A 215,178-nucleotide genomic window follows, 5' to 3' on the forward strand; every position below is an offset into this window, starting at 1 on the left:
GCTCTGGCTTCGAGTCTGCTGCTGCTTCAGCTCCAGGCCTGCTGCAGCCCACCCCAGTGGTGTAAGAGCACGGCTGGCAGCCGAGGAGCAGTAAGCTCAAAGCAAGGCCAGCTGCGTTGGCACATGATTACTCTGCGGCCTGCGCAGAGCCAGCCATCCTTTGGGCATGTCTTCATGAAGGCACAGGAACAGCCACCTTCAGCTGTGACCCCGACCCAAGGGTTGGGAAAGGAACCACTAAAGCATGAAGCTGCTGCCATTGCTTCCAGAGAGGTGGCTCAGCCCTGGCTGTGCCAGAGCTCAGGCACAGCACAGCCACTGGGAGCGACCTGCAGGAATGTATATATAGTTTCAGCATCGGGCTATGAGCAGTTGCTGGGTCCTGGCTGTCCCCCCACACCATGGGGCTGGAAGGCAGTTGCGCCGAGTTGCTGTTGTGAGATCTCCATCGTCTTGTTCCTCTTCTGACTCATCGCCCTAAGATGGCTTCTCTGTGCACTTGCCAAGACTTTCTTGCTTGGTTTTAATCTTCCTTCACTACTGTTTTATACTACTTACAAAGATAAGGGGATGGAGCTAGAAACAAATCCTGAAGTGAGGACAAGGCTCTCTTTGTGAATCATTGTTTTCTGAGGCACTCTGCTTTTCTTGGGGAGAAAGCAGTTCTTATTTTGAGCGGCACCAGTAGAAAGACAGAAGTAATGGTTTCAAAGAAAAGGAAAAAAAAGCAAAATTATTTGGGTAGTTTGAGATAAAGGCGACAGACACTACAGCTATTCACAGCACATCCAGCCAGGCAAAGTTGGGAGTAAATTAATTAATGAAACACAGTTGCTTATTCTACTGCATTGTGAACCTAAGAGTGCGCCTGGTAGGTCCTGGAACAGGCTCCCAGAAGACTGGGAAGAAGCTGGGCTCCAAAGCTTGCTGCTTTTTAAGAATAAATAATACACTAGAGGGCATACCAGCCTGTACTTGAGCAAGCCTGTATCTACCTGATCACACAAGGAACCACCTTTCTGCCTCTGGTGACTGAGATGAAGTAATTTAAGAAGCCAAACTGGCAGTTAGCATTTAAAGATTTAAAAATCAACATGCGTCTGCTCTCCCACCCTTCCTGTTAGGTCCCAAAAGCCGAAGGCAGCCCCACACATGGCTAGCACTGCAGGTAAAGGGCAAAGACTCCGCTTGCCGACATTTCAAATGACACGAGCTACTGGGGGAAGAGGGCTCTCTTTAGACTGTGCCAGTAATGGGAGCCTTCTCTATAGAAGCTCCTGCTGGATACAAATCCGTATTTACAATTAGGTGTAGCTGCTTGCAAAATACTCTGATCATTAGGGAAAGGTATATGACTATGAAATGTATACATTCCCACAAAATGAGTAAGCAGGACGGTATAGAAAAACAGGAGCGAACAGAGTGTGAGCAACAGAGAACAGAAACGTCATACCAGGTAGGATGGCTCCATGCAGGCATCCAGCAGCTTGGCTGTACGAGGACACATATTTCCCACCAGCTGGCTGCACCCCCAAAGCTTGGCATGTGGTGTGGGGTACCAGCAGCTTTCGGTCATTGAAGCACCAAGCTGTTCAAGGACTTCACAAGTATTTTGGGATTTGGTGGCTATCAGTTTGCCACGTAGCTGAAAACAGGAACAGTTCAATATGGAGGGAGGTAAGAGGTGAGCTGTAGACCAGACTGAAGGAATGGTTTCAACATTCATAAACACGCAGCAACAAAGTTCTGACATTGGGCATTCAGTGGATTAGTATTAATTAATACTAATTAATTAATTATTGTATTAATTAGTATTCTATTAATTAGTATTGCTGGGGAGCAGCAATCCCCAGGACTGGGAGAAACAGGGGCTAAAATCAGATACAACCTGGCGTCAAGTGTCAGTTCCAGTTGTTTTGGCCTTTTTGTTAAAACTCCAAACTGGAACTTGAATTAGGACATTGAAAATCACTGCTACATCGATCCCTCTCCAGCGGGTGCGGAGCCAGCAGCATGCTTCCCAGGACACAAAGGGGCCGCATGAGGAAGGCTCCAGCCCAGGCTGATGTTTCAGGCAGGCACCGAAATGCCCCAGCGGGGTGGGACAGTGATACCAAGGTGCGGTGCCACGCGAGCAGCCTTGCCTGTGAATTTGTAGCACCGTGCAGCCCTACCAGTGTGGTTTCAGAGGTTGTTCTGTCCGTCACCAGCAGCTTTACCTGCTGTGACCAGCTCCCCTCCCACACCCAAGACCAGGATCACTGGGCATGAGTCCTGGGCTGAATTGTACCCATGGGGACCATTTGCCACTGGTCTCCTAGTGTAGGTTCAGCTCATGTCAGCTTGCTGCTGCACACCAGCCGAGGGCTGCTTTATTTCAACAGGCAACTGCAAACCTGCTAGCACCAGCTTACGGTACGTGGATTTTACATTTGGCAAAGATAAAAGTGGTTTTTACAGGAAAATAAATGACAAATTTCTTGTCAGAAACTTAGCCGGGGAAAATCAGCCTTATCAGAGGTCTGGACTGTGACCAAAGAACTGACCTTGCTGCCAAGAGCAGAACAGAGCTGGGACTGGATGCCCTGGACGCTGACGGGAAAGCTGCTTTCTGATCACAGCCACTCTCTTATCATTGAACAGGCTACATAAACGTAAGCAAGCAAGCATTAGGATTTTGAACATAAAGAACAGGAGGTTGAAACAGTGGGAACAGGTACAGCAGGTAGCAGAAAGCCCAGCACTTATGCCAGGAGACTGTTCCATAATCAAACCCTTAGAGCTCACTTGCTTAGAACAGCATGGGTGGCTCACCACCCTTTTACCAAGGAACTGGATTTGACTAACAACCAGATTCTTAAAAGGATTCAAATGAGCTCCGGCTGCTGCAGGTTTGAAGTGACAGAGATCTGTGCTGCTGGCACTGCAGTCCTCCGTATCGAAGGGACCAAAACATGGGCAAGGGGCCATTCGGGGGATTAAACCACACCGCAAGAATTACATTCCCCATTCAGCTGGCTGCACGCTCACCAGCTGCTCTGTGACGAACAGTGGGCTGCTGGCTTCCATGCAGCAGCAGCAAGTAAGAGCCAGTTACAGGACACACTTACTCGTGACAGCGCCCAGAAGCTACCCAAGAGCTTCACCTCACAGAAGTGGCCCATCTCCTCCCTGCCAGCGTTGCCCACCCCAACCCATGCAGTGGTGAATGTGATGAATGGCGCGGGAGCCAGGAGCACTGGGGCCCAACCTCCATCCTGCACATGGTATTTTTAGCTTCTAGAAGAAATTTGCTTTGGCAAAGGTTCTAAAATATCTTTAGATCTAAGATAGAGCCTTACCGTAATATTTTAATCCAATTCTAAAAGATCCCACAATTAATAAACAGGTTTGAGCCAAGAGCAGAGATATTTTTCAGTACCTTCTTTGTCTAATTCCATTAAGTACTGCCAGCTCTTCGTAAGGATGCACCAAGCTTGGGCATGTTGTTTGTTTTTGTTGTTCCTGAAATGCACCCTTGCCCACCGCAGTATCTGTGGTTTTTTCCAGCAGCAGCACAGAACCAGCTGGAAGCAAAACTTCCTGCAATCCAGGTGCAGAGAGCCTGTTGGATATGGAACGGACCACTTCCTACCTGTGTGGAGTGTGGAACTGCACGGCTTTCAAAGATCTTCTGGCTTAAAAGCCAGCAAGGAGATGTTATCCCTTTGGTACTTCTCGTGCCCTGAATTGCAGTTCACCTAGAAAGCAGCACACCCCTGCAAGGAAACCCGGGATCCTCTGACACAGAGAGTTTAAGTGCTTCACGTGCACAGAGACTATGCAGCAAAACCAGGAAAGTGCTTTGTTTGGGGTTGGTTTTATTTGTTGAACAAAACTTAACTGTACGCATCTCCCCAACTAAATCAGAACAAAACCAAAGCAGTCTATGTTTTAACGGAAAAGGACAATGCCTGACCTACAAAATATATTAAAATACAAAGTTACTGTAAGAAAAATAATTGTTGCAATATTACACCTCTGTCTTGCGTAAATACCACATCTATACTTCAACTTTGATGCTTTCTTCACGAACCTTTGGCCTGCGTAGTAACATTTCTCACCTGAAGGCTTAACTAAAATGCTACCTTTGCAATCACTTCGCCCTACAGTGGAGTGGGGGACTGAATGAACCGCTCGTCATTACTGGTCTGTTATCTGCCCGCTGCATGGAAACACTGCCTCTGCGCAGCTGCTGCTCCTCCAGCCATTTTAAGAAGAGGCTGTTCCCACACGCATTATTTTGAACAGCACGTTAAGGTTGTTGCTTCTTATTGCATCCCGGCAAGCGCTGATCACTTGTGTTTTAGGTTTGCCGACTGTAAAGACAAAAAAAGGAAAGAAAAGAACACACACTTCAGTTACTAAGAAAGTGGTAAAAATACTTATTGACCTAGTCACAGAATTTAGGGGGTTCTTTCAAATATTTTTTAAACACACAGTGAAATGCCACCTTTTCTCCTAATATGTAAATAAAATCCTTTCTTTAAAGAATCATCATCTGTAGCTCTATTACAGGAGAGCTTAAATGACTTATTGAAAGGGGAATGCTATACAGACAAAAAAACACCTCCTGCCCAAAGACTCACAGAACTAATAATATAAACAGCCCTGCTTAAGTTGCTGGGTTTTTTTAGAAGTAGAATTATAAATTAAGAACTGAAACACTACTTTAAAAATGTTTTTTAAATGGTGTTCAACAAAACTAGCCATTTCTATACCATCCAGAAAGCTGGAAACTGCTTTGACCTATTCTCTAAAACTGTGATCTCAGATGATGCTGAATACTCACAGGTGACTGTCACAGGCAACTGGCTATGACTGTGAAGTTAAAGGTTACTTCTACTTACTAATTTAGTTTCAGGCCAAAAAGCCTGAAGTCACTTAACTAACCCAGGTGCCTCCAAGACACACCTTATCTGCCTCACTGGGGTCCCAGCCTCCCCGTCCCCTCCAAAGGCACAATACTTACCACGTAACCGCCCGGCCCTCTGGATTGCCTGATTCACAGCTTTCAGATTATTCAACAGCTCCGTGTGATTGTGGCAGCGAATTTTGTATTGATTTATTAAATCTCTGTTCAGATCATACAGCTCAACGTACCGTGTCTTCATGCTTTTCCTGGGGGAACAATCAATCCAGTTATTTGCATCTCTGGAGACAAGAAAGTAATTCCTAGTTTGTCAATATAGAAGTGATACATGGTTGTGATGGCTACCAGGGTTAATCATGTATCTGCTAGCTACAAGACAACAGACTTGTCTAGACATGTTGGTTATACTCATTTTGGGGTGGGTAAGAAGGTCTATTTTTGCAGTTATTTTATCCAGCAACCCAGAGGAGGTGCCACTTTCCCCAGTGAAAGTAACACTGCTCTGCAGCAATTTGGACCTCTTTACTGCTGCTCTTTCCAGTAAAGACAGGGCATTAGCAGAACACAGCCCATTAAGAGTGAAAAGACTACACCTAAAATTTCTTTCTTGGGGTTCTCAAAAGTTCACACACCACAAACAGCTTTTACTGCCTTCTTCCTTTAGTGTATCTTTGCTAATATATCTTGCCATCTCGAGGTTGACTCACACTACCAGCTTTATGTCAAATACCTAACCTTGCCCTTTTGCCTTTCCCAGACGGGTTTTCCACCTAAAGAGCAAGGCAAGGCTCAAGGAGAGCTCATGATGGACCCAGCAAAGCTACCAATTCTACATCCAGAGCTGTTACTAGGCAACCCCTATAGCACACATGGGGGTTTTGTGCTCTTTTCTGCCTGAAAAGCAAAGACTGGCCATTCTAAAACCAGCACAGTCAAGCTAAGCAGCCACCACTCACATGTCTCCCAGGAGTCGTGCGTCTTCCGCCTGAACCAGCATGCTGCGGATGAGGCTGGAGTGTTCAGCCATGTCGGCAGTGAGCCTCTGATTCACCGCATGGTATTCATCCACCTGTCCAAGGCAGACAGTCAGGAGAAAGGGCCCCCAGCACTCTGGGCATACAGGTAATTGTCCAAGGTAAACCCTGGCCCCGTGTAATAGGAAATAACATCCCAACTTACCCAGCCGGCATCCCTGGGCCCATTCCCCTTCCCCTGGCTGCCAGAGTAGTACCCTGCCCCAGGAAGGGGGCGATCAGGCTGAGACACACACCTTAGACCCTGACCCAAACCCACAGCTCTGTCTCCCAGACAAGATATTTACATTATTTTAAACAATCAACTGCTGGGACCAATGGCCTGTTCTACAGAACAAAGAATAAACAGAGAGCCGAGGGTGTCCCATTGTCCTTTGCACAGAAGACAGAGCAAGTCATCGCTGGCCGAGTTCCACAAAGATACAGCAGTTTAGAGATCCTCTAGTTCAAATGCCCCCAGTGACTGCCTAGCTGCCAATTCAGAAACACCCCATACCTCCTCACCTTGACCAGTACTTTCCGCAGCTCCTCAAAGTACACAGGGAAATCTGCTTCCACCTGCAAATCTTCAATAGCCAGAAAGGAGGCCATTGACTGGATAATGTCACCAGCTAGATCAATATCATCCGTGTTGATGGAGATCTGTCAGAAAGGAAAGTAAGCAGTTCATCACTCTTCCATGCCAAAACGTCTCCCACAACTGCCCAGCAGGACTGCCTCTCAAACAGTTACCCAGGCTCAAAGCAGTTCACTATCAAGAGGCAAAAATCGATGCATGAGCAAGCTCTATGGCTTTTAGTAGATAAGGAGACACTGATTACCAAGGAGCTTTTATTCAGGCCTTGGGAAGAGGCATCTGTGCACACAGGACCAGCACAAAAGTTACAGGCAGCCTTTGTGCCTCAAATCGTAGCTCCCCGAAACCACCCTGTGTGGGAACAAACACCTTCCTACAGATCTGTAGGCTAAGCAGTTTCCTTCAGTAACAGGCCTGGAATTTTACCTACTAACAGTAAACAGACCCAAAAGTTTCCAAAAACATAAGTATTTTCTCTGCCTGTTCAGTCACCATTTTTACTGCCTCATATTGGCACAACCCCTAAGTTTTACCAGAGTATAATAAAACGGGTGTTCCCCTTGCCCATGAAGATACTCACATCTCCACCAGCCTTGATTTTGATGCAGAGTTGACCTGCATTACGAAGGGAAGTGAAGCAAACCTGAAAGGGAGCGCTCTGAAACTCAGCATCCTCTGGCAGCAAGAAACTCTGATTCAGCCACATAACAATCTTGCAAAAATAAAATGAAGAGCATCAGCCATCAACCGTGTGGAAAGCCTGGAGAAGCACGCAACATCCCTGCATGTGATGTGCACCAAGGCGCTCTGTTCAGGGTACCTTGGAAATCTCATTTACCAAGTTTCATCCCCTAAATCCATCTCTCAAACTTGTTAGAGTAAGGACAGTTGAATCCTTGCTCCAAAGCTCAATATTCTTAAGAAAACAAAATCCAACAACCAGCTCAAAGTGACAAGCTAAGCCCAGGCCTTGAGACCAGAGAAACCTGGGAACAAGGCTTGGTTGCACTGCAAGAAGTTAAAGTTTTGATTCATCTTGTGTTTTGCCTTGGCATTTAATGCAGTAAAGGCCATGTAAATACGGCAGAGCCCTACAGTTACAAGGGAAATGACCAGCTCTAATTACTGCAATCCCACTATTCAGATCTTTTAGAACAAAAGCTACCGCACTGCTGCTCATCTGTTGTGAAACTGAGCCATTATCTGGGCACTGCACTGCCTCATTCCTGTTCTCTGCTCGTTTACAATATTCGTCCCTCACTACAGGGCTCCTGCCACATTCCATCAACTATCCCTCAGCAAGGAACGCAGTATGTGAAACGCCTCATCATCTCAGGCCATTAGTCCTGCCACAACTGAGGCATCTTTGAAAGAAGGAAAAAAAGCAGAGTCAAGTTGAAGTACACTGACTCCAAACGCCAGCAGTGCAGTTCACTGCAAATTCTCCCTTTGCTGTTGCATATCTCAAGCTAATTTCAAACCCTCCACCTACATAGGACTGGAAAATAGGAAGCAGAGCAGAAACTAACCCTTTGCGGCCTCTCATTCGTTGTACAGTTAACAAAGCTCAGGGGCTCCGGGGCTGAGTCCGGGCTGCTCAGGGCATACATTGAAAAGCGGGGAAGCTGTCTTGTCAACTCAAATACATGGAACTGCGTGCTGGAAGCATTCCAAAGGAAAAATAGAGACAGTTACTAACATATCAGGGATTCACCTACTGCAACGGTTCCTGGTTCTTTTTTAGCTGGCTATTGACATCAGCAGCTTCCAGCTACATAATCAGCTGCTTACTTTTTCCCAGGAAAAAATACTGGAACTTGGAAATTCCAGGCTTATCACATCATGAGGTTGAATGATTCCTCCCCATGGCTTACATTTTCCATAATCCTTCCAATGAAATATATTCTCTAAGCTAACACATTTACAATTTTACTATGTGACTGGATATTTTCTTTACAGGTTCAATGAATTCTTATTAAAAGCAATAACAAAGAGAAACTGAGAAAATAAGAAGGGAATTCAGTCCCATACTTTCTTTCTGCAGTTGCTGGCTAGCTGTCAAAATAGGCCTCCCTGTTCAGGGAAAGGATGCTGCTTCCTGGGGCACCGCCAGTTCTGACAGATGTGAGCAGGGAGAAAGTTGTTCTTAAGTGTACATGAAAAGACATTTTATTTCTGTGGGAAACTAGAAAAGTGTGTCTTGAAATCAAGCATACGCTACTGTCTATTTGCCCTGAAGACAAATAGGTTCAGGGTTACTTTGTAGCTTGAAAGACTACAGGCTTGCTCAAGTACTTCAGCCAGAGCAGCCACCACTCAGGACCTGGAGAGGCAGCCACTTAGAGCAGACAGCCTGGATACAGCCTCTGCCTCTCTTGATTCCCTTCGGAGACCCACAATAAGGCATTCCCCGGACAAGAAATGCTCCCTGCTCCCCTAAAGGCAGAGCTAGAGCACAATAAGTCCCAGTGACTCCAGAGCATTCAGACTTTGTCTGGAGAAGAGCTCAGCATCACAGGTGCAACAGTGTTCTTAAGAAAGCATTCCAGCTACCCTTCCAGTAACACAGAGAAGCAGGGCACCAGGGAAGTAACAGTGCACTTCCCATGGGACAAGTACGAAGCCACATCATGGCTGTTTACTGGTCACACAGTTAGTTCTGGAGACCAGCAGAGATCACAAGACAAAACTCACCTGTTCCTGTAACCCACAAAGGCTTTGATGTGCAAATCCACAGGGACATCTTTGGGTGGAGTTAGGGGAACTCGAACACAGCCCGAGAGGCTCTGGAAACTGGGGTGTACCACGTGGCTCTCTCCTTCAAATATGCCCTCAGCAAAGATCAGCACCGCACGGATGATTGTGTCTTAGCAACAGGAAGAAAAAGCAGTTCCTAAATTAACAGCTGTCCTCTGGCAACAAACCACCACTGTTTTCAGAATTGAGCACAGTCAACCCTTTACACCCCTCCTCCGAATTGTTAAAATACCCCAGATGACCAGCAGTACCACATCTGGACCCGACTGCATCCTCAGCACGCCCGGTGCTGGGTGAATTTACTATCTTGGGGTAGTTCCACTTTTGCATACAAAGCCAGCTGCATTCGTACAACAGCCTCACTAACACAGCTGTAGGTTAGAGTCAACATAAGGGGCACTGCAGGGTCACCAAGTCTCATTTCATACAAGTTAAATGTTCATTGCCTTAGAAAATAACACATAACAAGACACACATTGCCTCAAACTCCTCCCCCCTGAGACCCATCAAAGGAATGCAGCTTGATTCAAAACTCTGTGCAAGGAAAGCAACCACAAAGGGGACATTACAGACGATAAAGGGGAGACAGGCAAATCATCAGCTAAATATAACTAAATGTTTGCATGAATTTACATGAAATGAATGTCAATGGTTGCAGGCTACCACTCACCATTTGTGGTGGAAATGCACAGCTCCACATGGGCAGACTGGCTGTCAGAGCCCAGATTAACCGAGAGGGCTGTCTGGAGTTGGGTGTTGGCTGGAATCACACCTCTCTGCCCATCAGCTTCCTTCAACTGAGCGTTCAGTTCAGCCTGTTGCAAAACACATACCCTTTAGTATTAGAACCTCAACATTTTCATTCAAGCAACTTAGAAAACATACGTGTAAGTCAGTTGTCTTTTCTTGCAGGAGCTTACAGCACTTCCCAGACACTTCACATAGCTATGAACAGTGGTTGGATAAGGCATGAAGCTGTGGATACTTGTGCTACTATTTGTTCAAGTGTTTTATTTTCAATGGAGCTCAGCTCTGTACTCAAATCTTTAGTCAGAAAAGCACTTAACATATATTCAAGCACAAGCTTATATAATCTCATGCTTCTGCTACGGTCGTAATTTACTGTTCAAATATGAATTTGTGCTTTCCTCAGACTATTTTTTGAAGCTCTTTATTTCTGCACGTTCACCATCAAGCCAGAAGTGCGCTTCCTACACCCTGGCAGTGCTCCCAGCTCTCAACCCATTACCCGATGTTCTGGTACGAGCCCTTCTGACCCCCAAGTTGGCTTATGCATTGAAAATTACAATTTGCAGCCATAAGCCAAAGCAGAGGGCTGAAGAGAATCCAGCTCCAAACACAACGGCTCTGGAAAGGCAAAGGAGCAAGGAAAGTGTCACATATTACAATACAAAAAGCAAGTTCTGAACCTGCACAAGGAGCAAGCCAGATGCAGAAGCAGGAACCGCAGTAAACAACCTCACCACATCCTAACAGGTTACAGTTCTGACTTGTCTGGACTGCCCTGCGACCTCGTCCCAGATTACTCCGGATTTATAGCAATAGGAAAGTGTGTTTGGGCCCTACACATTATTTAAGTAGTACCTTTGCATTTTCCTCATAATTTCTTAATTCCAGCAGCAGATTTTGTTTCTTTTGACTAAGTTCTCGGATCACATCCTGCTCAGCACTTGTATCCATTAGATTTCCTTTCATCTCCTCACCTCCTGGCAGATAGCCTCGGACTGTACAGGAAAAAAAAAATAAAAAACAACAGGCAATTTCAAAGCCTTTCACAGCCTCTCTGAAATTTACTTTTCGTAATAAGACCCGCCCTGTACCACCACCTCAGCAGCAAAGACTAGTTCTGGTCTTCAGCTGGTACCATTCAGCTGAAAACCTGAGTATTGATTTATACCCACAGAGGCTCTGACTTTCCTGATGATCAGGACAAGAGAACTGCATAATTAAAAAAAACTGAATTTCCAACCTGTCTTTAAGCTGTCTTCACCTGACCAGACAAGTGGAGCACCCAGGCCTTTTGTGAGAGGATTCCCACTTAAGTCATTCTTTCAGGTGCTTAGGCAAGTTTGCAATTATGCAAAATTAATAAAATGTGTACCTGGACTTCTACAGCTGGTCAGAGGAATTGCTGCTGTCTGGAAGTGACTGTAAGTCACTGTCAATCAGCCAGTAAAAAAGATTTACCCACATCAGTTTTTTCCCAAATCAAGAGACACGTCACTTCAAGGGGGGGTAAGACCTGTGTCCCAGCAGCCCAGCAGAGCACGGTTATGCAAATACCTCCACCTGCCTGTGGAGACAGAAGAGCCAAACAGATGAGACCAACACACTTGCTATAAACTTCCGTTTTGCTCTAGGGCTCTGTGCTCTGATTGCAGCTGACAGTGAAAGCCAGGGACAAAAATCTTACACCTACAAAGCACATGCTGCCTGACTGCGTATCACTGCTGCCCTGTAGACAGTTGCAGGGAACTTGAAAAGCAGTCAGCATGCACACCGTTCTCCCAACAAAAGGACCCATTTTGTTATTTCTGAGTGAATTATTCACTTTAAATGAGAACAAGGCAGAAAATACACTGAAACACAGAACGCCACCTCACTTGAAAGGATGCTGGCCCCAAACAGAACTCTATTGACAAGGACTACGAGAATGCATTGTCCGTATGTCCTGCTCTCGGCTGGGATGGAGTTAATTTTCTTCTTAGTAGCAGTACAGTGCTGTGTTTTGGATTTGGTGTGAAAACAACGTTGATAGCACACTGATGTTTTTACTTGTTGTTTGGTAATGTTATGTACTAAGTCAGGGCCTTTTCAGTTTCTCAGGCCCTGTCAGCCTAAGAAAGCTGGAGGGGCACAAGAAACTGGGAGAGGGGACAGCCAGGAGAGCTGACCCAAACTGGCCAAAGGGCTGTTCCACACCATGGGACATCACACTCGGTATATAAACTGGGGGGGGGTTGGCCAGGGCCTGCTGATTGCTGGTCGGGGGCTGGCTGGGCATTGGTCAGCAGGTGGTGAGCAACTGTATTGTGCATCACTTGTTTTTTCCCTTCCCTTTGAATTTTATTTCTCTCCTTTTCATTATCATCATAATCTTATTCTATTTTAATTATTAAATTGTTCTCAACGCTTCTACCATCCTGCTGAAGTGGGAGAGGAGCAAGCAAGCAGCTGCATGGTACTGAGTTGCCACTGGGGTTTAAACCACACCACCATATAACCCCAACAATAGGGCTATGACTATTCAGTAACAGCTAAAGGCTCCAGCCTAAAGGGATTCCCATCCTGCCGAGGTTTGTTTATGATGGACCCATCAGAAAAGGATGATCGTGTTCAGTGATGTTAGCCTACGCAGCTCTGCTAGGACAAAGTATCTTCAGAACTGTGTACAATATTCCCCTTCTGTAAGTATGGGGAAAAGGTTTATATGCTAAAGCCCAAGCGCAGCAAATCCATGCAGCCTGTGATTAAGACAGACAGCAAAACACTGTGCCATTTAACAAGGACAGGCTTTTGTTCCAAATGGATTGTGCCAGACCTGCTTGTCTCAGGCCACTGACGCCAAACAGTCGGATAATCACACCAGTGTCTTTCCTGAAGCCATCCCTGTAAATTCATGCTGAGCCTATTTAAATAACCTGTGATGGCATTTGCTCCCACTCACAGTAACCAGGGCTGACTTGAATGTATGGTGGGACAAATCCACCAGTTTTCCAGTCTCAGGATAGCACCTTCAAGTAAACAAAAAGCTGTTAACATCTAACATTTCCAATACAAAAACTATCCATCTTCAGAAAACCCAGACATGGACCCCCTTAGCTCTCTGAACACCTTTACCCACTGTAAAGTGACCAAAGAACTACCACATATAGGAAAAAAGGATTTCCTATACATTCATCTATAATAATGTTGTCTGAATATACTGGATATAGTTCTCTTTGCATTGTTAGGATGGGACTTCTTCCATTACAAAAATGAATTCTGACAGCTTCTTGGATCATAATAAAACACACACTGATTATCAGAGAGAAGGCAATATTCAAAATCCTGTTTGCAGATAGCGTAACTCAAAATTCCCTTAACTTCGCATAAAGCGAAGGGAATTTGTCACGTGAAAATTACTATGGAACCAAAAAAATGTTTAGCTGATCTGAGATGATGTGATGTGCCTCATGTTACTATGTATTAAATGAATATCCTGAACAATGCTCTTACCTTCACCATCAACTGAACAACAGATTAACTGGGTGCTCCCATCCATTCTGTAATCCCCCTCCACCACTCCTGCAATTGAGGAAGCAAAGTTGTCCTTAAAGATGACTTCCCCAGTTCGGTCACTGCGTGCATCAACCTGGAACAACACAGAGTTCCAAGGCACAGCATGAACAGGAAAGCTAACTCCAAAATACATGCCATGCCCTACTCCGAGCTGTTAACCAAAAGCCAGCTCCGCTCACAGAATTGCAGGTGAACTTGCAGCTCTGCTGATCAGCACACCACACATGAAAAAAATACCATCGAGAAACGACCTCTAGACAGCCTCAGCTAGAAGGACCTGCTCTTCAGAGGTGCTTCCCTAAGTTACAAACAAGAGGGAGGAAAGAAAGGGACTACTGCAAGTCTGCACTGGGAACGTTATGCACATGAGTGCAGCAATGAAGGGACTAAAAACCAGAAATAAACTTAATGCGGTATTTACAGCCTCTCCTCTTAGCTCCAGCCCTTGTGCAGTGAATTATTTCTATACACAAATGCCACAACTTTTAATTATCTTTCATTGGAAAAGAGTGGCGAGGGGGACTCAGTTCTGTGCAGTGTGGCTTTTCCAAAGCGCAGGACCCAGCACCACACTTTCTAGGAGCTAGGGACTGTTTCAGACCAACAAGCAGGGTAGAAATTGCCAGCGGAAAAGTACGGGGGGGCAGGGAGAAGGTAATGCAAGGAGGGATTCTCTTGTTAACAGTGTTATACACCTAATCCAACATAAGTTACAACATACCTAGGCCCTAGACTGCCAAGTCGATATGAAGTTAATTAAATTCCCTCAGGCTAATGACAGTGATGAAAGGTGTGAAGAAGAAAGTATAGCTTTAAAAAAAAACAAACTGGCAAGCTGTGTCCAGGAGAGATTTGGCAGCTAGAAGAGTCATTTCTGGCAAAGGGGAATATCAAGCAACAGGCTTAAGAGTCTACGACTGAGCTGTGTAGAATGTCTTTACATAAAATTAAGTAACGCGCGATTAATCCTGCCATAGTCAGGACTGACGCTGCTCTCCTGTTACATAACTGCTTTGCCTTCCCTGTAGCCTGAGAACATTCAGGAAACATTGCAGAGGATTATTAGCACATCCTCAAGACACAGCTGAAAAGAGACACTCGAGCCCTACGATGTGGCATATGGCCTCTGCTACCACAGAAACAAGTTACCACACCTCAGCAATTGACTGAGCTAAGCAGAGGAAGCAGCTTTTCTCTGATCTTGCACTTGGCATGGCATTCACCAGCCAAACTAGGTTGACTGCAATAGTTCTTCAGCGTTCAGTCTTCATCAGTCTTTTTAACTTTTTGGTTGTTCTCCTTCAGACTGTTTAGCAGCCTTGTACAAACACAGCTTCCAGATTTACAGCTCCTCATTCCCCACCCCCGCCCTGAGTAAACTCACCTTCCCGTTGGACCAGCCAGTGATCAGCTCACACACACCGTCGGAGTTCAGGTCAAACGCATGTATGCTCATGGCGTGGTTTTTAGACTGAGGACAGAAAAAAAAAGAACAAAATAAGTCTGGGTATGTTTGTTCAACGGCACATGCCTGACACATGCAAGACATGGGAATAAGAGGCTAGGAAGCTGGAGCATCACTATCTCTAAGGTCACAGACACATCTGAAATCTTAGTCCCTGCATTACTAGTCTAGTCCACTGCTCTCAAAGAACCTGATCTTTCCCTTAAATACATTTTCATCCAAGCAGATGATGAGAACTCACAAAAACAAAGAGTAAAAAGCTAAATTCTCGGGGAGGGGCAGGGGGAATAATCAGGGCTTCAACATCATCATAAACTGACACCACTGAGAAAACCCATTAACCTCTTTGTGTCACCTCCCAAGGAATCCTTTCTCTTAATACTATTAAACAGACCGTTCTAATCTGTGTTACATTAAGAATTATTAAAATGAGCATCAGGAAAGGATCTTGCCAATATGACGTGCTACAGCAGCAAATTGCTCTTGATGTGAAAAATTAGCTTCAAACACAGACAATGCAAAATTAACTCAGTCTCTGAAAAAGTTTACTGATTCAACAACAATACAGCCAGGAGAGTTTTCCAACAGTGAACTCAAATTTCTCTGTTGCTTGAACACAAGCGCGCGAAGCTGAAGCTTGAAGTTTGTAAGAACAAAATTACAGCAAGTTCTACACTCAACCAAAAATTTCAAATTCATCTAAGGAGGCAGGATTACATCAGAACGACCTGAGATTTGGTACCCAATCTCCTGGCAGCCTTCAAGCTTTCCATGATGATATTCCAACATTGGACTAACCTTAATCCTCCAGTAGCGGGCTGTCTTGTCATAAACTCCGACTGTCCCATTGGAAAGAGCATAGCCGAACCGACTGCCATACATGGGGCTAAGCGCAGTAACGGTCTTGTGAAGGGGAAGGAGGGAGAGAGAGAGGATACAGGAGTGAAAACTTGAGCATCTTCAAGTAAGAGAACAGACTATACAACCTCTCTATCATATGAACTGCACAATACTTAAATGCTAAGTAAGCTTATTGTAGGAAGCATTGAGTATTGAAGTAACTATTCTTAAAAATCAGTCTGAAATCACCAAAAGCCTTGTAGGATTCCCTCACACAAGCTGTGTTGCCAGCGTTAAGATACACTTCAGCAAGCATGGCAGAACTGCCCTCAAACTGTGGACTTTGACCAAATATTTCCTACCACAAGCAGCAACACAACTGCTCAGAGGATTCTTGTGGTCATCAGTGCTAACATATTATCACTGAAAACCTACTCCAAACACACAACATTCCTGAAGCTTCAGGAGCTGAGGATGCCAAAGAGTTCAACTTCACATGGGTTGGGAAAGCCCTAGAGATATCATTGGTGGAAAATCTTTGTCCAAGATTAGCGAGATAAAAATTAACAGCTCCCGCAGTTTGACTTCTTTGGAACACAATTAGAACACCAGCCTAGGTATTACCTGAGTAAGTAACGGCTCCAGGGAAATACCCAAGAGTCCTAACTCAGTCGTAGCTGTTTCTCACTCCTCGTAAGACCCGTGACCTTACGATTCTTCACTGAGCTAAGGCTCTCAGTGCTTGGAAACGCTGTTTTTATCACGCACTAAGACTAGAGATTTTAACATCAGGACAAAATTGCAATCATCTGTCTGGTCTTTTGTACAATGTACCAGAGGAGACTTCCTTAAATTAAATCTTTCACCAACTTCTTAAACTCAGCTGACTACGCTCAATTTTTTATTTTTTTTTACCATAAAACATTTTCCAAACATTTATCCTTCCCTCTCATGACCTTCTCCAAAGCCTTTCCCAAGTACCAAAATCCTCTAAATTGCATGCACCCAGTAAGGACAGAAGACATCCAGAAACAGTCAGAAACTCACAAAAGTACAAATACTCCCTTTATACCAAATTGTTTAAAAACTGAAGAACCACAACAGTCTATGGCTTCAGTTTCACCAGACTAAGTGATCAAACACAGCAAATGCAAACTATTCAAGCCTTCTGAAACAAGCACGATGTATAAAGCCTTTGTTCCCTGAACTGACCTTCCTAAAACAGAAGGTTTACGTGCAGCTGTTGGCTTTTAAATTAGAACAGTAGGATTCCATCAAGCCTCCTAAGCCTCTGCGGGTGTGAAATGAAAACAATTCTACTGTGGATCTGAAAATAAATCACACATGATAGTGATGGATCTTTAGCTTCCCTTTAACTAGAAATCACAACATAACTCCAGACTGGCTACTGTACAGACAACAAAATGTACTATAGGCCCAGTTCTAATTCTAGCTACAGCAACAGCCTCCTTTCCTAGGACACTGCCTGGATTAGTCTTTTATAGCTCTCCGTAAGTGGATTAAAAGCTAATTAAGCCTTTTAGCCCCAACTTGGGCAGCAGGGAGACCTCAGATCTTCAAGGACAAGGGTTTGTAACGTGTCCTTACTCTAACCTGGGCCCAGAAGGATCGTGAGAAGACTAAAAATAAACTCCTAAATGCAATACTAACAGTATTTTACCCCCTTCCGAGCAACCAAAATTTAACAGTGGGATTTCTCTCATTTCTCAAGCTGAAGAGCAACACCCACACTTTTCATTTATTCTTCTGTAAACCTATCTGCCCCACACCTTACTTTAGGCACTGTTTATACAGCCAACATGCGTAACTATGGCTTTGCAATTCCAGTTGCAAACTAAGCCTCCAGTTTTGCCCAGGCAACCCTCACCTGCCCTGCTGTGCACTGTCTGAATACATGAGGCAAGTTACTTTGTCAGATTGTGTCAATCCATTTGAGGAAAACTGTCAAAGCCATTCTTTGACTTAGAAGGCAGGAAGAGCTTCAGTCACAATCCAGTAACCTTAATTACCTTTGGACAGGGCCCTGACTTTCAGTCAAGCAATAGTTACTTTTCTGAACCTGATGAAAGGTTTGTAAATAAACAAAGCAAGAAACCCTGTGCATATGAAAGACATTATTAAACTTTTGCAGTTCTAGCAGATACTGTGCCAAATAGTTAAGTAATATTTAATTACACAACAAATTTGAACCAGAGAAGCTTGACAATACACAAGAATTTCAGCTCCATCAGCAATTATAATAAACTTGTAGAAGTAATTTACCTCTGTCTCTGACATTTCTGCCACAATCTCATCCTCTTTAAACACCCGGATGTCAAAATCTTCAGAGCCAACAAGAAGCTAGGAAAAAGAAAAAAAAAAAAAAAAGTCTACCTCAAAAATAGTTATTCAAGCCACGGAAATAAAAAGGACATACTCTAGGACCTACAGGGCAAACAAAAATTCCAAGTCCAGCAATGATGAGGTTTTAACAGCTCTATGAAAAGTTGCCAGTGGAATAAAAGGTACCATCTATCAAGACAAGATTTCAGAAGTCTCCCATTGATCAAGTATTAGTTATACATTTTTTTGTCAAGCTAGACTCTACAAAAGCACAGTGAAATATCTGGGGTAGGAATAAAAAAAAAGATACTTGGAATATCAGGGATATGCTCTTTTCTTACTGTAAAAGATTCAGTGTTATAACTCATAACTGCAATTATATACATCAAAAATACTGTGCTGCCTGTGTTGGAGCAGAAGACTTGGAGCCCAGTTCCAACTTGTATTACATGGGTTCAGAGAACCAGCAACTCCCAGTTACTGGCCTGTGAGCAAACAACTGGGGAAAAAAAAAAAATCATTGCTCAGCACTGAACATCCCTCATTTAAAAAAAAAAACAAAAAAACTCAAAACCAATGAATCCAAGTATCAAACCATCACTGCTCCTCCAGCCTAAATGGTTGCTGCCATTAGCTCGATGTAAATGATCATACAAATAGGAAATGAGCACTGACTCAGGTCTTCTGCATTCTCATTCCTTTATCACTCTTTTCCTGTTTCCTAGTTGAGCCAGTATAAGGCATTAACTGAAAAGAAGCTCTGTGGAAAAAGCATTTTCTAAAGATGGTGACGGTTCACAGTTTCTACTTCGCAAATTGAGAAACCAAGAAATAGATTTGCTTAGTGTCTTGCCCACAAAGTCATCCAGCAAATCAATGACAAACAGAATTAGAAATGAAAGTTTAAAACCCAGTGGTACTTTTCCCCACTGAAACCAATGAACCATCCACCTTTACTTGGCAGAATATAGACACAAATCCATATGGAAGTTGGATTTTTACAAAGATTAAAGGCTTCTTTCCTTCCAAAGTAAAGATGCTTCAAATTTTGACAAAGTGACAAACTACACCAGGCTAAGCTTAACCGTAGATACTGAAATAATTTACAACAAATAACATATGTAAGAGGTACAGATTACTTGACAAGATGCAACTACCAGCTAAAAGTGAGTAACTAAAAGCACAGAATCCCAAAACGACTACTGATGATGCTGCATTTCCCAAAGATGCCTAGATGTCGGGGTTTTTTTTCATTTATTGTGATCCAATTTGTCCACCACAGTGACTTTCATTCCACTGGACCAGAACTTGAAAAAGCAAGGAAAAAGATTCCTCCCCCTCCAAGTCTTTGGTGAGACAGGAGAACATAACCTGTATCAATCCAAAATCCCGAGGAAGACAGTGACCACAACAAATCAGTTTTGTTAGCTACTAAACGACAGAAGTATATTCATGTCTTTTTAAAACTGGTCAATTTTAAATATAGACATATTTCTGCTGGGGTGAGAAGAACGGAAATGAAGCTAGCACACCCGCTTATCAGATAAGACACAAAGTGATAAACAACGATTTGCAAAGATGTTTCTGTGCGTTTTCTCAGAACCTCAATTTTAAACCAGAAGCAGTTTCACAAAAAGCCACAAATAAAAAAAACCCGCCTAGACAATTAAGATTAAAAAGAACACTAAAAAAAAAAAATCTCAGCAAATGCATGCTCAGGTAACTGGCAGGGTAAGTTAGTTGGATAATGCATCCAACTGCTTAGCTCAAAGTGGCATCAGATTACACCAACTGCTGAGAATGAAACTTTCTCAAGCAGAAAAAATAATAGCAAAACAATAAAAAAACCACTTAGTGCAAAACATTTACAATTAGTGCCATAGATCAGTTTCCTGATTTCTGAATCTTTATACACTCTCTCCACTTTCTATAACCACCTCTCAGCACATTAAAAACACCACACTCTAAGAGAAGCTATAGAGAAATTGACTGGAAAACCTGATTTTTTTTTCACTTCCTGAAGATCCCAATCAAGCAAAGTATCTCTATCAGTTCAACATTTATATAACAGAAAAACAAAAAGTGTAGATGTCCTTTACATATCACTATAAACATTATGACACAAGAATTATTTATTTTAAAAAAAGAAAGTGGGGGGGCGAAGTAAGTATCTATAGCGAAAAACAAGAAAGAATTTGAAAAACAAGAGGGTTTTTTTGGTGGGTTTTTTTACAGTAACTTTTTTGCAGTTAGTTTAATAGTGAAATCCTTACAGTTATCAAAACATGGCCTTGGGAGAAGGAACAGACACAGAAATGCATCCGTCAAGCTGAGGCACAACAAGTTCAGTTCAAGGAGAACCAAATGGTTAATGAGACTAAACAAAAAGTTACTGGAACTATGTCTGAACTATCCTAATTATCATACTAAAAGATCCACCCTCGAGCAAAGAGGGACCCCTACTAACAAAGCCCCCTCCTCAAAGAACGTGCCAGGGAAACAAAGAACGCTGTACCTTTAAATGGAGATAAGGCTTGTAAGAGCCAAGGAAAATACAGTGTTACTACACCATAATCGTAAACAATTGTTCAAAGCCTACAAAGAAAGCGTCACTCTGTGTTAAGAGGTGTGCTAGCTTTGTGGATTACTGCCTAGCACCCATCTCTGCCCAGACAGGCAATGAACAAACGTCTCAACTCAGCGTGTGGATTGGCTCTTGCACACAGAGTGAAGAACCCAGATTTGGGGTAACGATTACACATGCCAAGTGGGGAACCAAACAGAAAAGCTTCAGTAATTATGATTAAAACTGAGAGACAGATGACAAAAGTGGGTTTAGCATGGTGATTTAACATCATATTGACTAGCATCTGACGCATACTAAGGAAGCTGTTACTTTTCTTCAAGATTCATATGTATAAGCATGATCCCTCAATTCATTCCAGATGGAAGAACATTTACAACATAGAATGCCATACAAATACATGACTTCATTTCTTGCAGTCTACATGATCAGAACGGCAGCTGTTTCCTATTGTTTGTCTCATCTCATCAGCAAGATGCTTGTTATAAGTTAGCTTCAATTTTAAATCAGAAGAGAGTATTTTGTTTCCCCCTGTCACTATGAAGAAACAGGAGGACTGGAAGCAAAGACAGATTTCTTGATTTTACCAACTCTAAGTGAAGCTCTTCACAGCACAGCTTTTTAAGAGCTCACTTTTACATGTAAGATGCTTGCAAGTTGTTCCTCTGAAATTTAAGTGTTTATAACCATATTCAAGAAATACCACTGAAATAGATGCCTTGCAACTAATGACCACAGGCATTTCATTGTATTTCTCTCGTAGTTAAGAAAAATGTGAGAAGTTTTCCATTACAGCTAGCAATCTATTCACCAAAGCAAGGCAGGAATGCAGTAAAGAGTCCAGATACACCTCATTTTACAGACTCCAAGTAGTGCCAGAGACCAGTGCTGCTCCCTGTACATGGGCTGAGCATTCGTGCATGTCTTTGCCAGACTGGAGTCTGAAAAAGGCACAACTTCCATGCAGGGATCACTTTAACCAGTAATATCAGCCAGTCATGTTTGATAACCCATGGTTTTTTATTATCATTTCACTACAAGACCGTGAAAACAGTCGGATTCACATGTAAACATTTACAAACCTCAGTTTTGCCGTCACCATCAAAGTCACACAGTGCCAATGACCGAACGTTGTCTCCAGTAACCTAAAATGAGAAGGACAATCCTCAATACTGATGACAGCTGTCAGAAGCTAAACTATTTTTATGATCTCAACTACAACAGAACAACTAATATAATCTACATTCAAGCAACACCTGAGTGAACTGAATACACGACCAAAACACAGTTTCAGGTCTGACATAAATTAAGAAAGATCAATTACTGAATTAGTACTTATCACGTAAAAAAAAGCAAGAGGAATGAGCACCATTGAAAGACTCTTGTAGTAACATCAAAAGCATAGCCTTACTGTCCAAAAAAGGTCATTTCCTTCATAATCAAAGCCCTGCAGGGCACAGTTTCCACCAGTAATAGCAAGTGGAGCTGAAATATCTCCCAGCTTTCCAAGAACTATTGCATTGGCTCCATCCGAAACCTACAGAAAAACAAAAAGAAACAGCAGACAATAAGACATCAGAGTACACAAATCAAAAAAAGAGCTTCCAACATTCTCGCTATCCGTTTAGCTGAGCTCTGAATGCCTATTAAATTTAAATTTTGCCTTGCTAGGTGATGTTGACATATTGTGCAAATCTGCTCTCACATGTGCATACACAAGACATACATTGCATTTGTTGGGGTTTTTTTAATATTCCAGATATTCTAAAGGCAAAATGTTTTGAATGCACTAATGCAAAGAACAGAAGCATAATTGATTGACAAAGTAATGTAAAAACTGCAATCTTTAAAGTGAAAAAAAAAGAAAAAACCCCAATATATTAAAAAAAGCAGAGAGTTAAATTTACTTGCCTCTTTGTAAAACAAATCTGAGTTGTTATACACATCGTAAGCCAATAAATTAGTCTGTGTTCCAACCAGAAGACAATCATAACCAAGCTGAGGGTTCAGCACTCCTGAAGCTAGACAAGTGATCCCTTGGTTAATGTTGAGAAGAGAAATGTCTGAATCTTGGTTACTTTGCACCATCCGGTTTGTGCTTGTTGTCTGTCCTCGGGCATGAGGGTTATGAATAAAAACCTGTAAAAACAAAGATATAAATATTATCACAAGGCATATATGTTTGTATACAAACATTAAAGACTACTGTTTGGATAATAACGGTGATGGGGAAGGAGGGCATTCTCTCAACCAAAGTGAGAACAAAAGACTGGAGGTTTTGCTGACAATATTCTGACAGTTATTCTTTAAACTACAGCAAAAAGGGGAAGCGCAGGAAAACCCTGCTCTGGCCAGCTGTTTTGTTTGTTTCTGAAAATGGCAACTAACATGTCTTCAGAATAAGGCCAAAAAAAAAAAAAACCCAAACCAGAGGGAACAACAAATTAAACAATTTAATCCAGCTGGTAAGAATGTTACCAAAAACCCCCAAATATTTAGGACAATTTACCTGGCACCTATTCCTCACCTCCACTGGCAGGTGAACACGGTTAATTTTAAAAGGGCCTTGTGATAATTCTCACCAAAGTTCAGTCACTGTAATTCCCAGGAGCAGAGTCAGAGGATCACAGGATATTACAGATTCATTTAGGTTGTGGAAAAGACCTTTAAGATCATCAAAGCCCACCGCTAAACCATGCCTCTAAGCGCCACATCCGTGCACTCTGCAGAAACACAGAGTACTATGCTTAACAGCCTTTGGGTTACGGCGGTACAGCCCGTCCGGGGAACGAGCCCTTGCTCCGTGCAGTTCCTAAAGGCTCCAAAACAAAATTAATAATAACAACGCTGGGAAACATCACAGCCCAGCCATGTTTGTATTTACAGCAACCTAAATGGCTCTGTGGGTTTAGGCTTCAAACCATGTTTTATTAGTTCGGGTGTATGTTACCCCCCCGCTGCCTGTATTGCCAGCTCCAGCCGAGCACCCACAAGGATTTCTAAGGATTTCTACTCCTGCAAGGCACCGCAGCCCCCCCGCACCCTTCCCGTTCCCGCTGCCCCGCCCTGGGGGGGCACAGGGGGGCCGGCAGGCCTCAGTGCTGGGGGGGGGGCACAGGGGGGCCGGCAGGCGTCAGCGCTGGGGGGGGGGGCACAGGGGGGCCCGCAGGCCTCAGCGCTGGGGGGGGGGCACAGGGGGGCCCGCAGGCCTCAGCGCTGGGGGGGGGGCACAGGGGGGCCCGCAGGCCTCAGCGCTGGGGGGGGGGGGGGGGCACAGGGGGGCCCGCAGGCCTCAGCGGCCCCCGCCCCCAGGCCCTGAGCCCCCTCCGAGCGCGGCCCGGCAGCACCCAGCGGGCCCCGGCCGCTCCGCCGGGCCCCGGGCAGGGCCCTCCCCCCTCCGCTCGGCGCGGCCCCGTGAGGCAGGCGGGCCCCGCGCCGCCCCGTTACCTTGCCCGCCTGCGTGGCGGCCGCCAGGCAGGGGTGCGTCCCGTCGAACCGGCCCAGCGCCACCATGCGGGGCAGGATCTTGTGGTTGAGCTTCAGCGTGAAGATGGGCACCAGCATGGCGGCGGCAGGCAGCACGGCCCGGCCCGCACACGGGCTCCGCCGGGGCCGCTCCGCCGCCCGCGCCCGCCGCTGCCTCACGGGAGGGGCGGGGCCTCGCGGGGCGGGGCGGGGCGGGCACGGGGGGGGCGGCTGGAGGGACTGGGTGCTACTGGGGGTACTGGGGGGCATCTGGGTGGCTGAGGTGTGGGACTGGGAGAGCAGTTGCAAAGGTCAGGGCAGCTGGTGGCTGCTGGAGGGACTGGGTGCTACTGGGGGGCATCTGGGGGGCTGGGCTGTGGGATTGGGGGAGCAGTTGCAAAGGTCAGGGGAGCTGGGGACTGCTGGAGATACTGGGGGGCTGCTGGAGGGCTACTGGGGTGCTATTGAGGGTACTGGGGAGCGTCTGGGGTTGCTGGAGTGTGGGATTGGGGTTGGAATTGCAAAGATCAGGGGAGCTGGGGGGCTGCTGGAGATACTGGGGGGCTGCTAAAGATACTGGGGGGCCACTGCAGATACTGGAGGGGCTGAGGTGTGGGATTGGGGGGGGAATTGCAAAGGTTAGGGGAGCTGGGAGGCTGCTGGAGGTATTGGGGGGCAGCGAGAGGGCTACTGGGGGGCTGAGGTGTGGGATTGGGGGAGCAGTTGCAAGGTCAGGGGAGCTGGGTGGCATCGGGGGGGGGATGGGGATTGGGATTGGGGTTGGAATCGCAAAGATCAGGGGAGCTGGGGGGCTGCTGGAGGTGTTGGGGGATTACTGGAGATACTGAGGGGCCACTGGAGATACTGGGGGGGGGGCTGTGCTGTGGGATTGGTAGGGAAATTGCAAAGGTTAGGGGAGCTGGGAGGCTGCTGGAGGTACTGGGGGGCTACTGGAGGAGTACTGGGGAGCAGCTGAGGTGGCTGGGGGGCTGAGGTGTGGGATCGGGGATGCAATTGCAAAGGTCAGGGGAGCTGTGGAGCTGCTGGAGGGACTGGGGGGCATCTGGAGGACTGCTGGGGTGCTACTGAGGGGACTGAGGTGTGGGATTGGGGGTGCAATTGCAAAGATCAGGGGAGCTGGGGGGCCACTGGAGATACTGGGGAGCTGAACTGTGTGATTGGGGGTGGAATTGCAAAGGTCAGGGGAGCTGAGGGGCTACTGGAGGTACTGGGGGGCTGCTGGAGGTGCTGGAGGGCTGCTGGAGGTGCTGGGGGCAGCTGGGGGAGCTGGGGGGCAGGGGCGGGGGGGGCAGGAGGACAGAAGGGCAGAGGATACTGGCCCCTAGAGCAGCCACAGCATCCCCCAACACCCGCACCACCATCCCGGCCATGGCTTCCCTGTGGGGTCAGTGCCCAGCTGGGGGTCCTAGGGGTGTCCCCTCGCTGTCCCCAGCCCCCCTGCCTCACCCCTCACACCCTGCGGTGCATGACGCCCCCTCCACCAGCAGCCCGGCGCCTTGCTGCAAGCCAAGGGCATCTCCAACCAAGAAGCCACAAGCCGATAAAACCAAACCTGGTGTTAAAACGCTCGGTGCCACCCGGGAAAGGGCAACCTCCGCGCGCTGATGACACTGTGCCATGGGCTTACACACTGGTTTGTGCAGAATCCCATCGCTGGGGTGCTGGGAGGAGGTTGGAGACTGGGGGGGTGAAGGGCAAACCCGTGCCAAGCTACGATGCCGGTCCCCATCCCAGCATGGATTTTGGTACCAGACCCTTACATGTCCCCTCTCCCCACAGTGACCACAAGCTCCATAGGGAGACCCTTTCTAAAATCATGGCTTTAGAAATCCTTAGATTATTTTGGGTTTAAGAAATACTTTTAACACGATAACCTTCACGGATGCTGTAAATGCACCGCACTCTCCGACCAGCGCCCGAATCCAGACCCCTCCACCCACTGTCACGCTGTCACCCCCATCCCAGCAAGAGGCACATTTGGAAAAGGATGCAGTGGGCCAACAGCCCTCCCTGCAGAGGCCACCGGGTTGAGGCAAAGATTCATTTATTTCTAGGAAAGCTGGCAGGCATGTCCCCGTTGGCATTTCCTTGTGCCTCAGCCAAGCCCCGGCCGGCAGCAGCGTCCCTGCCCTGCATGCGAAGGAGGGCTCTCAAAGGCAGCGCTGGAGAGGAGATCATGCGACTCCGAATGTGACAACCGCCTTTTTCTCCTTTTTTTAATTGTTTTACCAAGTTTTTCTGGCAGCTCTATCAATGTGCCATTATACTTGTGAATAACAAGGCAGCAGTCATATGCAGCATATTAAAGAGGGTGGGTTTTTTTCCCCTTTGTGGACCCGTTTTGGGTGAGCGTGGGTCTAGGTGCCAGCCTTGCAGTGGGTCTCCCCTCCCGGGTGCCGCTTTGGGTAGCGGAGCACAAAGGCAAAGCACCGGCGTGAACTTGGGCACACAACGGGGTGTTGCTGAAGCTCAGCAAATGCTGCTGCCCCCAAAGGGAAAATCCCCAGCTCCCCCCCCCCAGCAGCACCAAGCGCGGCTCACTGTCGGCCTCTGCAAACTCAGCCGAGCACAACAGGGAAAAAACTGAGCTCAGACACCTTTTTAGGCTAGTAAAATTGGAAATAGATGAAAATTCCAACTTCTTGCTAAATATGTATGATCTGGGCTGTAAATACTATTTTGCATCTCTAATTATGGTATTGGGTTTGGTGCGTCTGCAATGTGGCTAAATTACACTGCCTGTTACAGCTGCCACTTTGGATTTGCTGGCTCTCAAGCTCCTAAAATTGAAGTCATGACTTTTAGTACTCATTCCCCTTCGTTTGACAGGCCTGTCATTTATATTCTACGTGCAGCATCCAGTCCTGAGCCTGGTAACCACGCTGCTCCCATCGCAGCCATCCGGCAGCACTCGGAGCAGGGGTCCTTCCCTTTCCCCACTTTTATAGGGGGGAAAATCCCATCTAATCCTCACCGAGCTCCTGCGTATTGCTGCTGCGCAGCCGGGGTCAGCATGACTGTACTCAAGGGATTGTTTGGAGTGTACTCAAGGGGTTGTTTGGCTTCATCACCAGAGCAGGGGTCTTATTATCCAGCAAGAGGCCATCCTCATCCTCCCTGCGTGACCCCAGTGCTGCTCTGCACAGGCTTGCCAAGGGGATGCTGTGTCCAGTGTTTGCTCTGTTCCAGCTCCTGGGGAAATATAACATCATTTGGTATCATTTAATATAATACAATATGAGGTAACGATAAATATATATATAAAATATATAGAATCAAACACGCTTGGCACCCGTTCCTGGCTTTCTAGGCAGGTTGCACAGGGAAGCTGGCCACGACGGCACGACAGGTACAAGGATCCTCACCCACCCAGTAGCAGTTTCTTGGCAAAGACTTCAAATCCAACCAAAAATTCCTGATGCCTTCACCTGCCTGGCAGGGGAGCGCTAAGGAGCTCTCAGATACCGAGTTTGGGAAAATGCTGGCAAAAATAACCATCCCCAGCCTTCGAGGAGGAGATCGTACGGCTGGAGGGAGCGGGCAGGGGTGAGCAACTGCATCTGCACACCAAAATACTTCTTAAGGTGAAGGCAGAGCCTGTCTGAGCAGCAGCAAACCAGCTTTGCTGTCTGCAGGGGCTTTTCTCTTTCCCCATCCCAGGTTTGCTGCCCGAGCCCGAGCAGCATTTCTCCCCCCATCCCATGCACAGCCCTGGGATGGGAGATGCCTTTGGATGGGGATGGGACGACCCGTTGTGCTGGATCCTGCCTCCCCTGAGAGCTCCTGGGGGAGACAGGATCCAGCACAGCAGCTGCATGAATCATTCCTGGGACAGACGACCACGATCTTGGGATCTCAGGAGCAGGGCTATGAAGACATCAAGGAAAATAGCACATCCTTTTATTTCACGCCTTTATACCGAGGGGGTTGGTGTTTTCTTTGCAAGCTCGGGCAAGTGTCTACTCAACATCCCAAGGGATTACTCATCTCCTCTACTCTTGGCTTCTAATTAGCAACTAAAGGGGAATGAAATAATTAAATATGCCCAAGGTAACGATACTTGGAAACTTCAGGTCACGTTTCAGCTGGGGGAGGCGGCGAGTAGTTGGAGCAGGTGAGTTTGAAGTCTGTGGGAACCCGAAAGACGCAAAAAGGAAGGGAAGATGTGTGGGGGGGGGAACAAAGAAAAAGAAGAAAATCCAAATTGTACACTGGGAAAACATTGGATTTGTGAGTGGAAAGGATGCCCAGAGTGAAGGTGATACTTAATGTCCGTGCAGGTGTCAGCAGTGCTGGGCACGGTGGGGGACACCTGGGGACCCCCTTTCCCAGGAGGGTCTGCAGGGATGCTGGGCAGCCCCTGACCCTCTCTCGCAGGTGGGGGACAAGGTAGATTCAAGCCCTTTTATTTCCCAGATGAAACTTGGTTGGTCCTCACCCCCTTCCACCCCTTGGGGGCTGCAATTCTGCCCTCGTTAGACCTCGAAGTAATTCCCATTAACATTTATGAGAATTTCATGATCAAAAGAGGAGTCAGCCCTTTCATCTTCCAGACATGCCCTAACACACATTGACCGGCCCCAACACCCCGTACTGCCGGGCGGGAGCTCCGGCCTTGTGCCGGGTCCCTCGGGATGCACACCCCAAAACCCACGGGGAGCTTGCGGGATCAGGCTCACCCTCCCGGACCCAACTGCACGGCATCACTTCAGCATTCCTTCCTTCCCTTCCCTCTGAGAATAAATGATTAGCAAACCGCCACCCCCTCCGCACTACTTTTTCAAGGGGAAGGTAACATTGATAGCTCATTTCCAGATAAGAAATACGGAATACATTTCAAGCCCTTGCCCGGAGCCATAGGATGAGCCGGCGGCTGAGCCCGGCTCAGGAACCCGGCCTTGGGAGTCGCAGCCCCAGCGCAGCCAGCTGGGTTGCAAGGCGGCTCCCAAAGAGCCCACATCAAAGCGCGCTGCGGGTTTGTGAAAGCGTTGCAGTATTGCAGGCGGTGCAGTATTGCAGGCGGTGCAATTCCTGCTTAATGAGAACCTGCTCGGCCCCTGCCCGCTGCGAGCGGGCCCTCGCCGAAGGTGTGTTTCTGTTGCTACACAGACATGACCGTGGGCCAGCAAAGCCCACCAAAGAGGGCATTTACCCAGGGCAACGGGACACGCCGTGTATTCGCTGGTGGCTGAGCAACTGGGGAAGCACCGGCTGGGATGTATTTTGCCAAAGCTGCGATGGAGGTGCAGGCAGGGATCTGGCAGGAGAGCAGGCAGCTTCTGGGGAAGGAGTGAGGTGGGAAGGCAGATGATGGGCTTAGCTCATGTCTGCCGCTGAGACCAGAACAGGTCTTTGCTCATGGTTTTCTGGGAAAAAGAAACCTCCAGAGCATGAGGTCACCCCACCGATCCGGTTTCACTCCCAAATGGTTTCCAAGGCTTTGCCTATGCACACGGGGAGCGGTTGGGAATGGCTTCCCGGGGCAGGCAAGGGGTGATTCATCCTCTTCCTCCTCTGCCAAAGGGCTGGCAAGCACTGGCAAAACAAAACGACGTCAGCACCTATTTCCCATGTTCTAAACACTTGTTTATCATCCGCAAATAATAGGCTGAGATACCCGTCAAATAAAAGCCAAACCTGCTTTCTAAGCAGTGACGGCTCCCATGGCTTCCCGCTGGCTTTCAGCATGTCCAGCGTGCTGGGTATCTGCTGGATGCTAGTGGGGTGCATAAGCCCCTTATTTTCTCTATTTCAGTTTGAAAGGCCAGTCCCAGATGGGTTGTGGCTCCTTGCACTCCCAGCTGGCCATGGCTCTCCTGCCCAGGGTGCAGCACCAACATGCAGCTGGAGCAGGCAGAGCTGAGCTGCCCTCGCTGCTGCCACAGCATCAGGGGCACCCCTGGGGTGCTGCTGGCCAGCAGCATCCTGCTCAGCAAGCAGCAGGCAATGGTGAGGGGCAGTGGGGACTGTCCCCTGGGGTCTCCAGGCTGCAGTGTCATAGCTCCCTGGCATCCCTGGCCATGGTCCATACAGATCCGAACAGTGGTGCTTTGCCAGTGGAGCCCTGCAGCTGCACGGGGTGTCTCTGGGCAAAGGATGGTCACCAAACCCAGCACTGCTCGGGAGGGGGTGATGAGCCCGCAGCGAGGGCTTGGGGAAGACACGTGCCCCCAGAGAGGGGAGAGGGGGGCCTGTAGTCATCCGCAGGGTCCCCCGAAGGCGATGTGCTGGGGTGGCTGTGGGAAATCACGGGCAGCTGGAGGCAGGAGCAGGTTCATGATGTGCTGCTGCATGACCATGGGCGCTGGGAGCTGCACATCCTTCAGCGGGGAGTCAGGGCAGACCTGTGCTGGGTCACCTCCTCAGGAGCCAGCGGCTGCCCCTTCCTTGTCACCTGCCTGGCACTGGCCTTGACTCACTGGCACCAGCCCTGGCACCATCCTGTGGCTTCTGGCAATCAGCCCTGGGCACTGTGGGTGTCCCAGCAACAGGTGCCTCCAGCACATCTTCCTGCAGGTTGTCAGCCTCCTTCACTGCTTTCCGGGGAGCCCTGTCCCTGCCATGCCCTGCTGAGCCATTACCCCAGCTCAGCCATCGCATCCCATCGAAGAGCGAGCGTCATCTCCGGCTCTGCCTGGAGCGCTGGAGCATGCCGCTGACTCACCCACGTTAATTTGCCCAGCAATCTCGGGGCGATTGCTATGGATGTGCCTGGGGACAGAGCCAGGAATCCCACGCAGGGGACACAACCGCCAAGGGGTATGGCTCTGGCAGGGCAAGGGCTGGTGAATAATTGCCACGCAGGGGTCGTGTCCGCTTTGCTCGGCTTTGGGGAGCAGCATCAGGCTTATTTAAATGGTAAGGAACCCCCAGGCCAGCAAATGGAAGGCAGGGGCCAGGAGGCAAAGGGGGGCTCACAGGGCCTTGTAATGGGGCCATTTAAGCAGCAGGAAGGTCTCCCCGGGGTCCCGGCTCTGCAGCTCAACACCCCAGTCACAAGCTGCTCCTGGAGGTGGCCTGGCTGATGTGTGTCCAATTGACAAGCCCCAGCTCCAGCCCCATCCCAAATTAATTACAGAACGGACCAGGAGCAATACAAGGCCTCCCAGAGCCCTGACCCCCAGTCCTGCATCACCTGGAAGATGCTTTTTTTCCTTTGTGCAAAGGAAGGAAGGAAAGAATTGAGAAGGGCTGGGATCTGAGCTGAGAATAGCTGCTGGAGGGCTTTTTCCTCTGCCCCGTCCTTTTGCAACAGGGATTGCACAGTGCAGCCGACGTGGCCCTGTTCCCCTGCTGTGGACTTCGCCTTCCTCCCTCCAGGCTGGAAGAGAGGGACCACTTTGGAGGGGCTGCCTGTCCCCACATCCCTGCGCCACCACCAGCTGGGGACAGGGGCAATGTGCCAACATCATGGCTTTGTCTGGGTGGCCAAGGGTGCCAGGCAGTTTAGGGGGACACAGCAGATGCCACGGTGGTATTGCTGTTCCCCATGCATCCATCATGACACGGCTGGAAGCACTTCCCTGGGCATATTCCTGCACCACAGGAGTGCTCAGCTGGTTATTTCAGGAGCAGAGCATGTGTGGGACCCCAAGGAGATGTCCCCCCTCTGCCATGACACCCACAGCGCAGGGGGACATGGCTGGGGCCAGTGGGTGGCCACTTGCACGTGTGTTCCCCAGCACATTTGTGTTTCCCTGCTCCTGTGGGAGCAACTGATGCCCTTGGCACGTGCCTGGTCCCTGGCACCATCCCCTGCCATCACACCCCGGTGTATCAGCAGCAGCGTGACGCGCACATGACCCCAGGGCTGGCATGCCAGGGCATCGACGAGCTGCTGCTGGGGCGGCGAGGCAAGGAAGGGGCCCATCAGCTCTGCCTTCCTCACGCTTTTACATGCCCATTTCCCACCCTGGCCTGGCTGAGCTGGAGGAGACGCCGAGTCGGGGCGCTGGCACCGCTCCCCACCAGGTCACCCAACAAGCTCCAAACATGTCCAGACAGCTGGGTGGTAAAAATACTCCTTGGCCCACTGTTTCGGCTGGATTAACATCGCCTCCGACAAACCGCCTTAGCCAGGTACCGCAGGCAAAAGCCTGGCTGGGATAAAACCCCAAAGCAAAGGAGTTTCAGAGCGCAGGGCAGCCGGCATGGGGTACCACCTCCACTAGCAAGCACACAAAAAACCCCAGGGGTGAGCAGGAAAGATGCTCCACGGCTGGCAATGCCCCCTGGCTGTGGTGCAGTCCCTCCCTGCACCCGACATCTCAGAAAGCATCTTTTTTTTTTCTCACCCCAAACCCTCGCTGCTCTTTCGAGTGTGTGGGTAAAACCCGCTGGAGGAGTTGACCAGGGTGATGGCAGCTCGCCCACCACCCTCCTCTCCTGCACACCCGGCTAATGCTACGTGGAAATTAATTCAGATGAGTGGGACGGAGCACCGCAGCCAGGAAGGAGACAGGGCCCCCGAGGTGCCATGCACGGCGCCAAGGGGACGTGGGTGCCATAGTCCTGGGGCGCTGGGAGGGCACGGGAGGCTCTGGCCAGGCCAGGCCAGCTTGTTGCTGCTCTCGCTCACGGGGAGGGTGTCAGAGCCATGGGATGGGGTCTGGGGCAGGGACCGTATCCCCGTCACCCCACTGTGTCAGCTCCCCATCAGCCCACTGTGCCAGCTCTGGGAGGAGGGCACTGAGAGTTCCCGGCTGTGGTGGCAGCCCTGATCAGTGCACACACACCCCGCGAGACATCTCGGGGCTTGGCAGATTGATTTTAGCAAAGAGCTGGGCTGTGGGGGCTTCCCTGGGTGCACCCCCTCAGCCCCCACCCCCTGGGAGCAGAGCAGCGCTCCTAAGGCAGGTGCCATCGGTGTGATGAGCTGGCCATTCTCTGCACCACCATCCCCCCACAATGTCTCAGCAGAGGGTGACGGTCACCCAGACAGCCCCGCTGCTGCCACCAGCACCCCGGGGAGGGGGGACGTGGGAGCCCCAGGTCCTGCCTGGCCAACCCGGGAGTGAATCAGCAGCGCCCGGGGCAGGTGCGAGGCTGAGCCGTGCGCAGGCTGCGAGGGGCGGAGGGTTTGCACTCGCTCTCACCCGGCCAAGGATAAATAGGAGGTGGCTGCGACTCCTGCCAAAGCTGCTCTTCCCATCGCCCAACGCGTCCAACAGCCGGCATCCAGCCCAGGCAGACATGGACTCCCAGGACTGCCCTTGTGCCACTGGTAAGCCAGGGCTTCCCTCCGCCTCAGCCGCAGGGAGCTGCGGGACCTGGAGCATCCCGGTGGGACCACCGACACTCGCACCCGCCCGCCGGCCCCCTCCGCCACCCCGGTGCTCACACGCTGGTGGGGCTGGCTGCTGAAATCCTCTCCCGGCGTTGCGGTGGCACACCGGGATCCCACCGGGACGTGGCTGGGAATGCCGTGGCGTCCCCACCGAGCGAGGCCAAAGCATCTGCCCCGGCCAGCGCTGTGGGAGAGTGGGCACTCGGAGGGGCGGCAGTGCCGTCCCCGCGGACCTCACCCCAAAGCATCCGCGCTGATCCCCAGGGATGCGGGGATCCCTTCCCACACCCTCTCTCAACCCCTTTTTCTCCTTTTCTCTGTGTTTTAGGTGGCACCTGCACCTGCGGGGATAACTGCAAATGCAAAAACTGCAAATGTACATCGTGCAAAAAAGGTAAGGGGGGGGACCTGGGCCCCGATAGGGAGCAGAAACACTCGTGGGGGTTTTCACTACACATCCCTGGACACACTGAACCAAATCAGGCTCAGCACTGTCGGAGTTAAGTTTATTCCTCCCGTATTTTTGCCCCCAAAGGAGCGCAGGGTGTATTCCATCGTCCCTGCCAGACAATAGGAGCCACCTGGTAGAACCCAAAACTCGGTGTACCCCTCACTGGCACCTGGGGCTCAGCACAAGGGATGCCCAGGGAGGAAACCAGCACCGGGATTTCTTCCGGCTACTCCTGATGCTGTCACTCCCGGGCAGAGCCACGTGCGGCAGGGGAGTGGCACAAAGAGCGGCTTGGGGGGGGCGCGGTGAGCCCTTGGGGGTCCCACACCCTCCTGCTGCCTCCCCAGGGACAGCCCTGGGTGCAAAAACATGCTGGGAGATGCTGCCAAGGATGGGGATGATGCTAAAAGGGGAGGACGCAGGTGCTGGTGGGCCGCCAAATCAGCCACTCCCCATGGGATCAGCCCAAAACCCACCATGAGACCCCCCCCCGGACCATTCTTGACTGATGTTTCTCCCCACACAGGCTGCTGCTCCTGCTGCCCGGCGGGATGTGCCAAGTGTGCGCAGGGCTGCGTCTGCAAGGGCCCCCCCTCCGCCAAGTGCAGCTGCTGCAAATAGGGACCCCCAGCTGCACATCTGGGGGTGCCGTACATCTGGGGGGACAGAAGAATAACCTTATTGTGTATGTTTGGGTTTTTTTATATATGTGTTCAGATATCTTTAGTGTTTGTCACTTGTGACGTGTAATAAGCTACCTAAATAAAGTGATGTGTATATAAAGGTCTATAAGGAGCCTGGCATTTCTGTTGGATGGGGTAGGAGGGGAACCTGGGGAGCAGGAGGGCAGCGTGTTTGGGGGGTCATGGCAAAGAGCCTGCATCTTATTTTTGCTCCTTCTAGTCTTGGCTCTGCCCTCCCTGCCAGCAGCTCTGACTCTTTGTTTTAACACTTTCCCTGCACAACAAGGTAATTCATAGGGTTTTTTTCCCCCCGCCCGGTTGTTACCCAAGGGCAAATCCCATGCTCTCTCCTCCACCAGAAATCCTCGGGGCTAATGAGCAGCTCGTTATTACAAGCCTTCACCGACAGTGTAATAACCGCTGCAGCCCTGCCCATTTCCAGGGGTAATGTTTCCACGGCAGGTGGGGTGGCGGGGGAACAGGTTTAGCTTTCCTCCTGGCAGTTAAGTTGAACTGGCTGGAAGAACCACCCTGCTTCTTCCCCCTGCCACCTCTGCCAGCCTGGCAGGGTGCTTCTGTGGGGACCCCCCGGTGACCTGGATGCCCATGATGGGGTACGACACCTGCAATGTGATGTGATGCCCATGATGGAGTGTGATGCCCACGGTGGGGTGCGATACCTGCAGTGGGGTGTGAGGCCCATGATGGGGTGCAATGCTTACAAGGGGATGGGACACTCGCAACTGGATTGCCCATGCCAAGGTGCAATGTCCATTATGGGTGGCAGTGCCCATGCTGGCGTGTGATGCTTGTCCTACCCAGGCACAGCCATGACGCTGCCAGGATGCTGCACCCCAGGTGCCACATGGCACTATGCTGCTTCCCAGGATGCACAAGGGGTCCTGCCTGTCCCCACACTCCCCAAACACAGCCTTTCATGGCCTCTTTTGAGCAGCAAACCTTTTTCTGACCTATCCAGCCATCGCTGGCAGGACTCAGCCAGGGGTTTGGCACAGTCAAGGGCACCCCTACCCACTAGCTGCTCACAGTGCCAATCCCCAAGGGATATTCATTTGCTCCAGCAGGACTCTTCCCCTGGGGTGTCCCCTGCGACGTCACCATCACCCCACACCTGTGACAAGTGTGAAGCATGTCCCTATGCCAGCTAAATGTAGGGCAAGCAGGCACGGTGCAGCACCAGCTCTGGAGTTTCAAACTAAATTCCATCCTGCAAACAGCAGGGTTATCTTTATTCCTTCCTAGTCAGAAAGATTGAAGTGTCAACCATGCAAAAACATTGTTGGTGAGCCCACAACAAGCATGAAGAAGAGGTTGCTAATGGGATTTATCCCCAAACACGCAGTTCAACCGGTGGAGCTGACAGCATCCTTCCAGCCTCACTGTCCCCAGCAGGTGTGCATCGGTCCTGCCCCATGGTTCTGCCCTGTGCCTGTCCCAGTGTCCTACAGCATGTGATGGAGAACAGCCATGGGATGTTGTCACTGCCTGTATGGGAAGTGGGGGCAGAGGGGGGTTCCAGCAGCCCAGCTCTGAGCCCTGAAACCTGTGCTGGCCAGCTGTAGTTCAGAGTTGGACTTGGCATTCCTCCTACATGGGCACAGCCTCAGGATTAACCGCTCCCTGCCAGCTCCAAGAAATTGGAGCACCAGCAGTGACAGGGGACCGCCCCCCCCCCCCCATGTGTTCCCCTCTCCCCGTGTTCCCCTCTCCCTGTGGGTGTCTGCCACGTGCCCTGCACCCTGGCATTTCCACAAGCCCACAGCTCGGGGGAGTCATGGCTCATCCTGTTCTGCTGCAGAGTGACTTTATTATTCAGTGGAAATGCCCCGATTGGGAAACATGGTATTTTCCGGGCTGTTTCCCATCCCGGCCCCACGCACGGTCCTGTGGCGATGCTGTGCTGCTCCTTCCCACTCACAGTGACGGGGCCCAGGACCACGTGCCCCAGGATCTGGCACAGCCCCTCCACGGGTGACGTGCGGGATTCCCGGAAAACTGCAAGTTCTCCTGTTTCCTCCCCCAGCATTGCCCTCGCATGCTCACCCCCTGCTTTCAGTCCAGCCCTGTGTCAGGGTACACGACCCCATTCGGGGGGGTGGGGGGCTCCCTTTTCTTCAAACTGGGGTGCAGCAAAGCTAGTCCCTGGCAGTGATGGGGGCGGGGGGCAGCACTGTACCCCAATGGTGGGGTGCCCGGGAAGCGATTTCACAAGCCGTGTTTATGTGTAGTAAGACCACACGTGCACCGTGATTCCAGCGCTCCTCCTGTCCCGTGGCCAGCGCGATGCCTGCTGGCTTAGCCTCCTGTTTACACTCCCTGGCTGCTGCCTGCAAAAAACACTGCCGGGAAAAAACCCTCCTGTATTTCTGCGAACAAGCATGAGACGTTCTCTGGTGTGACCTCCCAGGGCCACTGACCCGCTCCTGGTCCCAGGGCCACTGGGGGTGACGGACCCCACCGTGGCACCAGTTCCAAGCCCAGGCTTGCCCCGCTGGCAACAACAATGCTAAGAGCACCAGGCGCAGGCGCGGGGACAGGCTGTCCCTGGCCCAGCCGCTGTTTTCCATGTTTTCCATGGTATGTGCCAAGCTGGCCACGGGCACGAGCCGGGCGGTGGCAGCTGGCTGGCACATAAACACCGCAGCAAGGGGGAAAACACATGGGTGCCGGGAAGCTGGGAGTCCCAGCAGCCAGCCATGCCACGCTTCTGCCTACGCTCAGCCCTCCTGGGGGGCCAGCCGAGCACCCCACCCCCCAGGCCCCCCCCCGGGACTGCATGCCACCTGTATCCCTGGGACTTCCCCAGCGTGGGGGGCATGGTGCCCCCCCAGCACTGGGCACATGGGGCTGGGAAGGGGCAGGCAGCAGCCCAGGGCTGCCCCAGATGTGCCAGAGTGGCACATCTCACTGTGCAGATGTGCAGCACTGGCATGGCACATGGTCCCTTTGGCATCTTCCAGCACCTTGGTCCCCTGGGATGCAGCACGCTGCCGGTGGGGGACGGGGGGCAGGAAAGGGGGTGGGTGGGACCCCTCCAGACCCCCCCATCCCTCCCTACAGTTGGCTGGGAGCCGAGGCGGTGTGCGGGGCCGAGACCCCGGGTGAGCACGGCCCCGGTGCTGAGCACGGCCCCGGTGCTGAGCACGGCCCCGCGGTGAGCACGGCCCCGGTGCTGAGCACGGCCCCGGTGCTGAGCACGGCCCCGCGGTGAGGACGGTCCCGGTGCTGAGCACGGCCCCGCGGTGAGCACGGCCCCGATGTTGAGCACGGCCCCGGTGCTGAGCACGGCCCCGGTGCTGAGCACGGCCCCGCGGTGAGCACGGCCCCGGTGCTGAGCACGGCCCCGCGGTGAGCACGGCCCCGGTGCTGAGCACGGCCCCGGTGCTGAGCACGGCCCCGCGGTGAGCACGGTCCCGGTGCTGAGCACGGCCCCGCGGTGAGCACGGCCCCGATGTTGAGCACGGCCCCGGTGCTGAGCACGGCCCCGCGGTGAGCACGGCCCCGGTGCTGAGCACGGCCCCGGTGCTGAGCACGGCCCCGATGTTGAGCACGGCCCCGGTGCTGAGCACGGCCCCGCGGTGAGCACGGCCCCGGTGCTGAGCACGGCCCCGGTGCTGAGCACGGCCCCGATGTTGAGCACGGCCCCGGTGCTGAGCACGGCCGCGGTGCTGAGCACGGCCCCGATGTTGAGCACGGCCCCGGTGCTGAGCACGGCCCCGCGGTGAGCACGGCCCCGGTGCTGAGCACGGCCCCGGTGCTGAGCACGGCCCCGATGTTGAGCACGGCCCCGGTGCTGAGCACGGCCCCGCCCCGCCGTGTGCAGCGCCAAGCACCGCCCCGCGTCCTCACCCGGTAAATAGCGGGCGGGCGGCCCGGGCCGGTAGTGCCGCCGCTCCAGCCCAGCCCGGTAGAGCCCAGCACAGCCCAGCCCGCTCCCGCCGCCATGGACCCCCAGGACTGCACGTGTGCCGCCGGTAAGTGCCCCGGCGCGGCGCGGGGGAGCCGGTGGTGCGGCCCCCGGCCCCGCTGACGGCCGCTCTCCCGCCCCAGGTGACTCCTGCTCCTGCGCCGGGTCCTGCAAGTGCAAGAACTGCCGCTGCCGGAGCTGCCGCAAGAGTGAGTGGGGGCTCAGCCCGGGGGGGGCAACCTGTCCTAGGGGAACCCCCCCTTGCTGTCGTGTGCAGCTCCCTGCCCACGGGGGCGCCCCCCTTCTGCCCTGTTGGACCCCCACGGAGACTTCCAGACCCTTGTCCCGTAGGGATAACACCCCCCTTGCCCTGTAGGACCCCTGTGGACCAGCCCTCCGGTGCCCTTTTGCTGGGTGCCCCTGCCCCGTGGGACCCCCATGGGGATCTGCCCCCTTCCCTTGGAGACCCCCCACCACTGCTCTTCTTTGGTGGGTGCCCCTGCCCCATAGGACCCCCATGCGGATCTGTCCCCTTCTCCTGGAGACCCCTGGTCCCCTTCAGTGGGTGCTCCTGCCCTGCGGGACCCCCATGGGGATCTGCCCCCTTCCCCTGGAGACCCCCTTCTGCTGCTCCCCTTCGGTGGATGCCCCTGCCCCATAGGACCCCCATGGAGACAGCCCAACCACTGCCCCGTTGGGATCTTAGCCCTGCCCGTGGGAGGGATTCCCAAGTTGTTTCCCACTTCCCATAGTGTGCCCCTGCCCCATGGGACCCCTATCCCTTCCCACCCCCCCTAACTCTTGTGTCCCGTTCCCCCCCCAGGCTGCTGCTCCTGCTGCCCCGCGACCTGCAGCAACTGCGCCAAGGGCTGCGTGTGCAAGGAGCCGGCCAGCAGCAAGTGCAGCTGCTGCCACTGAGCCGCTTGCTTCTGCCTGTAAATAGCCGGCACGCCTCGGGGATGGGGGGGTGGGAGGGGCTCCAAAAAGCTTATTTTTTAATCTTTTGTATCTTCTGTACCAGTGGTGAAACTGGTTGAAAATAAAGGAGTTTGACTGGAGGTATGAGTGCTGCTGTTGGGTTGGGCTGGGGGCTGAGCGCTGCTGGTGGCTCCTGGGTGGGAATGGGCACTTCGGGGTGGGGGCTGCCTGCAGACACACCACACACACCCACCCCACCCCGCCATGGCCTTCCCTGGGTGGGCTCTGCCCCTCCCCCGGGGAGAAGCAGCCTTCACAGGGCAGGGGATGGACCTTGTCTTGCACAGATGGTGGCTCTGGGTGTCTTCGAGGTGCTGGTTTCCCCGGTGAGGACAGGTTGACATGCCCGAGAGTGCAGGGAACTCCAGCCCCCTCCTGCCTTTCTCTGGCTTGGTGGCAGGTGTCTCTGTGCCGTGCAGGGGCTCCCCCCGGGCTTCCCTTGGGGTGGGGAAGAGCTTTTGGGACCAAGCCTGGCAGGTGGGAGGTGGTGTGGGCTGCCCTGAGCTGCTGCTGAAAGGCTGGTGGCTGAACCCTACTGGGGATGTGGGTGTCCCGTGGGCAGGGACACACGCCCCAAGGAGCTGGTGCTTTGCAAACCCCAGTCCTTTTGCAGAGCAGATCCACCCTGAAAGGTTGCTTCCCCTGCAGCCTCCCTGTGCCATGCCTCTTCTGCCACGACCATGCCCTCCCAGCACTTTTTTTTTTTTTTTTTTTTCCCCCCCAGCCCATCTTTTGGGGAGCCCTTTACTTGGAGCTGCGCTCACCTTGGGGGGCTGGGGGGTGAGACAGCCATGGCTATGAATAAACCTTGCATGGGTTAAATTCAGCGCTCCGTTCCGTGGGTGGGGGGTGCTCAGGGAGGTGTGTGGGCTGTGTTTTGCTTCCGAAAGTCTCTGCCAAGTGAGAGTTGCTGCTTGTGCACTGGAGTCGCTGCCGCCGGCTGGGGTGGCTGCCTCTGCCTGCCCGTGCACATCCCCTGGGTGCGCCCTGCCGCCGAGGCAGGTTCCCAGCCCTGCTGCCAGGGCTGGCACCCCACTGCCATCGCCCCTTTCCTGCTGCCAGGGCTGGCACCCCACTGCCATCGCCCCTTTCCTGCTGCTCTGGCCAGGGGGACCCCTCAGCCTGGCAGAGATGTCCCATTCAGCCCTTGGTGGCCAGGCCCAGGATGAATTTTAGAAGCAACAAAATGTGGGGGTAACCCTGGAATGGAGGCACTTGGATAGCAGCGTAATTCCTTTTTGCCAGGCTGGGTGGCCCAGGGTGAGGTGTCTGCGAGGGGGGAGTGTGGTGACACCAGTACCCAGGGATGCTCTGGGCACCCTGGGGAGCTGCTCACCCCTTTGCCAAAAGTTTGTTGGGCTTCAGCACGTGGCTCTGCAGCCTAATCAGCACCCATCCTTTTTGGTGAGAAAAGCAACACCCAGCTCAGCACCCATTTGCCTTTTAAATGTGTTGCCTTCTTGCATTAGCATGTCTTTTGGCTGAGCAGCCTCCCAGCACCACCTGTTGTAACAGAGGCTTAGCACTGGAGACAGAGTCTGACGGCATGCCTCATTCCCAAATGCATTTAAAAAATAATAAATCTCATGGGATGAGGGTCTGCTGGAAAGCGGGAGTGACAGGGGGCTGGCACAGTGTGGTGGGGCTGGGACCCCAGCCACTGCAGCGGAGGGGCTGCAAGCTGAGCCCCCCTGCCCCGGGACTGGGTGCCTGCATCCTGTGCCAGGGACAAAGCCAGGGTGCAGGTGGGGTTTCCCCTCTCAGGAAGCACCTCAGGCATCAACCGCCAGGGTGGTATGTGGGCATGCACCTCCGCGCCCTGCTGCTGCCAGCCCCCCGCCTGCTCCTCCTGCCTGCGCGCCCATCTGGCAGCAGCAGCGGTGCACCCCCAGCGTCAATGCCCTTTCCAGCCCCCTGCCCCCGGCGTGGTTTTGGGTGAGGAAAGCCATAAGATGGGTGGGATGGGTGCAGGCACCCACGGGAGGCACTGGCCTGTGATGTACCCCGCACATGGTGCTGCCCACAGCTGCTTGCAGGTGGCGGAGGGCTTTCTGCTCCTCTCAGGAGTATTTTCAAGGGAAACCCCTACTTTTTAATGAAGCGGGAGCTTCTCTCAGCCTGCACGCAGTGGTGTTGTGGCAAGAGGGTGACAGAAATCAAGGCTTGATGCAAGACCGTGCTTTAGCCAGCCTCTGGAAGAAAAGCACAGCTCAGCTCGCAGAGGTGGTTTGAGGTGACGTGTGTCTCCCCTGGGCACCCGGGGGAGCCAGGGCAGAGGTGTCCTGGGCACGCAGCCAGCCTGGCAGCCCGGCAGCAGGGTGCAGCACCCCGGGGGCTGCGCTCAGCACCGCCTCTGGCTCTGCACAGATGTGTCTTCATGGCCCTGGGTGGTGGGCGGCACGTGTGCTGTGCAGAGGAGACAAGGCACCCTGTGCACCCTGTGCAGACAGCACACGTGCCCAGTGCAGGGGGGAGCACACGCTGTGCAGGCAGGATGTGTGCCCTGTGCAGGGGGGGGGCTGTGCAGGCAGGATGTGTGCCCTGTGCAGGGGGGGGGCTGTGCAGGCAGGGTGCGTGCCCTGTGCAGGGGGGGGCTGTGCAGGCAGGGTGCGTGCCCTGTGCAGGGGGGAGCACACGCTGTGCAGGCAGGGTGCGTGCCCAGTGCAGAGGAGCCACGCACCGCGTGCAGAGGGGACGAGCACCCTGCAGGCACGTGACAGGCACCTTGTGCAAAGGGGACATGCACCCTGTGCTGAGGGGACAAGTGCCGTGCGCAGAGGGGACGTGCACCCTGCACAGAGAGTAAATACACCCAGGGCGGAGGGGACGTGCACCCTGTGCAGAGAGTAAATACGCGGAGGGGATGGGCACCCGGTGCGGAGGGGAAATACATCCTGTCCTCAGGGGATGCGCACCCTGCGCACCCGGCGTGGAGGTGACATGCAGGCAGTGCAGAGGGGAAACAACACCGTGTGCAGAGAGTAAATACACCCAGTGCAGAGGGGACAGCACCCAGTGCAGAGGGCGGGTACCCGGTGCAGGGGGCACAGCGCCCAGTGCACCCGGTGCAAGAGCACAGCACCCGGTGCACCCGGTGCAGGGGCACAGCACCCGATGCAGGGGCACAGCACCCGGTGCAGGGGGCACAGCACCCGGTGCCGAGCGCCCCCCGCCGCAGAGCCCCGCCGGTTCCCCGGGCCGCCGCCGCGGCTGCGCTGCCCCCTGCCTGCCCGCCTCAGCGCCGCCCCGCGCCCGCCCGGGGCCGCCCCCCTCCCCCGTCACCTGCCCCGGCCCCGGCTGCACCCGCACTTGGCCCCGGGCTGCCCGGCACCCTGCCCGTCCCGCTGGAAAGCTGCGCCGGGAGCCTGGACGGGCTCGGGAGAGCTGGAGTGTCATGGCCGCTCTGCCAGGGCACCCACCCCACCGAGACATCCATCCCACCAGGACACCCATCCCACCAGGATACCCATCCACCAGGACACCCATCCTACCATGGCATCCATCCCACCGAGACCTCTATCCCACCACAGCATCCATCCCATCAGGACACCAATCGCACCAGGACCTCCATCCTACCAGGGCACTCATTCCACCATACATCCATTCCACCAGGATCTCCATCCCACCAGGGCACTCATCCCACAAGGATACCCATCCTACTAGGGCATCCATTCCACCAAGACCTCTATCCCACCACAGCATCCACCCCATCAGGTCACCCACTCCACCAGGGCACCCAGTCCATCATACATCCATCCCACCAGGAGACCCATCCCACAAGGACGCTAATCCTACCAGGGCATCCATTCCACCAAGACCTCTATCCTACCAGGGCACTCATTCCACCATACATCCATTCCACCAAGATCTCCATCCCACCAGGGCACTCATCCCACAAAGACACCCATTCCACCAGGACCTCCATCCCACCAGGACACCCATCGTGCCAGGGACCAGCACACCGTTCCAAGGGGTTTCCCCCACGCTGCAGTGCCACGAGTGCTCTCCCCCTGCTAAGTTTTGGGGTTGAAGCTCCACGGAGGTGGTAACCGGGCACCCTGGGGCCAAGCCCGAATGCAGTAGACCCCAGGGCATGGATCAGCCCGTGGCGCAGGGAGAACATGCGCTATACGTGTCAGGTCTCGGCATATAAAATACATCAGAAGGAATTAAACCTACAGATCTACAAAGAACAGACTCCAGGGAGCCAGGCAGGCACCCAGCACTGGAAAAAAAATCAATTTTTTTGGTGATACCAGCCAGCTGTCAGACAACCGGCGGGTGTCACAGCACAGGGAGAGCCACCTAACTGCCTCGGACAGGGTTTGCCTTTTTATTTTCTCTGGATAAGGTGACTAAGCTGGGATGGTTGAATCACCTTCACCTCCTCACAGACCTGAAGCAGGGCGGGTGGAATTGGGGCAACCCCTTCAGGGCTGTGATTTATAGCAGAAGTGTTTATGGGCTGCCCCACACTCTGGTGGGATCCTAAATCCCTGCCGTATGTTAGAGATGCTCCTGCCCTGGGAGGCTGGGGCATGAGCAGCTCCCCAGCGAGCTACATTTTAGAGCCACCCTGGGTGTGTTTATGTGCCCCAAGTGATGCTTGCGACTGGAAAAAAATGAAGTGGCGGGAGACGATTTATGACAGCTTGAAAAAACCTGGTGTTTGGTGAGGCAAAGAAAAGAAACCCCAGGAGCCTTCGAGGAAAGCCATGTTTTGGTGCTTCATCCTGCGTGTAAGGAGACACCCTTGGGGGAAAATGTGGATTTCAATGGTTTTGGGTAGGCTGGGATGTAATTTGCCCAAGCGCATCCCAGTGAGGGCAGCTTTCCTGCCAGCAGGCAGGGCATGGAGGGGCAGGAATGCGCCCTGGCCCCCGCCTGCCCTTAGCAGTTAGGGGATGGCAGCTGCAGCCCCTGCCAGGACTGCCCCTGAGTGCACGAGGATTGCTTTTTACGTGGGAAATCTTGGAAATGGGGGCTGTATCAATGGGGAAATCCATCCAGCTTCAAAGGGCTGTAGGAAATCTGAGTGCTGCGTCCGCTTCCCTTGCTGGGTACCACGAAGCAGAACGTGAGGGGGTCACTGCAGCCGGATCGTGGTGCTGGGGATTTCCTCAGCAAGAGTAACCCTTCACCGAGGAGAAAGGCAGTGGGATATGGAGAGAGCCGGGCAAAGGGGAGCAGGGGGGTGTTTCTTGCTGCCACTTGTTAAAACAAGCCTTAAGGAAGACAAAAGACACGATCGCAGTTATGAGGGAGGGACTTTGAAGGTTGGCTGGGTGATGTTTTGGAGCAGTGACGAGGTCCATCCATCACCTCTTACACAAGCAGACTGTTGGATATGCCCTGTCAGGGTCCATGAAATTCCCACTTCCCAGATCTTGCCCTACAAGTATCTGCCATCTGCTCCAAGGCTGGTGCTGGTGTCCTGCCCCCCACTATTCTGTTTGTGTGCCCACAAAAGGCAGCGTATCCCTATGCACCTTCAGGACACTATTCCTCTGGTGATGGAGAGAGTACCTGCTGGCTGGGGGGTTGTTGGCTGGTTTATTCTTCCATAGGAGGAAAAGCCAGATTAATTTGTTACCCTCATTTTCCCTCCCAGGGAAACAGCTCTCAGATGGGGTTGATCAGCGTGAGTTAGCAGTGGCTATGAAGGAAAAGGGAGGGCAAAGAGGAAAAAGTCCATGCACTTTATTTCTGTATTTCTCTTTTTATTTTTGTGATTTCGCCGCGGTGCGGCGTGCGCAGCACTGAGCACATGGGGCGGAGGGGCAGGGGGCAGCCTCGAACCCGCGGTCTCCTCCGGCTGCCGCCCCCCCCAACACTCTGTCCATGTCCTCCTCCGAGCGCCTCAATAAAGTTGTTGTCTCGAGGGGGCGGGAGCCTGTGGGCGGGGATGAGCGGCTAGACCAATAGAAGCTCTAGGCGCGGGGAAGCGCAGCGGATCGGCCAATGGGAGCACGGAGAAAGGCGTGAAGGCGGCCAATAGGGGCCCGCGGCGCGGGGCCGGCAGGCGCGGCGGCTGGAGCGGCGGGCAGGTGAGGGCGCCTCGCGGGCGTGTCATGGCTTTTCCTCCCGCCTCTCCCTCCTTCGGTGGGCAGTGCGGGCATCCTGGCCTCCCCCTGCCGGGTCCTGAGCCCTCGGCAGCCTCCCCCGGCCCGGGGCTTCCTCTCCTTGGCCGCCGGGCCGCCCTTGCGGCGGAGGGCTCCGGCGAGGCCTCCTCTGAGGAGAGGCCTCCTCTGAGGAGAGCCCCCTCAGGGAGGCAGGGCACGACCAGCCCCGGGCCGCGGCGCGGTCGTTGGCGAGCTCCTCAGCCGCAGCGCAGGCCACTGCGGCGGGAGGCTGGCGGGGAGCACTCGCAGGCCTCCCCGTGGGCCTTCCTGTGGCTCGTCGGGGGTTGCTGTGTATCTCTGCCCGAAAAATAACCCGCTTTAAGGCAGCGGGGCTGGCCTTATACGTGCGAGGAGCAGTCTCTTCATCCGAGCTGGTTTGTGCTGGTCTGCAGTGCAAAGCCTAGCTGTAAAAGGGGAGCCTATCGTTTAACCGAGGTGCCGTGTTGGTGCCTCAGGAAGCAGAAGCTCGTTTGAATGGGGAGGTACCAGGATAGCCTGTCTGTGTAAGCGTGTGATCTGGCGTCTCTCCGTGTGTGGAGGTCATTCCCTGCCACGGTGGGGTTACTGGTTGGCTTCTGATGGGGGGAAGAGCACCTGCTGCCAGGTACCTGGTGGTGGTGGGAGATCATGAAAGGCACAGTTTTTTTTATGCTGTCCCTTGCTCAACTTCTGTTTTGCAGCACGTTTGTGACCTCGTAGTTGCCAAGCATTGCTTTCATATGTGCATGGCAGGATATAGAAAACTTTGGAATGCAGAAGGTAAACTATAGATGATGCTCAGGGCTTGTGTTTTTCAGATCAGTAACTGTGATGCAGTACAAGGTAGCTATCTTTAAATGCTTGATGTGGACCCTTCAGACTATCCTTGAATGAGAATGATGATTAGCTCTTTTCCCCTACTCAGGGTCTCAGGTCCTTCCTACCAACAGCAGGGCTGGCTTCTCATGCAAAACAGGTGAAAATGGCTGTAAGGGTTTCTTACAGAGCATCTCAGATGCAGAACTCTGTTTGTGAACCTAAAGAATGCTGTTTGACAGTCCCTCCTAGGCAAAGTTCACTCTGTGTATGGTTTTGATTTTCCCAGAGTCATCATCTTAAAGTGTATGCTCCCGCTGTTTGGTTGCAACTGCAGGCAACAGTCGACTTCTGTAATGCGATATTGAACTGCATTTGTGTTAAAACTTGAGTTAAAACATTGTGTTAAAACTGTACATGCACTGGGTATTGGTATTTAACTAAACTACTGTGTGGTGCTGGGTGCCGTCTGTGTCCCAACAGTATTCTAACCCAGAATATATTAACAATGAGTGGAAAGGGTTGAGTTAAAGTGCAAGTGAGGGCTGCTTCCCCCCTCCTTCAGTTTGGTTCTGTTGTCTTATGGGACAGTAGTTAGGTCACAGAGAACTAAGGGTGACAAGAAAGCCGGTTCCTCTGTGGTTTACTGCTGTTCATTTATGTTGTGTCTCTAAAAGGGTTTCCTACTTCTTGGGAAAACTTCTAGGGGCTTACAAATGAAAAGCTTAAAAATTGCTTGAGGAATAAACATGTTTCTGTAATCTAAATCCAGAGTGTTCCTGTGGTGATGATATCACAGGAAATTCAGTGAGGGGGGAGGATCTAGACTTTCACATAAGGAATTTCAAATATCAAACTAAATTCTCTTTAATTTAATGAAGGTCAGTTTGCTGCCCTGTGAAAGTTAGTGCCCTGCTGAGTTGGATGAGAGTCTGGTGCTTAAATTTAAGTACTAAGTGTTTAGGAAAGGGGGAGAGTGGTAAGATGGCAAAACTGCCAGCCAGGTCAGTTATTCGGGACAGTGGGGGCTTGAGACCACTGTGAGGAACTACAAAGTCAGATGGTAGATGAAAGGCAGTGTTGACAAATGCGTTACAATATATGTCAGAAGAAATAATGTAAAATGGCTACTATTCCATTCCAGGTTAAATCACAGAACAGGGCAGAGAAGATTCTCGTGCCCCTGTTCTTTCTTAGAGTGCAAGAGCAAATAACTGAATGTTTTTGCCTTTAAAACTTTGATAAAACGTTTTTGTTAAACATACATACTGTAACAGCCTTTTAAGGTCATAAAAAGATTGGACTTCTGCATGTCTACCTACAGATGAGACAAAAAACCAAAACACACAGGACTGAAAGTCTTTATGGGAAGCAGGGGAGGATTAATTGGTGGGTGGCAGAAGAAACAATACGTTTGGAAGATCGTTGTGTGGCCTATTCAGGTTTTTCCTGCATCAGCCCTTTGTTGCTGGGGGAACGGGCTGTTGTACCAGATGGAGTACCAACTATAGCTTAGAGCTTTTAGGTGTTTGTTTTTAAGCTGGCCTATCCTGATCTCATGTTTTTAGTGTAGCTAGGGTATGGAAGTTTTCCCTTTGCTAGGTTTGATTAAACATTTATTATTGTGCTTTACATTTTAGAAGGTGAGTTGCTGAAAATGCACAGCAGATACTTGGGTTGTACTTGGTCACTTCCACTTGTGGAACGTGGAAAATAAGGTAGGAAGAGACCTCAAGAGTTGACCCCAATGATGTGTCTGTGCTCCTGGTGAGGGGTCAGTAGGTGTACACCATTTCTGCTCTATGCCTGTCCTGCTCTTAAAAAGCTCAGTGACAGAGCAGCTGCATCCTTAGAAGGCAACTTATTTCAGTGTCTTCACTGATATCCTGTACATTGTCATTGTGTTTCCTTTACAAACAAACAACAATTCGGCCACCAGCTCTTTGTTTTCCATCTCTGCATTTCTTAATCTGTTCCCCTGTCTGTAACATGGGGATTATGTGGCTGTCTTCCTCTTTGAAATATCTGGATGTCCGCTTATGCGAAGTGCCGTGAGAGAGCTAGGTGCTATTACTGCTGTTCATACCAAATTCCCCAGGCCTGCAGAATGGGCCTTTTACGTATTCATGTTTAGCTTAGTAGACAGAAGCTGCTATGCTATCTGTAGCAGTGCAGGCTTGGAGCCTATGAAAAAAGCACTGTTGCCTTGGATCTCGGCTGCAGCAAGTAAAGAGTCATCTGCTTTCTCTTACTAGTGTGCTCTTCTGTCATCCTTCCAAAAGCCGCTGATCCCGACTTGTCAGACTGGGTCTCTTGAACACTCTGGGGTGGGAGGGTGGGAGCCTCTGTGAGAAGGCAACTCTGGATTTCTTCTTCATTTCCTATTCTGGAGTCTCTGCAACTAGTGGAACTGTACTGGCCCATCATTTATTCTGAATGTAGAGGGTGAGGCTTTCCTTCTCCTCTGTGATGTCTTCCTCCTTTCCTTTTTTTTTCTTTTTTTTTTTTCCAAAGCACTGGAAAAATCTTAAGTTTTGTAGTCTGTTTCTCAAAGCTAATAAGATGACACTAAGCTCGTCAATATGTGAAGTACAATAGATGCTTGTGCACACATTTGAGTTTTTTGCTTTTGCATCCTTCTGAAGCTAGTACAGAAGATGTTTATCGTGGTCATATTTGGAATATAGTAGCTACAGTGTTCTTAACTGGATAGATTTGTAGTGCTTTTGAGGAGTTTTTCGGGCTTTTTAGGTAATATATCATCATTTATAATAAGTCTGAATAGACTTAAGAAACCTATCATCTTTTTTAGTTTCTTTTTGGCTTAAATCCAGTCAACTTGTACAATATATAGCATTTATTTGTGGTTTTAAATGTTTCCCCAACATTAAACTGGGGTTTAATGGAATAGTAGTCTAATGTAGCAGCTTCTATTGATAAGTCATCAAAGTTGTTTTACAGAAGAGCCTTTTCAGTCCTGGCTTTTAGCCCAAGGTTGATCTGGTTTCACTGAAGTTAGTATAATTTCTGATGTATTTTCTTTCCCTTAGGTGTCAGTTGTTGCTCCTTCCCCAGCCAGACATGAAAATCTGCCATCGCTCTGCTCGTTACTGTGGTAGCAGTTTCCATCTTGCACAGCAGCATTAAGAGTCAGACTGCAGTCTCTTGAATGCAGTAAATTCTGTCAGGGTGGAGACAAAGTTGTTCGTGCTGTTAGTCAGTCCGTTTGAATTCTGTTGCTTAGAAAAGCTTTTTAGTGTTGGCTTTCTACATAAGTTCTGAGCTGTCATTTCCACTGCTTGGTTATAATCACAGGTAGTTTAACTTGCTCTGAAATAACTGGTTTATGGTTTATTCTGTATTTGCTGAATTCGGTTCAATCCCACAGAGTTATTGCAGTTGTCCTACATCAGCAAATATATGGGACAGACCTTATATGGTATTGACGTGGAGTCTATGGCAAAAAACGTGCAGGTTTGGGAGCAGTTTTATAGTGCGCTAATTCTCCATGCTTTTGCTTTCAGTGCTGAGAAGTTAGTGCCGCCTTATGCTCCCAGCTTTTTTCTCCACCTCTTACCCCTCCCCCCCCAAGTTATCGCAAGTAAATGCTGGAAAGATGTTCTGTACTGCATTGCAGGGCGTGAAACTGCTTATTTCCACACACCTCCCTGCTTCCCTCCATCTCGGTGACATGCTAATCTGTTCAAACAAATCCAGTCTCTGCTATCTCACCTGATTAACAAGTCAGGGTAAATATGATTGCTGCCTCGCCCAGTAGCTCCCAGCTTTCCAGAAGTGGGTGGGGAGCGCTTGCGAAATTCTCCATTCCTGGATGCTGGCTGTCGGGGTTTGTCCTGGCACCCAGGCAGTAGGGATCAGTTTCTCTTTCTAATTGCATATGTCTGAATGAATCATCATGCAGTGCTTTTAAATCATTTGTCCAGACAGACAAAAGCAGTGCTGTTGCTGCTGGTAGTTGTACTTGGGAATGGTGCTGAGGCTGAGAACATGAGGAATATTAAAATTGTACTATTAAATTGCTTTGGTATGGTTGAGGGGTACCAATAAATACTTGAATTGCAGTCTATTTTTGGCTTGTAAATGCCCTGTTTTCTTTGTGGTGGGCTCCCTTGAACCAGAGAGTCTCCATTGATTTTATTTTTGAGTAAATGATAAAGACCTGTTTTCATGCTTGAGATCTGGTTTGTCTTATTTGATCCCAGGCACTCTAGATTAGGGTGCAAATGCTATGAGAGAAAGAGATTGTGCTGGAGATTCCCATGTCTGTAGCACCATTCAGCAAGACTAGATTTCTGTTACCTTCTCCTGTGGCTTTACAGAGGTGCCAGGTGTGCTTAGCATGCAGCTCTTTTAGCTGCAAATCATTGATTTGGTGTGTGAAATTGAGGGTTTGAGTTTCATATTTCATGAATGTGGACACCACTGTAGCTCCATGTTGTTTTCTATATTGATCCCAAGCATGTACATTTTTGTCCTTTCTGTAAAAATAAAGGGCTCTGTTCTGAATCAGAACTGCACAATGCACTAACGTCCTCATCTGTTACAGCCCTTGCCTTATGCTCTGCAGTTTCTTTAACTATTCTCTCATTTGTTTGGTGCAAGTAATTCTCACAAACACTGGTAAAACTTTCTGCGTGCATTGAAGTTAGACAAGTCTTCCACATTGGAACAACATGTACTTACTTTTCTTGACTTTGGGGGTTAATGATGTATGGATTAACACATCTTAGTAGATGGCTGTCTGCATACATGTATACACTCATCTGTTTGGCTGTTAATTCAACCTCATGTTTATACATTATGTGTTTTCAGCCCTCATATATACCTATGCATGCATATGGATTTGTTGCCATTTATAATGTATGAAAACAGAATCATAAAATATCTTGAGTTGGAAGGGACCCACAAGGATCATTGAGTCCAACTCCAAACTGCTTGTACCTATGTGTATACAAGTAGCTTATAGTCAAATAAACACCAAATTCCTCACAGGGAATTTTCTGCTTTTGCTCTCCTTTGTATCAAGGCAATATATCAACTGTCGTATGGTATCTGCACCCCATTTCTGATGAGTCCATAGATCTACCTTGAGAACATAGTTGTGCAAGGCAAAGCTCCCTGAGACACTTGAAAGTATTCCCTTGATGTTCAGCGCTTGGGGAGGACGGGCAGAAGAGTATGCTGTTGTAGAAGACCCTCTCTTGCTGGTCTGCCTATGCTTTCCTAGGGACAGAAATGGCTTATAGCTGAGCAAGTGTTTTCTCTTTTCTCTGAAGGTTTCTGTGCATCTTGAGTGAAACCTGCAACAGAGATGGATACTGAAGGCTTTGGAGAGCTTCTCCAGCAGGCAGAACAGCTTGCAGCTGAGACAGAAGGTATCTCTGAGCTCCCTCATGTAGAACGCAACCTGCAGGAGATCCAGCAGGCAGGGGAGCGCCTGCGTTCCCGTACTCTGACCCGCACTTCCCAGGAGACTGCAGATGTTAAGGCGTAAGTACAGAGCACTGACACTGGAAACTGCACAGAGGGTAGAAGCTGTTTATGGGGTTTGTTTCTAACACATGGGGTGTCTTGCCAGGAGGGTGTGATTGGGAGAAACGGAGTCACTGCAGAGGTGTTCCGTGTTCTCTCCCCCCACACTTCTACTTCGGGAAAAAAACGATATAGTAAAAATATCTGAGGAGCTACTGTTCATGATTTTGGGCACTAAAGCCAAAAAGTGCAGTACCTTGTTCTGGCCGCTGCTGAAGACATTTACCAACATGCTATAGAACTTTTCTATCTGGAAGGACTTGGCAGCTGTGCAGTACTGCAATGGAACAGCAGAAAAGAGTTCAGCAGGGCTGAGGTTGTTTGTGTGGGTTTTTTTGTTTTCGTAACACAGCTGGGAGCACTGTCTGTACACAGAGTTCTGTCTGTTCAATACTAATTTCATACCTGTATGATTTCTTCCTTGTAGGTCTGTTCTTCTGGGGTCTAGAGGGCTTGATATATCTCACATTTCTCAGCGACTAGAGAGTCTAAGTGCAGCCACTACATTTGAGCCTCTTGAACCTGTGAAGGACACTGACATCCAGGTAGGGTTTTTCTGACATGTGAATTACCCAGCCCTTGTAACTGCCATTCCTGTGTTGTGGTTCAAAGCTCTTCTAAGACTGTTGTGGAAATACTCTTGCTCTGCACTTAATTTACTGGCTAGAGGAAGTAGAGAGGAGAGATGCTGCTTTCAGTGGTGAAAGATGTTTGAATTGGCCATCAGAAGCTGCATGAAGTACCAGATCAGCAGAAATACTTTTAAGTTCCAAACTCTTGCTGAAGTCAAGAGGAGCTAGGTATGTGCTTACTGCCTTTGTGGACCCATCTTTGTTGGTTTTGCAAGCCTGAATTGCACAGGGATATCTCTCCCTTAAAGTTTTGAGATCTTTTTTTTTAATGTCTGATTGGAAGAACACATGTGGGACTACTTGGCAATTTTGAGATGTTAGAATAGGGCGGCATTTAAGTCAACATGCGAAAGAGGGGATAGCTTTTCTTTCACTGTATCTCAGATGACATAACTTTGTCTTTGTGGACTTTGCCATGTTTCATATGCTTTACCGGTGTGATATAATCTTGGACGTTTTCCTGTAGGTAATCTCCCCAGTTGTCTTAGAAATTAGAGTGACCCATCTATTTTTGCTTTATCATGGTTACCTGCCCTTGTAGAACATCTTCGTGATGAAATAGTCTGCAGTATTCATTACTCAGTTAAGAGCTGGGTTATGGGATTGGGTTGCATTGAAGGTAACAATCTGAATTACTGGTTAATCATTTTGAAGTTTATATTCTCCTTGCTGTCAGATGGCTAAATTAGGAGGGTCAAAAGAGTTGTAAGCTCTTCTTTTTTGCAAAGTAGTAGGCCCTAAACTACTCAACTTCAGAAGGGAAAGGGAGGGATTGGAGGTGTGTCAAGTTACCCCTAATGGTATGTTTTATTTAAGCTGTCTGGTTTGGGTCAACGGGCCCTTAATCTGATCTGATTCTAGTGTTAGGAGCCCTGTGGTCTCCTGGCTTCAGGCAGGTGTACTTATCCCCTATCCTGAAAGGCCCAGAGCCTTTCCAGTAGGTTATGTGTGTACCCTGAGGCCCGAGGCAAAGAGGTGTTTACTTGGAGTGCAGGCCTTACTCCTCTGTGTTGGGGCTGCCTTCTGTCCTCTTGGAGGATGTCTCCAACATATCCTCAGAGCATCTAGTGTGTTTCTTGAAGATGGGATTTCTTCTTGGGCCTTTGTACTTCTTCACCTTCTGGCAATTCCTGGCAAACTTGGACATCTTCTCTCACCCTCCCCAGATGATTTCCCCCTCTCTTTCACTAAAAATTAGTGCACTCTGGAGACTTTTATCTACTGCATAATCTTAGAGTGAGAGCTCTAAACCACTGGCATTGTTCACTTTCTGTCTTTTCATTTTATTCCTTTGTTCCAATTTCTGATGTTGTTGTATTTCTAATTGGTGATGTTAAACTTGGTACGTGTCTTCCTTGACCCCATTCTGTCTAGATTTTTTTTTTTTAAGAACTCTTCCTTTTTTTTCTGTTTTTTGCTTTAGGTTTACTACTGCTGTTAATTCTCTTTGATTTCTGGTGTTTTTCCTTTCTGCTCCAAGAGCAATCTTACTGTAGATTCTCAAGCCCAGAAGCAGCAGAGCTCTTGGCTCATTGGATCTCAATTTGTGGCATCTGAAAAAACAGATAGGACTGCGTGATACATCTTATTTTATTTTACTGGTTACCTAGCCAAAATGTGAAGGCTTTCTTCTTAATTATAGCAGATCTCAAGCCTTATTTGATCTTCTCAGTATATTTTCTCATTTTGGTATATTTTTTTGTGATCCATGTCAATACTTGAATGTTTTTCATTAGACTGTGTTTATTTCTTAAAAAAAAAGTGTTTAAGTTTGAATTCATGGCAGTTGACATAAACTACTAAAAATTATTTACATAAAAATAAGCACATTTATTTTTTAAACAAAATGACAGATGTGGTTTCTTAATGCAAAAAGCTTGAGGGATGCGGGAGGAGATTTTTTTTTTTTCTTTAAATACTTTGCCACCTGAAATCAAGATATCTTCGGCCATACTTAAACAAATTTGGTATCTGAGACCCACTGATTTCAACTCTAGGTGATTTCCGTGGGAACTGGGTACTTAACTTGTGTAGGCATTCTTGAAAGTTTCTTAAATGTTGGTCTTTTTGCATGTTCAGGTGCTGAAATGCCTCTGTGTCTAGCCATCATTTTCAGTCTGTCTTTTTGCTATTAAAGTTAATGATCTCTTTGGTCTTGTAGAGACAATTTGAAATGCAAACATTTTGAAATACAGCCTGGATGCTTTTTTTTTCATGTAAGGCATTTTAATGGACTGAACACTTTTATATGGCCTATTTCCCATAGGATTCTAGTCCATCCTAGTGGAGCTTGACATGAAGCACATGTGTAAGAGTGTGTGTGTCATCTAGTAAATAAGATGATTCTTATTCATGCTTTCAAGCTTAATAAAAATGTTTAAGATTCTCAATAAATGCTGTGCTTTTAAAATAAATGTATATTGTGACTATAGATAGAATTGTATCCTCCTGTTTAGGAAAAGCTTCAAATCTAGCATAAAAAGAGTGACTAATTGCAAATCAGTGTGTTTAAATGGCCAAATTGGCCAATGAGATTCAGCCCTTCCTTTAGCAAAACAGCTAAAAAGTACAAATGAAAAACAGGATTAAGATTAATCATTGAAATCAAAGTTCCCCACTTTCTGTTTTGAATCATGATTAGCACTGGTGATTTAATCAGTGATCACTTTAATTTAACTCTGACTACTCATGTCTGAGGCCTAATACATGCGTGCTTTGAATCTTAAATGTTCTTCAGGGCATGTAGAAAGCATTCATAGTAAATTAGCGAGAACCAGTTTGCAGTGGGAAGCACAGCAAGGTGTTCCATTTTAGATCATCTTGCAGGCACGTGAGCAAAGTGTCAGTTTGCAATGTTTTGTCCCTGTTTGTTTGGCAGTTAAGAGGTGCAAGGATTTTTATGTTGTTTTGCAGAACATTATCCTTGGCTCTGTCTGAGGATATCTGCAGTCACATCTCAAGCTGTCTGGCTGATGATGATGGTCTGTTATCTGAAAGTAACTTGCTTAGAATATGGACAAATCTCTACACTCATCTGTAGGTTCTGGTATGTGGTCATCAACAACAGGTTCTTATCCTTTCAGAGTAGTTTTATTAAGTTTTTGTTGTTAGTTACATAAGAGGACCTTCATGTTACACACTGCTAATTGTGCTCTAATTAGCTGTTAACCAAGTAGGTCTTAAAATTATTTGATGCTTTAGCTAAAGATGTGCTACAAAAGCTTCTTCCTACATTACTTTTTCTTATACCTTCTGATGTTTGTTGGGATTTGTTTGCATCCTTCCTCACTAATTAGTTTTATAAGGCTTCATCAAGCTTGTTGTATTTATTTTGGGCCAGAGGTCCAAAGCACGAGGAGCAACTTAGGAAGAATTCCAGAAAACATCCTGGTTTTTTATATAGAGAGTAAAACACAGCAAGAAGAATTGGAGGGGAGCATCCTAGGGCATGAAGTCCCAGGACGCTGATGTGAGGCATTCAGAAAGCGTTAGGAGAATCTAGGAGTTCACCTTAATAGAAGCCTCAGCTTGGGTTAACAAGCAAGAGGGGCTTTCTGTACAGTACCTCTTTTAAATGGTACTCTATAGTGCTGACTAAAAAGAAGCGCACCAAATTGCAGCTCAATTAATTATCTGAATTATTTATCAGTTGTAAAATGTAGATTGCTTGCACATAAAAGGGTTGTGAGTCCAGGAAATGTCTCCCACTAGAGCAGTAGGCCGGGAAAAATATGAAAAAGATTTTCTAGGCTTGCCATTAAATTACAGGAATCTGTATTTTTCCTCTCTCATTTCAAATATTGTGTTCTTAAGTTATATGTAACACAATGAACACTTCTTGCAGCAAATCCAGTTCATAACAGTTCCTATGTCAAGAGTTTATAAAGATCAAGATGTTTCAAAATTGTCAAAAAGTCCTATTTTGGCAAAAGCTTTTTGAAGTTGAATGTGGCAGTCAAGAGATTCTTGATGTTCTTGATAACATATTTAGCACATAAATACATGGTTTTTTTCTTTGTGGCTTTTAGAAATCCCAGGTAAGGTTTGATCGTGCAAGCTGGTATCCCAAAGCTGGGGTGTATGTGGATAAACAGGATATTGACACTGGTCAGAAAAGGCATTTCTTCAGTCTCCCAAAGATTCCGAAACTATGATATCCTCTTCTAGCAAGCATAGTCATGGCTGACTTCCGTCAGGTCGCAGTAATGGCAGCCAGAGGAGAAATTATTATATGGGACGGCTGCACTATTGTACCATGTGAGCAGGGACCTGGCTCTTGCACGTGTGCTGTTTGGTTTATGTACGGGTGTCAGAGAGGTTGGATGATGCTGTAGTAAACTTGTTTGGCGTACCTGGTAGGAGTTAGTTGCAGGATGCAGGCCTGATGTATACCAACTAAGATAGTTTGATTACAGTATATGTTATGTTTACTGTGTGCTTTGTGTTTTGAACAAGCCACATTGACTTAATAGTAGCTTTAGCTCCCCTGTACGCTTGTTTTGAAATGTCTTAAGTGCGAAGTCGTAGTGGTAACTTCAAGAAATGGTGTTGCTCTTGCTTTGAAGGCTTGGTCCAGCTTTGTGCAGATTTGTGAAATGAATGCTAGAAACAGACATGAGCTCTCCTTGCATACATTGCTTATCTGCTGAAGTCGTGGCTCCATTATGCTGAAGGAAAATTTTGTTGAATTGTCTCAGTTGTACAACAGTTTCACCTTGCCCTTCTGATCTAGGCAGAACTGAAATTGAAGGTTGCATACCAGGGTTTGGTTTTGATTTCTGGGTGTGGATGTTCAGAGTATTGACTGAGTAGCTCTCTGGAGGTCCAGATGCAGAAGCACAAGCTTTTATCTAAATGAGGGCAAAAGATTAGACTGAAATCGGTTCAAGTGGCAACTAAAGCAGGCTGAAATTAAGTATCTGGGATGTCTTCAAGTTTTTCAGAGTACTGTAAACAGCCTGTGTATCAAAGGCAGCTTTGATTTCTGTTTTAGTGTTGGTAGAAGCTGGGTCCCAGGATGCTCGCCCCAGCACTGTGTGTTGTTTATGTGTATGTACGCTTGTGACTCATAATTTAAAAAAGCTTACTCTGACATCAGGTACCGAAAGGGTGCATTATTCAACCACTGAGCTCTTACTGCTATTTTATATTACATTTGTGATATACTTTGTGGTATCTGCTAGAATAATTCCAAAGCCTGTGGTAATCTACTAGAGTGTAACTAAAATCAGAGTTTATAAATGGAAATGCTGACACAACCTTAAAGGGGCAACCTCAAGTGCTATTCACCATCCATTGTTTGCATTAGCTTAGCCTGAAAATGCGTTTTCCCTTTTGCAGATTTTGTCCTTTCCCATTTGCCAAACATTGATTTCTTCCCCTCCGCAAGTCCTTCAGTTCTAATGGAGCTTGAAATTAAGGTGGCTTTATTTTTCTGTCGCTTCCTTGTTCACCCTAATCGATGATGCCAGCACAGCTGTGGGGACCTTTTAACTGTTGCAGAGCTAGGGCAGTGAATGCAAGAGGACAACCTTCTACCTTGTTTTTTCAGGGTTGGTTGTTAGCTCTTGGTTTCTTTGTACAGCTGTGATCCGAATAAAGAATATTTGCGGTAATAGTTGTGAATTCTTCAAAAGCTCTTTGCAAAGGTTCTCAGAAGTAATTTTTTCCCCCCTCCCATTACTCATGCATGCTAGCATCAAAGCCTGCTGTCGTCTTTGCCTAGGTAGTCTCATTGATTTCATTCAGGATTTGACCCTTAATGTACACATTTAGGCATGTAAATCAGGAATATAAATATCCTGGTAATTAAATGTGGCCAGAGGCAGTTTTAACACATTTGAAGAAAGCAGTGATGTGGAATGAGTATTTTGACATACAGCAAATGGAGTTAAGGGATGTGGACCTTAGAAATATATATTACAGAAACATCCTCATCTCCGACATGTTTGCATGTACAGTTGTTACAGAATGGAGACATTAACCTCTTCGAAAGGAAAACTGCAGCCTGTCTGTGGCTGTCTGCTGGGTGATGAGAGTTGCAAGGGCTTCTGCAGCGTGCAGGCTTGGTGAGGCAGCGGGGGGTTGGTGGGCTGCCTGACACTGATAGCTGCCCAGGGCCCTCTGAGCCGACAGGTTGGTCCCCAGCCGCCCAAGGCCTGTGCTGATCAGAGAATGCCCTGGGAAAAGCCAAGGTGTGTGTAGACTGGGATGGGACTGGGGTTTAAGGGTGTGGGCTCCTCTATTTCACAAAACCCCAAAAAACCTCCTTTTGGCATCAGGTAGGTGATGAATAACACTGTATTAAAAAGAAAGCGGGGGTGGGAAGAGGAGAGAAGCCCGAAACATTGGGAATATATTTGGGGGTTTTGGGTGTTATGTTTTTGCTTGTCACTTGTTTCTCTCACATGCTTAGCTTACACCTAAGCAGCAGTTTTCTCAGGTTTTTGTTACTGCTTGAATAGCATGATTTAGTAGTGCCGTTTTAAATTACCCTGGCCTTATTAACCTTTAAAAACAAACACATGCAACCTCCAAAAACCCAAACCATGGCACACAATGTAGAATACTCTGTGGGGCTTTGTTGGTTGGCCAGATTAGTCACTCAGTAAATGCTGTGATACTGAATGATTTCAGATTTCTTTTGTTTGTTTGGTTGCATGCTAACGGGAGTAATTATGTGGTGATCTTCCAGTTCATCGTGGTTCTGATCATGGATTCCTAACCCCTGAGGGGTTAGGAGCAGGGAGGGAGGAGACATGATCTGCCTTTCTCTTTCATCGTGGGTAAACAAGAGAGTATGAAAGGGACATTTCAAAACTTTATGCTAATGCAAGGTCATGAGATGGAAAAATTGAGAACTCTTGTTCTAGTAGCTATGTTTATTGATCTATTTAAATTCTGCTATGTCCTGGCACACTTTATATTTCCTGTCTGCTTAATCCAGATATGTTCTTTGCATCTCAAATAGGTACGACTGTAGACTTCTAATAAACATCTTTGAAGTATCTATCATAAACATTTTAAAACAGACCAGGTTTTGAGTTGTAACTTTTGACTTCACTCTCCCCCTCCCTTTTTTTTTCTTCCTTATGCTGCATAGCTCTGCCTTGTGAAAATTGTTGCAATTTCTAGTTGAATGTTAACTCCTACCCCTGTGAAGGGGCAGATAATGGTATAAATGGCAGTTTGGAGCTCACGTACCCTAAATGTAGTTTCTCCTGTGCTAAGGTGTAGACGTCTTTGCTTCTCTCAGTATCATTGCAGGACCCTTTAAAACACCATGTGTAGCTGAAACTCTAGAGCGAACCCTGGCTGGTGGGATGTGATTTTTCAGAGTCAGAATTTCACCAAGACCCTGCTTGGAGCAATGTTACTATTGCAAGAAGTACTGTGGTTTCATTAATGACTTCCAGGGTCTATGTTGCATTTTACCAGGGGGATGGCACTTCTGGCAATGCGGTACCTCGTAATGTCACACCATCCCATTAATTTAGTGCTCGCTGAGGTCTTGTATTGACTACTGACCTAGACAGTGTGTGCTCAGCATGTGCAAATGAACTATGGGCATTAGTGTTTTCATGGTGCTGGAAAAATTTAGTAGAATGGTTTAATCTCTGTGGTAATACAGATTGATGAGAAGAAATAATGCTGAGATGCAAATTCTTGCAACCTGGCAATTTGCCACCTCCACATATCATGTGATAGAGCAATTACTTAGGCTAAAGAGGTGGGTCTGTTTGTTTAAGGGTCAAATGTAGCTTTTGTAAAGCACTACTTTTTGTTTTGTAAGATACTGATATTTCCATCAACTTTGAAACCATTGTGAAAAAAACGTAGATTTCACAGGAGATGATTTGGAGATTTCCAGTACCTTGATTATAGCTCTGGAATAAAATTCCAGCACAGCCCTACAGACCTTTATCAGTGGAACTGCTTATATGCAGAAGTGAACCTAATTAATCTTTGTTGCATTTAAGGAGGAAAACAAATTAAGAAGTTAAATTAGGTTTCTAAAATATTAACAGCATTTTGGATGGTAACAGCATAAGACCACAGTTTGGAATTTTGTTTTGTTTTTTTGGTCTTTCTAATGTATCTATTTTTGAAGTAATATAATTCTTTCCTGAGTGGATCATGGTATGTCTTTCTGGTGCCTCTCTGAAACTGGAAACAGAGACGTTAGGCTTTGGGAATTGCTGCTCATAGCCATGCAGAGGTCTGGTTGTGGGGACTTTCCACAGATGGCAGAAGCTTTCCATCCCAGTATTGTGGTGGGTTAATGGATTTAAGCTGTAGACTTGGGACTGGAAACTGAACAGTTACCTATTTAAGTTAATATGGCTTTTCAGTTCTTATTTCTGAAAAGGAGAAATAGAGAAAAATTCCCAACTGTAATAAGAAAAAAATAATTCTGATATTTTGCAAGCTTTTCTGAAATAGGACAGAGTAGCTTGGAACTGACCTATACAAAGAGGTGGGTTTGTTAACCTTTCTCCTGAGCTATTGTTTTTGCAGCGTTCTTTGCTAGTGTCTTCATTACTTAAGCATTGTTTTGAGCATCTTTCTGAACCTCATGGTGCTATGAGCTGTACAAAACAAATCACTCTTTCACAAGGGAAGTTTGTAATGTGAGCAGGCCAGACTATCTCACCGAACTCGTGTGGTCACAAACTGCATAAAATTCTGGGCACTTTCTTTCCAGCGAGGCTGTTCATCAAATCTATTAGAAAACCCAGCAGCTGCTGCAGCTCTCAACTCCCTCCCCTCCTTTCAAGCCCCCCTAATTTACTCAGGCTTCTTGAAAGTGTTACTCCACTGATGAATTCCACCAGGGTTTATTACTAAGCCATGTGCGTAATTTAGCAGTCTGGGAAAGGCCACAGGTATATTGTTGTGCATGCCCTCCTCTCCGCTGTAGTAATTAGTCTGTTTGACTCCACATCCAAAATCTTAATCCTAGGCATTATCAGGCTTTGGTTTAAAATAGTCACTAATAAGTGTGTAAACTTTACCAATGCCTGGGCATCAAACTGTGGATGTACTTAAGCTTCCCCATGCAAAACGTCAGCCTGAAAATTTGGCAGTTTGCAGAAGAAATGTTTGGGTTGTGTGTATGGATGTTTTTTAACTTTCCTTTTTGAAGTCAAAATGAATTCTTATTCCTGCCAAGATATGCTCCTGAAAGAAAGTTGCAGCCTTTTGAGGTGGAACTAAGGACACATGCATTTGCTTCACTCATTTAGATTTTTGGCACAACTTCTGTTCTCGCTGCCTCCTTTCTGTTTCCTGTCCTTTATTTCTCATCTTTCTTCCACTCTTCTCCCTTCCCCACTCCAGTTTTATTTATTTCCTTTGCTTTCTTACTTCAGATTAATTTATTAGCTCCTGCCCACTCTTCACTCACCTCTGTGCTTTGAGAATATTTTGGGTGCAAGAGGGTTATTTACTTACTTTGAGCAAAATCATTAAACTCCTGTTTAAACAAAAAGCAGATATTGTGAAATGTCTCATGTTGGTTTTCCACGCACATGGAAGTGACTGAAAGAAGCTGAGGAAGATGTGTTGAAAATTTTCTATACCATTCCGTTATTTGTATCTCAGCAAGCATGCAAGATGCATGGTGCTTCCACCAGAAAGGATCTGCTTATGCAGCATTTTGAGCCACAATTAATAGATTACTTTTTAAATTTAATTGGAACAGCATGCTTAATTGTTGCTTGGTCAAAATGGCTCGAGAAGGTTGGAGAGACTTAGTTTTAAGATAAGTTTATGGAGAATAAAATATAGCATGTTGCTAACTTCTGTGCCTGCAGTGCAAGTCTCTGTGGACTGTCCTTTTGAAGCACCAATTTCTGGATTATGTGGTATCTTCAGTGTTTGTAGTGGGGTGGAGGTGGGGAAGGGCGGAGAGGTTTCCTAACTTGCGGTATTTTTGCAGGAGCAAGAAGGCAGTTTGCCAGTGTTATGCGAGTGCTGTTCCAAAGGCCGGTGAGAGGAAAGACTGGTAAACACATCAGTACTTAGTTTCAATTTCAGCAGCTTTATTAAACCTTTTTGAAGGGTTCAATTTGCTATCCTAGACTTCAATCAGAGATGTGGGATTAGCTGAAACTAAATTTGTCATTGTTGATTTATTAGATTGGATTTGGGACGCATCTATTCAGTTGCCTTTATGTGCTTATGACCAGCACTGGGTAATTCAGAGGAGAAACACTGACAAAGATGTTTGTGGAGATACCCGCTTGCTTTATTAGGCTTCAGCCTGTTCTCTAGTGGTTAGAGATTGGTTAAAACCCTGAAGCGTGAGGCATAATAATTCTTTTCACAATTTTGGTGTTAAACACTGCTCTAGATACTGTCAATATCCATTTACATACTGAGTCAGTTTTTAATCCCATTATGTTTTTGGCTTTACCATCTTCCTGTGGTAGTAAGGTTCCTCAATTCAATTACAGATTGTGTTAAAATTTATTTCCTTTTATTGGTTTTGAGCTTGGCATCATTTAAACAGACATCCTTTCCTTGTTCAGACCTGTATGATCTGAATTTCTGGATCTGCCCTTTCTAGATCGCTTATTTCACAGACCTTTGAAGTACCAGCTCTAAATTGTTTCTTTTTTATCTATCCTGAAAGTGTTCCTGTCTCACATCATGAGAGGGGGGTATACATGCTTTTGCTGGTTCCCCAATTCTGTCCTGCAGGTTTTCTTTTGAGGGTGGCTGTCCAGCTTACATGGTGTTCTTGATAAAGCCACATCGTTGTTTGGTTTCTCTGATAATAAAGTTCAGTGTATCCAAACTCAGTGTGAAAGGCAGAAGTAGTAATCTGTGAAGATTTGATTTTCATCTTTTGATAAGTGGGAGTGCACAGGTGGGGATACCGTACAGTATCATGACAAATCCTTATCTCTAAATAATGTTTGCAAGTCAGTAGGATTCTTCAGGCCAGATTCTAATGTATGAGAAAAGACATTTCTGAAGAGAAGTGGGGGAGGAAGTGAGGGGGGAGCAAACCACATTTCAAATAGATGAGTGGGAACCTGCATGTTATCTCCAAATCCTCTCAGCAGTAATTGATTTTGCCTGCTATGGTTACCATATAGTAACTCTGAAACATTCATTATTTCTTTCCTCTCCTGCCTCAAGGCTTGTAACACAAAATGGCATGTTTAAATCCTTTTACTCTGTCTGTTAAGTAGATACAAAAACTTAAAGGCTTTAATGAATCTGAAATAAGCACTAATTCAGTAGTCAAAAGACCCACCATTGTGTTGACTAAATGAGACTATGCCCATCCTGAGGTCCTAGTGAAAGCTAAATGGTGGAAACTGGGTGCAGAGACTCCCCTGGCTGTGGAATTACACATTTGGACCTTGTACTCTGTTGTGTTTTTTTTCATAGAGCTAACCCTGCTATATTTCTCTTCTTAGTCCCTGTCCAGCTTTATTTAATTTTTCCAAGGTTAAAGATGGCTTATCCAGAAAATTCGCAGCTCATTTCTAATGGTAAGAAGCTTGATTACTCAACAGATACAGTGAATCAATATCGCTTCTCTTATTTTTGTTTTGCTGTTTGTCTTGAGGTTAATGTTTTTGCTTTATATTTGCTCGATGAAGTGCATGATAGTGCTTTACGTAATTAGTTAATGTGCTATGCTTAATGTTTTGTTGTTTGTCTGTGGTTTTGTACCCTTAGATGCCTTATTCTCTACCTTTTCCAATGTCCGCTTGATTGATTCCTCCACCCCCACCCCCCCCCAAGGAAAAACTTTGCGTCTTCTCAATGTTTTAAAAACTTAAAATTTAGTGAATTATGGAAGTAGGCACTCAAGCCGGACACCCCCTTTGACTTGTTGCTGGAATGCAGGGCAGCTGAGCTGGGAACTAGTTGTGTGAAATCTTTGGCTAAGAGTTGATCTGTAACTTGTCACTCAGTTATATTAGTGTTAGTCACCATAGCAGAGTTAACTCCTTTGCTTCTTCTCTGGATTACTGTATTTCTTTTGCTTTTTCCTTGCTTTGTCTAAGCCTTTTGCAGTTTCTTTTGGAGGAGGTTCTCCAGCATGTAAAGTGTGTTATGCTCTGTCATTTCAAAAGCTGTTGGAAGGCAGCTAGGAACCTCTAGGCCTTCTCCTGCACTTTGGTTTACGGTAGGTCCCCTGAGTCAGCAGGGCAGTCCTCAGTGTGAAAAGAATGCAGGGCTTGTTTTGAAGGCTGGATGGTTCTTGCTGATACTTAGAGGTGCTGGGTTTGTGGAGGAAATGTTGCATGTGAATCCATCCATTTCTAGGAATGCCAGAAATGGCATGCTTTTTTCAAAGCATCACCAGGAAAAAAGAAACAAGTCTTGCTTTTCAGTTGGGAATTATCCCTATAATAAATATGCAAGCTAAACTTTGTGGAGGAATAATGGCCTTTTGTAGCAGAACAGATCTCCTTCCTGCAGTAAAATGAGCATCAGGGGATTGAATCTGCAGTCTGTCTCAAGGGGCAGGATTTAGTTGTTTGTCTCAATAGATCTATCTTACCTTGGTTATAGGTTTGCTTTGTTTGTGTGGCAGGGTTTTGTCCTCAAACTCTTCTGCATTCATTGCTTCCTAAGAAGTGCCTGTAACATTTTCTCTCTGCAAGATGAAATACTAATTTCCAGCCAATATATTATGCATTAGCAATGCATCCTGGCAACAAACATAGCTTGAAACCACAGATTCCGAGAGGAAGGTGGGAAGTGCAATGCAAAGACTCATGTTGTTGCAGAGATGGCTCAGCAGAACATGTTGCATGTGGGAAGTGCCCCTGTGGATCCAGAGAAGGTTCATCTTGCCACCTCGGAGGAGTTTCTAAATCCATTGATTTTATGCAGACACCTGAGGTAGATCCTTTTGCCTTTAGCACCCCTGGTTGCTGTCATCTACAGGAAGGAACACACCCTGGTACTGAGATACACAGATCTGGTGTTTGTCTTGCTTGATGGCTATGGCCATCTCACACCAAGGGAGATGGTATAAGCTTTTTGCCTGTGTCTCTGAAGTCTATACCCTTTACATGAATATACTGTGCAGGAGATATTTTTTGCCTGGTCTGTGGCCACGTGTATCTCAGTTTGCAAGTGTTTAACTGGTTTCTTGAAACAGAATTTTTCTCCGATACTTTATATGACCCATGGAAACTCTGAAATTAGAGTCAGATGCTGAAGCAGGAGAAGAATGGTCACCACTTAAAATGGAAATGGTTTTAACTGGCACTATTTTATATGCTGATTAATTGACTTCAAGCATGGTAAACGGGTAGAGGCTCACTTCTGCAACGCATCTGGTGCAAGAGCTATAATCTGGTTGTACATGCCACTGAAGAGCTGGCCATGTAGATAGCCAGGCTGGCTGTGCCTTTGCATTAGTGAGGCTTTTTTTTCTAGTGTCAAAGGCAATGGCTTGCTTCATTTCATCCTTTTTCTAACTGAAGTTCCAGAGTGATAAATTGAAAACTATCAGGTACAGGATACAGTCATATCTGCCTTATATAAAATGCATGCAGTAGACAGTGAAATTGAATTGCTGTCACGTGTGACTAAATAAAAGGGCTTTTTGTTTTTTCACAATTTATTTTTCAGCAAGTGTTGCAATTTATTTTTGTAAGCTGAATGTGTAGTTAATGCACTGCCTTGAGAAGCAGAGGGGTTCTGTTTAATGCGTGCATTCATGGAGGCTTTTGTTCTTGAGCAGGGTAGGTAGGACCTCAGAGTTTAAACATAACTCCCGAGCTTACTGAACTATTTTACTCCATGATTTTTTTCCCCCATCTTGAAACAACTCTTTGCTACAGTTATAGCACCATATCTTGGCCTTGCTTTGTAGTATTGGATAATTATCTTAAAAAATGAACGTGGCACTTCCAGAACAAATCCGGAGTGAGCACCAGGAATGGCAACCTCTTCCTTTGATGGAGAGAGACCTCCACGTGGTCACACAGTAACGCTGCTTAGAGTAAGGCTGACGGCACTGAGTAGTGCCAGATTAGAAAGGCTGAAGTACTGGCCTTTGTAGTACTATTTGTGAAAGCAGTTCAGTGTAGTAATAATTTCAGCTTTCATTGATGGGCACAGCCTCACAGCCTAAATCTTGTTTACTCAGACTGACAGTCTCACAGCTGATTCCTTTGGACTCCCTTTTCCAGGGCCATCATGAATGTGAATGATTCAAGTGCAGTGCTACTCTTCAAACTGTTTGTATGAAAGCAGTGCCTTTTGATACACGGTGGTACCTTCTGATGGAGTAATCTTATCAGTGGGATCATCAGAATTTGCTTTTGCATTAATACCAAAGATTTAGTTGCCTGTTACTTCAGGTAGCCCAGCAAAACTAAAACTGTAGTTTTAGGAAGAAGGAGGAACTGTGTTTCATCCCTTGGTTTTTACATTTGGTTTGGGGTTTTGTTGGGTTTTGCTATTCATCTCTTGCAGGACTTGCGTAGGTGCTACTAGGAGCATCTGCTGAACAAGCTATTGCTACCAGTAGGAGAAGCAAAAACTCTGCCATGTCAAATCTCTGTGGTCAGTAGTTCAGTATGTTTATTACAACAAAACTTAGTGATTCTTAGAATGTAACAGTTACTGAAATATCTTTTTAACAGAGCTTTAGACTTTATTTTTGAGAGAAACGAGCTGTTTTGGAGCACAATTACACTGACAGGTCTAGGTCATAGAAGCACAGGGAAGTGAAGGCTGAAATAGGAGCAGGTTCTGCTAATCAGTATTGAGTGTAACTGTGGAGATCTCGGGACTGGAATGTCTAGCAGAGCTGCAGTTCAATGGATGGAATTGTTAGTGTGCAGCCAGGTGGGGTATTGGCAGAGCACATCTGCATAGCTTTTGCCTCCATTTACAGCAATTTCTGTCTCACTGAATGTTGCAGAGTTTAGAAGTACGGGCTGGTCAGGGCAGCACAGGTAATGTTGCCCTACAATCTCACAGTTGTAACTTCATTAGTGACTGGCATGATACTTTTTTTTCTGTGTCAAGCCAAACCAATTAAGGGATTCAATTGCATATGGAATATCAAAATGCATTTGCCACTGTACTTTGACTTCTTGAGATTTACATGCAGATCTAAGCAAACGTTATCTCCTCCATAGTTTGGAAGTGTAATGACAAATTGTGTCTTATTTTATAGTACGTGTTGTGAGAACAGCTACAATGGAACCCAGGCATTTAGCTTTTGAAGCCAGTGGTTATAAATGAGATATTAAAATGGAGAGTGTTCTGGAGTTTTGTATTGTGGGGTTTTTTTTCTTTGTTGAGGAGAATTTAGAACAAGGCCTCATAAAGAGCCAAGGATATAGAATTTCAGCGCTTTAGTTTTATCCATTTGTACTTGCTGACCGAAAGCAGCACATTCAAAACAAACCAGCAAAGTGCTGTCAGATGTGCTGTGGATGAGCAGGGAATGGGGTTTTCTCAGAGGTTCCACAGGACAGAAGGAAGAAGGGAATGTCTGTTATAAACTTTGAAAGCAAGTGGCTGAAATACGTTCCAAGAGTATTTTGGAGCAGGAGTGCCAGTTAAAATATTTATGCAGTGTTTTATTGCACTGATTCAAATATTGAATAGCACCTGACCCTTGAATTTTTGGATCCTTGCCTGACTGGCACCCCATGATGGGTATATTTACTTAGAAAACAGCCTTCTGCAGCAGCTGTTTTTCAGCACAGGAAATTGGGAAAGCTGGATTTTGATCCAGTTTTTGTCATGGTTTTCATGCTTGACTTTGAGCTCAAGAAATGCCTTCCCATGCATCAATTTCTTCACCTGAGAAATAAAAGTTGCATTTACCACTGACACTCACAAGATTGTGAGATTCTGTAGCGGAAGCGTGTATGGATGTTGTCCATTTTACTGTTTCCTCAGGCATCTTTTTATTGTTCACAGTACGCATCAGGACACAACAGCATTTAATTGGCCTCCACCTTTTCCCCCTCAGATACCAATCCTTTTTAAAAAAATAGTAAGTAAATAATTCTCTCAATCAGAAGTTTCTGGTTTGGCAGCGCTGAGCAGCACAGCCCTCGGCTACCCTTGTATTACACTGGCTGTCAGCAGCATTCCTTTCCCCACCTGAAGCGAGAGACTGAAGCTGTGCTGCAAGCACCCATCCCCTGGCAGCTCTGCTGAAATGACCCTTCTACTGTAAAGACACCTGCAGTGGCTGTCACCAGTCTGGGCTGGAGATTTCAACTTCTCTGAGCTGAAATGGTGCTAAGACTGCTGTTAGTTGCTGCCCTGAGCTGGAATTGTGGCCACGCAAAAGCCCTTGAGCTGGCTGTTGATTAGAGTCATAGGCTAAAACATCAGCCAAGACTGCTACTGCCTGCTACCCAATATAATCATTTTATGCAGCAGTATTTTGTAGTGTGATGACTTTTGCTTGAGATGGATTATTTAGGACGTGCCTGTTGTAGAGAGAGATGAAATAGCAAAATGTAATGATCAGACGTCTGGCCTATTGCTGGACACGTACCGAGCTGCTGGGCTTGGATCATGCACCTGCCAGCTGCTCTGTGTTCTGTGTGGACCGAGGTATTTGTGCTCCTTGGCCGCTAGACTTGCAGCGCTGGGTCCTTTGCAGAGCTCAACCTAGAGGTCTTTGATGCCCCAAGTTCAAAATACCAGCAAAAAGTCTGTCCACATTCCCAGCCTTGCTGTGTGCTTGTTTATAGCTGAAACCCCAGTGATGCAAGATAGTTTTAGCAAATAACGTAAGGGATCTGTGGAGGGATTTCTGAAACAATCATTCTCTGTTTCCCTCTGTGTATTTGCAGACTCTGAGAAGAAAATGGAGAATTTAGTTGGCTTGTTTACCCAAGCTATTACGCTGGCTTAACGGTTCCGTGATGAAGTTCCATGTCAGTACTGTGCTTACTAGGCTGTGGAGATAAAAATGATCAATTTGATTGGCTTTGTCCTCCTGTTTTTACATTCAGGCTTTGCAGGATTGGATCAATGGCTGCGACCGTTTCTTCCTGAAAATCAGGCTTACACTGAACCTTTCTGTGGACGTACGCAGCTGCTCCAAGTGCCCATAAACCATGGGGTCTTTCCGCTGTTCAGAAATCTAGCAGTAGCTCAGCATTACGGCCGTGGCTCAGAATGGGAAGCCAGAGTTAACTAGGTCTTAAGCATTTGTTCCGTTGTGGAGCAATACTGCCTGATGTTCACACTTTCCAGAGGCTGTCCAAATCTCGTACTCTGCAGAGCTTGCCTTTGGCTTCATTTGATCAAATGATAGACTATATCGAGAGGGGTCATACAGGAGTGATGCTGTGCAGACAATTAAAATCTATTAATTGGGTTAAAACCCCCGCATTAGTATGCTTTGATGTGATTCTTTCTTGTTTTCTTTGACTGAGATGCTTTTTGGAGATAAAGTTGGAACCAGGTTTTGGAGCTTAGCTGTTTGAGGTTGCTTTATTTTGCAGCTCTCTCCTATTGACCTGCTTGACTAATTTTGTGTCTGAACTTCTGTCCTCTTTATTCCTGACTTTTCTGCCCTGTCAGTACAGTTGGGGGGGAGGGGGGGTTGAGGGGCGGGATATTTATTAATCTGTACAATCCAGAGGGCCAATTAGGTCTAGACTTTAAGATAAACGTTTGGTGGCTGTGAAATAGTATGTACTTCATTTCTTGCTTCAAGACTATTTTTTTCTTTAGAGTTGAGCTTGACAAAGAAGGATGAGGCTAGAGGCAGTTATAAAGGGTGGATTGTATTTTTACTGTAATACTTAAGTATTGATTGTTGACTTATTGGTAGGCTTAATGCACAACCATTTCCTTAGTTAGTGTTTGAATGTCCATTAAAATGTTGGCTTGGTGCCAGAATGTTGAAATCCTGCATTTTATAATATGATTTGGCTATCCAGAAGTACTAATGTGGTTTGGATTTTTTTTAAAAAAGATAAATAGGCAAGTCTTGCGTTCCCTTGTTGTTTTATATTTGTTAACCTTTACATACTGAAAATGAACCTCTGAAGTATGAGATACTGAAAAGACAGAGGTGGGCAGGAATGTTTTGAGGCTTGCGCATCTTGAAAATTTTCTACCCCTCATCTTTTCAGATGCCCAGTGCTTGCTGAGTTGTTGATAGACATTTAGGGATAACGTAATATTATTAGAGTAATATTACTGACTCTATTAGTTTAAAACTAGTTGTTTTTTTCTAGAGGAAAGTTGTGTTTGTATAGCTTCACAAGCTATATGAGTGTTGTGTGTTAGTAGCACTACCTATAAAAACATGCCCGTTGTCATCTTGTAATTCTTCTCGGATGTGAGATGGGGCTTGCTCTCTCTTCCCTGCAGCACCATCAATAATCTGTGCTCAGTTCCCAGGGGTGTGTCCCCATATTGTTTAGTGGTATATGTTCCACTTGGTCCCCTCTGTTCAAGTCTCAGGGCCGTGCTGCTACTTGGACAGCTTTCTAGCTTGTAGAAAAGACTGCATCAGGTTTTGAAGAGATGGTTATGGAAGGCCTGCTGCTGCTGCTCTTGTAGAAGAACAGTGCTTGTACAAAGCAGCTGTCTGGATTATGGTGCTGGCTTTCTTGTATTGGCAAGGTAGACAGGGGTGGAAACTTTTAATTGCTATGAATTGTTTGCCACTGAGGTGACCCAGCAGTTAACCCAACCCCTTCCCTGGAACAGGCACTTAGTGTTCCTTCAGGTACGTCTAAAGTTTTCTGTCTGCTGTCTCTCCATCCTCTTATGTCTCCCTCTTGTAGAAACCTTCACAAAACAAAAAGGGTTAAGCTTGCTTTGGTTAATAAGTGTCTCTGGTTTTGGGTGGTGACATGACACTTTTGGTGGAAAATGACGTTTTCAGCTATCTGGTTCTGTCATGTAGTATTGCCATTTGTTAAAACCTAACACACAAAGCCTAAATACTTCATTATAGCTAGAAACAAGTACTGAAAATTAAGGGAGTTCGAAACAGCTTTTTGCCCTACCAAATGTGAGAGGAGACACTTGACAAAAGTGAGGAGCCAAGAGTTTGCCCTCTGGCTACTGTCCTTAGTGTTACTTAATCTTTCTCACTCAGACTTGTAGCCAAGACTTGCTGCAGTCCCTTGCCTGTCATTTCAGTTTTCCATTAAATAATAGGATTTTGTAAGGTAAGGTTATTGCCTGTTAGAGTCTACCTTTTTAAAAGAAATTAGTATGATACTTTTGCCAAAAAATTTGATGATTTTCTCTCACTGGAAGTAGTAGCAGTTGCTCCATCTCTGAAGCAAATACCAGTGTGAGTGGTATAATTACCCAAAATAAAGCTTGCGCTGGTATTTGTGTTAAAAGCGACTTTTTTTTTTTTTTTTTTTTTCCTGCCATGGAATACTTTGGGCTTAGCGTTTCTGTTGTCACCCATCTGACCTTCTCCATTTCCCTGTTTCAGGAGCCTGCCAAATCTGATCATTCTGTGCAAAGGCAGCCGCTGTTACTATTCAGCTGTCTTTCCAGAACATACAAAGATGCTGGATAAAAACCTTCAGATTTTTTCTTTTCCTTATGCAGTTCATATCCGTTTGATTACTGTGGTTGGTCTAAGGAATCTTATGGTGACTTTTAAATATTTTGAGTTTTCGTGAGAGATGATGAAGCAATTTGGAAATAAGTCTCTCTTTTTTGTACTAAGTGAGAAAGAGAGAACCTAACAAGCTACTAAGTGGAGTACAACACAATTTCTAAGCACTTGTATTCACTTGCCACAGACTCCTGAATGACGTGGTCCATGCTTATCTGACTTCATTGGAGTTTGGCTTTAAAAGGTAGAAAAGAAAGGATGTTACTGTGTAGCAATTAAATAGTTGCCACAGTAAAAATTAATAGACTTTAAATAATTGGAATGCTGATTTAAGTTGTCCTGTTCCACCTTTCTGGATACTATTAATTGCAAAAGATTATAAACTCCCTTTTTACAGGAGCGTGTATTAATAGGTGTCCCAGTAGGCCTGGAAGGGGCAGGATTTGATTGCATTCCTCGAATGCTTAACACTTAAGGCTCTCAAATCAGATAGCAAAGAGAATCTGTTGAAAGAACGTGTGGACTTGCAAGAAAGGCCCTTGCTGATAATGAGGGACCCTGGGGAAAATAAATTTTGGGTAGTATTAAACTTCAGCAGGTGGAAGATCTTCTTAGGAGCAAATTATTAATAAAGTTTTCTTTAAAAAGGAAATGAAGTATTTTTTATCTTTGCCTCCAGCATGTTCTTACTTCCAATAAATATACACAGGAATTAATGTTACTTGCAAGACCCTACCTAATTCAGTAATAGTACATGAGTAATATGCAACATCATCATTGATTAGCAACTAATGTTTTTATATAAAAATTTGTTGATGTGTTTTATCATCACCATGCTACTGAAACTGCTGGTCCACAAGGAAGTGTTTGCTTAATGAGTAGTGTATGGAGAGTGGTTTGACCCAAACTCCCAAGTGAACAGATCTTCAGCCTGTGTTATTGTGCCCACTAATAGTGAGAACGAAATTGCTTCACTAGGTGTCTATACAGCATGGTGCAGTAGTAGAGATACAATTCCCTGTGAAGATGGATTGGAGACACCTAAGCTTTTTTTTTTTATTTTGTTTAAATTTGGTTAAAGCAGCTATGTTACTGGATGTACCTCCTGAGTGCTAAATATTGTATGTTTACTACTTTTCACTAGTGAAATATGTGTTTTTGGAAATCCAGTCAGCCCTCCTTGGGCATCTTCTGGAAAGAGCTTTTGCAGTAAGGCATCTCACAATGTCATGTCTGAGCCGGCAGTGCTGCAAGATCTCTAGTGATAATTGGAGCCTCTTCTGATTGGTGTTGGGGAAAAGGATAAGTGATACTTGGTGGGTGTATTTTTTCATGAACATGTAAGTTACATGACATTAATGAATTGGCAAAGTAATTTTACAGGAAAATTCACGGACCAAATAATGCCCTCAAAACCTGCAATGTGGTCTTTGTGCTTGTTTATAGATGCTAAATGGGTATCTTTAAGTGTGGTAGCTGATTATATGTACCTATCAACAAACAGGTGAGCACACTAAAGTTAGGAGTCTTAACCGAAAGAATAACTGTTTTGTGCAGCCTTCACACTTCTGCACTTGGTCTCTGCGTATCCGCTGAAGCCCTGGCTGTTCTGCAGGAATGGGACGGAAAGTAAGTTCTGTCTCACTTTCTGCAGTGAACTTGCAATATGGGCACTTGTGTAGCCAGAGCTGAAAGATTAATAACACATTTTTGTTTAAACCACTAATCAGTCTTTAAATACTTTAGTCTTGGCCACTACTGATCCAGTTCATGTTTGAACTGGTGACCTCTATTTGAAAATCACTTTGTCCTTTTAATAGTTGTCTGAGTCAGCCTCTGTCCCTTTCCTGAGGGTTTCTTTATCTGCACTTGAAAAGGTTGTTCTTTTTTTTTGTGGAAGACTAATCCCTGTTTTGTATGGCTATGCACATTGTAGTAAATGAAAGCTATGTGTATTCCCCTCCCTTACCTTGAATGAGCCCTTGCTTCTCTTCTAACGGTTTGTAACTCAGTCTTCAGTGGGCTTTTGTTACCTGCAGTTTTGGAGGGTTTGTATGGACAAATGGTGAGAAGGTGGTGGTGAGGGTCTCCCCTCCTGCTGCCTGTTGGTTTCCGAATCTCTTCTAAATGTATGTTCTTGAATTTGGCCTTTCTCTGGAAGTTTTGCTTCTGCTACAAGTATCTGCCTGATCATAGCTAGCTGACCTTAAGACACATAGCATTGTTGAACCTTCATCATCTTGATCGAGCTCTAAGATTTGATCTCTCCCAGTTCTTTTCTTCCTAGCTCTTCCCATTCTCTAGGTATCTCAATACTTGCCACTGTCTTTGCAAAGAATTACTGGGTGATAACTCAGAAGCAAGGTGATGTAAGTACTTTTCAACATAAAAAGGATAGAGACTTAAAGATTGAGGGTCACTGGGAAACGTGAAAGGCATGTGAGCAAAAAATAAAATCACTGACTTCAGTCTTCTAGTTCTGCTATTCCAGGTGAAACCTCTGTAACTTTAAGATTTGGTGTGTTTTGGAAGGAATTTAAGGGCAAGATAAGCTGTTCATGCCTTCATCTTTCTTTTTTAGTCACACTCAAGAGATGATCACTTTTATTTCCTCTGCTGGAAGTTGTATTCTCACTGTTGTATAATGTAAGATGACAAGGCAAGGAGACTTAGGCAGAGAAATTAACTGATAAAACCCCAAATGACTTGATTTGGTCTGCAAAGGACAGATTTTTGTTTGTCTTTATATTCTGTCAATCCTGCGTAGAAACGTTATTGGGAGGAGATTTGGTGCTAACCCATCTTTAACATGTACAGCTTCTTAACTGTTATGATGATGATGATAGTATGAAACCATTAACCAAGCAGGCAAGGCCAGCACGTGTGCGCTGTGTGAGTGGAATGAGCTAGGGGTGGAGGAATCTCTGTTCTCAGTTGTTGGATGTTCCGTGATCCCCTTGAATGCTGTGTTTCTACTCCCCCAGGAAAGGGAGAAGAGAACAAACAACGTGTGACAGATGTTAGTCATGTCACTTAACGCAGGACTGGAAGGCACTTGGATATTAACGTAATGAGCACAGTATAAAGACCTGAATAGAGTAGACCTGACTTCTAATTAAGCCTGCCGAGATGCCAATACTGATTTCAGTTGTGCTTTTGCTATGAAAAATACAAGGATAGTTTGACAAAGCAGGCAAGGACCACTGTCGTCTGTTTTAACTATTGTGCTTGTGGGTGTTCATTTCCCATGCAGGCCAGGAGTTCTAGTGCCACTTTCTTCAGAGCTGGCAGCTTTAATTGAAAGAAAAGCACAAGCTTAACTTCTTTACTAAGGAAAACCTAAAACGCTGCCTTCACCTTGCCTCTTCACTGCTAACTGTGGAACGGCATGGTACCTCATCCCGAGCAAACACCTCTGTACGTCTTGGGATTCAGCTGGTTGTTTTCAGTCCATTGCTAGTGTTTGTTATCTTTTGGCTTAATACCGGGAGCTGTCTGGAGTCCTTTGGCAGGGAGCTGAGCATGTTGTTCTTCCTATATGTTGGGATGCTGCTGGAGGCCCACAAGTTACACCCAACTTGTAGGGTGGCCCTCATCTGCCTGCCTTTTGGAGGGAGGCTGGGGACAGGGACACCCTTTTGGGCAGCACTCATAGTAAGAGCTGAATACATCTATCTTCATCTGTCCACTGTTGGTGAGCAGGCTGGGAGCAGTCAGGCCCTGGGCTGGAAATGGCCTTTGCTACGTGATGTGATGTAGGAAAAGATGGTTCTGAAACTGCTGGCAGGCTTCTGTGGCTGCATGGATTGAATTGCTGTGGAAATTAAGAATATGGGCTTGATTCTGTATATGTCACTCTTCCAGTGATGCAAGTCCATGTATAATTGCTGTAATGCAGGGGGGAGGGCAGAGTTTTCTTTACTCGGACCATTCGCAATTGGTAATACAACCCTGAAGAAGCGAGCGTAAAAGCACAGAATTGTTTCTGCTTTTGTGTGTGCGTGCCTGCGCGGTGCGTTTTGGGCTTTGTGTGGTGGAGAATTCAGAGACATTTTGTGAGAAGCTGGAGCATTGATAATTGCATTCTGGTTAATCATCGTAGAGGGATCATGATTGCTACTAGCTGATGCTTTGTGGCTTCTGCCAGAGTTAATAATTCATTGCCGGACTGTGTCAAAGCGTGCTCTTAAGTCGGATCCCTCCGTGGATTGCAGGCATCAGTAGGAGTTGGAAGAGATGAAAGATGGGCTTAGTGTTTGACAGCCATTAACTTGGTGTGGGCCTCTGGGCAGCATTAGGTTAACTTCCTTGTCCTGTGCTTCCCTGTGTTCGGGAATGTGAGGGACGTGGGAATTCAGCCTCTTGTGAAATTGCATTAAGAAATTCAGTAGCTAGATGGAAGAATGCTGAAATGAAGGTGTGAATATCATTGACCATACGGCTCTGGTTTAATAGGCTGTGGGGCTGAGTGGATTTTGCCTGCCACGATGCTGAGGTGACAGTTTTATAAAAGAGGTGTTTTACTGTGGCATTGAGTTGCTTTCCAATGTGCAGTGCCTAACCTCCCAGGGAGAGCGTGCTTTTACCACTGAGCGCTGAATTTGGTCATGTCGGTGCTCGCAGTCATCTGTGAGAGGGATTGACATTCAGGGCTTGTATATAAAAAAAAGGGGTTAGCATTTTGAATTAAAAATTAACACATTCTCTGCATAATTACAGACTTACAGCACACACTAATGCTGTACAAAAGAGAGCTTTCCAGGCAGAGTTTAATGGCCCAAAAGTGGAGCCATCACTTCTTTCCACCCCTCCTTTTAAATTAGCATTGGCATGTTTGAAACACTCCTCAAAATTCTGCTGTGAAATAGCTGTTTGGCTTCCAGTTGTGTTTTGGTGGGGTTTTTTTTGTTGTTTTGTTTTTAAAAGGTGATTATTCTTTTTAATGCTAAAGATGGAAAGTGGTTTGCATATTCATGGAACATTATAATTTTGAAAATAATCTCCTAGTAGATATTTAACAATGGCTTTGGGTAAATGGACACTTGTTGCGCTTTGTTTAAACGATTACATCTCAATTATCGCTTGATGGTGAGAGCATGGGTAATACCCTTGTTTCTTTGTTAAAAAGGCTCTCATTAAAACTGGTTCCTGCTCTTGCCTCTTGGATAAATATGGACATGAGGTAGTTCAGTGACACTCTGTCAAATTGCCGAATTGAGTGCAAGTTCCCCATTCATCCTGACAAATGATACCGTTAATTGGGGTGTGGGGTGTGGATGGCAGGAACAGGGCTGCCAGTGTTGGTGTTAATCCTCTCTGTTTGGCTGGGCTTCCCCCGCCTCTCCCCTGCTAGGGAGAGTCACTCTTCCAATTTTATGGGATTTGTATTTCTCTCTCTTTTATTTTTCCTTTTTTCTTCTTCTCCCCCCACCCGCCTGGTCACAAAAAGCAGGGCTTCTCAGTTGGTGCTGTCAGAGGTGTTTAACACTCTGCATTTACATCCTGCCTCTTGTCTGGTGCAAATTTAGCCCCAGAAAGCTGTGTTGAAACTTGGGTCTCCTTTGAGCTCTGTAATAAGCTAGCGACTCCCAGTCTGAGTGAGTTGGTGGGTTTTTTTTTCCCCTGCAAGAGGATGGCTTTCTGTGATGATGTTACTGGAGCTGGTCGTTTCCCACTTCTAGTTTTTGTTTTGACTCTGGAAAACTTGTGTTCTCATAGTCCATGAAAGTTAGCAGTTTGCCACAAAGCCCAGATTCCCTGCCAGGTGTGCCAGTAGCATAATGATACATTCAGCCCATCTGACTTTTTGCTTTGCACTGTTTACATGTGAATATAACCGTATTGAGGTGTTAGCCTGGATTTTCTTCCTGTCCTCTTCACCACGGCCTGCTGAATTGGACTCCTGAACTCTTTGGCTCCTCTTTCTGCATCCCTCTGAAGGGAGAGGATGAGTGTGCAGAGCTGAAAACAGAGGCGGCATGCTGGGTATGGCAGCCCTCCTTCTGAAGAGACCTAGCGTGTCATTAATGCTGGATAATCACCCTGCCAGCCTTGCGGAGAGGAAGGGAGCTAATGCTCCTTTAAGGCGCTCTCCAGACCCAGTATGACAGTGCAGTATTTGCTGCTGCTACAGCACTGGATTAAGCAGAGAAGGAAAGATTTTTGGGAAGGAGCTACCTATCGCTGTTTCAGCTCACTGCCAGCGGAGTCTCTTACTTTTGCTGACTAATGCTTGCCCATGATAGCAGATGCCACAGCTGTGGGACTTCAAAAAAGAGCTAATACAGGAGCAGATCCAGGGATGCTGTTCATATTTGTCTCCTTACCCCTGCCTAGTGTAAGACTCTGAAAGAAAGGGGGAAGAGATTACAGTGACTGTAGACTAGCATTTTTAATGGTTTTTTCCTTGAACTTAAGGCAGGGGTGATAGTATCTTTGATTTTTGTAGTTATGGTGAAGGAATCCCCTTTGCTCCAGGGATGCAGCTGTACCTGAGAGGGAAGGGGGTCATTGTGGACACGCAGAGATGGAGAGAGGGAGCGATCCTGACACAGAGGAGGATGATCATGCTCCGGTGGCTTCTGCATGATCTTTGCATCATCATTCTCTTAGGGATAGGATGCTTTCCACTTGGAAGGAGAGCTTCTATGGTTTTCTTTAGCTGTGGCCCAGCAGCTCTGAACAGGAGTTTTCTCCCTTCTCCTCCCACAGCCAGATTTGAGCGCAGAAGTGGTTGATGTGTGAGCTGACTGAACGCTCTGCTAAATTGATTGCCAGTGAAACAAATAGCAGGTCCGACATCTTAGCTGGGTTACCATTCAGAGTTGTTTACACTAACAGCCATTTGGGGTGAGTATTTCCTGTTTGTATCCTTCAAAGCTGTTGCTTTAAGATATCCATAGGTAAGGAGTGACAGTGTTGTACTGAGCTGCACTGGAAAAGCTTTCACTGCAACATTGTGAGCTGGCGATGCAATACGTAAAACAAAAATTATATATAAGTAAACTCTGCTGATCTGTAATGTGTAGTTCTGCAGTTGGGAGTAGCTTCTGCAGTAACATTCATGGCCAGAAAATAACAGGGAACGTCTGTTGATAAAAGCAGCATCTTTAAAGTTGTGGCTAGAGGCTCCAGACGTATTATTACACTCCTGAAATCTGTGACGAGGCTACAGCCTGTCCTAAAGAGCTGGCTGTGTCTCCAGTTAGCTTTACCCATATTCAGGTTTGGTTAGAAAGCAAAAGCTGTATGTATCCTCTGTGCTCCTGGCTCTGCACCGCTAGTGGGTTATGCAAACTAGGGGTAGGTAGAGGGAGAAACCATCCAAAAATGGAGCAGTGTGTGTGAGGCGAGTGGCAAGTTACAGAGGCGAGTGCTGCTGCAGGGATATCGCCAGGCATGGATGCTTGGAAATGCAGGAGGAATGCCAGAGTTAAATTAGCCCTGCAAATGTGTACCCTTCCTCTCCCCAAAGGGACTTGACTTGCACTATTGGGTGTAGCTGGTTGTGATCAATGGTTTTCCCTGCAATGCAACTGACTGCAGTTTTCTTCTAAGAATGTCGGTGGGTTTGGACCTGTCTTCTCTCATGAGACTCCTGGTACGAGGATTTGGGTATTCAGTACAGTGTTTGTTTGGTCACAAGCAGGGAGGGTTTGCTCCTTGCAGTGGTTTGAGGAAAATCGCCCTTAGGATCAAGTTTGCTAGTTTCAAAGCCAGAATACACTGTATTTAAGAGACTACTCTGCCACTTGTGAAGCTCAGAACTGTGCAAGGTGCCCAGTGATACCTTTGGGGTAGGTAAGCCCGAGTCACAGAGCACCTTCTACAGGCGTAACGGTGTTAATGGGAATTGCTTCCAAACCAGGGAGTACAATGTTACTTCAGAGGCTCATGGTTTTTCTCTGTATAAAATACTCTGCACCATTTTCACTGGTACTTTGTGTCCAACCAATACCCCTGCAGTGTTGTTTTAATTAAAACAGAAGTGGTAATAATGAATTGGTGGTATTGGTGGTGATTCTGCAGATACATCAATGTTAATGCACAGTAAAATGCTCTCCTGATAGCTTTCTGTGCTTCATTAAATTAAATGTAGACATCCCAAGTCTAGATTTTTTGTGTGTACATGTGTTCGCAAATACAAGACGTACATTCGGTAAGCAGAATTACTGAATTGTGGAATGCAGTACTGTTGCAGCAGGGCTGTCATTCTGGGATTTAAAATGAAGCAACTTTGAATTTGGGAGGGTCACCAGCGGTTTGCAGGCGGACGGGAGCTGTGTTGGCACCGTGGGTTAAATGTGCACATGGGACCTGTGGAAGTAACTGCGTGATAGCGTTACGCTCATGTTTTGTGAAACACTTCTTCACCGTTAGATGTTTTGCGTACTAGCAAGTGCATTCCTTATTTCTTTGGTGCTTCTAATTTTTTCTTTAAGATGGGGGTGGTCTGTTTCTCGATTTTTCTCTGGCTTTCTGCACTGTAATGATCGCACCATCACCTGACTGCTGGAATATACTGGCCTGACTTTAATCATCGGGTGACTGGCTCTTAGCATGGTTTCGTCTCTGCTGTTTTACATCTCCCCTTGTAATTGCATGATTGCTTGCAGCATTGTTTTTCTATTGGTGACAATGAAAGGCACATGTTAGTATTTTATGTAACCTTATACTTTCTGTTTGATGTTTAAAGTGTAGGTGAAGAAGTAGTACTTTGCAAATAAAAATCCTCTCTTTCTTTGTAAGCAGCAATTTTCACCCCTTGTGCAATCATCTGTTAGACAACATTATATATAAAAACACGTTGGTAAGTATCATATGGAGGAAGAGGTAGTCAGGCTAAGCCTGTATTAGTAACAGGGCTGCATTTCTGTAGTGCTGACAGTTTCATTGAGCTATGTATGCTCACAAGGAAATAACCTGTTCGGAGCTACAAAAGAGTGCAATGTTTAATGTAAATAGTATCTTAAGTCTTTTAACTACTAAATAACCAAACCCAGCAAAACAATAGAGAATCAAAGCTCCCCTTTAAAGAACATTGACACCAGTTAATATGCAGTAAAATTATTTGCCTGTACAAGTTATTTCAACAGCTCTGCAGGTCTAAAATGGCAGAAGCTTTCTGTTGCTGTATAAAAATCAAACTACCATTTATTTCCGCCTCATGGTATGTGCAAATTCATGCAGCTCAGTTAAGGGAATAGCTTCACAACTGGTGTTACAATCTGTGGCTGGAGTGCTGCATCACAATGCAGCAAATGCATTTTCCACATTAACCAAACATGACAGCTGAAACGATTATTAACCATGCAGTATGTCGGAAGTCATCAAAAATTCACATCAGAGTAATTGCAGTGGCTCGGGGAAAAAAAAATAGTAGCATCTCTCTCCTCTTGCCTGCCTGCCACCTCACCCCCTCCTAATTCTTACATGGTACAGTCCGTTAACAATAAAATATCCTTCTGTAACCTATAAACTGTTACTCCCATCAGTTACTGGTTTCAGACTGATGCTTTCCCTAGAATCTGAATAAAGCACCACTGGGGGGAAAAAAAATATAGATGCTTTACAGGCAGTGGTGTTCAGCCGTGGAAAGCAGCTGCTTTCTTATTGTCTTGCTGGACTCTTGACTGTCTCAGCCATTTCAGGACTTGCAGGTTTGATTTATTTTATTTTTTTTTAAAGATGAGAAAACTTGAGCATTAATACAGACAGATACAGCTGTGTAAGCCTAAATACCAGGCAACTGAAGTGTGGCAGTTACAGCCAGCATTAACAGGTTTGTAACTCCTCAGTACTGAGATCTACAGGTAGGAATGTATATATTTTAAAATATACAAAATGACGGTTAAAAGCTTGCTTTGATAAGAAAGAGTTTTCCTTCAGGTGTCTTCTGTGGCGTTTTTTCTTTGTGCTGTTGCTGCAGGTGGTTTAAATTTGTAGGTGAGTAATTAAAGAGAACAGGTGGGTAGTTTTGGAGAAATCCTTTGCTCACAGAAAAGAAACCTTCAGGTCTGTACCTTTACCTTCTAATATTCTTTGCTCGAGCAGCTGTTGGGTGGGGCAGTCCAGTGTCTGCTTTGGGTTTCAGTCGTGTTGCCTTTTTAAAGACCCTCCTGACATTGCTGAGTTTGCTTTTCATTTAAGCAGAAATACAGTAGCATAACTTTCTGAATGCATTTATTCCTGTTTTCTCTTCCCTAGGCTATGAAATGTCTATGGAAGTATTTTAAGTAAAAAAATAAAGGTACTACTTGATTATGTGATTTTTCTCTTAGTTTTCATTGTGTTGCAAAGATATTGGTCCACTCTTTCCTCTGTTCCTACAGATGCACTTGTGATTTATTTAGAAGACATGCTAAACTTTCTTTAATATTATTTCAAAGTAAGGGTTTCAAATGTGGGATGAAAATTAAAATAAGATAGAAAATATTTCTACTTTCCCAAAGTAAATGAGACACTTAGAGATTTGCTGCTTTTTTTTTGTTAGTTTCTTAAATGAGGTGGTGAAGTGTATTTGCTTAGTCAACTGGAGTTTGCAGCCTAGACCCCACCTCTCTTTCAAGTGAATAGGATACGTTATGAAAGGGGTTAAGCCAGTAAAATCATAGTAAAGGGAAGCAGTCAGGGAATTAACATTTATATAAATGTGGTGGCCATGACTAGCTGGGTGGGTGGCAGCTGATTTAATACTCTCAGATCCTAGGGACTCAGAGGCTGCATGCAAACTGGAAGCTCTGCCTGCCTTTGGTATGGGGACATAAGTATAGGGTGGGTTGCTTTTTCTCCTTTCAATTCTGTTTCTCTGTAGGGAGAAAAGCAGGTTAATGAAATGTGCTGTGCCGGGACGGCGGCTGGGCTCTTGCAGCACAGAATGACTTGCCTCCTTTGGGGCTCCCTCCCCAGATATTAAGGTGCCTATATGCCATCTTCTGCACTCTTATGTTGTCAACTGAGAAATGCTTAGAAGGGGAGACAAGGGAACAGTGGTGTAGCATGGCCAAAAAGTTGCCTCTTTTAAACAAGATTACCTGTGCAAAGGGGGGACTCGCCACAAAAGCAGCTCAGCAAGAAATCAAGTAAAAGACAATGAAATGTGTGGCTTGCATATGTAAAAAGATGGAGGAAGCCATCTCCGCTGACCCTGTATGGGAGACGGCTCAATTATCCTTGCAGTTAGTACAGTGTGGCAAATTATTTTCCTTTGTCTGAAGTGGGTGGGAGACAGAGTTCAACTAAGCTCCATAAATTAATGTATGGAAAAATGACAGCCACTGTAATTAATAATTAGCCACAGGTCTCTTATAGCGGGGTTTTCCGTGATATCTGTTGGCAGCATCTGGACTTGGCATTTCATTTACATTAAAGTCCGAAAGCTGGTGTGCCGTGTTAACGCAACGCGCAAATAAAGGCATGCACTGCTAGAGAGTTCCTTAGCAAGGGTGGAGTACAGCCGGAGGAGAAAAATGGAAACCTTTTGTCTCCGGTGTATTCTCAGCACACTGGTCTCACACCCCAAGTCTGGAAAGTTTAAACCTTAGGTTTATTACACAATAGGAGGAATAAGCTGAAAAAGGATAAAGTGTTTATTATAACATAGCATTTGTTGCAGCAGAGAATTTTAAAACCTGTCTTTTTCGCCGAGCTTTCTAACATTTTAAAATATAAAATGTATAATTAGAACAGGCATATTCCAGACTTCTGGTTTTTATTGTAATGATCTGTAATTAATAATTCATAGGTAATTTAAATAATTAACTTTGTGAAATGTATCAGTAATGTAGTAAGGAAACATCATTTCTAAAGACCATGGCATGTTTAAAATGAGGATTTAAAGATATCATGACATGTATAAACTCGAAATTGCTTGCTTTCAGTGCCAGTAAAATATTTATATATTTTCTAAGGGACACGCTGCCATGTTGAAAATACCTATTAGGTGAACAAAGTAGCTATGATTTATTTACAAATACTTAGGAAGAATGGGCTAGCTAATTTGGGCTTGCTTGTCTAACTTGGATGATTTTGCCAAATCATGTCATGTTATTTAAGAAGGCTGAACTTCAAATACGCTCCTTTTCTTGAAATTCCAGTGTGTATTTTTTTTAAAAAAAGCTTATATTCTTCACACTACAATGCGTGTGGTCTTGGCTCTTTCTTTGTAGCGTTAGCCAGCCACTATCAGCGAAATAAAGTAGATTTAACTTTGGAAAGGTTTTCTTTCCCCGTGTGGGTTTTACTGGGAGACTTCAAATTGCAATATAAATATTATGGGAAACCCCATTGTGGAGGTGCGGCACTAAGGAAAGCCACCTATGCTGGGGTTTAGGATTTGCATCTCAGTTTAACTTGGTTATCGCATTTAAGTGCTGACGGGATTTTGATGTCTCTGAACCAGGCGTTGTCCCTTCGAGGCAGTGAGCGTTTGGTGCATGCATCACTTTGTGTCTGAAATACAGATGGAGGCTGGAAGATTTTTCCCTTGGCTTTTTTTTTTCCCCAACCGAATCAGAAAGATAACTAGTGCTCCTGAGGAACGTTCAGGAAGGTGGTACGCAGGCTTTCAGCTGTGGGATGGGGGCATAGCGGCCAAAATCCTTCTGCTTGAATCAGCCTGAGAACAGGGAGAGTGTCAGGCTCAGCACTGCCAGGCTCACTGCTTGCACCCAGAGAAGGTAGAGAACCAATTTTTTTCATTACTTTTTTTTTTCCCCATACAGTTTCAGACTAACTTGAAGGCATTTAACTGTTTCTATGCATCTGAAATTGTGAAGGAAGAGATGTGCAAATCCCGATAATGTTTTTGCTTACCGTAAAAGCCTGAGAACGTCCCTGCTTCTCACAAACAGCAAGGTTATGTGCTCCCAGGCAGACGGGCAGAAGGATAAAACACTCACAGGGGCGGGGAGAGTGAAGGATTACACTAAAATTTGCAGAAGTGGGTTAGAGGAGACTTGGGTGTTCATGACTAGTAGGTTTGTTTAATAATTTGTCCTTCTTACTGGTGTTCCATCAGAAATGTGTCAGTTTAGGCTGGGAAATACTTCCTCAACTGATAAGCATGATGGCAGTTTGACTTTTGGATACAATCCTGAGAAATGAATTTTCTGCCACCAGGTTAAAATGGGTTATTGTATCTGCCTATATGTTGATGCTAATGTACAATTCATCCAGCAACAGACACTGCAAGCTTGTCAGTACACCTCCTTTATGCCTTTTTCTTTCCTTTTCAAACTACTCCCTTATTACCTAGTGTGTTCTGTGGTATTCGGAGAGAAGCCTATCCTCTCGTAACAGGGCTGGACACTCCTCTTTCCTTGGCTTTATGAATTTTTCGTGTGGTGCTGACGGATTTGCAGTGGCTGGTGTCTCAGCTTACACCATCTCAGGAGACCCCTCGCCAGCTCTCGGTACAGTAAATCGAGGTGTGGTCTGCAGTGGCAACGGTGTGCTTCATCCCTGCCCCTGCCATGCAAGGACGTGACACGGGCAGGAATTCAACAGCCAGGTTTTATTTGTCACTGCATTATTTGAGCATGGTTTCCTCTTAGAGGGGGAAGAACACACAGCTACTTCTCGAGAAAATGTGGAGTAACCACGATGCTAAAATGGCAGCGAAAGAAATAAGAAAATGGCGTCATCACTGAAATTAGTTTCAGTGGCTTGATTTGAGGGTGTCCTGCTTGGTGGGAGAATGTTTTCAGCAAGAGGTATTATTACATTACAGGCTTAGTTATGACTATACAATGAAGATTTTAAAATCATTTAAATCTGTAGTTTTTTTCTCTGTATTGCCTTAGAAAGCATGATGCCAGAGAGGCTGATATAATAGCTTATTCCAGTGGATGATCGGAAATTTTCTTTGTTTGCATGCATTAATATTTTTAATACAGGATTGCATTGTGGATCGCAAGCCTACTTGGAATTACCTCATGATTTAATTTATTTATACTAAACTGCAAAAAAGAGGTAGAGCCCTGAGTTTTGCTTTCATTGTGAATCTCTTGATGCGTTTATGTTTTTTGTAGGGTTGTATTTTTTTTAATTGGGATTTTAATACATGGACATTTATAGTGCAGGGGAGAGACTGTGGCCACTCATCATAGCACTGAGCAAAGCCCCGCACCAAGGTCATCCCTCTGCATTTAAAAAATCTTAAGGGGGGAAAAAAGATAGCCATGCTTTTGGAAACTTGATGAACGAGCTCAGATTCTAGACTGTGTGGTTCATTTGCTCTGTGCTGATCCATTGCTGATGGTAAAATGCCGGTGCCAAAGGAGATGGGCTTCCTGTGGGTCCTGCCACTGGTCCTACTGGCCTGATCTGTGCGGAGGCTTCCCTAGCGCAAGAAGCTTTATTCCAAGAGAGGTGACGCTGCATTTAATTGCTGTTGTGACATTTGGGTTTCTTAAGACAAATGGAAATGCTGTTTGGGATGCTTTCAGGTGCTATGTACCAATGTTAGCCAGCTGAACAAGCTCTTTCTTCTTTCTGGTGGCTCTGAAGTAACATCTCCTGCTGCTGTAACTGGCTCCAAGAGTCTGTCCACCTTCCCTCTGCAGTTCAGATATATTTATTTTTCTTGGTTTTTTTCCTTCTGTTCTTTGCACGACCCCTAAGCAGGTTAGGGTTCTTCAAGATTTTGTGTTATTGCACAGATCTCCTTGGTGCTTTGTAGCTTAGGTAGGACCCTGGGATTCTTGTTGAACAGGTCCCAGATGCATTGTAGGGAGAAAGAAAATGAGCATAAGCCTGGGGAGGAAGAGAGGATCACTAGAGAAAGTAGCACTGTTGCTTACGCTATTTTTATGTTGCATTAACAATTGCTGTCAAAAATGATCTGTGCAGTGGAGGCCGATAATTATATGTGGAACAGAACCTCATTCTGAGCAACTTTGCTGTAAAATTTTAGATTAAAAAAGGTATTATCTTAGTTTTGTGCTATTGAAGTGTTTGTGACTTCGAAAAAAGCCTCCTAAAACCACTTCTAACAGCGTTCCCGTGCTCTGTACAGCCCAACATGACATGGCAAAGATTTTTAGAGCCCAAGAATGAGAGACTAATTGGTGTAATTGAAGTTATTTTGGTTTCACTCTGAAGGGGAAAGACACAACGAACAGTATGGATAACTACTAATATTTCGATAATCAGCAGCACTGTATAAGTAATATATAAATTACATATGTTGCAATGGCTGATATATTTTGGTGGGTTCTAGAACAGTGTCCTTGTTCACTCAATGTAATCACTATGCTTGGGATTGTTAAATCTTGCAAACTTCTGACTTATTTTGTAAGATCTTAAAATGCGTAGGAACACTGCAGTGGATTTCTGTGTTGCGTTAGGACTTAAGCCACTTGTAAGTACAATTTTAAGTGAAATATTGAGAGCTCATACTGCCTGAAAGCCTGAACTTGCTGAGCACACTATGTTGAATTAGAAGAAACTAAAATTGAATGGAGTCATGTTTCCCCAGCAGCGATGATCTGCTTATACGCAGAACAAGCCGTGCCATGTAGCAGAGAGAGTTCAATTTTGAGGCTGCTGTGTGAGCGCCTGGCACAATATTCCAGCAGAAAATCTGAGCAGTGGTATTTATCTAGACATTTCCAGTGGGATGAAGGTGTGCTCCCTGTCTGTGTCATGGTAAAGGTTGCTTGTATCTGCTGCAAACACCTTGCACTCTCCTTGATGGCCGCATGCTGTAAACGTGTTCCGGAGGACTGCGGTTGGGTGTGGGATGTGATGGTGCCTCTCAGTGCTGGGGGGTGGTTTGATATTAGCCTTCCCTGCTTAATGGATGGTCTCCTGGCTGAAGCAAGAGCCAAGAGGTATTTGTAGCTCTTCCCTCGAAGCCTGTATGTCTGAGGAGCCCATTTCCAGTCTTCACTTGCCAGATCCAAACGGTCCCAGCAAGGGTCAAAGAGCAGGCACCATGTGCCCCTGCTTCTGTAAAGAGCTGATCTGTGATTTCCTGAGGAGCATGGCTTTCAACAGTTTGAGTTTTTCTGGTCACGGCTGGAAGGAATAACGGTATTTATCCAACACAGCAAAATCCAGTGTTCCTGGATATGGTCTGAAGATTGCTGTGAAAACTGCATGAGTTTCACAGATCAAGTAGTCTAAAACAGTAAAATAATACCAAGAAACATACTAGATTTGTTGCATTGCTGGCACTAACCTATGCCAGAGAGCACTTTGTAAATATTCCGAAGGCTTGCTCTGCCACACAGATTAAAGGCCGTATTCAACACGGAGCACACCAGTGGCATGCTGATGGTGGGGCGGCAGGGAAGCCCTGCTCCTGCCCCAGAGCTAGTCTCCAGCGAAGGTTGCTGCTGTGCATCTTCCATAGTGCACGCAACCTGTCGAAGGCGACTTGCAGGCAAATGGCGGTGCCCCTTCCTCCTGCCACGCGTGCCGCGGCCCGTTGGGCATGCGCGGGGAGTTGTGCGTGTTGCCTGCGTGCACAGGCTCTAGCACTGTGTGCGTTGACTCGTGCTGCCGCCGGAGTGAGGTCCATCTTGCTGCTCCTCCATCGTGAAAGGAGACAGTATTGCAGCTCTGCAAAATTTGATTTTGCCAGAGCAGAAAGCCGCTTTAAAAGAAGCGAAATAATCTTTAAAATCGTTGGCAGTCATGCAGTGCAGCAGAGATTAGGCCTGGGTTTGTATATTTTAATGACTTACTGCCACTGAAATGCTATCTGCTTGCAGGGTGGGGAAGAGCCCTCCTACCTTGGCTTTCAAACCAGTTAATGTAAGTATTGCCTACAAGCATGGAGCACAGTCACAGTGTGTGGGGGGAACATGGTTCAAGACGCCTGCGAAGGCAGGTACTGGATCAGGAAATCTTCCCCAGGCCCAGTGTTTGGCTGTATTAGCAGTTTTGTGTTACAGCTATTAGTCTGCGTGGTTTTTCCTCTTAAGCTTCAACATGGTTGTTGCTTTGGAAATCTCTGATGCAACAACTGACTCTTGGGTCTTAGCAAACTGTAAAACCTTCTGGGTTTTCCCTGCTTTTTTCCTGTTTAGTCAACAGTGAATTAATTTTTTAGAAAAATGTTGTAGGATTTCCCATTCTAAGCATGATGGTAAGGAACTTGAGAAATGCATATTGTAGTTTGACAAGCCCAGCTGTCTTAGGCTAGGAGAATTTTGTATTGCTAGATCCTTGAACTGAACACGGTATAGAGCTGTGGGACAAGCCTCATCAGACCTTTCCTTTCAGTGGACCTTTGTGTGTGTGTACAATGATTTGTTCCTTGTCTCTCACACAGCTTTGAAGTGATTATGACTGGTAAATCACCCTTCCTGGGGTTCTTTTCCTCTCTGAGGATCTCTGCACTTGGGCCCTCAGTCTGCTTCAGCCCCGTAGCAGTCTTGCCATCTGAAGTCCTCTGAGGAGAAAACCAATTTCACAAATGCTCTTAGCTCATTGCGTTTGGTAGCTGACCTTTGGGCAGCTGCCTGGCTGCTTTGAAGGACGCTGCATTGCACGGTCCGAGGTACGTAGTGAAGCCGCTTATCTGTGTGGTTTTAGGAAAAGCTAATGCTTTCTGCAAAACAAATCTTACGACACCTACAGAAGCTTCCAAGAGACACTGGTGTGATGCTGCAGAAGAAGAATCTGGATAGAGAAAAATATTGCCCGTCCTACACTGGCATGTCCCCATCCTCAGGAATACATTACTTGGCCACGCTGTTGCTTACGGGCCCATTGGCATACCAGTGTAAAGCCAGTCAGCAAGCACTGATGCTTGTGTCAGCACAAACAATAATTTGGATTATATGTTATTGCTTTTTTTAGTATGGTCTGTTATTGTGGCAGTGGGTTTCAGGTAGTTTTGCTTCGTTTTCTGTTTCCAGAGGGAACATGGCCAGGAGGGCTGTGCCAGGGTGCAGCACCCTGGGAATGTGCTCAAGCCATGTGCATGTTTGCAGTAGGATTGTGTTTAGCAAATTGTTTCTTAAAATTGCTAGTAGATAAATCAGGTGCTTTATCTGGAGCAACTGTTCCCAAACTGTTGCCAAAGAATGATTTTTGTTAACCATATAATCATCATCCCTGCCGGTCCTTTGCAGGATTTACTGGATCAACTGGAAATCCAGCTCTTGGAAATATTTTAATCAAAGAGCAATTGACTTGAAATGGCCCCAGATTGTTCATTTCATTTTCTTCTTTCTTCCCCTGCCAGTGAAAAAGTAAGCATTGCTGTCAACATCCAAGGCCTCCGTATACTATTTGGCAACATGCGCCTTCTCTTGACAGCTTGAATACTAAGATCAAGTATTAAAAGTATGGCCTGGCTGATGGAAGTAATTAAGAGACTTCTATCAGCCAGGAAAGAGTTTACTAACCTCATTTACTGCGGTAAATGGAAGAGACTTTCAATCTCCTGTCAAAAAGAGGCCATCAGTGCATGCATGCCCTTTCGTACTGATAATGAATTAGTTACTGGAACACTTTCTTGCTGGAATTCAGGCTGGAGCAAGGCAGGTGCCAGTTCCTGTCACATCAGCCGATGTCAGGCAGCGGTTGCCCAGGATGAGAAATGACAGTGGAGCAAGGAGCACGGTGAGAGCAGGGAAGTGGCGCGGCCTCCCGGGGGTCCTGCCCCTCCACTAGTGGGGCCACTTCTGCAAACCATCCTGGAGTGAGGCGGAGCAGAGGGGGGAACATGTGAGAGGAGAGGATCAGACTGGAATCCAAGGGGTAAGAGATCCAAGATGAACTGGAATGTGCTGGGGAAAAATGCAGAGAGCCAGTAGATGTGTAAGAATAAGTGGGACTAGCTGGAAAATGGGAACCTGAAGGTGGGAGAGTGGGTGTATTTCTGTGCCTGGGTCCCTGTTTTGCAAACACCATCTCATCAGATATTGTACAAATGGTGTGTAGGAAACGTTCAGCAGTGTGTGTTGCAGAGAACCTGCGATGGAGAAGAGTTGGACTGCTTCCGTTCCAAACTAGACACAGGAATAATGTGTGGGAGTTCCACAGTAACAGAGAAAAAATTTAAATGCCACTTGCTGAAACAGGACAGCATGGCATGACGTTAGGGCTCTAGGAGCTTTTTTGTGTAAACCTGCCTCGGGGAAATAAGAGAAATTTTAATTTTCAAGCAAAATCCAGGCATGGGATCCCTGTGATGGCAGAGCTTGTGCATGAACTACAAGGTGAGGATTTCACCTCTGAGGTTTTAGTGATGCTCATGTTAGCTATTCCTATCTTTGCCATCTGCCGCTGTGCAATAGCCCTTTGTCTCCTAACAGTATCTCTGTTCTCCTCCTGCTTCTCTCTTTGGATACCAAATATGAAGCAGTGTCTTACTGCTCGTTGTACAATCAGTAGCGTCTCCCCTGAGAGGGCAGCTCCTTCGATAATGGGTCGTGTACTCCCTGCATGTGCCAAATGCTGTACCTCTGTATCCTTGTTACAGTCTGCAAGCGTTCGTGGCAAAGTCAAACCTTGCCTCTGGGACTGCAGAAAGCTTTTAGGACAGATGTAACTCGGTGAGCACAACCGACGCTGTTCGAGGCCCAGACTTAAGAGATAAGTGAACCCTTAAAGCTGTTATGTGGCCTGGGATTTTTGAGGACCAAAACTCTCCAGCGTAAAGCACCTCTCTTCCATCTTCCTTCCCATCCTTGTTCCAGAGAGCTCTGGGGTTTTTTTTTACGGCAGGTGAATGTTTGTGTGCATTTATATACATCTGTGAAATGCAAATGTCCGGTGTCCAAAGCCTAGTGCACCACTAGGTGGCAATGCAATGAATCCAGGGAGTAAATACCGTTACAGCGGCTGTGGACACTCCTCACTTTCTTAACATGTGGAATTATGGCCACCAAAGCCTAGAGTGATTAACCCCAGGAGCTCTTGTTTGGCCAGACTAAGCAGAAGCAGTCTTGGGAGCCCCAGCATCAGCTACTGAAACTCCTTCTTCTGAGGTTTAACAATTAGCCTGTAATTAACTGAAGCAGCAGTTGTGATGCTACAGTCATAATGGTTAGCACGAGGCATAGGGTGGCCTTTTTTAAAATGTACCTTTCTTCAGTGAGGCATTACAGATATTATTTGGAATGTGTGGGGATTTTTGTTTGCTAAAGCAGTAGGTTTTGAGATTGAAAAAGACAATTATCATCTCCTAATTGGCATTTGGTGTAATGTAATCCCTTAAACGGACCTAGTGAACTCTCTGGGAGCTGGGAGGTTTCGTTAAGCAAGATACTCATCCTGGATTTACTGACTTCAAGGGAAGTTCAAGCACATCTTAATTTACTCTGCTGATTGCTGTCATTGCCATGCACCTTTCTAGGCAGGTTCATGCTCAGTTCAGGGCACACGTTCCCTCCGAGGAGAAAGGGGAGGACCAAGGGCAGTAAGGTAGGACTTGTGTCTCTCGGGGCTTTCAGGAGCCCAGTACTCGCAGAAGCAAGTAGAGAGCCGGGGCACCCAGGACCTCTGCAAGCTGTGGTGCCTGCCTCGGTGTGCCCAGCACCTTCTATCACATTCACATAGCAGTAGGTCTGCTTCTTAGAGGTGGTGGGCTTTTTTTGCCTGTAAAATTAGCAGCATTTTTAGGGTACGGTAAACACAGCGTGTTTCTCTGCAGCATCAGATCCCTGCCATCGGAAACGTGGCTGTGTCTCCTGCTCGTAGGTTTGTGCTTTGAAGGTCTAGAAGCACTGCTTGTTATAATTCCAGATAATTTTCTCCAATTTAGGTTGGAGGTGGGGAAATAAATAAATAAGAATAAAAAATAAAAAAGAACTTGTTGCCTTCCCAAAGTCCTTCCATCCGTGCAGATATGGACAAACTTTACAAAGCCATGTCTCTAGCTCTCTGGCGCGGAGCCGAGATTGGGTCTTGGCCCAGTTAGGTGACTGCGGCAGCCCTTGCCTTGGTGACAGCTGCTATAATAGTTGGTCCCCAGACATGTGCAAGGATCTGGATTTAGATTCCCTTTTTCAGATTGCAACTGCGTTTCCTCTGTGGGCATTGTCTAAAAATAAAGCAGGCCATGGCGGGTGATGAAATGAAGAATAGGCTGTGTGGAAGTGGCCACTCTGTTCCATATGTAATTCTGGGGGGACTGTCGCACGCCTGTCTCGGGAAGATGGCAGTTGGTTCTTTATCTGGTGTACAGAAAGGGGTCACGTTCCTATTTCCAGCTGAAGGGGGTCACAAGCTGTCCCGTACTGTAAATGCTTGTTCTACATATTTCAGAAGGGAAGGGTGCAGTGTCCTTTCTTTCCATGCTGGTGCTGTGCAGCAGGAAGGCAGGCAGCACACCTCTGCGGCAGAGTCTCCTGCCAGATTTCTTCAGCTGGGGCAGATTTCAAACCCTCCTCATCTCCCAGTGTAAGGAGCAATCTGTGATACCTGTGGTTGCGTGTAGGACTCCTGCAGGACTGTTTCGAAGAGCTACCATAAATATATTTTCCCCAAAGGTCAAAATCCCTGTGACAGCAAGTTTCTCTCCTGCTACAGGATCTCTGCTCCCCTGGAGATCCTGGGCTCTACCTAGGTTGTTTGGATTGATACCAGTACTGTCAGATTGTTGGGGCAGGAGCCGGTTTTTTGCAGGAAAGTGTGGGGAACAAAGGGCACAAAAGCCTTCTGATTCCTGACAAGTTTGGTCGGACACGGCTGCAGTTGTGTATCCTCACTGTAAAAGCCTGAAGTGTGGTACATCAAATTCCCACTCCCTGGGTTTGTTGGTGGCTCTTAATTCTAGAGCTGTGGTGTAAGTGTAAAGACTCTTTAAGATACTAGCACTTAACAGAGTTGATGATGTTGTAGTTGATTACTTCAGAGGGAATCAAAGGTTCTTTTCCTTTTCTGTGATTTGAATAATGATTAAGTTGAAGTCCAGGAGCACAGATCAAGTTGGTTTGTTGTTTGGTTTGTTTGGTGAGGTAACAGTGAAAATGCAAAACATATTTGAGATAGGAGTTTTGATATACTCGAAATTAAAAATGCAATTCCTATGTATTTTACCCAGTTAAGCTGTATGTGTGGATAGAGGCTGTGTGGTAAACTTTTCCTGTATGCTCTCCAACTGTTTAGTTATTTTCATTCTTCCTCAACTGACTATTTTTAAGGCTCTTTTTCACAGTTCCTATCAGGCCTCCGAGAGCTCTACTCCTGCCTGAAGCTGCCAAGTCAAAACCTTTTTTTTTCTCTCCCCCCCCCCCAACACACTCAACTTCAACAATCTTATCTTGGCTTATCGCTCCTACCAGCTTTCATCCTAGCTCCCTCAAATGGAGAGCAAGAGGAAGCAGCTGCTGGGACACAGAGATAAAAGAGAATAGAAGCAGGACATTTCACTAGGATTTAATGCATATTAAAACAGGGGATTAATGTATTTTCATTTTCACATTGCTCTGTATGGGCATCTTGCTGTACCTTTGGTGAAGTAAAGTGACCTTTAAACTTCTCGGGAGTGGATTGGAGAGAGCTCTGAGCACTTCCCAGAGTTGAAAGAGCTGAGTACTACAATATGTATCTGATGTTCGCGAAAGGCTGGGGTTTTGTTTTTTTTTTTTCTTTGACTGAAGCTCCGTTTCTCCTTTTCTGCAGGGATTCCTGAAGAATGAAAAAGATAATGCATTGCTGTCAGCCATTGAAGAGTCTAGGAAGAGGGTAAGTTAGAAGCAAGCACCACTTTTTCCTTTAAAAAAAAAAAAAAAGGCAAGGGGGAAACTAATAAATTAGATATTTAATAAACTAGTGGAATTTAAGAGGAATGTGTTGAGAATATAGAAAAATTAGACATTAGAAAATGCTTGCTTAGAATTTCTGGAAGAAATACTTGTCAGTTGTATTTCAGCTGCAGTATTCTGTAGGGTCAGGAGGCTCACAGTGTTAAATCTGTTTGAACAGAGAAGCTGTTGTTCTTAAGACACAGCACACTTGCTCCAATCCTCTCCGTGTCAATGCTGCCTTTTCTAGAGGTGATAATGCCTAGGACATAGGGTTTATTTCCTTTTGTGCTCTGAGCGATGCCTTGTACACTGACTTCCCGTACAGTGGTGACATCCAGTGTATTTATTGTAGCTGTTTCTACAGGTTGCAGGAGTTGTTGAAATACACGTGACCACATTCAGGCCTGTGCAGCCAGAATGCTGCAAGATTTAATTCTTGTGTCTGTAGAACAGCCCAACACCATATTGCATCACATTGTCCAAAGGAGATCTCTTGTGCAAGGAAAAAAACCCCAGGTTTTTTTAAGCAGTACAATGGAAAATGCTGCAGTAAGGAAGTAAGAGTGATTGCTTAGGCTCAGGGTTTGCCAAGTCCTGTTTTCTTCCCTTGAAAGGGACTAGTACTTAGAGAGTCTGTAAGAAAAAAATACAGAGTTAGCCTTCCCCCATTCATCTCCTGTCTCTTCATCTCCAAGCAAGTAGTTGTTGTAAAGATTTTTCTGAGCTGGAAGTTGTTTTGTGATGTGAAATTCATCTGATCCTGTTTCTGAATCTATTTATGCTTTTGGTATCTGTCATGTTCTGGGGCAATGATTTCCACAATTGAATTATGCAGTGTGGAAAAATGCTTCCTGTTGTTTGTCTTAAAACTGCTGCTTGGAAATGTCACTGCATGCTTCCTAGTGCTTGTGTTACAATTGTTTCCCCCCATGTACACTTGGGGCATTGGGTTTAGAACTGAACCTGTGTTTCTTTCAAATGATGAGAAACAGTACTTAAGCATTATTAAATTATTTTAGTTACGTATAATTATACTGTAATTATTGAAGCATATTTAAAACCCTGTTGAAATGATTATAGTGAAGGTAAAGTTAAGACCTGTATTCTACCATGAAAGTATAAAGTGAATTCATCTGATAAACCAAAGAATCACAAATCTTACACTCTAGTTGCAGGCATGCACCATAATTGTTTGCCAAATGTCACTGTCTTTTATCAATTCATTTATGCTGGGGAATGTTTTGCCCCTTAATTAGCAATATCCTAACAGTGGGCTGTAATAAGATGAAAAATTTACTCTGCCGACCAAGACATTGTTATGTATACTGCAGCAGCACAAAGCTATGTGAAAGGCAGAGAAGGTTGGGAAGGGGAAGGAAGTGGAAGATCCAGTACAGCCAATTCTCTGTTTAGAATTAGTAGAAGTACTATTTCCTGTGCTGGTATACCTGAGGCTGCTAGCTAGCATCATCCCAACAACAACAGGAAAAGTAGTGAAGCATCTTCTTTATCCTAATGCTATTGCCAAAATAAAGAATATTGTGGGGAAAAGCGGTTTCCTTCCATGAGTTCCCTGGTTGGATCTGAAGGCGCTGTAGCACATCAGCTATTTTAAAGGTAAAAAGGATCGGGTTTTTTGTGGGATATGATTTTTCTATGTGCTTTCCTGGATTATGTTCCTGAAGAGAGTTTCTGATTCTTTGGCACTGGTTAATTTTATTTAATGTTTTTATCTTTATTTTATCATATTTCCCATTTAAAAGAAAAACATACTGGTAAAGACCTGAAAATGAAATACGGGCAATAAACACACAGCTCTGTTAAGAATGCAGTAAGTCAAACCCTTACAGCCTCCAGGGAGGTGAAAAGCTAGTTGCCATTAGAGAAGTTAGTCTCAACAAATGGCACGGATCAGTGATGACCTGGATATTGTGTGCATGCTGCCAAATTAAAGAAAGAAGCCTATCGATTTCCAGCCTGCTAAGTTTGTGTGTATTGCAGTACCATGGAAGAGACACAGATTCTCTGCTTTACCAGCTGGGAGTATGTGAGAGTTGTCTTAATTCTGCACACACCTGCTTTCTGAATCCCCTCGTACCTGAACAGGAAGCCTGTTAAAATAATATGCAGCACATCATTAGCTCTTGAGGGCTGACCTGGTTGCTTCATCTAGTTGCTATTTTCTGTTTCATTTTTAAGCTGGTCTATTAATAGCAGAGCTAGGCTGTTTGGTGTTTCTGTATGTTCCTTAGCTCTTTGTTGTTCTTCACCAACAGACTTTTGCTATGGCTGAGGAGTATCACCGAGAATCAATGCTGGTTGAATGGGAACAGGTGAAACAAAGGATTCTTCATACTCTGCTTGCCTCAGGGGAAGATGCTCTTGATTTCACCCAGGAAAATGAGGTATCTCTGTCTTTCTAAACGCTGTGCTCACACACGGCATGTATGCTACTGGCACTTCAGCACTGCTGAAACCACCTCTGCATTATTCTATGGCTTCAACTGTGGAAATGAGAAATGCCCAATCTCTATTTAATTCCAGAATGGCTGTGAGTAGCAGCATGCTGTCTGGCAAAATATCAAACCTTGATGATTGTTTTTATTGACTGATGGGTACAGGCAATGGAGCCCCTGTTGCTGAAGCTATGTTTTAAGCAACATATGTGCAAGCTGGGAACTTAGTCACGTTAACACATATTAGGTTAATCTATCCAGGGGACAGAAGACACATTGGGGTGAACTTCACTTTCAGGAAATCTTTGCAATACTGATGAGACCAGACAGTTTCTCAGGTGCAGCTGTGCTCACTCATGGGTCTTAAGGCAGCTCTTTCCCTGATCGCTGTGTGCTAGCCACGATTTATGGCTTTTCTTAGGAGGCTGATGGAAGTCAGGTTTCTTGGCAAAACCAGATCAGTACTTTTTTTTAAAAAAAAAAAAAAGGAAAAAGAAAAAAAAGAAGATGCTTTCCATTTTACCTTGCTGTCTCATGCAGTGCACGTTAAAATTTTGTGCTGCTAAGACCTCTAGTGTTCAGCAATTCGAAGTTAATCCAGTAGTGACCAAATCCTTTGGACAAGACTGACCCTGTGTTTAACATGTGAAGGTATTGATGAGCAACGTAAAACATTCCTTATCTTCTCTTACAACTTAAAATTTGACAGTTTGTTCTCTTACAGAAAATGCTACAGTTACCTGAGTAAAGCACAGTTAGGTGCAGAGTTGTGGGAACTCCACCCCTCTGAGTTAGAGGCATCAGACCTCAGCTGAGATCCCTGAAGCACAAACCCCTATCACAGCCCCTCCACAATGCTCCATGAAGACTGTAACCTTGAGAGGAGAGGCGATAGGGGTGGGGGAATACAAGCTGCTGTGCTTTCAGGCCAGAAAACAGGCCCAGTTTTTTATAGCCATGTTCCTCACCCCTCCCTTTAAAAAAAGATTAAAATATTCTTGTTCATTGGCATGACTTATAGAGCTGTGAAGTACATTAAAATAAAAAAAGCCCTTGGTGTTAATGGGGTATGACCTGTATAGGGATTTGGAAATAATTAAAGTTGTTAATGAAAGGTCCCTTTCCGATTACTGTTCTTTTAAATATAGGTTAATCCCAGTTAGCATACATATTTTTATAGAAGCAGTCTTCCCCAGAAAGTATTTTACTGATACTTTACTGTGACTTCTCAGAAGGTTGTCCAGCTTTCCAGTATTAGAAATACTAAATAATGCAGGCTGAGTTCATTTAAAACTAGGAACAGCTATCCTGTTATTTTAGGATGTGAGTCTGAAGACTTGGCAGCTATTCTGATAGCTTGTAACATCATTGATTTTGTGTGTGAGTTACTGGTATGGGGTTTTCCTTTTGAACTGTGGATATTAACTGCTAAGAAAAGCAATTTAATAACCTACTCTGGAAAGGTAAATCCCCTTTTCTGGTGTTACAGTGTCAAATGGACCCTACCCCTGGTCCATGGCACTAGAGATGCCAAGCATCAGATTGGTGGGAGGGAGCAGGGGAAGGGGGGGGGAACCCCTCTAATGTTTTTCATCAATGAGTTTAAAGACTCAATATACACTATTGCTCAGTAATGCTCCACTCTCCGTTTCAAAGCACTTGTAGTATCAGTATGTCATTTCAAGAGCATTTAAAATCCTTGATATATTCTAGTCTTAGCCTCAAGAAGTCAAAGGTCTTGAGGTCTGAGAGGTTTGAAGTGCATCTACTGTGTTAAAAGCCTGTTATCTAACCTCCCCGCAGCAGGTTGTTCTTCTAAAGCCTTGTTCCAGTCAAATAAGTTTTTTGTGTGTTTGACACAAACAGACACAGCCTGTAGAATATAGTAGAGGTTTAATTGATATCCTCTGGAGATGGAGAATCAACTGAAAAGGCACAGATCCAAACACAGCAGGGGGCTGGTCTGCCTGCGAGCCAATTCTCAAGCTTTGGGCAAGCTAATTTGGGCAGAGTGAAATACCAACACATTATTCATGGAAATAAGACCAATTAACAGGCAAAGCTCATGATTCAAAGAACCTAGCGCAGGACGTGCCATTAGGGTTTTCTGCTCCCCCTTGTCCTCCAGCCTGGCCTTCTTCCTGTAAGGGAAAAACAGAGCTAATAAAAAGATGCTTCTTGGAGGAAAACCGGAGTTTTATTTTGAAAGTATCAAACACCTACGCTATCAAGGTGTTTGTTCCGAGTCTTGTTCCACTAGGTGCTGAGGCATTTCTTTTGTCCTGTTACTCCAGGTTTTTCTTTCTTCCACTCCCGCCCCAAGCTCTTCAACTCCTGCTGTCAAGCAACCTGGTCCTGCAGTGACAGAGAGACAGTGTTGCTCTCTGTTTCTGTTCTGCCCCACTGTATCATGTCTTCATATCCCTTAAATCGCAAGGACTGCAAGATGCTTTCTGCTCCCCCGCTGCACCGCAGTGTGTTTTGATGGTGTTTCTCCAGCTCGGTCTCCTGCCTAGTTATTCACTGCGTCTACTGGCCAAGCCATTTGGAGTGCTGACAAAATGTCTGCCCAGACTTCTGCTGAGGAATGCGCATATGCATATGAGGGTGATGAATAATGCATCTTTATATGCACGCAGTTTGGTGTGCAAGAGAGGCTGAATGCTTGGCTGAGTACAAATGAAGGAGGACTCCTTTGGAAAGCAGCATCGTTAAGCTAAATGAATTTAAAAGATAAACATGTGACGGCAGTGCAGTATAGCTGCAGCTTTCACGAATGGATAATATTCAGAATGAATATTACAGTTCTGAAGAATGTTTTGGGAAGACCTAAATTCAGGGCAGGGAGAGAAGCAAATGTGGTTGATAAAAACAGCATAAGCCGTTTAAGCAGTATTAGGCTAGAGATGCAGAAAGATAGATGTGTGTGTGCGCTTGGCTTCTGCAGTCCTTTGTGCGTTACCCACTTTTTCTTTTCGCTGCTCCAGTTAAGCTTAAGAACCTGACCTGAAACACGATTCTTCTCATATGCACCTAGCTGCTGTTCTCAACATCTCTTTCATAACGTTTGCCTTGCTTGAAAACTTGGTGAGTTCTGACTAGCCACCAAAGGATATCCTCCCCCACCCTCAAATCCCTCCCCCCCCTTAGCTCGTAGCTACAGAAGGATTGCCTGCACAACTCTCCATTTCTGCTGTTCAGGGTGAAGAGTGGAAATGGCCTTCCCCATGCTGACTCACTGCTTTAATTTTCCTTTTGAAATTGCCTTTTAGCACAGCCATGAGATTGTTCGGTGAACTAGCGCTTTTTTTTAAGTTTAATAAGATGAAATGCAAGTATGAGATGGAGAAAATAGGGGATAAGCTTGCTTCCATGGTTCTTGGCATAGGAAAGAAAAACATAAGAAAGGCAAGACAAATCCTGGAGTTCCTGAAGTTTTTCCTGTGCTGAAGTGCCAAGTCAGTAGTGGGCATTTAAAGGGTTTAATTTCTATGTGGCGTTTCTCAGCTGTGGCAGATTGTTAATAAGTGATCCTCAAAGCATGATGGTTGGGGTAAAATTTAAAATTGGAGATAGAAAAGGAAAACCTAAACCCCTGAGCAGTTACTACTTGGTTTCTGGCGTGCACGTTTGAATTCAGATCCTTACCTGTGGGTTTTAACTCATCAGTCACACACCTCTCTCTGGAGTGGCAGCCACGTGGATGCTTTTTAGTGCTGCAAAGCAGCAGCAGGAGAAAAAGGAACCAGATTCACAAAACAAAGCCTCAGTCCTTATGTTTCTGGTATTTGGGCACTGGTTGAAAAGTGACACAAAGTCAAAATGTACCCTTCTTCACTTGCTTTAGAAGATGAAACCTCATCAGTAATTAATGGCAACGTCCATAATTTAGTGTTACTTTAAATAACTCTGCAATTTATCTGGCACAGCATAGGGGAAGGCTGCAAAGCGCTATTTCTTCCATCATGTCTGTTTCCCAGGAAACCTGCTTTAACAGTTTCTTTGTTCTTTAGAACAAAGAATCTGTCGGTTTTTAGGTGGGTTTAAAGGAATTTGTGTCAGATGATTTGGCACTGAAAGAAGAATGCAAATGCTTCTGAATATCAGTATCCATTAAGAGTGACTGTGAAGAATATTTTTAGTGTAAGTTCAGTTGCAAAAAGAAAAAGCTGGATTTCTTTTGGGGTTTTTTTGTGAGGCGTTTTTATACCACCTAAGGTCTAAATGCATCTACCTGAGTTTATAATCATGTTGGACATAATTTAAATAGCACTATTACTGAGAAATTCATGCAGTGATAAACTAATTCCAGCAATTCTAAAGGATTTTCCAGGTTCATCTTTGATACCTTATTCACTTACATTTCACTAGATCAAGGACAAACACAACTTGAGTAGTTTTTTTATTCTGTAATAACTGTTGTATGCTATGCAGTAATCACAAAGTTCTTATAATTTCTCAGTAGAGGTCAGTGCTCTTATCTTCAAGTATAAATTCCTGAATAACTCAGAACAGCTGCTTGGCCATTGCAATTGTGTCACTTTATTTGTCTTTAAATTTTAAATTTTGAAAATTTTCCTCATCAAAACTGCTGGACTCAGACAGCGGATAGCTGTTGTCTTTGGAAAAACACATGCTCACGAGTATAAGGGGGGTCTTACACAGTAGAAGGTAACCTGGGTTAAACCGATACCAAATTAGAACTGTAAGCATTTGGGAATGACTTGAAGCTGTTCAGTGCCTAGACTGATCAGCACCATGTCTGGAAGTTCATATACTTGTATTATTTCATTTCAAAGTTGGGATACAGTTCCCAAAAAAGAGAGATTTTTTTTTTTTTTAAGACCCTGTCAGCATTTCATCCTCATTTGAAACAAACTGAATGATGACACCATTTCTCAGATCTTTCTCCGAAATCCACATAAGCCAGGTCATGGCAGGAACATTGGCCCTGCTGTGCTGCAGCCTGACAGGTGTCAGCAAGGCTGAACTCTAAAGCTGATTAAACTGAAAGTGAAAACAATTATTTTTTCCATTGTATTTGGGCTTTGTGGTTTTTGTACAGGCAGCAAGTTGGTCACATTTAACTGAACTCTTCCAGGAAAGACTAGATCATGTCCTTAAGCAATACTCGAAGGTGATCCTATCTACACAGTAAAGTACTGACATTCCTGGCTAACTGATGTAAGTAAAGCTGTTTGACAGAATTGCTAAGGTGCAGCATAACAGCCAGTGAGGATGTGCTGCTAGCTGTAACAGGCTTTGATGATAAAAAGCTTAATTTTAAAACTCTGCAGATGAACTTGCTCTTTCTTGGAGAAAGTGACTGTTTCTAGTTCAGAGGAATATGGATGGCCTTCTGTTACATGGTAACAAACCTCTTCTCACTGTTTGCTCAGCTGCTTTCAGGATTTCGCTTAGTGCTTTGCTTCCTCTCTCCTGGTGGAAATAAACCATCTTAGATCCTTGTTACTGCACCTGAGCCAGACACCTGAAGTTAGCTGGGCAGGGTTTGTGTGGAGAAGTGACATCATCTTATCAGACCAGCTACACCTGGGACAGTCAAATGAGCTTTTGGGTTCAAAGTCTGAAATTCAAAAGCTGTTGTTTCATTTTCAGACCTGAAAGCATGCTTGCTTTACTGAAAGCTTGTCTGTTCCTCTCTGCTTGCCCCAGCTATGTCAGCTGGCTTCATAATAAATACCATGTTTCTATACTGAGCTTGTCTTGCTTTTATCTTCAGAACACTATTGGCTGTAGCACCGCTTATGAAGAAGCTGATATTAAAGAGCTGCTTACTTCAAAGGGATCTGTTTTTAAAATAACTGCGCTTTATTTTTCAAACCCAGAACTCTCAATGCTGAAATCAAGAATTACATTTTTAGGAAGCAGGAAACATCAGAGTATTACGTACTTAATTGGGAGTATTCTTTCCTCTGGAGTGGTGAGCGTCTGTGTCCAGTAGTGGCTATGCTGAAAACACAGCTGTGATTTGTAGTGAATGCTTACAGGAATAGCTCTGTGCTATATTTTAAGTTTTATAAAGCATGTTATATTTTAAGTTTTATAAGGGTGTGAATTTTCCATGCCATGAATCAATCACCTGTCCCTCTCTGCTCTACACTGAGGAGATCTCAATCCTGGCGTAGTCTCTGTGGGTAGAAAGTTTTTTTTTATTATTTTTTTTTTCCTCCAAGTCAGAGTATCAATGGCATCTTTCTTCCTCCTGCAGCAGACCAGCAGTGGGGCGCTTTTTGGCCCATAACAGAATGCTGGGGTCCCATTTTGTGTCTGTGGTAAGGTACTGGGACAAAATTGGAGTGTCAGATTTGCTAGACTGGGTCCATTTGAGCTGGTCTATTGCTTCTGTGTCCTTGCTGTGTTGGAGGTTCAGACTAGATGCTTTGTAGCAAGACACTAATGTGATAATAAGCAACCTTTCAAGAAACAAAAGGAAAGAATTAAAATTATAAGATGCTGTGGAGAAACACTGATGTCCTAATTCTAGAGAGCCAATGGCTGGTTTGTGTACTGAATAAGGAGGATTTCTGTCACGTTAGAAGGTTTAAGCTATATTGGGCAGATAATGAGGTATTGCAGCGAGACTGTGCATTTTACTCTGTAGATCAAAACTCTCTTCTTGTTTTTGTCAGGAGTATGGTTTTGCTGCTTTTTCTTATAATATGCTTCTCATTAAACAGCCTAGCTACGTTGGGGAGTTGGGTCCTCCAGGTCGCAGCTCTTTGGACAGCGTGGAGATGGCGTATGCTCGTCAGGTGAGTGGAAATGGAGAAACATCGTTAAACATTGTTGTACAGAGACAGGGGGGTGGGGAAAATAAAGATCTGTGAGCATAGCACATGTAAGAAGACATGGTAGGCAGAACATGAAAATAGCTGCCTGGAGTTAAAATGCAATTGGAAAACATAGACTTCTAGAAAGTCAGGCTAAATTTCTAACTCACCTGTCTGCTGCAGGATGCTTTTGTCAAAAGGAGATCCTGAACACCATATATGACTGTAGTAATCATTTATGCTTGTATAGTAAACTGAAATTCTTTTAACCTTTAAAAAGTGGTTTTTTTAATTGGTGTCAATGCATATTTGTACACAAATTAAGACTTTCTATTCCCTTTATTCTCACATGTGGGAGATGGCTTTTTTGATGTGTGCGTGTAGAAAAAAAACCCAGGCTGAAGTCTTAATCCTGACGTTTGTCAAATTACATCCCATTTTAATGGCATCGCTTATGAGAAGCTTTAGTGCATCAGCGATGAATTAACGTGTCTGGTAGCATTAGACTTCCTCTGAAAATTTTCAGGGAAAACTGATAAACCTTTACATAACCAATTTGTTACTTTTGTTATTTGAGATGATCTGTTTACCAGCACTGTTGGAAACAAAATGAAAAAGAAGGGCTTGATTTTTTCAAAAACGTGTGAAACGACATAGACAAAGCGTTGCCTAATTTGCACACAATTACTGTTATTGTGTGCATTGGCTCAGTCGTTACTGAGCCAGATAGCAGCTTGTGCATCTATTTTTCTATCTCTGTGTTCAGTTATGGTAACTGTGAAGAAATGAATCACAAAATAAGATGTATAACTGTGCTGGTAAAGCACTAAATGTCGTTTAGTGGTTGTTAATAGTACATTAATTTGTTTCATATCTACTGTAATGTACCTGCATTAAGGGTCTCCCTTACAGCATAATTATGTCTGTACTTTGAGGCTATCGACATTATTCCTTGATGTTTTGTGGGTATGGGAAGCCTAGCATCTGTAGCAGTACTAGTTCACAGGGGTAGCTGCACTCCTGGAGATCAGGCAGTCCGTGCTGTTTCAGTTTATCAGCAGCCACAAAACATGTTTTAATTACACTGAAATGATTAATTATTCTTCATGGACAGTTCAGACTGTTTCACAGAAACACAGTGCGTACATATATGTGTTTTCACTGATGCTAGATTCTGGTTGCAATCCTGAGCTCTGCATCTTGTTTGCATGCTGGGCATGTTGAAGAAGTAATGCATGCGAAAGGGACTTAAAGGATAATGGCATTGCCTTTCTAGCATTGAGGGTGGTGATTTTCAGATGTAGCTGGAAGATCTTTGGGCTGTGAGTAGAATAAACAATAGTAGAAGCAGCTAAATTAAGACCAAGATTTAAATCAAATCAGATGGGTGCATGTGTATATATGTTTAAGGGCATGTTTTGAAGGGTCAGGTTTCTGTTCTCATTTCCCTGTGTCAGATGTCTCTGAATACTGCCACAAATGAGCAAAATGCTGTTTCTTTCATGTCAGCAGGTAGGAGGCTGCTGTGCAGGGCACTATCACAGCCGTCCGGCTGTCAGGTCTCTTCCGTATCTTTGTCCTCCAACAATTAGCTGCAGTTAGTCTAAACAGGGTGTTCAGTGTGGTGCTTTGCCATGCAGAACCCCTGGACAGCTGGATTGCTGCCCACCTTAAGGCAGACCTGGGGCTTTGGTGTGTGGTGGGAGCCAGGTGGGTGCTGATGCCCGTTCCTCCTGAGTTGGATTAGTAGTGGCTTATGTGGGAGGGAAGCAGAAGGGACTTGCTGGGGACACTGTTTTTGAAGCCTGGTTCAGATTTTGCTGCAGTGTCTGGGGAGGGGAGGTAATACGTATTGTTAAACTTGCTTACTTTCAATATGTTTCAGATTTATATTTATAATGAGAAGATAGTGAATGGACATCTGCAGCCTAACCTGGTGGACCTTTGCACTGCTGTTGCAGAACTGGATGATAAGGTACAGCCAGTGAGTTAACATAAGGAAATGTATTTAATCTGTTTTCAGCTGTGATTAACAGCCTGCTGACATTGGTGGAAAAATACTGATATTGCCAAAAAAAAATTGCATGGCTCTACAGAAAACATAGAGCCAATACTGGAATCTTCTCTAGTACAGCAGGGCCCACCTGTGATGAACTTGGTCATGGTGAAAATTTCTTAATGCAGTAAGGAAGAAAAGAACCTGATTTCACCGCAGTGTGCCATTGTGAGTGATGAGCTGCTGAGGGAAAAAAACCACCCTGTTTTTTATTTTATATGGATTCTGTTGTGTTTGATTTTCAAAATGTGGTCTCTTATTATCCTTTGAAAGTATTTAGATGTAGGTGAAGGATCTTCAATCATACCCAGCTAGAGCTAAGTAGGCTCCCATAGCAAAACGTAAAGCCCCTAGGATTGACTTTAAACCAACAAGCTGCCTGCTTTTCTTTTTTTTCCCACTCCTTCAATTGCATTGTCTTGATCCATCCCCCCAAAAAAACCCAAATGCACAAAATTCCCACCTTTGAGAAATGCCTGGAGGAGTATACTGCAGGAGGGTCAAGTCATCATGAAAAAAACGTTGCAAATGGGGAGAGCAAAAAGGTGTTCAGAAGCTGAGGGGCAAATGCTTCAGTCAGATCTGAATTATAGATGTGTATCTTTGCTTTGAGCAGCTCTGTTCATTTTGCTAGGGACAGCGCAGTGAGTTTCAATGTTCTTGCTGCTTTGAAGCACCAAGATCAAACACCTGCCCTGCTGAAGCTAACAGTGCTGTTACTTCTCAGTATTTTGCTGTTTCAGCAGGGATACCCTAGTCCTGTAGACACTGATACGATCTCGTCCTTGTGAATGAGGCAGACTTGGATGGTTTTCAACCTTTTTTTCGTAAATGAGGTTTGTCCAAGTGATCAGTGTCCTTTAGATATTTCTTACCACAGCTGACTGCACAGCTTTCCAGCGGCAGCCAGAGCAGTTGCTTATATGGGAAGCTGACATTGTTGTGGTATTTGAGTGGGAAGTGTGAACTGGAAATGGGCAAGGAGGCTGAGCACCAGGTACCCAGGATAGTTTTGGAAATCACTGTCAATCTTGGGTGACAATTGCAGGTATGGTATTTATAACCATCTTCTTGCACAAGAATTATAAAGAGAAGCCTGGGAGATTTGAATTCTGCAGGATAGAAGTGGCTTACTTTCATGACTGTGCCCAGTGTCTCCATTGGAAATCTAAACTGACATCACTCTTGAGTTTTTATCCTTTCCTTAAGCATCAAAACCACCACGTAGCTCAAAACAGCGTTGCTGGTTCATCTCTGTACTAATCACTGTTGCCTGGAATGGCTTGTTTATAGAACATCTCTGAGATGTGGGCCATGGTGAAACAAATGACTGATGTTACCCTGGTTCCTGCTAGTGATGCCTTGAAAGTCCGGACCAGCACGGAGGTGTGTATGGAGTTTGTGCGGCAGGCTCTGCGCTACCTGGAACAAAGGTAAGGTGAACGCTCTGGGTAGCGCAGTTTAATAGATTTCCTAACAATGGGCTGGAATGACTTTGTAATGCACACAAAAATATTAACAAGTTGGCTGCCTTGTGCTGCTCTGCAGAAGTGTCTGTTGCATGTCTCTTCTGTTGTGTAGGGCTTAGCAGCCACTTGAGTATAAAACTGTTTTGATTAAAAGCTCTTCTAGTGAAAAAGACCTTGAATCCATGGGGAGGTTGTTTAGAAGATGCAAAGACCTTTTCTTCTTTCTTCTATGTTGCTCTTTAATAATCTATATCTGTCATACTGATATGGGAAGATTTTTTACTTGTGGAAAGAGATCCGCTTCTCCTCTACAAAAAAATTCCCCTTTTCTGTACAGTCCCTTGCTGATCGCTGTCACCAGCTAGTGCTGGGAGGACGTGAGGACAGCGCTGGGGACAAATCTGGTGCAGTGAGTCAGGGTCTGATCATGCCATTTTACACTGGAATGTTTTTGTAAACTGTGAAGAGGCTGAAGCTGAGACATCTAGCAATAATTTTGAGACTCTGGAAAGTGCTTTACTGTCTGTATCGCAGAGGTCCAAGCTCCTTGGCTAAGAAAATGTTTGGAGAATTGCAGGGTATGGAGCAGCCGAGGGCTGAATCCCCGGAAGGCTGTATCACCTATTCCCTGCACATGTGGGTATGGCAGTGTCCCTTATCCAGGAGCTGCCGATGAAATGCCAGCAGGCTGGTTCAGCAGCGGAGAGCAAACAATAGCCGCAGTGTAGTGCGTGGGCGTTTGTTACAGATACAGATCTGGCATCTGAGCACGGCAGGTGCTACGCGCTGATACAACGTGTTGGGAAGGGAAGTTTTGGCCTCCTGGCACAGCCTCTTCTTGGCCCCCAGCAGTTGGTTGCCACACTTCGTTGGCTCTGGTTGTCACCCGGGGGTGGTGGCGGTGTACCTGCCTGTGTGCTGATGAACTGACACATCGGAAGGATCTTCTGTTTCAAGTTCTTCGGTCTCAGCAGTGTGTGATGAGCTGGTGACTCTCAACCCAATTTGCCAAATATCCAACTTGCTAGATTTTTTTTTTTTCACAGTGCCATTAGTTGCTAACTGAAATTAGGAATTAGTTACGTATAGTTCCCCTGCAACCCTCACAACTGTGGAAATTGGGCCCTTCAGACTTGATTTATTTATATATTATATATACATTTATATATAAAAATATATACATATGTTATATATGATTTAATATATATACGTATATATATAATATGAATTATATATGATTTAAAAAAGCCAGCCAACCATAACCAAAACCCTGTGTCTTGCTTTGAAGCTTTTCTTTTCTAGCAGGAATTGGCTAATACTGGGATGTTTCCATGTCCCATCAGCCCCTCACCATACGAGGAGGAGGTGTAATGCTGCTCCCAGCTGTTCTTGCATTAGTTGCTTTTGAGCAACTGTGATCTTAAGCCCTGAGGAGCGTGTGCTTAACTTAGCCATAATGTTAGTTATTGAGATACAGTGATATTTGTCTATGTTTAGTACAACCTTTCAGTTTTATAGTCTGGCACAAGTCTATCGTGTGCTGTAGAGGAAAAAAGAACTTAATGTAATTTATTGCTACTGCTTATAAGTATTCCTTCAGTGTACAGACTTTGAAGACTCCTGCTTCTAAACATGAATACTTGTTAAATTGATCTGCCTTGATTAGAGGCTTTGATGGGTTATTTTAGAAGCCTTTCTCAAAGCTGCCTTTACCAGTTATTTTCCTCTAAATTCTCTTTTTCTCTGTGAGTTCTTTCTGGTAAGTCCACAGCCGTAAGGTTGTATTTGTCTGTAGGGCAGAGGGGAGAGAGAAACACATCTGTGGTGTTTAACTGTGCTTCTGTGTCAGGATTGAGACCTAAAGCATTAGGATGGAAAGGCTTTTAGCCAGTTGTGTAATTGAGTTTAACAGTACTAGGAGAATCTAATGAGAGGAACCTCATAATAGAGAGTTGAACCTGGAGCGGTCCACCACAGGCTCCAAACATGGATTCTCTTGAGACTGCTGAATACAAGGATTTTCCTTAATCACAGAAATTTTTGCCTTGTTTTGTTGTAATGATAATGTTTGAACATCAAGGTAATTTGCTTTAAATTGCTAATTCTGTTGGATCTGAAAGGCAGTGGATGTTTTTGTAGCAAGTATATTTCAGTCTGTTCACATTTGTTTTGCTTGTGTTGTTTTTTAGTTACAAAAATTACACTTTTGCGACCGTCTTCGGAAACTTGCACCAGGCTCAGCTGGGGGGAGTCCCAGGGACCTACCAACTAGTCCGCAGCTTCTTGAACATCAAACTCCCTGCGCCTGTCCCTGGTCTCCAGGTGTGTCCATCGCTTTAAGTGACTGAGCTAAAACAGTAACACAAATCTGTTTGCAGCACAGCCAGGAAACTAGTGCAGCCTCCAGTGGTTTTTCCGTTATTTAAGCTGCTTTTAGGGCAGCAGGCTCTTATCCCTTCTTTAGAATTTTTCATTAGGAAAATGGAAGATAGTAGACAAAATTGCTTTGACTTCAGAGCTAGTCATGAAGCATGGTAGTGCTCAGTATTTAGAGTTCTAAATTCTGGAAGTTACAGTCTCTTCTGGTGGTCTTTTTAGAGATCAACAAGCAAGCATTAAAATACGTTATGATATTTCAAAAAAGCAGTAACCTAGTCTCCCTGTTTTGCTGCTTTCTTTTTTTTTTTTTACACTTATAAGATGGTGACACTGGCTGTTGATGACTAAATGTGTAATAAATTAATATGAATTGCAGCCTGAGCCTTGTATTTAGGAATCTGAATAAAATCCTGCTCCCCTGCACATAGTAGAAAGTACACATCTGTGCACCTAAAAAATTAACAGATAAACAGTCAGGCTGGATTGAAAAATGAAAAGTTAAATGAAATAATAGTATATAATGGTGGAGACAACATAGCTGAGTCTACCTGTCCTTTTCTTGCCTGCTGAGATCCATGATTACTATGGTGTCTTTCTGTTTCAGTACCGATGTTTTCAATAGCTCAGTGGTCTAATCCAAATTCACCTCCTGGGTGGGGAAGGTATCATATGCTAGTTCTGGGATTGTCTGACCTGAAATCTGGGCAAGCAGAAGAGTCCCATCCTTTGCTGCTAGGATGTGCACAGCTTCCACAGGACTTAAACCTTGCGACCTCTGGCTTCTGTAACACAAACAGAATTTTTTACCAAAGCTAATGTGTGGGTATAAGGGAGAAATAACGAATGAGGGAAATGACAAGGGAATTTAACTCAAATATGCTGCTTTAAAAAAAATAAATCATTATTTCTTGCTTTATTTTCAGGATGGTGAGGTGGAAGGCCATCCTGTATGGGCACTGATTTACTACTGCATGCGCTGTGGAGATTTGACTGCAGCCATGCACGTGGTGAAACGGGCACAGCACCAGCTGGGAGAGTTTAAAACCTGGTTCCAGGAGTACATGCACAGTAAAGATAAAAGGTAATTGGGAACTAGGGAAGATCTTTGTGAGGAGTGGGGATTGCTGTGGAGCAGCGATATAATCGGTGGCTTGGTAGAAACATAAGAAGCTCAGGTCTCTTCTGGTGGTGATGGCTGCCTGGCATTTATATTACCTACCTAAATTACATGTAAGAAGTTTGCATATTATAATTTGTGGCTTTGAAGTGTAGAAAATCTCCATAGAGAAGGAGTTGTTTGAAAAGACGCAAAAATTTACATTTCAAAAATAATAGTGCTGTAGCTTTGCTTTTTTTACCATGGGATCTGCCCTGTGTAACAGTAGGATACTGCATACAATAGATCAAATTTAGTCTGCTGTCACAAATCCTGTGTCTTTTTTATTTCCTCCATCGTTTATTTTAGTTGAATTTCCTTTGGGGAGTGCTTTTTTACTATACCTGTTTTCGTAAGAATGCCCCACCACAAAAGCAAGTAGTGTTTGCTAGAGGCCTTTAGAGGCATTCGCTGTCACGTCTTCCTTGTGCTTATTCTCCTCTTCCAGTTTTTGCTACCCATCGCTTGACGGAGGCCACTGGCCAAACTTCTGATTCTGTGACTGCAGGCGGTTGGGTTAGTGCATCGCAAGGTGTGCTCTGAACTCTGCTGTGGTGTTCTAGGTTATCTTTCCACTTGCAGTGGATTTCCAACAAGTGCACAGTCAGCTATTGCGTTACAGCTGTGTGCTTATTGCTGAGGTACTGGCTGAAACTGGGGGGAACTGGAGGGCCCAGGTAGGTGCTGGGGCGTGAACCTGTAATACCCCACCTCAGCCTGTGACAATGTCATTCATATGTGGGAAGCCCTCATCCTGCAGTATGTTGAATGTATTGGGGCTCTTCAGGTACGAAAACGTGAGCAAGATTGTATCAGTTCGCATGTCTTAACAAAAAAATAAACACAAACTGGGGGGGGGGGGGGGGCGGGGATCGAAATGCTGTTTGCCAAATAGTGTATACAAATAGTGTATGCCTTGTTATTTTTCTGTAAATTAACCTGGTTTGTAGAGAACTTCCAGGAGCGTTCATTATAATAAGATTGTTCCAGAAACCTTAGTGAAGGTACTGGCATTTGTTTTCATTACAAACGCTTTAATAAGATACAGTACAGCTGATTTATTTGGGTTTTCATTGCAGTTATGAAAAGGTACTCTGCCTACAGTTTCGCCAAACAATGTCTTGGTCTGGGAGAGCACTTCATTGATTCAATTCTGTAAAATTCTCTAAAAGCGGGTACAAGAAATAGGATGACCAAGAACATCATGACATTTTATGATATTTAATGATAAAGGTGAAAGTGTCTTTCCTAAAAGATTTCATGGTACAATGACCTGCTCACTTGTGGGTTACTAACCCAAAGAGTTCCAAAGACTGTGTGCTCTCTTTTTCTGAAATGATGAAATACCAGTTAGACAAAAATAGCTCATCTACCACAATATTAATGCACCCCTAAAGAGACTGTCATCTGACTTAATTTTTTAAAATATTTTATTCCTGCAATGGGTTTTTGAAGATGATCCTCCATAACTTTAATTACACATTTAAATGCACGCGTGCAAAATTTTTACCTACAGATACAAATAGAAAGTGCAAGAAATACCAGCGAGTGCTTGCTGTCGTTACGCCTTTGCTGTGAGCATGTGCCTATTTACATTGATTTGTATCTAGGTTTCCTCATACAGGGAAAGATGGGGGTTTCATGTCTCTTTCCTCAATCTTTTTTCCTTTTTTTCCCTTAGACTATCTCCTGCCACAGAAAATAAACTGCGTCTTCATTACAGACGAGCGCTGAGAAATAATACTGACCCATACAAAAGAGCTGTTTATTGTATAATTGGCCGTTGTGACATTACAGATAACCAGAGTGAAGTTGCTGATAAAACAGAAGATTATCTTTGGCTAAAAGTAAGTGTGGTGTTGGAGCTTTGTTGTTTGTTGTTTGGGGTTGTTTTTTAGGAACAGAGTGAGATGGTATTGCATTTCTGCACTGCTCTGCTGACCTCCCTAGTGCTAGGTCTGGTGTTTTGCATCAGTGTGGTGTATGGGACTTGACCTTGCCGATAGCGAAGGGCAGGCAACCTGAGTTCCAGGGCTGCTCTGATACCCTCTGTACTATCAGGTGTTAATCTGGGGCGCTTGGTTTTGGAAGTGTCATGTTTTTCATTTGACACTGAGCTTTGTCAGCTGTTTTTAGAAGTGTAGCACTAGCTTACTACAGTGAGGATGCATTGAATTGTCCTTTCTGGATGGATTATGTCTGAAATGTTGGTGTCAATTGGCAGATGATGATACTGTCAGTGTTTTTTATAGTCCAGAGTCCTTACGGTTTTGGTGGGGACATGATAGATACTGATCAATACCCATTTCTCTCCATTATCAGAAAGGGGGGAGTACAATGGTGTATTTGTTTAGACTGGGTAAAAAAAATGCTGCTTTTAATTATTGCTTAGTGAGTATTCAGAGCCCCAGCATTGGAGTCTGGTGGCATGGACAGATAGAAGAGGACCTCGGGTTATGTCTTCATGGGTTTCTGCTGTTGCTGCATTAAATGTTCGCTTTGCAGCAACGGGTGGACCTGACGTTGTGACTGGTCAGTTGGTCAAATCTTCAGAGGGGTTCAGCTGGAACAAATAACTTCTGAGTGCATCCCTTGTGCAAAGGGAAGTTGAAATATCTGTGTTTCTTTTTTTGGGTTGTTTTTTAGCTGAACCAAGTGTGTTTTGATGACAACAGTGCAAGTTCTCCACAAGACCGACTAACGTTATCACAGTTCCAGAAGCAGCTGCTAGAAGATTATGGTAAGAAACCACGAAGACATATGTTACTTGGGGCTCTGCTTTTCTGCTTGGGGCACTTTCCAGCTATTACTACACAAACCCCCGACTCCACATAAAACCCTGTAGCTCTCCACCAGTGACAGGCGCCTTCAGGGTGTTTGTGGACAGCTTGCTTCCCTAGAGTAACAGCAGACCAACAGCAGTAACAACAGAAAGACACGATGAATGAGCCCCATGTGTCTTCCCAGCAATCCAGAGAGTGAATATTCATTTGTGAGCAGCACTGCTGCTATTTGTACTTTATCCATACTAAGTTACGGATTGCATTCTCTCACCATAAATATGTTAAGGTTTTTTAGCAAAACTTCCAGCTTCTGGGACACGGAACAGAAAAGCAATCAGTACCTATTACAGGCATGTATTTCCAAGGCTTTTCTCTGTGTGCCTCTGTTGCTCATTGTTTCCCTTACATTACTAATTTCAAGTAATTATCTGGGGACCCAAATCACAGCTCCTTCTTCTTCAGAATGATTTAGGAACATCCACAGCCCAAAAGAGTACCTTCTTCTGTAATCATCTTCCAATCAGTCAAAATTAGGTCAATTGGACTATCCAAAACATACAGAATTTGTTTCTCCATAGCCTTCTAGTTTGTAACATCACTCTCACCCAGATACAAATGTGTGGAAAAGAAATAAAATAAGCTACCTTTGGTGTCACTGAGTAGGAAAATCCAGGGTTTTAACATTATTTGTATCACTTGGCTTAAGTGTAAATGCAGACGAAAAGTTGTCATCTTTAAGAATTTATTGCAGTTTGTCAGAGATGATGGTTCATTGTCTGAAAAGAACAAAGGAACTTTTTGGAGTAACTGTTTGTTTTCTTCCACTTTCTGAATATGTCTTTATTCTATGGTCTTTTGTGATATATTTGCAGTGGAACAGTTGTAGATAAGCCACTGATGTGTGATTAGGTATTCAGCTTTGTCTGGATTTCTGTTGGCACTGAGTAAACAATAGTGATGCACTGTGACAGGAAGCATCCACTGTCAGTGATATCTGATTGCAAAATCATTTTCACTTATACTGTAGTTTTGTTTGTTTGGTTGGTTTTTTTAGGTGAATCGCATTTTGCAGTGAGCCAGCAGCCTTTCCTCTACTTCCAAGTATTGTTCCTGACAGCACAGTTTGAAGCTGCAATTGCTTTTCTCTTCCGGACAGAGCGCTTGCGTTGTCATGCTGTTCATGTGGCATTGGTCTTGTTTGAGTTAAAATTGCTCCTGAAATCTTCTGGGCAGAGTGCACAGCTATGTAAGTCCTGCACATTTACGTTACAATAAAGGAATATTTTTCTGAACCCTTACGAGTACCCCACAGATGCTGCAGGTCTATGTAATTGATCAAAGCATTTATCAGAACAGTCTCCTAAAAGTTAATTGATTTAGTTGCATTAGAGCTCTGGATCACGGCTCTGGCTAATCTGAGATGAAGATCAGAGAAACATTTCCTGGCATTAGGTTCTCTGATAGTGTTGTTTCTGACATTGCAGTAAGCCATGAAGCTGGTGACCCTCCTGGCATCAGGCGTCTAAATTTTGTGCGGCTTTTGATGCTTTATACCCGTAAGTTTGAATCGACAGATCCAAGGGAAGCTCTGCAGTATTTTTACTTTCTCAGGTATGAGCTACTATACGTCTCTAGATCTTTCTCCTAGTTATTACTGCTTAGTTATTCTTATCTAGGAAGTCCTCAGAAACAGGAGTACCTTCCTCCTTCCCTTTGTTTTGTAGGAATGAGAAGGACAGCCAAGGAGAGAGTATGTTCTTGCGTTGCGTTAGTGAAATAGTAATTGAAAGCAGAGAGGTATGTCTGACCGTGTTTTGCCTTCCTCACACTGACATTCATTTCTTCACTGAAGTCTTTATTAGACAGTACAGTCTTAAACAGTTGTTTACTCTTTCTGCCTGCTGCAGACCTAGATGACGGGAGATCTCACAACAACCATATGTTTAAGATATTTAATCACGCCTTTTTGCCTGTTATTTATAAACCAGTAGTTTTGACATCAATCACTGTTTTTCATTCATCCATGACTGAATCTTTGTACTCGGGAAATGTGTTGTGAAATATGTGCAATTCATCTCTCTATTTTTGTTTCCTTTTTTCTTGCTTTATATCTGTGTTGGATGTAGTTTGACATGATTCTTGGAAAGCTGGAAAACGATGGTAGTAGAAAGGTGAGTTGACAATTTATATTTTACATAGAAAGGACAAACTATGTGTGATTTCCAAAGCAGCTGTGAGGCTGTCTTGCTTTGCTTTATTTTTTACTAGACGAATTATTACTGTTTGAATACAGACAAGTCCTCCAAATATGAGATTTTTTTACAGAGTAATGTATGACCTGCCCTAACAGAAGGCAAGTCAGGAACCACAGGGCAAACCACATCCCTGTAGGCAGCGGATATGTCTACAGAAACAAACGGCACTGAGTAACTTCAGTGAGGTTGGGATTTCATCTTTACCGTATGAAATGGAATTTAGTACACATTAGTAAAAAGCAATTACTAAAAATGGCTTGCTTGTAAGTGGGTGTGAGATTGTTCTATTAACTGAGATGTACGTGTGAAAACTATATGACATTATCCTCGTTCACCTCAGAGGAGAAAAGTATTGCAGCCCATTAAAAATTCTTGTAATAAAGCGAGTGAGGGCTAACAGACCACAGGCATAGGCACAACTGATCTGTCTTCTCCACATAGATGAGGGTAAGTATTGGATTAAAGATCAGCCATTTTTAGTTGTAATAGCTTTTACTTCTGCTGTAAAAGCAGTAACTTAAAAGTAAAATGTAAGTTTACAGTCAGAAGATAAAGGAAACCTTAAGGTTTCACCTGAAAAGAGGAGAGTGCGTGCAAACAATTAATTTTTTAAATAATCAATGAAGTTTTTGTTTGCTGTGGCAATTTTGGAAGCCTTCTGTGTAAAGCAGACTCCAAAATTGTTTAAACCCTAATTTTAAGATTAGGGCTCATGCTGCAATGATTGCTACTGTCAAAAATATCTGGCAGGATTTTCCTTTAGATGTTTTTGTTCCGTCAGTTCAAAAGCAGTGGGGTTGCACACATGAGAGCAAGGTAACTCAGTAATCTTTACAGATATCTTTTCACTTTACAGTCCTTTGTAAGATAGATAATTTTTAGATTATGCCATTAGTGGTGAACCCTGTTTTCTTGACTTCACTCCATTGCTTTTAAACGTATTCCTTTAAATTTTAAACTGTATTCTTGTGTTTCTTTGGTATGAAACCAGCAATCTTAGTTTCAAGATAAATTCATCTAGATGATATAGTCTTATTTTTACATCCTCAACTACGGTAAAATCCTTTCCAGATATCTTTGATTCTTTCTGCTCTTTTTATGCTACTTGTGTTTATTGTTTCTTTTAAAATTCTTTTCGCCCTTTCATTTATCTGTGTAAGATTTCACTTGCAACCTGTCATGCCAATATACACAAACAGCATCCCTGAAGACCCTGGCAAGTTATAGGCTGAAGTCTTTTGTGTTTTATTCTCCTCTGCAATGTGTCATCGACAATTAAAATGATTTAGAATTTGACCCATTATCTGGGTCATTTTGAATGAATTAGAAACCACAGATGTCTGTGCTGACTCCGTTTTGGAGAAAGTCTCTCTCACTAGAGCTCTTGCTATTTTTAACATGTCCCTTTTGTGCGTTCCCATGGAAATGTACAGGCCATCCTAATCATAATCCAACATGTAAAATGTTCATTGCCTTGACAGGAATAGTCAGAAGTTTTTAAGCATTCTCATTTCTCTTCTCTCTTCTCCTTTCATTTTTGTCTTGCCTCTTTAGCCTGGAGTGATAGACAAGTTCACAAATGACACAAAACCCATTATTAACAAAGTGGCTTCTGCAGCAGAAAATAAAGGATTGTTTGAAGAAGCTGCGAAACTTTATGACCTTGCAAAGGTAAATATCTTCTGTGTGCTCCCTTAAATATGTACCTGGTTCACCATTTTTTCCCAAACATTCTCCCTGTGATTCGGAGGTTAAACTTCATCTTGGAGATTGAATTGCCCTTATTCAAGCAGATTATTTCTGCTGCTGTTAAAGCAGTGCCGTTGGCTGCATGGAGGGGGGTTTCAGTGAGCAAACGCAGATGGATTGCACTCCAACGCCTGCTGACTGAAGACATCCTGGTTCTTGATCAGTCTGGTCTTTTGAAGAGATTGTCCCATGCATAATTTTATTAGCTAGTGAAGTTATTTACCTTAAGTATGCTCTTCCAGTGTCTTAGATGTTGAAGTCTAAAATAGTTGATCTATATAGTGAGTACTTGTTTCCTTTTGAAATATACTGGAAATCAAAGTGGATACAACTATAGCCACTATTTTGGAGGAAAATTAGGGGGAAACATTTTCTCATGTGAACCAGCAGCATTATTTTGCTCATATTATTTTGCGAAGATGATCTGGACTCTTTATGGGAGGGAAGCATTTCTGAGTTTGCACTGGGCACTGCTGCGTGGGACCTCTCTGCTTTTCCAGTGAGATTGAAACACTAAGTCCCATCATGCTGCTTTTATTTGTGTGTAACTCATCCCAACAGAACCCTGACAAAGTTTTAGAACTGATGAACAAGCTCCTCAGTCCTGTCGTTCCCCAGATCAGCACTCCCCAGTCGAACAAAGAGCGGCTGAAGAACATGGCCCACTCCATCGCTGAGAGGTAAGACAAGGGGGCAGGATGGGTGGCTCACCTGGACCTGACCTGGGACTGTCAGTTCAGTGGGTATTAGTTCCAGACGTGGTTTCTGCTGGCTGGACAGCAGAGTATTCAGGAAAATAGAGAAGAGGTCAGAATTCACCCTGTCCCGCTCGTGATGGGTTGCAGTACTGAAATCAGAAACGTAATCTTCAAAGGCAAGGCACGTAAATTAGGCAAGAAGCTTCATCTGTAGGTGAATCAGGAAAAGGGAGTTGCAGGATTGTCAACTGGAGACGGAGGAGCAATAAATTTAATGAATTCTATGTTTTAGATAATATTTGAAGCAAAATGGCATAACAGTTGCAGAATCGTTGCACACAATTCACTTGTGTGAAATAATATTGAGAGCGCTACGCAACCAGTAATTCTAACTTTAACAGCAGAGCAGTGAGTTCAGTAGCTGTCTGAAAACTTTTTCACTGCTGTTCTAATGAAAGCTAAAAAAGGGAACATGTAAGCTGAGGTGTGTATGTGGCTAATGTAACCAGTGGACCTCTTTTCCACAGCCTGTTACTTTAGGAAAGTGTCATGTGGTGGTTAGAAAACAGAGAGAAATGGGAGTGACCGAAAGGAACGTCACTTGCGGTGTCAGTGTGCTAATTAGGATATGTGTTTGAGAGACATCAATGCTCAAGATTCATTAGCAGCTAAATGTTAAGAATAACCTTGAAAGTTTGTAATTGCAAAATAGCTTTGGAATTTTTTTAAATCATGATCTTTTAGTACATCTTATCACAGTGACTGCCATGGACAACTCCTGTGCTTTACTAGAGCAGAATGGGGGTACCTGTGAGAAATGTCTCACTGCTTTTCCTCTACCATTACGGTGGGAAGAGAATAAAAGCATGCTTGCTGGCACTTTGAAATTGGGAGGACAGGTACAGAAATGCATTGATTTCCGTCAGAGGCCTTTGCCTTTCTTCTTTTGACAAGTGGCATTTGCCAGTCACTCCTTCAGTTAGCCCTTCCTTCATTTAGTCAGGCTGCAGGCTGAGTGAAAATTGGTGCCGTATTGACTTAGCGAGACACTCATTTGGTCGCAGGCATTAAGGAGAATTAAACCTTTGGCTTAGGGTTTAAGCTTCAGCAAAAGCCGTAACGGGCTTTGTTTTGCTACTCGCTTTGATCTGTATGAGTATGCTAAATATTGCTGTTCGATGATGCCCCTTTACAGCTGCAGACCTTTGTGACTGCAAAGCCAGAGCGGTTCTGATTAGCTCATCTTCTTGCCATTACATATAATACGGGGCTTTTCTTCACTACCGTACCACAGACAGTACCGTAGCCATGCAGGTTTCTTCCTGTGCCGCCTTGTGATGTTTTTGGAACGGGAGAGATGCCCACCAGAAAAGGCCGAGAGGCTGTCTGCCTTCCTGCTCTGCAGCAGCACCCTGCATGGTGTGTACTATGCACTTAACCGCTCTTACTACTACCTTGAGGAAGGAGCTCCTGTCTGACCTTGCGCTGCTTGGAGTGAGAGCAGACAGCCCTCCGGTTCATCTCCTAGCAGGTGTAGCTAGACAGAGCATGCAGAAGCATCTAATCCCTTTTTAAGTCTTAACCGCTTGCCTGAAGCAGGCAGTTGTGCTGGAGAGCCGTCCGCTGTAAAGCAGCGTGTTCAACATGCTTGTACAGCGCTTGCCTTGCGGCCCTCTGGTTCCTGTCACTGTTATCCCCATGAATATGGGAAGTGTAAACATATAAAAGGAAACAAATGCTGGGAAACAAAACTAGAAGTGAATAAAAGCTTTTTTAAAAAAGCCACAGCCTGTGAAAATTCTGCCTCCTGGTTAAGGAAAATAAAAGCTGTCCTTTGTTAGATGCATTCTGTCCTTGTGCTTGATGTCTCTGCTTCCAAGAATTACAAGAGCACATTTATAAAGGTTGCCATTTTGCACAATAAAATTGTAAAACAATTTCTTTCAGGTACAAAGCTCAGGGGATAAATGCAAAGAAATCCATTGACTCCACGTTCTACCTTCTGCTAGACTTAATCACGTTTTTTGATGAATATCACGCTGGTCACATTGACAGGGCCTTTGATGTAAGTTTCAAGAGTTCTGTTTGAAGTGCAGCCTTCCTAATGCCCTTGAAAGCCCAGAATGTCTCTAATAACATCACTTAAAACAAAAACTTATATGTAATGAGTTAGAAGGTGTTGCAATGCTGTAGGAATTCAAAACTGTATTTCTTCCCTGTTGCCTGGTGAGGATGCTCTTTCTGCAGCTATTTTGTAGACATTGAACAAAATATTCTTGCTGCTCAACAAACCAAGGGGAGGTAAACCAGTAAATAACAATGAAATTATTTAACCTGAATGGAATTGGGAGCATTTCATTAACACTTCAAAACCATGCTTTATTAGTATATGGTGCATAGGACATGGATTATCTGCCCTGATTCCTGCTTTTCTTTTTGAAGATTATTGAACGCCTAAAGCTTGTACCTCTTAGCCAAGACTGTGTAGAGGAGAGAGTTGCTGCCTTCCGGAATTTCAGTGATGAAGTAAGTAATGCCTCTTGGTTTTAGCTTCCAAAAGCCTTTTGCTTTGTTAAAAGGATCTTAAAAACTTGTCACCTTGTCATTCTTATTCTTTAACGGGAAAATGGGATGAGATTATCTTGCATTCATCCAAGTAGACTCTTGGCTTGCAGCTTTCTCCTTAACGTTGCTCTTTGGAGCACTAGAATTCCCTACCCAGAAATACTGTCTCCATATTGCAGAAGGTACCCACAGATCTGAATCCCTCTGAATTTACTGAGTTCGATTCAAGAATTCGGAATGTTGAAAACTTTCAACTCTGCTGCTGACCTAGTTCTTCTGTGCTCTTTATGGTCAGTGAGCATTTGTAGGGTCTTTTATGTTTCCTTACCTCCAAATCAGAGGAACTTGTGTATTTGGGTGTTAGCAGGTGAAGCGTATGAGGCATAACAGAAGGCTGTTAATGCTCTGGAACTGTTTTAACTGCAGGGTGGCACTTCTTTCAGAGAGTGTTTATGTGTATTTGGGTGCTTTGAGGTTTTTTTGTATTTGAGCACTTTGGGTTTTATCTGAAGCATTGCTATCAATCATGAAGTGCAGCCATTATGCACGCCTGTCTTGAAACTGTAGGTAACTTTTTTTGCCAGTGGTACAGTCGCAGCAGGGGTAGCCATTATGTGTAGGACTGTTATACGAGTCAATATCAACCACAGTTATCATTGCTTGGTTTTCTGATGTCATATAGCAAGGGTAATCGTTTTGTCAACCTGCTCTTCATTGCATTATGTTTGTGGGGGGGGTTCCCTTCTTTGTGTAGATCAGGCACAATTTATCTGAGGTCCTGCTTGCAACCATGAATATTTTATTCACCCAATATAAACGGATGAAAGGCACAAGCCCAGCCACTCCTGCCAGACCCCAGCGGGTAATGGAAGACAGAGATTCGGTAAGATTATAATCTGACAAGTTTTCCTACTTTCTTTTTCACCTGGTTTCAAGGGTTTGGGCTTCAAATAACTGAATCTGTAATGGTCTTAGCTTTTGACTTGCTCGGTTACATAGAGTCTTAGAATTTTCTGCTACTTGGAGTCTGGAGACTAGTTTCTCATAGCTTCAGCTTTGTGTAAAGAAAGGATATTGTTCTAAATGGCATTGAGCTAATAAAGACATACTACACTAAATATGTACCTCCTAGCGAGAGAGAGCAAGGGTTCAGTTTGCTTCTTGGTGGGACCTTAAATATTAGGGGATGTGGACAGTGCAGCGTCTCCAGGGTGGTTGGTGTCGCTACCTGTTTTTTTCCCAAGAACCCGATTTCCATTCCTTTCATTTAAGTTAGTGCCCTGTTCATGCAAAACTGATTTCTGGTGGAAAGGCCTTCCTTGGCTCGCTTCTGTCGTGACATGGGCTGACCTTTGCAAAGTGTCCTTGGGCAATACACCCAGCTGCTCGACAAGTAGCTGTAGCAGTTTGCCGGTGTTGTGCTGCCTCCGCAGCAGAGCGGGCAGCTTCCCAGTGCGGCAGCGCTTGCTCTGCCTGCCCGGTTTAAATGGCTGACACCGGTGGGTTTGCTGTTGCTGCCAGAGTCGCGCTGAAGCATTTCCTCCACGCACTGATAGGACCTACGCCTTCAGCAAGCCTCAAAACAGGTGCCACTTGAAGGGCACAGCCAGATTTGCGGGCACTCGCCTGTCAGCACGCCGTGTTGAGCAGAAGGGAGGTGGCAGCAGCTTAGCTGTCGTCGGCTTTGGTCTTGTAGCTCTTACTAACTCAAAGCTGCCACAGGCACTTGAAAACCAAGGCCAAACCACTCATCCCATCTTACAGATTAGGAAAAAAGTATCAACTCCTTTTGAGAAGGAAAACCAACTTGGGCCGCAGCCAGCTTTATTCCAGGCTTTAGTCATCTACAGAAGTGCCTTTGATCTGTAAATTGCAGTATTGGCAAAAGCCTTGGTAGCATTTTTAGTTACATCAGAAAACAAAAGGCTCGAGTCATGATCCAGCTTTTGTCTCTGGGGTGCAGCCTGTGCCAGAGCTACAGGAGCCTGCATGCGCCTCGGGCTTCTCCCACCTTAAATTCTGCACTTGTGAGGAAGTCCCAGGCTAACCCAATGTCACCTGGTCTGTGTGTTCACAAGACTGGCACTGAGCAAGCAGCCTTAGCACCTTGCCTTCCGAGCGAGCCATTTATTTTGGTTTTGTGATTTCAGTCTTGTGCCTTACGTGGAAGCATTTGCCATCTCCGTAGGGGTGTAATGCTGTCAGGTGTCATCTCGGTATGAATCCCATGACCGTGGCCTACCAAAGGTTGTTGGGCTGGTTGGTGATGGGAGCAGCAGCTCTGGTGGCAGGAGTTTGTGTAGAAGGAAGCCACCGTGACATCGTGTCATACCAACAGCGTGCCTGTTTGCAGCGAGCTCAGTGTAAGCGTGCTTTGTAAATGTGCTCTGCGCTCGTGCTGTTACGGTTGTGGAGATCAGCTGATGACATTGCTAGCTAAAAACTCTTCAAAGTTTTGGGTTTTTTTTCCAGGCTTCAAGGTTTTTTTTTTTAATCAAGCTTCTGGCCTTGTGGTGGGATCTCACAGTAGCAGGGTATCAGTGGTGATGACAGAGGTTTCAGAGTCGTGGATCTCTGGCTGCCGGGTGCAATAAAAGCTGTGCTTAACCATCAGAGGGGACAAGTGCCTGCTGTCTCTGCAGCCAGGGAGGCGATAAGAGAATGGCGATGTGACTGTAATGTCAGAAGGGAGCATGAATCGGCTAAGGTAGGATTAGCTAGAGAGAAAAAATATACAGCCGTGTAGCTCCCGGCTGCCTAAAGATTTTCATGCACAGAAAAATACCAGGCGTGGGCACATGGGAAGGTAGTTTTAGCCCATGTTCCACTTTTTTCTTACCCTGAAGAATTTCCTGCAAGACTGTGCGAGCAGGGAATCTGGATCACTTCAGTTTCCCTGCCTGGGAAGCAACTCAGGCAATTTTTGTGGTGGAAAGAAATGAGGGCATCTCAAACGTGAGAAGAGGGGTGTTTCTTCAGCAAAATCTCCCCATTCACCTGAACAGAGACGGCAGATAAGAGCTTCTCCAGGCTGTGCTTGGCAAGAATTTTTCTTTTGAACTTCCCTGGAAGAAAGACAGCTTTTTCTTTGTCCACGGGGTAGCAAATTTTAGGGGAAATCAGGCTCTTCCAGAAGCTTTAACAGTCTCAGCACGTTGCGCAGTAGACACAAGTGACAAAAGACGTTTCCTTGAGTTAGGTGTTTGAAGTCCCTGGGTTTTCTCTAGTTCCATCAGAGCAGACCAATTCAGATCCCTCTGTTCGGAATTTGAAAACATGAGATAGTAGTTGTTCTGAAGCCTGGGGCTTATTCCAGGTAGCCCGGAGCAGAGTTCCCCCAGCGCAGGAGCACGTGGCTCTTGCTTGGCGCCAGAGGGCAAATTCAGTGGTCTGCTGGGCACCCAAAGTGGGATCCTGCTGTAACGGGTGGGGGAGTAGGGGGCTTCGGCAGGGGCGGCACGGACCTGGCAGCAAGGGCAGGGCGGGGAGGGATAGTACTGCTGGGGGCCCCTGCGCCCAGTAACGTGTCCTGCTGGAACGTCTCCTGTCCCACTTCAGAGGTGAAATGGGCTTAATTTAGAACTGATCAGGTTTGGACTCAGAGTTGGCATTTTATGCATTTTGTTTATTTCAAAATGAAGTTACCTAAGCTGTATTTTGAGTCTTTTTTTTATCTTTTTTTTTCTTCTTTTTTTTTTTTCTTTTTTAACATATATATGTTAATTAGATTTGGGAATGAGGGAGCAACATCCAGTCTCGCTTGGCTTGATCCATTTTGTCAGGTTTCAGACGGAGATCGCCGTGAGCCCGGACTGCAGTGCCGGAAACCATGGCTGCGGTGACAGCCCTGACCCAGATGCCATGGGTGCATGACAGCAATGTCATATGCTCCCCACCCCGACCTGGGGTGACATACTCTCTGAAGCAGCTCAAGGGCATTATTTCGGTGGCAAAATTAGGTCATGAAAGGAATGGAATTCTTTTTGTTTTTATTTGTGGTCTTATTTTAAATCGTAAGTGATTCTAACATTCATTAGGTAATTACAGCCAATAGAACATCTAGACCTCCAGGCTGCTTTTAACCTCTGCAAACCTCTGTTCTTCCTGAAGTCTTGCAACCTATCATGTTGTTTGGATTTTTAAAAATAGACCAGCTCTAGTATTGCTACTGAAAAGGTAAAGGGAATGGCAGCTCGCACTGCTCCTGAGACTTTCTTAGTCACAGCGAGGGGTTTTGCCTCTTAGTATTTTAATTCTGAAGAGCCAGACGCCTTGACATGCTTTTTCTTGACCTGCCACCTGTTTTGACCTCCACTGAAAAGCAGCAGGTCAGGCAGAATGACACAACCTTGCTGTGTAACAGATTTGGAAGCAGGCTAGAAGAAGCAGTGACTGTGACTGGAACCAAACAATTTTCAGGCCACCTTGCTGAACAACTGCTGCGTTGGTGTTAACTAGGTGGCAACTCAGAGCTAGGGAAACTGTCCTGGGAGCTTTTAGCAACTGGGTCAGTCTCAGTTTTGCTGTTCACTCCAGAGGCCCGCTGATGTGCTGTGCTGCCTTCTGGCATTCCTCAGCTGTGGCACTTACAGGAGGGAGGAGTGCCTCCGGCTGCATGGCTGGCCCTGCCGTCTGCAGCTCCGGGCGTTCAGCCGTCCCCAGCCAGCCAGGAATACGGAGCAAGGTGGGAACTCTGCTCTCTGCTTCAGTCAGACCACTGGGCGTTGTGGACAGTCGCGGCTTTCCTGCAGACGGGATCATGGAAATGGAAAACTGACTGGCTGTAAGACAGCTGTCTTGCCCTGTGGGTACAGTTGGAGGGTTTTTGCACAGTTGAAGCATTTAGGCAATGTCTTGAAACAAACAGGAGCATCCTGGCTTTTCTATGATCAGCTTCCAAAGCTCGTCTGCTGCCATTGAATAACCGGCTGGTTTAACATCACCCTGAAAAAGGGGTAGAATTGCCCAGAGGGGCAGCGGGGAGGGTGTTTGTAACTGTTCCCCACCATGTAATGGGCTTCGGTCACTTCTCCGCTTGTAAGTTCCTACTGTCAGATTTGCCATCTGCATGCCCGCAGCAACCAAAGCCGCTTCAGCTTTCCCTGCAGTCAGTAGATTAAAGGAAGATTGGAACTGTGGGATCTTCTAGTACAGTAATTTAGAGATGCGTAATATTTAAGAAGAAAACACTGTGAGCAATCAAAACAATCAGTCTGCACAGTCTTCCATAAAGGTTCGGGCTTTCTGTATTCTCCTGACCTCTACCAGTTATCAGCATGATTTTTCTTTTGATTTACTATCGTTTTTAACAAATGAAACAAATTATTCCTGAATTCATTTAGCTGTTAGGTAGCCTTCTGATGCCTAGGAGGGGGTTTGGTTACTGTAGGCAAAAGTCTCTGAGAGTACTTGGTACGTCTGCTTTTCTTGTGTTACGGCATGAAGAGCCTTCAGGGATGCTGGTGTGTCGCAGGCGATGCTGGAGACCTTCAGCTGCATTTTGGCAGAGTCGACTTAGTATTTTGTGAGGTGGGAAGGAGTCCTGTTGCCCTGGGAAAGCCCCCTTCATGCAGAAATTACAAGATTGCTGTAGTACAGCAACAGCCCACATTGTTGGAAATGTTTTTTCTTGGGTAATTTTAAGTAAATGGATGGGTTTTTTTAAGCAAAAGGGTAACTCGACATGCTTTTAGTGGATGGAAAAGGAAATAATTGGATTTCCTTCCAGATCTGGAGATACGTTATCCAGGGAGCAGCTCTCAGAAATAAAGATGACATTTTCATGTTTGAAAAGACAAGTGCTTAACGCATGTCTAACTCTGCTTTCATTGCATTTTATATATTTTTTTTAATACTAAGTAACTGTACTTTATTTTTCTGTTTTCTAGCAACTTCGATCTCAAGCTCGTGCCCTAATAACATTTGCTGGAATGATCCCTTACAGAACATCGGGAGACACGAACGCAAGACTGGTGCAAATGGAGGTCCTTATGAATTAGCAGAGAAGCTTTTGCTCAGGGTTGCAGCAACCTGTGCCTGTCTTTAGTACGTTCAGAGGGTGGGACCAGTATCGTTTTGTATTCTGTATTTTTGTTGATGGAAATAAATTTCTTTGATTTCTATTTGTTTTTGACATTTTCATTTTCACCGATTTTTGTGTTTTTATGTTTTTATTCATTTTATTTTGGATTGGTTTATATTTAGAAAATTATTCTTAAGTAGTTAACAGGCTATGCTGAGAAAGGAGTTGTAGATCTGCAGTAAGGAGGTGCACGAGCAATTTCATAGCAGGAGAGGAAGTGGAGAAGAAAACTTTTGATTTAATGCTTGCTGAACATACAGCTTGGAAACTTCAGGGGGGTTGTTTTTTAAATGCATGTTAAATGTTGAAAATCTGTCTGATACACCACACACGTGACACGCTGCTGTCAGTCCATGATGTTGTCTTGTGTGGCCTGTGTTCACGCGGTGCAGATGAGCTCTGTGTGCTGCAGAGGCTCCTTTAGGCTTAATGACGTTTGAGCTCTTGGGTTGGTGTCCCAGGTGTACACAGCTCTGCAAACCCCGGAGCTCCACTGAAGCTTTTGCAGGAGCAGCTGGGATTGGAAACAGGTATATTTTGGTAGGAGGGATTTTCGTGACTGACGCGTGAGTTTGTAGCCGGTTGCATTCAAAATCATCCCATGTCAAGTTCACCAGAAGTAAGGAAGCTGGGCGGAGAAGCCCAAGTGTGGGATGTGTTGGGCACGGGTGGATATTACTGTTGGTTTAGTGGGAAACCTGAGTCCCAGTGAAGCGAGGGGCGTTAAGAAACGGTTAGCTTTAAATGTTCTGAGCTACTGTTAAACCGGTATGAAAGCCCAGGGAGCACGTTACACTGCAAGCTCTTATCTTTGATACAGCTGCTTATCTTTGAAATGAAATGGGAGGGATGTTGGTGGTTACTCTGGCTTCCCCCTGCGCACACGGCCTCCTGCACTGCTGCTGTCTTGCCCTCACGCCGTTTGCGTTGCTGGGGTATGAGAACACGCGCTGTTCTGGCTGCGCATCAGGCACCGAAATGTGGGGGCTGATTTCGACCTTTGCATGTTACTAACTGGGCCAGAATTCATCTCCATTTTGCAAAGTCTTTAAGTTTAACGACATTGAGGGATATTTGACTGACTTGATGACAATTTCCTAATTGCTTTTTCCACCAGAAACGTAGTTTAAATTGTGTCAACCTTTTGGACAGGAAGCAAAGGGGTGGCTTGCCCAGCCACCCAAAGCCGTGTCCCTCGCCGTTAGCAAACCGGCTGCTGGGGCTCCCAGTTGGGAGAGCTAGGGACTGTGTGTGGCACCGCGTGGTCCTAGAGCGTGGGCAGGATTGTTTCAACTGAAAGAGACCTGGGGCAGCACCCTGCAAGCACAGGGGACTTGGTGAGTTACCAAGGAGTGATTTGGGGAGGGGGAATTGAATTGCCTAGCCATGTCAACAGGTGAGTGTGAAAAGCTTTATTAGGTATTAACTAACATTTCTGGCGTATTCATGTGGGAACACTTCTCGGTGTGTCTCGGTTGACAATTCATCCAATCCCCTAGAGAAGCAGGTTACCGAAAAGCAGGGCTGAGCAAGGCACCTTTCCTGACGCTTGCAGACATCCCTGGCTGGGCCGGGGTTACCCCGCGTGCGGTGCTGCAGGATAAACCCTGCCCCTGCGTGTTTCTTGCTGGCACTCGGCCCCTGTCCCCGAGTTACTCCTCGCATCAAAGCACGCCGCGTACAGAGAGGCTGGCGAGGCTGTACCTGTCCTCGGGCAACCACTGACCTGAGCCAGGGAGGGACAGCGTCTGCCGGAGCCTGTCGGGAAGGGCGAAGGCCACCTTTCCCGCTGCGATTCCTTCCCTCCCTCCTCCACCCTTCATGCGGGGCCTGAAGTCCTTCGGGGCTCGGCTCTTAGCGCTGCCGTTCGCAGGACCTTGCTCTCCACTCTTTTGCCCATCTCCTGCTCACCTGGGCTGTTGTGCTGCCTCGCCGGCATCTTTCTGAAGTCAGACGTTGAACCTAGAGACCTTTTAGAAACGGCAGGTTGCCCTTTCTCTGCCTGCCCTTTGAGGACGGCTGTAGCCGACGCTTTCTGGTGCTTCTCAGCCCTCAGGGGTGTTAGTGAAACAGAAAATCGATGGCCATGTGCATTTCGCTCCCTTTGTACTCAGTGGTTGTGACTCTGGCCTCTGGTCCCTTCTAAGCTAAGCAGGAACAGAATTATTTCATGCTTTCAAAAGCTGAGATGGTCCTTCCGTCCTGCGATGAACTGACGGAGGAGTCAAAGCCCTGAGGCTATCCCTGGCAAGGTAAGACCCAGCCCTGTTTCAGCCAAGGTGAGAGGTTGTGGGTTTAACAGAAGGTGCCGCAGATAGTTGGAATTATTTCTTGTTGATTGCGCTGTCATTTCTTCATAGGTCTGTGCAGGTGGTGAACGTTGCAGCCCATCCAGCTTCCCACGTTCCCCGGAGCGGTGGGTCCCAGCTCCACACCTAGGCCTGGCTTTGGCAAACCTGGCTCTTCTCTGCATGACTTTTAAGGGCTTTGCTGCATTGAGGTAGATGCTGACGCATGTGCCGGTGCTTTGCTGCATAAGGCACCCCTGTGGTTTTCCAGATGTCGCAGTTTTCTTTCCACCCCACGCTGCTTCTGCTGGAGAGAACAGCCTGGTTCTGCTCCCTCAGGTTTCTGACCAGCAGAGCTGCTGCTGCTGCTGCTGCGAGGTTTGTTAACCCCTCGTACCGTCACGCTCCAGCTTTGCTAAAGGCAGGCTAGCCTTGGTTTTCTAAATAGCTGATCTGCTAGAAGGGATTTTCGGAGTGTCACTGAATGCATACGTTGTGTTTGGCGTAGCCTGCTCAAGGGTGGTGTCACTAAGCTCTCCCTTTACAACAGGGAGTAGTGCTCGCTTTTACAGCTTGGTGCTCCCAGGGCCATAGCCAGAGCTACCTCCATTTCGGCCATCTGAGCCGCATTTATTCTTAGTATAAACTGACAAATCTTCTCTAAGTGGAGCTCTCCCCCTTTATGCAAGAAAAAAGTACAGATGAACGCTGCAGATTAAATTTGGGGTAATTCCATCTGCGTTTTCCTACTCCAGGACTAATCCTCAGCCATAACGAGCCTCCAGGCAGACAAGATGCATCCGAAGGGTGGCTCGCTAGTTTGAGTCTAATGCTGATGCTTGTGTTGCTGGAGGAGATCTGAGGAAAAAGTGAAAAGGTGTTTGCCTTGAGCATGTGATGTTTCATCCTAGTATGGACGCAACGGAGACGTGCAGAGTCTCCAGGTCTGTCCCATGTTTGCATGGCGCGTTGGTAGTGAAGCATCCACCAGTGCTGCCGTATCGGCGTGGCAGCTCGTACAGCTTTACAGCCTGCATGTCTTTCAGCCACCGAGGTCTGAGTTGATGTGGTCGGGATTTACAGGGGCATCTAGAAACACTCACTGTAAACTTCTGCCCTGTTACCTTTCCAGTAGGAGGGAAAAAAAAAAAAAAGATGATAAAGCTCTGCCCAGGAGTTAACCATGGAGTACTGGTGAGAATTGAACTGAGCTAATGGAAGACAACCAGCCCGTGTGAGAGTTAACAGGTTTTCTGCCAACAGGCAGTGCCGTTGAGGGCCCCTCCTAAACCCCGTCGTGGAGCTGGTGTCAGCAGGTCCTGTCCTTCTCAGCTCCATTTCTTTGGTGTTTGTGGGTTTGGTTGTTTTTTAATCCCCACAACAGCATTAATTCATTTGTTTTCACAGTGGTGCCTGCACCGTTACCCCAGTGCGCACCTGGCTCAGCTGGTCGTGCAGTCAGGTTCCTGCCTACAGCCCCGCGGGATGCCTTCCTGTGCCTCTGCCTTTTCTTGGATTTCCCCACTGACTGCAGATTCTGCGTCTCGACCCTGATTTTTGTTTTGTTTTCCAGACCCTCTGGCTGGAGGCGACCTGCTAAATGAGGTGGCTCCCGTGACCTCCGCCACAGTTTCCCACCACTGCTGCCTTTGTCTAAGACAGCTCTTGGATCTTGTTCCTCACAGGAGCTGAAGGAAGTGTGTTCAGAAAAAATTAATTCAATGGCTTTTTTTGTTCTTATTACCCTCTCAACATTTGTCTTCCCAGCCTCTCAAGGAACCAAGCTGTTTTCCTTCCAGCCCAGAGGAAAGAAAAAACTTGTTAATTCCAGTTCTGCGTCCCTGGGGTTGGGACAGTGCTCAAATACTGTCACCATTCGTGTCGCTGTACCAGTGGTTTTGTCCTGTTTCCGTCTGGGTCTGAAGTTGGAAGGATGGAAATGGTGCCTGGAAGAGGATGGGAGGGGATCCCTTTGTCCCTGTCGGCTAAACCATCTGTTCTCTCTTCCCAGGCTTCCTTCCCTGCAGTGCGGGGAAACCGGTTCCCGCTGGGCATGGTGGGTCTGCAGCGCCGAGCCCCGGCGCCGTTTGTGTGGCCTGTGTCACCCAGGGCGGTAGGTTCCCTCTTCCACAGGGATGGAAGCAGGACAACTAAAACTTCGTTAAAGGCCTGTTGGAATGTAGCTCTTTGGCAAACTTTAGAAGAAGCTGTATGTAAAGCATTGCCCCGTTCGGTGCCTTAACTCGATTCAGGTTCATTTGATGCATTTAATAGCCAGAACGAACTGGGGGATCGGCTGGAAGCGAGGGAGAGCCCAGCAGAAGCAACTTGGCACCTCTTCACCGCGAGCGGAGGGGCTGGAGGGATGCGCCGCAGAGCTCTGCTCTCCTGCTCGCAGCTCCCAGCGCCCGACGGCCCCGGTATTGTTGCTGCAGCTGGTGTTGTGAATCAGGCCGACGACAAGCGCATCCTACTATCCGGCTATTTCACTACACCAGGGTTGCATCATACCACTCACTTCGCTCTTCACCCAGCATCTGGAGACCTCCTGTCTCTCCTGGAGCACCTTTGGCTGCGCTGTGTTTAAGAGATTCCCCCTCCGCGTTTCAGACACTCCATGTTCCGTGCTGGTTCGGGCAAGTGAAGTGTTTTTGCTGAAATAACGAGCTTCTAAAATAAAGCCAATTTCAGCTGGGCATGAGCCTGCTGCTGCATCTGTTGTGAGGGCAGAGCTGGTGTCCCCATCTCAGCCTCCTCCCCGCTCACAAGGCCGGGCGTGGGGAGCGGTGGTGGCGGCACCGGGTGCTGGCGCGATGCCGGGCGTTAGGAGGGCTGCGCCGCGGGGATGCAGGCAGGGCTGCCTGTCCTCTGCATCCTGTCCGGACCGCATCTGCTCGCCCACAAACAACACTGGGGGGGCTGAAGTGAGTCCTCAAAACGTGGGTTACAATTTGTGCGTGAATGCAAAAGAGAGCCAGAGGCAGCAGGGCAGGCAGGCTGAATTTTCCATTAACTTGCAAAGCCACACAGGGCTGAAATTCAAATGGGCTGCCCTCGGATTTATTGCCTGCCTTATTTGCTGTCTTGGCCGATCTTATCTGTAACTGCTTTTAAGGCACATGTGACACCGGGCTGCAGAGGTATAAAAGATGCCCGTCCCTCCCCCTGTCCCTCACCTGCTGGTGGCTGTGAAGGCTGAGCGTGGCCTCGGCTCCCATCTGGTCTGATGTGGGGAAGGTTTGAAGTGGCTTATTACATCAGGGGTGGGATTTGGAGGAGCTCTGTTCCCTGGGCGCTCAGCGGTTCCCCAGGGAGGGGGCTGAGGGCCCGTGGGCATCCCTGCTGCCCCGCTCCGGGGAGCTGCCAGCTCCCGGCCCTGCGCAATCACAGAGGGGCTGAGTGCCACCGCTCCGTGTCCCCTGGCTTCTTCATCCCCCTTCCCAGCCCCTGGCACCCGGGTCCCGACGGGGGTACCCCCCACCCCGTGATGTTGTGCTTCCCCCCTTTCCCCTGGTTTCACTGTGAGATGAAGCAGCCGTTCCCCTCCCTGTGTCTGGCACTCGGTGCCGCCCGCGGTGGCTCGGAGCCCGGCCGAGATGATTTAGTGGATCTGTCAGGTCTGGGGCAGTATCCCAGGGAAGGGCAAGGGTGCGTGGGAGTCCTGCTCCCATTTTCCATAATAAATCCCCGTGGGAACTGAATGTTCCCAGGCTGGGGCCAGAGGCAAACTCAGCACTGCGTTTCTGTGTCAATCTGTCCTTAGGACTTAATCTCAAACCCGTTATCGCCGCCCCCATCGGGCACTGGGAGGCGGCGATGCCCATTACAGCGGTTTTGATACCCCTTCCAGCTATTTTTTTTTTTCCCCCTGACCAGCTTGGGGTGGTTTGAGCCGATTCCTTCCCCCATTACCATCGGCGGTGGGTGGGTGCCGGTTGCCTCACTCCGGTTTAGCTGGGTATAAAGCTGGGGAGCCCCTGGCCACCCCATCCCTCCCCTGGCAGGCTCCTGGGTAGGGGCGATGGCAGAGCTGCCCGCCCCAGAGCTGCCCCCTGCCCGCTGCAGCGGCCGCTTCACCATCAGCACCCTCCTGGGCATGGAGGAGGGCGGCCGGGGTCCCTATGTGCCCACCGAGGGGGCTGGCTGCGACAGCGCCCAGCCCACCCACCTCTCCGGCAGCACCTTCTGCACCAGGACCTTTGGCTACAACACGGTGGACGTGGTGCCTGCCTACGAGCACTACGCCAACAGCACGGGGGTGGGCGACGCCGGGAAGGGCAGGCCCTCGCTGGCGGACCTGCACTCCATCCTCAAGGTACGGGGGGGTTCGGCCGTGCCGCCGGCATCCCCTGGCCGTGCCACCGGTCCCTGCCACGTGGCACTGGGTCTCCTGGTGCTGTAACTGGTGCTGTGCCCATGTGTGCATCCCTGGGCAAGCCCCAGGAGGAGCCGGAGGGATAACCCAGCTGTTTCCAGCTGTTCCCAGCCAGAGCTGCCCCCCTCGCCTGCACCGCCGGGGGTGGCTGGCTGCCTTCGGCCCTCACCTGCCTCCCCCTGGTCCCCGCAGCCCGAGCCGGGCCGTCTGGGTGTGCAGGTGCCCGACGCACAGCGGAGCAATGGGCTGTCGGAGGCTGGGCTGGAGGAGGTGGCGGGGGAGCTGGGCAGAGCCCCCGCGCCGGAGCCCGTCCGCTTCGGATGGGTGAAGGGCGTGATGGTGAGTGTGGCTCATCCCGCAGGGAGCATCTTTCCCCCCCACGAGTATTTGCCTCTCGGCGCTGCATTTTTCCCAATATATGTGTTTTTCGCAAGTGTCTGCGCTCTGAATGATTCCCTGCCCTCGGCGAGCTGGCTTCTGCTCCGAGGGGCAGGAGAGCCGCCGTGGCCCTGGCCGTCCCCAGGTGCCCTCATGCTGATGGCTGGTCCTCCTCCCCACCTCCCAGATCCGCTGCATGCTGAACATCTGGGGAGTCATCCTCTACCTGCGCTTGCCCTGGATCACCGCCCAGGCGGGAATCGGTGGGTGCTGTGGGCAGGCAGCGGCACCCGGCTCACCGGCACCCAAAGCACCCAGCGGGGCGGGAATGCCGGCACCGTGGGGCGATGCGTGGGGTCCTGGGGGGTCTCCTGGGGGGGGGGGGGGGGGGGGGGGATGCAGGAAGGAAGCAGTGCCCTCTCCCCACAGCCCTGACGTGGCTCATCATCCTGATGTCCGTGACGGTGACCACCATCACCGGCTTGTCCATCTCCGCCATATCCACCAACGGCAAAGTGAAGTCAGGTAGCACGGCCCCACCACCAGCCCGGGGATGTCTCCTCCACTCTGGGGCTGCCCGGTGGGCCTGAGCTCCTGGCATGAGCTGCGGGGTGCAGGGGGCCCCAAAAACATGTGGGGGAGGCAGCTAACGCCATGGGGTGTTCCCACCCTCTCAGGGGGCACGTACTTCCTCATCTCACGGAGCCTCGGGCCGGAGCTGGGCGGCTCCATCGGGCTGATCTTTGCCTTCGCGAACGCGGTGGCTGTGGCCATGCACACAGTGGGCTTTGCCGAAACTGTCCGGGACCTGCTGCAGGTGAGGAAATGGCTCTGCATGTCCTCTGGGTCCCGTCCACCCGCGCCGTCCCCATCCTCACAGCCCCCATCCTCGCCACCTCCATCCCCATCTCCAGCCCAGCCGCCTCCATCCCCGCCGTCTCCATCTCTGCCACTTTCATCCCCACCACTTCCATCCCTATCTCCATCCCCGCTGTCTATATCTCTGCCGCCCCCATCCCCAGCTCCCCCATCCCCGCCGCCCCCATCCCCGCCGCCTCCCCACACAAACTGCACTAATTACCAGTAGCTGTGTCAATGTTGAACCGCTGATAATGGTTATCTCGTGGCTGCTAAAACTCCTGGGAATCCCGGTGGTTCGGTAAGGGGGAGGGTGGTCACTGCGTTGTGGATGGTTCCCCCTCCCCAGGAGCACAACTCCCTCATCGTGGACCCCACCAACGACATCCGCATCATCGGGGTTGTCACCGTGACGGTGCTGCTTGGCATCTCCCTGGCTGGCATGGAGTGGGAGGCCAAGGTACCCCTCGCCTCTGCTCACCTTATTCCCTTGGGCTGATAAGAGCCGTCCCCACGGCCCGCCGGGCACCCGAGGAGCAGAGGATGCCCACAGCTCCCCCAAAACGGGAAAGGGTTTCTCGTAACGCTGCCTTCACCCTCTCAGCACCCAAACCCCAACACCTCAGCCGGCTCTTTCTGGTCTGGCAGGCGCAGATACTGTTTTTCCTGGTCATCTTGGTTTCCTTCATCAATTACCTGGTGGGGACAGTGATCCCGGCCACCACCGAGAAGCAAGCGAAGGGCTTCTTCAGCTACCGAGGTGGGTCTGCTGCGTGCTGGGGTTACGCTCAGCAGGTCCAAGCACGTTGCTGGAACCTGGCTCTTCGCTGCTGCTGGGGGAGAAGTTTGCCACGGAGGTGCTCCTTGCTGAGATGTCATTAAAAGCGGGGTGGCCTCCTCCCGTGGGTCACCCCCCAGCGGCGTGCCCCCCGCCAGCGCTGCGGTGCTCCACAGGAGGAAGGCAGCTGGGGGGCTCCAAATGCTTCTCCTCTGCTTCCTCCCCAGCTGACATCTTTGCTCAGAATTTCGTGCCCAACTGGCGTGGACCTGAGGGCTCCTTCTTTGGCTTGTTTTCCATTTTCTTCCCATCGGCAACCGGCATCCTGGCGGGGGCCAACATTTCAGGTGACCTGAAGGTGGGTTTTGACCTAAGCCAGCGTTTGTCGGGGCTCAAGCCTTGTTACTGCCAGGGCTTTGCTTTTTATCCAACTTTCAGATCCTATTTTATTTCTTCTGGAAACTGTGGCAAAGGCTCAGCCGGGAGATGCTCAGCGGCCTTGTGTCGCAATGAATTAAAATTCCTCTTGAATAACAGCCGCAATTAAAATGACATTGTAGCGGTGCCGCTGGAAAGCTGTCTTACGTTTCTCTGCGACTCCCCTGGGCAGGACCCTGCCGTGGCCATCCCCAAGGGCACCTTGATGGCCATCTTCTGGACCACCGTGTCTTACCTGGTGCTCTCTGCTACCATCGGTAAGCGGCAGCACTACACCCTCGGGTTAGCTGGGAGGATGCAGGTGATGGGAGCCGGGAGCAAGCCGTGGGCGCCGACACTGGTGGGGGCAAGGTCCTCCTGGGTGGGCAACGCAGCCCATGGCATTGCTCATAGCCATCGCAAAACCGTGGAGAGATGCTGGTCCTGCTCCAGCCCTGCCGGAGGGCTGCTGGGATGGCACATGGGCAGGTGAGCGGGTGCTGAGCGGGCGCTGCGTGCCCCCCACCAGGCGCCTGCGTGGTCCGGGACGCCTCGGGCAGCCTGAATGACAGCGTGGTGGTGGGCTCGCCCGGCTGCGAGGGACTGGCCTGTGGCTTCGGCTGGAACTTCACCGCCTGCGCCCAGCGGCAGAGCTGCCGATACGGGCTCAGCAACTACTACCAGGTGCTGCTGGGGCCGGTCGCCTGCCCCCGTCCCTCCTCCCAGCTGGGTTTGTGCTGCAGGGGATGGGTTTCCCAGGGCAGCCCCATGCCTGGCATCCCCCCAGCACCCTGGGGGGCACTCATGCTGTTAAAGCACCCACATAACGGGGATGAAACAGGGAGCACATCTTCCTCGGGCTTTTGGATATGGCTGGACTTTGCCATCTGGATAAGGTTGACAGAAAAGCACTGAGGGCGGCAGGATGGGGCCCAGGGGCTGGAAATCCCTTAGGGCCAGGGCAGAGGTTGAGGCACTGGGGGTGATGGGGTTCCTGACCACCCGGTTTTTGGGCAGAGCATGAGCATGGTGTCCGGCTTCGGCCCCCTCATCACAGCAGGGATCTTTGGTGCTACCCTCTCGTCGGCACTGGCCTGCCTCGTCTCAGCTCCCAAAGTCTTCCAGGTGAGGGGGTGGCATGTCTGGGTCCCCCAGCTCATGTCCCCAAGCTCGGCAGCAGGAGTGGGCGATGCTGCTGGGCACATTCTCAGTGCTGCGGGGCTTTGCAGCCACGAGCAGCCCCAGGGTGAGGAGGAGGAGAATTGTGTCAGCGTAGGGCACGAGGCCCTTGCAAGAGCCACCGTGGCGCTGCCATCCCATGTCCCCAGCAATGCCCGCCGTCCCCAACGCGTCTCTCCCGCAGTGTCTCTGCAGGGACCAGCTCTACCCTCTCATAGGCTTCTTCGGGAAGGGCTACGGCAGGAACAGCGAGCCCATCCGTGGCTACATGCTCACCTACGTCATCGCTGTCGGCTTCATCCTCATCGGTAGGTGCCTGCCACCCCGGCACCCTCCTGGCACCCACCGCCAGGCGACTGGCTCGGTCCCTGCGCCAGCAACTCGCTCTCCTCTTCCTCCCTGCAGCCGAGCTCAACGCCATCGCTCCCATCATCTCCAACTTCTTCCTCTGCTCCTACGCCCTCATCAACTTCAGCTGCTTCCACGCCTCCATCACCAACTCGCCAGGTGGGCTGTGCCGCGCTGCGCCGTGCCGTGCCGTGCTTGTGGCTCCCTGTGCGCTCCCCGTCCCGGCAGCGGCCGCTGTGTGTGTTTGCGTGCAGGCTGGCGACCCTCCTTTCGGTATTACAGCAAGTGGGCCGCGCTCTTCGGGGCCGTCATCTCAGTGGTGATCATGTTCCTGCTGACCTGGTGGGCAGCCCTCATTGCCTTTGGCATCGTCATCTTCCTGCTGGGATATGTCCTCTACAAAAAGCCGGGTGTGTGGTGGTAACCCGGCCCCGGTGATGCCCCAGGAGGTGTCTGGCCCCATTGCTAACCCGTCTTCCCCTCCCAGATGTCAACTGGGGCTCCTCCATGCAAGCCAGCTCGTACAATATGGCCCTCACCTACTCTGTGGGGCTGAGCGAAGTGGACGAGCACATCAAGAACTACAGGCAAGAGCAGCTGAGCACAGCGCTGGGCGCGGAGGGAGAGCGATGCAGAGCCGGCCGCTGCCACAGGCAAACCCAGGGTGGCTTCATGCCCATGGCCACATCCTCACCAGCATCCTCAGTAACTGGGAGCCCTGGCAAAATGTGGCTGTCTCCAAAATCCCACACCTTTTCCATATGGGCAGGGGTGGAAAGCAGGGCAAACCTTGCCTTCCCCGTGCCAGGCAGACGTGCTGGTCTCATCTGATATAAAAAGGCCAAAGAGTGAGGCTGGACCCTCAGCCAGATGGTTCGATCTCATCCTAAAGATGCTCCCTATAGTTGCCACTGGCCAGGCATGGGAGAAGAGAGGTGGCTTGTTCCAGAGCAGCTGGGTACCTCCAGAGTCCCAGCCTTCACCCTCCCTTGCTCTCCCTGCCTGCAGACCGCAGTGCCTGGTGCTGACCGGCCCGCCCAATTTCCGTCCAGCCCTGGTGGACTTCGTGGGGACGTTCACCAAGAACCTCAGCCTGATGCTCTGCGGCAATGTGGTGATAGTGAGTCACCTGCAAAAGCTGGTCAGTCCCTTGTCCTGGGGGCTCTGGCCACCCATGGGCAGTGGGCTGGCAAAGCCAGATGCGTCCTGGTGGGCTCACGGGGTGGCAACTGAAATGTGCCCATTTATGTGCCACTGGCTGATTGAATGTTTCATCTGGAAGCCTCTCCAGCTTGTTAAGCAGTATTGATGAAGCACTGGGATGTCCCAGGGGCTACCGGCTTCCCCTTGCCAATTAATGGTCAATGCAATGATGTGGCAGGACAAGGCGGCTTCTCGGAGGACAGGGGGGGGGGGGGGGGGCGGTCCTGCAGCCCCGAAGTCTCAAGAGTAACCGGGCGCAGCAAACACCAGCTCCTCCGCAGCCGCAGGGCTGCCGGCGTCATTTGTGTTGGCTGTCCATGCCCAGATCTTGCTGGTTTTCTTGCTGTGGTTGCGACCTCCCATGCGTGTGCTGCGGGGACAGCCGGGTCTTGCCAATGATGTGGGAAGGGAGGAGCTGGGGGCCCTTGGTGCCAGCCCGAGGAAGGGACGCCTGTGCCTGAGCCCTGCGCCTGCTCCCTGCAGGGACCCTGGAAGCAGAAGATGCTGGAGTCCCGGCTGACGGCAGACGGCCACACCAAGTGGCTTATGAAGAGAAAGATCAAGGCTTTCTACACAGACGTGGTGGCGGAGGATCTGAGAAGTGGTGTCCAAATGCTCATCCAGGTAGAGCCGTCCTTGGCCATTGACCGTCAGGGTCCCTCCTTTTCCATCATGGCTCAGGGCGCTCTGACCCCCCTCCCCAACCTCCAGGCACCCCCTTGGCATCGCTCTGCTGGGGACTAACACCACTCATGTCCGCCTGTCCCTGCAGAGGGGTCTCATGGGGACATCTCTCTGTAGGCTGCTGGCCTTGGGAAGATGAGACCCAACATCCTGGTGCTGGGCTACAAGAGGAACTGGCAGACGGTGTCCCCGCAGAGCCTGGAGGACTACGTGGGCATCCTGCAGTACGGCCACGCCGGCTCCTCCGCCCCCCGGGGTCGCCAGCACCCGGTGGTGGCCCCGCGGTGGGGTGCGGGGGGCTGCGGCCACATGCACAAGGTCCGGCTGGGCTGGCAAGTGCCGCCTGGCATGAGCCGGCCGCTGTTAACTGCCTTCTCCTCCCTCCTTCCAGTGACGCCTTCGATTTCAAGTATGGCGTGTGCTTGCTGAGAATGAAGGAAGGGCTGAACGTTTCCCGAGTGCTCCAGGCTCACGGTGAGCGGGTTTGGGCAGCCAGGGATGCTCAGAGATGAGCCAGAGGTGTAGGATGTGCCAGCTGGCACAGTGTCCCCAGGCGAAGGTCACAGTCCTGGGGGGACATCGCTCCTGGGCTGGGACCAAAGGGGGTGGGGACAGCGGAGTGCTGCCCTGCTGCCCGTGCTCTTCTCCTCCATCCTCAGTTAACCCCATGTTCGAGGCAGCAGAGCACCCTGAGGAGAACGGCACCGGCGGCAGAGGAGCCCTGGAAACAGGTTGGTCCTGACTTGGGGCTGCCCGGAGCATCTCCGTCTCCGAGGATGATTTTTGGGGAGCCAGACTGGCAGGCAGGGTGTGGGTTTCGAGCAGCAGCGGGGAGCAGGGCTGGGACCAGGAGGAAGCGGTGCCTGTGATCCATGGCCGGTGGTGCCTCTCACCGACGCCGGGATCCTCTCGCCCTGGCAGGAGACGCCACCGCCCTGGCTGGCGAGCCGCAGGCGAGCACCATCTTCCAGAGTGAGCAGGGCAAGAAGACCATCGACATTTACTGGCTCTTCGACGACGGAGGTAACCTTCCCCTTGGGCTGCTGCAGCTCATCGCCCTCCACCCGTCCGGCTAACGCGCACCCAGCAGCTCCATCATGGTGCCCGGGAAGGCTCGGTCCTTGCCAAACGGTGCCAGGGCATCCCTGGCATCTGGCGCCAAGAAAGCACTGGCGCGCCGCTGGGGTCACCACCACCGTGGCTCCCATCGGGTGTTTTGGGGACAGGTCTCACGCTGCTTATCCCCTACCTCCTGAGGCGCAAGAAGCGGTGGGGGAAGTGTAAAATCCGGGTGTTTGTCGGCGGGCAGATCAACAGGATGGATGAGGAGAGGAAGGCGTAAGTGCTGGTGGCCGCTGGCACCCCGTGGCCCCTTAGCCGTGCAGCCACCACTGCTGTCCCCGTGGGTGGGTGGCAGGAGCTGCTTCCCCTGCCCCGAGCCCCCCCCGCTTTGCCGTAACAGGATCTATGGGCCCCAACGCGGCTGCTTTGCCTCGCCTCTCCAAAAATCAATGATCGCGGAGTGGGAAAACCCCGAGTGCAGAGCGAGCGCGGCGGCAGGGATTTCTGCCAGGGCAGAGCCACCGTGCCCCCCTTGTTTTTGGAAAATGTGTCCTTTTCCCTCTGGCAGGATTGTCTCTCTGCTGAGCAAGTTCCGCCTCGGCTTCCACGAGGTCCACATCCTCCCCGACATCAACCAGAAACCCCGGCCAGAGCAGTAACGGCCCCCTCCCCTTCTCCCCCCCCTTCCACACCCCAAACCCGCCCCAGACCCCATTCCCTGGCACCGTCTGTTCTCTTGCAGCATCAAGAGGTTCGACGACCTGATCACTCCCTTCAGGCTGAACGACGGCTTCAAAGACGAGGCCACGGTGACTGAGCTACGGCAGGGCTGTCCCTGGAAGATTTCTGACGAGGAGGTGGATAAAAACCGAGCCAAGGTAGCACCGGTGCCACGGGGGGTCCCGCAAAGGGTCTCTTCCTTGTGAGACAGAATTCACTCTTTTTGGCAACAATTATTTTGCCTTCGCCAACCCTCTTTGTTCCGCAGTCGCTCCGACAAGTGAGACTGAACGAGATTTTGCTGGATTACTCGCGGGATGCGGCGCTCATAGCCATGTAGGTGCCAGCAACACCCTCGTGCCTGTTTCTTGCCCCACGGCAACGGTCCCTCTGGCTGCTCATCCCCCCGTGCGGGGGGCTCCTGGACAGACACCCCGGCGCTGCGGTGGGATGGTGCCGCACTGCGGGGAAAAGCCCTTGGAAGGCACCAAGGGGTCCAGCCCGGGTCCTGTCGGGGTGGGAGGACGTGGTGTTGGCCCTTAGGGAAATAAGCTGCAAATTAGCACCAGATTGAGAGAAGGGCTAAGGACGGAGCTTGGCTCGGCCGGGCGGCCGAGGGGGCTGCGCCTCACCCGGCCCCTCGCTGCCACCGCAGCACGCTGCCCGTCGGCAGGAAGGGTCGATGCCCCAGCTCCCTCTACATGGCCTGGCTCGAGACCCTCTCGCAGGACCTGAGACCCCCCGTCATCCTCACCCGAGGAAACCAAGAGAACGTGCTGACCTTTTACTGCCAATAAAACCTCCCGGATCCCTGCCGACTTGGGGTGTGGATTTTTTTCAGGCCAGTTTTGCTCTCAGAGCGCACTGGCCCAGGGGGCTGGGGGGGCAGCGAAGGTCTGTGGTGGCCAGCTCTCGGGAAGTGCCCACCACGCGCAGCTGCCACCCTCTCCCAAAGCCTTGGCTGGCTGATCTCTGTCTTTGTAGGTCGTACCTAGATATAAAATAGCGCCGGCATCGCTCCGGCTCTGGGTTTAGCCAGGGCTGTGCTGAGGCGTGGGGCCCCATCCTGAGAGCAGCAAGGGGACAGCGGGACCCCTGTGCCTGCTCCCCTGGAGAGCCCGAGTGGTGCACAGGGGCTGACCCACAGCCCCGGCAAAGCCACCGTCCCAGGGTGAGACCTGCCAAGGGGGACGGGAGCGGGTCAGCACCAAGCCCGGGGGCGGCAGGGGCCTCCCAGCCTCAAGCCAGGCCAAGGCTGTCCCCAACAGCTGAGCAGCAGCGAGATGTCACCTTGGCTGCGGTGGGGTCCAGCTCCTAATGGAGACAAAATTAACAACCAGGACCCTTCTGGTGCAGATGGCCCCGGGTGGGAGAGCCCTGCCCCATGTGAGGCAGGAGCAAGGCTCCTTTCCAAAAGCACAACCCAAGCCCCTTTGTCATGCTGCACGAGAAACACACAAATTCATTCACCTCGATCATTACAGAATTTACTGATAAATCACCACCAGGATTAGAAGTGTCAGTAGAAAAATAAAATTTACAGAGTTTTCTATCATACAAAGATTTGTTCGTGACAGCCACAGTCGTTAGCGAGATAGGAAGTCGGGTGGTATCTACCTCAGGCCAGCACGGGGGATGTTCGCACGCGGAAAGCAGGGCCACGAGCCTCAGCTCGAGCAGCGATGGCTCCCCAGGGCAGGCGGCTTCTCCGCAAGGTGTTTCCTTGACCGATGCTGCTGGCTGGGCTCCCTGCCCAGGGCTTCACAGCACTGCCCAGCCCGGGACACCCTGGCATTGATATTTTTGCAAGCTCTTTGTAGTTTTTGGCAAGTTTGACCCAGCAAAGTCTACCGACACCCAAGGAAAACTGAAGGGATTCCTCCGCTCACCTCAGGCAGGAAAAGGAACGTAAAGGGAAGACCACACTCCCACACCGATGCAGTGAGAAGGGAGGGAACTCCCAGAAGCAACTGGTCTGATGCATCAACTCAAGACTACTCCTTCCCGTTTGGATCTGGTTTTACCGGAGAGGGAGGTCGGGAAGGCAGCCAGGGGAGCAGAGGAAGCTCAGTAAGTACCAAGACAACACAAAGAAGTCGTCCGCAGTGCTAATACCTGTCAAGTCAGCAGCTGATTTGTTCACCTTTTATGCAAGAATTCCCTGAAAATTTCATGGTGCCTGGGCACTGAGAGGCACCACCGGCTCCAACTGCTCGACATCCAGTGGCCAAGCTGCCAGATCTTCAAGTAAAGCAGCCTCCCCTTCAAAACAGCCTTTGGGAGATCACAATGGGTATAAACCAGCAAGTTTTCAGTTCGCCCACCACCAAGTGAGTCTATCAAGCGGTATTTTTTCATTTGTTCTGAGCTCTTAACAGCCCGGATTTGTGTCCCGCATGCCTCGGCCCCATGACCACAGAGGAACCACCCCCGTGCCACGGCACGCTGATAAAGTGCTTTCCCAGTTGCAATCAATATAGTCCTGGTTACTGAAAGATGCCAGGCATGGGACAGGGGTCAAAGGGGAGCACAGCGGGTGCCCAGGAAACTGGTTTCTAGTGTCACCTGAAAGGTAAGGCCAGACTCACCCAGTCTAAGTCCCATGAGAGACTTTTAATCCATCCAGGAAAACACAGGATGATTCATGTGAATTAAACCAGGCACTCCGGGCACACGCTGTGCATGCAGCCATTGGAAAAAACAAGTGGGAAGGGGGAAAGACATCTAAAGGGACCATTATTCCTGCTTTTTCACTGCGGGCAGAAGCACAGAGGGAAGGAGAGGCCCAAGCTTTCCCTGGGGGAATGCCGCAGCAGGAAAGCTGGCTCTCAACAAGCAGCACAGAGCACAGGGTGCTCTGAAGATCCAGGGTTTAGTATACATTATGCCGCCTGGACCTCACCCACCTAAGGAGAATAATTCACATTAAAGTCTTTCCTAAAATGCACAGCTTTATTCCCTGAATTAACCTGGGCTAAAATTTAGAGTGATCTCAATAAGTAGCTCCTGAAAAACACCTCTTGCCATCAGCTGCCAACAGCCCACCCCAGAGAAGTTAATACGTAGAGAGAAATTCTTTTTCATGACAAACACAGTGCCCTGTTGAGTGCTGCTTCAGCACAGAGGACACGGGGTTCTTGGAAGATAACTGGCCTTGCAAAAAGTTGCAGGTGTACAAGAGGCGAGCGCATTTGGAAACCAAAGGAGTTCAGCAAAAAGAGACAGTGTCCTGCGAGGCTGGACACAGACAGCGCCTTCCCTCAGCAGCCCGCACGGATGTCAGCGGTTAATAAACAAACAAGGATCACACAAATCCACGGGGCTGAGACACATCCTTGGGATTCAACCCCAGCTTCCCCAAGGGCCCCCCAGAAACCAAGCCCCCAGAAAGCGCCCAGCTAGCTATCTTGAGAGCTAAAGGGTAGTAAAAGGGTAGGTCCAAGAGTTAGTTAAAAGTCACTTAAAATAAAACAAACTAAAACAATTCATTAGGAGACCACACTGCCTGCAGGTAAGGGTTGGTTTGGGGCTGCGTTCACAGGGCTTGTCCCCGATGGACACAGGAATCACCCAGGCTCCTCCCGGGACCCTTGCAGGCATCCCACCCACTGGCACGCTGCAGGCTGCATGCCGCAAACGTGGCGCGCTCCCTGTCTCTGCGCCTGGGAAGCCTCAAGTCATGACAACCCACCGCCGGCGGTGCAGCTCTCACCAGCGCGGTCACTGAAGCAGCAGCGCGCTGAATTTTACATAAGCTGGCCAGCCATGTTGATGTATCAGTGAAGACACCCAATTCCGCCACACTAATGTAAACATGATCAGCAAGTAAAAGGAGAACAGAGAAGATTAAAAATAGGAGTTTCCTTCAAAGCCCCTGAAGCAACAGCACGCACTCACACACGCGCCCTGGGATTTCTAACATGGGCAGTGGAGCGTGGCGCCCGTTCGGCTGTGCTTTTGCCTCTCGGGCAGAAGGTACACTGCACCCGAAGAGCTTAACCATAATAAAATTCACAAAAATGGTGATCCTTTTTATGCCTGTTATTTCCCCAGCTACAGCATTCCTAGTCACAGCTCTCAGCCACAAATTTGCACTTTCATCTGTCTAAAATGATTTTTCCTTTTGCTGCTCCCAAATTCACTACAACCAAGACCTGGTATTAGGAAGTTTGGGCCAGGAAGAAAAAAAATTAATTTTCTCATTAAAAAAATTCACATTAAAAGAGCTTCAGGTTCACTGCAAACAAAGCAGCAAGAGGTCAAAGCATTAAGTGAGCTCTGAAAACAACATCATTCTGTAATACTATTTCTACCCCAGAACAACCGGTGTAACATCCTAGTTACACCCTGCTGCTACAATTCATCACTGGTAAAAGGTATGTAGGCATCCTCCTCCAGAAACCATTCTCCTATCCTCCAGAGACATAAAAGTTTCACTTGGCACTTAATGTTACCAAAAAGTAACAAAAATCACAATTTTTAGCTTAATTTCAAGCCATGCTGGAGGCAGGAGCAGGCCTTCATGTATCCTTCAACCAGTGGAGAAAGCACACGCCGAGGCACGCCTCAAGTTGTGCTCCCGCTTGATTTATTTCAGAGGCGGTGCAGGTGGCAGATCCTTTGCTCTTCCTTTGCTTTGTGATCTCTAGTGTCTGAAGAAGAGCTAGAGGGTGGCTAAAATACGTAAAAACGAAACCACCACCACACAGAACGTCTGGCCCACTCCTAAAATGAGGGCTTCAAAGGGAATCATTTTTTTCCCCGCGGCTCTGTATACTCCAGCAATGGCAGCACCTGTGGAGAGGGGAAAAAGCCAAAACGTGAATGTGTGACAGCACATGTGCGATATATGCTGTCGTACCACAGGGATGAAGGGGAAAGCCTCACAGAATGTGAGACTGGGGCAGAGAACAGGGGGGTCTTGCTGAACCCCTGTGCACCAGCTGACAGAAATTCCGGACAGTTTTTACTGTGACAAACCTCAGCCAGTAACCAATGCACGCTGGTGGCAATGGGTGAGTTGGTGGGGGAACTCTGCCGAGGCCTCCAGAAGGTGGGGAGGTTGGGGTGGTTTTGGACGCGCTCTCATCACAAGATCCTCTACACCACAGCCCACAGGCTGCGGATGTTACCCTGTTCTGGGCACAGACACCAAACCTGTAAGTGGTTTATCTCTGAGCGCTCAGAAACCCGAAAGCCCACCTGGCTCAGCACCGGACGGGCATGTTTGGGACCCCCGACAAAGGGCTCGAGAGGTGGGATGGTCCAACCCTCTCAAATACGGGGTGCGGGGGGAATATAGGCCACGACATCAATCTCTCTACCCCCGGGAATGCCGCGGCTCGCCGTGCTCCCAAAGGCAACCTCCAATGACTACAGACCACCCGGCCGGTATTTTCGAGCATCTACCGTACTTGTCAGGATGCCGGCGGTGATGGGTCCCACGATGCCCATCAGCAGGAGGCTCACGGACATGAACCTGCCGTACTTGTGATGCCTGAGCGTGAAGAGCGCTAGCAAAGCGGCCGGGACGTGGAAGGAGAGGGAGGAGACGAGAGCCCAGAGGAAGACGCCATACCACATCTCTGTGGAGAGAAGGGCCGTGAGGCCGGCTCGGGGCCCGCAGGCCGCCGGCGGGGGCGGCGGCAGGGCCCGCTCCCAGCAGGCCCGGCGGCGCCGAGGGTACCTGGGAAGGTGGAGAGGGGGCTGGAGTAGGTGGTGGTGCCGTTGCCCACGCGGGGCACCAGGCGGAGGCTGAGGATCTGCTGCAGGAGTCCCCCGCCGCCGCCCGGCTCGCCGCCCTCCATCCCCGCGCCGGGCCCGCCGCCGCCGCCATCCGCTGCCTCCTCTTCCGCCCGCCCCCTTCCGCCCGCCCTAGCCAATGGGAAGCGCTGTGCGATGACGGACAGAAGCCTTTGCCAACAGCCGCCCGCCGGGGGAGCGCCCGGGCAGCGGGGCCTTGTCCCCACTCCCGCGCTGCCATGGGAACGGCTGCCGGCCGCAAGGACTGCTGGGAGCGGCCTCGCCGCGGAAGCCCCCCTGGGCGAGCGGGGCGGGGCTCTCTGTCGGGGCCGGAAGGGCGCTCTAGCCCGCTGGCGGGGCTCTCCTCGCTGCTCCCTGGGCTTGGGCGCCGTGGGGGAAGCACGGCCGCCTCCCGCCCCGCCAGGGGGCGCCCGAGGCTGGCGGCGGCGCTCTGGGCGGCGGGCGCGCGGCGGGCGTGAGGCGGCGGCGGGGCTGGGGCCATGTCGGGCTCAGAGGAGTACTCCTCGGCCGAGGACGAGGACTACGTGCCCTCAGGTGAGCGGTGGAGGGCGGGGGGCGGCGGCCAGGCCCGGGCCCGGTGCCGGTGCTCACTGCTGTGCTTGCAGGTGCGGAGTACAGCGAGGACGACGTGAGCGAACTGGTGCGGGAGGAGGCGGCGGACAGCCCGCGGCCGCCCCGCGGCAGAAGGAGCCCCCGCCGCCCCGCCAGCAGGTAGGGCCGCGGCCGGAGCCGCCCCCGGTGCTGTACAGCCGCCGGGTGTTCGGCGGGGGAACCCGCGTTAGCCCGGTGCTGCCTCGGGGCTGGGGCCGGCCCTGGTGCCGGTGTAGCGTCAGGCAGCCCCTCGGGCCTGGCAGGCCGCCCGCCCCCCGCGGGGCAGCTGTGCGCCTTTTGATGAGCCCTGTGAGGCGCCAGGCGCTTTTCGGTGGGAGGAAAAAAACCCCGTATAGACACAGTTTAGTTACGGTTGGTTCCTCTCCAGGCCAAGTTCTCCACCCTGTGCGCTTCCTGCAGAGGCCCGGAGGCCGTCGTGTGCTCACAGGTACCCCCGCACGCCTGCCAGCCGCGTCGGGGGGCTGCCTGTCCCAGGCTCCCCTCACCGCAGCAGCATTGTCTTGTACTTCAGTAGCTTCACCCCCGAGATGAGGGGGAGTCCCCCAGGTGGAGCCTCTTGGCGAGCATATGAAATATTTCACCCCTGTTCAGCTGTGGTAGTGTTGCAGCACCACCTTTATACATACATTATTTTTTATATTATTTTTTTTTGGCATTTGCTTTCAGGAAGAGGAAGAAAGGAGGTCTCTTGCTAGAGCCAGATGAGAAAGAGGAAGAAAAGGCTCAGCGGAATGAGGAGGAGGAGGAAGAGGAAGAAGAGGAAGTGGATAATGTAGAGCAGGTGGAAAGAAACAGAGAAGAAGAAGAAAAAAAGAAAGAGGATGCTCTTTGGGCCAGTTTCCTTAGTGATGTGGGACAGAAGCCCAAAGCGGGGGCTGCCACACATGTGACGCAAACTAAGAAGGTAATAGGGGCCTGTGCCTTCGCCCAGGGAGTGTGGGAAGGGCCTGAAGCTTTAAAGCACACACCGGTGGTTCTAGCTGGTACCATATGTCAGTCAGAGCTGGGAAAAGTCTGGGTTTAGTCCTGCCCCATCTGCTTGTAAGCCTGGAGCCCTGTTGTGGGCCAAACTGTAAGCTGCTGGTTTCCTTCCAGCTGGGGAGGTCTGTGATCTGGCAGTGCTGCTTTTGGAGCTGCTTGTCAGCATCCTGGAGTGTCCCACAGAGTCCTGTTGGCTTCTCTTCCTGGTCCTGGATTCTGCTTGTGATGTAGGAGCAGCACAGTGAGCTTTGGGCTGAGCTGTGCTTGTGTGCACAGCTCTCTGCCAAGGCTTGTGCCTTCACTGATTCTCAAACAAAAGAAGCTGTTTGTGTGTGTGTGAGAGAGGGGAAACAGAAGAGACCCGTGCAGACATCTCTGTGCCTTGCCCTTCATCCTCATCCAGTGACGGGGTCTGGAAGATGCTGTGCGTTGGGATGCACATATGTAACAAGAATGAATCTAGCTTTCTTTACTTTATATTATAAGCCCCACTAACATGCTTTTGCTCTCTGTCTGCAGAAGTTTTCTGTAGAGAGAATTCTGTGTGTAATCAGCTACTTTAAAAGATTTGGTTCTTAGTAAAACCAAATGCATCTATTTGCATGGCAAAGCTTTTCATGCTGAAGGTGGTAGAAGGGAAGAAGGTACCAAAACTGACCCTCTGTTGTTAGAATTGCCTTTTATTTTTTTGAGTGGTCAGCCAAAAAACTATTTTGTAACAGAAGTTTGGACTCTCAAATCAGTGATGCCTGGTGAGTAAAGTTCTCATTGTGTGAAGCTTCCTTCTAAACTGTTGGAAGGTTGCAGAACAAGTGTCTTTGTGTAATCATTGCTTGCAACTTTTAGAAGGAGGAGTCCTTTTAATCTGAACCCTCCAGCTTCTCTCCGCCTCACTTGTTACTGGATGAACAGCTGAGATGGTTAGAGGTAGAATCAGGGAGGAAAGGAAAAGTTCTTTTCTGAGCAATTCTACTTTTATGGGCAGATGGCTAAAATGTGGGTGGTCTTTGCAAGTTCCTTCATAGCCTAAAATAATTTATGGGGAGATGCAGTTCCTCCATTCTCTTTGTGAACTTCTTAATTTGGACTTAAGTTGTCCGCTTGAACATCTTCACTGGTGTGTGGTTGATTTAGAGCAAGAATTTTGGGTTTATTTTGATTATTTATAGGGTCTGAGGGTTTTTTTATGCATGCTGTTAAAAGCTGTAGTTGTGACTGAGTAAATTAAGAGGCGTTGTTGATGAATTGCTTAATAAAAGTATTTCCTTCTCAAATTAAAGAGGCATTATGGACAAGTAATTTAATATCTTCAGGGTTCTCTATGGAGGTCAGCCAGCCTTGCTTTTCCTGTTGATGGGTTTGTGTTCTTCTATATTCTTGAGTAAAAATAAATGTATTTCTGCATAATCCACCACCCTGGCAGCTTTATTGTCTGGTGATGCTTAGTCTGGGAGAACTGAGTCAGGCTTTTGCTTGCTTGCTGAACCACAGTAGTGTATTCTTGCTCCTTCCTACATGTAATTACAATTTCACATCTTGTTTTGGGTCTGTTTTGATCCTTGAGCTCCAGTGAGAGCCTGGAGCCAAAGCAGGGAATTTCCTTCTGGTGACAGGGGCATTTGTTTCCTTTTTCTTGTCTGTGGGTGACTTGCTTTGACCATCCAGCCTAAATTGTAGTGCTACCTGAGGTCTGCATTGGGTCCTTGGCCCCTTGGAGTGATAATTTGGCTTGACTCCACAAATGCATTGTTTTGCTTTCTCCTTTGTGTATTTTGTAGGCTGAAGAAGAGAAGAGTGGAAACAAGCTTCAGGAGAAGCCAAAAGATTCAGGAAAAGTGACAATCACCAAAACATTTGATTTCGCTGGTGAGGAAGTCAGGTAAGTTGGCAGATGTGACCTGTTTGCTATGGGTTCAGTGCAAACTGGGCGCTGCTTTTCTGCGGGCAGGCTGGAAGTGTGCTGTGAAACATGGGGTACCTTCTCCTTTTTCCTTTATACTTGTTCTTTTTTATCATGAGTACATACAGACCTCCAGGAAAATGAGGCTGAGACTTTTTTTCTGCCCAAGGGCTGCAGAGTATGCTTGTATGCAGACCTTGGTCTTTACTCGGCTTCAAAATACACCTGTGGATTCACTTCAGTTTCCCCATCTGGACAGTGTTTAAAATGGTTGGCAAAGCTTCCTGGTGGCACTGCCACTGTGAAGGCTGGGACAAGGAGAGAACTGCATATGGCCCCACAGGGATGACGTAATGCATTTTATGCCTTCAGTCTGGTCCACGTCCTGTGCTGGGGGCAGGATTTTTGCTGGCATTGACCCTGGTGATGTTCACAATCCACTGCAAACATCTGCAGACAGTTTTGCTGAACGGACTAATAGCTTAGTGCTTTTCTCGCTGAAACAGTTGCGACAAAGGTGATGGGCTGGGTAAAATCATCCTTAAGGCTGAGTTTGGCTTGCAAGATGCCTCTTGAGATGCGCTGTAAAAAGGGGCAGGCGTTTTACAAACATGTGAACTGAGGGGCCTGGGTGAGCCCACTTGAAACCTGAGTGCCCTGTGACCTCTTTGTGTATTTTTTTTTTTTTTTTTTAAGTAAGTAGCTGTAAACCTGGTTTTGTCAGATGAGACTTTCGCCTGTATTTTGCGTGGCAGCAGAGGGCAGCAGTTCCCAGCAATAACACCCACGCTGCCTCATCTGCAGGAGGAAAAGGAGAGCAGGGTTTTCTGCTGCTCTTGCTTTTCATGTCAGTACTGCTGCCTGAGCTGTTTGAAAAACCTGAGAGCCGTGAGCCATAGTAGCGACTTCCCTATCTCCCTGCATAATCCAGGCTGTAGAAATACCCTTCGTTCACTGATGAAATGACAAAGAACTGCAGCTTTTCTGAGAGAGAGTATCTGTCGTACCCTTCCTACAAAGGAAAGGCTAAGTTTTTCCCTGTGGACAGATGAAAATCTGTGGCAGAACTACAGACAGAAGTTTTGTCTTCTGATGCATGCTCCTGTCCTCAGCTGCTAGCTTGTTTGTCCCCATTTTCCCTGTATTTTTTCTGGTTAAAACACGATGTCTTACCAGGTAAGAATAGCTGAAGCTGTAGGATCACAGGGCTGTCATGCAAAAGCCTGGTTGTGTTCTGACACATCAGGTGGCATATGGCGGAACTGCATTCCTGGTGCTTTGGGGTTGCATGAAAACAGCGTGTGATCTTATCTGAAGTCTGGACACATCCATCTGTGTGTTATAGGTTGAGTGTCATGTCCTAACATAAGCACATCACTTACAGGACGGGGTTGATTGACAGGGAAGCTTGCCTTGTAGGCTGATTTCAGAACAGGGGTCTCCCACTTGTGGAAAGAAAATGTTTTTGTGTAATTTTTTGTGAAGTATAGGACCCTTTAAAGTAGGGGCCTGGTAAAAATGTCTGCCTTGAAGCTTCTTGTTTACCTGCCTCAGTGAAAAGAACCCTGGATAATTATGATTTGAGCATAGAATTACTCAGGCATTGGTCAGATTCTGGCATTCTAGATTTTGCGTGGTGGTTACAGATTAGCTTCACCAGTGCTGCTCCTGCTTTTGTTGGTAATGTTAGTTGGAGGGGTCAGAGAAACTTTCTCTGTCCTTCAAAAAGTGGTTTGTCTTATGTGAACGGAACTTGTCCAGGGCTCCTAGATGCTGAGTTTGTGCTTTTGACATAAGCATCTTCTCTGTAGTTTCTTAATAGCTGTAACTAAGTTAAAGGCATATTCTTCAGCACTAGTTGCTTTTCCACTGTCCTTTGTAGTGCTCAGTGCTGACTCTTTCCCTTGGGGAACTGCAAAGGAATCAATACAAGTTTCTAGTAATTTTTGATCCAAGAGGCAAAAGCTGAAGCCTGGGCAACCATGGGGCTCTAAGCCTGCAAACCAGGAAGGGTATTTTGTTTACGGCAGCTGTATCAACAGGTTGCAGAACCAGCAACAGAAAGTTTGTAACGAGGTCTGGAGGACTGTTTTCTGCTGGTGCCAGTTACAACATGCTACTTTCTTTAGCAGTTTGAGAACAGAAAAATCTTTCAGTGTGTGTTTGCCCCTTTGATTTTTGTGATACTCAGAGCTGAAGCTTTTGTGTTGTTTGCTACATCTTGCATCTCTAAATGCGTTACACTGTTAGCGGTGGGTAGGATATAAGGAGTTATCACTGCTTACAGCTACTGGCATTTTCCTGTAAGGCAGTAGGTGAGGGCCAGAGGGCTGCATTTTCTTTAGAATAGCAGGAGGGTTGTCTTTGCACCACCCTAACGTTTGCAAATGTTCTGAATACCAAACGCAAACTTCCTTGCCTGGGGAAGCAGCTGGCAAATTGTTGGTTACAAAGGCCAACACACGCTAGTTGTGTGCATTTCTGGACTGAAAGAACTGAAATGAGAGAGCTGTCTCTGTTGCTTTCCTTTCTAAATGGTTTGAGGCTACTTCTGAGTGTTGCTCTTTTGAAAGCTTGAGAAGAATTTAGATCAGTATTTAAGCACTGATAGATTCAGGACACAAATTTTGACAGTCTGCTCACTGAAGCTCTTAACAGAAGATCATTTAGCCCTGATCTCATGTTGCAGAACAATTTATTTTCTCCTGTAAGAAGATGGTATCGTCTCTTCTGCGTGACTGGAGTAGTAGAAGTCTCTTTCAGAGATCTCCAGCTACAGGGCTATACTAGAATAGTGAAAGACCTTCCTGTTTAAGCTGTCAACTCCCCTGTAGGTTATTGTAGCATTTAATGTCCATTTTGATTAGTCCATGCTTGTATCACTTGCTAATGCTGAACTTCAGGTTCAGAGTATTACAAATTACCAATTACCAAATAAAGAATTAAATTTACTGGCTTTTAATTTTACAAAATGCATGATTTAGTTTTGCCTTGTAAAACCGAAGCTGTTGAATCCTGGAGCTAGGAGCAATCTTTAACTAATCTTGGTGTTTTCCAGTTGTGACTTTTCTGCCTGCTTTTCATTCCTCCCTGGTGTTAAATAGATTAGGAGCAGCAGGTGACTGTCACCCAAATGGCTGTAATTGTGGGTAGCGGGAGCAATTTGCAAAGGCAGTTCAGCATCTAAATGGAAGTTCAAGTCATATCTTACTGGCAGAGGAGATTGAAGCTCCTTTGAAGCCTCTGGTTTATGAACTTGCCTCACGATGCAGGACGTGTGGTTGCATTAATGGGGGATCACATCCCTGGTGCCAGGGTTTATCTATTGCAAAATGTAATTGCTGTATGATGAAACTTGTTTTCTTTTTGGCACTCCAAACTACATTGGCCTTTGGCTTTCTTTAAATGGCTGCTGTGCTCAGTGTATCAAAATGGTTCTTCTGTGCTCCTTCCATGAAAGTCAACTTTGTGCCTGTCCAGGAATGCCACAGAATGCAGCTCATGCACATGGCGCTGGCCCAGCCCCATGGCATCAATCGCAGTCAGCATGACAGCTTGTGATGGACGAGCAAAGTCAGGTCACTGAATGCTGGCAGAAGCAGGTTTTGGTTTGAAACCTCTTCGTGTACCTTCATTTGGCTCGCAGGAGGCAAAATGAAGTTGAGAGGAGTACTGGTATCTGGCTTGATGCTAATTCAGGGATGGGAGGCCTGTGTTTGGCACCCTGCTTTGTTCATACATTGCACGTTCCAAGTAAAGGACTCAAAACTAGAAGCTTTATATTTCTGAGTGGTTCCTGTGGTTTAAATGCAAAGTTTTACACACTTGGGTTATTCTTTTGGTGGGAATGCCTTCCTGGTACTGCAGAGTTGCTGAGCTGTGCAGATAGTGTTGCGTTGTGCTGGCAAAACTGTGGCTTGTGCTGCTTCGGTGACTTTCTGCCACTTCCCCTGCGTGCATGAACAAAGCAGGCAAGCCAAAGCAAAGCCATAGCAGGGCTCCACTCTGCCATCTGTCACTGGAGAGAGCCCTGCTCTTTTCCTGAAATCTGGTGAGGCATTCCTGTCACTGCTCCCTTTACTTTCCCACAAGGCTATCTTCACCATCAGTGTCAGTCTGGGATCCAGAAAGACTCCCAGCAAGCTGGGCAATGGCCTCAGACCTCTGCGTTGTGGTCCCTTCCTGCTCAGTCCTCACGCTGGTAGGTGGCAATTAGCAAACTTCTCGGAGGCAATGCGAACCAGTTTTTACATTAACCCTTGAGCTTTTTTTCTTAAGCTTCTGCACTGTGTTTGCATGCTCTGAACCCATTTCTTTCAGTGCTTTTGTGTCTGGCAGGTGTTCCTGTGATGTGAATAACTCCTGGCTTCTTGCCCCATTGGGGGCCAGAATTGTCATGCAAGCTGTATGGCCTCTGGCAGCATGCTGGGCCTGGATCCATGTAGAAATATTTCAGGAAGAGGTTTAAGATCTCCTTTTCATGTCTGCAGTGTGAGCTCCCTTCTGCTGTCTAGATGCTGAGATAAGCGAGTGCAAAGATCCAGCTGGTACTTTCTTGCACGCTGCCTATCTTCCTCCTGCTGAGCAGCTGATAAGTGCTGAAGGCATCATCCTTACTGCTATGACAGAAATTGCCAGACCACAGAGCCCTGAACCTGAAGTACTTAGAGCCAGGCAGCTGGGCGTTCACTGTGAGACCTTGAATAATGGGTAAATGTTTGTCCGGTAAACTCTTGAGTTACTTTCATATTTGAAGGCTGAACAGATGGGTGAGATTTTGCCGAGTTTGACTGAAGCTCATCTTTTCAGGTTGAGCTTGGTAATCTTTATCTGCTTCTTAGGTGCCTGTTCCCTGATTAATTCAGGCTGCTTCTGAAAGTATTCTTTAGTGTTTGCATGATTAAAGCTTACTGTTGCTTTGAAACTCGGTGCTGGAATGCCCATGTTTGGTGGGGCAGCAAGCTCTGCGCAGTGCTCTTGCGAGGAGAGCTCTCAGCTTAAATTCACAGCTGTGAAAATCACCTGATTTACGGTGGTCTTTTTTTCTTGCTCCAAGGGACAGATGATGACCCAATTCCATGGTTATTATTTGCTTTTTTAGATTGCTTTTAATAAGGCATTTAGTCCAGAGGTACATACAAAGGAGCAGAAAGCGCTCTGATGTGTTTGAAGTCCTTGAAGGCTTTACAGATGTAAAGAGGAACAAATTCTTAGCTTTCCTACAGAACCTTCTGTCCATGCATCTCAAAGCACTTCTTTAAAGAAGTGTTGTTATTGCCCGTTTGGCAATATGAAACACGAGGTATACTAGGTTTGGTGACATCCACTGGTTCACAGGGGCTCCTGGATCTCATGGCTCAGGATACCCAGGTGTCCCAGCTTAACCTGTGCGTGGCGTGTACCAAATCAAACCAGGAAAGGCCAGTGCCAAACGTAACGGGCAATAAGCAGCGTCACGCTGAGTACGTGACTTGCTGCTGGATATAATGAATACTGAAAAGTTCATATAGTTTTGTAGAAGGAACCGGGCAAAATCAGGTCAGATAGATTTGTCTGGGCCGTTATACGCGAGACATGAACTCCACCTCTGGGTAGGCACTCCCTGCTGTTGACTCCTGTGGGAGCCCAGTTCTGTGGCTTAGAATAGCCTGTGGTCTGCCGCAATATGACCGCTTTATTTGCATGTCCACCGTGCTGTGAGTACACGAGTCGTGCTGGCTCCGTGTGCTGAGCAGAGTTGAGAGGCAGCTTGTGTTCTAGGTTAGGGAAGATAAGCTGATGGTTCACAGTGCAGCTGTTACATTTTAAAAGCAAAATACTTTATGTACCTCTTTAAAGCTTTGTATCCGATTAAGAACCAAATAGTTATAAACGTAAATCATTCTAGTAATTACTGGGGTTTATACTGGCTGAAGCTGATATTTCATCTGCCGCAGCTGAAGTGTGGGGTAAAAGAACCTGACTTTTTTCTGTTACTGTTTGTAAATGGTTATCACCTAGGATGTCCTGGAAAAAACCCTCATTGCTTATTCTGTGTTGCTGCTTCACAGGTTTTCAGCCTACCTTAAGGCTTCAAGAAAAAAGATTATTTGGAGGAGATTGTTCTTAAGTTGGATTGGTGGGTTTTGCTGATGGAATTCATGACCTTTGGAGCAGGAAAAGTGAAGGTGAAGGGAGGTGGCTGAGGGCAGGTTCTTACCAGGTGTCTTGCCTGTGCTAATAAAAGCCTCTTCTTGGCCAATAATGCAGATCTCCTTTGTACAAGAATACTGTTGATGAGGGGAATTGGGCAGGCAGGGCTGCAGGCTGTGGCCAGAGCTTCATTTTTTGGTGTCCCATGAAGTAATCGAGGTTCAAAATACCCTTTAACTTAGGCCTGATTAGGTGGGGTGGTAACGTCTGAGCCCAGTCTGTGGCGTTAGCTGAGCTGCTGGACTCTTCACCTTGGTGAGCTGCTCAGGAGAGCCGTGCAGAGCTGGTTAAGGACTGATTTATTCCCTCGTGGCAAGGAGAAGTGCTGACCTGTGCGCAGCAGAGATGAGGTTATAATTCAGTTCTCTGCAGTTGTACAGTGCTGCTGCTTGGGATTTTCTTGATGCTGCCTCTCACCACTGAAATTCGGGCTTTCTTTTTTTTTAATCTTATCTCATTCGTGTGCTTGTTGAATAGACACCTATATCCTAGACTGCTCACTTTCTAACCCCAGGTCTGCTGTCCTCCAGAGCTTCAGCCCTTTGATCCTGACCCTTTTTAGGAGATAACAGGTGGAAATGGCTGCAGGAAAAGCAGATTGGACATTTGAGAACAGCCTGAGTTTTCCAAAGTCCTTGTTCAGCCTCCGATTTCCTTCTCGGTGGCTGTGCTGTCCTCTGCTCCTTACATGACAACTGAGACCAACCAAATGTGACAAAGATGAGAAAAAAAGGAGGTGTAAGCCAAGGAGTTTGGGAGACTACCACCTATTTTATTGCTTTGCTTTGAAGACGGTTAAGGTAGCTGTCTGAACAATGGCTGCTGCTTCTGCTTCTTCCTGGCAAGCCTTGAGCAGGGGTGGGAGAATGCTGAGGCTGATAGAGTTAATATTTCAAGGGAAGGGGTAAAAAGACCAGGGAATTTACTCCCACAAGTCTCAAGATTTAGAGCTGGCACAGAGAGCAATTTTAAAAATGTGTAATTGTCCATCTGCGTTCTTGCTCCACTGTCTCAGCATGGCTCAGTCAGATGTGTTAGGCTAATTAGCACTGGGAGAACATGTAATGCCATTAACTCGCTCCTTACCTTGCGATGCTTTTCAGGAAACTCAGCAGATGAGTAATAGCAAGGGGTTGACAGCATGCTCACGCTCTCTTGCTGGGTGTGAATCTTGGTCATTTGTTTTGTGTTCATGGGCTTTTGCAAGTGCTGAGTGAAGGACAGTTGCTTTTAAAATCAGAAGAAAGATCAGTAGCTTGGGTGTGCATCTCTTACTGATGCTGTAGGTGGTGTGGTACATGTTAGATCAAGGCTGATATGTGTGTAACGTGTGCCATATGTGCTTTTTTGCAAAAGCTTTTGCTGTATTGCTTATACATGCGAGTGAGAAGGCAGGTGAGCATCACCAGAACCTATGTCCTGAAGCCTTATGTTTGGAAAGCCTGGCCTTTTGTCCCATGGGGATAGCAAATGATACACAGTTTCCACCAGGTGAGATAGACAGGTATCGTCAGACTAGATATGGGAGACAATGAACTGAACTAACAGAGGCAGAGGAAGAAACCACTTGGGTTTTTGTGTGCTTTTTGCAATAGCCTTGACTACCGTAGCAAGGAAGTGTTAGGAAAAGTAAGACAAGTGAATTTCAGTAGCCCCTCGAGAAGCCTTTCCAAAGTCCAGCCCCTCAGAGGACTTTTGTTTCATGTTGATGACCAGATGTTTTATCTTCAGTCTTCCTTGACTAAGGGGTTCTAGAGAAATGTTTTCTAGCCGCTTTCCAGTGACATACCACTTGCTCAATGAGGCTTGCACAGTGCAAACACCTTGGCTTTTAAGATTTTTCCAGAAATTTAGTCTAAGCAGTAGGAGCCTGCAGATGGTGCCTTGGGACCATAAGACAAATCAAATGACCTAGAATTACATGGAATATCAATGTGACCGCTGTTTAGAGGTGGCAGTCTAAAAAGTGACTGGTTGCTCATCTACAAACGAGCACCAAAATGCTGATTTTGGCATAATGAACTGTAGGCAGCAGCCTGTGCCTGTCCTTATGCTGTTGTTATTCTTAGAGGTCAGAACATGCCTCAGTTACCCACAGTTTATATTGGCTTTTTCCAATTTAAGAAACAGCTATTGATTTTTTATTTTTTTTTTTTGGAAGCCCGTAAGTGAAAATATGTTACCTTTCAAAAGATGCTTAAACATTAAAGGGTCTTGGGGGCGTGTTTTGATAACCTTTCCTCTGTGTGCATCCATTCCCTGATGCTTAAGAATTTCCCTGGGGAGTCTTGATGTTGTGCAGTGCTGACTGGCACGATGGTGGCCCAGAGATGAGGTCATTAAGTGTGAGCAGGAGCTGCGTTGTGTGCTGGTTCACTCACTAGGCATTTGCCTTTCTCAAAGGCAGCTGCAGAAATTAAAACTTCATAAACGGTGTGACAAACCTAGCCAGAACTCTAAGCCAGAGCACTTGCTTCTAAAGTAAATTATGTTATGTTCTGCTTAATGTGCTTGGAGAAGGGGAACGGCCTAACGAACAGCTTCTATTCAGGATTTTCATTAGTAGATGTGCAGATGAGGCTCCTGCTTAGACGGGGAAGCTGAAGCACAGAGGGGCTGTGACTTGCAAAGCGTTACACAGTAGTGCCAGCTTTGTCCACTGTTGTCTGGCATTTGCCACCATGCTGACTCCTGTCGTCTTCCTTTATCTTACAGTGCTCTTGAAAATCCCAAAGTGACTGAGCAGATCCCCAGCTGAAAGTCGTCTTCTGCTTCTGATATGGCTTGATGCTTTTAAAGAAATAATTGATGTGCGCTGGTTTCATTTGTGCATTTTTGCTGGCAGTCAGTGTGATGAAAAGGAAGGCTCAGCTGGGATCTCCAAAGGTGGGAGGGGTCTCCGAGCATCTCCAAAATGATCGCTTGACCTCCAGGTTAACTTGGGCGTTTCTAGGTCTTTCAAATCCGTGGTATCTGGGCACTGGATCAGCTTTGGGAACTGGATGACCAGCTGCGTTCTCTCATCTTCGTGTTCAAGTGTTCTCTGCCTGTGTTCTGTGTAGTTAGTGTGGAAATACTTCAGTAACAGTCCCACCCTTCTCCAGCAGGTAAGGGAGGAGACATTGTTTCTGTACCTGGCTCTCAGGCAATTTCCTGCCTTTTAAAAAACTGGAAACAGAAGGTGCTTAGTGACCTGTTTAGGTCTCACAGGGGCTCTTTTGCTATTAGTAAGGGCATCTTCTGGCCCTCTGTTCATGCCTTCATCACATGGGCCTCAGATCCAGTCCCAGCATTTTGCTGCTTGCCCTGTTTCTTTTGCTTCCAAGCTGCTGCTTCATTCCTGACAGCTCCAGGCTCAGAAAAAGGCTTTTGATGTCTGGTGAGATGCTGGCAGAGCCTGCTTTGCAGCCCTTGGGCCTGGGGTTTCCCCTGCCGGAAAGTGCAGCTTGCAAGATGGATTTTTTTTTTTTTTTTTTTTTTTTGTAACTGAATGATTCTGAAGCAAGAGTGTTTCTGTGTTAGCCTGAAGGGAAGGCAAAGCTGTTTGCTGCCTTACTATCTCATTAACACATTACAGACTGAGTCAAGCTTAGTCTGGCCTTTTCCCCATGGGGATGCTTCTACTTTGTAGTGTGTTGGCTCCTGTTACGATCTGTGTAACCTTTGTGTCCGGTGTTCATAGCTGTAAGTGAATTCTGAACCCCTGTCTCTGGACCTACAACAGTCCTTCTTTCAGCAAGAGAAGGGACCTGTAACGTGAACGTTGTGCTGCTTTGCAGGAGTTGTGGGATCGCAGGGATCTCTTGCTTTTGGCGTATTTGCAAGTCATGGTTAACAAGGTCAGAGGACTGTCATGCTCGCACGTACAGCAGCTGCATCAGTTCACCTGGATTGCTTGCCTTGGAGGTGTATTCCATAATTTGAATTTAATCCTTCTGGAAGGCACAAATGAAAACGATGGGATACCTCAAAAACTGAAATGCTAAATGCATGGCAGGATTTTGAGGCAGTACAATGGGGCTAGCTCAGAAAATAATTATCCAAAGAAGCAAGCAGAGACCCGATCCTTGGAGGTACTTAAAACCGGGGTGGATAAAGCTCCAGGCAACAAGGAGGTGAAAGCATGTGCCCTGACTGTGGGTCAGCTACTCCAGAGAGTTTGATGTACTCTACCTATTGCAAGCCCCAGTGGGATCTCAGTAACTGGAGCACTAGTGCCTTTTGGATTTAGAGAGCTTCTTGCAGAAGTAGCAAGCAGAAGCCCAAAAGGGGCCTGTCTGCTTGGTCAGCATCTCACGTGGCAGCACTGGCTGTATGTTTTCTTTATGTCTGTTACAGAGTCCTTGTCATACAGGAGATGCTGGAAAATCAGTTGTTTCCTTCAAGGCTTGTGAGGTTAGGACGTGGATGTCAGAAAGTACTTTTTATGCATTATTGATGTTAAAATACCATTCATCTCTTGCTTGTTTTCAGATTAATTGGTTGGAGATCCAGCCTGGGCAGACTGCTTGGGGAGCAGCACATGCCTGCTGTGAGGAGCAGCACCAGGCAGGCAGCTTGGCCCTTGCTTGACTCCAGGAGAGCTCTAATCAGATTTGTTTCTTTTTAAAAACCAGCCAGCAGCTTCTGTGCAGATAGGCAGCGCACAAAATTATCAGTCACTCCAGCCTGGTCTTGTCTGTGTTGCTTCAGGGAATAGGCTCAGTTTCCCAGGGAACAGCTTCTCCCACCTGGCTTGAAGAGCAAGGTTTGGAGAATGTTGGTGTTTTTTTCTGAAAAGGAGAAAACAAATGTTTTACTTTGAAATTAGAAAAGTGATAGGCACCTATTGATTTTAACTCATTTGCTTTACACCAGGTAATCCAGCATAAAATATGTACCCAGTGTGCAGGCAGATACAGCCTGGAGGCTCAGATGTGTGAGGACTTAATTCTGTCCTGGAAGGTGTAGAACATGTGCTGAATGCTCCAGCAGCTTCAGGACCTTGCAGGCTGGAGCACCTGCTCCTTGTACAATGCATCTGTCTGTAGAAGGCACCCAGGATATGGCAGCTCAAGCACAAGGGTCCACCAAAAAAATACTCAAACAAAATATTCCTCTTGGCTCAGAAGGGATTAGTTTTTTTCACAAACACCTGTAGATGAGTATTGCTGCTTCCTCAAATGATCATTCCAGAAGGCTAGAGGACTACTTAATGAGGCTAAACACAGATGGGGAATATTGAAAAAGGATAATTAGCCTCATTTCCCCCCCTGCCTTGGTCTGTGATTCCCTAGAGCTAACAACATTAAGATTGTGTGGAAAGTTTTATAATTGTGTTAAGTCTGAACTGGGGCAGGTTTCCCAAGTGAGAAATGTATGTCCTGAGTACAAGTGGTGAAGAGCTGGCGTTTTCCAGAACTTCCATTCTTGCTCTCCCTTTCTCAGCATGGAGGTCAAGGGAGGTGGCACCTTTGTGCTGCTGCTTTTAGGGATCTTAACCATCTTCTCAGTTCCAACTCCCCTTATACCCAAATACGAACATGTGCTTTCTCAGCCCGATGCACACCAGGCGTTTTGATTAGGAGAATGCGGTTGTGTTGAGCCACCTGGGGGTAAGTTGGAGAGATTTTGGCACTTGGGATACATGAGATTGCTGTTACACAACAGACTATGGACAGAAGCCTGCAAGCCTTCTTGATGTGGCTGTTTGTCTTTCCCAGCTTCCTCTGTCCTGCCTCTGAGACCCTGCCTCCTTTTCCCCTCCTTGCAAGGATGCGGCTCCACTGATGCGCTTCTGTAAGGGCTTGCAGGTGCTGCTTGCTCCTGAGCCGGGCACTTTCCTGACACTCCACAGCCTTGGTTTGCTTTATGCTACTTTTGTTTCTTGCAAACAGGGCTGGATTCAGCTGTGCTAGAGGCACCTGACCACTGCCCTTGGGCGATTCCTGGGGTGTGGGTGTTGTGCTGTGCCAGGGTAGCCGGGGTGGGTTGATGTGATGGATTGGGACCCTCCTCTTCATACCTGGTAGCTGTACACCTGGTGTAAGACCAGAACACAGGAGAAAAGCTGGTATTACTCTGCCAAGAACCAAAGCATGACAATTTGGTTTTAAGCCCCTTTTGTAGATTAGCTGGAGCTGTGTGAATGCAATGCTCACTTTAGCCTGTATTCCTCCTCCTTTTTAGCTGCTTGTGTGGCTGAGGGGATGGCTGGGAGCAGATCAAACACTTACTCTAAAATTAGGATGCTGCAGTTCAGTACTGTAAGTGTATGCTCTGTAGAACAACTTCTGGGACAGCCCATGACAGCATGTGGGTTGTGCTCTTGTGGTTTGGTGACCAGCATACGTAACTGGGGCCTTTTCCATGCACGAAGGTTGCAGCATTTCAGTTCTTAAATGGGAAGAGAAGGGTGACCAGTTCTTCAGTGGAAGCTGGAAGTGGCATACCCACAACTGGGCCCAAAACAGGCTGGCTGGGTGGGTATGCTTAAATGCTTAGGTACCACTTTGGGCTTGGTTCAGAGACAAAGGATCCTAAGGAGAACACCTGTAAGTATTAGAGGCACTTAGTGATCTAGTTTCTAGCTTGTTTTCTTTACGATAACTTTTAAACATGGAAGACCTTTCTATTTTACAGTTGTCCAACACCTTGTACAGTAGCATTGTCTGCTACCAGGCTCCAGCACAGTCCAAAAAAATTAATAACTGTTCTGTGTTTTGGAAGTCTTATTATGCAGTTTAATAGCACAGCAGTATAATGAAATCTTTACGGGAAAGTGATGAGTGTGAGTGGTTTTGTGTGTGAATTACAGGGTCTGCAAGTGGGCGAGACACTAGCTACTTGTTTTATTGCTGACAATATACTTATTTTCATGTTTGTTCCTGGATTACAATGTGTGAATAGCATCCCAGTAAACAGTCAGGCAAATAGTTATTTATCAAGTATTTAAAAGTGAAAGGTCTTGTAATTTTCCTTAGTAATGACTGTGATTTCTTCCAGCTGGATTAATGGCTCCCATTTCTCCCCATGAAGAACAAGAAGTGTTTTGGTTTCTACATGGCGAGTCATTGTCTTCCATAATAATGCAGACCAGAGGATTTTTTTTTTCCCCTTCCTGGCCTGGGATTTGGGAAAGGTTGGAATGTGCATAACCTGAATTAATACCTTGTAAAGCCCTTTAATATTCTTTCTTTTGTCATTCCTGTTGGAGTGGTGCAGGAGTTGCAGCTGGCATCAGCCCAGCAGCAGCTTGCCTGAGAGCTGCTTTTGTTTCAGTTTATGAGGCAATCAGCGGGTCTTGTGATGGAATTGCCTTGAAAGGTCACTTTTAATTACATTTCTGACGCATTCCTCTGTCCCCAGCTGGGCAGTCCTGGTGGAACAGGTTGCCTGCAGCTTTGCAGCTGAGTTTCTGTAGTGGACAGCTTCAAAAATATATGCTAGAGCAGCTGCTGGCAGGCCAAAGGGAGCAAAAAAAATTGAACAAGGTGTTATGTTCTGTGCCCAGCCACTGCTGCTGGTACCCTGAGATGGTAGAGGATGCAAGTATTGAAACTTTAGTAATCCCTTGGTAGCAACCCGTCTCGTGTCCCTGGATAACAGTGATTTCTTTGCTGCTGAAGTGTCTGTCACTGAAGGGCTGTGCCAGACCCTCCGTGTGCATCATGTTGAGGGGCCTCAGCAGGCAGAGGTCTCTCCTTTCTCACCCTTTCTGGGACTGAATGTCTTGCTGCTCAGAGAGCTGTGACTTGTAGTGCCGGCCCAACCAAGAGCATGCAATGCTGTCAGACTGCAGGCTGGCAAATCCCTGGGGCCACTTTTCATGTACGTCTTAGCTTTGTGCCTCCCTTTACCTCAACCGGTAGGACAGACAGCAGTCAGTTTTATCTGTGGCTTGGAGAAGGCTGAAGATACTCATGAGGTTAAGACCAAGGGGCTCTACGTTATGATCAGAGCTCTGCCACAGGCTGTGAAGGCTCGTTCCCCATTGTGTTGTGCCCAGATCCTGTAAGGTGTTTAACTGCTGGATTCCTGTAGGCTTGCGGGAGCCGAGCTGGGCTCTCTCTTAGTGCAACAAGCAGAGCTGGTGGCAAGGCATGCTTTCTGGGACCTCTGCTTCCATTCCCAGCCCCTGCCTCCTCTGTACTCTTCAAGTCCCAGAAACGTGCAGGATTTAATAGCTGCCATCTAACCCAGGAGCAGGTCCTATGACTGTACAGAGGCCAACAGAGAGAGTTTTTTTCCAGGGTATGCAGTTACTACATTACGCCTCACATCCCTGCGTGCTCGGGGTCTGCCTGGTGTTTCTCATGCAGCTCACATGCTGCCTGCATGCCGAGGGTGGACCCTGATGGCACAAGAGTGCAGGGGGGTGACAGGAGGAGGGGGGACCATGCCGGGAGCCAGCGCTGCAAAGTACATGAGAAACTGTGCTGCTCCCCAGCTGGGCAGGGAACAGAGCCGGCTCTTTGGCTGCTGCGTTTGAAAATAAATAGGCTGTGTGATCATATTAATCTGAACCCAGCACTTGCGGTTGAGGGGGAGCTCTGTGGGGAGTTCCGGCTAATTGCTGCATGAATACACCAAGTTTATTCTGTTGAAGGAACTTCATGGGTGCAGAGTAACCTTTGGCGTATGACTGCTGTGGGATGTAACTGCTGTTGCTGAGGGCTGTGACTGGATGGTGTGTTTGGGATGTCTTAAATTGTGACGATGCAAGGCTTTTGTTTCATTCTGTACTGCTTTCCCCCTTTTCCCACCCCACCCCTTTCCAATCTGATCAGCAAAGACTTCTAAATATTCATAACATGGGATTTGTCTCTATCCACATGACTGCCACTGGTTTGAAAGGCATGTGACAATGCAGGGGGGGAAACAGGGTTAATCTCCTCCTGCACTGGCAGAATGTGGCTGAGCAGGAGGTGTACAGCACAAGAATTTATTCTTATTTCTGAACATGCCTTTTCCACTGTGTTTGCAGCCTGCAGAGAAGGAGGAAGAACAGTTTCCCTTCCCTAACTGCTTTTTCAGGTGCTGATTCACTGTCAGGGTGGGGACATGGGTGCACTAGTTGTGTACAGGAGGGATTTCAGGACGTCAATGCCTCTAGAATTAACGAGCTCCACAGCGCCTTCCTCACAGTAACCCAGCTGGGTTTGCAGCTCCTTGGGTTTCTGCGTGTCCATCAGCTGGTTTCTACGTGGAAGTTGCAGGGTCAGGTCAGTGGGTAGGAGGCGAGCAGCAATTAGCCTGACTTGTAACCAAGGCGGATCCTGTGACCGATGAGGCTTTCGGTCTTTCATCAGCACATGCTCTAGAGCGGGGACGAGCCTGCCCATGCTTGCTGGCAGCAGGTGCAGCCGGAGGCCCAGGCTCTGGGATGGAGGGTGGGATGGAGGACCATGCCTTCTGGGCTGGCTGAGCCGTAGGTCAGGCTGCCTCTGTGCCCCCAGAGCTGCAGGGCCCTGCAGAGGCTCCCAGGCTTGTGCTCCAAGGGAGCAAAGCTGTTCAGTTGGCAAAGCGGGGCAACCTCATTAAGAGCTACTGAGAGCATGAAAACCATGCTGCTGCAGGCAGGTCACTGTAAGTGAGGGGGCTAAAGTAGCTGGGGTTTTCTAACAATTAATTATTGAGTGGTTTTCTAGAGATTTTCTCATGTTTGTAATTCATTCCCTGCTGTAGATGCGGTATGGATTTACAATTTTTTGAAGTTCAATATTCTGTGCCCTCAGGGCCTCAAACAAAAATTAACTAGAAAATGAGAGCAAATTTCTGCGTTCTGCCTCGTCAGAGCTTTCTCTCCTGTTCCCCTTCCCCAGAGCCACTTTCTATGCTCTGGTTTGGGTTGCAGATGTTGCCAAGCCTGTGTGCCTTGGGCTGCAAGACGTGGGTGGCAGAACAGCTGTGGCAGAAGAGCTGCCTCACTGACCAACAAATGAGGAAATCAAGAGCCCAATTAAGAGCCTGGAATTGCCCCCAGTGACCTGAGCAGAGCATTTAGTAGCTGCTAGTGAGACAGGCCTGTTTGAATGAACAAGCATTCCTGCTTGAAGAAAAAAATTCCTCTCCTCCCCCAGAGCTAATTAGCTACTGTTTTCCTTTTTTTTTTTTTTTTTTTTTTTCTGCCATGAATATAGAGGGTTTGTCACTGGAATGAAATCTTAACGAGATGTTCTTCAGCTTGCAGCCAATGGAGGTGATCTCTGTGCAAGTGGTGTGGGGACTCCTGTACCTGGTTTCTGTATTTTCTTGCTGGATCCTTGGTTTTTGGCTGTTGTGAGCATAGCTTTTCCTTACCCTCTGGTTTGTCTCTTTTCCTCCAACAGAGTGACGAAAGAAGTGGACTCAAACTCAAAAGAAGCTAAATCTTTTCTGAAGCAACAAGAGAAATGGCAGTCAGCATCCCCAGCTTCCCTCCCAACAGTCTCTGGGTGAGTATGTGGTTTCTCTGCCCAGGTATGGACCCTTAGTGAGGAGGACGGCACTTGAGCCAATAACATAGACTCTGCGGTATTTAAACTAATAGGTATTTGTTTTCTGCAGGATTTCAGTGGGAGCAAGACTGTGCTTGGAAGGTGTGATGGTTTGGGGGGGAGGGAGGCAACTCATGAGTCCCAGTGACTCACTTCATAGGTTCAGGCTTGAATTTCTCAATCCTCATAAATCATTCATCCTAGTAAGGAAATATTGTTTTGAATGTCTTGAACAGCCAAATGAAACTGCAGGTAGCCAAGGAACATGCCTGAGATTGCCTGCAGTTCCTTTGACAGGTGCTTCTTGGGACCATAAAAAGCTATGGCAGGCTGGGCTGTGGCTTCCAATGAACTTTGGGGGAGCAGTTGAAATATGCTTTTGCCTCTTTGATGTTCTCTAATATCTCTTAATACCATTTCGATGTGGGTTTGTCACTATCTGTTCAATCTTTGACACGTAATTCTGATATTATCATAATGCTTGTCAAAGATACAAAGAGGTCGGGTCCCCTGTGCATCTGACATGCCACTCTGTGTGGTTCTTGATGAGCTTGGGAGATCACCTGCTTCTCAGGAATAGAGGAGATGCTTCTGTGTTCCAACAATTATTTTTATTTAATTCAGTCATTTGCATTTATAGTTGAAAGACATAAGCTGCATACGATTTGGTCACGTAGAAACAGCACCCATCAAATACATACATTGTCCTTCCCGTCTGCTGAAGAGCAATTCTCCAGTGTGAGTTAAGGCTGCCTTACCCCAGATAGGCTGTTACTCAGTTGCTGCAGCTGGATTGTCACTCATTTTTCCAGCCAAGTGTTGCATAGCTTGTAGTTAGATCAGGGTAGTGAAAGCATAGTATTTGCGTGTGTTACTCTTGACAGCTGCTGTTCCCCGAGATGACTGAATGCATAGATGAGCATAGTCTCTCGCTGTTGTTCACGCTGCACAAGGGTTCATCCCCACAGAGCTCATTAATTGTAACCTAAGCATTGTGTACGGGGTTTTGTGCTGGAAAAAGCTTGCCCTGAGTTGGACTGGCGTTCTTTGTTCAATCTGTGGTGGCTTGGGTGGCAGCTGAAGCTAGGGCAGCTCCTTGCTGTGCACGCTGCTGGTGGTCCCGTGTCATCAAACCTGCCTTTCAGTTGCCCCAGCAAATGCTCCGCTGCTCTGAGTGCGGGAAATTTTGGTAGCCCACTGGGAAAGCCCCCATGGGCTTCTCACCTTCCTGCTCTGCTGAGATCCCTGTTTCCTCCTGTATCTTACTGGCCCAGGGGAGGAGGTGGGTGGCCAGTGGGCCTGCACAGCCTGGTCATTCATTACAAAGGTGCACAGCTGCTTGTGCAGGACCTCTGACAGCTCAGGAGAAATAGCCAGAGCCTGGGTTGGGTTAGCGCTGCAGATATCTAAAGTGAAGAATCCACATTAAATACAGAAAGAAAGATCAATGTAAGACATAACAAATTAAGGACTCCTTTAGCTTTCCTCCAGTGTGATTAGTTTGGAAGCAGCTTAATTAGGTCATCATTCATCTTGCTGATGTGTGATGTCCTACTGACAGTTGTTTGGCCAGAATATGCAGTGGCCTGGCTGTGGGAAAGGGAGAGGAAAAATTCCCTGAGCTCACATGTCTTGCCTGCCTTCAGAGCATCAAACTCTGATGCAGCACAGCCCCATTTGCCTTCTGTTTTGTGACCTGCTGCTGAATATTCTGGGTTTGTGCAGTGATACTACAGCAGAGGCATCAGAGTGGTGTTTTGATCAATGTGTGGAATAGCCCAGTGCTCTTGGAAGGGTTTAGCAGGAAACTGTCTGGGGCAGCCTGGCCAGTGTCTGCCCTCTAGCCTGAGAGTGCTCCAGGGAGTCTTCCACGCTGCGATAGTATCCGAGACTGATCCCTGAGACTGCCAGCAAACATGCTTGCCTTTGGGCTTAGGAGGATGCTTCCAGCTGGGAAGTCAGCCAGGGTATTTTCAGGTGAGATAACTACTAACAGGCTTGCAGTGTTCCTTGAAGCCAGAGGCGAGTCCCTTGTGTTAAGAAAATTACAAAGGTCAGGTTTTAGACTTGGATCCAAGCTATTGTCCAAGCCCTGCTCCTCTGGAGCAAGGAGCCACAAGCCTCTGTGACATGCCAGAGCAGCGCCTGGGCACTGACAGAGCCTGGTGTAGCCTGATGGTTCTTTGCTGGTGCCCTTTGGCTACTGAAAATAGAAGTTTTGGGGGAGAGGATGTGTTTCTTCCTTGTGTATTATAGGAGAGCCCCGATCTGCATCAGTGTCACCAGAAGGCAGTGGAAAACATGCGATTCAGGATCCTAGATGTGCCTGTGGACACCCACTGTGCCATGAGCCATTGTCAGCTCCTAGGAGCTTTGTCAGCTCTATATTTTATTTTTTTTAAAAAAAAAAAAAGGAGCCTTGCCCTATGTGCAGGGGATTCGAGCAGCTAAGGGTGGCCTCTCCATCTGGCTTTTCTTTCTTCACCTTGCAAGCAGTTTTCATTATTTCTGGTTGCAGCCAGCCTACCCTGCATTTATTTAATTTCCCTTCTCTAAACAGACAGAAGTAATCCAGGAAAGCAGCGGTCACAAAACCAAACATCCGGTTCCACATCTCTACGTTACAAACCCTCGCAGCCTAACTGGTCCAGGGGAAGGGATGTTTGGGGCTGAAAGTGCATTTCCTGAATGTGTTTAACATCCATACCGGATGTGCTATAAAAAGCTGGATTTGTGCTTGTGAGGGACGTGGGGGTGGTTGGAGGAGAATAACTTAAACACTTGGCTGTAATTAAAGCCAGGAGTACAAAACAACCCACCCGGTTCTCTCAGCAGGCTTTGCTAGAAGGGTCAGAAGCCCTTGGTTCCCAGGGATGTGATGGTTTCCCAACCTTCCCATTATTCCCATCGTGTCCCCCCGTGACACCCAGCCAGGCAGCGGTTTGTCAGCAGTGGGGATCGGTTTGTTGGAGGGGTTTGGGGTTGATACTCTGTTCCAGCTGCGTTTCTGTCATGCTCTTGGATTGTGTTAGGCTCTCACTGATGCCGTCAGAGGTATCGGATGTGATGAGGGGGCCCACTGATCCCTTCTGATTTGCTATCACGAAAGATGGGTGGAAGGCTCCCAACATTCAGTAAAAAGCATTCCCCACCCATGCCACTAAGCCTTCTTGCCTGTCTGTGTGGTTTAGGGCTCATTTCCTATCCTGACCACTACTCCACAGCCTTTTAGGGGCAGCAAAAGTAGCTCCTGGTTGTAAATGCATGACCTGACGGAGGGGTGCTGGTTGCTGGTGCTGGAAACCTGGTGCTCTCAGAGCTGCTCTCTGCCCCCTCCCTGGGCCGGGCAGGACCTGCGAGCTGGGTCCCTCATCCTCTGAGCTAGTAATCCTATTTTGCAACCACCATTTCATATTCAGAGGATGTTAGAGCAAATTAAATCCTCTGTGCAGCTTACTGCAGAACGACTGTGTGTGTGTACTTGTGCACGTGTGACTTGAGACGTAACCGGGGGGTTGAGCCACAGGCTGGGAAGTACCTGCCCAGAGCCAGGCCCTATGGCACGAGTGGCTGCAATCTGCCCATCGGTCCTTGATGCTTCTCAATGCGCAGCAGCGTTGCGTAGGGAACAGTGTGGCTGTAGCAATCCTGCAAATGAAAAAAACATAGTTGGTGGATCTTATTTGAGATTCTCCTCTAGGCAGCTGTTTCTATATGGCCTGAACAGGAGCCAGGAAGAAAAAGGGAGGTTTTTTCACTGGCTTTGTTCTTGCCTTTGCTTATTACCGAAACCATTTGTAATTAAACGTGGACTTGCTCACTCAGCCCAGCTGTTGCTTTTCTGTTTGATCCTGCCTGAAATTGCAGCAGTGAATGTGTGACCTCCTAGGCCTTTTCATGCCTTGTAGGCTGGGATAAACACAGGGTAAAAATCTGCCTTTGAAGCAAGGAGGCACTACTCCCACGGAGTTCAGGAGGTGCGGTGCTTGCAGACCCCTGGGCTGCGTTTGGTCTGCAAGGGTTTGGACCTCTGTGCAAGACCCAGCAGGTCAGCACTGCAGGAAAGCTCTGACCCAGAAACACATACTTGCCCTGAACAAAAGATAAACTCCAGCCTGTTCATCATGGATGCTTTCCTCCCCTCATCTACAGTGGAGCAGTTCACGTGGACTGACCATTAAATGGTGTGAATAGCTTCAGACCTTTGCTTTTAGAAGTCATTTATCCTGCTGCATGATATTGCTGGAGTAGAGGGACTCCAGCAGGAGGACATCTGTCAGTGTGCAGGAGGAGGAACGGTGGTAGCCCTTGTGGGAGGATACGGATGGTGGGAGAACCTGGAGCATCCTGACCCGTTACCGTAATTTCTACGCTGACCTTCCCCTTCAGCCTGGCTGCTTCTAGGAGCTGCTTTGCGTCCAAAGCTTTTTCTTGCAAAAGATGCCCTTTCTGCATGAGTTGGCTGAAGCTAATTGGATCCCTTTGCTATGGTGACCAAAACTGGTTACTTGAGATCCGAAGTGGACACTGGTGAGACTGGCACAGGCTCTCGGCTTCTGTAAGCCTCAGATGATCTCGAGCAAGTGCTGCAGCACTCGCATGCCTCCAGGGAGCAGTTTCATTTCACAGCAATCCCTTGGGCTTTTTTCTTCAGAAAGCAGGAATTTACAGTCCAGCTTCAGCTCGGTATCAGCTGCAAGTGGTTATTTAGCTAAAACTCTTGAATTTTGGCTTGTGCGGGCTGAATAAGGATGCAAGTAAAGCCAGTAATCAAGACCTTTGGGGGAGCTGGAGGTGAGGGTTTTTTCATAGTCACTTAAGCCATTGAATAGCTCAGTTCTTGCTGGTGATTTTGAGGCTTCTCGGGTTTCTCCTGCGCTTCCCTTGCTGTGCTCCAGAGAGTGCTGTTCTCCCAGACGGTGAGATCCAGCCTCTTGCACCACAGCCAAGTGTCTGGGTGTGAGTAGCACATGACATATTTTTCAGTGCACAGCAAGATGAACCAGCCAGGGGCAATATTCATGTGCCCTAGAGCTAGTTTTACTTATTTCCTATTCATACGCTTTGGTTGTGAAAGATTAAATGTGGCAGTAGCTGTTCCAAGTGAGTAATTTCTCTTCAGGTCTTAGATCCTTTGTTGGTTTTATTTTTGTTTTAATTATTCATTGTTAGTGTCTGTCTACTGGTTTATGCATATCCACTCCTTGAATCAACGCGGTAAGGAGGCTGGGTGATGATTTTTTTTTGAGTATGCTGGTTTTTATTTGCTAGGGGGGCTGAAATTAATTACCCCATGGGGATGAGTGTGGAAAGGTGTTTGTGTGTACAGGGAAGGGGAGGTTTGTCATTAGGCTGGTTCAGTATTGAAGGAAAGGATTTCCATCAGCCGTAGTAAATAAGATGCTGATTGCTGCACACTTGTAAAGCGTGCTGACCAACCTTACCCTCTGAACATCTGCCTCCCCTCTTGAAGTCAGCATGGACTGAGGCTTCCAGTGCCACGCGAACTCAGACCCTTTGCAGAGCCTGCGGCAGCGAGGAAGCCGATCTGTGGCTGGCGCGGGTTTGGCAGCAGCAAGGGCACCAGCGTGGGCATTGCAGCCCATCTGAGAAGCAAAGTAAGTCAGGCTGCCCAAGCTGCAAGCCATGGCTGCACAGGTCAGATCCTGTGCTAGGGCCCTGGTGGCTACCTGGAGACAGGCTTCTCCGGGGCTGCACTCACCTCTGAGGCTTAACTGTGGGTGGGAGAGCTCTGCCATTTTGGGTCTTTGCCCCTTCTCTGGGCAGTTCTTGCTCTTGACCTCGTGTTAAGCCTTTTCCGGTAAGAAACAAGAGCTCCAAGTATGGGAAGTTTTGTACCCGCTCTCCCAGACTCAAAGCAAAACGTGCGCTAAACATGCTGCTTTTAAGCTAGTCTCTCAGGAGCAATCCTTTCGTGTTGTTAGGCTAAATGAGTCAATGCCTTCTACCCCAGCCTCTGTTTTGCAATAGAAATGAATGAGATTTTTTAGCTCCATCTGCACTTTCCTGCAGCCGTGCTGACACACGCATGGTTGCTTTTCCTTGGGGCAGTGGCATCTTATTGGAAAGAAGTTTAGCAGTGTCTGTACAGCTCTGCGCCTTGCTTCAGTCCTCTGTCTTGATGTGGCTAAGCTGGATCCCTGGGCTGGACTAACTGGGATCAGCTGTTTCTTTTTCTAGCCTCGTTGGAGGTTCAGCAGAATGGAATCCCAGCTATTTGAGGACTTCTATCTCAAAAGCATCTGTCTTATAAAATACAAACAACCCCCCACCAGTCTGGGGCCTTTGATAATTCCCCAATGAAAGTTGTGGGGCAGTTTTCCCTTAGGGCAGTACAGGTTTTATGAGGCTTATTTTCATTTGCTTTCATCTCTTAGATCATGAGCATTTCTCTTTCTCCCTCTGTGAAAATGATTTGAGGAAATTAACTGCTAATGGAGACCGAAGCCAGCTGTATTTTTATTCCAGACCCTTTGCAAGTTTGCAAAGGGAACCCCCTGTATCTTCCCATGTTAAACTCGGTCTGGTCAGAGTGAGAGGTGAGAGGGGCAGCCTTGCATTGTTAAAGCCTGGGATTGGAGGTGGATGCTAAGAGCTCCTGTTCCCAGCTGTGCCATGGCTTGGGGGTGTGTCCACTGAGATTTGTTTCCACTCCTGTCTTATTTTGCTTTTATAGTGCTTCCTTGCATATTAACTGAGCTGCACCATGTCCCTTGAGTGTCTCCCCCATACCAGATGCTTGTGTTACATCCTCCTGCTTTCCCACACTCGTGTTCCTCCCTTTTTCTCATGTCAAGGAACAAGTTCAGCTGAATCATTCTTCATAAAATATGAACCAGCTAAGTAGGGCTGGAATGGCAGTTGGAGTAGAGTGATGCTCCCTGCTTTCAGGCAGTTTTGTTGCCCCAGGCTTTTCACATATTAGTGACTTCATTCATGGAAAATCACATAGTGGTGGCCTCATTCATGGAAAATCAGCACACCAATATTTTCCAGCGCATTTGTTAGCCAAAACTTTGATCTGCATGTTAAGTTGTCAGCTTCGTGCAGGACTAGGCTTAGAAAACAGGCATGCCCAGGCTGGCTGGCTTGATATCAAGATGTGAAGTCAAGCAATTTGAGTTAGTTAGCAACTAAAATGCTGGCTTTCTCCCTTCCTGTCTTAAAGGAGATGTTGATGTGGCTCTGAACTCTTGAAGGGTGCGTGATCTCTCTTCAGAGCTTCAACCTCTTTGGTTGGCAGCAGTCTCTGCAACTGCTCTTTTGTTTGTTTCCATAAAAAGTCCGAGAGAGGCTGAGCAAGTGTCTGCCCTGGCCATGGGGATTTCCTCTGCCGGTTTCTGGCCATGAGGATGGTTAGCATGGCTGGGGTTCGCTTTGGCTGTTACTGTCCTGGCATGGAGGTGACAGAGCCCCCCCAGTTCTTGCAGTCCCCTTGCTTATTCCTGCCCAAACCCCTGAGCCTCAAGTGAACTGGTGCACAGGCTGAGCTGAAAGGGCACCTTAAGCTCCTCTCAAGCTCTCCAGGGTGCTCTAATACAGTCTGCCAAGCCATGGAGTACTTTGAAACTCCTTGGATGGGGAAATAAATCCTTCCTGATGCATTGGGTTACAGCCCAGTCGGCTTTGCCCTGGAGCCCTTTGTCGATGCGCTCTTCAGAGCGAGTGTGGTCCTTGCAGCAGTTGCTGTACCAAGGGACCTTCTGCAGAGGCAGATAACTGGTGTCACGTTGGCAGCAGACGTCCCTCTGGCTGTGTGAGGATGTGTGTGAGATGGGCTCGTGCTCACTGAGACAGGGAGTGGAAGAAACTGATTTACTTGAAGTTTCTGTTAGAGACCACTCTTTTTTTTTCTGGGGATCCTAGCAGAAGATGCATTTTGTTGCCCTCTATTATAACATCTGCTCTTGATTCTTTACTGTGAGGGTGGCAAGGCGCTGGCAGAGGTGTCCAGAGCAGCAGTGGGTGCCCCATCCCTGGAAGCGTTCAAGGCCAGGCTGGATGGGGCTTGGAGCGACCTGGTCTAGGGGAAGGTGTCCCTGCCCACGGCAGGGGGATTGGGACTAGATCATCTTTAAGGTCCCTTCCAACCCAAACAATTCTATGGTTGTATCAGCAAATAATCATGGATATGGGTTTGATCTGACCTTGTGTGGCAGCTTTGATACCCTTTGAGGAGCTCGTACTTCAGCGCTGTTGCTATAAGCCTCCAGGCAGCCAGTGGACAATACAGACGCTTGTTCATCACCCGACTGCCTGACTTGGGAACAATGGTGGCGTTTCTTGAAGTAACAAGTCCTGGGCATGTGCAGGGTTGGATTGTAGCACTGGTTTTTTCTCCTTTAAGCTGCAGGCTTGACAGCAGCGGGCTGGGTTGCAGCACGTGTGAATGCAAACACATTGGACCTTTTGGAAGATACTCATCGAGAGAAAGCAAATGGCTGTTCTTTAGGTCCTTGCCTGTTTTGCTTTGTGTTTGAGTCTGTGTATGCTGTGTCACCAGTATGCGTTAGGAGGTCGGTTGAGATGCTTGTTTGGCAGCAAGGAGGGGGTTAAAGCAAACCCGCAAAGGCTGCAGCTCATGGCTTTCATAATGCAAAGCCGGTGGGAATTCAGCCGGCTTCATCTCCCCCTACCCCCCTTCCCCGCTGCTAGAGGCAAGCTAACCTTCCCCACTCCTCTGGATCTGCATCCCTGCCAGTATGGCTCGTGCAGGGAAGCTCTGCAAAAAAACAGCGGAGGTGTAAGCGTGTGAAAGACAAGATTATTAAACTTTCTTGGGAGAGCACTGAAAGAGTCGTTTTCAAGCATGGTCGTGGTCGTGCAGTTTCCTTACGCTATGGCTGGTATGCAGCACGCCTGCCCCTTCATCTGTGACCTGCAGATCTCCCGTTGCAGGATGGCTGAGGAAGCAGCTGGTATATACAATATCTCTAACTCTCGGGAGACTGGTATGCAGGGACATCCTTGGCTTTGCCGTAGGCTGTGGATGATGCACAGCAAAGTCGCCTTGGCCAGAAAAACGTGAAGGTGATTCAGTTCAGCAGTGGTTTGTCCAGCACCCGTCATGCTGCCCAGTGCTGCAGCCAGGAACAGTTCCTGTGATGTATGCCCTGCTGCCAGGCTCTCCGTCTCACTGTAGAATGCTCATTTTGCTTTAGAGAAGTGCTAAACAAGCAATGCAGTCCAGGGCCTTTTGTTGTGTAGCGTTCACTTTAAGGACAAGCACCATCACGGTATTTTTCCTAATGTGTAAAATCCCTTCTCCCTCCCTGCTGTTTGCAATAACCCTTTGGAAAGCTGGAAGGGCTCTCCGTTTCCTTTCCTGCTCACACGCGTGTACTTGTGAGCCTCGCCAGTACTGTTTGGCTGTTTGCTTGGGGAGGGGGGGGGAATGTAATTTTTTTTTTTTCCCTACTTACCCAAGTCACAGAAGAGTGTGTAGCATTTGTTTTGGAAACAAAACCACTTCTGGAGAATTACACAGCCTCTGCAAACAGATCAGTACAAAACAGGTTGTGTGCTTTGGGCTGAGTCTGAAGACTGTACAAGATAGCCATCTCCTTCCTCACTTTATGGTTTCACGGCCATTGTATTTAACAAGGACTCTAAAGAAACCTTTGAAGGGGTAGCATAGCACCAGCTTTACTAGTCCTACGGGACAGTCAAGATGCTTTAGCAGCTTTCCCCTGGTCAGTGCTGTGATTGCAGGGCAGGGTTTGAATCTTTTATGGGAGTGGAATATCTGCATTTGAACAAATGGGTAGAGTTTTTCATGCTGACTTTTCTCCAAAGCCCCCTTTGGGAGTAAAAGTGTGTTGGTGAATATTAGTAAGAGGTTGGTCATAGCTGTTGAGGGACACTACAGAGCTGGCTGTCTTCAGCTTCCTTTGTCACAAACAAATGTCTCCTGGAAAAATAATTGCCTTCTGCCTCCTTCCTTTACCACTAGGCAAGCTGGATGGGAAGTCGGTAGCACTGCTGTACAAGGAGTGCTTTCCTGTCTGCGTGGCACAGGGACCCTTTGGTCAGCTTTGATACCTTCCTGCTCCACAACCTGCCGTGCTCACATGCCAGGTCAGTAGGTATCGGTGCTGCGTTGACCTTAGCTGCTGAACTTGTCTTTAACAAGTATGGGACTCGCTGTCAGGTCTAGGGGAGCTTGGGAGTGACAGCATTGGCACCATAGACACCTGTAAACAAATAAATGAGTGTTGTCTTTGGCCATGGGATTTTTGGCCAGCACTCTTCCTTTAGGAGGCAATGAGATCATATTGACAGGACCGAGTATATAAATCCATGCAAGCTCGGCCACAGGTTGTGGAAAACCTTGAGCACAGTGTCCTGGAGCTTAAAACGCAGGCAGGAATTGGCACGTTCCCTACACGTGCTCGTCTTTGTGCCAGAGCTTCTGCTCTGCTTGATGCTGGGAAGGGGAGTGGCTGGATATCAGCCATTGCAGTTATAAAGTCTTGATTTTCTGTATCAAAACTTACAAACCGAAGGAGCCTGGGACAGTCCTGGAAACTCCCAAGTAATGCTCTGTTTAGGATTCCCAAAGCAAACCTTGCAGTTGTCTCCTCACCCATTTGCTGTGCTTTTCATCCCCTTTCCACACCTCCAGTGTTGCATTGTAGTGTTCATTGCCAGTTAACATAACCCCAATCTGTGCTGGGTGTAACTTTACTACAGGGCACAACCCCGAACTAGAGACCTGGCAAGGCAAGCTGGACCAGCTTTCCAGCAATCCCATTCTCAGGGTGACAGGGAAAGCTTTGAGAGTGCCTGTACATTTGTTGTTGGTGGGTTGGCTTCATGGTTTATAGCTAGGTGTAGTGCACGGGAGGAAAAAAACCTTTACAATATGCAGATTTATTGCTACTACCAGCTCTGTAGGACAGATGGCTTCTGGAAGATCAGAGTCCCTCGTCCCACTGGAAGCCCTAAGAGCTCGGTAGCTGGGGATTCAGTGGGGTGAATCTAAACCCTGCTTATGTGGGATGGGGACCTCAGTCAGCTCGTATACTTTTTAGCCAGTAAAAGTGCAGCGTCCCAAGTCACATTAGAAGATTATTCAGAGTCAGATCTGTTCCTGAAATAAAAGGAGGGCTTTGAGTTCCATCCAGTTTTGTCCATGCTGGCAGACTAAGCCATCACAAACTTCTCAGCCTGAAGGTGCTTTGGGAACACGGTGCCTTTATGAGCCCACCCTGGCCTCTTGCTGCTGCTGTTTTTCTTGAGTAGCAATGAAAAAATGCAAACCCTCTGTGCCCTTTCTTTGCCAGGAGCTGTGCTTTGCCAGGAGGGACTCTAGGCTTTAGCATCCTTCTCTAGGCAATTTGAACCAAGGAAAGTGGGTTTGTGATGTGTGCTGAAGGTACTGAAACCATTACTGGAATGGGTGAAAATGTTTGGGACTGACTGTCCTGTTTGTGTACCCCCCTGGAGATGCCCTTTGTCTGGTCCTCATCACTGCGGTGTGGTTCGTGTCTTCATCCTGACTGTTAAACGGAGAAGTGAAGGCACGAGCAGGCTGGCTTGCCTGAGGTTAGCTGAGAAGTCTGGTGGATGAGGTTTCCCAGATCTGAGGTTGACCCCAAGCTTCTGGATTGCCTTTGCTTGTATCTTCCCACGTAGCCTTTGTGTCGGCTGGGTTAAATGCTGATGCTTTTATGTGAAAGATCTGATTGTATATGGAAAGCGATTTTTAATAAACCCCCCCCCAAAACATCCCCAACCCTGTCTGAATTGGGCATACCCAATGTGGCAGGCCTGCAAAACAGCTCCTTCATCAGCTGCTTTCAGCTACCCTCTGCCTGGCTGCTGGAGCTGAAGGCCAGAAATGCTCGTGAGTTCATCTGGCCTAAAGTCCTGCATGGCACACTTCTCCCTGGCCACCCCAGTGCCAAAGCACTGGCCTTTCTCTGGTCTCTCTGGTAAAGGATTTCAGCTAATCTTGAGTTGAAGACCTCAGTAAATGAAGAATCCTCCCCTTTCTTGGCGGTTAATTAACTGCATCAATTAATTGTTGAACAAGTTGTTTGAAACAGTTACAAGCACGCCAGAACTCCTCAAAATTCAGCAAATTGCGTGAGCTCTGCTCTTGTGTGTTTTATTTAGGTGCCACTAGGACACTAGGTTGTCTTTATGCCTGTTTAATTGAGAAGAGGCTGCCGCTGCCCCTCTTGCTGTCCAGCTGTAGGTGCCTGTCTCTGTGCTTGAGGATGCACAGTGGCTCATTTGTGACATTTACCAGCTTGACCAAGGGCAAACTCCAGAGCCGTATAACTGTGAGTGATTCATATTTTCTCCTCATACATGGAGATGAATGTCAGGATGGATGTCAGCTGTTTGGCTGATGCGTGAATGAATCTGTTTTCATATGTGCACCTTGAGCTGAGTACGTGCATGTATTTTTTACTGTTTGCAATAAACCTGGAAACATGGATTGTGTTGGAGGAAGAGGGCCTTTCGGTTTTAAATATTGATACCAATATAACGGGGTTGTGGCTGTGATAATCAGGGAGCCTTGAAGCGTTAGCTATGAGATTATGCTGAATGCCGTGGGGAATTCGGCGTTGTGCAAAGCGATAACGTGCTTCAGATGCAGAAATAATGGACAGGGTCTTCTTGGATCCACAGGCTGTGGATGTGTGGGGCTGAAAACGGGAAAAGGATTCAGACTGAGTCTTAGCAAGAGACCCGTGACAGAGGTTTTTTATTTACTTTGATTTGTGATGTAACTGAAAAGAAAGCAGCTGCCCAGAACCCCAGGCGCCTATGGATTGATTGCTGTGGAGGAAGAGGTGAAGACCCTGTTCCTTGGAAATGCTGGAGGCATGGCGAGTTGGATGTGGTAGGTCGTCGTCATCTCTGGAGCCTCAGTTCAGACAGTACAGAGTAGTTCTGCTGTGTGGTTCTTCATCAGCTAATCAAGTTGAGCGGTCATCCAGAAGGCACGATAAGGGCTGAGAAACTTTTTAAAGTAACTTTCAGCGGTGTTCTCATCTCTGATCCTTTTAGGACTTCAGGCCTCATGCAGAGTTAATATGGAGTCAGAATGCTCTGGGTTTCTTGCATGTGCAGTTGCCCCTTCCCCAGCAAGGCACCCATCACGTGGCTTGTGAATAAACTGTAACAGGGGCCCCCAGACCCCTGAGCTGGCACCACACAGAGCATACCTGCTGCTTCTTGGAGGGCTTACTAGTGGAGGCATAGCTTTGTGCAGGCTGAGCTGTGCTGCTTCCAAATCCGAGCTGGCTTTGTGCCTTGCTGTGCCTGGTCTAATAAGCTCTCTCCGAATGGGATTTGCTGGGTAGTGCCTGTTGAGGCACGCGGGCTGGCTGCGGAGCAGCAAGCAGAGGTCTGATGCTTTGTCTGGGCATTGCAGCCCCCCTCCCTCCCCTGCTGCTGTGGAGATGGGGAGCTGACTGTAGGGTATCTTCTGCATCTCAACGCTGGCTTTTACATTAACTGGATGTAATAAGCGTGGTCTACAACATGACTAGTAGTCAATGGTTATTTAATTTTTGCAGGCTGTTCCAATGTAGCGTATAGCTCTTGCTTGGAGAAGCATTCAAACTGCAGGGGTAGTTGTTGGTGGGCAGCAGAGAACAGCACAGCACAGCTGGGACTCACCTGGGCAAGGTGAAGCTGTGCAGGAGAGGGACTCGCCTTTTGTCCTGTGCCAGAGGGGTCTCAGGGTCTGATGCATCTGGCAGCAGTGTGGGAGCACATCATCATGAGTTAGTGTGCATGCCAGTTGCCTACGCTGCCCTGTAGAGTTCAAGCACCTTAGCATGTTCAACTGGAAAAGGAAAAGCAAGCTTATAAAACATCAGGATAACGATCTTAATGTAAAAAAGCAAACCACACTGAGAGGCTGGGGGGGAGGACAGGGAAGGCAACTCAGTCTCTTAATTCAACTGAAGTTTCACTCAATGTGAAGAGAGTAAATGAGAGGAAGTCATTTTTCTCTGCCAAGTTCTTTATTTAAACACAAAAGCTTTTCCTGGCTACTTGCAAAAGATACTGTTAGCAGAGTGGTCCTGTACATGACACTTCTTTCACTGCAGCATCAGCCAAAAGATCTGGCCACTGGCTGTTGTGTTCCCACTATACCTCTTGCATCCATGCTTGCTGGATCTTTTTGCTGAGCTATTTCTGTGTGCTTAGCTGAAACTAGCCTGACTGCCAGCGTTGCATGCTAAAACAGCTCTGCAACAGCTGAGTGCTGGAGCTGATGTCAGGGAAGAGGTGGATGTGATTTAAACTGTGAAGGAACTTCAGTCTTGGTTAAAGATCTTAATCTTTTCCAAATGAGCTTGTTTTCCTGAGGCAGTAAAGGTACACCAAGGAGGATCGTTTCACACTTGACCTTTCATCTTTCCTTGCGGTGTGTGCTCTTGGGTGGTGCTAGAGACAAGGTCCTGGATTAGACGTGACCTTTGGACCACAGATGGCTTGTAGTATCTCCCCTTCTGAAAGCTGCTCCCTGTGCATGTCTGTTAAGGTGACTGTTAAGGTAACATCATCATTTGTTGTGTAGACTTGCAAGACAAAATATTTCATGTTCCAGTAGAGCATCACTGGAGTCACATACATGCAACTGCTAGTGCCTGTGGTCTTTGCAGTCATAGCTCTCTCAAACCTATGACATTGTGATAGCATTTTCTTCAGCTTTTTAATTAAACAGAGGCTTGAATTTCATATATTTATTTCCACATTTCTTCAAAGGTCTTATGTTTGCCCCCTTCCCCCCTCTTCAGCTTTCCTGGTAGATTATAGCCTGCTGGAAAACATAGAGCACATTGTGAAGCCCAAAGCAAAAGCTGAGTCAGCGGTCCTTCCCATTTAGGCTGCTGTATTCATGGAACAGGAGGTTAGCCTTAAAATCCTTCTGCCAAAAAATACTGCTGCTGTAACGGAACTGGTGCCCATTTTATTAGCTGTTGCTGTGTCCTTTAACTTAGTTTTGAAAAGAATGTTGTCTACTAGTGCTTTAACACTCTGCGAAAGAGGTGGGGGTTTTTCATATGCCAAAATAATTCTGATTTTTCTATAAGAAGCATTTGGCATCCCTTCTTCAGATCTCTGGACAAGGGCTCTGTCCTAGGCACAGCTGATGTCACTACTAACAGTGGCCCCTGTCATTAAAGGATTTCAACTCATGGAATCATAAAATCATTTCAGCTGGAAAAGTCCTGAAAGCTGCTGTGTGGAAGTGCACGGACCTTGCTTATAATCTGAATGTCAGCACATGGGTATGATTTTATAGGTTCAGGCCCACCTGTGGTCCTGTAGATCAGGTCGTTCGCTCCACCATGGGTCTGCTCCAGGTTGCACTCCGATCTACAAAGAGCCAGCCGTGAGCTTTCTGCTGGAGACTGGTTCAGCTCCTGGAAGCAGGACTGGCTCTGGGGCTGCCAAACCTGGTTCCTGCTAGGAGCATCTCCCCAGCTCTTCCACACTGCATGGAGCTGTAGGGATGTGTTGCTGCTCTTCTGTGCTTCCCCTCGAGGAGAAGGGGGTATGGATGCTGTGCTGGGGAGGGGGGAGGGGGTCCCTTTAGTGCAGGCACAGGGCAATGCAGGAATAAAAAGCCTTCCTTATCATTCCCATCTTCCTTACTGCCTGGAGCAGATGCGTTTGTGACCTCGGGGAGGTGGTGGGTGTCAAGACCTGATCCATGTGCCTGAGTGTGATCTCACTAATGTGTATGGAACTAGAAGCAAACACAGCAGCAATGCAGGACTAGCCAGTAATGAGGTGCTGCTGTAAAGAGAAAAGCAAATCTCATCAAGATCTTGTGTTCTTCATGACGCAATCGGTGACAGTTTGGGATGATATTCCAGGGAGAAAGTGGGTTTTGAGGAGGGAGCTGGCCGGAGAGCAGTGCTTCGCATGACAATGGTGGGAACTGTGGGTGTCTGTCATTCCCGGAAATATATTCAAATGCCCTTCTTCCACCGGGGAATTAAGAAGTTATGCAGACTCGGCCTAGTTTCATTATTGGATTTAAAACAGGTTTTGGCAGAAGGCAGCCAAGCACATCAGGAATGGAACAGAAAATACTCTTCCTGAGTCAAAGAGCCTGGAAACCGCCTCTCACACCATCTAAAGCAAGTGACAAATGCTGCTTGTTGTAATCTGAAATCTTTCACTTCTCTCCCTCCCCCACATCCATTGTGTGTGTGAGTGCATAGGCTATTTATTAGCAAATTTAAAGCCACAGGCACAAAACTATTGTGGAGTCACCCTAGGACCCCTGCACTGGAGGAGGAACATGTTGCATTAAAAGGTACTTACCAAAGCAGCTGAATTCAGCCTCTTGATTGCCTTGGCTACAGCTCCAGGTACTTATACATATTTTTTCCTTTTAACCCTTACTACTTCTCCAGTCTGATCTGCGTTTTTGACAGATGATTATTATCACTGAACGAGCTGGCAGCTCTCATAGTCTCAAGTGCTGCAGAAGTCCTGATGCTAGTTATAATGCATGCAGGTTGCCTTTGAATATTTGGAAAGAAGGACTGTAGAAAACTCGTATGGTATGAAGCTTGTCTGCACTGGTGCGAGCGGGAGTGCTGAGCCCTGCTCTGTCAGGGCAGGACGTACCCTGGTCCCAGAGCACCCCTAAGATCACAGCATGTCTTGGACCTCAACACTTCTCGTCACAAACTCTGGAGCACAGTGAGGCCGATGACAACTAGACAGCTCATTCTGTAGGCGTTTTCAACATTTCCCTGGCTCTGTCTTTAGTGGTATTTTCTAACCCTCTGCATTTGGGCTGAGTACCTCTCTCAGCTTGGCCTTCTTCCAGCTGGCCTTCCCCAGTGCCAGTGCATGAGCCTGGAGCTGTACATCAGTGACCCCAGCTTCTGGGTTTGTTTTTCACAGGTGTCTCTTGCAAAATCTGTCTCGTTAGTGGGTAATCTGTGACTTGTCCGAGTCTGAAGGAGAAGCTTGTCAGCATCAGACCCGAACCCAGCCTGTCAGTGTGTGAACACCTTCCTCCTATGCTGAAAGATTGTAGGGGCGCTCAGACCGGTTGCTCAGGATGTCTCAGTTAAGCTGTGTTCAAAGCTGGGATAACTACTGCGCAGACCGCTGTGGTACTTTGAGACCTGTTGATGGGAAGAAGAATATTCCACCATGATGGATGGTGGGAGTCCTGGTACGAGCCCAACGTACAAGGTTTGAACAAGTAGTGAATACTAGGATGAAATTAATTCCATGAAGGGCCCTATTTTTAACTTCTTGACATATAAAATTCTTTGTAGCTGCAGTTTGGCAGGGTCCTGTCTCTTGCAACAGGGGTCACTACTTCCATACAATGGTAGAGCTGGTTTATGCTATTTTTACTAAGCTGCGAAAGTTGTTTTGCTAACGTGCTGTGACTCTGCTTGCTTCCCCACCCTTAGACTCCATCTGTACACTTCAAAATAGTAGGAGGAAGAGGGTAGAGAAAGAACAAAGGCTCATAATACGAATGGAAGGAAACTAGGGAAATTCAGGAGGAAATGGACAGTGAGAAATACAAAAAGATCCAGCTGCGCTGAATGCATGGGGTATGAGTGCACAGGGATGCTTTCTGCTTGGTATTCAGAGCTCAAAACCTGCATTGTGGAGCTGAACTTTCCTTTGAGTCAGTGACCTATTCAGACACCTAACAATGTCCATTATGTACAGTCAGCTTGTTTATGTGGGCTTTCTTAACTTTTTTTTTACCAGTGCTGGGCTTTCTTACCTTTTTTCACGTACAATAAAACAATATCCTACTTGTGAAGTTGCCAGGCCAAGCTAGATTTTGCTGTGCAAGCGCTTGACCATCAGCTTTCAGCAACCATCTTATTACTTAAGAAAGATTTAAGAGCACAAACTATGATGACCAGATGCTCAAGGAGAACATGGAAGCGTTCAAAGCCACTTGGAAGTGTTCAAGGCCAGGCTGGATGAAGCTTTGAGCAACCTGGTTTAGTGGAAAGTGTCTCTGTCCATGGCAAGGGTGTTTGGTCTTTAAAGTCCCTTCCAACCCAAACCATTCTATGATCTGCTGAGAAAAACACTGTTCTTGGTTGACTGATAGCAAATGTGTCTGTTCTTTGAAGGATGGAGTGAGGGGAAGGAGGTTGCAAAAGGTGGGTCCCTGCCTCTCTGGAGTGATCAAATTGCTTCAGTGAGGCAGCCTGAAGAGGTAAATCCAGAACAGCGCTGAGGCTTGGTGGCAGCATGGGACCAGCCCACCAGCGATGCTCGTGTTTCACTGTGCGGTGAAAGCAGTGGAGAGGCAAAACCCAGGGAGCTGGGGGAGAGCATCTCAGCTATGGAGAGGCAAGCAGTGCTGCTGCTGCCTGCATCCTTGCTGCAGAATAGGTGGGGCTGTCAGCCCACAGGAGAGCTCTGCTTAGGTTTGTTCTACAGCTGCAGAGAAACCAGCTGGCCCGGGTTTAACGTATGAGGGGATCCCCTGAGAGGCTTTGTGTACTCTCTGCAGAGTTTGGGGCAGCAGCTGCAGAGGCGCCTAAGCATGCTCTGCAGCAGAGATATCCTCTGCGACCTTGGGCAGCCCAAGGTTTTAGCCCTGTTACTTGGAAACAGCTCCCACCTCCACTACAAAACACAGGGCAAGTTGTGGTGGGATGACGTGGTGGCTCTGATGAACGTGAGAGCTGAAGTACAGCTTTTGGGTTAGGAGGAATGGTGTACAATACCATTTGACCTTCGCCTTTAGTTTTCTGTGCGAGGATGTTACTCCCAGTTGAGGGAAGGTGCTCTTTAACCCAGCCCACCAAGAAGCAACTGTGAGCAGTGATTAAAAGAGCTGGAGCTAGAAGCAAGGTATACATTTTGTGGTGAGAGCAGTCTGGGCATTGGTACGAGTCTGTGCAGGCGATGGTGCTTTCTCCTCCTATTTAAAGAGAGAAAGCGTTCCGGCAACTTGCTTGTTCTGTCTTATGCCCTTGTTTAACCACTGCTCATTCAGTTAGAGCCACTTAGCAGCTTTTAAGACATTTCTTTAGGGGGAAAAATTGAATTCTGCACATTCAGGGAAACATCTGTCATCATTCGGAGCAGAAACCATAGTTAACGTGGTCCCTGGAGCGTGTGGGAGAGCTCCAGTTCCTTACTGCAGCTATGCAGTCACTGTGCGGGGAGCAGAGCTGGCTGAAAGGTGAAGAAGGTGGTTTAGCAACATTGCCCTACATTTAGAAAAATCAAGCGGTGCCGCTTTGAAGTCTCGAACGTGTGTGCAGCACATGACACGCGAGGAGTGTTTTTATTTATGTGTGTTCTCAGGAAATCGTGTTGCTTTGTTAGCTGAGCCCTTTTAAGTGTCTTAAGTTGGGCACCCCGAAAGCTGGGTTTTAGCAGGCACTTCTGGAAGATGTCAGCCTGAGCTGTATTTTCCTGACTCAGATCCTTGCAGTAAGAACTGAAGGAGTGGAGCATTTAAATAAGAAAAAAATAGAAGCTACAGTGCAGCTAGATAACGTCAATCTTGTCATTGCTTTTAATATTCATTGCCAGGCACGGCGATCACACTTTGTCAGTTTTAAGTTAAGCAACCCTTAGTCCTAGTCAGCTTCTGTCTATGTACATGAAAGGGATGACTGAGCCCACAGCTGCTAAAAGCATCTCTCAATTACTTATATTTCACTAGGTATTTAAAGATTAGGTTGGGGCGTAGAGGATGAAAGGGGTTTTTCTTTATCTTTTAATAAGAAACTTGTATTTGCAGATATGAGAAAGACCAAAGACTGAAGCGCCTAACATGCTTCTTTTCCCCGCTGCTTCCTCTGAGTGGGGTGTGGGGGTAGGGGAGTGTGTGGAGATCCTACAGGGAATAAAACCATGTCCCTCTTGGTCTGCTGCTTACCACAGCCCTGCCCCGGTTCCCAAAATTGATGGCTAAGGATGTGCTGTGCTGGAGTTCTCATGACATAGCCTTGCTTGCAGTGCAGGAGACTGAGCAGCGTACGTGGGAATTAAATATATGGGGCTTTGCACGCTTTAGGCATGAACAACAAAGGGGAAGATGAACTCTTCTCTCCGCTTGTAATGCAAGAAGGTTTGAAAGATTCCTTTAGTCACTTGCTTTTGCTGTCTCCACTGACTATCAAACTGTTTTGGGGGAAAGGATATCTTCATTAGCCTTGTGGTGCTCCAGCCCTTCAATCAAAAAATAACTATCCTGAGATCTGTGGAAAATTATCTGGCAGAGTCAGAGAGGACCAGATTAACATGATCCTAAACAAAAAAAGAAAGAAGCTGGGGAAAATAGTTTGGAGAAGGGCTTCCAGCTGTCTGTATTTAAAAATGTGGGAAGGGAGGAGAAAGGCATGGATCCCAGTGTAAAACAAAGCCAGCAGCTTTCATGTCCCCTTTAAGGCAGACACATGTGGCAGGAAAAAAGATGCTCCCCTTGCTGTAGCCGCATGATCGTAGGAATGAGTAGCACACAGACTGCGTTCACACCAGCGTGTGCTCAGAAGGGTGTGAACAGTTCCCACACAACCTTCTCAAGAGCAGCCTGAAACAGTATGTAAGGTCCTCGTGCCAGCCGTTCATCTTTACGCTGGCAGGTTGAAACAAGCGATGGAGCTGCTTTGAAGGAATTTGATGGTCAGCTGGTTGTGTGTGGCATAACAGACTTAACTCATGTCTTGGGATGCTTGCTTTGCTAATAGCTTAACTGGACATAGAAAGCTCTGACTTCATGATCAGTAGACTTGGGGGTGTGGGGGAGAGCTGGGCACACCAGACCCAGCACCCTCTGTATCACCAGATGCATGTGATGTGGGTGAGGAGGACGTGGGGAGCTTCAGCCCAAACTAAGGCAGTGTGTCTGGAGGGTGCTCAAAGCGCCAAGCAGCCCAGGCACAGCCCTGCTTTGGGGACACGGAGTGAATCTGTGCATCCCGCTCCTCGCATGATCTAAGCCACCTTGGGTTTTCCTCGCGTCTCTGGGTGCAGCCAACCCATGAGGGGTGAAGGCCTTGGGGAAACCCTGCAGCTAAAAGTGCCCTCTTGTTATTTGTCTGATTTTTTTATTTGGATTGTATGCTGCCTGTATGTGCAGCTTGGCTGAGAAAGCTTTCTTTGAAGGTAACTCAACAGCGCGCCTACTCCAGATCAGGGATTTTTGTTGCTGTGCCTTGATTCCTGTGCTTTTTTAGCTTATCTAGTTGCAACAGCCCCAGGGCCTGGAGGCAAGAAGCGCAAGGTGAAGAGGAGGTGACCCTGGTAGCTGGATGTAGCTAGGAGCCAGTACATACCAGCTCTCCTCAGCCCTGCCTCCAAATTTGTTGTGTGGCTTCCCAGCATGGTCAGGGTTGGAAGGGACCTCTGGAGATCATCCATTCCTTCATCCTTCACTTCTCTGTACCGCTGTTCTCACCCCCAGAGAGTGCCTTGTTCACACCTGTGGAGGGCTGAGGGGTTTTGTCTATCCTCTTTTGAAGTGCAGCATCGTTCCTTGCGATGGTTTAACCCTGAGCATTATACCTCTGGATCACCTTTCCTGGTATAAACCAGCAGCACCTCTCACTTTGGTCCCTCTGCTCACGTGTTCGTGCCCCAGCAGTCCTTTGCTCCTCCTGAGTTTGGAAGAGGTGCTTGGTGCTTCACACCTTCATCTCAACCAGATGTGCAAACAGGTCAGGAAGCCAGCAGGGAAATTCTGCCTCAAACTCATAAAAGCAGAGGAACCAGGTAAAATAAATACTTGCCTTCTGAAGTGGTTACTTGGGATTGTACCGACGCAGGCTTTCCCTGTCTGCTCTGTTCTCCGTGGAGTTGAACGTGAGAGGGTCCACTCAGGTAAGCGTCACCCCACGTGGGAGTTGCTCCTGTAGGATTTTGCTGTGAGGGAGAAGAAAACTAAGGGGTTTTTGTTCATGACATAAAAATCCTGCTTCTAAGCTGTGCCTTTAGGCGTATATTTAAATGGCAAGAGCTGTCAGTTTTTCTTCCATCAATTTATTTGTGTTGCGTTCAGGCGAGGGTACACTGTGAAAAACGATCGTCTCTAGTGGCAGCTTTACTCCGCAGCCTTTTGCCATTCGGAATTGGCCTTGTTTAGCTCTGCTGCTGAAAAAAGGGCATTCAGGCAGTCTTGCTTTGCTTCTGTTACCTTTGTGCGGAGTCAGCACGGCAATGATAAGAGGAGAAAGTAAGGTTCGATTTCTCCTTGCACATTGACACCAGACTGGCTATCAGGCTTTGGGCATCTTTGTGTTCTTCCCGCTCTTCAAGGCAGGAGAGTAAATCCGAGTCCCCAGGGTAGGTTGCAGCCTGCAGAGATGTTTCTGGTAACCCACGAGCTAGGAGGAGCCCTAACGTGACGCACAGACCTTCTACATTGCCTCTCCTGCATCCGCAGGTTGCTCGCGTTGCATCAGGGGAGTGTTTTCCCAAAAATCTCTGGGGCTTCTGTTGTGTCAGTGCTGCTGTACCAGTCTCAGCAGCTTTCAGGCCCTGCTTTTGCTGCCTCTCGGAGGTTTGCACTAGTAACCCTGTTTTTCTGCAGTGTGACGTCGCACTGCACCTCCCCCAGCACAGAGGATTTTAGAGGGTCGTTGGCATGATCCATGGTCACAACACGGTCATTCACAGCCTGCGGACAGTTTAAGCCTTTAGTCTCCCTGCTGAAACCCCCAAAAATTGGACTCAGTGAAGAGCACCGGTGGCATAAACCTTTCCGTCAGACTCTCTGGGCTGAGCTGTGGACAACAGCTCTCGTCTACTCGTAACCAGCTAGCACAAGCCTCTTGTTCCAAATCCCGAGTCACCCGGTGTCATATTTGATTGATTGTGGGAGGGAGAGATGCTAGCTTTGAATGAACTGCCAAGTCTTAAAATATTTGGCAAATCTTCCTCCAAATGCTCAGGTCCTGGGGGAAAGCGATCAGGTAAGAACCTCAGCTTGCAGGAAAGTTTCTGCCTCTCTTTGTGGGAAGGAAAGGACAGCCGCTCTGGCTGGCTTAACCTAAGGCTTAGAAACTAGGAGGCAAATTAATACTGGTTCTGATTTTCTTCGTTTTCTGCAGTGTCTAGCTTTTAAGCTAACCTCGACTGGAGGGGGTGCGGAGGCTGACTCATGGCTTTTGAACACTGGGGTTGGCAGCTCTAGAGAAGAGCTCCCATGTGCTCTTGGTTACACTGGTGTCCGTTTGCCTGTGAAACTGGGGTGTGTGCTCTGGTTCACAGCGCTGCTTGTTAGCAACATGTGGCTGGATGTAGGTGGCCTGCCCTTGTCTGTGATTTGGCTGGTGCTAAAACATCAACACTATGCAAATCTGCCTTTAGTTAGCTGTTTCCTTCTCCCAGATGCATGGCAGCGCAGATCTGCAAGGGGAGCTGCTGTTGGGGGGTTGTAATTCACCCTGGTTTAATTACATGCTTGGAGACAAGGCTTAGTATTGAAAAAGCTGGGGTTTTTCTCTTGGCTTCTGAGTCCATCCAGTCCTCCTCTAGTCTAAACAAAAAAAAGTAAAAAGTTCGTAGCATCGAGAGTATTGCTGTCTTGGTTGAGATAAAACCGCTGGGTGACTTTTAGATGCATCCCAGTCTTGCCAGTTAACAGTGGGCTGAAAGAGTGGATCAGCTGGCTTGATGTAATAGCAGAAGTGGAGGAAAGCTGATGGTGGTGCATTTTTTTTGTCTGCGGTGATTTTAGCCCAGAAGAGCACATCTCTGCTAATTGACTATTAAACGAGATTGCTTGCCGAGGTGCGCTGTCTTGCCGTTTCAATCCTTTAAGGAATAAGTCTCTGATCAGCTGCACATAAGGCCCTTAAATATAATCTGCCTAATGACTGGAGGGCTTTGACCTGCTGCTATTAAGGCGCCAATGTTTTGGGTTACAAACCAAACCTTTGGGGTGGGGGGTCCGAGCAGGGGTGGTTTTTTTTCTGAAATGGTAATATTCCAAACAACAAAGGGTGCTTTTTAATCTTGAAACGAGACTTGGAAGCAGCACAGAGTCAGTCTAGAGATAAGTGTCTTTTAGCTCAAGATTTCTAGGATTGCATACATGTTACCGCATGCCTGGACCACCGGTTAGACACCTACCTGGCCACAGATCCTTTGTCCCAGTTGCTGTGCATGCAAATAATGTGTGTTTGCGTGTGTTTACTCAGTTTGGAAAAAATCTGAGCCCTGAGGGATTCAAGCTTCCTTTTGTGTTATGAAATGGGCCACGCTGAGAGCCAGCTGAAGCGAGGCTCGCTGCCTGCCTTGCAGAGACGCTGCAAGCTCCGGGAGGGTTTTGGAGCTGATGCGCTCGGTGTTTGAGGAAGGGTGGTTGGTCCCATTGCTTAGCGAGGATTCCCACTGCCATTTTAAAGAGCTCTACTGACAGACTCCAGAGGGAATCGCAACCCAGGCCTGAAAGATAGCAGCAGCTTGGGGTCAGAGTCAGAAAGGGCTGGGCGAAAGGAGGGGCTAGCTGCAAACAGAGGCAGGCTTGCTCTTCCTCTCTTCAAATCCTGCCCTGGTTTATTCAGCTAGGCTGGCCCCTGGCCCCGTCCTCCACAAGAACGGATGCAGGGGAGGAATGCTCCTTGTCCTGGGAGGCTCAGGGCACCCTCCCCAGGGTGTGTGGGAGCACGGATTATTTGGATGCTTTCTGGTTCCGTTCTCCCCCACCCCAGTTAGTTGATGTACATCATCCTAAAGCCTTAATATCACAAGTAATGGATGCAACAGGCTAGAAATGGGCAGCGGGGCAAGACTCACGCTTGCTTTGCTTTTTTAGAGTAAATGCTGCAGGAGCATTTGGTATTTTATTGCTGATATTAAAACTGGATGTGGGGAGAGAAGGGAGAATATGGCTAACGCAGAACACCTGCCTCTGACAAATGCCCAAGCCACTAGAGACCCCACAGTAATTTTGTAAATCACAAGCAGGTTTTCAGCCTTCCCAGAAACACACGCTTCTAAATGCTAACCATCAAATCGCCTAAATTACTGATCCAGCAGATTAATCAATAAATTGAGGTAGGCTTAGAATAGCTGTGGGAGAACAGTGTTTAGTAAATGGTAGCCAATTCAGTGCTCTCCATCTCTTGTTGTTCTGACCTGACAAATAACACAGCCTCTTGTTTGTGTTCTGCTAAAATATATTGTAGGAAGGGCATTTAAATGGGGTCTTTCTGACCTGTCACACAGTGTGTGTCTCTAGGAGAGCACGCTTCTGCATGGAGCAACGCTGCAAACAAAGTAAGTGGGAGACAGTGGGTAATGAGTGGTGCCTAGAGCCTCAAAATCCAGCCTGTTTTCCCTGCCTACCTCTTCCTTTCTTGCTCCAGACACTTGTAATCAGAGAATAACGGAGGTTTGTTGTATTGCTCGCAATAAAGCCTCAAAGCAAGGATCAGCCGTGGGAGCAGTATATTTCTGTTGTATCCTGAAGTGAAAGTAAAGCTGCTCAGTGCTGCACGTCCCCCTGAGATGGGTCAAGTTGCCACCTTTTTCTAAGGTGACATTGCAGGGAATCTGTCTGCAGACTTTGGCCTTTTATTTGGGAGGGGAGAGGAGGGAGGTGGTTTCCTTTGCAGCAGCAAGGGCAAAATAGGCTTTTAATAAAGCTTAAACTCTGCAGCTGCTGGCTAAGTTAAAAAAAGAAGTGCTGGCACTCAGTCCTCCTGGAGATGAGCCTTTTCCAGCTCTCTGCCATGACCCAGGGACGCGAGCCATCCCTTCTGGTCTTTTTTTCCTTTGTGCCACTTTCTTGGATGAGAATAATGGGAGAGTTTCTTCCCTTGGCAAGGCTTCACCCTGCTTGGGCTTTTCTGCTCACGGAGATCATTTAGGTTGGTTAATGGAAGGAAAAGAGTCTCAGAAGGAGAAGCGCTGTAGCAGAGATATCGTGGAGGGGGCTATGACTTTTTATTGGGTATGAATCAGGTCCTCATATCCCTGATTACAGACCCTGAAGAGAACTAGAAGTTGTAATGCCAAGAGGTAAGAAAAAGAGGGACAACTTTGTGGATGATACAGTAACCCTTTCCACCAAGGTGCACGCGTGGATCAGCTGAGAGTCACTAGAGACCTTGGAGCAGGGCTGCTGAAACGGCAGATGACAGTCCAGATACGGACAAGAACACTCTATCCAAATATTATTGTGGTTGAGGCAGATAAGGGAGTTATTTTGTTCCTGCAGAAGGTTTCTGGTTTCTTGCTGGTCTCCTGGGATGTTCAGCATGACCTCCTTGCACCTGGCTATTTGCGGAGCCTGGTCCTGGTGCTGGAGAGCCCTGTGGCGTGGTTTGTAGCCAGGAGGGGGGCACAGCACCTGGTTGCTCCAGCTTCCTGACAAGCACAGGCTGGTTTCGGTGGACTTCAGTAAAATGAAGTGTTATCTCTCCTTAAGGGACAAGAGGAGATCGTGGGCCTCGTTAATCCAAGGGAGCAATGCATCTACATCTCTCTTCCCTTCAAATGTATTTTCAGTAGCATCTGAAATGCATCAAAATTGTTCACAGGCTTGTTCTCCACTGGAAACCACCAAATGTTTTGGAGCAGCTTGAGGCATCTGGTTCAACAGGAGAGGACTCTGAATACACACGTAACTGGGTGCTGAGCATCGTTCAGCGTGCTGCGGTATGTGTGTCGGGTAGCCTGAAGCAGCTCCTAAGGCAGAGCCTGATAGCCTTGACCCTCGATGCGGTTGTCACAGGTGAAGTTAAAGAAGATGAGGGGTTGTGCTATGGGTGAGAGTCAAATCTCTCTGTTGACAAGGAGTGCTCTCCAGGAACCGAGACTAGGCAGGATGGTGAAGGAACTGTCTCTAGCAGCGTGGGTCATTGGCTACTGCATGCTGTGAAGGCTTTCACTAGTCCTCATCTGGGAGATTCACCAAGAAACTAGTGCTGGGGGGACAGAATCTGAAGCAAAGAGGCAGAGAAACTTTCACCGAGATACCTGATTTGTAATAAAAAAGAAAAAGAAAAGAAAACAAAACAAAAAACAACAAAACAAAACAAAAACCAGCTAGAGGGTTGACAAGATTTAGAGGATTTCTCAACAGGTTGGGTCAAAGGGAATTTAGCTGGCCTGGGGCAGATCACAGAAACAGCTGAAAACTGGGCTGGCCAGAGACGTGGAAAATGAGCACAGCCAAGAAAAAGGCTTGAACTGCCATGGCAAGATACAAAGGGATTTTATAGGTTTGTTGCTTGAAGGTCAGAAGCGGCTGTTCGGGCACCTAGTCTGAGCCCCTGCCTTGGCTGAGGTCGTGGTGTTTCCCTGAGAGCTCCCTGCGAGCGCTTGTGGTTACAGCCTGCATTTTTGAAAGAGGCATCCACTCGCAATGGGAAAACTTACAGTTTGGGATCCACCACATCCTTTGGGAAGCTGTTCCCATGGTTAATGCGTTTACCGCGTAACTGTTACAGTTCCCTGAAGGAGTTTGAATCGTCAGCTGGCAGCCTGCCTGCCTTGCTCAGCGCTGCTGCGTATAGCGCGCTGCCTCTTGAGACAAAAGTCTTGCTACAAAGGGACTAAATGACCTGCCCAAGGTCATGCAGGCTGTCTCGGAGAGCCAGGGACCTGAACCTGCTCCCTCCAACACAAGACTACGGGAGTGAGTTTTGTGAAGCATTTGTTCATTCAGCAGCAGCCCGCTGATCTTGTCTCCTCTCTGGATGATGTATGCCTTGCTGTTTTCCCCTCAGCAGCTGGTAGGTCACGCAGTATTTGAGAAACAGCTCTGGCGTCGTACCAAGCAGAGGCTGTGGGATGCTCACCAGTGAATTCCAGAGATGATGTGTCATGAAAAGCCCAGCCCTGCCATGGGACTGCTGGAGGTAGTGGGAGCCCTGCCGGCTTGCGGTCCCCACATTCAGTGGGAGCTTTGGCTTCCCGAGCAGATTCTGGTAGGTGGAGGTTAGCTGCAAAATGCGTTTGGGAGCCTCCCGCTTTGCGTGGGCGGAAGGGCAGTCGTGCTCTTACCCCTCTGCCCGCCTCCAGCTGGAAGGTGAGGACTGAGCTTGTGGCTGGGAGAAGTCAGCTGTTTCCATCTTCTTCCTCTGGGGAATTGAAATCTATTTCCAGTGAGATGGGTCCCTGGGAAGAGGAAGGGCAGCTCTTCTAAGTGGCTGCTGCCAAAGCTGGAAGGCACTCCGAGGTAGCCTTGCCAGCCCCAGGCATTTAAAACGCTTCAGTCAAGCCCTGGTGGGGAAAAAAACCCAACATGGAATAATCTTACTTTCTCCTCTTACATATATTTTGGGCTCTTGGTACTGTCCTCTGGTTTGTCACTGAGCTTTTTCTGTCAGCCGCCAGCCTTACAAAGTTGCAGTGGAAGAAAAGCACATCCTCTCATCAGTTAACTTTTTATTGCCTGCTTTCTCGTGGGTTGGACTTCAGGTTTTATATGGCAAACATCTTTAAAGCTTGTCAGGCATTTCCCTCCTTTCCTTACCCCCTGAAATACCCTCTTTGATCTGGATTGTTTGGCTCTTCATCTGGGATAGAACAGGGAAGGTAATTGTGGTGGATACCCCGGTGATGTTACACTTCCCAAAAGCAATTAAAGGTGATCAAACCCTCATTCTGGTTTTATGGCTGCTTGTAGCAGTGCCCAAATGTGTATTGTCCCTCATAGTCCCACATACTGCCAGGCCAGGCTTTCTGCTGGAAGATAATATATTTATATTCATACTATTTATTAATTTGCATGGCACTGCAAAGCAACAGCTCTGCTGGGCTTGAGCTTGTTGCTCATTGTAGTGATGCATTTGTGCTAGGGAGCCCTGATGCTTGTTCACCCTGACTTAATATCCTGAGAACTTTAGCCTGTCCTGGGCTGCTGAGCTTTGCAAACATTTGCCAGTGGAACACAGTGTATTTGTTTTAATCAGAACTATTCTTAAAGCTGTCAGATTAATTGCTCGGGGAGGAGGGAGGTCCCTCCCTACTTCTGTCCTGCCTTTCTCACCTCGTTTTGATCAAAGCCTGACATTGATCTGATACAGTGGGAAGCTAATCGGGATTGAACACCGGGACTGTCGACAGATCACAGGGACAGAGCCAGGGACTCCACATTGCTGGGGGGGGTGGGCACTGGGTGTTGTTTTCTCAAGGCCAGGGTCCTCAGGGTGTTAGATCCTCCTTGCGTGACACACCGCACTGTGAAGAGCAACTTGGGAGTCGCAACCAGCTGCTCCACCATCCACACTCGTTCACTTTGAAATCCCTTTAGCGCTGGAACAATTCCATTAGCAGTACTTCTCTGGCATGATTTGGAGTGGTTTCTCTGCCGATTAAAACTGAGTCCGTGCACCAGTCTGGAGGGCTTGTCATAACGAAGACATTCCCTGCGTACTTCGGGGCTGCTCACAACTGAAATCCTGAACAAAAGATCTGCTGTTAGACAAAGGAGGAATGAGTGAGCCTCAGAAGAGAGGAAGAATTTCTCCTCTGTTTGCCAGCACTTTTTTTTCTAACTACTTTTTTTTTTTAAGGATTGGTCACCAGTTAATCCCTGTCGTTTTGCAGACAAAGCTGTCAACGTTCTTAAGGTTGCACGGTGAAATAGCTTTAGTGCTGTTGGTTCTAGCAGCTTTGAATGTTCTCAAACAAATGCCTTTTAAGATAAAAATGGTCTGTGCTTGGTCCCAGCCCAGAGCTGTGGTCATTATTGTTTTATTTGAAACGTCTCAGCTGAACCCAGTGAAGTCAGGGAGAGTGTTTGAAAGTAGTCACACTTATTTCCATGGCTAAATATGGGTGGAATACAGGGTGTTACTCTAAAATGCTCCAGCGTGTGACCCAAGACGTAGCCCAGCAAGCATCCTATGTGCCACAGCTACCGACTTGTAGTAGCTTCTGGCAGCTTTCAGGTCATCAGCATGTTAGATGTGGGTACCAAAAGCATCATGCCTTCTCATTTTTATTTTTTGTTTTCGCCTGCTGTTGGGGTGTGAGATGCTTTTCAGCCATGTAGGCATGTGAGCTCGCTGACAACTTGTGTGTGCGTTTGTGTGTGTGCATTTTTGCTGATTTCTGTGCATTGGTTCAAGAACGAGAATAGTAGAAGCAGAGCACCTTCCCCCCACCCTATACAGTGCAGACAGTTACAGCTTTATAAATGGTATTTCTTGCTGCTTTTCAGTGGCAGCACTAGGATACCAAATTAAATGTAGCCCACCACCTTGGAGTGGGGTAGGTGTACTGGTTCTGTGCTGATGTAGCAAAATCCATCTGAAACCAGCCCATTTGTTATTGCAAAACATTTACAGAACTCAAGAGCAACATAAAATACATATATGAAGAGTATGCATGATATTTTTCAATAAAAAAAATAGTTGCAAATAGTGCTTTGCAGGTTCAAATTAGTCCATGTGAGAACAGTTTGCGGAGTTCTGGTGCACATATGTAGTCCTGCAGTGGCAGGAGCAGGTCTGTTTTGTATTGTGTGGATGCCCTGGGTGGAGGAGAGCTCACGTGAGGAGTTGCTGCAGCTTCCAACTGGGAAGGGGCAGCTCCATCAGCATTTGGCCGAAGCTGCGGTGCTGTGCTAATGGGCATAGCTTTGGCTGCAGACCAAGCCCCGTGTTACAGGTCCTTACCCATCAGCCGAGCATCAGACAGGGCTGGTTAGTGCTGGGTTGGAATCGTTAATGTCTTCATAGTATCAAAAGTCATTTGAATGCTACAGCTCTTTCAATTAAGCTCCTGTTGAGCTCCTTACGCAGATATTGTAACGTAATTGGCTGGTCTGCTGCAAATGCATTAGGAGAGTCTGCTACTGAAACAGCCTCCGTCTGTGCTCCGGGCTGGAGGGGAGCCAGCACGAGCCGTGGTCTCCGCACAATGTCACACTGATTAGAAGGATGCAAGATTTTGTGTTTGCTAAAATAGTTCTGCCAGGACAGCCTGGAGGGCAGCTGCAGTTATACTGTACAGAGGGGCCTTATGCCACTCTGAATTGTCCCCAGCTCTGGGGGCAGGCAGTGATGCTACTGGGAGTACCTTTATCCTGCAGTAACAGCCCGTGCATGGCATGCGCTGCCCAGCGTCACAAGTGCAACTTCATTTTGTTGACAACCACCCCACAGCACTCTGTCTCGGAGGCCCAAGGAAAATATTTTGTTTCCTCTGGCTGTTAGGAAGCGGTTCTCCATGGCAGCAGTCCCTACACAAAAGGTTCGGTCCTGAGCAGGAAGCTCTGGTCCGTTCCCTAATGAGCCCTTCCTGCTGATAAGGGGACCAGCAGGTCAGGGACTCTGCCTGAGCCAGCCAGCTCCCTGAGGACTGATGTGCTTCTTGGTGAGCATGTCCTCCAAAGCCTCTTAAATGAGACTCCAGGCCCTCCAGAGAGGTGGGTGCAGACCTAGATGCTATGGGATGGGACCTGCTTGAGGAAGGGCCAGCTCCTGCACAGCTGTGTTACTGCTGCTGCTCTCTGCCATTCCTGAGCCAAATCATCCCATCTCTCTCCCCTGCTCAGCAAATTTGCCTCTTGGTGTACATGGAGACCAAAGTCTGGTTTTATTCCTGGAATAACTATATTGTGTGAGCAGAATAACTGCGTATTTACACCTGGGTTGTTCCCCAGTTTGGGGAGCAGACTGGAGGAGAAGGTGGTACCACATCTATACTGTCCTGTTTGGGAGCAAGTCAGCGCTTAGGTCTGATTTTCCAGCCCTGCGCTTCAGAGCAGCCTATGAAGCACAATTCATGACATGGAGATGAGCATGTAGTATTTGTATGTCTTGGAGAGTGCACCAGAAAAGAAGTTACTAACTGGGATCTCTGCTGCACCCCGTGGTGTGATGCTCCACAAGCCCATTCACTGCCTGCCGTGTTGGTTTTGCTGTTCGTAGGTTGGTACCATGACACTCACTTCCCTCCTGAAGGTGAGGCACTTGTGAAGTCACACAGAAACTCACCGTGCTGGATTAATAACGAATCCAGCAAAAATCCAGTAGCTAGAATGGCGGAGCATTGCCCTTTGGTGGGCCATTGCTCAGTGCTGCTGGGAGGTGGGAGTGACATGTTTTTCCCCTGTGACAAATCTCTGTTCCCCCACTGACTATATTTAGACACAAATACATCCCAAATCAACAGTGCCCGTGGCAAGCTCTGCCACTGCCAGCAGCAACCCTCACCAAGGCAGCGTCACGCAGGCATTTACCCTGTCGCGTCTGCCCTTGCCTCTCCACACTGATGGAAACCGTGTCACCTCTGCCAGGCTTCGATTGCTGGGCTGCCGGGGTGAGCAGTCTGGCTGTCCTTGCCTGGCAGTGCCTTTCATCTCTGTCTTAAACTCTTTTCCCCGTAGACCCTGGTTGTGGGAAGGAGAGCTATAGCTATCGCTTCCTCAGAGGTTACATCTTCTGTACGTGTCTGACACGTTGCTTATTTTAACAATAGTTGTGCTTTGTGCTGTGATCTTGGATTACCTGCTCCACTCAGCACAGTTGGTGGCAGAGACTTCCTAGGAATGGAGAGAGGCTGTGAACATCAGCGTTCCTGTAGGAGTCTTCACCGTGAGGCTGTCGTTAGGTGTCAGGGATTACAGGGTGACATCAGAAACCAGAGAGGACCTGGGGCTTGGCTTAGCTCTTCAGGTTTTGCTAGTCGAGTTGCAACAGCAGTGATGGCAAAACAGCTCGGGGTTAACTGGGGTTGGCAAGCCTGAACAAAAGCCTGATAAGAGTTAACTCCTGCTCTTGGCTCGGATTAAACCCCACATTTCCTTGTTTGTTGTAAGTACTTCAGGCTGGCCTTGCTGCAGTCAGATCAGTCACCTTCTGCAGGGGTAAAGTGCATTCCGAGTATTTTCACCGGGAGCTGCTGACTGCTCCAGCCCGCGATGCTCTCCGTGCAGCAGAAGTAAGCGTGCCCCAGTTTGTTAGCAGGATCGCAGGCTGCATTCTCCCAATGGACTTGCGTCTCTTGCTACCTTTGGACATAGGTGCCTGCTCTGCTGTGCCCTGTAGCACCACCCCATGGGGTTCACCCTGCTTGTGGCTGCTTTTCCATGGTGGTTTGGTGTGTGTCACTCTTCAGAGTGCAAGAAGCTTTGCAATCCTCGCTACGAAGATATGGGCTCGTAACCCTGCCTCGAAAATCAGTGCTACTCCTAGAGCGTTTTTGGCAGGTTCTTTGGCTCAGTTTATGCATGCTTTAGGGTGTAAATGCTGAGTATCTGCTACCAGCTCAGGAAGCAGAGCGTATGGGCAGGACAGGCACCACTATCTGAGTTGGCAGCGAGTTCCTCAGACTGCCCAGTCCAGCCCAGTCCTCTCCCTGCCAGCCTGCCTGCGTTTACTGAGTCCTGGGTGCTGCCCTCCAGACAGGATCACCACCCTGCCAGCCCTCCAGCAGCATCCACCCTGCTTTTATCTTCATTTCCTCCTTGCTTGTTTTTGTGATTTTTTTTTTTCTTTTCCACCTGGAATTTCAATGTTTGTTTGTTTGGCGTTGGGGAGCCTTTCTTGTTTGTGTTTTTTTTTTAAATACCTGTTATAACAGGCAGGGCTGATAACAAGCTGGGCTGCTCTCTGCATCCATCCAAGTGCCCTTTTGGGAAACAATGTGGAGTAGGGGAGAAAAAAAAAAAAAAAAAACAAACAGAAATGCAGTTGGGTTTCACCTGGGAGATTTTTCTGTCCTTGCCCGCTGATGCGGGGTGAGGGATGGGAAGAGGTGGTCGGTTTTAGGATCTGAAGAGGAAAGCCTGTTTTATCAGCCTGGGGAAGGTTCCTGCAATTTGGCAGTACCGGGGGCACAATCATTCTGTGTCCAGCCAGACCACCCTGACCTTGCGGAGCAGATGGCACCATGCTTCCCTTCCTGCCACGTGCCTTTCTTCCTCCCCACCAGCATTTTCGCTCCTCTGCCGAGGCAGGCTGGCTGGAGAGGCTAGGAGTGAACGGCAGAGCTGGCACACAGGCCACCAGGCAGGTCTCCGCATACCTCCTGCTCATGCAGTGTCTCTCGCACACCCATGCATGTTGTTGTTTGAAGGAAGGACGGCCGGGCGGGTGATCTGTGGTGTGCTGGGCAGGAATCTTCCACTTTATTAAAATTAAAGTATTTATTGGCTGCATCAGTTGCCCAGCTGTGGTTAGTTTGTATGAGAACCATTTCCTGCCATTAAGGAAACTATTCAGCTTTACAGCAGTTTGTGGCAGGAGTAGATATTACTATTTACAAAAACCTCGTGCTCTTCTCTTGGAGTGGCAGAGCTTCTCACCTGCATCCCTGACATCGAAGTGCTTGGGGTGACAGGAATAGAGCTGCCATCACTGCGCTGCAAATAAATACTGCAGGGTGCAGTGGGGAAGGGAGGCAGGCAGGAGAGGGGCTGCAGGAGAGCCAGGGCTTGATGGTGAACGTGGTACTTCCAGGACTGCATGGCCTGAGATGCTGGATTTCTGCACTCGGTGGCATTTACTCACCAGCATGCTACTCTGACCGTGGGATCTGACATGCTGCTCTGGGTTGCAGAGAGGCAGTTTGTGTTGCAGCTTATGTTTGAGTTGGGTTCTTCTGCCTGAAGATTTGCAAAGCAGTTCGGCCATGCTGAAGAAGACCTGCGAGCAGATGCCTCCTGCTTGTCCTCTTGTGCCAGACAGCATAAGCACCCTTGGCCGTTGCAATAGTCTCATCATCTAACGCACAGCAAAAACTACCCGTCCTAGTTCTGAACCTTCCTTGAAGGTGGGCTTTTTAGGTTGTAGGTGTAACCTGCCTTTTTTAATGGTAAATGGTAAAGGTGATTTTTTTGATAATCTGTGTACAAAGGCTGGAGCAGGCGATATGAGGTCTTTCCTGGCTTTGCAACATTTCCTTTTGAAGAAGTCATGTCATCTCTGTAAGTCCAGCTTTTATTTCTGCAAAAAGAAAGGTTGCTCTGCAGTGCCTCCTGGAGAGTCACTAGATCTTATAGGTGTATTCTGGAAGGCAATAGACTGCCCAGCACCAAATTGCCTCTGCTCTGGGAGGTGCAAGAGCCTGCAATGAGGCCAGAGAAAATGCCCCACTCTGTTGGCTTGTCTGCTGCACCACATAGCTGCAGGGTGGGCAGGATGCATTGGTGGAATCAGCATCATCTACAAGAACGTGCTTCTTGGTCCAAGTCTTGCAGCCCCCACTTTGTCACCAGACCCTCATTGACAAAACAGGCTATTAGCCACTCTGATAGGGGCTCAGGGGGCTGGTTTTCATTAAAGGGGGGAAACCAAGCATCTCATTTGTGATTTGTGTACATCCGTAACTGTCCCCTTAAGTGCATTTGCTTATGCTGTTTCGCCAAAATGTGACATGACAAGAAGGGGGTGTAGGGGAGTGTTGGGGTGTTAGCTAAGCATCAGTAACATCCTATTTTGTGCTCAGCATTTCCTTCCTACAAATTGAACCTTTCTTAAGAGTATTGATAGGTGACAGAAGTAGAATCTTCCTGCTACAGAAGTTGCTACCCACAAGAAGGAGGATGATACAAGGTGGATAGAGAAGCAGCACAGGGTTTGTGGTCTGCACGCTCCCATGGAGCCAGCAGAAACAGAGCAGCAGAGGGTTTGTGGTCCCCAAGGGTGGAGGGCAGGCTTGAGCTGGGGAAGCTGCTGCCTCCTTGATCAACACGTGGGTGGGTGTCCTTCGGGCACCCTTTGTTCATCGGAGTCGGACAACATGAACTGTCACAGCTCCTCCTGCAGCCTGACCCTGCTGGTCCCGGCTGCTTCTGGCCATCAGCTTGATCTTGTTTGGCCAACTGGTGCTGCTTCAGCTGCTGAATTGTCTCCATAGGTATTGCACAAAGATGGGAGGTACTTTCCCCAGCGTTACTCTTCAACAGCTGCAGCATGGGTGTTGCAAATAGGAGAGGCTGATTTGCCAAGGCATCCAAGATCCGCTGCGTGGAGGGAAACACGAGGGCAAGCAGGAGGAGCAGTGCAGAAGGACGGGTGCAGAGCTCTGCCTTTGGGTACCGGTAATTGCCTGCACAGATCAAGGAAGGAAATAACTGGCTTGGCAGCAGTGGAGCAGGCGCGTACCTCAGTGAATCACAGGCTCGACGTGAGTCAACACTGTCACACGGTTGTGAAAAAGGCACACGTCATAGGAGGCCGTGTAAGGAGTTGCATGCCTCACAAGGCATCTGAAGTATTCCTCCTGCTCCCAGTGCCGGTAAAGCTGCGGCTGGAGCCCTTTCTTTCCCGTTTTGGATGCTGCGTTTTGAGGAGGATGTGGACCAATAGCAGAGAGTCCAGGGAGAGCAGCAAAGAGTGGTCAGAGGGCTGGCAACCGTGAGGAATGAGAAAAGCTTGAAAGGATTCAGGATTGTTTAGTCTAGGAAAGAGCAAGCTGAGCAAGGGGTGATATGAAAAGCTTTCAAAGACATAAAAGGCTGCTGTGAAAAGTGAGGGCGTGATCTGTTCTTAGTAGCTACTAGGAAGAAGATAAGAAGTCATAGGGTGAGTAAGGAAATTTAGTCATAGGGGAAAACTTACATAAGTGAAAGGCTGATGAAGTACTGAAGCCTCTAGTGCGTGTGGGGCTGGTGTCAGGAGGCCCTCAGAGCACCCACCTCTGGATGGGTGGGAGAGGAAGGCATCTTGCTTTGGCTGGTGGGATGCACCGTGAGACCTTTGCAGCCCTGTTTTGCTATTGCTTCAGGATTACTTCATAAAGCTTGAGATGAAGTCTGCCTCTTTGAAGGCAGGCACGCGTTTCCCAGACACTGCCGACCTTCATGTTACAAGCCAGTAGGGATTACATGTGACAGTGACACTTTATCATTGGTAGAGCAGCAATTCTCCAAGGTCCCGGTCAGCCTGCAAGCATGCTCTGAGATGGGGGGAAGCGTTATTGTTAAGGACAGGAATACAGAGCGTGATCGGCTAGGGTGGGACAGCGGGGAGCCCTTGGCATGCATGGGGTGATGTGTGGGCACAGTCCTTGTCCTGAAGACATGAGATGGGGGCAGGGAGATCCCCCCACCAAGGCAGAGCTCCCCAGCACGTTTATTTGCTGGCTCAGGGGCTGAATTTGGCTGGGCTTTTTAATTGTGAAAAGTAAGAGCCTGTCTTTGTGTCCTAAATAAGCAAATGTCCTGATCCTCATCCCCGGGACCCATTATGTCTTAGCAAATTACTTTCTCTCTTTTAAATGCTTTAGTGATTAAAGATGCCACAGCAGATACCCTTAATGAGTACAAAAGGGTAATAATTCCTCTTGTTGGCACTGAATGCAATTAATCAGGCCCCTTTACTTGCTTTTGAAACAGATGAGGCATTTAAGGCCAAGCAAGTTTTTAATTGGACTTTAATGTCTCTCATTTACTTCATTTTGGCACAAGCATAGGAATTCCCACCCCCAGGTTTGCTGTTGGATTTATTCAGGGTGATGAAAGGCTCAGCGTGGAGTGAAAACTCGGCAGCAGACTCGAACATGTCCTTCAGCCCGTGCCTGGCCCTGTCTCGTTGCCTGGCCCAGGCTTGGTCCTGCCACAAACAGCACAGAATTGTCCAGGCAGGAGCAGAGCTAGGTCATCCAGCCCAGGGCCCGTCTCCAGCATGGGGCTGACACCAGATATTAGCAGGATTTTTGGAGTAGGCATCAACACAAGGGTGCAACATAGCCTGCCCTTTTTCATCAGGTTCCCTTGCCTTGAAGGAACTGTTGGTTTGCAAGTCTCTGGTGGCTATCTGGAAACCCTTGATGGAGGTCCATGTTCATAACCTAGACTCCGTAGCTTCAAACACGGGGTGAATTGCGTCTTTTAAGGGATATTCCTGAGGTACAGAGGCCTTGAGCACTGGTACAGATGGATGTGTGCATGTAAATGTTAATTTATGCCAGGAATTGCCATGGAAGAAAATACGTGTGATGAGCTCCCTTTGTCTAGCCTGCAGCCCTTGCCCCTGCTGTGAAGCCAGCACTGCCTCTGCTTCCACCTCTGGCCGTGAACCGTCTTGCCTTTGGTTCCCTTCCCTCATGTATGTCCCCCGCTGGCGTTTGGGGATGGCAGTTGCCTGTCAGCATGGCCCGGTCTGCGCTTTGTGCAGGGACGTGTGCGGTGGCCCAGCCTGGCTGGTTGCCCCTGTCCCAACTCAGCTCTTCCCCACCAGCAGCTGACAGCCTGAGGTTCAGCCGAAAAGGCATCAGCCTCGGCATGTGCAAGCCTGCCTCTGAGCCTGTTTGTCACCCTGCAGGGCAGGCATTCCCCTAACACCCAGGAAAGATCCTGCAACAGCTACAAGTGGGTTTTCCAGGTGTGTGCTGTGTCTTTTGCAGCGTCTGCCTGTCTGTAGCACAGCCGTACAGTGGCTGGGGATGCAGGTGAGCTGTGAGTGCCCTTGGACAGGGAGATGGGTTATGCCATTGGGGTTCTTTGCCCCAAAAAACATTTAGGAAACAGCAAAGGACAAGAGACAGCACCCTCTGCTTCAGCGCTCTTGCTTCTCCCACTTCAAAGGTAGGCAAAAGTGTAAGCACAAGTGTGTCTGGAAAGTTAAGTGTATTCGGAGAAACGTGTTACTGAATAATACCTTGTGTTAATTTAAACACATTTTGCCTGCCAGGCTGGGAAGAGAGGAGCATTGCCAGCTGGATCAGCCATAGCACTTCTCTAGATCTGTCTCAGAGCATCTTTAAATCCCTTGCTAAATCCCAAGGCTTCCCAGTGCAGCACAAGGAGCTGCCCTGCACGAGCACCAGGCTCTGGCACCCAGGCGGCTGCTCAGCAGGGAACACCACGGGGAATGCTTGCCCAATATTTTGTTTGGGTTTGCCTTCTTACTTGTCATATCTCCTCTCCTCCCATTCCCTCGCAACTTGAACACGCATGTAATGCTGGGTTTGGTGGTTGTGCAAGGCTTGTGTGTAGTCCTGAATAGCCAGATGCAGGAGCCAAATCTCTCCAGTTTTATTTTGTGCTGAGAACACCTCTGCGCATTTTTCCCCCTTGCACTACTTTCTTGCTACCTGCAGATAAGGATGCTCGAAGCCATCATGTCTGGAAAAGTAAGAGAGAATCGGAGCCTGAGTGAGGATCAAGATTTTATTGTGTGATCGTGATGTGAAGGGCTGTCGACATCTTGATGAGACGTTCAGGGATAAAGTGACTATGGCCAGCCATTCTTGCATTGAGAATCTTCTGGCTGAGACTTACAAAGATGTCATTTTCTTTGATTTAATTCCATATAAACTGCGGAATTATTTTCCTTTAGAGGCTTGCAAATTATGGAAGCATAAACCACGCTAATGATCCGATAAGGACAGCTTTGGATACATTCCCAAGAACAGCTACCCCTTGGGCAGGACCGTGCTTGGAGAGTACCGAGGGAGAGCAATCTGCCACGCTCACCTGGCCGCCTTCCTCGGCCCCCCCTCCCCAAATTCCTCCATCTCTCAGGAACGAGAATCATTTCCTCTCCAGCTTCTTGCAGAGACGAAGGCCCTGCAGACCTGAAGTTATCTCTGGAATGTGTGTAAACACCGAGTTCAATGGGATGCTGTTCACCCCCCCTCTCCTGGGGGAGGTTTAAGAAGGGTTAATACGAGTTTGTTTTATGGGTTCCCAGCCCCGAGAATTGTCTTCCTCCGAGGGCAACCCGGCTGACCCGAGTCCCTGTGTGTGCATTTCCCAGCGTAGAGGGGAGATCCGGGGGCCTGCCACGCGGGTGGGATTTCAGTCCTCTGAGAACAAGGAGATGAAGGACCAAGGGGGTCTTCCTGCTAAGCAGGGGCTTGGGAGATGGTGTGGGGTCACAGTGCAAGCGCACTGGGACTCGACATGTTGTGTGATGGTGTAACTAACGGGATTTAAGCAATCCTTGAGCAGAAACAGATCTGTGATGAGTAGAAGGGTGTGGGTTACATGTTGTTCTGGTACCCCCATCTTCAAAGAGCGTTGAAACATAAGCAGGGAGACAAAACCTTAGAAATCACGTGCGGGCTGGGACAAAATGCATTTCAATGAGAGGTGTAAAGAGCCCTAGCTGTCACAAAAAATATATTCAGATGTAGGTTCATTATGGTGTATGAGTACGTTACTAATGAGACCTGCACCAAAATACTCTTAGATTTAGAATAAGCAGCAGCAACCAGAACCTAAAGCTAGACAAAATCAAGTTGAGAACAGACGTGTTAATACCAATGAAATGGTTAATTCCTAGATGTGTTGTCAGTGCTGGTGACGCAATGAGGCTGGATCCCATCCAGAAAACACTTTAAACTGAAGACAAAGAACCGGGCTTAGCACAGAGGTGATCAGTGGAATGGCTTGGCCTGGTGTATACAAGGGGTCAAACTAGATGATTTAATGATCTCTTTTGGCCTGAAAGCTTTCTGTTCTCCTAAGAAGATAAATGAAAAAGCCCTTTCACAAAAAGCGAGCACTTGAGATATGTGTGTAATGAACTCTGCTGCTTCCAGGGGAACGGAGGAGCAGGATCTGCAGGAAGCATGACCTTGCCGCCTGCAGGCTGCCTGAAGTTGGTGGCCATCTGTTTAGCAGCACTGGCTCACCATCATCAAGGCCACCACTCTTCTGGGTGACGTTTCTCAGCCCTGTTTTTAATTGCTGTCTCCCTGCATTTAAGTAACATTTGCTCCTTCATCTCTGTCAGGGTGAAGAGGCCAAGCGGTATGAGCAGCCTTCTGGGGAAGATTGGCTCCAAAAAGCAGAAGATGAGCACACTGGAGAAGTCTAAACTGGACTGGGAGAACTTCAAGGAGGAGGAGGGGATTGTGGAGGAGCTAGCGATCCATAACCGAGGGAAAGACGGGTAAGAGGGACTTCAACTAATAGTAGTACAGCATTTCCCACCACTTTCTATACATGTAGGAACCCCATCGCTTGTTACGGAGAGAGTTCAGCAAACCTGTGGGATTTTTTCAGGATTTATTCTAAGGATACCTAAAGCCAGTAGCTGCTCTGGCTGTCACAGGGAGATAGGTAAGTTATGCAGGCACCTGTCGCTCTCTACTAACAACCTCATGAGTTCTTCAAGTCCAGCTGAAGTAGAGTCTGGCTGTGCTTTGTCATCTCTCCTGCTAGTGGCACAGATGCAGGGTGAACCAGTCCAGTGCAACACCCCCACAAGGAAACACGATTGCCTTTGCCCTGTTTTGTTTTGGTTTTAAAAAAGTCTTAAACTAGGAGGCATGTTTTTTATTCCATTCTTCAAATGCAGTGTTCCAGCTGCATCTGTCCTCCCTGCTCTTGCAAAAAGATGTATGCAAACCCAGAACAGCTGGCAAGGTGCGTTAAAGATTATGGCAGCACTGGGCGTTGATTGTGTGCATCAAGCAATGTTCACTCCAATGAAGTTAATGGAAGTATCATAAAAGTAAATGGCGATGCTGTAAATAAGACAGAAAGTTAATAACATGCACTGCAGGGAAGGATAATAAGATCAGAAGCGGCGTTTCCACTACAAGTGCTTTGCTAAGCTCTGGGAAAACGTAACCGGCTTAGTGGACAGCTCGTAAAATGTATTTTTATTGTAAGCTGTTCTTTTACTCTGCAGGAGAAACGCAAGAGCTTCTGCATTCCAACAGATTGGGATTTTGTATTTCAAATAGGTATTTTATAACTGCTGTGTTTTTTCAGTTTGGTCTTGCACCCTTCCACAACACCCCTTCTCCATCAGATCTGCGCTGATTTGTTCCTGGACACTTGCCCTTGAACAAGTAGAGCAATTCAGTAGGGATGCTGGTGGGGGGCAGGTGTTCCTCCGAGACCCCTGAAACCCAAGGAGCTGAGCAATTCCCATCACGTACAGGCGTGGCAGAGCACACATGCACCAGGTCACTGACGATGCTGTCTGCAGCGTGGCAAACGCTACGGTCAGGGCCCCGTACACAAGGTCTCTCCACTGAAATGGCCCAAGCCTGGAGGCAGTGCCAGGCTGTGTACTAGGCTCTGTCTGAGACGGAGGAGGAGGAGGGTGAGCTTCTCCAGTGAAGCCCCATCAGGAGCTGCAGGCTGCTTTGGGAGAACCCGTCCCCAAGGAAGGGTCCTGTTTCTGTCTGTGGCGCCTGGCTGGCTTGTTCCGATGGCTGTGGAGTGAGAATTTGCCCTCCACAGATGCCCTGAGTGGCTGCGAAGTGTGGTAACAGCTTTGGGCCTTCACTGCTCTGCTCTTCACTGCTCCACCGTCAAAACCCAGACCATCTCCTGCCGGTTGCTGGGACACACTGTCTCTTTCCCCAGCCAGTGGGATCAGCCTGAATCAGGGTCCATCACTCTCAGCTGGACTGTACACATCCCAGACAGGCCAGGCTGCCCTGCGTGAGCGTTCTGTGGCATCTCTTACTTGTTCAAACCTTGTGTCAACCTTTCTTGGCCAGTGCAGTTTCCTTTCCCACCCCATACAAGCAGGACAGCTTGCTCTTCACGCCTGGCAGACCTTTTCAGAGATGCTAACGTAATGGTCCTTGAAAGCTGAAGAAGGAATCAGCACCAAAAAAAAAGATCAGCAAAGCAGAGCAGCAATTTTAAGAGCATCTGTAAGCTTGGACAGCTTTGGGTTTTGCTGCCTGTCACATCTCAGGCTAGAAAATCCGCTGGGCTATTGGCAAGCGGTTTTTGTCATTAAACGAATGAGAAACATGATGCCGTGATAACTGCAGACACCCCTCACAAATCTGCTTGTGCTAGTCGGGCATGTGGTGCGAGGGGATCAACTAAGTACGTGCTCACTGTGAATGACTTCCACCTTCAAGGTGAAGGAAGGGAGAGGGGAGGAGCCCCTGCATTTCTGCTTGCAGGCTACCTGTAAACGCCCGCGGAGTGAAGTGTGCTGCACCGTTAGAGAGCAGCCGGCCTCCTCGCGCGGCAGAGCGTGCAGACACAGCTGCTGCCGGCGTCAGGTCATTTTGCAGGAGCCTGTTGTCCCTTCTGCAGCTGTCTCTTCCCCTTTAATAATGTAGGCTCTGCTCACCCTTCAATGAGCAATCATTTACACATCTCTATAAAAATTGTCGTGAGCGGTTGTTAACCCTTCAACCCGGGCAGGGGGGAGCAAGGTGCTGCCTTTATCCCTGGTGCAGGCGGGCGTTAAGAACCTCTGATCCCCATGTGTCCTGCTTTGTAATTGCCAAGGTCTGCTTGATGAGGAAAGCCACAGCCGGCTCCTGGAGGTGTTCGCCCAATGCCACACGTGCCTGCGCACTACAGAGGTGGTGCGTGCATGTCTCGAGGAAGGCAGGAGGCGTTTCTTTTTGTTCAGAATGGAAGGCAGGTGCAATTTCTTCTTCACGGTAACCTTGCAGAAGCTGCTGTTCACAGCCCAGAGCTCCTCGTGCCTCGAACCTCCCGTTCTCCAGCAGCGGCGCATGCTCGGCCAGCACGCCGGCGGCCAGCTGAGCAACGGGGCTGCGGCATCTTTCTGCTACTGATGCCGGTTATCAGCCAGCCGCAGCCTGGCCCCGGGAATCCCGAGGCAGAGGGGCTGCATGCTACCCCCTGCCTGTGGCCACCCTTGCCTCTGGTTTTCTGCCCTTGCATCACTGGCCCCAGCCGGTGATTTGCATTTCCCCAGCAGCAGGATCTGGGCTTGCGCAGCCTGGTTGTGTCAGGTCCTGAGGGCCTGTCCTGGATTTGACAGGAGGGGCTGAAGTAAGGAGCGGAGGCAGCTATCCCCTTTGCTGTTGGTCTCACTGATGTGCTTTGTAAATGGAAATGTGTAGCGGCCTCTTAATTGGGCCGCCTTTGTAGGGCAGGCCCAGTGGGGGAGCAGCCCTGCTCTGGGTGCTGGGCCTGCCCCGGGTGACTGGTGGTGACTGTCAGGGGACAGGCAGCACTGATGAAACACTCCCCAGAGCGGTTTGCAGCTGCCCTCATTAGCAGAGACAACCTCTTCTCCCAGCAAAGTTACCTTCCTCCGCTGCGGATCACAGCTGCCCCGTTGCCATGCAGGCTGATCATTTACAGGCAGGTATTGATTCAGGTAGCAAAGGTTGTTTAGACAAGCACGGGGCGGTGTGCGCGGCTCACTCGTGCACTTTGCACTGCCGTTTGGCAGCGCTGTGCTGTTGGCTGCACGCTGGGAACCAGCGACGGAGCCACGGCTCAGGCACAGAGTTTGGGGTGCAGGGGGCCTTGCGCCGACCCTGCAGCCCTGCTGCTTCCCTGCTCGTGTCCATCAGCACCTCCAGCCGCCGTGTGCGTGCAGGACAGGCCGGCTGGGCTCGTTTCCAGGCTGCCTGCCCCATAAACTCCGGTGCGTGCACAGGTAGTGCCTCGCCAGCTCGGTTCTGGCCCCTGCGGTGCTTTACTGTGGCCAGCCAAGGACAACGGCCACCGGGTAACGCGCCGTGGTTCCTTCCCCATGCAGAGCTACTGCCTGTGGCCCTGAGACCACATTCCTGGTTCATGATCCATATCGATCCCCCAGGAGCCAGTCCCTGCCCACTGGAGAGGCAAGCAGCCATGGCGGAGGGAGGAGGAGGAGGAAGGCACCAAGCCCAGGCTGGGGTTGGGAGAAGGCAGTCACAGAGAGGCCAAAGGAGCTTCAAATCCAGTAGCTCGGGCTGTCGCTGCCCAAGCAGTCGGGGTGTTCGCGGGTTACCAGCATAACCCCTGTCCCTTGCCTTCCCGGCCGTGGTTGCGGTTGGTGTTTAACAGCGGCGGGGGAGGAAAACCACACGCCCAGCAATATGACACACTGCAATATCCAGCGTGACCCCCCCCGACTTCCTTCCTGTGGCCTCCCCGAGCCCAGCCCGGGAGCAGGTCACCTCCCTGCTTGCAGGGGTGAAGAGAAGCGGCACTCCCCTGCCCGCTTTCCTGAGCCGGCCTGGGGAGGGGGCCTCCGTGCCCAGCCCTCCTCCGATGGCAAGGGCAGGGGTCCAGAAAAATACCTCCTCATGGCCAGGGCATTGTCTGCGTTACGCCACGCCAGGCCCCTGCTCCTGAGAGATGAGCTGACCCAGTTGTGTCAGTGTGAGACGGGCTCAGGCTGCGATGGGAATGGGGTGGCACCAGGGTTCTGCGGGTCGTTCAGCCACTTGGGAGGAATCACTCGCTGAAATGAATTTGGATTAATTAATTTCCATTGACTGGGTGGGCAGGAGTGTCAGGGCAGTCCCTCGCAGCAAGGGCGAAGGCACCCTAGTGCCTGGACCACATTCAGCACCGGTTCGATAGCTGTAACGGAAAGCAGAGACCTTGTCACCAAAGGCAGCGGAGCCGCTCCGTCCTAGAGGGACCGCTGCTGGTGGTGGGAGGGGGCTTCCACCCTCCCATGCAGCTGGGTCTTGGGCACCTTCGTGCACCCTGCCAGCCACCCAGGAGCCTGGAAAACTCACAGAGCCTCTTGACCCTCATCTTTCCTGCAGCCTTCGGTCTTGCTTTCAAGCAATGGGCTCCTCTGGTTAGCAGGCACCAGCTGTGGTGCAGTGACCGGCAGGGAGAAGCCAAAGGCAGTGGCTGGGGCATCTCCCACCCTGTGCTGAGCATAATGACCTTGTCATGACAGCCGTGTGTTTGCCGCCCTGGAACAAATGCAAAACAATTGTGATGATTCAATTACAGCTCCTGTTTTGAATTGCAATTTCACTCCCTCTGTAGGTTAATTAGTAGCACAGCCCCAGGCTATCTGTGGCAAGGGCTTGCAGCAAAATACATTAAAATTCAGCTGCATGCCATTAATGAGCAGCAAGGTGCTTTTTCAGGCGCAGGCGTGCTTGCCTTCTTCCTTGTAGCGCTCAGGTGCCTCCCTGAGAGGGAGAAGTAAATACTCGGTGGTGGTTAGGAGCTGGTCTGTGGCTGGGAAACCCCTGGCCTGAATCCCTGCATTGCTGCAGGCTTGCTGGGTGATGCTGTTTGCATCCCTAATGCTCCCTGTGCCTGTTATCAGCTTGTGTTGTGGATGGTGCTGCTGTGGTTGGGTTTGAGATGCTTTCTTTGCTGAGGGGTGCGTGGGCAGGGTCACCTGGGCAGCCAGGGAGGAGCATCAGGGCTGCCTCTCCTGCCCAGGACCTGCCCTGAGCCCATCCAGGGGTGGTTTGTGAAGGACATCTCCCAGCTGTAAGAGAAGAGCAAAACCAGGAGCAGCCAGCCCCTGCCTGCAGCCTACAGGGACCCCAGGAGACACCCAGCAGGCCACAGAGCAGCTTTGGTGTCCATAGGAGATGTTCAGTGCACGGAGAGGGAGGGAGGGAGGCAGACGATGCCTTTCTCCCTGCTTGTCCCTTGGGGTCGGCTTTGCCCCGGGCTGGGGGGAGCGCTGGCTGCTGCGGGCACTGCTTACAGCCTCTGCCTCTCTGCAGGTACATCGAGAGGAAAGCATTCCTGGAGCGTGTGGATCACAGGCAGTTCGAAATCGAACGTGACATCAGACTGAGCAGGATGAAGCCCTGATGCGCCGGGGGTGGCCGCAGGGGATCCTGCTCCCTTCTGTGCCCCAGTGCTGGCTGGGGGCTGCCAGCCACCGCCGGACCACCAAGCACAGAAACCGTTCTCTACCCAAGACTCAGCCTGTATGTCTCAACGTACAGGTTTTTCCTTTTACTGTAATAGTTTGGGGAGGGTATTTGTCAGTGGGCAGGGCGCACTTTAAGGGTTAAATGGCCCAGCAGGTGACAGAAGCAACCGGTGTGATTCTGGCAGGCAGCTTTCCAAGGAGAAGAGATGGTGGCACCCATCCTTTGCCAACCCTGGATGCTTCTGGCAACGGGAGGATGCTGGAGCCTTGGATAAACCTGGATTGGCGTATTTGGTGGTGAGAGTGGAGCTGCGGGAAGGTTTCACGGCTGCTGTGCGTGCGCAGGCTGTGAGCTGGAGCCCTTCTCCCGGCTCTGCCAGCCCTGCAGCACTCCCTGCCCCTCCGTGCTGTGCTCTTGTCCGGACAAAGCTCAACTGTCTGTACTTGTTTGTGGGGTCTGACGATGCTGGAGGGGGGGGTTAAGCAAGCTGATGAAGAAATCCTTTCTTGCTCATGCTGTCAAGAAGGTGGGAGCAGCTGCAGCAGGCAGGACGGGCCAGGATCTAAACATTGATGTGAATAAAGTGTTCCATCCCAACACTTGCGTGCTGGCTGCGTGGTTTGTGCAGGAAGCAGAGGACAAAGAAATTAAGCGCCACATACTGTAAGGAGTGTCTGTGATCATGAAAATCCCTGCTCAGGTGCCTGGTGTCTGCCTTGAGAGCAGCCTGAGGGTCGGAGCGAGTGCTTGGATTGCTTTCCCTCCGCAGCACGGGGGCTGGCGGTGGGAATAAAGCCAGAACTGGGGGGTGATGGGGATAACGTAGTCCCGCTGTAGCTGCAGGAGTAAGTACACCCACCCAAGGCACGGCCATGCGGGGACGTTCAGCCGGTGAAGCCGCTGCGGAGGGCAGACTGAGGCACCGGGGTGTGGAGCGAGTGGCCGGAGCTGGAGGCCAGCAACACGCCGTCATCTCGGCCACCCCTTCTGGTCTGGCGCTGGCTGAGTTTGGCAGCTCCCAGTGTTTGGCCCGTGCACATCCTCGGAGCAGACGTGCACGCTGGCTTTTCCCCACGGGATGCTCTGAGCCCACTCGGTGGGGCAGCCCGTGCTGGTGC

At 47.9% G+C, this 215,178-nt stretch overlaps 7 protein-coding genes across 17 annotated transcripts; 5 read left to right on the plus strand and 2 right to left on the minus strand.

The window, feature by feature from the left end:
- Window positions 1-3,840: 3,840 nt before the first annotated feature.
- BBS2 (Bardet-Biedl syndrome 2) lies at window positions 3,841-24,468 on the minus strand. Its single transcript, XM_080411115.1, has 17 exons — window positions 24,262-24,468; window positions 22,726-22,953; window positions 22,226-22,351; window positions 21,897-21,959; window positions 18,171-18,248; window positions 15,846-15,950; window positions 14,967-15,053; window positions 13,520-13,655; window positions 10,886-11,025; window positions 9,951-10,095; window positions 9,218-9,389; window positions 8,053-8,182; window positions 7,104-7,235; window positions 6,451-6,588; window positions 5,869-5,981; window positions 5,012-5,160; window positions 3,841-4,358 (listed from the first exon to the last, which is right to left on the minus strand). Exons 1-17 carry the CDS (start codon window positions 24,376-24,378, stop codon window positions 4,252-4,254), a joined length of 2,166 nt encoding a protein of 721 aa, XP_080267241.1. The 5' UTR covers window positions 24,379-24,468; the 3' UTR covers window positions 3,841-4,251.
- An 8,909-nt stretch (window positions 24,469-33,377) lies between these two features.
- On the plus strand, window positions 33,378-34,829 carry LOC308073226 (metallothionein-1). The gene is made up of 3 exons (XM_080411172.1): window positions 33,378-33,523; window positions 33,915-33,980; window positions 34,564-34,829. Exons 1-3 carry the CDS (start codon window positions 33,493-33,495, stop codon window positions 34,656-34,658), a joined length of 192 nt encoding a protein of 63 aa, XP_080267298.1. The 5' UTR covers window positions 33,378-33,492; the 3' UTR covers window positions 34,659-34,829.
- Window positions 34,830-38,559: 3,730 nt separating this feature from the next.
- On the plus strand, window positions 38,560-39,706 carry LOC308073113 (metallothionein-2). Its single transcript, XM_080410904.1, has 3 exons — window positions 38,560-38,715; window positions 38,792-38,857; window positions 39,472-39,706. The coding sequence occupies exons 1-3, from the start codon at window positions 38,685-38,687 to the stop codon at window positions 39,564-39,566; spliced, it is 192 nt and encodes a 63-aa protein (XP_080267030.1). The 5' UTR covers window positions 38,560-38,684; the 3' UTR covers window positions 39,567-39,706.
- Window positions 39,707-45,610: 5,904 nt separating this feature from the next.
- NUP93 (nucleoporin 93) lies at window positions 45,611-127,486 on the plus strand. Of its 5 annotated transcripts, none has more exons than XM_080410885.1 (22): window positions 45,611-45,673; window positions 51,841-52,054; window positions 52,524-52,641; window positions 94,880-94,942; window positions 97,281-97,409; window positions 104,162-104,236; window positions 106,140-106,229; window positions 107,604-107,743; window positions 109,969-110,101; window positions 111,082-111,239; window positions 112,996-113,161; window positions 113,961-114,054; window positions 115,152-115,343; window positions 115,582-115,708; window positions 115,822-115,894; window positions 116,224-116,268; window positions 117,907-118,023; window positions 118,663-118,781; window positions 120,747-120,864; window positions 121,242-121,325; window positions 122,119-122,247; window positions 127,253-127,486. In XM_080410885.1, the coding sequence occupies exons 2-22, from the start codon at window positions 51,876-51,878 to the stop codon at window positions 127,361-127,363; spliced, it is 2,460 nt and encodes an 819-aa protein (XP_080267011.1). In that variant the 5' UTR covers window positions 45,611-45,673; window positions 51,841-51,875; the 3' UTR covers window positions 127,364-127,486. The 5 variants fall into 5 exon arrangements, with proteins under 5 accessions (XP_080267011.1, XP_080267014.1, XP_080267013.1 ...); XM_080410887.1 differs by lacking the exon at window positions 45,611-45,673 and adding an exon at window positions 46,422-46,507; XM_080410886.1 differs by lacking the exon at window positions 45,611-45,673 and adding an exon at window positions 47,541-48,261.
- Window positions 127,487-127,621: 135 nt separating this feature from the next.
- SLC12A3 (solute carrier family 12 member 3) lies at window positions 127,622-142,554 on the plus strand. Of its 2 annotated transcripts, none has more exons than XM_080410881.1 (26): window positions 127,622-134,049; window positions 134,302-134,448; window positions 134,675-134,750; window positions 134,917-135,012; window positions 135,165-135,304; window positions 135,695-135,805; window positions 135,994-136,105; window positions 136,351-136,481; window positions 136,734-136,818; window positions 137,070-137,224; window positions 137,558-137,665; window positions 137,904-138,027; window positions 138,125-138,226; window positions 138,322-138,477; window positions 138,555-138,654; window positions 139,076-139,208; window positions 139,754-139,894; window positions 140,072-140,178; window positions 140,346-140,428; window positions 140,614-140,685; window positions 140,876-140,977; window positions 141,181-141,292; window positions 141,585-141,671; window positions 141,759-141,894; window positions 142,005-142,072; window positions 142,392-142,554. In XM_080410881.1, exons 1-26 carry the CDS (start codon window positions 133,756-133,758, stop codon window positions 142,531-142,533), a joined length of 3,120 nt encoding a protein of 1,039 aa, XP_080267007.1. In that variant the 5' UTR covers window positions 127,622-133,755; the 3' UTR covers window positions 142,534-142,554. The 2 variants fall into 2 exon arrangements, with proteins under 2 accessions (XP_080267007.1, XP_080267008.1); XM_080410882.1 differs by having other exon boundaries at window positions 139,076-139,187.
- Window positions 142,555-143,201: 647 nt separating this feature from the next.
- Window positions 143,202-147,709, minus strand: TMEM170A (transmembrane protein 170A). The gene is made up of 3 exons (XM_080410903.1): window positions 147,423-147,709; window positions 147,151-147,321; window positions 143,202-146,530 (listed from the first exon to the last, which is right to left on the minus strand). The coding sequence occupies exons 1-3, from the start codon at window positions 147,541-147,543 to the stop codon at window positions 146,400-146,402; spliced, it is 423 nt and encodes a 140-aa protein (XP_080267029.1). The 5' UTR covers window positions 147,544-147,709; the 3' UTR covers window positions 143,202-146,399.
- A 135-nt stretch (window positions 147,710-147,844) lies between these two features.
- CFDP1 (craniofacial development protein 1) lies at window positions 147,845-214,655 on the plus strand. 6 transcript variants are annotated; one of them, XR_013931914.1, is made up of 8 exons: window positions 147,852-148,033; window positions 148,105-148,210; window positions 148,778-149,015; window positions 150,871-150,971; window positions 167,495-167,599; window positions 194,152-194,269; window positions 208,255-208,413; window positions 213,905-214,655. XR_013931914.1 is itself a non-coding variant. In XM_080410897.1 (7 exons), exons 1-7 carry the CDS (start codon window positions 147,979-147,981, stop codon window positions 180,019-180,021), a joined length of 969 nt encoding a protein of 322 aa, XP_080267023.1. In that variant the 5' UTR covers window positions 147,845-147,978; the 3' UTR covers window positions 180,022-180,134. The 6 variants fall into 6 exon arrangements, 5 of the variants coding, with proteins under 5 accessions (XP_080267023.1, XP_080267027.1, XP_080267025.1 ...); XM_080410897.1 differs by lacking the exons at window positions 194,152-194,269; window positions 208,255-208,413; window positions 213,905-214,655 and adding exons at window positions 177,615-177,739; window positions 179,783-180,134 and having other exon boundaries at window positions 147,845-148,033; XM_080410901.1 differs by lacking the exons at window positions 194,152-194,269; window positions 213,905-214,655 and adding an exon at window positions 177,615-177,739 and having other exon boundaries at window positions 208,255-208,389.
- The last annotated feature ends 523 nt before the right edge of the window (window positions 214,656-215,178 follow it).

This window comes from Falco punctatus, assembly GCF_963210335.1.
Source record: "Falco punctatus genome assembly, chromosome: 14".
In the NCBI taxonomy this organism is placed as follows: Eukaryota; Metazoa; Chordata; class Aves; order Falconiformes; family Falconidae; genus Falco; species Falco punctatus.

Excerpts from the sequence above, each read along its gene's own strand:
- TMEM170A (XM_080410903.1), bottom strand. The coding sequence starts at position 147,543 with ATGGAGGGCGGCGAGCCGGGCGGCGGCGGGGGACTCCTGCAGCAGATC. Across the intron at positions 147,322-147,422 it reads CCCCCTCTCCACCTTCCCAG|AGATGTGGTATGGCGTCTTC; the intron begins GTACCCTCGGCG and ends TTCTCTCCACAG. Across the intron at positions 146,531-147,150 it reads CACCGCCGGCATCCTGACAA|GTGCTGCCATTGCTGGAGTA; the intron begins GTACGGTAGATG and ends CCCTCTCCACAG.
- LOC308073113 (XM_080410904.1), top strand. The coding sequence starts at position 38,685 with ATGGACCCCCAGGACTGCACGTGTGCCGCCG. Across the intron at positions 38,716-38,791 it reads GGACTGCACGTGTGCCGCCG|GTGACTCCTGCTCCTGCGCC; the intron begins GTAAGTGCCCCG and ends CTCCCGCCCCAG. Across the intron at positions 38,858-39,471 it reads CTGCCGGAGCTGCCGCAAGA|GCTGCTGCTCCTGCTGCCCC; the intron begins GTGAGTGGGGGC and ends TTCCCCCCCCAG.
- NUP93 (XM_080410885.1), top strand. The coding sequence starts at position 51,876 with ATGGATACTGAAGGCTTTGGAGAGCTTCTCCAGCAGGCAGAACAGCTT. Across the intron at positions 106,230-107,603 it reads TTGCAGAACTGGATGATAAG|AACATCTCTGAGATGTGGGC; the intron begins GTACAGCCAGTG and ends GCTTGTTTATAG. Across the intron at positions 107,744-109,968 it reads CTGCGCTACCTGGAACAAAG|TTACAAAAATTACACTTTTG; the intron begins GTAAGGTGAACG and ends GTTGTTTTTTAG.
- CFDP1 (XM_080410897.1), top strand. The coding sequence starts at position 147,979 with ATGTCGGGCTCAGAGGAGTACTCCTCGGCCGAGGACGAGGACTACGTG. Across the intron at positions 167,600-177,614 it reads TCCCTCCCAACAGTCTCTGG|GCAAGCTGGATGGGAAGTCG; the intron begins GTGAGTATGTGG and ends CTTTACCACTAG. Across the intron at positions 177,740-179,782 it reads CTGCCGTGCTCACATGCCAG|GTGCCACTAGGACACTAGGT; the intron begins GTCAGTAGGTAT and ends TGTTTTATTTAG.
- BBS2 (XM_080411115.1), bottom strand. The coding sequence starts at position 24,378 with ATGCTGGTGCCCATCTTCACGCTGAAGCTCAACCACAAGATCCTGCCC. Across the intron at positions 15,951-18,170 it reads CAGAAATGTCAGAGACAGAG|ACCGTTACTGCGCTTAGCCC; the intron begins GTAAATTACTTC and ends CCCCTTCACAAG. Across the intron at positions 15,054-15,845 it reads CCCGCTACTGGAGGATTAAG|TCTAAAAACCACGCCATGAG; the intron begins GTTAGTCCAATG and ends TTCTGTCCTCAG.
- SLC12A3 (XM_080410881.1), top strand. The coding sequence starts at position 133,756 with ATGGCAGAGCTGCCCGCCCCAGAGCTGCCCCCTGCCCGCTGCAGCGGC. Across the intron at positions 138,227-138,321 it reads CTCCATCACCAACTCGCCAG|GCTGGCGACCCTCCTTTCGG; the intron begins GTGGGCTGTGCC and ends GTTTGCGTGCAG. Across the intron at positions 140,429-140,613 it reads CCGAGTGCTCCAGGCTCACG|TTAACCCCATGTTCGAGGCA; the intron begins GTGAGCGGGTTT and ends CTCCATCCTCAG.
- LOC308073226 (XM_080411172.1), top strand. The coding sequence starts at position 33,493 with ATGGACTCCCAGGACTGCCCTTGTGCCACTG. Across the intron at positions 33,524-33,914 it reads GGACTGCCCTTGTGCCACTG|GTGGCACCTGCACCTGCGGG; the intron begins GTAAGCCAGGGC and ends TCTGTGTTTTAG. Across the intron at positions 33,981-34,563 it reads ATGTACATCGTGCAAAAAAG|GCTGCTGCTCCTGCTGCCCG; the intron begins GTAAGGGGGGGG and ends CTCCCCACACAG.